We start from the raw sequence: 234,624 nt of genomic DNA, 5'->3' as shown, positions 1-234,624 counted from the left end.
GCAAGCCATTTCACAACAGATGGTAAGTGTCAAGTTTACACCAAACAAATCATACAAAAAAACAGATAAGTAAGTGACTGCACCTCACCACATCTGCTCCGATGACGTTATACTCCTTGTGTTTTATATCATATGGTTCTTGCTATTTTAGTAGGATAATAACATCATTTCACATAAAGAACGTCCGATCCCTGTGGCTTGACTCTCTTTCTGCAGGAATAAAGAGTTGGACAAGATTGACAAGAACATATTGTGGAGACATTTTCATTTAATGATATTCAAATCATCTCTGTAACGTTGTTTCTCATGATTGTTTCCAACTAGACAAGTTTAAAAGCAAGCATCCTGGAAATGGAGAGGGTGAAACGAGCCTTGGCGAAACAGATTACTGATAAGGAAAGCGAGTTTCAGATCACCAAGGTAAAACACGTCGTAATAGATCACAGTTTAACTATTGAAATAAATTTTGTGAGGTTATGCGTTCCAAAATATGCAAATTGTTTTCGACAGAAAATGTCAGCTCAGGTCCTTTTAAAGTTCGCGACGAAAGTTGGAAAAGCTTCAACTAAACCAATTTCTACATACAATGTATAATGTAAAATTATTGTATTATGTAATAGATACATATTTCGCTATGTTAGTCCGTTAGCAGTTGTGTCCGGGTTACTACCCTTCAGTAAGACAATATAGAAACACCCCTGTGATTTCCTTATCTGATGAAATCGTCTTTGTACGGCGTTAGCTGCTGCCGAGCATTAAATGTATACTATAACTTAGTCGCTGACGGAGGTAGTATGCTCCTGTTACAATGAATGTACACAAAACTGATATTTTCTTTTCTTTTTTTTTCATAAACTGTACTACGTGTTAACTGGTCATACTTATATGTACAGTGACGTGATATTGTTGGCTATTATCAATACAGGAAGCTGAGTGTAGTAAACTGCTGGAGATAAATCGAGAAATGGAGAGAATCACCAAAGTGATAAATGACCGGCAGACGAGACTTCGAGCGGAAACCAAGCTAGGGTTTGCTTCATACTTTATACAAACAGAATCAGAATTGGACAAAGCTCGAGAAAAGCTAATACAGGCTACAGGTCTGATAGGGGAGGGAAAAACACTACTGGAGACCAAGGATCAAGGGACACAGTCGGAACATGTTACGGTACCATATTAATATGTGTGGTTGTCATGGCAACATAATTTCAATCCATTAGATGGTAACAACATACTGTTGGCTGTATGTTACTATGGTAACTATGTTAGAATCACTTGAGTACGAATGTACCAACGGTAATACTTACCGGATAACTCGTTTTTATATCGTCAAACCATGGAAACATTAAAAAATCGTATGCGTGACAACATGAACAGTTTGGGATAAGAAGTTAAGTAATTTTGACAAAGTAAAGAGATTATGTTATCACCCAATCATAACAATAAACATGTCTTGTCATATTTATGATAGAATTGAACTATAATGATGACACAGTTTATGAGTTGCTAACTCCACCACTTTTTGTATGACACTTTAACTACTTGTTGCTTTTAATTAGTCACTTAATGATCCTTTTAATCAATTCATGTTTATTTTGTTTTCAGAATATCATAGCACTGAAGAAAAGGTAAGTGTAAATGCGTTTTTAATTACTTTGTTTCTTTACGAGCCGTAACCGGAACAGCGAGGACATGATACTGTATAATTGATAGAAGATCATTAATATTCGCGACGAAATTATACATTGTTTAGTCGGAACTCCAGTCTGCCGAACATAACTTTGTATTTTTTTCTTCTTCTCAAGAATGGATCAAACTAAAGACAAGTTAGGATTCACTTTCTCAGACACCAATAAAGTCAGCCAACTTCCTGCAACCGTGGACGCCGTTCTCCGCCGAATTCAAAGTGTCCTCCAAGAGGCAACAGCAGGGCAGATAGGTATGTGACGGAGGTGTTTAACGAGATATGTAGGTATCATACGGACGGACAGATCGATATGTGGCGGAGATGTTTAACGAGATATGTAGGTACCATACGGACGGACAGATCGGTATGTGATGGAGATGTTTAACGAGATATGTAGGTATCATACGGACGGACAGATCGATATGTGGCGGAGATGTTTAACGAGATATGTAGGTACCATACGGACGGACAGATCGGTATGTGATGGAGATGTTTAACGAGATATGCAGGTATCATACGGACAGACGGATAGGTATGTGACGGAGATGTTTAACGAGATATGCAGGTATCATACGGACGGACGGATAGGTATGTGACGGAGGTGTTTAACGAGATATGCAGGTATCGTACGGACGGGCAGCTAGGTATGTGACGGAGGTGTTTAACGAGATATGCAGGTATCGTACGGACGGGCAGCTAGGTATGTGACGGAGGTGTTAAACAAGATATGTAGGTATCATACGGACGGACAAATAGGTATGTGACGGAGGTGTTCAACGAAATATGTAGGTATCATACGGTCGGACAGATCGGTATGTGATGTATGAGATGTGTCGGTATCATACGGACGGACAGATCGGTATGTGACGGAAGTGTTTAACGACATATGTATATATCATACGGTCGGACAGATCGGTATGTGATGGACGAGATGTGTCGGTATCATACGGTCGGACAGATAAATGTTTGGTAGACGAGATGTGTCGGTATCATACGGTCGGATAGATCGGTATGTGGTGGACGAAATATATCGGTATCATACGGTCGGACAGATCGGTATGTTATGAACGAGATGTGTCGGTATCATACGGACGGACAGCTAGGTATGTAACGGAGGTGTTAAACGAGATATGTAGGTATCATACGGACGGACAAATAGGTATGTGACGGAGGTGTTCCACGAAATATGTAGGTATCATACGGTCGGACAGATCGGTATGTGATGGATGAGATGTGTCGGTATCATACGGTCGGACAGATCGGTATGTGGTGGACGAGATATGTCGGTATCATACGGTCGGACAGATAAATGTTTGGTAGACGAGATGTGTCGGTATCATACGGTCGGATAGATCAGTATGTGGTGGACGAACTATATCGGTATCATACGGTCGGACAGATCGGTATGTTATAGAGATGTTAAACGAAATATGTAGGTATCATACGGTCGGACAGATCGGTATGTGATGGATGAGATGTGTCGGTATCATACGGTCGGACAGATAGGTATGTGACGGAAATGTTTAACGACATATGTATATATCATACGGTCGGACAGATTGGTATGTGATGGACGAGATGTGTCGGTATCATACGGTCGGACAGATAAATGTGTGGTTGACGAGATTTGTCGGTATCATACGGTCGGTCAGATCGGTACGTGATGGACGAGATATGTCGGTATCATACGGTCAGACAGATGGGTATGTGATGGACGAGATGTGTCGGTATCATACGGTCGGACAGATCGGTACGTGATGGACGAGATATGTCGGTATCATACGGTCAGACAGATGGGTATGTGATGGACGAGATGTGTCGGTATCATACGGTCGGACAGATCGGTGCGTGATGGACGAGATATGTCGGTATCATGAGGTCAGACAGATTGGTATGTGATGGACGAGATATGTCGGTATCATACGGTCAGACAGATGGGTACGTGATAGACGAGATATGTCGGTATCATACGGTCAGACAGATTGTTATGTGATGGACGAGATATGTCGGTATCATACGGTCGGACAGATCGGTATGTGATGGACGAGATGTTTCGGTATGATACGGTCAGACAGATCGGTATGTTATGGACGAGACATGTCGGTATCATACGGTCACACAGATTGGTACGTGATGGACGAGATATGTCGGTATCATACGGTCGGACAGATCGGTACGTGATGGACGAGATATGTCGGTATCATACGGTCGGACAGATCGGTACGTGATGGACGAGATATGTCGGTATCATACGGTCGGACAGATCATTACGTGATGGACGAGATATGTCGGTATCATACGGTCAGACAGATTGATATGTGATGGACGAGATATGTCGGTATGATACGGTCAGACAGATCGGTATGTTATGGACGAGATATGTCGGTATCATACGGTCAGACAGATTGATATGTGATGGACGAGATATGTCGGTATCATACGGTCAGACAGATCGGTACGTGATGGACGAGATATGTCGGTATCATACGGTCAGACAGATTGATATGTGATGGACGAGATATGTCGGTATCATACGGTCGGACAGATCATTACGTGATGGACGAGATATGTCGGTATCATACGGTCGGACAGATCATTACGTGATGGACGAGATATGTCGGTATCATACGGTCGGACAGATCGGTACGTGATGGACGAGATATGTCGGTATCATACGGTCGGACAGATCGGTACGTGATGGAAGAGGTTAGTCTATATCATACGGTCAGACAGATTGGTATATGATGGAAGTCCTCAATCTATAAGGGAATATATACCGTTGAACGTTACGTAGCTGTCCATTGGCTAGCGGATCTTAGTCCTATTCAAGTGGTTATGAAAGCCATAATGCATATAGCCTTGATCGACATTGGAAAATAGAAACGTTGTTTAATTCAGTGATTTTATTACATATCAAGATCATGAACTAATTAGAATATTCGTTCTTTCAGACGGGATCATTCGTGATACTATGGGCACAGGTGATTCAGGTATGTATACAGATTCAGTATTTGTATATTTGATCTGTGATCTAATTTATCTAATAAGAATGGATATATTTGGAATAAAATAAAAGATGTTAACGTCTTTCATAAAACAATCAGTTGAGTTGAATTTGTCAGCACCTGACGTCTAGTTGTCTTGTTTTTGTTTTTAATCAGGCGAGGAGCGAGTAGAGATTCCCGTTGTTGGGAGGAAGTGGGATGAGAGTGGGGCCAGCATCGTCCTGAAATGGTCTCATAGTGACGGTCAGGTGTTCGATATCAGTCTACAATGTGATGCAGGCACGGAGCGTACCACACGCGAGATCTTCGGTCTTCGTGACACAGGTGTCGTGGTGACCCGACTGTGGCACGACACAACATACCGTGTATCTATCTGGGTACAGGGCCGGCCGGAAACCAAAGGCATCGTCGACGTGTCCACTCTTCCCGCAATCAAAAGTAAGGGCAGGCGCAGAATTGTTCACGTACGATGGCTTAAATGGTTGTTATAAAACAAATTGCTAATATGATTTCGAATCTTGAAGATACTACATGTAGTTCATTTAGGTTTGTTCAGGTTTATTTTGTGTTTTAAGTCCTCGAAACAACTGTGATTGTTGGCAGACATTTGTATAAGGCCTTAATAAAACATGGAAACTAGAAAAGATTCTTTGCTTTCAGGCTGCTGAAGTAAATGAAAGAAAGTGTCCCAGTTATCTCCTGCACAGAGATATCTTTCTTCGAATCTGTAAGGTTTATGCTTACGTTAGATCTCTCTTTGTTACTCGAAGTCACGTACATACAAATAGATGATCTTGCATCAGTTTCCAGTTTAAAATGTGTCGAAAAAAATTCATAACATTCGTGACGAGTTTCATAAATTTTATATGAGCTGGGACGAAAGTGAAAGTCCGTTTATCACATAACTTAAGCGTGCTCTTGCAAACACTAATATCCACAGTTGTACTGTGTACAGCCAATATATGCCTACAATGACCAATGTGTGTTAGTTACCAATAACATGTATATTGGTGATGAGGCTGGCGTAGTTATATACAAAATACTGACCACAAATACTTTCTCCTGTTTCTTGCTAAGGTCGATTATTGTATTACAATTTTGAGAAAATCTTTCGTATGACATGCTATCCTATATCTATCAAATGATTTCGTAACTAACTGGGAATTTTATCGGTTGCCAACAATGGCGTGTAAGAGTTCAAAAGAAGTTTAAAAAATATGTGAAATGGAAACATCGGTTTTGTTGCCAAATTTTTAACATGCACTGGCATGTAACAAACACTGGCTTGTCCACATATTCAACATGGCGCTATAACAAGCATTACTTTATGCATATGTAGGTAATCCACTGTTTGTTACACACCACTGAATGCAATAAATCTGACAGCCAATCCATAAATGAAAACAACATTTTAGAACACTGACGTAAATTCTAAATTGTCCGGTTTCTTATTGCATATATCCCCATGTATTTTTGGCGACGCCAAAATGCGTGCAGATGACGCCAGATATGAGTATTGGCGTGACAACCGGTACAAAGGTGACCTTCACCTTATTACCGGTTCACTGTAGATGCTTTTTCACATGTGGATATAAATGACACTGCTAACCGCGTGTGTAATAAATCTAGATTTTTGACACCCGATCAGAATCTCGAAATGAAAGTCTTAACATCTGACCAATGCAATGAAACCATGTGACCTCTAAGATGTCTTTTCATTCCAAATTATATTTCCGTTGGTGTTTAGAAGCCATTTTGACAAAGCTTTAGATTTATGATCAATATTTTATATTACTTAATAGAATTCTCAACAAGACAAAAATGAGTCGTTGAGTTACATTGTGTAGTTATACTTTGTGCCTCAGAAACAAGATATTTTGCAAAGAATAATCTTAGATGATTCAACCCATTCGCTTTTTGCCATTGACCTACGGTATCTAGTCACACAGTCGTTTTGTTTTTTTCTTTAGGTGATGTTATGTTCGATGCGAAGAAAGCATCGAAGGAAGTTAATGTAGACGATGACGGAATGCGACTATCAGGAAAGGGAGTCGTAAGTGATTTCAAGCCCCAGGAAAATGCAGCCTCCAAAAACTGTCCCTCAATTGCTGGGACGTACGGACTTCGCGAACTGACGGGCATTTACAACTACTGGGAGCTTAAGGTCAAGTTTCGAGTGGGTCATCTCTTGAGAACAGCCCATGAATGGGCTTTCGACCTTGGAATCTGTTGCGCACACAAACTTACAAGTAACGAAGATACTAGTCGTATATACACTACCTACACGTGCCAAGCTGTGAGATACGGAAAAAAATTTGTAAGGTTAGAGTTCGGAGTGAACGGCAACATGAACTTACTACCAGCGCGGGACCTAGAATGGATTACTGAAGATTTTTTCTTCCATTTCGGATTCTTCTTGAATCTGAAAGCAAGGACATTTTCGGTGTTAGACAGAGCAATGAATTGCATTCTGTATACATTCAATGACGTCAGACTGACAGAATGCTGTCTCCCTATGTTCTCCGTGTCAAAGAAGAAGAACACCATCCAAGAAATGTCCCTGGGTGTTAGGTCACAAGCAACCGTTCCCCATGTCGTCTATGAAACTTTATTATAAAAACATATTTCAAATGTTCTACCTCCAGATGCATACCTGTTTCTGTTTTTCCTTTCATGGAAAAATTATGAAAAGTCACTGAAATATTATTGCCATACCAGAATCAAAGTAAAGATAATTGCGAATCGTGAAAAAGGAAACATGAAGAGGACATGGTTTGTAATACGGATATAGTGTACAATTTGAAATTCTTTAGTTTTGCACGTTACATGATTTGAATTTATATTTTATTTAACTTTTAAACGATCGAGGACATGGTGGTGGTGTAACTAGTTGTACTGAGAAGTTGTTTTGGACAGCCTGTCAACATCAGCTCAAGAATTTCCTGTCTCTCTGTGATGATGTATTGCACGTGTCCACTAGAGGTCTAGGTGTCTTTGTAACCCAGTCCCCCTAACTGGAACGTTTAGCACATTGCCACTTAGGGCTTGTGATTCTTGGTCCTTGAGTCAATGATCATTCAGAACATCAAATAAAACTATATATTTAAGTTCTAGATGGTAACTTCTTAATTGCCGTTTTTATATTAGAAAAAAAGCAACCATTTTTACATGTATCAACAAATCACGTGTATATATATATTTATACTTGACAATATGTAAATAACGAAGTCGTGCTATGAAATGAGGCCATATCACACGGGTGCATGTTTCTTTATGTTTAAAAAAAATCCTTCAATGTTTCCTTTTTTCTTTTGGTAAAAAATTAGTCATATTCCATTTTGACACATGGAAATGATTTTATTTAAATTCTAAATCCTCAGGTTTTCAATACATATATATATACCTTTACATTTTTTATTGTCATACAGTAAAAATGATACGATTTTTCAAATTTCATATAGTTTTACCGATTTTAATGTATATGGTGGAAAAAAAATAAACGAGAAAAATAAAATGGAAATCCATTGAGTTATTGTGGTGATATTGTATGTTTGTGATGCATGGTGTTAGTTAGATACACATTTAAATAGACAACTTCCATATGTAGCGATTTGTTTATTACACTGTCATTCTATATACACTCTCTGAATGAAATCAAGTTAAATTACGATAACCTTTTGGCTAGAGTTTGTACTTCTGAGCAAAACAACGGTAAAGGATATGTAGTTTCTCTAATAAAACGAAATTATCTTTAAAAATAAACTTGATTGTTGAGACTAGATAATTATGTTGTCTTTCGGTGAGTGGAAGTGTAGCCATGCGTGTTCGTTGTGGTTAATAACGTACAAACGTATATGTTCAATGTATTCATTGAGGTATAGGGTACATGTTTATATGTCACATCAATCGCACACGCACCTCTTGTGAATATCTCTTTCTTTCTTTTTTTCTCTCATTGCTATAACCATTGCGAATTTTTTAAGGCATAGGCGGGGGGGGGGGGGGGGGGGGGGGGGGGGGGGGAGGGTGTCTAGGTTGTCTCCCTTGGTACATGTTTCGTCAGAAAAGTATGTCTGCGATGTTTGTTTTCTTCTGTCGCTGTTTATAGACTTTGATGTATGTTTTACTGTAGAAACAAAACATGTGGAACTGTATGTCACATGTAGTTTGCTGGATTCAAGACATCCAGTGTACTGAATTATTCGAAATAAGAAATTCAGGATACATTTCCGGACTCGAATAGTGCTTCCCGTAAGTCGATTTATAATTTAGTAAGTTCAATTGGTCTGTTAGGCGTGAATCACAGACTTAATGCCAAGCGAGGATGGAAAGGTGAGGAAAGATCAAGAAATTGTGAGACGGTTTTTAAACTATTTAACATATAATAGACAAAGATACTATAGAATAACGAGATTTTGACTTCTCTTGTTACCTGGAGTTTGAGGAAGTGCGATTACATAACAAAAGTAGGTCAACATATATATACTTCTGATGACAGTCGACTTCTATAAAATTTTAATTTACGAAGGCGATTTGTTCACCCAGTGCTGACTGTCATACTTAAGTATTTAGTATTAAGTGTCAGAGTTAAGATTTTGATAACACTTACCATTTTTGCCTAAATTTAAATGTTCCAGGGGAAAGTTTTTTCTTTCTTTCTGTAAATCAGTGACAAAATCACTAATTCTATCGTGCAAAAATGGGTAGATCTAAATAACTGGTTTTCTTTTCTAATCAAAACATTAGTACTTTCCACTAAAGCATTACAAAGCGTCTTGCTGATTGAAAAAAAGAGTACGCTATATAGGTTTCACTTTCGTTTCATATAATACCTATATAGGTTTCACTTTCGTTTCATATAACACCTATATAGGTTTCACTTTCGTTTCATATAACACATACATTTGTATTTTTGATGAACCGAAACCGCCTTGTCTGAAAGTATACTTTTCAATAAGATTTCAGCCATAGAGATATTCATGAATCTTTCCTTCTACTCAGATCTTCAGCAGCAACGAACGAAAGGTACCGGTCACAATCTAGTTAACAAAGTAGACAGTAGTTACTGCACCGACGGATCAAACATCTAGCGGCCTCTTATCTTATATGAGTAGGCCTACATCATGCATTTGCTATTTGAACCATACCCATCGGCCCGTATGATAATGTGTAAATTTTCAATCAAAAACGGTATTCAGTGGTTGAATACTTACATATCAAAATTCACTTAATTCAAACCTCTCAATGACAAACAGTTCAATTAAAACATAAGATGACGTATTGTCCTCGTCATTCGTCAGTATGTACGTTCTATCAGTACACATTTATTGTCAGTCAATTTCCGTAGACCGAAAGTAACTTACCAAATAACTACAGTATGTATTATCAAATTTTCGGCAGCATGATGCTAACTGAAACAATACACAACGCTAATGCTATTTTCCCTGTGGTGTATTTGGTATAAGAGACCTATGGTAAAACATGACCAGTGTCTTTAAATGTAAGCGGCATTTTGGAGAATAATGGAAGATAATAGTGTCTCTTGCAAGCCACTTTTGTTTGTCTAGAACCAAAACACGGCTTACAATTTAAGACACAGACCATGTATTATGAATTTCCGTAGATAAACTTGTTAATTACAACAAATTAAATCTCATTCTGTACAGGTACTTATATAAAGTAATTATGTGGAATAATTCACATTCTTAAATACATTTGTTTTCCATCATTGTCGATTAAAGCAAAATTATATGTGGCAGGTGTATTTCGGCAATGACAGCCCCAGTTAGGATACACAAGTTATTTTGTACACTGACGTTCGACTGCAGGGGCACACTACAAAAAGAAATGCGTATAAATAGAGACGAATCTTATGGTATGGTTTAGCTTATGCTATTGTCATAAACCCACCCCTTTCCCCGCGAGTTAAGTTTATGATAATAAAAGATGAAGTGGGTAAGTAGTTTACCAGTGAGATGTAACTGAATAATGAATTGATACATTTGTAAACAATAAATAATTTTTCTGTTCTTGATAAGTAAACGATAACCTTCTGTTTCAGGTAATATTACACTGACATACATTTATCATGGCGGAAGCCGAACCCTGCCACTTGCAGTCACTGATAGAAGGCATATGTGATTCGTCCCCAGACCCGCATTTGCTTGAATGCCCAATTTGCCTGGAGCAGCTGCAACAACCGAAGTCCTTGCCTTGTCTGCATTCCTTTTGTCAGGAATGTCTAGGAAGCTACATCATAAAAGAGTTGTCGGATAAAGGGTCGTCTGCGACTTCTTTCTCCTGTCCTGTGTGCCGAAGAATCATTGAGCCGGTGAACCCATCAGAAGCCAAAGGGAAATGGGCTGAACAGTTCCCCATCAATAATTTGGTTGTTGAGATGATCAAACTGTCACAGAGAACGGTTATTTCTAAAACATGCAGACCATGTGAGAAGAGAGGTAAAGTTGGTGTATTAGCAAAGTTTTGGTGTAAACCAAATAATACGTTCTTCTGTGCTGATTGCAAAGTAAATTACCACGACGTGATTCATGAAGAGTGCAATCCAGAAGACCTCACTAACGTGAATGTACCAGTTGTAAAAAGTCCGAAAGCCATTGTCTATGGATGTGCAAAACACAATGAAAAGATGGAGTATTACTGCGAGGACCATCAGCATCTTATTTGCAGGAAATGTATCGACAACGACCATCGGAAGTGTGAAGTTGTAACGTCAGCAGAGGAGTCATACGATAAACTGAGAAAGAGCTCAAAGGTCGATGATCTAATTGAGTCATTACATAAGTGCACTGAAGCCATGGAAACGCTGATTAAAGACATTGGCGAACAATTTAAAACAATGGCACATGATCAAGAAACTGCGTTGAGAAGTTTAGCAGATTTACGACGTAAAATAGACACACGATTTGACACACTGCAGAAAGAGATGACGGACAAGCTAGTATCATACTTCAAGGAAGAGAAAGAAAATCTGAATATATCGATACAGAAATGTGAACGGCTGAAGTTCACGATGCAGAAAACGCTGGCGTCGTACGGGAATGAAACCTTAAAGGAAGATGTCGTCGGTACTATTTGTCAGTTTCAAAAGGGAAAGGCGCAAGTGAAATCTTGCGAGGGGCTCATGCAGGAACTCGAGAATTTACCAAAAAACACCATACGTATAAGTCACAAATATGACTCACACGTTATCGACATAAACACCAAGCTTCTTATGGGTGAAATAGTTGTTGATAAGCAATCGAGGAATCTTCCTTCTTTTCCCATGAGTGATGTTTCGATGACATTGTTCAAACGACAGCTGAGGCTGAAACGAAAGTTGAATATACAACTTCCTTCAGATAACAACACCTGCAGTGTCTGTGGAATAGTGTCCCTCCCTGATAGTGGTATCGTTGTAGCGGACAAAGCGAACAAAAACGTTAAGCTTTTTCAAGAAAATGGACATTTTCTTTGTGGAATCTCACTGACTGGGAAACCACGTGATGTTTGTCTAGTAGATGATCATACTGTAGCGGTGATGCTTCCTCCAAATACCATTTCTGTTATCAATATTGTGGACTTTAAGTTGAAACTGTTATCGGAAATAAAAGTTTCCGTAGCTCCTGGTACTAACTGCTATGGTATCACTTACTGTCACGATGCATTTGTCATTGGTACATCGAAATCGATTATCTTTGTTACAGAAAATGGATGCAAAACAAAACAGCATTCAATTAATTTTGCTTGTTTGCACCTCGCTACAGATCATAAGAAAAGGCACGTGTTTGCTAGCATCCATTCTTACAACCAAAAAGAAGTTGCCGTGACCAGACTGTCTGATGGTAATCGCACTGATGTTCTGATGAATGGAAATTTATACCAGGCAACAGGAATAGATGTTGACAGGGAAAACAACGTGTATGTATGTGGACAGGCAACTGACAATGTCATACAGATATCTGAGGACGGTACACACGTCAGGCAACTACTGACATCATCAGATGGAATTAAGCGACCAAGGGCAATTTCTGTGTGTTTAGATAGAGTCTTGATTTCCAGCCAATCACCAGACCAACAAAACACAGTACACGTGTTCCAGTTCGTTTGACGAAAAGTAGTTTAGCTATTGTGTCGATGTCAACAGGTAGATTGTTTATAAAGTAATGAAACATTGAAATAAAATCGAAAACTTGAAATGAAAATCAGGAATCAACAAATTGAAATATGAAATAATGATTGATAGAATGGAAAAGGTTGGATATTATCCATTACCTTTGTAACTGTGATACTTGTCAAATAATGTAAACTGATATTTTCACTAAAGATACAGTAAGCATGGCAAATATACATTGGATATTAGATATAGATTTTTTTCAGAGTAAATGTTGGCGTTGGTACTAGAGATCATCCTGATATGCTCAATGTTCCCCAAAATTGCAATGATATTTTAACATGAACGGTGCGGTGATGAGAGGATTGCCAGTATTGCATCCACTTAATATTTGGATAATCCCGTTCAACACTAAGCGGCTAGATGGACAACGACATCAACAGGAGAATGTTTAACGTTAATTGATATTTCGTTTCAGAATTTGTATTGTCATGATCTTACAAATAAAAGAATTAGATGACAAACAGCCTATGAAATGCCTTTTCTTGTTATCAGACATCGCAAATTAATTAAATGAACAGTATTTTAGGTATTAAAAATTTATTCCCTGATATCTCACAATACACAATATTGTATACTGTTATAATATCCCTTAATGATTGATCACTTTCAATAGAGATATTAAGTCAGTTACGTTCCGAAAGAAATAAGTGATTGTCGAAACTATTATGTTTGTAAATGTGAGTAAGTCCAATGTCAGTGTAGTTATTCAATGTCATGTCATATAATTAACTTCGATTGTGTTCTTTTATACCACAGTCTGTATATACACACGCACCTGACTTATTTCTAATTTGAAATAAGATATATGGAAATTACTAAATTTATTTAATCATGGGATTCGAATGCTCCTCTAGATTTCTTCCGATCAATTTTGATCTTCCGCAGTCGCCTTCTTGGTTTCAAAGTTTCAGTCCTTTGCATCAAAGAGCAGTCCAAGGAGATCGATGTGTGCCTTTTGTACAATATCTAAGAACAAAACAAATAGTCTGTCTTTATAAAGGTACTGTGAAAGAAGAACAAAACATAATGCTTTTACTCTCGAACTGTGTGCTTGTGATCCAAAAAGCAACACTGAATTTTATTTTTTAGTTTCGTAAAGAGCTTGGATGCAGTAAAGTAAAAACATGTTTTTGTTCACTGAGTGCTTGTGTCTCTTAAAATATAAAGATAATGATGTTCATATTATTCAGTGTCTGTAATGAGTGCTTGTGTGTCGTTAACTTTAATTTAAAAAAGGACGTAATATTTATTCGGCACTTATCACAAGTGATGTTTAATGGCAAAGGTATGTATGGCGATGTTGAATCAAAACAAACAGACCGTGCACACACGATTATATTAGAACCCTCGTCTATGTCAACACTGACTATCGTCGAGTCAACAATACTGATCTAACCTTAACTGCATTCAGCAGGTAAAACATAACCTTACAGCCAACAGAGACTAAACACAAACTCCTATCTCCATGGTTTGTATGTTATACACATAAATACATATATGGATTCTGACCATGGGATTTGGAATATACAACAACCTGGTGTTGTAATCTTTATTTGAAGATTGAGTTGGACATATATCGTTATAACAAACCTTTCCAAAGTATTCGGCTTGTCATTAATTGACAACCATTGAATGTTTTGTTTATTCCATTCAACATAAGCACAGTTAAACATTTCAATAAAGAAGAAAATATTTTAAAATCATGTTTGCCATGTGAATAATAATATTGACAAAAATACATGTCAATATAATCTTACTTTAAAATCAAAGTCGATGAATTAAGGGCAAAATACGAATGAAAGAAAGATCGTAAAACTGTGTGCCGGAAGGATAAGCGTCTGAAAGTGTCCTCTATTTCATTAACGCTACTCACCATGTAAATCTTTATCAAATAAAGTAAGTAATGTCACGTTCCCAAATCGGGTAAACAACAGTGGAACCATCAAACACCAAACACATCCAAACGGTACGACCGTAAGATTTCCCCAAGATCTTCATCAACCTGCATCTCTCGAAAACCTGTGATTTGAGCGTATTTGGAAAATTCCGACAAGTTGACGAAAATGGTGATATTGGGAACAAGTCCTTGAATAAAAATCTACCACGACATAAACATCATCGATTGAGGGTGCCCAGAAATGGAAAATCCAGAAGAAAGGAATTAAAATAATCACGCTTGTACAGTTTGGTGGAAAGCTGTCCCTGTTGGTTTATTTCAAATAGAAATTTCCTGACAGTAAAATCACAGTGTATATTCTTTCAAAATTTAATCTGAGGTAGCGTAGGGTGTAACGCGTTGGCTTTACAAATCCATTAGTATTGTGAATTTAAAATGGAATATGATTATTATGGTTTACATATAATCCTGATTTGAATTCTTTTAAATAAGAGTTTCGTTTCATAATTGATTAAGTACAAGGTATTTAAATGTTTATTAAACACTTGTTTGTTCTCTTGAATGGACACACGCAAAACTCCAAAATGATGATTGGATATCATGTAAAGGATATGCGGTAGTTCTTGCCACCAAAACACAACACTTTATACGATTAACGAAATCCTGGAATTCTTATATTGTCATAGCATCGTCATTGTCCGACATCACCCCACTGTCGCCTGTACTGATAGGAGGAGCAAGACCTGCTGCAAGGAAATTGTCACTAGCACTAAGCCCTCGCGACATGAGCAATACTAGCCGTCTGTTGACGGCGTGTGGGGGAAGTCCCAAATGGCGGTACATTAAACGTGAGGGTTTCGGCACGTCCTTGTACCATTTAGCCTTTGTCGGTAAGTGATGCGAAAAGAATCGACCACAGAAAGGATTGTTATCCCTCTCCGCTGGGATGCCTTTAATTTCCCGAGGCGTTGTTGTGAATCCTACTGGAGTGTGTACGTGACATTGGACCCTTCGCAGTTTCTTGATACGAGTACTTGTTTCTACGTTGGGATGGAAGTCGTCCATACTTGGAAGTCTATGTTGAACCTTTCTCAGCTCTTTAGTCACTCTCTCTTTTTGTTTCTTGTAAAACACTTCTGCTTGGTGCTGGTATTTGGTCAGAACCTTTTCTTGTACAACGAGACGTTTGTCTAGCATTGCATTAATTACACGAGTCCTTTCAATGGCGTCCGCATCCAGTTTGTTATATATGTCTGGCACGCATGCATTGTTAACGGGTGGGGCTTCCCTTTTGGCATGAACGTCTAGCTCATCTAGAAAGGTGTCTTTTGTCATGTTTAATCCTTTACGATGTTTAAAAACACAAGTACATGTCACTCGTTTGGTAATTTTTTGTAATATGGACCCTCCACAGCTTTTATATCTGCTAATTAGTGTCACTTTTTCTGAATGAAGTATATGGCACAAAGATCTTGTTCCTCAGGTTCCAACATAAAAACAAATGACTGTTGTCAAACACATCCTACCAACGGTATCCACGTTCCATTAACACTGTTATCAACCAGTTGTCCGTGTGCTTTAATAAGTATCACTAATTTGAAAAATTAATTGGATTAGAATATCCGTACCTTCAACTCCGATGTATTAATTACAATCTCGCATGCTGATAAAGGCAATGCGCGTTATTTTTCTCTCGAGTCAACGAACCGATAAATGGATAGCTCGCTTACCTAGTGCGAATATTTGCATGTATCGTTATCATATCCTAGGTGACAATCGTGCTAATTTACTCGAGGCCCATCTCCGCTGGTACTTCTAATGGACTGGCTTGCTTGATAGTTGATACACAACTTGCATGTTGACCTAGTACTTCGTCCTGTCATCTAAATAAAATCTGTGTATTAACATTTGATGCACACACATTCAACAGTCATTTAGGAAAACGTATCCGTATTAGCGAATTTCCAAATTGCAATTATAAACTTTCCTCTCATCAGCTTGATTAATATCGGACTGTAAGACGTATATTTCATGTCCCGTGAGTTGTTGCCACCTCAACATACATCAACTCGCTGTGAATGTGTATGGCTTTGCACGTCCGGCGTGTGACATTAGCTCTTGACCCCAATGTACATTAGGGGTGTGTTGTCTATGGAGTGGCCAGTCTACGCTCATCACAATTAATGGTCGTTCGATGGGACGGTGTATTGAAAGTGAATAGCTAGATCCCACTTAAGATATGATAAATAGGTTTACCTTTAGGATATATTTGAATATTAATCCACGTAATGTGGTCATTTATACAGTGAGAGCCAATAAGTCGGTCATTTTCTCTCACAAATATCCATTCTCTTGTCGATGTCTATGTTTGTTCAGTAAGTACAGTCGGAGTCCTTGTGTTATGGTGCAGCTTTCCAGACGGGCTTGGTGTTGAACCCATATCATTGTGTTTTTTCAACGTGGAGATTTCTCGGGTTTCTTATCTAGATATCCAGCTAGTGTTTGTTTTGAATGATCGATTTAGTCAATTGTATAAATTTGACATGTGAAAAATAAAATTAAGCTATTTAAGGCCTATTTGTTTGCTGTCATGGGATCTTTCAAAAAGTACATCTCCTACGACCAGGTTACGCTGTGATTATAGAAACAAGATTAGCTTTCTACCTAGCAACCCATAAACATTCATATTTCATATTTCATAGTCCTATAACAATCAACCCACGTGTTGGTATAGGGACACGTCTTGTTAAAGTGAGACAAATATTAACTCATTTTCAAGATAACACACCATATTTGACCAGCGTTCATTTGATATACACAAATTAGACCATTTAATTAAATGTCAGAATTCTGTGTCCAGTTCACAGCACGTACATACCGAACACTGCGGTCATGAAATGAAACATTTGATTGGAATAATACAATGCAATTGAAATCGTTTCTTTAAAAGATAAGGTCACAGCGCTGAGTTTGCTGTACATAGTTAGCACTGAAATAAATCTGTCTCGCTTTATTTTATGTTATCTGTGGTTATATAATTATTAACATTCGCACTGATGGCAGGGATTTATGGATCATAACCATATGTTATGTCAATATTTTGGTTCTCTTGTTAATCAGAGAAAGATTACTTTTCCGGAGCACAAGGTCTTACTTCACTTATACCCCTTGACTGTCTGCTATAAAAACGCATTTATAATCTATTTCTATTTAAAATCAATTTAGAGTTGGTTTTCGTCTACCTTTTTAACATCTTACAAGATAAATTTTAATCTTTCGTCTTTATTCGATGGATTAAGAGTTAGTTCTGTCTACAGGTAGATGTATTGATGGTGTCATGCCTTTATTTATTATCAATATTTATTGACCTTAAAAGTAGCTGAATATGTGGTGCACTTTAATAAAGAATACGGTCTGGTTATTTAACATTTGTGCCCATCACTGTGTGATTCAATAACAATAAATGGCAAGAACAACTTCTGACTTTGACAATTGAATATACATCATGTAAAACTGATCATAGTTATTCAGTTTACATATTTAACTATTGAAATGCATTGTAGCATGGAAAGAAGTTAAAGTGGTTCACAGTTTATTATATATTCTCGCTTTGACAAACTCAGCGAGGCGTGCATGTCTACAAATATTAAATTGTTTTTTTTGCGGATGATTGTTTACAGAAGTTTTTTGCCTGGTCCAGGTAACGCAAATATTAGTAGGAGGTAAATACTCAACATTTATCATTTTGTCCTGTCCGAACAACTGTTCAAAGATTAAAAGAATCCCAATTTTGGTGAGCTGTTCAATGATAAAAAATTCCCGATTTTGTTGAAATTTCACAAACCTGTCTATTCATTTCTTTTCGATGTGTATACTAATAAGGATGGGGTCTCTCTTCCTTAGTTTTTGTTATCATTGCAGTTCGATATGACCGCTATTTTAAACCTCTCGTTTTCATCTACACCTTTCACAGTGGTAATCTATACAGTAATCACATACTGTTTAGCGATGAATCTCTGTTATTGTTCCAAAGAATATTCGAGAAGTGAGCCAGATTTATAAATCTCTGTTATTGTTTCAAAGAATATTCGAGAAGTGAGCCAGATTTATAAATCTCTGTTATTGTTTCAAAGAATATTTGAGAAGTGAGCCAGATTTATAAATCTCTGTTATTGTTTCAAAGAATATTCCAGTAGTGAGCCAGTTTTGTAAATCTTTGTTATTGTTTCAAAGAATATTCCAGTAGTGAGCCAGTTTTATAAATCTTTGTTATTGTTTCAAAGAATATTCCAGTAGTGAGCCAGTTTTATAAATCTTTGTTATTGTTTCAAAGAATATTCCAGTAGTGAGCCAGTTTTATAAATCTTTGTTATTGTTTCAAAGAATATTCCAGTAGTGAGCCAGTTTTATAAATCTTTGTAATTGTTTCAAAGAATATTCCAGTAGTGAGCCAGTTTTATAAATCTTTGTTATTGTTTCAAAGAAAATTCCAGTCAATTTTATATACATAATTATTATGTGATTAGAAAATATTTCAATTTCATGTGAACTGTGAAGATAAATGTTTTCAATGCTCGATAGCAGTGCTCCTAACGTATTGGTTGATGTAAGTCATTTTAGAACTTGATATTACTTATTTTGATCAACCAAAGTTTACATGAAGGGTGACGTCATTGTGGCAAAAGACACCTAATTACTTTCTAGAATACCCCATTGTTTTCGCTTTGTACTTTTAAATTGTCTCCATTTGAAATTTTCTTTTGTATCTTACCCCCAGTTTCATAACATACATTGTCTTTCAGATTTTGTTAATGAATCAGTATTGGCTTTTTAAAGGACATAATTTGACATGAAGTTTAAACTTTTGTTCTTAAAGGGTTAGCAAATCAAAGTCAACTGTATCAAGAATGTTATTTTCATTAAGAAACTTTTTAAATATGATATTTTCTTATGTATATATAGCTTACACATTATTTACATGTCAACATATTGTCTAGTGATATAGTGGAAAGTGGTAAAGTGAGACTAAGGTTCGATCCCAAATTGGCAATGAGAATGTACAAATAGTACGGGTAACAAGCCCGTCCACGTTGGTTGCCCAGTATACTTTGGTGTTCTCCTATTATTTTATTTTATCTTATTAAAAGTTGTTATTCACTTGTGTGCCTTTTGTGCAATCTTTGTGTAACCCCAGTCCATTTTAATTGATTGCTTCCAAATAACGTCACGAAATATTGTTATCGGACAGAAAAATAAAAATGCAGGAAGATATGTGAAAATTCATGTTTATATTTCTGAAGGAATGACACAATATCACAAATACAAATGGAATCGAGAAAAATGACATTCAAAACAGTACAGATTGACCTGATTTATAACCTGATCATATCAGTGAAGAAAGCCAATGATACAGTGGTGCGTGATATCTCTCAAATATCTTTACAAAGTTACTGCCGATAAAAATATCGCAATTAAAAATATCTGTAGAAACATGATCAACAAAGCATATAACATACGTGCTCTACACAAGTTTTATCTACATGGTAAATAAACATACACATAGCAACTAGTCTAGTGTATATTAGGCATTTAAGCTATAGACAAACCGGTTTGTTTTGTTTTTATTTGTCTGCTTTGATAAAAATATTGAAATAGGAAAAAAAATTGAAATCTAAGGGAGGTAACTTGTGATTTAATATTTCCGTTGGTGTTGATACTCTTACTAAAACATATTTTAAGAAATAAACCTGCGAAAATAATGTACGTGGACCCATACCATGGATATAAAATGTTCATCGTGTCATTTCTGATTGAATAACGATACTATTAATGCCCGAGTCTATTAATCATACATATTTGAAAATCACCAGAAATAAGATAAAAATCCACGTTAAGATGGTTACTGGACATATATTTTCGTATTTTATTCAGACAAAGCGGATTCATCGATCAGAGATTCACCAAAAACAGACATCATATCAATATAACTTAATAATATAATAACTATTAATAATAATGAAGATTGTGGGAAGTTGTGAACATGACGGACATAACACTGCCAAAAGTGCAATATATAGTTATTGAACATTTTATTAGTTATCAGTAACATAGTTTTCCTCGTGTCCGTACTGTAGCTAATACTGGACAATTAATGCCTGGTGTTTAAATAAAAACGGACATGCATTTTACTTCCTTATAAAATATATCAATCATTACTTGTGTTTAAGGCACTAAGAAGTTATGACATCAATGTTTTACTTTTTCACTTTTTACCTATTAAAACCTTAATGAATAATGATGTAATCCACAACTTATGCTGACACTCAGAGTGTCGCACTTGTCATAATTGTGACGTAACTACTGTTGTCAATTGCTATAGTATTGCACTGCGTTCTGGTGAATATGATATCAAATCAACGTTATTAAGACAAAACTGATATACGTACCTTGCACACTTCAATTTTATGGTAACAAATACAAGCACTAAATTAAAACGTAGATCACATCGAAATAGGAAAATGCCATATATAATATTTTGCTTAATTGAATGATTAGGTAACAAATGTTACGTAATGAAGCATGCATGAGATAGTTGAAGAGAAAAATATGCTGATATTCTCTTTCAAACAATAAAAATTGTTCATACAGAATAGTTTTACACCCAAAGTTCCTCCTTGCGCCAAATTAGGATATTTCATATCCTTTACATTCAGATAAGTTACATGTGTAACCTACCCACTTCTATCCACAGGTAGTAATATACATATATCACATATTTTGTTGCTATAATAAATTATCATTAAACAGGTATTATGCTTCATTTATCCAGGGACAGTATCATCCTTGTAGACGTCATCTGTAGTATATAGCACATAAGTTGTTGTCGTCGAGGAACGCGTCACTTTCCAAACACGAAATTTTATAAACGTCTTCCTTAATACATTGCTTGTCTTCACACTTGATGCCTATAAACCTTCATTCATACATTTATGAAAACAGAAATGCTACGTCATTAACTTTTTTGCAAAAGTGAGTGAAACATTTCAAAATTTATATATAACTATGAAACTATCATATGGATTTAGAACTTATTGGAATAAGTTACAAATAGATACATTATGATATGTTATTGTTTAAATCAGCTGATAAATTTTTCTTCTATCAAATCGGAAGTACAGCCATTTACAAAAGTTACAAGTACTTTAGAAGATATTTAGGGAAAATCCTCCTTTGTATAAAAACATCATTTCTACAGCAAGTCTGAGTAAAAAACAATCAGTTCAAAAAGGAAATTTCCCAACAGCAGATAGGAAACAGAGAACACAACTGGGGTTTGTGTTGACGAAATCCGAGTATTTATGTAAGAAAGTAAACCTTCATGTCATGACCAGAGTACTATGATTGCCATGAGTTGTCATACGGAGTAGAAATATCATTAAAAGTTGGTTCCGGATCCAGAACCTCGGAATACACAGAACCATGGGAGGAGTCCATTGTTTCCGAGGTTCGTGACACCTTGGGGGTGTTGACACTTACTGATGGTTCCACGTAGGCTATATCAAGATCAAGGGTTTTGTCCTTGTCGTTCGAATCGAGACTGTTTACATCACCTCCTGTCGGTGACTGAGTTGAAGGTCTGTTGCCTGGTAGAGGAGGACGTGTACTCGCCAGTGAGTTCGTGTTATACACAGGGTTATTCTATAAAAAGAGAATAATGTCTGATACATTTTGTACGAAATGTCGAGCCTATTTTGTCAATGTTATAGGTGTAGGAACGTGGGAGCTTTTTAATTCCTCATATATAAAGTTGTCGATACATTTATTAAAAATATAAGATTTGTATTGGTCGTTGAACACCTTATACAACACTAAGTACTTTATAGAAAGCTTAAAGACGAAAACATATTTTTGATAACAAAATAAAGGTAAAATTATTTCTGGCATGACAATCGAGGGTAACATTGGAGAAAAAGAAATACTGGGAAAGATTTTAATTCAAAGATCATGACGATATCTATTTGTACAAATGTAGACATCGGAGATTTAATTATGGACTAGAGATAACATTGTTTTGTACTAAATGCAAGGTTCATATCATAATAAGAAATACCACTGTTGAATCTATTTATGATAATGAAATTATAATTTCGATTTCAGAACAGAACACGTATCATCTTAGCATCTACGTAGCATTGTTGCTTAGTGGGCATGTCTGGAATGTGTTCTTTAGCCACTTCTGTTGTAGTGAAAATTCAGCATCGATAGCCTATGTTTCATTCGAGAAACGTTATAAAAATGTGTAAAGATCAATTACTTTTACAAGATAAAAAGAGGTTAAAATAAAAGTGAAAATACCTACACCACAGGAATAGTATCTTATTCCATAACGCATAACAAGAACAGTGTATATATTGAAGTAAAATCTGTGTAATCTTACCATGTTGTCGTCTATCTGTGCATACACGCTGTCTATGCGCTCGATCTTGTTGAAATAACTGGGATTATTGATACTGTCCTGATGATCTCTCAATTTTCTGAAACAAGAGAAATAAGAATAAATATACGTGAAATCAAACAGTTGTCACAGAAAGATCACAACAATATTAACAAATACATCTGATTAGTTACAACAGCAAACATCAACACGGCTCAACTATGCGGGTTTTCTCTCTCGACAGTCAATCCTTCTCCCTATTACCTCCCCCACCCACCACCCACACACACACACACAAACGTGTGTCTTACTTTGAAAGTAGTTCTTTTGAAATATATATTAATTGTTTTGCCTTGCATAACTATGCATACAATGATATAACAATGATGACCCAAAAGTAGCATGCTTAGAAGTACAAAGATACCAAAAGTAGACATACTCACTTCGGTGCTTTCTTTTGACGTTTGTACCAGTAATAGACGACGATGGCAAGAACAACCACCAGTAAAGTACATGCCACTACAACCCCTACGATCAGACCAGTGTTTGTGCCACCATCTGATCCTTCCCCTTGGGGCGGTGTCATCGCCTGTGTTGTTGATGAGACATAAGAACCTCCACATTTCTGTGCCAGCATCCGAATATCAGCTAGCAACAGATGAAGCAGTGAAAAAGAGACGATTCATGAAAAGATTATCTATTTGTATTACTATAACTATGTAGAATTACATAAAAACACTGGGGTATATTGTTATTGATATACTTTGCATATGGTGCCTAGTCTCTACCGATAAGGTTCAGTGCCATGATCTTAAAAGACAGAACCACAAATATCATCTTGTTCGTTTATTTGTTATGACATTTTCACTATAAATACGACGACCTACCTCCTGTCTCATTCAAGCACTGAAGCCATGGTTCATGAGTTCTGCATATTCCTTTGACCTCTACATTGATTGCAGTATTACACCCGTTAGTGATGTGATCGTAGAGAGTCCCCGCTGCACATGTCCGGTTCACAATATTGAAATTTGTATCACACTCAAAATAGGAATTACAGGTGCAGGGGTTGATAAGCTGTGTGCCGGGTGTACAGTCTTTTATTTGAATTTTTACACACGAATCTGTATATGAAAAGCAATAAATTGAAGATGATTATCATTTTAATATGTTAATATGGATTCCATAAATAAATCACACTTGAAATTATATTGCCTAATTAGATACACGAAGATCCTTCCAATAGAATTTTTATTTAAAGGGTTTTTTAAAAATCAGAATGCTAGTTATATTGAGAAGTTTGGTCAAGAGGCCAAGAATAAAAGATCAAACTTGCATTTTTAACATTGAGGCATGAGTAAAACACACACAAAGCAAGGGAAAATGTCAACTAAAGTAAAAGTTATTTTGAACTTTTATTTAATGAAATCGATCAATAAAACTTAATAAGAACTTATAAATACAAGGTCAATACTACATTTTAAAAACAGAAATCTCCTGTTATTGAAAAATGTAATTTATCGATGATTTAACAATATCGTGATCGATTGACAATACGATGCAGCTGATTATTTACTAACCTGGGTTCTAACCTCTTATATACTCAGTATGGCAGTGAATCCCATGAATTGGCCAACAGATTTTTCAAATTTCCAACGCTGAATTGCTTATTTGTTATCATTGATGACTACGCATGAACGGAAATGACTACTGCTACGAATAAACTACACGATGGTAGATCATTGTAAGTTTGGCAAGTGTAAAGCTTTCTGAAGAAAAACATTATTCTAACAATTCGAACGGATTAAATATCTCCGCATTTATCCATGCTTTTTTGATAACAAGAAGCGATAAAATTAATATATTCCGAACACTGTCAAATCATATATTTTCGTTGAGTTTAAATTTCGGGTATTTGCTGAAAAAATATATTTTCATTAGTGCCTGATGTCTTGGGTATGTCGTTATATTCACTTGTTATATGATCATTCTTAATTCTTAACTGTTTACCATTTTGTTGACACTTGAATTCGGTGATTAAGAGTATGAATTCAAGGAACATTAAACCTCCTACAGTTGATTTGGATAATGGTTTCACCAATGAAGAGCACGAGACAAACGTAACAGTTATTACAAGGTTTAGGCCTTTGTGTTTAAATGCCTTCACTAAGACATAACTCTGGATCTAATTTAAGGTATACATGTCATTTGATACGAAGTATTATTTATAAAATTAATAAAGGTATACGATTACGTTACAGATGAATACAAGATCATTCTTCATTATAAAAATATTTAAATTAACAACAACTACAAAAAGGTGTATATAGCTTAACTGATCTGCAATTGCTTTCAAGCAAGAAAAATCATTAAAAAATTAATAAGATCAAAGCTACTTACCTGTAAACTCTAATTGTGTTCCCATTGTTTTACTTCCGGCTTCCCTGTATACAAAGGAATCAAGAATTTAGCATCATACGCGTAATGACTTATTTGAAATAAACTTTGTTTTACATGTTTCCTTGTGATTTCACATGTAATGCGATCATCATGCACGTCAAATATATGACTTGTCTGGCACTAGTCTTATGAAAGCATTTAAGACATCCATCTTTGCTAAAGCTGATATTCCTATAGTAATTGTTCCTTCCGAACACAGCGTTAGCACAACAGGTAAATAACTATATCAGAATGGACGGCGGTTAGCAAGCTAGTGGATCTCTGCCGAGTCCAGCCTTGGTATGGCACAGTATTAGGTTACTTATTTGATAAATTGGAACAAGTATATCACGCCAGAGGTTAAAATAAACATAGAAAATGGACATTACATCTAATTTTATCAGCTAACTGCTATCATCGAAGGACATCGATTCAAACATTCTTAAAGTGCGACGGCCATTGTTTGTTCTAGTATCAAGCACTTCAGTTTTCCAACACATAAACAGATTCATATACGTAAAGCCTCCACCAGGAGATAACGGACTTCAGGAATTATTCATTTGATATTCGGGTACTGCTTTTATTAATGTCGTTTGGTAAATCCCAAACAAACACTCATATGATATTTTATTTGGTTTTATATCCAGCACACGCCGGTATGTGTGTAGCTTGACAACTATACCATCCTCTTCAGGGCTATATGGGGTGAACTCGGTTATAATACTTCAGTATCAGTTACGTTTGTACCTGACAGCACGGAATATTAAAAAAATGGATTAATATTGATATCAATATAAGTGGCACAAAAAAAATTATTTATTATTTGAAAATAAGATTTTTTGGGTTCAAGCACTTACATTTCTAGATTTTGATATTAATTCTATCCAGTTTTGTATTGCCTCAGTGGCCCTTGGTTTTAACACGTTAAGACCATATACATCGCTGACAAGTTCTAGAAGGACAACTCAATTGTATGGTACAGTTTAATTACTTCTTATTACTTTATCTTATCATAAATTTGTACTGGAGAGTGTCATTTGTGTGTCTGTTCTACAATTTCTTAAAAAATTGTAAAAAGTCTGGTTGCTTTCGAAGCAATCCCTTACTTAAGGAAACAAATTCAATGATGTTTTTTCCTTTTCTTTATCGACCGAGTTGTATGTGTATTAATGACCTGGATTATGTGCATAAACACTTTTCATTTCGTTTTCTATTTCACATATTTTTAGTATTTGGCATTTATGTATATTGGCAGTCCACTCATGATATATTTGTTATGAAGCATTTTATGTACATCTGAACAAATGCCGGTAGTAACAATTGCCCTCTCGTCCAAGTAAATGATGTCGAGAATAAAACACAGGTAGGAATTGTAGAGATGAAACAGACGGTTATTATACCAGGTAATAGGCAACACTTGTGAGCTAGGGCTAAAGCAGTGCACAATTGTTTATACATGTGCATTTCTGAAATCAACAAGAATTTTCAGTTTAAGTTCACATTCGTAGTAATTATTTTGAACATGATAAATTCAGAAGGAAGGCCCTAAAACCCTATCCAGAACGTTCTTAAAAAACATTTTTATATTCAAATGCAATACCTAATTCTCGAAAGTTGTTTCTTTTCCCACATACAGCGGATATCGGTGAAGAACTGTTGACGAGCCTTCGACCAATATATATATAAACGTACATTCGAATAATTAAAACCTCTAAGACACTACCGCTTCAGATTATATTTCTTCAAATGATAACGTATTATCGTATTCATTAGGTTTTACTACTAGTCTTAATGTTAGATCATATCATCATATGATAAGTTCAACAGTTTAAGCGGACATGTACGTTAACAGACGAGCAGCAGATATCAACAAAATACAGGTAAGCTGTAACCATAACTGGATCCATCTATTGTTATTTCAAGGGTTTATTGTTCCTGTATCTTCGAAAATATCAATTCATAGCTCGATAGCCATGAGTACAGTTTGTTTCATACTTTCCATGATCATTGTTTAAAAAAAAATAAAAATGCTTCAGCTTTTAACAACATCTCAACGTAATCTAAACGCTTAATACTTGTGGTCAATATTTACTGGATTTATTTTGAAAAATAAATACAGTAAAATGTACAATAAAAAAGTTAAACAGTGACGTAGAAATTATAATGATTATCTACTATTCGAGTGAAATGATGAAGTTAAACTACACAATGTTGTAATATGGGAAGATATGACAGTGATATCCAGTCTACAATGATGTGGTGATTTGAAGGCTACAATAATATTGGGAAGATATGACAGTGATATCCACTCTACAATGATGTGGTGATTTGAAGGCTACAATAATATTGGGAAGATATGAAAGTGAAAGCCACTCTGGAACGATATGGTGACTTGAAGGCTGTAATGACACTGGGGAGTTATGGTGACGTGAAGGTTATTAAGAAACACTAGGGTGACAGGTAGATATAATGGTTATAACCAGGTCTGGGATGTGGCACCGTGATGTAAAGTTTGACGTTTACCTAGTTCATTATGAGGAGATTTACGGTAATGTTTGTGAAAGTTTTCCCTTTAAACGTCTGTATGTGCGGGTGTGTTTGTGCAAACTGTGCTCTGGAAGTGTTGGTGGGACGGTAGGAGGGCCTCGCTATGGCCCGTGACAATAACTGTGTCGACCCCGAAATCACTCTTATCTATCCTACCAAACACAGACACTCCAACTGTCAACGCCAGATTTAGTCATGTCACACTAGTCTTTACCGACGTTACTACTGATAATAGATGTTCATAACTCGATCATAGACTATGCCCAACTCAGTTACAGAAATTCTCAATCCTTACCAATTTCCTTAAAACGAATAAGTGTTTTCTATTACGTTATTTGATTCGCCCATTGCCTAAATCATCCTGCAAATTTATAGGATATATACAACTGTGACGTTTTCTCATGGTCATAATACAGTTATCCATTTAGACAAAACATTCTCTTCTCGTTATTATAAATATGCAAACTGGACATTGCATATTTCAACTGCATGTAAAAATCTCGATACCATATTTAACTCAACTCCAGTTCACACACAACAGGTTATTTTCAAACACGAAATTACTAAATAAAAAGAGTATTTTCTAATTTGGGAATTGTTAAACGCAATTTTCTTGATAATCACATGTGATACTTCATTTCCAGTCTTTTCAAATAAATGTCACATTTATAATCAGCTGTATACATACACACTTGACATTGTTCTAAAATCATCAGTTATATGAAGATAAAGAAATTTACTGATCAACACGGCCATTTTATATTCGATCGCTTTGGATTGTCCTCAGTTACCTCCTAGGCTAAACATTTAGGCAATTTAAACTTTAAAGCAGATCCACCATGCTATAAAATAGCATATATAAATATGTCCTCACAGACATCACAGTGCCTATCATATTTGAAAACTAATCTGGTCGTATGAACAATGAATATTGATCATGTGATTCACTGACCGTTAATTTCCGTTACAATATAGGTTACACCAGTATGACCTATATCCTGTTTAAATGTATAGAATTCTGGGTACGATCAATCCGACGCTTCTTCTTCAATAATTTATTATGATATACCTAGCAATTACAACCAAAATTGATATTAAGTACCATATTACTAAGGCTTCTTGCTGTCTAACATATGTAAGTATGATGGATAATGGAATTCTAACCATCGGTGTAGAATTAAGGAGAGAACAGAGGTTAAGCACAGTTTCAACAACCGAAGAAAGGATTAATGTCAAGTGAATGTGTAAATGGTTCACTAAAATCTATGAAAAAGCAGATTAAAGGTATCGTTAATAGTATGTCAATGGTATAGTCAAACTCAAAATTAAACCAAACAATTAGTTAAGTCTTGGTTACAATATATGACATAACTTGAACTCTCTTTTATGCGGATTTTTAAGTTCCATAAGTTTCATTAAGGGTATATTCTGTTCACATCACTGTTACACTGATGATACGTGTATTTTGCAAGCATAGGGGTTGGATAATTTCTTTAGACTTTTTTCTCTGAAATTGCTTCACATTGTAGTCTAAAGCGCTAAGAGTCATATAACTTTCCCATTTTGATAGTTGATACTTTTTCAAGAAATATGGTATGTCCTTTCCGACTGCAAGACCATTAGAAAGATTGCACAAAGTACACACAAGTGAACTGCACACAAAAGTGAACTGCACATTTTAATACAAATTAGAGTAAGATACTGTAGAGTCAAACATTGCAGTAAACTGCATCATACAACTGTTTCGTCTCTTTTGGGACTTGTCAGTGATGCTAAGGGCCAAAATTTTGAATCCAAGGAGACGGCTGTGGAAAATCTAAAGTAACTGAAGGAAAAGTCAAAATCTAGATGGGAAGGTGCACTAGCCCAATATTTCAATCATTTTCGTGTTTACATATCTAATACGTTTAGAACAACGTCAAGTACGTGTGTATATGCTGAACTGTGCCACCATTCGAATGAATTAAAACATGGCAGGCAGGTAACCTCACACGTTGGGCATTTTCAATATCGTTGCAGAGTGATATTCGATGACTAGTAGCGAATATGGAAAAGTTCTTGGCTTTACATTAACGGAGGAGGGAAAAAGGATAACATATCTTGTTTCATACATATATCCGAGATAAGTGACAATATTCAAAACGACTGTCCCATTCAATGATAACCCTTTAGGTCCGAATATTGTTATGATAACTCTAAGACCATGTACCTAAAACAGCAAATGAAGCAGTGAATGTAAAAGCAATCATCAATATGTTTAAAAAGTTGCAATGATTAGAAGAGATTTGGTGATGAAACCATTAATATACACTATTATTCAAATATCAAGTAAAACGACTTTTATTTGCATTAAATAATAAAAACATCCTTATGAAATTTCCTGTCTAAATTTAGTAGTCTTTGTTGGCGATACAATACTCCGGAAGTAGGTGTTCTTTACTCAATCTTTACACAGCATGGTCATCCTGTACATTATTAATATATCATATGGCCTAAGACCACATCTCATTTCCTGATTTCATTTCCCTGTATTTTTTATCAATTTGTTTATTCGTTGTGACTCATTCTACTGATTTTGTGTTTATATTTCGAAAATACATAAATAGATTCATCGATTTTCTCTTATCATCTTACTTAAAAATCTAATGTTTCACTTTCCATTTTTTTATTCTTATTTTTCAACCAACACAAAAAAAAATATATAAAGATATAACAACGAATCCAATTCAGTAAATTATCTAGTTTATGGAATTGTCAAATTTCATATTAAATTTTCTTTTATTTAAATATACCAATCAAATAAAACAATCTTCATGACATAAGGCCCTAACAACGCCGAACCTGAGAGGTATTTACCCAATATTAACTTTAAAACGCATAATTTGCACTCTTTATTGAAAATGGGATGAAAAGATACTGCGTTGTGTACTGTTATTGTTAGGCATTTGTGACCCTTACTCTCATGCATTGGCTAGTTGTTCACATTCGTAATTTGGATATCTAATAGGCTTATCAATTACAGGGTATTCTTACAAGCAATAATGGTCACGAAAACGCATTTACGCAGTGTAGATACGAATGACATCAAAATAATATCGCATAACGAATACAGAATTATTAATATATACTTCTGTATAGTGATGCAAAATGTGCTTATTGAAATAGTATCAAGTACACTATTCAGCTTTACATTTATATCTGTCTGCCTTCGTGTTCAACTTTCGTGACACAAGTAATATCAATAAGGGTGTGACATAATCTAGACGTGCGATTGCATACTCTAAAGGGTTTTTTAAAAAAAGAAAATACACGAAGCGGATGTTTCAATAACACTTGTATGAAAGTTTTAGAATGAGTCATAATTGGAGATCATCAGCTCAGCAACTTGGAATATATGTATATAGTTACCATGCATGGCGGAGACAATCCCAAACATCCTAACCACATTGAACATACCATGTGTAGTGTAGACCATTTCCACACATACTAGAAAAGGCGCACAAAAACAAAAACGTTCCAACAACATACCAATAGATATACACAAAGTATAGCAAAACCATGGACATGGCGCAGACTATTCCCAATAACAACAACGGAATGGCACACTCACATGCCACAAACACAGAATGACAAAGACATTGACTGAAAACACAATAAATATGGAATATGCCATCAGCACAATACACAGTAACATATAACATGCCCAATTTGGCAGGAAAAAGAAGGATATGAGAAAACAACATACCAATAGAGCTCAGAAACACAGCATACCACGATATACAACATACCCAACGTGGCGCAGTCAAAAGTGGTATACGAAATTTAAAATATTCACACGAAAAATAATCTGGAAAATTCAAAAGTCTGTGTATCAAATACATGGATTTCTGGAAACTCTAGTAAAGCTTTAAAATGTACATCGTATTTTGGTTTTAAAATCTACCATATTTTTTTAAATGTGCTTCTCTTACACAGCACTGTCGTATCAAGACTACTATATACAAACGCTTATATCTGATCAGTAAATATAATAACATATAATATATAATGACATTTTGGAAAATTGAAACATTTTAAATATTTTTGCCTGATTGGTCTAATTCACTCTTTCATCAATCTTGTGGTGCTTCACATCAATGTTGCTGTGGTGGTTTCGTTGGGGTTTTTTTACATGAGAAATTTGTGGTCGATGAAACAGACGATACTTAACCATCTAGAACAGCTTGGAAAGTTGTGGTCGATGAAACAGACGATACTTAACCATCCAGAACAGCTGGTTTTATTTTTGTACTTTTTCGGTGGGTGACTCTAGTCTTACGTACTGGTTAAAGGCGTGTTCATACGTCAGTCGTATACTATATGGCGGAAAACTTTGAAACATGTATTCCCTGAGTTCAAAAGGATAGATACTTTTTCTTTAATTTGACTTTCATATAAAGATATAAATGTCAGCAACATTTATTCTACGTTACTACGCTATCTTCAATATAATGATATTTCATTGGTTAAAGTGATTTCCATGGTTTCGATAATATGCATGTTTTGTTAGCATTTCTTTTATTTGATGAAAATTACTGGTGATGTGCGGTGTACATGAAATCCTGAACATATCCTTCATTCAGTACCTAAAGCTGCATTTTCGTTTTTATTTCATTCTCCTACAATGATTTTCTGTTCGTTCTATATTTATATAAGACCCAACTTTAACATGCAGTCATTGAATAGTAGAGATAAAAAGAACCCTTTTCGATTAAAACTTTGCAAACGTAAGAAAAACACTTGATCTTAAGATGTTTTAATTTACTCTCCTTAATGCTATTTGTTTGTTTCATATCTTAGATTATGTGCCCTAAACGCGAGGAACATATGAAGGACTAGGTGGGTTTCTGCTGGGAATGGAGTTTAATAGTGTTTAGGTCATACCTATCTGCACTAACTTGACTGATAAAACAAGCCAACTAACCTAAATATGTAGATGTATCTATACCAAATTAAGAGAATAAAAAACGCCGACAAAAAACGTAATGGCAAAATATGAACAAAACAAAGATTTACACGTCAATTTCAGCAATAAGCCCTATACATCAAACACTTGACTGATCCCTATTAGAATCGTTAATTTAAGCGGAGTAAGAATGGAAATGCTGCTCTCTTGGATATGTTGAATTCCAGGAACTAAGAGGTTGATAAGTACAGTATGACAATAACTTTTCACAAAGACATAAGAGTTGGTAGTCAGAATGTTCAAACACCAGTTATCAAATTTCTGGAAATATTTAGATCATTTGATAATAATGTCCATCAAACAACCTCGATCTTATGATAAATTTCCTTTCTTTGTGTCCATAAATACAGTGACACTAGACCAAACACCACCAGGATGTAGACAATAATGGTTATATCACAAAAGAGAGACATGTTGACTCTCACTCCAGATCCAGAAGTGGCAGTGTGAGATATTAGGTCGGCAGGTCATGACTTCCTTATCAGCACTATGGGTTAGTTTGTGATATTAATAAAAGTTATTTACAATAGTGAATGTTTACAGAGTCCATTTTATAACTTTATTGCAGAAATTGACGTGAGAATATTGGTTCTTACTGAAGAATGAAACAGCTGTATGATGCAGTTTAATTCATTCTTTCGTTCTACTTTCTCTTACTCTAAATTTGTATTTACAGATGATATTAATTTGTGTGTCTTTGAGATAACAGGTGGTAGGGACCGCCGGTGCCCTTTCAGTCCCTCTGGTTTGTCGTAACCTGCCGTGCACGTCTCAATCCATTGGAATAATGATAGGGTTCAGAATCTACAAATTTACTTGATGATGTTCTGAAATTAGCTGATTTATGAAAATACGAAAAGTCTTTTATTATTGGGCTGCTGCACCTCTCCTTCTAGATTTTCCAGATTTGTTTTCATCACTTCGAATTTTTGCTAGTCGCCTTCTAGATTTCTCAATTTAGGCCTTTAGCAAGACTGGCTAGTCCTTAAAGGACGAAACAGCTGTATGATTCTGTTTAATTCATTGTTTGGCGCTGATGCATCTCACTCTAAATTTGAATGAAAATGTGCAATTCACTCGTGGGTGTGTTTGTGTGTTTTTTGTTTTGTTGTTTTGTTTTATAATCTTCTAACCGATGTGATATTCCATACAGCCTTAAATAGCTGATGCAGGTGATATACGTAATATAGGTGACACATGTACATCATAGTCATGTTTTCTTTACCAAGCAGGACGTCAATGCCAAAATAAAACTGAACAGCTTCACCAGTTGTAAACGATTTTGGAACAGCTCAGCAGGTTAGACATTTTGAGACGTACTTACTTATGCAATGTTACAGGTAAATAAATATATGCATTACATTATGCTGAGCTTCAGTAAAGTAACATTGAATTGTTCAGAGTACACTTAACTGTTTTTAAACATGCGATATATATATATACATATATATTAAACAATGACGTCATGGATAATGTATCAAGCCAATTTAATTACGCATAATGAAGATTCAGAAATCTAATGCTTTATCCGACGTGTTGTTTGAAGTTATTTCCATATTATTCACCAGACATTGAATTCAACATTTATTTTTGTATATACATGTGCGTGATATATTGTCTGCAAAACATTGGCATCCGTCCATTTATTGTTTTCTGGGGTTTTTTTCACAGAGGAAACAAAACCAACAAAACCGGTAATCAGTGTTGAAACATCGCAATATTGAATATCAATGTTATCGTTAATTCCATCAAACATACAAACATGCCAATCACATACAAAATGTTGTCAAACTGTCCCATTTTAAAATGTAATGAGTAGCCTACAAAACAACTATGTACACCCTATGGTTATCACTGGGTGTGCCCGTGCTTCACACATCGGAAGTGGTCATTTTTAATATGTCTAATGATTGTAAAGCTGCTAGTTCTCATGTCTTCAGTGATGTATCGTTGATTATGGTACATGGACTGGTGGAATTAATGTACCAATAAAACCAAAAATAGTCAGATCAATGAATGGGTGTTTTTCAATGTTAGTTTGTTCTAAAGAAATTCAATTTAATTCACTGTCATCCTATGACTAATTTACCATCCGGTTTAATAAGAAAAGACGTGACCAATAAGCTATTATTATATAAATACGTTACGTAGTAAGGTATATTTAAGTATATGTAAATCATTCGGATCCTGTCTATTGCATTGAAAGTACACAGAGTATGACGAACACAACAGGCTACAGAGAATAAATAAGGTCTGATATAAGGTTTCCACGGCTAGAATTTTAAAACGCTATACAATGTCTCCGATGTTGTGTGTTTATTTTAGTTCAGCTTAATATATATCTGCAATAACTAAGTTAATGGATTATATTAAAGTCACCTTTTACTGAAGTTTTGTCCTGTATCTTTGAATAACCCTCCTCAAGAAAATAAAATTCATTACAAACTGGATCTATCTACCACCACATAAACTATAAACGATGAAGATACAGTAAGTAAGACACCTGGTTCATTCGTCTGTGTAGAGTTACCTGCCCAGCTTAACAATACATTATTACCTACCAATAATAAAGAGGATATAAACACGCTCCTATCAATTAATATTAAACGTTATTATAAGATATAAGTATGGCATAGCCTTACCTTTATTCTCCTCATCGTTTATAAAGCCATCCTCCATTTTGTGTATACCTGTGCACTATTGAACAGGTATACATACCTTTGTTTCCTGGCCGATTTCATGCCCCCTTAGTGATAAATAACTTATCTCATCTACTCACCACTGGAACGCTAGTTACATCCCTAGGCTGACCAATTATTCTCCTCCCATCTAGAGATAAATGTCCCGAAAATCTTACCTGGTTAATCCGACATAGGTACAAATCCAGACTGTCGTTAATACTGTAGACACTCTCTTTCTGTAACCCGTGCAGTATAGTTGAATGTAACAACCAGCCGGGTAGAATCTGACTGGACTATGAAAGGTATTTTTAGACCTGATCGGCACGACACTCTAAGGTTTACAAGTAACAAAGAGTGTATACAGCCTGTTCTTATGCATAGTGCCTTAAACGTCTGGCTCATGTTTCTGTTTTTTTTTCAAAATTATGTCACGCATGGAATGTCATGAGAACGCCTTCATCAGCTGCTACTTAAATATACAGATCGTGTATTGCGTTAAAACCTGCGTTCTTATTGGTTGATTTCGTAATACAGTGACGCACACTGTAATATTGCATTGATGTAGAATATATTGGTTATTAATATTTTCATTGATGGGCTTTGCTCTTGATATATTAGTTTCCATTTTTGAATATTTTCTTTTCAATAAAAGATATTACATTGGAAAACACATGGTCGTTCTTTTAACTTCCACATGGCACTGTACTGTCCATAGAGTTACCTATTTTGCCATTTTGCTGTCATTTGGACATTTTTCGGCCAAAGCGAAACGAAAATTCACTGAAATATAATACTACATATTAGAATAAATGACAGATTTTTCATCGGACTGTTTTCTAATCTTCTTTCTGGTATGATATATATCGTTTTGTGCCGTAAATCTGTCCTATTATCCTACATTATACGAGATGGAGTAAACGCAAAATTAGTTTATAACTAACATTTCGATGGTTCCATTTTTGGCGGTTTTGATAAACGCTTAAAGCTAAGATATAACGCATTTTTCACGAAAAACGGAAAAGGATTGTCTAATTCATTTTAAATACAACTGTCGGTAAGATATCGGCATATCTACACACTCACAAAGATATTGTATTTTACATAAGCACTCCCAGGTTTAAGCGTGTTAGTGAATAATGTATTGCTTTACACTTCCTGGTTGGATTTATTTTGGTATGATTCGTGTGTGCGTTGTTCGAAGACTAAACAAAATACGTATTTCACTGAATGTTAACACTTTATCCATTAACTTCCTGCTCGTCAAGTTCGTTTGTATCGAGTGTTCACTCATGCGAGGAAGACGACCTAAAATCTAGGCGGTAGACATGTACTTGATCTTTACTCAGGTGAAATATAACGTCACCTTACCCAAATTAGAATATGTTATGTATATTGACAATTTCCATTGGTCCTTCAGTAGGATCATTACATATTTATACAGAATATCTGTGATTTGGATTTTAAATAAAAAATGTTCGTCTTCCTGTGTGGATAGGTTTCTATATTAATAATGAAAAAAGAAAAACCACTGGTTTGAAATATAGTCATGATTATTGTTTTACATAGCGCAATTGATTTTGCAGCAACTGAAAACCTTGTCATTGTATTGTAATGTACTTTGAACACAACTGAAGGAATGTGCAATACATCAATGATGTCGTTATGAAGCTATGAGTTTGGGTGTTTTGTTCATCAGAATTCTCTTACTGTGTGTTACATCAGCTCATGTTATGTATTGATGAATTATGTTTTAAAGAGTTTGATAGCGAGATAACTATCGTTTATTGTTTATTTCGGAACATTTTCTTCGGGTAAGTAATGTCAAAAAAGAGGAATCTCGCCCAGCTAAGTCCTCAAGATATGTCAAAGATGTGTACCTTCTTAAATTACTTCCAGAGTGTTTACAGGTCATGATCACCATTTTCAGAAGCACGTGCAGTATGTATAAACACTGGTGAATTGTGGGTCGAATTCTGGCGCAATATTCAAATGACCCAGGGTACAAATCTGACATTTTTTCAGACATACAGCAGATCCCGGCTATCAAGTAATGCATGGAAATTTAAACTAAACATATACATATTTTAATTTTAACGTAGTTTCTCTATTCACCAACTGACAAAGCACGTGGTATTATTAGGAACCCATTTAGAGCAAGACCGGCCATTGCGATAGAACATAATTTACTAAAATTTGTGCATACAACAACATATTTTGTTGTCCGATATACCATTTATTAACAACGGTTCGACACAGTCATGGGCAGCCCAGTATTTCGTATTGTGGCCACCGTATTCATGGAGCACTTAAAGAAAGCGACTATAGTCACAGCCCCCTTAGAATGCAAGCCTAGTCTGTGGAAATAATATGTGAATAACATATTGGAAATAATCAAATTAGGGTTATGGAAGGATTTGACTGCATATCAATACTGTAAATGCCACCAACAACGTTCAACTTCACCTATGAGGAAGAAATCGATGGCATTCCTTGAAACTCTTCTAATAAAGAAAGATGACGGTACTATCAAAGTATTGGTGTGTAGTAAAAAGACGTACACGGAACATAACCTGAATTTACGATCTCACCAACCATACACCAGACAATGTGTGAATCTTGCTCAACAGGAATGAAACGATTGCCATCGGAGAATAAGACAAGAAGCAAAATCAAAATCACCTCCATAATACCATGAAAAATGTGGATACATACTCTGATGCGCAATTCATAAAGTAAACGAATTTAGGCAAAGCAAAGAAAAGACAGAGACGAAACACAAAGGAAAAGAACAATATGAAATGACAGGTAGTCATTCCTTATATCAAGGGTATGCCATGGTATTGCAACATGAAACCTCACTAGACTCTCCGAAATGTCCAAGTCCACCCAAAGAGAACTCCGCATAATGCATATACGAAATCGGGTGTAAGAACTGCGATGTATCGTATATCAAAGAAATAGGCTGAAGATTTGTCCCAGATCAATAAATCGGAACAGATCATTCCACACAGCAAAATCATATTGACTGGGAAAATTCCAAAGTAGCTCACAGGGAACATAACCTTTTCAGGGGTTGTTCAAGGAGGTTATCTGGATACGCCGCAGCAGACAAGTACAAAACAGAGACGAGAGGGGCCAAATTGACGCCAAAATACACAATTAAATGCAATGATAATGAATCACTAACTATTGGGAGTAGACCAGATACGTCTTCTGAAGAAATATCTAATTTAATGTTGAAAAACTGGACACTACAACAACCGGAAGTCGTCATAGCAGAGCGATAACTAAGGGGCAACAGTATCGCAATCCTCTTCTAAATCACCAGATGTGTTCATAGACCCATGGAATGATGAAAAATTACAATTTTCCATGTGTACAGGTGCATGTTAAGACAAGAAAGCTTGGCTGATGAACTGTAACCGATGAAAAAATTAGGAAAAAGCGAAGACAAACAGGGAAGGGAATCAACAGGATTTATTTACAGAGTACGGGGACCACCATAAGCCGTGCGGATCATTCAGATAGTTAAACAGAACTGAAATGACTATTACAACAATCAGGGTTTTAAATCATTGGAAATACATAGACATAAAATGAATCAACTCTTCATACATGTATTAGATATAGACTGGGTATAGAGGCAATAAATGTCCATTAATTACTATTACTATTATCATATAATCGTTCTCGACAATCCATTCTCCTGTACTGTCGTAATTACTACGTTGATTATAGTATACTTTTATGGATATGCATTGCAGTCATCTACTGAAATTAACAAAAGGTATTGGTTACTAAACTGTCCTACACTGTATCATTCAGAGCTACTCTACATTGCTTACCCCACCAGAACACGTGGTTATATGTTATTGCTTACCCCACCAGAACACATGGTCTTAAGTTATTGCTTACCCCACCAGAAAACATGGTTATATGTTATTGCTAACCCCACCAGAACACATAGTTATATGTTATTGCTTACCCCACCAGAACACGTGGTTATATGTTATTGCTTACCCCACCAGAACACGTGGTTATATGTTATTGCTAACCCCACCAGAACACATGGTTTTAAGTTATTGCTTACCCCACCAGAACACGTGGTTATATGTTATTGCTTACTTTCCGGAACACATGGTTTTAAGTTATTGCTTACCCCACCAGAACACTGCTTACCCCACCAGAACACGTGGTTATATGTTATTGCTTACCCCACCAGAACACATGGTTATATGTTATTGCTTACCCAACCAGAACACGTGGTTATATGTTATTGCTAACCCCACCAGAACACGTGGTTATATGTTATTGCTTACCCCACCAGAACACGTGGTTATATGTTATTGCTTACCCCACCAGAACACGTGGTTATATGTTATTGCTTACCCCACCAGAACACATGGTTATATGTTATTGCTTACCCCACCAGAACACGTGGTTATATGTTATTGCTTACCCCACCAGAACACGTGGTTATATGTTATTGCTTACCCCACCAGAACACGTGGTTATATGTTATTGCTTACCCCACCAGAACACGTGGTTATATGTTATTGCTAACCCCACCAGAACACATGGTTTTAAGTTATTGTTTACCTTACCAGAACACGTGGTTATATGTTATTGCTTACTTTCCGGAACACATGGTTTTAAGTTATTGCTTACCCCACCAGAACACTGCTTACCCCACCAGAACACGTGGTTATATGTTATTGCTTACCCCACCAGAACACAAGGTTATATGGTTACCCCACCAGAACACGTGGTTATGTTATTGCTTACCCCACCAGAACACGTGGTTATATGTTATTGCTTACCCCACCAGAACACGTGGTTATATGTTATTGCTTACCCCACCAGAACACGTGGTTATATGTTATTGCTTACCCCACCAGAACACGTGGTTATATGTTATTGCTTACCCCACCAGAACACGTGGTTATATGTTATTGCTTACCCCACCAGAACACGTGGTTATATGTTATTGCTTACCCCACCAGAACACGTGGTTATATGTTATTGCTTACCCCACCAGAACACGTGGTTATATGTTATTGCTTACCCCACACAGAACACCAGAACACGTGGTTATATGTTATTGCTTACCCCACCAGAACACGTGGCTATATGTTATTGCTTACCCCACCAGAACACGTGGTTATATGTTATTGCTTACCCCACCAGAACACGTGGTTATATGTTATTGCTTACCCCACCAGAACACGTGGTTATATGTTATTGCTTACCCCAACAGAACACGTGGTTATATGTTATTGCTTACCCCAACAGAACACATGGTTATATGTTATTGCTTACCCCACCAGAACACGTGGTTATATGTTATTGCTTACCCCACCAGAACACGTGGTTATATGTTATTGCTTACCCCACCAGAACACGTGGTTATATGTTATTGCTTACCCCACCAGAACACGTGGTTATATGTTATTGCTTACCCCACCAGAACACGTGGTTATATGTTATTGCTTACCCCACCAGAACACGTGGTTATATGTTATTGCTTACCCCACCAGAACACATGGTTTTAAGTTATTGCTTACCCCACCAGAACACTGCTTACCCCACCAGAACACGTGGTTATATGTTATTGCTTACCCCACCAGAACACGTGGTTATATGTTATTGCTTACCCCACCAGAACACGTGGTTATATGTTATTGCTTACCCCACCAGAACACGTGGTTATATGTTATTGCTTACCCCACCAGAACACGTGGTTATATGTTATTGCTTACCCCACCAGAACACGTGGTTATATGTTATTGCTTACCCCACCAGAACACGTGGTTATATGTTATTGCTTACCCCACCAGAACACGTGGCTATATGTTATTGCTTACCCCACCAGAACACGTGGTTATATGTTATTGCTTACCCCACCAGAACACATGGTTTTAAGTCATTACTTACCCCACCAGAACACGTGGTTATATGTTATTGCTTACCCCACCAGAGCACGTGGTTATATGTTATTGCTTACCCCACCAGAACACCTGGTTATATGTTATTGCTTACCCCACCAGAACACGTGGTTATATGTTATTGCTTACCCCACCAGAGCACGTGGTTATATGTTATTGCTTACCCCACCAGAACACGTGGTTATATGTTATTGCTTACCCCACCAGAACACGTGGTTATATGTTATTGCTTACCTCACCAGAACACGTGGTTATATGTTATTGCTTACCCCACCAGAACACGTGGTTATATGTTATTGCTTACCCCACCAGAACACGTGGTTATATGTTATTGCTTACCCCACCAGAACACGTGGTTATATGTTATTGCTTACCCCACCAGAACACATGGTTATATGTTATTACTTACCCCACCAGAACACGTGGTTATATGTTATTGCTTACCCCACCAGAACACATGGTTATATGTTATTGTTATTGCTTTACCCCACCAGAACACGTGGTTATATGTTATTGCTTACCCCACCAGAACACGTGGTTATATGTTATTACTTACCCCACCAGAACACGTGGTTATATGTTATTGCTTACCCCACCAGAGCACGTGGTTATATGTTATTGCTTACCCCACCAGAACACTGCTTACCCCACCAGAACACGTGGTTATATGTTATTGCTTACCCCACCAGAACACGTGGTTATATGTTATTGCTTACCCCACCAGAGCACGTGGTTATATGTTGTTGCTTACCCCACCAGAACACGTGGTTATATGTTATTGTTTACCCCACCAGAACACATGGTTATATGTTATTGCTTACCCCACCTGAACACGTGGTTATATGTTATTGCTTACCCCACCAGAACACATGGTTATATGTCATTGCTTACCCCACCAGAACGCGTGGTTACATGTTATTGCTTACCTCACCAGAACACGTGGTCTTAAGTCATTGCTTACCCCACCAGAACACGTGGTTATATGTTATTGCTTACCCCACCAGAACACGTGGTTATATGTTATTGCTTACCTCACCAGAACACGTGGTTATATGTTATTGCTTACCCCACCAGAACACATGGTCTTTAGTCATTGCTTACCCCACCAGAACACGTGGTTATATGTTATTGCTTACCCCACCAGAACACGTGGTTATATGTTATTGCTTACCCCACCAGAACACGTGGTTATATGTTATTGCTTACCCCACCAGAACACGTGGTTATATGTTATTGCATAACCCACCAGAACACGTGTTATTGTTATATGTTATTGCTTACCCCACCAGAACACTTGGTTATATGTTATTGCTTACCCCACCAGAACACGTGGTTATATGTTATTGCTTACCCCACCAGAACACGTGGTTATATGTTATTGCTTACCCCACCAGAACACGTGGTTATATGTTATTGCTTACCCCACCAGAACACGTGGTTATATGTTATTGCTTACCCCACCAGAACACGTGGTTATATGTTATTGCTTACCCCACCAGAACACGTGGTTATATGTTATTGCTTACCCCACCAGAACACGTGGTTATATGTTATTGCTTACCCCACCAGAACACGTGGTTATATGTTATTGCTTACCCCACCAGAACACGTGGTTATATGTTATTGCTTACCCCACCAGAACACGTGGTTATATGTTATTGCTTACCCCACCAGAACACGTGGTTATATGTTATTGCTTACCCCACCAGAACACGTGGTTATATGTTATTGCTTACCCGAACAGAACACGTGGTTATATGTTATTGCTTACCCCACCAGAACACGTGGTTATATGTTATTGCTTACCCCACCAGAACACGTGGTTATATGTTATTGCTTACCCCACCAGAACACGTGGTTATATGTTATTGCTTACCCCACCAGAACACGTGGTTATATGTTATTGCTTACCCCACCAGAACACGTGGTTATATGTTATTGCTTACCCCACCAGAACACGTGGTTATATGTTATTGCTTACCCCACCAGAACACGTGGTTATATGTTATTGCTTACCCCACCAGAACACGTGGTTATATGTTATTGCTTACCCCACCAGAACACGTGGTTATATGTTATTGCTTACCCCACCAGAACACGTGGTTATATGTTATTGCTTACCCCACCAGAACACGTGGTTATATGTTATTGCTTACCCCACCAGAACACGTGGTTATATGTTATTGCTTACCCCACCAGAACACGTGGTTATATGTTATTGCTTACCCCAACAGAACACGTGGTTATATGTTATTGCTTACCCCACCAGAACACGTGGTTATATGTTATTGCTTACCCCACCAGAACACGTGGTTATATGTTATTGCTTACCCCACCAGAACACGTGGTTATATGTTATTGCTTACCCCACCAGAACACGTGGTTATATGTTATTGCTTACCCCACCAGAACACGTGGTTATATGTTATTGCTTACCCCACCAGAACACGTGGTTATATGTTATTGCTTACCCCACCAGAACACGTGGTTATATGTTATTGCTTACCCCACCAGAACACGTGGTTATATGTTATTGCTTACCTCACCAGAACACGTGGTTATATGTTATTGCTTACCTCACCAGAACACGTGGTTATATGTTATTGCTTACCCAACCAGAACACGTGGTTATATGTTATTGCTTACCCCACCAGAACACGTGGTTATATGTTATTGCTTACCCCACCAGAACACGTGGTTATATGTTATTGCTTACCCAACCAGAACACGTGGTTATATGTTATTGCTTACCTCACCAGAACACGTGGTTATATGTTATTGCTTACCCCACCAGAACACGTGGTTATATGTTATTGCTTACCTCACCAGAACACGTGGTTATATGTTATTGCTTACCCCACCAGAACACGTGGTTATATGTTATTGCTTACCCCACCAGAACACGTGGTTATATGTTATTGCTTACCCCACCAGAACACGTGGTTATATGTTATTTCTTATTCTACCGAAACCTGTGGTCGTAAGGTTTCACTGACCCTAACGGAAGACGTTGTCTTAGGTTAAGGCATATCCATCCTATTCTCCTTCTACTTTTTCATCGATCTTCCTTTTGTTCATATTTTGCCCTAATTTCATCAAGTTTGTGAGTTTGTGTTTAACTTACTTTCGTTGTATTTTCAACACACAATGATATCTTTTATGCTTCGTGCTTGTGTTAAAACTGCGGAAATCAGAACCATGGAAAATATCTCTACATTGATAACATACCGGAGATAAAATCCCTGCTAGTCAGTTACAGACAAAGTGCCAAGAAAAGAATTTATCAAAATGGTGATATATAATGTACAAAGGCATGGTATAAACGAATGTTTTTTTTTTTGACGAAACATACTATTGAGATTTTTTAAAACTTGATTAAGAATATGAAGAAATCATGCATTAGAGTGATATACTTGTGTTTGTCAAGTTTTTAAGAACAACACTTGTCACACTTCGGATAACCATATCGGTAAGTTGAAATAAACTTGTCGGTAGGTATAATTTCTGTGTGATTTCCTTTTTTATGAATACTGGCACTTAATGTATTCGTTGAACTTAAGCATAAACCAAGGAATTATTAAATACTTATTTTAATTCATATTCTACATCGAAAAAATGTTACTTTGTTACAGTAAATTTCTACTGTTTAAATGATATATAAAAAGATAACGTGTACTTTATCTACTAACAAATCTCCTTTGCGCGTGGAAAAAGAAAAAAGGAATCAGGACTTATCTAGATAATCATTCACAACACAAATTAAATCTTCGTTAAATAGACTTTCGTGTGTTTAGTGCTTTTTTCACAGCCTATCAACACAAAAAGCTTCAACAAGGTCAAGCGATAAAACATGAGTACAAGCTCTCTACAACAGAAGATAGTCTGCTTCAGACTTTATCTAATGACATCTATTAAATTATGTGCCAAATGGGTCGTTATCTACTGTGGATGCTAAATAACGACAGTACTTTATACTTGTTTGTCTTACCTTTGGAAGAATGAAATCTAAACGTGCAAATAATTAATTTAAAATCAAATTAAAGAAATACGAATGTGACATGCTCTTTAGAAATCTGTCATTTTTTATATTTTATTGGCAAATACCATTACTTGTACATTCCTAATGTGAATTTTCCATTTCTATATAGTAACATGTGTGCTGCTCTAACAAATCTTGTATTCATGTCGCACCTGCTATCACGATTTCCGTTATAGATGTCGGTAACTTCCAACACAGGGTTTTGAGAAATGCAAAGTGATAAAAATCATTTGAAAACATGTGGTGCTTTCATTAACCTACGTTACAGCTGTCGACGATAAGATAAAAGCCGCTTACCCTTCTGGAACATATCACTTTCCCATCCTTATACGTTTTTAAGAGTTTACGTGTCCTTAAATTTGAGTCAGAGAAATAGTTTGGGATATACGAGCTTTGTTTGTATCAAGCTATGCACTCTGTACTGTTAGAAATTGCCAATGTTTGTTAGATATTGCCAATGTTTGTTGCCCTATCAGTAAAGCTTGTCACTAAGATAGTGTTGGCATTTTATTGGCCATTATATATATAACCATTTATTTTGAACAGACTGAGGTAAAAGGCCTCACATTTTAATCAAAGTATTGTAAATAAGTTCATATACCCATAAACCCGGATCTTATTACATATCGTAATAAAGGGCTTGTCTCTGGCAAGATGTTTGAAGCTGTAAGGTTGTGTTGACAGATGTCTAGACTGTATTTTGGTCTGTGGTCATGTGGTTTTGATAAGGCAATAATAAATAGCCATACCAGTACTTTGTATATCTCAGAAACATACTGGTAGATATTTCATTAGCATTTTAATTATAATCTCTCCATGGCGTGTAAGACATTTCAATATACTGGCTGGTATATCTGTTATATTAAAATACGATTAATCTACCGTCAGTTCACTGTGAACAATTTTGTCTATTTTTGGGTTCGGTTAGATATCTTCTTATTTATGATATCGACCGGCTTGAAAATGAAATTGTTAAGAATCCGATGAAAGATTTTTTACATCAAATCTCAGAATTCCTAAAGTATGGGCGACGGACCTTGGTTACATTCAATATCACCCAACTGTTTATTATACAACCACACCAAAATCAAGTTTGTTTAATGAGCAATGTAAAAAGAAAACAAGGCAATTGAGGATTAAAACATACGGCCTCCAGCCTACATATATCGACGGTAAAGCTACATACCGGAACTCAAGCATAAGCAATTGAGCAAAGCACTGATAGGCATTCTTATAAACGATAAGACACTTTTAAAATTATAACTTTTTAAAAAATACTATGAAAAAGAAAGTAAACTTTTCACGTTTCTCATAATTCTTAAAAAATAAACAGTGAAACTCTGCTTTTCCGTCAATTCGAGTATTTAATGAGTTGCTAGAAGTGGACCATGCTTTGTAGACATATACATTATCGTGTATACGGGAGTGGAGCTTCCGTAGGAACGACGGACTTTGTACAATCGTATCAGCATTTATCCCATTCCCTCGACGAAGGAAAATCTACATCTCGTGGCGATACCAAGGAATTTTGTCGGGCGACTACTGTTAGTTTGAGTCGGACCATGAATCATCAACATTTCATTGAAGTGACTTCCGGTATATCTGTGTATTTAATTTGACGTATGCATATTATTACACCTCAATTAAAACCGGTATTTTTTATATCAATATCAATCTGGTTAGAAAATTAAGATACATGCGTTACACGTGGCGCAGCTGGTCACTTATTTTTCAAAATACTTTGTAACTTATTTCATTATTATTATATTTGATCTCGTCATGTGCAACTTGATCGATAGACCAATATTGTGCTTAGAAAGGTATTAAGGAAAATTAAAAATCTGACCTTGAGCAAAAAATGAATTAACATAAAAAATATGGTAAAATTCGAGAAAAAAATCCAAAGTTTCGCACTCCATTTATGGTCCGTGTATGATACAATGAAATGCAACACAGGTGCCACGTGGAATAGATACCATTCCTAACATCCTCCCCCTAAAAAAATGAGGAAAATGTAGTTATGGCAGGACGCCTCATTTTAAGCAATGGCAGATGGGACAGATTCCATGTATATCTAGAAACGTCAAAGAACATTACACATATGAAATTATATAAAATAAAAAAAAATTAAGGGAGTGTTTTGTAACTTTTGGAAAGTAACAACCACGAGTTTGTGTGACCTGTTTCTACCACAATAAAAAAAAAGCTGTTCCGAAGTTAAAATGACCAGTTCTGTACCCACATGTACTTTGTTATCAGTTGAGTTGCGGCGAATTGATATGACCTTTAGTGAAATGTCGCTGATATTGATGTGCAAAACTGACATTATCACAAATACATGGAAGTATTGTAACTCATTACAAAATCTCACTAGAAATAAATTGATTTGATATCGTCAAAGCATAAAAAGGATGAAATCCAAGAAAAATCCCATTTTTACAAAAAGATCTTGAACAACTTATTGATATCTTTGGAGCTGAATTATACCCACCTGTTGTGGTAGAAATAGTATTAAGTTAGTCAATACAGCTGATATTTATGGAACTGATATGCGAAGTCAAACGCTTTTGAAATGAAGGGAGGTAACTGTAACATTGAAAGTAATTTGTAGCACAAAATGTTTGAAGTAGAGCGATAACGCGGAAAATTTACCAAAAACGTGGTCACAAAAGCAAACATAGCATATAAACGTGGTCACAATAGTAAACATAACATATAAACGTGGTCACAATAGTAAACATAACATATGAACATGGTCACAATAGTAAAAATAGTATATAAACGTGGTCAAAATAGCAAACATGGCATATAAACGTGGTCACAATAACAAACATAACATATAAACGGGGTCACAATAGTAAACATAGCATATAAACGGGGTCACAATAGCAAACATAACATATAAACGTGGTCACAATAACAAACATTACATATAAACGTGGTCATAATAGCAAACATAACATATCAACATGGTCACAATAGCAAACATAGCCTATGAACGTGGTCACAATAGCAAACATAACATATAAACGTGGTCACAATAGTAAACATGGCATATAAACGTGGTCACAATAGCAAACATAATATATAAACGTGGTCACAATAGCAAACATAACATATAAACGTGGTCACAATAGTAAACATAACATATCAACGTGGTCACAATAGCAAACATGACATATAAACGTGGTCACAATAGTAAACATGGCATATAAACGTGGTCACAATAGCAAACATTACATATAAACGTGGTCACAATAGCAAACATAGCCTATGAACGTGGTCACAATAGCAAACATAACATATAAACGTGGTCACAATAGTAAACATGGCATATAAACGTGGTCACAATAGCAAACATAATATATAAACGTGGTCACAATAGCAAACATAACATATAAACGTGGTCACAATAGTAAACATGGCATATAAACGTGGACACAATAGCAAACATTACATATAAACGTGGTCACAATAGTAAACATGGCATATAAACGTGGACACAATAGCAAACATTACATATAAACGTGGTCACAATAGCAAACATAGCCTATGAACGTGGTCACAATAGCAAACATAACATATAAACGTGGTCACAATAGTAAACATGATATATAAACGTGGTCACAATAGCAAACATGACGTATAAACGTGGTCACAATAGTAAACATTACATATCAACGTGGTCACAATAGCAAACATGACATATAAACGTGGTCACAATAGCTAACAAAGCATATAAACGTGGTCACAATAGCAAACATAACATATAAACGTGGTCACAATAGCAAACATGACGTATAAACGTGGTCACAATAGTAAACATTACATATAAACGTGGTCACAATAGTAAACAAGGCATATAAACGTGGTCACAATAGCTAACATAGCATATAAACGGGGTCACAATAGCAAACATGACATATAAACGTGGTCACAATAGCAAACATGACATATAAACGTGGTCACAATAGCAAACATGGTATATAAACGTGGTAAAAAAAACATGACATATAAACGTGGTCACAATAGCAAACATGGTATATAAACGTGGTAAAAAAACATGACATATAAACGTTGTCACAATATCAAACATAGCATATAATGAGAATGGAAAATATTGGTGTGTATTTAAAAAAAAAGAGTGTTAAATTCATTGTTAACAAAAGGCAACAGCTCTGTGTGGGCATCTCATAAAACTAATAAAAATGGTTGACGGCAAAAGGAGGAATTGGTTGTTAAAAAAGTCTGAAAGTATGGAGGGAAATGAATGTCGGTTTTTCATCCCATGATTGATTAAACCCAAGCTAACCTCCATGCTCCAGAATCACAAAATTATACAGAAAGTACAGATAAGTCCTTTAGTCCGTGGACAGACATGTAGTGTAGATCTTTCGGTAGGTCAGACAGACATAACTCATAATATCAGACAATATTACATTGAAATTTGGAGATCCTACGTTTATATGATTATTTTGATATTAATTAATCGATATTTTATCAGAGGGTCATTCTACAACTAGTTATGATTTATAATACTTAATACATTACATCAGCAACTTAGTAGGGTCACAGGACGCCATTTGGAACATTTTTTACAGAAAATTATTAGTATTTTGCACTTTAAGTTAGTATGACATCAATTAGTTTGTAGTAATGAAACGCTTGTTGTCTTAACCTGATATTCCGCGCATCATCAGAAAGATGTAGACATATCTGTGTTAAGTATCCCCTCTCGGCGACCACGTAGGGAGACATAGCTTTCCGTACGTACGTACGTTCATCTTTTGACATCACTTTAACAACTTCATTTCTCAATCGATTTTGATCAAGCTTCACCAGGTCACTGTTACTATTTATAGAAAATCTTTGTCATCACTCCAGCAACTTTATTTCATTTCTCTAGCAACTTCCTTAATTTCTCGAGCGATTTCGATAAAATTTACATATTGGTCAAGTATCATAATGTTTTGAACAAGTGTGTGTTTCAGCATGGCAATATTTGTCATCGGTCTAGCTACTTCATTTCTCAACAGATTTTTTTTTTATCAAACTTCACATGTTGGTCAAGTATCATAATATCTTACACTAGTTAGTGTTTCCGTTTGCCAGGGTCAACGCCAAGGTCATTGTTGCCATTTTATGAGGAATCAACAGTTCCATGTGTTAGAAAGTTACTATGCTTGATAGCCAGATGCATACATTTGGAGATTTATTCATAATATTGCTCTTATTCCACATTGAAAAGGTCAAAATAATCGTTTTGTTACAAATTTGTTAGGACAATGAAGGAGATTCATATGCAAGTTTCAACTAAACAAATAAACAATGAATTTTCATCTAAAATTTATATATGACATATTTGTAACGAAGAAATGTTGAATTTACTGATCAGAGGCATATATTTTTTTTTCTTTAAAAACGATATATTAATATTTTCTCTGAAACGTCGCTATATTATCTACCGTAAAAAATCGCTCATCTGGAGCGAAAAAGCTGCACATGCGCGACAAGGTTTGTCTTCAATAGCTGCATATGGCACATCAGAATACATTCCGCATATACTATGTTGATAAGAAAATAGCTTACAGGTGCGTTGATAATACCACGGTAGACACAACTATATCAATTATCAGCTGGTGAAGTTGCTGGTACGTAATTTAGCTAGACACTGTTAGATGCAACACATGGAAAGTATCCTTTAACAAACTTCATTGTAAATGTGAGCGAGGGGATTTGTATCGTTTGTGATGCCTTGCGGTTTCCATACATTCGACAAGGGCAGATGGGTTAAGGCGCGGGCAGAAAAAATAGAAAGGTATAAGAAATGAGAATTGTCTAGTTCATATCTATATAAATTATATGTTTGAAATAAAAGATAGATGCTAAGCATAGTATCAAACAGCTCACTTTTAATTTATTTGTAGCTATGCAGTTCAAAGTTAGCATTTTCACATTTTTGTTTTTAATATCAAGTATCATACTCTTACCTTGCTGTGAAAATATTAGAGAATGTCTGTTATTTAGGAAAAAAATAAGAAGGTTATGCGATGGAAATTGGGCGTAATTATTCCTATCTATAAAATCAAAGTTAACGCTAAATAACCTGATAATTAAAGGGCGATAACTCTTATGTCTTGTCATAGAAATGTTTTTACCTCTATCTTAACAAACGACATACCTGATGAAATACAAATTATATCCGATGCTGAAGCAGGCTTCAGGAAAGGTTTCTCTACGACAGAGAATATATTTATACTCTATTATTTAATATCTACAAACTTTGCTATAGGTAAAACATCATACTGTACATTCGTCGATTTCCGAAAAGCTTTCGATACAGTGTGGATGTGTGGATTATGGAGAAAATTGCTTAAAAGTAATATTTCAGCAAAAATATTAAATGTTATATAAATATACATTCAAAGGCAAAATTTGGTGACCAAGAAACGTCTTACATTTTTTGTGTTATGTCGGAGTAAAACAAGGGGAAACTGTTTGAAATATTCTTAAAGCTTTAGAGGATTTCTTTGACCAAAACGAAGTAAAGTGCCTTGATGAAATGTGTGCGAGACTTACATTCATTTTACTTTATGCAAACTATACAGTAATCATGTCAGAGTCCAGCAATGGTCTATAGTCTGCTTTAAATATTTTTGAAGAGTATTGTAAATCATGGAAACTTGAGGTTAACTTTCAAAAAGAAAAGTTGTAATATTTTGTAAAAGGAAACGAAAAAAAAAAAAAAAAACCCTGCCAAGGTTTACTTTTTAACAACACTGTGTTGGAAATAAGTGATCCCTACTCTTTCCTTGGAATAATTATGAACTTTAATGGTAACTTTGCTTAGTAAAAAATCACCGAACAGGCTCAAAAACCACTTTTTGGTCTTTATCTGAAAATCAAAAATACAATGTACATGTATATATCTCCCAGTTGACTCACAGGTAAAGCTCTTTGATACCTTACTTACCCCAATATTCCTGTATTTTGTGGAAGTATCGGGATTTGAAAATCTAAATATCATTGAGAAAATACAACTAAATTTTCTTAAATCGAACTATCAAAGTAAGAAGAAATACGCCAACTTTTATGGTATTTGGTGAACTTGGGAGATTTCCAGTTGAAAATGAAATTAAAATTAGAACTATTATGTTTTGGTATAAGTTAGCTACTGGTGGGAAATATTTATCTTGTAAAATGTATGGATTACTATATAAGGTAGTGGATTATGTGAAACCTATTTTTTATAGAACAGGTATGAGCTTTATATGAATTTTTCAGAAAATATAAGACGTAAGATATACGACAAAGGAAAGCATCCGATTTCTATCTCATATTAATATCATTTGGTCAAAGATGAGTGTATTTTTTTCTGTTTAAGTATAATAAATTTGCCGGAAAATATAAGACGTTAGATTTCCTGATCTTGACTGGGAGTAACTGGGACCGCCTTTGTCGAGGTTGTGTTTATTAGGATATTCGACAAAGGAAAACACCCGATTTCTATCTCATATCCAGATTATATGTAGATCATTCACTGATCAGTATATATAATTACATGTGTCTAGAATAAATAAAAGATTAAAAATTCAGATGGTGAAATAATAAAGAGCCACTCTTTGTATCAATATGTTGAAATGTCATAAGGTTGGTAACGTTACACTTACACGTGTTTGTATCAGTTACACACATGTATGATTAGTATTAATGTGCAAGTCCGCACGAGTTATCTAGCGTTACGGTCCTAGTCAGCAACGGTCCCAGTCAGCGCCGGTCTCCGTCAGCAACGGCCCAAGTCAGCGGTCCCAGTCAGTACCCGGTCCCATTCAGGAGCAGTGCGGCTGTCTGATGCCACTCGTATAATATGTAAAAAAAGTTAAATAACTCGATTTTGCAGTCGGACTTTTCCTTCAAATATATATATCTTTAAAAAAAAATGATGCATGAAGTCGTTGGTTATTTTGCCCACAGACTTATAGTAAGGACACGATTCAACTTTTAAAAAGGCGTTATTAAAATACTACATAGTTACCAGAAACTTAACGGTTAAATCAGTGCTATTTTAAGTCTTGTGACGTTATACTCTTTGACGAGTGGAAGCTGTGACATTTCATGAAGGAAGGTATAATTCGGAACGCCTTTCAGTGACATATGATTTCATACTACATTTTTCTTTCTTTCTTTCTTTCTTTCTTGCGAGCATGCGATTATATCCGGATATTAAGCTTTTTGTCGTTTTTAATACTAGAATACTTCAAAATAAATTGACCAATGAAATTCGAGGTTTCATTTCCGCTGCGGACCTGCATACCGAGAAATCATCATGGACGTCGTCGGGAAGGTAGCTTTGCCTAAAAATATCATTTCCTTGTCCTACGTATCATTACCCGATATTTTTATTTTGAAAAATACTCCCATATTCACATCACGTTTGCTCATGGATCTCTAAAGCCTGCATTACATGTCTTTTAATGTTGTAACTTCAATTGTTTGTGTTTTGACATAGCATGTTTCATGAGTCATTTATATATTTGTTATTGGTCACGAGACATTGAAATGTGCAATATAAAAGACAAAATTGTATGTTCATTTAGTGCCATGTCTTCCATGATACGTTTGTTGTGATATAAGATATCCCTTTCTTGTTCGCTGTCATTAATTTGTAGGCCGGTGCAAAAGTAGGCGTGACCCTGTCAATCAACTGTGTCCGCTTTATTTACTTTCTGTTCAATAAAAGATCCTAGTGCCTATTATTTGCATTGGAAACTCATCGAAATATCATGACTTCACTGACCGCTGTTTTGAAGCAACTGTCTACTCTAGAAATCGAGTTCTGCAATTAGATTACAGTTGAAGAATTTCTAACGTAATGTTAAGCGAACTACATAAGGTCAGAGTGCTTAAATAATTATCCTTGGTGCTTTAGTTACGGACCCCTTAAGGACCGTATCTTGGTAGTTATGTTATATCTATGAATTGCAACCAGACAAGTTCATAAATGAATTGTAATGTGTTCATATTATAAAATTTATAGTGAAAAAATCCTGAATAATTAATGAATGCTCATTGTTTAAAAAAAATTCTTGATACAACCTAAAATTTGCCCACCTGAAATGACTATGTGTATCAGAAATGTGATTGCACTAATGTTTCTCATGCCATTGCTTAATCACAGGGACACTTGGATTAGCAAATGGTGGCCCAAAAGTACACATATATTACTTAAAATCATTAAATTGAATGGTAATGACATTTTGATGCAAAAAAAAAAAAAAAAATAATAATCAAAATGAATCCATGGTATAAAGATGGTGGATATCTATTTTTTTTGTGTGTCTTTTCTAAAGGGTTAGATTACAGTTTTTATTGTTTGATCTTTTTTTTTTCTTCAAATGAGTCATACTTTTTGCCTTTTCATTACACCAACCATTTAAAGTTATTTTTCATCTGTCAGTCTACAACTTGCTGCCATCAAATGTGTTAATTTTAAAAATCATCTTTTTGCCAATATAAGACATGCAAGTTTGCATTTCTAAATATTTATTTTTCCTTTTCCAATATGATGCAGACAAAACATCACATCTGTCCACTAAAGAGTTACAAAATGCCCTGTTGATTAAAAAAGGAATTTAGCTGAAAAAGTTGGTTGATTCCTTACCATCTAGTACATGACAGACGTCAATGCTAGTACACTGTACTAGGTATGCTGGACACTGGTCATTTGCCTGATGAAGGTGACAGTGTAATTATCAAAACATCACATATAAATCTTCAGCATGTTGTATTACAAGAACTTCTATTAACATTACAACACGAAGAAAATATTTCTAAATAAGACAACTAATCAGTTAACCATATTTCTATAAAAAGATAGCTTGTGGTAGATTACTTTGATTGACAGTGTTAAACAGCAGTGTAGAAAGCAGACCCTGTTCATACGACTTTGTTTTTTTCATGATGCCCTTGATTGGATGTGTTAGATTCAACTATATCTAAACTCTATATATGGTCATACAAAAACTTTAAGAAATAAAACTGTTTAGATAAAACCGGATCAATGGGAAATCTTCATCGAATGATTGTGAATCAGTGATATTACATACTTCTCCGAAGTGACATGAACATGGTAAAAAGAACAACTATTCCTGTTATGAAATAACTTTTTGATATATATATAACATGGAATACGATTATACAGGTGTTCAAGATTTTTGTATGATTTCGGCTTACCAGTTTTGGAGGTAAATGCTAGTTTTGTGACAGGTATTTATGCAAGTAGTCTTGACATGTACTCAGTTTCGGACATGTGTATGTATGCCAAGTTATAACATTAACAAGATAGCTATGTGGATATCCAGGACTAATTGATAAAAACAATACAAATTCCAATGAAAGTTCAGAAATAAAAGCATATAAACTAAATGACTGGAGAGATTTTCAGCATTGAGATTCCTGTGCTTTTTGCAGTATAAATGTCTTTGTCACTTACATACTTTGACTGGCCAGAGGCGAGACTGAAATGTGATATAATAAATAAGTGTATGTCTGCATGTGGAATGTAGCTATACAATAATTTACATTATGTAAAAATCCATGTATTTCATGACATTTACTATCAAATACTCTCACAGCAAAAGAAAATCTAGTTAAATGAACAATTAATTGTAGTTATTTTAGATAAAGCTGGTTGTTCATGTAACTGCTTATAGCCGTTGTCCACTTATTATATCCCTTTCAAAATAAACTAAATCAAAAAGAAGAAAAAGCAACACTTTTTTTCTATAATGCATCATTATGTAAACTCCATATATGATTGTAAGTTCCACTTTAAAGCAATTTTGAACGTTTTAGGAACTTAATATATGCATGACCTGTTTAGTAGTGTATTATTGTAGGCAAATGAATATCGCATTCAAGATATGCATATTCACCAGGTTAAGTCGTTTGTGTGCTGAGAGACACAGGATCACATAGACTACATACATTATTGTATCATGTTTGGCTGAAATATAGCCTTACAATGTATGTAAAATCATGGCCAAAACCTTTTAAAGAGCTTCTCTGTAACTACTTACATCCACTTCAAATAAGTGCACATTAAAAATGTATATATACTGGAAATTCAACACTAATCCATAGCAAATATCAATTAAGGAAGTTTTATGAAACATGAAAACTGAGTGGCATTTTATAAGAGGACTTTGTTGTTGTTTTTGGTCATTGTTTTACTTCCTTGTAAGAGAATTTTGCTTACTGCTAGTTTGACTGAAATCGAAGCTGTGTGATTCAACAGAGTTGAAAATTGATTGCAGGTTATGGGATCATTCAATGCTGATGCGCTGAAGGAGCCACGAGGTTTTATCAAGATCCTGCAATGGGTAAGTAAAGTTTTTCTAATTAGATGTATTGAATATATATTTATATGTAAATAATACATGAAAAAGGAGTAATACTGACTGTGCAGACAAATTTCTTTTGTCAAACTTCAAGGTGATCTGCCCCTTTAACAAGACAACACAACATGTAGAATTTTCACAAAAAGATACAGAATATTGAACAGAGGTTCAAAATGTGAAGTATCTGCATTATAGGCACAGAATGTGTCAAATAAAAAAGAAATAGTCGGGTGTTTAACTTGAGTTAATAAATGCACCTGTGGACAGTGAATTAGGAAAGTTAGGAGTTTCCCCAAGCCCCTCAGTAAGGAAGACCCCCCAACCTCCTCCCAATATGAATTTGCAAGGGGGGGTAATTCCTACAGTCTTAGATAATCACCATTCCATTTATAGTTTGCAGACCCAGTATGCTACAAAATGCTATGAAAAAATGTAATTTGTGATATTCTAAAACTTATGTACATCTGTGAATATATATCATTTTATATAGTTTCTAATATACCGTTACTACCTGTTAGCTTAGCTAAACCTTTTCATGCTAAAATAGGGATGGAGAATGGGAGCATGTACCCCAGTAGTATTACATATACCGTGTCCATCTTGTTGTGTGCAATTCCAAAGCTGACAAGTCAACTGTGAACTGTTGTTACAATTCTATCAGTTTTGTATACAATTAACTCTTATGATTTCAGGTTAGTAATGTGGTGATTGTCCACATACTAGATATCTCAAAGCAAAGATTTACCCTTATTTCTCAGTTCTATCTACTAACAGTGACAGATTGGAGTGTGATAGAATCTGGGTTTGATATTACTAGTTCTGGTCTGTAGTTATTTCCCAGTTCTATCTACAAACAGTGACAGATTGGAGTATGATAGAATCTGGGTTTGATATTACTAGTTCTGGTCTGTAGTTATTTCCCAGTTCTATCTACAAACAGTGACAGATTGGAGTATGATAGAATCTGGGTTTGATATTACTAGTTCTGGTCTGTAGTTCTTTCCCAGTTCTATCTACAAACAGTGCTTATTCCTGGTAATTGTTTAAGGTTGCTCTTATGAAGGAGTTCAATTGTTTCTGCTATTTTGAAAGATTGAATAAAATGGTGAAAAAAGATACCATGAAAATAACATATATAGTAACACATTGTCTGTTTCTGTCTTTTTGCTTCAGGGTTTGAATGATTGTAAACCATTGTAAAAAAGCAGTAAGCTGCTTCCTTGCCCCTGTGATTGAAGTTTCTGTATAAATATTCTATATCAGCATTAAAATATGTAATATACATTAAATAAAGAAAAAACTGAAACATTATAATTTTCACATGTATTATACCTATATGAATGAAGTAGAAATAATGATGTAGACACATATATGAATGATATACCGAAATAGAAATAATGATTATGGAGAATAACTGTTGTTATAAACAATTAAGTGAATTCTTGAATGGTAATTATACACAATGCGACATTCTCTCGGCCATTAACATTAGCACGTGAAATGAAATCGGCATGGCATTATATACATTTTTGTGTCAAAGAAAAACTGAAAGCAGAAAAACTGAAAGCAGTGGAGGAGATTTGGTTGAAGATTTTGATAACATTGATAAAATGTCAAATACAGTATGTATGTGAGGAGAATGTGATGATTTAGACTATAGTGACAGATCTCTTTCTGATTACTTTGGTTCTTTTCATTATTTAGTCATAAAATGTTCTGCTCAAATTGAATGTGAATCGACATACATACTGTGTTGGGAGTGACAGACTTGGCTTGCTGGTTGTATAGCTATAAGGTAACCTATTTCAGAAAGAGGGCTGTTACAGGGATGATGCTGTAATTTGCTGGCACATTGTTAGTTAGCTGTAATGAGTGGCTGTTACTTGGTAATTGTAGTATTGATTGAAGAGCAGTTGAATCTATCCAGCTTGATTTGTTCCCTGGTTCTGTTCATTGCTCTGTAATAGAAATAGAAGTTTTGTTCCCTCTAGACCAGCAGATTCCAGAGAACATTATTAGGGCTAGATTTTACAGTTGGGTGATGGGAAATATAATGTAGTATACTGTTGCTAATATAAATGACTTGATTTCCATGAAAAATTGCCTTGAAAAACTAATTTAGGTACGTTTTCATGTAATTGGGCTAATGGAAAGTATTTTTTTTCATAGTTTGAAAATAATATAGATTTTGTCTCCATACAGATTTTGGATTTTAGTTCTAGATATTTCTGAAAGTTGAAACCTTTTTTGAAAGGAGAACTGGGTAATAGAATAAAAATTCTTTATTCAGTACAGTCATTCCTCAAAATTGGATCAGGAATTCGCTTTCCTCTGAGTATAGTTTTATTAAAAAATGGGATTGTAGTGTTTTTACTTTTTGTTTTCTTGTCTAGCTGATAAGCTTAGGTATTTAAAATCAAACCTAATGCTATTAAAAGTAGTTCAGTAATCAATAAAAGTTTTATTTTTGTCAAAGACTAAAAGATAAATAAACCTAATGATTCACTGATGTACATTCTTTCCCAAAATTTTGTTCAAATACATAAAAAATATGTATATGTTAATTGTAATATTTTTCAGACTTGCCAATATTGCTTGTTCTGTTTCATGCTCGGGATATTCTTTCTGCTAGTGTTGTGATGAGTGGTGAATCTTTTACACAATCTTATATCTAGGTAGGTGGTTTAATGCAGACCTTTACAGTTCCCTAATAGATTTAAATGATTTGGCCATTAAAGGTTTCCAAGATTATTGTATTTCAGATCAATACAAATTTGTGTAGTGACTGACGACTAGCTTAAAGATCTTCTAAGTAATGTTCTGGCTAGCTTGAAGTGCATCAGTTTAAATTTTGTTAAGTACATTCTCCCAAACACTTCAGAAAACCTTTACATATACTGTAAATAAGGAAAGGTGATAACGGTGCTATAAAGATGCTGAAAACATTTATTTCCTGCATATCAGCACCTTAGTCATGGTTTATCTATATCAAATGTTGTAGTTTGTCCAAACTGATTTAGTAAGTGGCAGTCATGCTGTAATATGATAAATAGCACAAATTATTACTTTGTATGCAGAGTTTAGGGGTCTCTGATTAGTGTCCTAGTCTGGTCATCATAGTTCCGTCTCACCTTTAGTACACAATTACTTGTTTAATATGTACAGAACACAGATGATAGTTCAATAAGTGTGTCTTGTCACAAAAAGTGGTTAGGGTAGAATTTAGTTGATATGAGGAAATTTTGTCACTGATCTCAGAGCTGGATCGATTGGTTGATGGTGATTTTTAGGTACTTTGATTGTGCATGGTCACGGATAGGAAACCTATTCTAGCTGTTGAAGGTTCTCACTCTGGTGATTACACAAGAGATGTGTTGTCATATCTTCATATAATTCTAGGGCATACATTATCACAATATGTCCCAAAGGGCATTTCAGGATATCCTAAACGGCTGAGCTGATTTTTTTCAACTTTAGTCTGAAGCATCCTAAAGGACGAAAACTTGATTTTATTGAAACAGTAGGTCTGTGGTCCCCTTGGGGTGGAAGGGACAAGGCCCAAACGGAGAAAATTCTTTGGATTCTTTCTTCTGTAGTATTCTTTCCCAATTAGGTCATCCTTGCATCCAATAGGGGAAATATTTTAAAATCATTTATTTTTGTAGACGGTTCATTTTTTGTTGATTTTGTGGGTACATCTATACGACAAATTTATATGCCCACAAACAGTTAAGTAAAAATAAGTAGATTTATTGAGCTTATTTATTTATGAAATCAAATGTCACTGAAATAGTACTTCTTCAATTTTACATTAAAGCTAATTTTTTTTGAAATCTTCTTCTTGCAATAGAAATGATGGAGTTTTGTCCCAATTTGGTCTGAAGCATACTTTGGTGAAGGATACTTTTATATAAATGGTTTGTCTGACCTTCAGAGAACAGATTGGTGGGGTCCAATGTCAAAAAAACTATGAATCTTTAAACTTCTTTTTCAAAACAAAGTCTTGTGTCATTTTGATAGTTGCAGATTCTCAAGTTCAAGCCACCTTTATTGTCTTAAACCAATGGTCAATTTAGATTAAGACAATTGGATATTAGAGATACAGTCTGAATGGTTGGGAATCCTGTTGGAGACTAGTCACAATGATTGGTCTAAAAGACTATAAATTTTGAAGTACAATATACTTATATTATACAGTTAGAAGAAACAAGCACAAATTAACTTGTCAAGTCCACTTGGAGAATTAATCTTCCACCTGAGCTCATCACAATAATATCCAAACGCTAACTAAAACTAATATTTAAAACTGAGACTTTGTAATTAGAGGGTAAGTATACCTACAAACAATCAATCTAATGGGAATTTATTACCTAAATGTTGGCAGGTTTAATTGTGTTAAAAGTCTTCCAATCAGCTGTGTCTGTATTTAAGGATGGGAAGCTTCCACTTTGCCTACTGTACACCTTTAATATATTGTGAGAGAGAGACTATACACTTTTAGATGGTCTGGAATGTAATTATCAGGCATTCAGTCCTGCACACCTAATACATGCTTTAATTTGAGGATGTAAAAGTTTGTTTTATTCAGGCTGTCTCCAACCTTGTGCTGGCTTCTCGTTGGAATAGTTAAAGGGCTTCTTTGTTCCAGTCTCCGGCAAAATCAATCAGAATTTGGAATTGAAATTGTGTGGATGGTTCGACAAGAAAATTAATACTCAGTGTAAACAGACACCATATTTTCAGTCAGCAGCTACATTCATATCATCTTTCTAATGCTTAAGGGGTGTCATGTCATCTTTTCCTGGTATGGTAAACATATCTCAATGAGAGAGTTGAAGGGTTAGACAATTCCTATTTGCAGTATGGTGGACATATCTTTCTATTTAAGGGGTTATGTATCTTACAAATTGTTTTAACCTTGAGGACCCTGAGGGAGATTAGCCTTTGGCTAAATCGAGCTGTACATTCTCGATCAATAAAGTTGTTTATTATTATCATTATTATCATTGGTTTATGATTATTCTTACCTGATAGTTGACATATTCTGTTTAAACGGTTAACATATGGGTGTGGTTTATCTAGCATTCCAGTATGATGTAGGTGATGATTTTCTATATGTCCAGTATATGGTGGGCAAACTTAGTATCCTGCTGTCTAATTTCCAATATTAGTGACATAACTAATACTTGTATGGTCGTGGGTTTTTCCCTTATGTCGAGGATGACAGGTGGGTGGTGATCATAGATTCTGACAGGACTTTTGGTATAACAATGTTTCTTCATCAAAACCTTGCACAACTGTTTTTTTCCAGAACTTACCGTTATAAGTTTCTGATACTTTCTAGGAATGTTCAAAATTGGAATTCAACAGATTTATTAGACCACCATCAGCAGATTTTGTTGACTATCTGTCTCTTCATTGATTGTCAAATGACTGTTAAGGTCCATGGTCCTCTTGTCTTACCCAGATATCTCCTCCATCAGCTTTTAACCCAATTTCTTTGGGACATGGTAGGCATGAAAATCATAATATTTGAGGTTGTGGTCTTGTAAAAACATTTTGATTTAGTTACATTTCAGAAAGTTATTGCCCTTTGTTCTTTTCCGTATTTCATTCTTTTCCAGCGATATCTTTTAGTTTTCAAGCAATCTCTTTAAAATTGAAATATGTAGCACTGTAGCACCTCTTGATAGTGTGACTAGTTTTGCCATTCTTAGGTCATCTGTCCCTCAATGTCAAAAAAGCCCCAGAGTGCTGATATTGGTCCAGTAATATGCTGGGATGAAGGGCTAGCAAGTTTGTTCACCTTGATTTACTGTCAAGGTCACAGGGGTCAAATGTGTTGAAATATGTAAGCAACTTCTTCTCAATAACCAAAAGGCCAAGGGTCTTGATGTTAGGCCTGCAGCATGCTTTTTCAACAAGCAATATGTACAGAGTAATGACATTTGTGTAGTGCATGTGTGAAAAATATGATTTGAGGTTTGCAGAAAATGTCTTGATGAACCAGCAATGTCTTCTTTGTAAGCTGTAAAGTAGTTGAGCAATTTATTTTAAGCCTATTGGCCTCTTTCATATGTAGGTCTTTATAGTCAGATGACCCTTAAACCCCGTGGACCTTGTGTCATATTTGTATTCTTTTAATTAATGGGACAGACATACATTGTTTAACCCCCAAAGTACTCTTGTTTAATGTAGGAAACAAGGAGGATTTTAGTTCAACTTTTGGTCTAAAGACATGTTCATAACCATTGTGTCTCTTGTTGGTTTATCAGTAGATACAACATCAGTTTTATTTACTGGTGAAGTAAGACTGAAGGAAAAATGAGGTATTTTCATGGTGCATGTTGTGGGTTTGATTGATTGATTGGTAGTTTATTTCCTCATCCTTTCTCACTAAACTGTTTTCTGATGGGAATATTGTCATCTTGTCAATTCTTTTACTACATTGAGATGGAATTGGACCAGCTCAACTAATTAGCACACACAGGAAGGAAATAGCCGAAAACAATTAGGAGACAAGCATGTAGAGATATATATGCTCTTGATTAACATACCATATTTATTCTAATAGATGCCCCGTCTCTAATAGATACCCCTCACCCATTTTCTTAGTAATTTTCCACAACTCAGGTCACAAAACTTACCTTTTATAAATACCAAATATCCATTTATGTACATATTAATTTCTGAACAAGAAAACAGTTAAATCCAAAATAGAACAAAATTCAAAAATCAAGAACACATGTCAGTTTATATTCTATTAATGTCCGTGACTGCTGTATGAGCTACCGTCTTCACTTTCACTTTCACCTTCACCATTATCACTTTCTCTTAGTTCTATTGGTGGAAGACCAGGCATGTGCTCATCACCCATCAAATTTTGCAAAACATCATTTGCAGCTTTGACATTCTTTTTGCTAAATCATTGTAATTCCTCATCACCAGAATCTTGCTGGAAAATGTCATCCTCGCTACCGTCCAGTGAATTTGTAATGCATCATCTTTTGAAAGATCTTCTCATAGTGCTCGGACTAATACTGTCCCATGCTGCCTTGACCCTTGACAACAGCACAGCCTTAGATGGGGCTTTACGGTTTCCTGCTTTTGTTTTCTCAATAGGGCCATTGAAACACCACTCATCATACAACTCTCCAATCTTAAGTTTGAAGGGCTTGTTCCAGGAAACATCAGCTGGTTGTAGTTTACATGTGCAACCTTCCAGGAATAACACAGATGTCTATGTTATATTTCTGATGCGCTAGCTTTTTCACATCCTCTGTTAAATGGCCTCAGAATGAGTCCCACACTAGCAATCGCCTGTCAGTATTATTAAAACCCCAAATTTTCTTCAACCAAAATTTGATGCTTTCTTCGTTAGACCACGACTTCTGTCCAGCCCCGCGCATGTAAACTACAATACCACTCGGGATATCACCTTTGGGTAAGGGACAAACTCCTGGCAGGTGTACAAGTGGAGCGATTTTAGTGTCGTCAGCATAGGCTGCTAGTGTCATTGTAATTTTATTGTTTTTCATGCCCTGTACTATAGACTTGGACCTCCTTCTCTACCTTTAATGCTAGTGTTGATTTACCCGGCAAGTCAAACCACACGGGTTTCGTTCATGTTAGCGATTTGCATATCAGGATATTCTCGTAGCTGCCGCATTCCGAATACGAAATAAAAAAAAACTATCAACCCGATCGTCAATCAGTGAAACTGCATGTTGGGCAACGTGGATAGATCGCCTAAATGAAATGCTTTGTCTTTTTTTAACTTTGTAAACCATCCATAGGAGGCTTTGAATGACTCCCATTTGCCTTATGTGTAGGGTCTCAAACCACAAGGCTTTTCCAGTCACCCAGATACCGGCTTCTCGTCTGTCAGTCAACCATTTCATCAGGTTTTTATCAATATCCTCATATCGAACATGCCTTCCACCTCCTTTACAACGTTTACATGTTTTTGTAAGAGTTTTTTATTTATCTTTGTTTTGACACCAGTCCCGCACTCGTTTTCTGTCAATATAAAACACTTTTGCTGCAGCATGTTTCCCCTTCTCTTCTGCGTAACCGATTACCCTTAGCTTGAAGGCAGTATCATAATTCTTTAATTTTCCCGATATACATGGTTTTCAGGTATGTGATGATATGTTAAGAATCAGATTGGCTAATGCTGTATTTTTATTTTGTGGTATAAAATACAAGCAATGAGAAACGGGTCACGTACATTTCTTGACAGAAACTGACATGATCAACCTGTGTCATTTTATACAAGAGTACAGGTTATGTTAGTGCAAATGACAACAATGTTCAAGCTAATCCAGTTATTAACACATACTGTAAAACAATGTTCGAGTTACTGCAATTTCAAACATGTGCTCCAAATAATTTGTTAGTTTGTTAAACAATGTTTCAAATTGGTAGCCATGAAACGTGACAACCTACTCAGTCTTAAATTTTGTGTTCTATTAAACGCCCCTTCCTTGAAAAATTTCACGCCCCCGGGGCGTCTATTAGAATAAATACAGTATTTTATTTAGGTAAACTTCAACCAGCTGTTTCTGACAGAGACATTATTTTCTTGTGTTGTATGCATATAAGATCTCTAAACATTTACAAATTCTGCTCAATAGAGAGGTTGTATAATGGTGATGTATCATCCTTCCAATGTCAGCAGAGAGTTTATGATGATTGTGTTCATTAAACCTAATTTTTAACAGGAAAATTTCCAAAGTGCAAAGCATTGTCAATAAGAAAAGACACTTCCATCAACAAAGCAGATTTTAAATGTGATTATAAACCGATGTAACAAAAAAGGTCGAACTGTGTTATACACAACCTCAAACCAGATTCTTTTTAAGCTAAATTTAACACAGTAAGCCTTTTAGCCTATTATCATTGTCTTTGGAACTAGTTGATACTATTAATCCTAGCTTTCTGATTGGTGGAAATATTCCATGGTTTATCAGTGACATCTGTTGGCAGGGGTATGTTATAAACCAAAATTGACAGATTTTGGTTTTCGAGAAATATGGTTATAATACATTGATATACGAAGCTTCAGTTTCATACCTTTCTTTAGCAAGAATGAGAGCTTGGCATACAGGTGTACGTTTTATAGATATGTCATGGGTAATTGTGATGCATCTTCAGACACTTTTGCCGAAAACACTTAAAGACGTTAGTGACATCAAAAGATATATTGTTAATATGATAATAATTCATCCTGATACAGAGTTTCATGTTGATATTTGTAAAATTGGTTGAGCTGCGAAGAGATAACTTAAGAACAGCATTACTTGTTACATGTATATTTTGTTTTTATAGGGAATAAAATCAATTACAAGTCATTTTAGGACTGGGTATATAACACATAAACATTTCTGCTTATATATTCCTCGTTACAAAATATTATGCACAAAACAGGTGTTAAATTTACGATCTCCATGAGTCCTGTCACATCATGCACATGACAGCTAACACAAACTGATCAGGCCCCAGTTCTGTATTGCAAGGGATTGGTTTGCAGAGCACGGAATGTAGGCAAGCCTGTATACACTTTATCAATTTTGATAAAATAATTATAAAAAAGACTATCCTTTTTATGACAAATAAGTAATTATATAGGCGTAAGACATACAGTAAACACCAATGAGGCTAATTTTTATAATTTTTAAATCGGTAGTCATAAGATCAACTGCGGACTCCACATACTAAAATGTCCATGCTAATTTCCACCAATACACAAACAGACATGTGCTTCTCCATTGTGATATCTAGCGTGACAAAAAAAAACTAAATGAATGCTGTCATTTCTTGAAAGTCAAAAATATCAGTGTTTCAAAAGATAGTCATATATAATCAACATGTTTTTTAAGGTTCCACACAAACCATTGTCTTTACTGATCAATAATTTCCCATCTTGCTAGTTACTATCATGTTTTTAAACTCTTTGTTCTCATTTTGGATTATGTTGAGCTAAAACATTTGCATTGATAGATAGAATAATACAATTTTATCATGTGATTTTAAATTTTTGTGTACCAGATAATTCCAACAATCAATTATGGCAGCCTTGCAAAATCTTTGATCTTTCTATAAAACAGAGAAGAAGAAAAATGAAAAAATCCTATAACCACATAATTTATACATTGCCCAGTTTGGACCTTCAATGTTTCCTAAAAAAATTACACACTTTATGAATGGGTTTTTACAGTAGCAAAATAAACTGTTCTGGGTTCAATATCGAATACCAATGCCAGTGGCAGTGTTTTGATTTTGAATTTCTTTTTTTTTTAATGAATTGCACATTTTGCAGAAATTCCACTGATTTGATGGAAAATATATTCAAAATTTCAAATTTGGCCGTTGATAGTCATCTTCTGTAGAAGAGTTTGGTTGTTTTGCATGTGATGAATTATATCTCACATTTAAAATCACAAATATTTTAATAGAGAGTAATTCTACAGAAACAACATCATGAATATATTGTATTGTGTCATTGCCTATCCTGCTAGGTTTACCATGTCGTTGGTCGTCTTGCTGGCAGTTTCTTCTGTTGTCATGGAAATTTTACTCTAAAAAACCTGATATTAGATAATATTTGAAGGTTTATCAAGGCTTGTGATGTGTAGTGGCTTCATGATTGAGATTGATTTCTTGGAGAGCGATATTGCTGAGTAAATTACCAGGCAATATATACATTATAATGGTGTATGATAGGTGGCTCTGGGAATTACAAAAATACTGTCAAAACACTGTATAAAGGATCTTCCTCATGATTATAACATATTTCATATAAGGCATTCTACGTATCTTCTCATAAATATTTCATTTTATTACCTTAATGTCTGTCAAGATATAACTGGTATAATATCTGTATACTGCATCAGGCTCAAAGTCAGGGAGTGGACTTAATGTAGGACATGTTGTGTTAACATTATATGTTATTTTACAGAACAGCAATATAAATGGACAGGCTAATTTCAAAACAGTTGGACATGTAACAAGATATTACATTAAATGCTTGCTGATATTAAGGCTAGTGTAAGAGATATTTCATCCCATCACTACTCTCTCTTGTTGATCTGATATTAAGACCGGTTTAAGACATATTTCATCCCATCACTGACTCTCTCTTGTTGATATGATATTAAGACTGGTGTAAGACATATTTCATCCCATCACTGACTCTCTCTTGTTGATCTGATATTAAGACTGGTGTAAGACATATTTCATCCCATCACTGACTCTCTCTTGTTGATCTGATATTAAGACTGGTTTAAGACATATTTCATCCCATCACTGACTCTCTCTTGTTGATCAGATATTAAGACTGGTGTAAGACATATTTCATCCCATCACTGACTCTCTCTTGTTGATCAGATATTAAGACAGGTGTAAGACATATTTCATCTTATCTGTGTCTCACTCTTGTTGATCTGATATTAAGACTTATGTAAGACATATTACATCTTATCTGTGTCTCACTCTTGTTGATATGATATTAAGACAGGTGTAAGACATATTTCATCCCATCACTGACTCTCTCTTGTTGATCTGATATTAAGACAGGTGTAAGACATATTTCATCTTATCTCTGTCTCACTCTTGTTGATATGATATTAAGACAGGTGTAAGACATATTTCATCCCATCACTACTCTCTCTTGTTGATCTGATATTAAGACTGGTGTAAGACATATTTCATCTTATCTGTGTCTCACTCTTGTTGATCTGATATTAAGACTGGTGTAAGACATATTTCATCTTATCTGTGTCTCACTCTTGTTGATCTGATATTAAGACTTATGTAAGACATATTACATCTTATCTGTGTCTCACTCTTGTTGATCTGATATTAAGACAGGTGTAAGACATATTTCATCTTATCTCTGTCTCACTCTTGTTGATCAGATATTAAGACAGGTGTAAGACATATTTCATCTTATCTCTGTCTCACTCTTGTTGATCAGATATTAAGACTGGTGTAAGACATATTTCATCCCATCTCTGTCTCACTCTTGTTGATCAGATATTAAGACAGGTGTAAGACATATTTCATCTTATCTCTGTCTCACTCTTGTTGATCAGATATTAAGACAGGTGTAAGACATATTTCATCTTATCTGTGTCTCACTCTTGTTGATCTGATATTAAGACAGGTGTAAGACATATTTTATCTTATCTGTGTCTCACTCTTGTTGATCTGATATTAAGACAGGTGTAAGACATATTTTATCTTATCTGTGTCTCACTCTTGTTGATCTGATATTAAGACAGGTGTAAGACATATTTCATCTTATCTCTGACTCTCTCTTGTTGATCTGATATTAAGACTGGTTTAAGACACATTTCATCCCATCACTGACTCTCTCTTGTTGATCAGATATTAAGACTGGTGTAAGACATATTTCATCCCATCACTGACTCTCTCTTGTTGATCAGATATTAAGACAGGTGTAAGACATATTTCATCCCATCACTGACTCTCTCTTGTTGATCAGATATTAAGACTGGTGTAAGACATATTTCATCTTATCTGTGTCTCACTCTTGTTGATCTGATATTAAGACTGGTGTAAGACATATTTCATCCTATCTCTGTCTCACTCTTGTTGATCTGATATTAAGACAGGTGTAAGACATATTTCATCCTATCTCTGTCTCACTCTTGTTGATCTGATATTAAGACAGGTGTAAGACATATTTCATCTTATCTCTGTCTCACTCTTGTTGATCAGATATTAAGACAGGTGTAAGACATATTTCATCCTATCTCTGTCTCACTCTTGTTGATCTGATATTAAGACTGGTGTAAGACATATTTCATCCTATCTGTCTCACTCTTGTTGATCTGATATTAAGACAGGTGTAAGACATATTTCATCCCATCACTGACTCTCTCTTGTTGATCTGATATTAAGACTGGTGTAAGACATATTTCATCCCATCACTGACTCTCTCTTGTTGATCAGATATTAAGACTGGTGTAAGACCTATTTCATCCCATCACTGACTCTCTCTTGTTGATCTGATATTAAGACTGGTGTAAGACCTATTTCATCCCATCACTGACTCTCTCTTGTTGATCAGATATTAAGACTGGTTTAAGACATATTTCATCCCATCACTGACTCTCTCTTGTTGATATGATATTAAGACTGGTGTAAGACATATTTCATCCCATCACTGACTCTCTCTTGTTGATCAGATATTAAGACTGGTGTAAGACATATTTCATCCCATCACTGACTCTCTCTTGTTGATCATATATTAAGACTGGTGTAAGACATATTTTATCTTATCACTGACTCTCTCTTGTTGATCTGATATTAAGACTGGTGTAAGACATATTCTATCTTATCACTGACTCTCTCTTGTTGATATGATATTAAGACTGGTGTAAGACATATTTTATCTTATCACTGACTTTCTCTTGTTGATATGATAATAAGACCGGTTTAAGACATATTTCATCCCATCACTACTCTCTCTTGTTGATCTGATATTAAGACTGGTGTAAGACATATTTCATCCCATCACTGACTCTCTCTTGTTGATCTGATATTAAGACTGGTGTAAGACATATTTCATCCTATCTGTCTCACTCTTGTTGATCTGATATTAAGACAGGTGTAAGACATATTTCATCCCATCACTGACTCTCTCTTGTTGATCTGATATTAAGACTGGTGTAAGACATATTTCATCCCATCACTGACTCTCTCTTGTTGATCAGATATTAAGACTGGTGTAAGACCTATTTCATCCCATCACTGACTCTCTCTTGTTGATCTGATATTAAGACTGTTGTAAGACCTATTTCATCCCATCACTGACTCTCTCTTGTTGATCAGATATTAAGACTGGTTTAAGACATATTTCATCCCATCACTGACTCTCTCTTGTTGATATGATATTAAGACTGGTGTAAGACATATTTCATCCCATCACTGACTCTCTCTTGTTGATCAGATATTAAGACTGGTGTAAGACATATTTCATCCCATCACTGACTCTCTCTTGTTGATCATATATTAAGACTGGTGTAAGACATATTTTATCTTATCACTGACTCTCTCTTGTTGATCTGATATTAAGACTGGTGTAAGACATATTCTATCTTATCACTGACTCTCTCTTGTTGATATGATATTAAGACTGGTGTAAGACATATTTTATCTTATCACTGACTTTCTCTTGTTGATATGATAATAAGACCGGTTTAAGACATATTTCATCCCATCACTACTCTCTCTTGTTGATCTGATATTAAGACTGGTGTAAGACATATTTCATCCCATCACTGACTCTCTCTTGTTGATCTGATATTAAGACTGGTGTAAGACATATTTCATCCTATCTGTCTCACTCTTGTTGATCTGATATTAAGACAGGTGTAAGACATATTTCATCCCATCACTGACTCTCTCTTGTTGATCTGATATTAAGACTGGTGTAAGACATATTTCATCCCATCACTGACTCTCTCTTGTTGATCAGATATTAAGACTGGTGTAAGACCTATTTCATCCCATCACTGACTCTCTCTTGTTGATCTGATATTAAGACTGTTGTAAGACCTATTTCATCCCATCACTGACTCTCTCTTGTTGATCAGATATTAAGACTGGTTTAAGACATATTTCATCCCATCACTGACTCTCTCTTGTTGATATGATATTAAGACTGGTGTAAGACATATTTCATCCCATCACTGACTCTCTCTTGTTGATCAGATATTAAGACTGGTGTAAGACATATTTCATCCCATCACTGACTCTCTCTTGTTGATCATATATTAAGACTGGTGTAAGACATATTTTATCTTATCACTGACTCTCTCTTGTTGATCTGATATTAAGACTGGTGTAAGACATATTCTATCTTATCACTGACTCTCTCTTGTTGATATGATATTAAGACTGGTGTAAGACATATTTTATCTTATCACTGACTTTCTCTTGTTGATATGATAATAAGACCGGTTTAAGACATATTTCATCCCATCACTACTCTCTCTTGTTGATCTGATATTAAGACTGGTGTAAGACATATTTCATCCCATCACTGACTCTCTCTTGTTGATCTGATATTAAGACTGGTGTAAGACATATTTCATCTTATCACTGACTCTCTCTTGTTGATATGATATCAAGACTGGTGTAAGACATATTTTATCTTATCACTGACTCTCTCTTGTTGATATGATATTAAGACTGGTGTAAGACATATTTTATCTTATCACTGACTTTCTCTTGTTGATATGATAATAAGACCGGTTTAAGACATATTTCATCCCATCACTACTCTCTCTTGTTGATCTGATATTAAGACTGGTGTAAGACATATTTCATCTTATCACTGATGAAAAAGAAACATTGATGGAAAGGAAGGCAAAAAATCAATGCTATAGATTCCCATTTTACTTTTAAGAAAAATGTTTTTTATTATCTTGAAAGTTGTTTATTTTTGTTTTTGTTGAAGAAAGTCGAAATGAAATGTTCTCGATAGTTTAACAGAACCTGCTTCACAGTTAGAAAATTTTAGTGATTTAGTCTAGGAAACTGCATCATGCAGACTCAACATCAAAAGGAATATATAACCCAATGTTTTATACAAGAGTAGGTTTTTCATCAGTGGTAATGACTTTTATCATCACAGTACAGGATATTTGATGATCTCAAGTCGAAGCTTTACTCTCATTTTGCTGGCAAAATTATGATGACATACTGAAGTATCTGTGGTCACCATACTTGATAAACACACATGGTCATTAACCAGAAATAGTGTTTTTATTTCAAATAATCTTGTTAGACTAGCTAGCAGAGACAGCAACTGGCTTGGAAGACAAACAATAACAGGAGGCTTGATTGGAGTTAACAACTAGAGGGGAAACAGTAGCCTGGAGGCGACAACAACAGTACCATGGAGATGACAAACAGAGAGGGAACAGTAACATAGAGACAACAACAACAGTACCATGGAGATGACAAACAGAGGAGAAACAGTAACATGGAGACAACAACAACAGTACCATGGAGATGACAAACAGAGGGAACAGTAACATGGAGACAACAACAACAGTACCATGGAGATGACAAACAGAGGGAACAGTAACATGGAGACAACTACAACAGTACCATGGAGATGACAAACAGAGAGGGAACAGTTACATGCAGACAACAACAACAGTACCATGGAGATGACAAACAGGTGAAACAGTAACATGGAGACAACAACAACAGTACCATGGAGATGACAAACAGAGGGAACAGTAACATGGAGACAACAACAACAGTACCATGGAGATGACAAACAGAGGGAACAGTAACATGGAGACAACAACAGTACCATGGAGATGACAAACAGAGAGGGAACAGTTACATGCAGACAACAACAACAGTACCATGGAGATGACAAACAGAGGGAACAGTAACATGGAGACAACAACAACAGTACCATGGAGATGACAAACACAGAGGGAACAGTAACATGGAGATTACACCCAGAGGAGGAGGAACAATAGTATATAGATGGCAACTAGCAGAGGGGGAACTTTAACCTGCATACGACAACCAAAATGGGAACAGTAACATAGAGAAATCAATCAAAGTGGGAACATGGAGAAGACAACCTAAATGGGAACAGTAACATGGAAAAGACAACCAAAATAGGAACAGTAACATGGAGAAATCAATCAAAGTGGGAACATGGAGAAGACAACCTAAATGGGAACAGTAACATGGAAAAGACAACCAAAATGGGAACAGTAACATGGAGAAATCAATCAAAGTGGGAACATGGAGAAGACAACCTAGATGGGAACAGTAACATGGAAAAGACAACCAAAATAGGAACAGTAACATGGAGAAGACAACCTAAATGGGAACAGTAATATGGAGAAGACAACCTAGATGGGAACAGTAACATGGAAAAGACAACCAAAATGGGAACAGTAATTAGGAGAAGACAACCTAAATGGGAACAGTAACATGGAGAAGACAAAAAGACAATCAAAAAATGGAACAGTAACATGGAAAAGACAACCTAAATGGGAACAGTAATATGGAGAAGACAACCTAAATGGGAACAGTAACATGGAGAAGACAAAAAGACAACCTAAATGGGAACAGTAATATGGAGAAGACAACCTAGATGGGAACAGTAACATGGAGAAGACAAAAACACAACCTAAATGGGAACAGTAATATGAAGAAGACAACCTAAATTGGAACAGTAACATGGAGAAGACAAAAACACAACCAAAATGGGAACAGTAATATGGAGAAGACAACCTAGATGGGAACAGTAACATGGAAAAGACAAAAACACAACCAAAATGGGAACAGTAATATGGAGAAGACAACCTAGATGGGAACAGTAACATGGAAAAGACAACCTAGATGGGAACAGTAACATGGAAAAGACAACCTAAATGGGAACAGTAATTAGGAGAAGACAAAAAGACAACCTAAATGGGAACAGTAACATGGAGAAGACAAAAAGACAACCTAAATGGGAACAGTAACATTGAGAAAACAATCAAAGTGGGAACATGGAGAAGACAACCAAAATGGAAAAAGAAACACAAAGAAAAACAACCAAAGTGTGTCATAAAAAGCTAAGAGACATCAGGAAGCAATAACACAAAATATATAAATCAGCATAATAGGAAAAATGGTGACATCAAGCCATCTGTGTAAGAGTGCCTGTTTAGATGATAGAGTACAACGGTGGTGTCATGGCTGTCACCAGGAGTTATTTGTGGACATGTTACTGTGTGCCTTCATTACCAGCAGCCTGTGGTTTGATTAATCCCTAAATACATCTACATTTGATGTCTTAAGCTGTAACTGTTGCTGAGCTTCACAACATTACAGAGGGTCAATTTGTGGCGGTGTGTAATGCAAATTAATTACTTGTTGCCTTCCTCATAAATATTGGTGCTAGTTTTAGACTTGTTCGTTAAAAGAACACATACTAAGACTGTTTTGGCAATTAAAGTGATATCAATTTTGTCATCGGATAAAGGAGACAGGCAACTCCGTCAAAGAATCTCTAATCTTTACTTAAATAATTAATTGATTAGTTCTGGGTGCTAATTGTACATTATAATGCAAATTTCTGATTACAATTTGTTGTAATTTAGGCTTTTAAGCTAATACTTTAACAGCATGGTGTTGTTGAAGTGTTACAGGTAAATTAACAGCTATTTCTCTGCAAATTTCTAATTTGGAGGCTACATTTTGATTACATTTTAATGAGAAATGGAAAAAAACTACAAAGCCTTTTACAATGTTTACAGCCTTAAAATAGAGTTATGTGCAGTATTAAAAAAAAATTCCTATATTAACATTTACTCATTAACACTCTTCATTCCTCACATTTGCTTTTAAAGAAAAGTATCTTTCTAATTGTTCTTAACAATTTTATTTCATTTATAAACATTCAACATTGAATTTTGTGCTGACAATCAATACTTCAGTGGCAACTGTCCTGAAATTAGCAGAGTCTATACAATTATTTGAAGACCCTGCTTCAATATCTTCCTACCAGTTGTCCAGTGCTGAATGTCAAGTTCCTGATTCTAATGCTGTCTAGACCTTCCTCAGGCCAGTTTCAGCACATTGATAGAGACAAGAGAAGGTTTGGGGATTATCCATGGATGTTTTGACAAGAAAATCCAATTACACAGCATTATGTTAAAACAAAAAATATACTGTCTTGACTTCATGACAAAATCCACCCATTTTTGGTAGACAATGATGCTAACGGTATATTACTATTTTGCTCTATACAATTTTATGATATAACATACACCCAACACTTGGTTACAAACAGTTTTTTTGTGTGAATAGCCCTGTGAACTTGCTGGTCATTTTGAGGTGTGGTTTCCTTTACAATGGGAGAGCACTTAGATGAAAAAGTGGTACAGTGGCAAGGACCCAGTGAACAGCAAAGACACTGCAGTGTTTCACTGATGCCTGTATTGACCAATTCAATGGTATATATATTCTGCAGTGTTTCACTGATGCCTGTATTGACCTAGTTAATGGTATATAGATTCTGCAGTGTTTCACTGATGTATATATTGACCTAGTTAATGCTATATAGATTCTCTAGTGTTTCACTGATGCCTGTAGTGACCTAGTTAATGGTATATAGATTCTGCAGTGTTTCACTGATGCCTGTATTGACCTAGTTAATGGTATATAGATTCTGCAGTGTTTCACTGATGCCTATATTGACCTAGTTAATGGTATATAGATTCTGCAGTGTTTCACTGATGTCGATATTGACCTAGTTAATGGTATATAGATTCTCTAGTGTTTCACTGATGTCTATATTGACCTAGTTAATGGTATATAGATTCTGCAGTGTTTCACTGATGTCTATATTGACCTAGTTAATGCTATATAGATTCTCTAGTGTTTCACTGATGCCTATATTTACCTAGTTTATGGTATATAGATTCTCTAGTGTTTCACTGATGTCTCTATTGACCTAGTTTATGGTATATAGATTCTGCAGTGTTTCACTGATGTCTGTATTGACCTAGTTAATGGTATATAGATTCTGCAGTGTTTCACTAATGCCTGTATTGACCTAGTTAATGGTATATAGATTTTGCAGTGTTTCAATGATGCCTGTATTGATGTAGTTAATGGTATATATATTCTGCAGTGTTTGACTGATGTCTGTATTGACCTAGTTAATGGTATATAGATTCTGCAGTGTTTCACTAATGCCTGTATTGACCTAGTTTATGGTATATAGATTCTGCAGTGTTTCACTGATGTCTGTATTGACCTAGTTAATGGTATATGGATTCTGCAGTGTTTCACTAATGCCTGTGATAAAGGGATTCTTCAGTTTTGGACTGATCCCGGTAAATTGTACATAAAAACAAGGTGTATATTGACCTAGTTAACAGGATACAGATTCTCTAGTGTTCCAATGTTGCCTGTATTGACCTAGCTTACAGGATATAGATTCTCCAGTGTTCCACTATTGCCTGTACGAAGCACAGGTGTGTTGCTGACATTTCTTTATGTATGTTGTATATAGATAAAGTATTACGTCTGTGTCACTGCACTTACTGTTTTAGGAAGAAGCCCTTGAGACTCGCTGTGTTTCTGGATGAAGCTTTTGTTTTTTATATGTCTCTAATGACTTTGTTGGAGTGAGGTATACATTTTGTTTGGTATACTTGTAGACAATACATAATCAGAAGATGCTGTAATGGTGTCCTTTGATACTAACTTTAGTGTAAACAGGAGAGACACACATTGTGATTACCATGGAAGATTTTTTGAGACTCCCAGTTGGCCACCAGATTCCAGAAAGTATTCATGTTGTAAAACTAGATCTGCTATAAAGACACTTATAGAGAGTTGTACTTATGCTTACTTAGGACATAAATTTAAAGCTATTTTAGTTGATGACAAACTCAACCAGTTTGGTCTTTCTCCTACAACAAGTTTATATGTATATTATTGAACCATGTTTTTGTTTTGACATCCCTGTCATTCAAACACCACTTTTTACAGAGACTAGTAGTGAACCACTTGGAAGCATACTGCATTACACATATATTACAATATGGAAGTAAGACTTAAATGTATTGATTAGGACAAAATCTGATGGAATGGGAGTATCATAATACAGGCATTTCGGAGTTATTTTGATTTGGTCATATCCCGTCACATTGAAATGGAAGCTTGAGTCGGATTAAACAGCATGCAGAGCTATAGGAGATAGTAGAGGCCGCTGGCAGGAAGGCTCCAACAGCAATTGTTCCATACCACATTTACACCATTTGATCTTGTTTGTTGTGGAAGACTATCGTGGCTGCTTTCTTTGTCACTTGGAGGTTTTATAAAGACATTTGCTGCCTGTAAAGATCAGAATGATGAGGGTTATAGGGAATGGTAATTAAACAGAAACCTCATGCTCGTTTTGTGCCATAAACCGTAGCAAGATATTGTCACAAATGGATAGACTGTTCAGTTTTTCATTGAAAGTGTTGTGGTTGAAGGAGTGGACAGCTGCTGTGTGATGGGTGGGGCAGTATGATGGAAATACTATCATGATTGTTACCATTATCACTTTTAAGATCATTAAATTGGTAAGTTTTTTTGGCTAAGCCACTTTATTCCTTGTTTTAAGACTCAAGCTGAAAAGAGAAAGAAAGAAAGAGAGAGAGAGAGAGAGTTATGGTAATGATGAAATTCCTAAATCAATGTTTATGTCATTTGACCAAATGCTTGACTTTAAAATGCAGTCAGAATTCAAAAATGAACTCAAGCAAAGTTTGAATGTAGACTTGAGTCCTTGTTGGTGGAAAAGGTTTCATAGACTTGATGTTATGTTGTATGCTTTTGACATTTTGATCAATATATGTTAGTTTTTAAACACAAGTATTTGCAGGAATAAATTGGAAAATAACATAACTGTCCTTTCATATTCCATTTTCATTTTGTATTTAAAAAAAAAAAAAAAAATTGCACTGCTTGCTTTTAACCACTGTCACTTTTCATATCATCACTTGAGAGTATTAGTTACTTTAAAAAACAGACATGAAAAAATTGCTATTACTTTCAACCAATTATGATGGACAATATGGCTGTCATGTAATGCCTTTTGGAATTAGTTATGATATCTGGTTAGGTTTCTTGATGTTTTGATTTATCAAAACTCATCTGTATCCAACATGTCTCTATTATCTGTCAAGATAACCATCTTTTTGGGTTGGAATGTCATGAAAGTCATTGTTTCTGATATTAAGCCTGTATATCGTAGAGAGGTTAATGTGTGTAATTTGTTAACTTTATTTAGATTTAACTGAAAGTAAAAGACAAAAATATTTGAAGTATGTCAATGTATGACCAGAGGGAAAGTTCCAATTAAAGAAAAAAAAAAAAAAACATCTTTGATGGGTTTGGCTCAAAGAATGTTTTTTGTAGTGAAACTGAACTAATTATGGTCAGTTGTTTCACACATTTGATATATTTTGAAAATTTACAAAAGAAAGTTCTGTAAAAATAAATGATTTAGTATATTTAAATTTTTAGTGCATTATATATTTTATATTTTTTGAAAATTTGAATAATGATGAATGGATTAATACTTCCACAATAATTGTTATTGTCACAAACAGAAACTTCAAAGGAAGCAAAATATTCTATAAATGTAACCAAACTTTATCTGTACTATATATCAGCTGACTGAAGAATCATTGAGTTACTACAGTGTAACAGTACATATATAACCAATTATTGAGACATATTGAATGGTCTAACTTATATTGCTAATATGTCTGTTTGCTGTAAGTGGGTATGACAATAGATTACAATACTGCAGTGGAATATTTGTCTACACTTGTCTATGTAAAAGTCATAGATGGGGCTAACTCATCATTAACATGATTATACACACAAAATGGAACAGACTTTTCATATTTTTGATGCCATGGGGTTTTTTTTGGGAGGTGGGGGGATAAAAATTACAATATTATTGAATATGCTTGTGCTTTGTAATAAGCCACATCAATTGCTGTTCTGTAGTATTACAAAAGAATTATGCTCAAAAATTATTCAAAAGAGCTGGTCTTGAAAGTCAGAATTTCGAAAATAAGCCATTGATTTATTGCAGGAAAAAGTATCTTGAAAATAAACCAATCACAGAATTCAATTCAGGTAAAAATTTCACCACATTCAAAATATGATATTTTCAATGTATATGAATTTTATCAAATCTGTACAAGTACTATAAAATACAAATGTCAAAGAAACAAGGAACTCTTTGCAACTCAAAAGACCAGAAAATAAGCCATGTACTTGTGAAGATTTTAGAGTTTTTCATTTTTCTACAATAAGCCTTTGATTCTGAGCCAGAAAGTCATGCTGCAGACTAAACATCATGATATTTGGCTGGTGGGTTGCTGGGATGAAGCCAGACAAAGTTTGTGGAAATAAATTACCTAGATCCATAATCAAGGTCACAGGGGTCAAATTTGATAAAACCTTAAAACAACTACTGACTAACGAAAAGGTGTAGAAGCTAAAAAAGGTGCAGAAGTGTGATATTTAGATCATAGAGCCTTAGGATGAAGCCTGAGAAAAGGGAGGTTACCTTATCAGGCTTAGATAAACTCCTACTGAACAGAATAGTATTCACATCAGGGAAGGTTACCTGATCAAGGCTTAGATCAACTACTATACAGAATAGTGTGCACATCAGGGAAGGTTAGCTGATCAAGGCTTAGATCAATTTCTACTATACAGAATAGTGTTCACATCAGGGAAGGTTACCTGATCAAGGCTTAGATCAACTACTAAACAGAATAGTGTTCACATCAGGGAAGGTTACCTGATCAAGGCTTAAATCAACTACTAAACAGAATAGTATTCACATCAGGGAAGGTTAGCTGATCAAGACTTAGATCAACTCCTACTATACAGAATAGTGTTCACATCAGGGAAGGTTACCTGATCAAGGCTTAGATCAACTACTAAACAGAAAAGTATTCACATCAGGGAAGGTTAGCTGATCAAGACTTAGATCAACTCCTACTATACAGAATAGTATTCACATCAGGGAAGGTTACCTGATCAAGACTTAGATCAACTCCTACTATACAGAATAGTGTTCACATCAGGGAAGGTTACCTGATCAAGGCTTAGATCAACTACTAAACAGAATAGTATTCACATCAGGGAAGGTTAGCTGATCAAGACTTAGATCAACTCCTACTATACAGAATAGTGTTCACATCAGGGAAGGTTACCTGATCAAGGCTTAGATCAACTACTAAACAGAATAGTATTCACATCAGGGAAGGTTACCTTATCAGGCTTAGATAAACTCCTACTGAACAGAATAGTATTCACATCAGGGAAGGTTACCTGATCAAGGCTTAGATCAACTACTATACAGAATAGTGTGCACATCAGGGAAGGTTAGCTGATCAAGGCTTAGATCAATTTCTACTATACAGAATAGTGTTCACATCAGGGAAGGTTACCTGATCAAGGCTTAGATCAACTACTAAACAGAATAGTGTTCACATCAGGGAAGGTTACCTGATCAAGGCTTAAATCAACTACTAAACAGAATAGTATTCACATCAGGGAAGGTTAGCTGATCAAGACTTAGATCAACTCCTACTATACAGAATAGTGTTCACATCAGGGAAGGTTACCTGATCAAGGCTTAGATCAACTACTAAACAGAATAGTATTCACATCAGGGAAGGTTAGCTGATCAAGACTTAGATCAACTCCTACTATACAGAATAGTGTTCACATCAGGGAAGGTTACCTGATCAAGGCTTAGATCAACTACTAAACAGAATAGTATTCACATCAGGGAAGGTTAGCTGATCAAGACTTAGATCAACTTCTACTATACAGAATAGTGTTCACATCAGGGAAGGTTAGCTGATCAAGACTTAGATCAACTCCTACTATACAGAATAGTGTTCACATCAGGGAAGGTTACCTGATCAAGGCTTAGATCAACTACTAAACAGAATAGTATTCACATCAGGGAAGGTTAGCTGATCAAGACTTAGATCAACTTCTACTATACAGAATAGTATTCACATCAGGGAAGGTTACCTGATCAAGACTTAGATCAACTCCTACTATACAGAATAGTGTTCACATCAGGGAAGGTTACCTGATCAAGGCTTAGATCAACTCCTACTAAACAGAATAGTATTCACATCAGGGAAGGTTACCTGATCAAGGCTTAAATCAACTACTAAACAGAATAGTATTCACATCAGGGAAGGTTACCTGATCAAGGCTTAGATCAACTCCTACTATACAGAATATTATTCACATCAGGGAAGGTTACCTGATCAAGACTTAGATCAACTACTACTAAACAGAATAGTATTCACATCAGGGAAGGTTACCTGATCAAGGCTTAAATCAACTACTAAACAGAATAGTATTCACATCAGGGAAGGTTACCTGATCAAGGCTTAGATCAACTACTAAACAGAATAGTGTTCACATCAGGGAAGGTTAGCTGATCAAGGCTTAGATCAACTCCTACTATACAGAATAGTGTTCACATCAGGGAAGGTTACCTGATCAAGGCTTAGATCAACTACTAAACAGAATAGTATTCACATCAGGGAAGGTTACCTGATCAAGGCTTAAATCAACTACTAAACAGAATAGTATTCACATCAGGGAAGGTTACCTGATCAAGGCTTAAATCAACTACTAAACAGAATAGTATTCACATCAGGGAAGGTTACCTGATCAAGGCTTAGATCAACTACTAAACAGAATAGTATTCACATCAGGGAAGGTTACCTGATCAAGGCTCAGATCAACTACTAAACAGAATAGTATTCACATCAGGGAAGGTTACCTGATCAAGGCTTAAATCAACTACTAAACAGAATAGTATTCACATAAGGGAAGGTTAGCTGATCAAGGCTCAGATCAACTCCTACTAAACAGAATAGTGTTCACATCAGGGAAGGTTACCTGATCAAGACTTAGATAAACTCCTACTATACAGAATAGTGTTCACATCAGGGAAGGTTACCTGATCAAGACTTAGATAAACTCCTACTATACAGAATAGTGTTCACATCAGGGAAGGTTACCTGATCAAGGCTTAGATCAACTCCTACTAAACAGAATAGTGTTCACATCAGGGAAGGTTACCTGATCAAGGCTTAGATCAACTCCTACTATACAGAATAGTGTTCACATCAGGGAAGGTTACCTGATCAAGGCTTAAATCAACTCCTACTAAATAGCATTAAGTATTCTGATAAGATTGGGATGTGGAGAAAAAATTATTTTCATTTGTAAAAGTCCTTGTTTAAAAAAAAAATCTCAAGTTTTTAAAGTGAACTCTTAATGGAACAAGTATGATTTACTCTTCCATGTAAACATGTTGTCAGGTGTTCTTTATATACTTCAGGACTTCATCTTTCCTGTACAGGATGATGATACAGTAGACTTTGCAGGGGGTCTCTTGGCCTGGGACAGTAGATAAGCTCAAGGTGTCTCCTGACCATACATGGAAGATACATAAAAGACCATGCTATTTGAGTGGCATCTAATCATGTTCCAATGTAGGATAATTATTAAGCCAGTCTGTTTGAATGCCAACTGGCCATGAATAGAAGATATATGGTTGGAGTTTTTTGGGAGTGCTCTCTGACCCTGTGCAGAAAATATGTATGGTTGGCCATTCTTAGAAAGTGTCCTCTGACTGTTTCGACCAGGGTGTAAAAAATTTTTTCATTGCACTAGTCAAGGGTTAGTAACCTGTTAAAATCCTCTGAAACTTACAAGCTGACAATTTTCTACAGGATTTTATACTGCAAAATAAATCTGGCCCCACTTGTATAAAACATCTCAACTTGAGATTTCCTCAAGTCGAGATTTTCCTCAGCTGATATCTCCTCAAAAACGGCTTATATAAAATTTTCTCAAGGAACAGGAGGAAGGCATCGGCTAGGATGTCCTGAAATTCCTTGAGGAATTTTCATACAAGATACTTTCAAGGAGATATCAGCTGAGGAAAATCTCGACTTGAGGAAATCTCAAGTTGAGATGTTTTATACAAGTGGGGCCTGACACCTAAAAGATAATCATATCTCTCTGCCTAATTGGAAACCTTATTTGTTTCAAATTTATTTGACAAATGTGTTGACATGCTTTGATGTGTCGAGTGGAACAGCCATCTTACGGCAACGTCACTGAAGCATAACTTGACATGTACAGCACTGTAAGAGCCTGACCATAAGATAGATTAAAGTGAACTTGCACTTTGTATATGTACGTGTATATCAGTAACCAACGTGTCAATGACAAATTAGAATTTTTTTTCAGTATGTGTTGGGGCGGTAGTTATCGCTTGTTTCTTCCTTTGGTTTCCGGCAGCCATGCACATAAAATAGTAAACAAAACACAATAGATTTACAGTTAACAGACTTCAGTGTATTTTGTGTTAAGTTTTGTTGCTTAATTCTGTATAAATAATAACTTTCACCTTTGCGTCTGTGTAAACACAGGGATTCGATCGAAAATTACAAAAGGGCTTGTTAACATTGATATGGCTTATTGATCACACTCAATCATGCGGACCGAAGCAAGGAAAGTCATTCAAACCGAAGCAAGGAAATTTTTACCTGAGAAAAGCGATGCCTGAATATTCAACACAAAAAAGGAAATTTTGGTTGAATTTACAAAGGAAAGACCATCAAATATATTTGTTACAAACACATCATTTGACTCAACAGTGTTCAAATCATCAGTGTTTAATTTACTAAGATCAAGAAGAGAAAAAAAAGGTACTGAACAAAACATTCTACTTATCCGATTCAAGCGTGTTCGGCACAAGTGAGTTTTACTGTATGTACATCTGGGCAATAATGATAATTTTCCTGAAAATGATTAATGTTTTCCCCCGATGACACGAACCTATCTTAGTTCTCGTCATTTATTGCAAATGATATGACATTTTCATCACTTTTCTACGATATTTACATCCTAAGATATCAATGTGTGTGAGGACCCACATGATAAGGATGTTCTCTACAATAATTTGTGTTCGAGTGGGTGTAATACATGAGCAGTTTGCATGTGTAAAACCTCTGGAATCTAGTGCAACAGTTTCTATTGTATATATTATAAATACTATATATTAGTTGAGTACACGATCTCACATGTTATAGTTTCGTAACATACTGTAGGGTACATATAAGTCATGCCTTTTACTATTTGAAATGATATCTCTTTTCCACTATTACTGTGATTGTGGTTACTTTAGAATCATACTGGTCATGCTCCTTTTCTAGTTCAGTCCTGATAATTCTCCTGTCTTTTTCTTCCTAGTGTAAGGGGATCCAGCCATCCCCTGCCCTACCCTGTCCTTTCAGATTACAATATACCTACAGTGTTGCTTTTTTATACTCCAGGCAGGTCAATTGCAAGTTTCCTTTCCAGTTTTAGAATAACCTCAAGCATTGATTCCAAGAACACTACACAGTGATTCCTGTGTGTAACTCTGCTCACTCCCTCCCCAAACTTCCATATACTAATGTACTTTTCTATCTCATTATTTTCCCTAGAGTCTATGTATATGCCATTTACTCTTTTTCCACGTTTTCTGAGCCTCCTGGCTGCCTTTAGGTACGTCGAACTATGTTATATAAATACAATCAATTTCAATATTGACAAGTAGTAATGTAAATATTGTCTCACATTATCTGATTTTAAGTAACACCTCTAACTTAGCCTCCACGATTGATAGATTGATTTTAAACAACAGCGATGTGCTAGTTTAAAGTTACTCTGCAACACTGCAATTAGAGGCATCTGTTTTGTGCCAGAGTGCAGGATTGATCTGACCTTATACACTGTTTTAAGATTTAACAGGCTCCACCACACTTGAAATAAGAGTTTGCAGCTCGGAATGTTATAAGATTGGTGATATTGATTCCTAGGGTAATTGGAAAGCAGCCTGTTATTTTGGAGATAACGATTTGATCAGTGATGAGGTGTTTTTAATTGATATGTCGCAGAATAGACCAAAGCACTTCTTAAGTCACAAACAATTCCCTGTACAGATTGTACCTGCTGAATAACTCTGATGTAGTAAATCCTTACAATTCCATTTCATTTTAAAGTTCATCTGAACTGGGTGACATGGACGGCTAATTTTTTGTGGTAAAGAGCAGTATGCAAACCGTGTTAAATTAAGTCTTACACTGTATAAATTTAATTTTAGAAATGATTTTGTGGTTTAGTGAGATATATATACAAAATGTATGATACATATAATTTATTTTGGTTTTAAAGTGAAAGTCTATTAGTGCAATAACAAAAACTTGTGGTCTTGTAAGTATGAAGCTAGACTGAAAATCCAGAATATTAGATAATCTGTACATAGATATCATTCCAAATTCATCCTCAGGGAACAGTTTGGGGTGTGGGTTCAACATAACACATGTTGACAGAGAATTCAGTCTTCAAGTGATTTGTTATACCTTCTAACATTGATATCTAAGAAAATAAATAATAGATATAAGTGATGAGACAGCATCATTTCAATAATTTTAATTCTGTAATAAATTTTCAACTACAACACGGATTTGCACTTTTGCTTAATGGCGGAAACTGTCGAGTAATGACTGGAAAGTACTGAACAGTAGTGAGCTGTGATGTAGGCTGGTAACCATTGTTCTGGGGCAAACATCTATAATTTCAGACTTTATTCTCTTAAGAAAAGTATAAAGAATAATAGTAAAAAAAACAAAGTAGACAAAAATGAATTGCACCATTTGATACAAATTTGACATATAGACGGAATTAATAACGGGTATAGATTTTCTAAGATTATTTGTCTGTTTGCTCTGTAAACAGTAAGGGTCATTTTGAGACAGGGTGATCTCTGAGTAATAGCTGATGCAACCACAACACAGACAGGTCCATTTTGCAATTTTCTGAGAAAAAGAAACCGCCAAGGAGTGCCACACTACACATCTCTAATCTTCATCTGAGGTTGGTTTAGCCAACACTCTACAGACTGGTTATCATGATCACAGCCGCTAGTTCTCTGTTAGATGATACAAAGGCTTAGATAATAACTGTCGATAGTTGACTGACTTTTTTATCAGCAGTTATCCGACATGATTTACTTTGTAACATATTCAGTTGATTTTCAAACTGACAAAACATTGTAATTTTCTTCCTCTGTAAAATAGTCACATCCAACCTCAGAGCACAATTCTAAAATAATCCTTCCTTTGACAAATTAAGAAGTTTATGTGACAAACTTTGGGACATGAAACTAATTATAGTGTTTTGAAATAGTGATGAGTAGAATTTCAATGTTGAACAATATCTGGTGTAACTGTGTTTCTGCTTGTGAGTTAAATAATTGATGTTCAATTTTCCATTAGGTTGAGATAACAGCAGGTATTACATCATCATTGGTTTAATAACCATTGGTTATGTCATCTTCTTAATTTAAACAAATGTGTTTGATTTCATGATTTGCCTTCAAAAACAGGATAAAATCAATTCATCAAGTTCACCTGATTCATTAGTAATAAGAGATAGGATATTTCCTTCAAGATGTCTGTTCCTCTGTGATTGTTTATGGTATTTGGTTTCTGTCCATAAAGTCTTTCAAAATTGTTTGAAGATAGTTTAACGATAACAGAGGAAGTTAATGAAGAATTTTCTAAGATAAATTTCTGTGGTAATTATTGTTTTTCTCAGAACTTGAGTACCTCAGAAGTTCTTGTGATCAGGTTAAATGCTAGTTGCACATGTTTTTCATCAGCTGGGTGAAGCAGAGAAATGGACTGGTCTGTGTGTTCGTAGTTCACGGTCCTCAAGCAACATTTTTTACCCTTATTGCTCTGGATAGCATGTGATGGTCCTCCCATATGTTTTTCATTGAGGTAGCTACCAGCTGCTTCACCTGTTAAAGCCACTAAACATTGTTTGGAGGGGTTCCTTAAACAATTGGTGCCATATTGCAATCCTTGTAATATAATAATAGTCCATTTCAGAAAAAAGGGGAGAAAAAGAAAAGAAAACACCTGATGGTGACTATTATTAAAGTTACTACATTATAAACTAGATTTTAGCAATTTTTTGTCAAAAACATTTTTATATCCGTCGTTAGTTTGGAATTTTATTTTGATCCTTAACGCTAGTGACTCGAGAATGTAGTCAAGCTGAGTAAAAATTGATTGATTCCATCCTTATGACTCTGTATTTTCAAACTGCTGACGTAATATTTCTGCTTCAGTGGAAATTGGCTAATTTTACTCCCAGTATTCCTCTGTCAGACCATCAGAAATTTCCATGTGAGAAATGTACGAGGATATCTGAAGTTCTGTCAGTCATGTTTCCTGTGTACATACTTAAATCTGGAAGTCAACATTTGTAGAACACATTTTTCATCATTCTAAAAGACTGCTTTATTGTGATCATACTTTTCTGAAACATTGTGTAACAGCTTGTATATACTTCAAACCCATTCTTGTTATTGAGTGTTAACTTAAAGTTCAAACTAGGACACAAGATTCATAGTTCTTCTTTACTTGCTAAATGTTAGAATCACTATTATAGCTGAAACCTTCCTAATTTAATCATTGTTGGCAATGCCTCTCATCGACCAGTGTACTTAATGATTCCTTACTGTATACATTAGCCACAAGTTCAAACCTAATGATGAATTTTCCTCATAACCAGTATATCACAGACCATTGTATTAGGGAATAGATATTGTGAGTTGTCTTTACTTCCCTAATACTTTAAGAAAACTGAGATAAATTATACACTGTACTTCAGGAATACTTTAAGAAGACTGAGATAAATTATACACTGTACTTCAGGATGATAAGATAAAGGCAGTGGGTTAAAGCAATATTTGATCGTATTGGTAAATGTTACTCTCGGTTCAATTTGAAATTCCGTGTTGGCTGGAACTTTGTTAGATGTGAAATGGTAGTTCATTCCTTGTGGAAATGAAATTTGTTAAAACTTCATTGCCATGATTTCTAGCTTGAAGTGAAAAAAATAAATGATAAACCACGATTAAGTCTTGGGTAGCGTCTGTTAAAGCTAAAAACTGTTGTGTAACGTTGCTGTTTCTCCACACATAAATAGAAAAATGAATTTTGTTATTTTGTATCTAAGTGCACAATTATACTGCAGGAACAGAGCATGTGATTGCCATTGTTTGGTTTTAACATTGAACAGATACAGGACAAACAATTCTTATGTAATTAACCTAGGTTGAAATCATTAAATATCTTTAAAGGTCTTAAGCTTCTGCTACACTGATGTCATTAACATAGCGGTGCCAGAAAACCCAAATCAGTAGAATATTTTAACATTCTAATTACATAAAGACAGCCTTAATTTTAAAATCTGAATATAATTAATATTTTAAGGTCTCCATGGTTGATTTTAAAGTATGGTCATGGTCAGCTGATCGATCTTGAGTATTACCAGGCATGTAAGTGTTCTGAACGTGTTGATATAGATTACTGGGGAAGAAAGAAGGAAGTGAGGTGTTGATGATTGTATTGTTTGATAATCATAAAAGTGGTTGATGTGGTAGTTTATTCTTCAAAGTTAAACATGAATTTATTACAATAAAGGAATTAATTCTGTAAGAAGATGCATTATCAAGAAATTCAAAATACGGCAGAAAGTTAGGAAATAAAAAAGGTTCTAAAGTTACACTTATTGACCATTCAGGCTAAAAAAGAGAATTTAAAAAACAGTAAGAAATTAGTGACAAGAGAACAAAATCATCATCCAAACTAAAAATCGATGAAGTGAGGGCTAAATATGTTAAGAGAAAGATGTACAGGGATATGGAAGCAATGCTTTCAATTTTGTACTGAATCTTTTGAAGTAGACAGATGTAAGGAAAGAAACTTAATTGCTTTTCTTAAACAAGAATCCTAAGAAAATATGTTTTACACGTTAACAGGTATAAAGGTAATTCTAGATCAGCTATTACATGTGGTAGTTTATCATAGTCGATTGGTATGAAAAGATAACTGAGCTTTTCTGTCGTAGGAGGTCGTAGGATGTTTGTTTGTGCAATGTTCTGTGAATCTATATTCCTAACACTATCTGTCTACTAAATCAATGTCTGTTTGATTTGCGTGGATTAGAAATCCCTCAAGTGGTAAGTGGTGAAGGCTTGTGTCCACTGGTCACTTGCTTTCCCAACACACAGACACACTAACTGAATTGACCAAGTATTCCAGACATATTCTTTATATCAGATAAAAAATGATTGATCTTGCCGACACTGCAATTTTCTTTGGTCATCTACATGATATTATTTCAGGTTTGCGCTAGCCTAGGATGTCACTGAGAAAATTAGAAACTTAATGATTAGGGAACCCTTCTTCTCAGTATTAGATCAGATAACGGTTAATATCTAGGTAAACCTTTTTGATAATCAGTTAATTTGGTTGCATGCCGTATTGGATTAACACTTCAAGTGTGATTATTTTTCAATTGTTTATTTCAATATACAAAAATTTCCAATTAAATTTTGAAATGTAAGAGAACGCATGTCACCTTTACCTGTAATGTTTAAATACGTGGGCATGTTTTTTACTAGTATATAAGTTCTATCTTTGGTTCATAATTGAAAGGGCACAGTATTATAGGTGAATAAGGTCTGTGGCCCAGATTTAATCAAGATGAAAGTGCACAGTAGGGACTACACCCAAGAGTAAAATGGACAGTGACTAACCCAGATCTGGAACTAAATAGCCAAGATAAAGTCCAAAATTGAAACAATGGCCCATATTAAAGTACACAGTTAGAACTATGGCCCAGATGTAAGTACGCAATAACAAACACCTTACCTCCCCCCTTCCCAAGATGTAAGTACATACATGTACATAGAACTATAGCCCAGATGTAAGTATGCAGTTACAAACACCTTATCTCCCCCCTTCCCAAGATGTAAGTACATACATGTACATAGAACTATAGCCCAGATGTAAGTATGCAGTTACAAACACCTTATCTCCCCCCTTCCCAAGATGTAAGTACATAAAAGGAAATAGAACTATAGCCCAGATGTAAGTATGCAGTTACAAACACCTTACCCCCCCCCCCTCTTTCCCAAGATGAATGTTCATAGAACTATAGATGATAGTGACCAGTGGGAATTATAGCCCAGGTGAAAGTGTTGTTCTTATGTAAAGAAGAAATCAGAATAGTATTAGAAAATGGACATGGCTGGGCAGGTGGTTACAGATAGTCTGACTTCTGAAACTCATACCAAATCCAGCTACCCAGGATGACACAGGAGTACAGAGATCTAAGGTTTTACGGTCATGTGTTAATTACATTATAAGCCTCCTGCTGTCTTTGTTTAGGTACATCTTCCTGCCAGTATCACTTCTCCAACAGATTAATCATTCAGAAAAATCTAAATGTACCAGATTATAGTTGGGATAACCTCCATTTTTGTGTCTGTAGAAATCCATTATTTATGCCTTGGTATCGTGATGTGGATCTTATGTTGGGTTTATTGCTGTCTTCAACCGATGGTATTCCTCGGGAACGTCCCAGCTAATCTACTTCTAAAATGTTTGTGAATTTAATGTGAGGCATCAGGTACACTGGTTACATAATGAGGCTATCAATCAAAACTGTGTTGATTAAAACAACACAATTGATTAGGTCTTATTTGTGTAATTCTTCTGATTTATATACCGTGAGTGTAAACTATTTCGTGTACAATAGTGTACATATTTGTTATATATAGTCCATGAGGAATAAGCATTGGTGAGGTTGATATGATGATTTATCAACCTGATAAAATAACTAAATAAATAAAATTTCCAAGACTTTTGTGGAGATAAATATTGGCTTTATTGATTGATATGTGAATTATGAAAACCTGTCTGTCTCCAGGTTTTGGCATAATAGACATACTGCGACTTGAAAAATAGAGATAACTCAATTTTCACATGAAGATATAGGTCCTTATATTGACATAATCTATATAAAATCTCCCCAAAGATTTGAAAAAAGATAAAAAGATACTCTTTTTTTTTAAAAGACTGTTTCTCATATGAAAATGTTACCATTTCAGATAAGAACATATCTGTAAATACTGGTAATGTAGCATATCTTATGGGTTTGGAGTTCACAGGTTCTGTTAAAAATTAGTATACAATGATTTGTATTGGTAAAATTCTTACATATGTTCTTCAGGTTATGGTTTTTACTTTTCAGATCCTGTCCATATTTGCCTTTGCAACAACTACAAGTGTTAACACCCAGCTTAGTTTCTATGCAAAATGTGGCGAAGGACTTGATAGTATGAGACAGGAAGCATCTGTGTCCTATCCATTCAGGTGAGTGATCATTTAGATAAGGATCATCTTCGATACACTAGGGGATATGATCACTTTCAAACTCTGCACCGCTGGAAACAGTCATGGCAAAACTGAAGGCAAGCAAAGTAATTTGATTGGTTCCAGGAGAAAAAAACTGACCAATCGCAGGCTGAAATGCGCCTTTTGAAGATTACAAAGTAGGGACACCCAGCTTTAAAGCCATTATGATATACTGTTATGTGACCTTGAGATTCGTTTGATGTACATCAAAGGATCAGTCAGACTAGCCTTTTGTCTTGTCCACAAGGTGTTTCAAACAGAACCTTCAGTTTTGTCATAAAATGTTCCAGGGGTGCAGAGACTGAAATTGATCATAACTCCTGGAGTATCAAGGATGGATATGAATGTACCCCCTGATGCTTGAAGGGAAGATGGACAGAATTCAGTATAAAGTTAATGCCACAGTGATATATTGGACTTCAGTGTTTATAAGCAGGAAGCTTTGTGTTTATAAGCAGAAAGCTTTAAGGTGTAATTCGACAGTTAATAGTGTCAATAGTTTCAACCTTTCCTTGTTGCTAATTTAAGGTATTTTTCTTGAGTAAAAAGTTGTCTTTTTTGAAGTCAACTAAATTTTTGCATGAATTATCACCACAAATCACAGCTTTCAAATCCGTGAATTTCAACTCTGTGGGCCACATTCCCTGATTTTTAGGACGTTTAACAAATATTTAAGCTTGTTTATTGGAAAATCTTGTTATTTGGGTGAAAATTGTGAAAAATGAAGTGCAGAGACACACTCTTTCTTGTTATGAAAAATTATCCTTGGGCATTTCTTTATCCAAGCATAAAATGTGATAAAAGTTCAATATCTGGTATTAGAAGATGGTCAATTGGGGATTTAAGTGGTTTTTCAAAATTTTCATTTTATGGCTACTTAATGTAGTTTTAAGCATTTTCACATTATTTCTTTCATGTATCATACTACATGTGTTACATTTTGATGAAAGATGAAAATTTATATGCACAAAGGTTGCTGCAAAAATAATAAAGAATATTTGTTATTCAGGAACAAAATATAAAAACAACATATAAAATTGAAATATTGAGTGTTACTTGTATTCTAATGCCTGTTAAAAAGAAATGCAGCAATATATTTGTTTTTCACTTTTAAATTACTTTCTTAAATCTAACATCTCAAAATATCGATGGCAGAACAAATGTTTAATACTGAATTGTTTAACTTCCAAGAGAAGTAAGTATATCCTTAATGTCACCGCACTTTGTATTTCTCAGACAGCTGAGAAATCAGAGTTTTACACTATCCTGGCTGTGGTCCTTGTGACATATACTTTACTTTGGCTCCCTATGTTGTTTATTAGGTTAGCTAGCTACCACCTACTCTGGAGACCCAACTTCAGATGATGACAAGGCAATTGATGTACCAAGTAAAAAATCAAACCTCATTGATTTAAATATTCTCAGACATGTTTCATAAATCTCCTCTGAAATGGAAGCCATTTAGATTGCTGTAATTATGTTTGCTCTGGTTTAAGTACAAGTGAAATCTGTTGTCTCTTAATATTCACAAACAACCAAACCATCGGTACAAACATAGACACAGAAAAAGGGATACATAAGAACTTTACAGGATAAACAAAATTTTTACAATAACAAAGTATTTAACACTGCTGACCTCACACAGTAAACACCAATCTAATTTGATACAAGGATCCTTGGACAAAAGGCTTCACAGAATCAGGGTGGTTTATACTAGTAAAGAAAAGAGAAAATGATTGTTATTGTTCTCAGGTTTAGCTATTCTGATAAGTATGTGATATATTTGACATTGTATAAGTAAAGAATAGGTAAATAGCTATCAAGGCCCCATGGGCTTCTTGTTTTCTATAACTCACTTATAAAAATATTACTTGGTAACAGATGTAATGACATTTTCATTGATAAAAGAATATTTGTTTTGTTACTGTTTTTTATGGGAATTTTTATTCTTTCTTTGGGTTGATATTGCCTTTTTTCATTAATCAAGAAAGATCTGGGTTTCTTGTCCTGTAAAGTAGGTGAGATTTCCTTGCCTTGGCTGCCCCAGCTGACAAATGTAACCTTGTTTCTTGATCATTGCTAATGTTGTATGTGGATTTGAGAAAATGCAATTAAAGAAATATTTCAAGATTTGTCTTTAAAAAAGAGCAGTTGTTTTATGGATTTCAGTTTTCTCAAATTAAGCATTTGGCTCTTGTATCATAGTGTTAATTGTTTTTTGTTGGACTAATTATTTTCTTGTTGGGTTTCGGAGTTTAACCTTTTGAAGCTCCCAAAGCCAAATAACAAAAACATTTCTTTGGAGCTGACATACCATGTTGTTCAATGTCCAATGAGTATCTTGTGTGCATTAGTCACTACCAGACATACAAACAGGACAGGAATATTGCTGTGTGTGATGAAAATTGTAAACACTTGAATTATGGCCTCTATAACCTATGTTTCCTTCTAAGAATATTGTTTTGCCATGGAACATTTGTGTTAGGTATACATTATTGGGAGAACAGGGTTATTTATCTGTGTAGTTATAAGCACAACGTGCTTGGAAAACCAATATTTGTGCAGATCTTGTCACTGTGTACAGAGTACTTGCTGAACATCTGCAGGACTTGAAAAATGATTTTTTTTGCAATAATTTTGTGATAGTAAAACCATGCTGGGAAAACCATAATGTCACAAGACTAAATTGGTAATAGAAAATACTTTGAGAATCAATAGATGTCTTTCAATTTTCTGCCTGTAAAAGTCACCCGAGAACTTTTCATGGTAGTGCTTGTGCCTTTTAAATGTCAACTTCAGTAATTTTTATTCCTTATGTCTTGTCTGCTGTGAATTCCTAAGGGAAATCTTCATTCCCAATCAGAGGTTTTTTGTGGTGATTTAAAGCAGGGAACTAACTAATCAGAAATGTGAGATGAATATATACATGGCCTCTGTCATGTAATCAGGCTGAGGTAGAGTGCCCAGCTTACACACACTGTTAATCATCGGAGACTGTCAAGGCATTCTAGCCAATTTTTCTGGTTAACGAGACTAGTCATTTATTTTGACCAGACTTGGTCTTATGGAGCCATTAATGGGATTAGGTCCAGTAGTGTCTTCTACACATTACAGATAAGGCACTTTCTTATTATCCCACTACACTGTGTGGTAGGTTTGTCCATGTTCTGATTATCCCACTGTTCTGTGGTAGGTTTGTCCATGTTCTGATTATCCCACTGTTTGTGGTAGGTTTGTCCATGTTCTGATTATCCCACTGTTTGTGGTTGGTTTGTCCATGTTCTGATTATCCCACTGTTTGTGGTAGGTTTGTCCATGTTCTGATTATCCCACTACTGTGTGGTAGGTTTGTCCATGTTCTGATTATCCCACTGTTTGTGGTAGGTTTGTCCATGTTCTGATTATCCCACTGTTTGTGGTAGGTTTGTCCATGTTCTGATTATCCCACTGCTCTGTGGTAGGTTTGTCCATGTTCTGATTATCCCACTACTGTGTGGTAGGTTTGTCCATGTTCTGATTATCCCACTACTCTGTGTGGTAGGTTTGTCCATGTTCTGATTATCCCACTGTTCTGTGGTAGGTTTGTCCATGTTCTGATTATCCCACTGTTCTGTTCTGATTATCCCACTGTTCTGTGGTAGGTTTGTCCATGTTCTGATTATCCCACTGTTTGTGGTAGGTTTGTCCATGTTCTGATTATCCCACTGCTCTGTGGTAGGTTTGTGTGGTAGGTTTGTCCATGTTCTGATTATCCCAATGCTCTGTGGTAGTTTTGTGTGGTAGGTTTGTCCATGTTCTGATTATCCCACTGTTTGTGGTAGGTTTGTCCATGTTCTGATTATCCCACTACACTGTGGTAGGTTCATCTATTATACAGGTATCATATCTTCTAAGTATCATGGAGAGGCATTTCTGGAGTTGTATTGGAATCTTAAGACTGTGAAATGGTTGTGTTTAGAACCTTAGATGGTCAGGAATCTGTAATATTGGAAAATTACCTCTGAAGCTGACATAGCATGTTTTATCACATGGTGTATTGAAAATAGAATTAATGATAAAAGAAAATATGAAAATCAATATAGATTACAATTATATCACACATTTACCATGCATGCTGTGTTCGTTTTAATCATAACATGAAGATTACATGTTAGACAGAAATAACAGTGTTTTTCTATTGTAATATAACTAGGACAGCCATATAGTCAGATCCTTTATGAAAATACTTGTATGAACCAAGACCCTCCGTGCATTTAAAATTCATAATAAAAAGAAATATTTCATGTTGGTTGCATGCTATTTGTCAATAACAGTCAGTTGTGTGTACTTCTTGACCTCCATTCCTGAAATCACACAACTGCCTGTGAGGATGAAATATATTCATATATCTATCAGCTGTGAGCTTCCCTGAGATATGAAACTGATTCGGACAGTAAATACAGATTGTCCTTATTAAGTGATGTACATATGTATTTGAAATAATAAGTGATTTCTAAATATAGATTATTCAGAGTAATAACCTATATTTTATTGTTATCTGGTTACAGGATAGAAGATCAGAAATATGAGATACCCTTGTGTAGGAATGCTTCTGAATCTGTGGATGTAAAGTATGCTCCCTATGTGGGGGGGTCAGCCTCTGCAGCAGAGTTTTATGTCTTTGTTGGAGTCATTGTCTTCCTCTACTGCATGGCTGCTCTCATCCTTTACATCTTCTTTGATGATCAGTACCGAAAGAACAACCTCTTCTCCATTGGGGTAAGTTTAAAGATGAACTAAGTCTGCATGGTTTTATTTATGTGTCTAGATGTAATGTAACAGAACAGGAAATATTTCAAATTAAACCAGTAAGATGATTGTTTTCTGTCCAAATGACTTTCAGTGGCGGCTATTATGGTAAGAGGAAGTAAATAGTTGAAATCGGGATTTCTTTCTGATACCATGTTAGACCGTAAAAGTGCACCTGTACCTATTAGCAAACCCCTATATTTTACAACGAAAGAGATTGGGTGCACTAATTAAAACCTTTAAAAAGTTACTTGGCAGACTGATCTGCCAAACTGTATTTCTGTTCCAGAGAAATAGAAAAATTCATTTTATTTCTAAGCCAATGACAATTGAAGAAAGGATGTAGTGATTGGCAGTTGCAACTAGAGATATGATATCAAACTATTAATTACAAAATTCCAAATCAATTCATAAATTGTAAGTTAAAAAGTAACAATTATTATTGTTTTATAGTTTTCTATAGTTTGAAATTGATAACATGTCTTCAGAATTTTTCAATTTTTTGGTTGTAGTTTTCAGTGGTTTGGTATTGATAATCTGTCTTTTTCAATTCTAGGTTGTTTCTTGAAGCCCTAGAGAAGCTTCTGAATCTGTATTACACTTGATTTCTCTCAGTTAATTTTAGTTCAGATGTCAAGCATTTCACTACACTGATGTAGGGCAGGTCATTCTTAATTTGACAAAAAATTGTTTTCTTCAGCAAGTACAAGTCTTAAATGCTAGTCATACCACAATTGAATTTACTGTTACATTTATGTACTGTGCTTACTACGACAGTTAAGTCTATCGGAAACACATCTAAATGTGTATTCTTTTGTCATAATTCTTAATTTCTACAGAACAGAACCTACAACTGTTATGTAACTTTTTTATAGGACTTTGTAATATCCTGTGTGTTGACTGCCCTCTGGCTGATCTCTTCGGCTGCTTGGGCTCAAGGATTGGTCAATCTGAAGTATGACACCGACCTTGCGGAGAGTGACCTGTACCGTAGGATTCAAGATTGCCTGATATATGGCTGTGTTCAGGATGTGTTACCAAACTTTGCCAGCCTTAATGTATCAATTGTATGTATACACATCTTTTATACCAAATAAACACTAAAACACACCTTTTCATTTCCTGTATTTAATACAACATAACCTCTATTGTGATATGTTTGTGGGCCTGCAGACTTAGGTAAGACTTGGTTAAAAACTGTGGTCACAGTGTCACCACTTGTCACTGTGATATTAGCCGTATAATGAACTGCTCATATTATGGCAAATGCTAGAAATATCTGATATTTGCTGATTATTGTTCAGTATTTGAAAAATTTGAATTCATTTTTTTTTTTTTTAATTTAATTTGTTCAAGTCATGTTTTCACGTAAAATCCTCTAAATACATTCTGTTGTGATATACAATAGAATTGATTATAAGACCTCTTTTCTTTGATGACTCTTTAAGACACCCTGTCATCCTTGATATTGTAGGGTTGTGACCAGTTATTTGATGATAAGAGGTTAGAAACACTGTGGTTACCATGTATTCAAAAATATATTTTCATGAAAATTCTTTTCTGTTTTTGTTTGCAATTTATGACTTTTTCAGTTCAGTTATCAATGATTTTTTTCTTGGTGTTTTGCTCAAGTTCCTTCGATTAGGAGTTTAGATTTTGACAACATGTCAGTATTTTCTAGTGGCTTTCTATGAGTTGAATGTCGATCAATGCAAATCTGTTCAAATAAATATGATTCTCTGTGTCTATAATTAGACTTGTCCAAAAAAGTTGTTCCACACGAGTTGGGTGACTATATACACCAGCTGTAACATTCTGGTTGAAATGTGTCTGAATGTTATACTTCTTGCACTGTTTGCAGATATTTGGCTTTCTGAACATGGTGGTGTGGGGAGGAAATCTTTGGTTCCTGTACAAGGAAACTCCTTGGTTTAAGGTTCAATCCAAGCCACCTACCTCTCCCACGCAAGGTCAGGACATTGAACCCCAAAGGATCTAAGAATTCCCCTGATGGGATTGAACTAGAAGACCAGCAAGCTAATACATACTGTTAAGGATGTTGTGACTGTAGCATTGACAATGTTTATGTAATGAAAATCAAGGAACATGTATTCCAGCTCCTCCACAAATGAACAAAATCAATGAAATTCCATCAGAGAATGGTCAAGTCTTGACTTTTCCAATAATGTTCACAAATTATTTCTGAAGAGCTAAAAATGAGTTAGACAAGATTGAACCTTTCCATTTTATATCTAACAGAGAAATCAAATGATGTGATTGAGACTACACCAACAGTGTTTGGCTATTTCCAGAATATGTAAAATTCCATTACATTGTATGTGTGTGTGGCTATATATGTAATGAGATCTGATGTTTTCAACATGGTTATAATATAGCTGTAATATGATTGATGTTAGTAATTAAAAGATAGGATACAATTGTGTGTTTGCAATCAAAATATAGATTCTTTTTCAACAATTTTTTTGCATACTTAATACCAAATATTTACCAGAATTTCTTAGGAATCATATGCAGAGTAGATGTTGTCATCTTTTTCTTCCTTGGTAATTACATACAAGGTATATATTGAAGATGTATGTTTTTAAATTGATGGTCACCACTTTCAACTTTGGTGTTTTTGGGTAAGATAGTGATGCACAACTTATCTCTACATTCAGAATAACCCTTGTTTATAAAGACCTTCAATGTAGGACAAGTAAATAGTTGAATACTGTTTGATTGGCCCAAAATCTGATCTGTGCCATATGAAATATCTGTTTGCTCAGTGATGTAATGTGACCAAGATTTCTTACAATAAGAGTCATTAGGTGTGGATTTATCTCAAGCCAGTAATATTTGTACAGACGTTTTGTTACTTGTTGGAAAACATGGATTTATCTGAACTACATGCTGTAAAATGCTATTCCCTGTGAAATTTTTGTTTTGGCATGAATAAGATTATTTGAGATGATATTTCATGGACTGAAATAGAGGTGTGCATACCCTTACTGCTCTTCATTTATAAGAGTATTTTCTTGTGTGTGTACACTTGGGTTGAGAATTTAACAAGGTCCTTTTCTTTAGTATACCTGGTACATAAAAAACATCAACAATTTTTGAGTTTGTGCTATTCTGGATATTTTCATTGCAAAAAAAAAAAAAAAAAAAATGGAAAAAGTGTTTATTCTATTAGCCAGACAAACAAAGACACTTGCAATAGTTTAAGCCTTGCTATATTCATCTAGAATTCTCTCCATTCCTTAAAGAATTCTACATCTCTGTAAGCATTTTTTTACAATCATATGCAAGTTATATTATCTCATCACACATGAAATAAATAAAGTGACAAGTTTTAGTTTGTTGACAAATGTTTTAAAATTTTGTTGTAAATTACATAAACTTGTATAAAAGTGTATAACTGTGTTAAAATGTGTTTTTGAGGTTTTGGTTAAGATTTTTTTACTGTTTTCTGTTTCCACCACATTGTTGAAATATTTGAAATAATTTATTATTATTATTAGGTACAAGTTTTTGTCAGAATCGTTAACTTGCTTAGTTTGAGTTGTTTGGTTAATAACCTTGTTAGCTTATTAAGATCATGCCTTGTAAATTTTTCATGCTTGTAGATGTTTTGTAGTTATCTCCCTTGATTTTGAAGGGCTATGAAATAATTAAACATTTCTGATGTATCAAACAATAGCTAAATAATCATTCATCTGGAACATAACAGTGACTATGTTGTATTAGTCAGATTACAAGTGTTTTTTTTTTTTAATGAAACAGTGAAATTCTTGTGCAAGAACAAGATTACCCAAGAACTCATGTCCTGTTATATCTTGCAATGATCGGGGTGCTTTTAGTGAACTGATAAAGGCTTGAATTTCCAATCATGCTTTTTATTTTTCATGTTTATTTTTTTAAAAATCAAGTAATCTTTCGAAAGTGCACATTTCAAAATTATTTAAAATTGAAGATTTGTGATACATCTTAAAATTCCATCTAATATGATATTGTACAAAATTCAGTTGATCACTGTGTGTATATATTGTATCAATGTATCAGACATGATTAGAGAATCAAGTGATGGGACTTAATGATATACAGATTATGTGCTACATAAATGATAATGCCTTGAAGACCTTATGATGCTCCGTTGGGATTGGAGTATATACACTGACTTACTGTATAGGAAACCTCTGCAGGAATGATCTATTGAATGATGTGTAGATGATTTGAGTATGCTAGTGTACATAATCTGGTGTTGTGGAAGTGTACATTTTGTCTGTAGCAGGAATTATCTATTTACATGTATTTATATTAACCAATTACAGGTGCCTCACTGTGTAACTAGGTGTCAAGGTATTTTTCAATTTTGTTTAGAATTTCCTACACTGACTAGTTTTTTGTGTTTTTTTTTTTCATTTTCTATTTCCAAAGGCATCTTGGTGTCGACTATGATAATGTATTTTATTTCTGTACATTTTCTATTCTGGATGGCTTCTTGGCGTCAAATGAATATTGTTTATTGTTCCGTTATAACCTGCACTGTTTCTCAGTGTCCACTTGTGATACGCTTGATTTCTCTTTTGTACTTTTTCAATGGCTGACTGTTTTATGGCATCATTTACATTAGAAATGATTTCTGTCTTGTTTCTGTATTCTTTACAAGCCTCTAGGTTTTTCTCATGTGATTGTAATTACAGCAGTTAAGCATCTGGAAATATTGTTATGTCTATCTGTTAGGAGATACTAAAATGGGCTCTGGCAAAGCCGACCATTGTTGTCACGTCAAACTGGGTACCTACAGTTTACACTGAATACAAATCCTCAAAATGATCCTTTTTTCAGTTTGAAAGAAATGAACACCAAAATAAAAGAACTAAGGTTTCTAATTCAATATACATCTGTATTGTCAAAATTTTATGTAAAGGTCTGTAGTTGTAAAAATGTTTATGATAATGGAACCTGGAATCTGTGTTTTACTTTTTGATTATTGACTTCTTTGGTGTATAAATAATTTGTAATTTGATTCAGATGAATGATGATAAAAATCTCGCATAATATCATTATTTACTTACTATTTAAAAATTGATGTCAGCTAGATTTTCTTTCTCAAGCATTTAAAAGACCCAGGTGTAGGAATACTTCTAAATACTTAGATAAAACTAATCTTTTTAAACTATTAGCTCTTGGTGTATGTTTTTCATTGGAAAAAAAAGCATTCCATAGTTTAGAAATTTCTTTGAGTAGAAAGGTTTCACACTTTGATGTTGATTTTGTGTGTTAAATCTGCTGAAAGAGAAATGTATAACGGGAGTGTTGAATACATTGATAACGTAGTTTACTGAGGAGTAATACATTAGTAGTATAGTTTATAGAGTGTTGAATACATTGATAACGTAGTTTACTGAGGAGTAATACATTAGTAGTATAGTTTATAGAGTGATGAATACGGTAATCAACTATTTAAGTGTACATCATTTACCAAGTGCTGAATATATCAAAATCATAATACATTTCAAGGTGAATATGTATGTATTTGTTGATGGATAAATACACAGAAAATGTAGTTTATGAAGTGATGAACACTTGTTAGAGTGAGACTTACAGTTCACATCTCATTTTGCATTTATTCACAAAAAGAAACTAATCAAATCAACAACGAAGTACTTATTTGGTAGAATTGACAACAAGACAATATAAATCTAAATGAACAGATGAAAAATGTTGGAACTTTTACTTGATTTTCTAAGAGATAGTAACAGTTTGAATTTCATAATGATTGCTAGCTAACATGTGAATATGTGTTTTAATTAACAAGTTACGACTATGGCACTTTGGCTATATGATAAAGATATTGATATTTTTTCTTGCTAAGATCTGATGCTGATAACTTTATTCTTTTGTTCATGTGATGTGTGAAAAGTGCTAGTTCTTTCTTCATTGTTTATTCAAGCCATGAGTTTAATTAAAGTTTTCATTTAAATCTAAACCAATGTTTTAATGCCATTGTTATTCAGAAAATGCCTTTAATTTTAAGAACGTATTCGATGCATTCCTGTAAATTTTATCTTGTGCTGCCTAGGTTGATAGAGGTAGTTAGGTTTTACTCATTAGAAGGTCTGAAGTTTATATCCTTACCTATGTTAGGTACCACATCAACTGTATTATGATGCATGGTCAGCTGTAGGGGAATATCACTTTATATTTGTGCTGCAAGTATGTGTAAGGTATGTATTATCAGTGTTAAATGATGCTAAAGTACTCCATCAAATGCTGAGGATAGTTAAAAGTGCAGCAAAAACCAATGTTGTATGGTGTTTCATGTAAATCAGCAGTCTGGCCAAATTTAGCTTGATGTGTTACATTATATTAGTATGTGCTGAGACTTAGCTTAATTTTTGTAATGTTATCAGTCATAAAAATAACTTTATATGAAATGAAACCGATTGGTTAGGTTTCATTTTATCTCAGCAAGGATACAAAATAAATCTCAGCTGATTGGTGTAATCAAACAGGAAACAAAATAAATCTCAGCTGATTGGTCAAATTTAACGGGATACAAAGTTAAACTTGGCTGATTGGTCTAATTTAACAGGATGCAAAATAAATCTCAGCTGATTGGTGTAATCAAACAGGAAACAAAATAAATCTCAGCTGATTGGTCAAAGTTAACTAGATACAAAATAAAGCTCAGCTGATTGGTCAAAGTTAACTAGATACAAAATAAAGCTCAGCTGATTGGTGTAATCAAACAGGAAACAAAATAAATCTCAGCTGATTGGTCAGATTTTGCTTACCCAGTTAGCCTAGGCCAGATAAAGCTTTTGTTACATAGTGATGTGGTGAGATGCATCTTTTCGTATCTTAAGATTTAAGCAGGGTTTGTTGTTATTGGTTGTGTAGGATTAATGTTAAAGTGATAGCAGCATCTACTCACTGGTGGTATATATGCCTTCTGTAATAAAGTTTTGTATTAAGAAAATAAGTGTTTGTTATCCTTCAGCAATTATATTTCAATGGTACTATTTGTCTAGAGGTCTAAATACACTTACTGTCCTTGCTTTGACCTTCATATTTGTTGTCAGTTTCATAAAGGAGGGTCAAGCACATGAAAACATTAAATGTCAAACAGGAGAGATGTATTCTGTCTTCTAACTACATTAAAGAACTAGACACATCCGTAAGTAGATATGAATTTATCATGAAAATAAGATGTAAATACCATCATGAAACAATGTGGTAGTAGCTTTCCAATAGGAAGTAAAGATGGGAATATGTTAGGGTATGTACCAAGATTAAGGAAGAGTCGAATTAATATAGATTTGAATTATGCTTACCATTACATTAACATTACATTAAACCACAGTTATCTTTCGTAATCAAAAAAATTAAAGTTAAGGACGAAAATCAAATCAAATATTGACTGCCCGTTATTGTCATTTTGTCCATAGAAGACCTAGCATGTTGAAAAGTGACTACCGTATTTCCATTTGGTCCCTGGAAAATCAAGCATGTTAGAAGTGCAGTCCACAAGCTGTAAACATTTCAACAAGCAAGCTTCACACGAAAACATAATAATGTATTATGTCAAGTTAAAATTGATTCCTGTATTTCTGAAAAACTGATGCAGATTCTTCAAAAACCCACTGATTACATGTATTCATGATTCTGAAGAATCTGAAAGTTATTTTGATGAAAATCAAAAACATGTGGAGAATGCATTTACAGATTACTCTGTAAAAATCAATCTTAAAATGTACAAACTCGCACGTACATTACATAAACAACATCAAGCATAACATCAAAGAGCAAAATTATAGACCTGTCACTGGTCACAAAAGAGAGGCTCTTCAAAGACATATTCAATTTACTATAACTGAGAGCAGGCATTTGATGAAATGTGCTCTTTAGCATGGTACGACAAATGGAAGATGTGAGATGTGGAAAGATCAGGACGTCAAGGCTTCATTCAGAAGAATTTAATTTTATATTGGTCGGAGGAAGGTCTGAGTATCTCCTTTATACAGGGATGCTACTGAAAGTGTGGTGAGAAAAATATTTATATCCAGTGAATAAAAAATGGACATCCCACTAAATACTGCAATGGTTAGTGAAAACCAAAGCCCCCCAATGATATTGGATTGGTTGACATATTCCCAGCGTTGAGGTACTTTTGATTGTAAATGTTGAGGTATGGCTGTTCATTAGTTCTTCTTTCAAAGTGTTCAATTCTGAAACCTTTCAAGACTTTTTAAAAAGATTATTCGGTGGTAAAATGTCCGAAAATGTCCAGGACTTGTTTTTAAAAAAAGACAAAAGTCGCTGGTAAAATTGCAAAATGTTTCTAAAGTTTAAGAAACTTTTAAGGTATTAGTTAGCAAGGCTTTAAATACACAATATTGACAGTATTGTGTATGACTTTACTTCATATGTAGCATGAGAAACTGAAATCTTTGTAACATAGCAATTTGTTAATTAGTTTTAACTTGAAGATTCGAAAATATTATCTGGGACCAGTTACAAAATCTCACTATGACCCATTAGAAGACATTTGGTTCAAAGCATTATTACTGGTGCCAATAGACTGACTAGTTAAACTTTATACTGAAATTGGCTGGCTTCCCCTAAGATGCTAACAACGTAAAATAATTAAGTTTTATAAACTGGTTCATGGATTATCAACCTTAATTCCTTCACGGCATACAACCTTCTCCTTCAACATGACCACAACACTCGTGTTCCTGATAACTTTCGTCCCATGTATGTCATCTATAGATGCAATTTCTATTACAATCTCAAATTTACACTCACCAGGTTGTTGACTGTGGCCATAGCCAAATTTCGGAATGGACATGTTAAAATCTCCTGGTTGAATACAGCTGTAGAATCCTATATGAACAGTTGAAAACGTTTTTGGGTGAAACATTCCGCCAATTGCATGAACAGAAATGCATGTGAATTTCGGTGGCATGTTGATGGGTTCTTTCCAGGCGGGAAATGAGTTGAAATGTTAAAATGAGTTAAGGCAGAATTCAACCAGAAAAGTTACTGGGTTTGATTAGAAAATTCCACCCTGAAATTCCATTAATAATAGGCAGAATCCACGGCGAAAAATTCTGTCAAGTAATAGGAGGGATCTGCCGAGAGAGATTCTGCTAAACAATAGGCGGAATCCACCTAGAAAGATTCTACCAAATAATAGGCAAAATTAGAACCTGCCGAGAGAGGTTCTGCCAAAAAATGTCGGAATCCGCTGAATCCTTCGAGAGAGATTCTGCTAACGATAGGCGGAATTCCCTGAGAGAGGTAGTGCAGAACAATAGGCAGAATCCCTTGAGAGAGGTACTGACAAACGATAGGCGGGATTCCCTGTTAAATGATAGGCGGAACTTCTTAGAGAGGAACTGCCAAACAATAGGCGGAATGCCCTGAGAGAGGTTTTGTTAAACGATAGGCGGAATTCTCTGAGAGACGTTTAGCTAAACGATAGGCGGAATTGTCTGAGCGAGGTACTGCAAAACGATAGGCGGAATTCTCTGAGAGAGGTTTTGCTACACGATAGGCAGAATTCTCTGAGAGAGGTACTGTCAAACGATAGCCGGAATCCCTTGAGAGAGGTACTGACAAATGATAGGCGGAATCCTTGAGAGAGAGTCTGCCAAACAACAGGCAGAATTTGTTTAGAGATACCAATTTTCCCCCTCTGTTTTTCTTCTTGCAGGTAACTCATCAAAAAAATATATAACCGTTTGATACTAGATGAACACTCAAGAACTGTTTTCACAAATTTGTCTTTCTTGAAACATTGAAAAATCATTAACAAATTAATTGTGAGTGAATTTTAATTGCAGCTTTACCAAAATACTGTATAATCATAATGGCTAAGAAAGCATTTTCTTTTGGTAATTTGTGGTCTCCACTACTGCAACTATGGTTACCATGTTGGAACTAAACACTGAAACATACTTCAATAACAACAAATCACTGACTATCTCTTTTTTTAAAAATACAAACAAATAATTTTCATTGAATTAACAAATGAAATAGCTAGTCTATAGGTCTTGATAAGAATTTTTATTTTTTGTATGATGACGTTTCCAATATGGTTGCCATGGTGGCCATCTTGGAACTCATTTGACATTAAAATTCTTTTAATATGAAAGAATAATCCTGTTCACAACAATGGTCTTTGAAGTTTTGAAACGAAGCAAAAGATTATGATATTTTCACTGAATTACAAGCGAAACTTTACAAAATGGAAGTTTGTTAGGTTTGAGTAAGCATTTTTTCGTGGTCATGTGTGGTTTCCAATTTGGTAACCATAGTGGCCATCTTGGAACTCAATTTAACATCAAATTCTTTTGATATAAAGTATTACTGATGGCTTGTTCTTATCGATGGGATTTTGAGTTTGGAAACAATGCAAAAACTTGTAGATGATTTTAATTGTGTTTCATGTGCAACTTAATCAAAATTTGGATTACAAAACATTCTCTTCATGTATATCTTTTTAATGATATCTTCATTTAACAAGTCACAAAATTTTCATCCGTCTTGAATGAAACTTCAAAATTAAGCAAATAAAATTTGAAAGACCTGTATTCTCATTTAGGAGACTTACCTATACGAGAAGCTCTTTCTAACCGCGCTGTTTATTTCAGCTAGTAATACGCGTCTTATTTTTATTTAATTTTTCATCAAACGTTACATATTTTACATCAAAACAAGTTTATTGCACCATATATTAATAGTACTCCAGTGTAAACCTCATGCACTTAAGTGCAAAAACCGAGGCTTCTAGGCCTTAACGGTCATCTGACTATAAAGACCTACATATGAAAGATGCCAAATAGGCCTAAAATAAATTGCTCAGCTACTCTATAGTTTACATAAAAGACATGCACCACACCAATATCATTACACTGCTCGTATTTTTTGTTGAAAAAGCAAGCTACAGACCTACTTCCATCACCCTGGGCCTTTTGGTTATCAAGAAGAAGTCAATTAAAGATTTCAAAATATTTCACATCCGTGATCTTGAAAGCGGGTCATTGTCATTGCTATTTAAAAACTTGGTTGCCCTACATCCTAGCATGCTACTATCCAATAGCAGGACCCAGGTTTTTTTGCTTATAGAGAAGAAGTCATTTAAACCTTTAAAGCGGATCAAGGTCATTCATTTTATGTAGGGATCGAACGCTCTGAATCTAAGAAATGATCCTCCATTCTCAATGATGTTTCACACGAAATTTCGTTGAAATCCATTCAAGAGGAGTAGCATTTTAAAGCTAAATATTGTCCAACTTCCACTTTGGGGGCCTGCCTCCAAGTCTCTAGCGGTTGAATAACGTTTCTGAAGTTAAGGAATAATTCTCCACTCTCAGTGATGTTTCACACCAAATTTGCATGTAATCCATTCAAACCCTGGAAAAGAGTAGCGTTTTGAAGCAAAATATTGCCCCCTTAAGCAGCCCCACCACGAAGTCCCTTGGGGTCGAATTAAATTTCTGAATTCAAGAAATTGCTTACTCTTACTGATGAATTAAGGTCAAAGCTTGTTGAAATCCAACCACGCAGAAAGGAAGAACCTGGTTTCAAAGCTAATTTTAGCACCCCTCTCTTTGCTGCCCTGCCCCTCTACCCCTAGTGGTCAAATCAAAATACTGAACTTTAGAAATGAATACCCTCACCAAATGATGCATTAGACCAAATTTAGTTGAAATCCACCACGGTATGAAAGAGGAATAGCGTTTAAAAGAAAAGGTTTATGCACGGCGGACGGCAGAGGACGCTCGGCGTACGACGACGGACGAATCACGATGGCTATAAGTCATCTTGACACTTCGGGTCAAATGACCTAAAAATTACACTTAAATGTGAAAAATTACACACAAGTGTGTAAAATAGATACTTAAGTGATTTTATTAAGTGGTTTGGGTAAGCTGAAACGTCCCCAAGATCCCACGGGCTAAGACCCCAGGGACTAGGTATGAACATCGGCCCAGACCAAAGGCACAAGGGAGGAACCCTATATCAATTCTGGACTCATGTCGTATATTTACATTTGATTGGTAGTATGATTGAGACAGTGTTAGAGACATCGTGCTCACTTCTCAACAGTGTCCATTTTCTATGAGTGGTAAATAAAAGTTTCAATTAAGTTACATTTTCCACGGCTAGCCGGGCCCTTTTTCAACGTTACACCGCCCATCGCTGTCCCGAAAGAAATCGTGGTCATATTTTCGCTAGTGACATTAACAGGCTTCCGTAACTGTTTAGTTAGTTCTAGTTTTTAGTTTAAACATATTTCATAGGCAAATAATGACAAAGGGATGAGAAAAAGTGATCGTAAGCTCTGGAGTAACGAGGATGTATATTTGTATGCAATATATTCTCTGTGTGCAAAAAAAATGTTCAGTATTTAAATATTTGTTAGTGGAAAAAAACTTGCTTTTTAGATTATGATGTAACAAAAATCATGAGTCCTTGGTGAAACTTATCTAAAATACATAAAAAAAAATGTCGTCAAAGTTACGATTTGTTCATCGTCAGTAAACCACGATCCTGACGATAACATTCGATCATCGTCAGTAACACAGGATCCTGACGTGATTATTCGATCATCGTCAGTAACCCACGACCCTGACATGATCATTCGATCATCGTCAGTAACCCACGATCCTGACATGATCATTCGATCATCGTCAGTTAACCACGATCCTGGCGTGAACATTCGATTATCGTCAGTGAGTCAAGATCTTGGCGTGAACATTTCGATCATCGTCAGTAACCCACGATCCTGACATGATCATTCGATCATCGTCAGTAACCCACGATCTTGGCGGGAGCATCAGGACACGTGGTATACATACGATGGAATTCGTTTGACATTTCTGTTATTGCATTGTTTGGATTTTATGTGCGTCAGAACTCTTTGCTATTAGCTGTTTCGTGACATTTGTTAAGTAAAAACTTAAAAAATCGTCATAGCTATTTGAAAGCACTTATGTGATTTTTTTTTCAACTAGCGAATTTACAAAGCCTATTTTTCAAATATAGTCTACAATTTAAAATGTAGAGATGTACGTTTTGGTACATACGTACTGTACCAAGAACAACGCAGTAGATCGAGTTGCCTCCCTTCCTTCCAGAGCAATACATCTTCTTACTAATCGATGATGGATCCGGAGAGGTAAAAGTCGGCCATGTTTCTGGAATGGCTTCAAGCATCCCATGATGGTAACATCTGTAGAAATTGTTGTGGTGATTATTCTGGCTGTACGTTTGACATCTTCCGCGCGTGGTGACCGTATACGTCAACCCAGGTCTGACGTCACACTGATCTCAGTTTGTAAGTACATGAACGGCCACAAACACCTGTATCAGGAATGTAAACAAGTTAACAACTCAGATAAAATACACACTCCACTATAACGTACAGTGTTGTTTGACTGGGGTTGTTTACATCCAGATAAGTCTTTACAGCAGCAGAGAACCTTGTTGCTGCTTTATCCAGTGTTTAGTAGTGAATTAGAGCATTTATATTGGTAAAGGGAGACAACCTCTATGCAATTAAAGGAATTCAATGTGTTGAAAACCTGATTAGTACAGTTCTTTCACGTGACGACGTCATCGATATCGCTTTGCACAACTGACTGGGTATAATCACATCGATCACAGTCAATCTTGGTCATTCCTATTGATATGACACCACTGTAGATACGATAAATATTATATGATTAACATACAGTAATTACTATTGTCATGTTAAAGATTGTACTAATTACCAAAAACGGTGATAAACATACTACTTTGTTACAATATATCATTGTAGTATTTTTCCTTATGTGTGGTTCCATATAACATGGTGTTTATCAGTTTTGGAACTGTGTCAGAGTAGAGTCTCTTGGGTTTCGGACAATTGGTGTTTACATAACATTATTTTCTCACATTTCATTCTTTTGAGAAGTAGGACTCCAAAACTGAAGCTCTAAAGCTTCATTTGTCCATACACATTTGTTCATAAATTTATTGATAAACAAGGCTAATAGCAATGGCTTTGGTCCTAAATAGTCTTCATCCCCAATTCCAAATCACAAACACTAATGTTGTCAACCCTAAACATGGCTGCTTTGCATATCCTAATACACAAAAAACAAGATATTCCAAATCACAACCTGTATCGTTTTCTAGCCTGAAGATAGCTGCTTTACATATCTTACATATAATTACAAAAACAAAATATTAACAGCTAAAATTCCAAATCACAATCACTAACGTTGTCAAGCCTGAAGGTGGCTGCAAGGCTTGGAAATATTAGTGATTTGGAATTTTGGTTGCCATATTGATGTTTCGTTTTTATATTTATATGTGTATATATATAACAGAAAGTTAAAATTCACAGTAGTGTCCAGTACATACAAAATATACAGAAAAATAATAAGACTGCTAATTGTGAAATGCCTGAAGACATGAAAGAGCTGGTGGTGCTTTACTAATCAGGAGTGTTTCCAGTATAGTATTTTCATTTTCTATTGATACTAACAAAACAAAGATGGAGGTGTTGGTAGGACTTTAGATTTATCTGTTGTAATTTTATATTCACTGCTGTAAATTTGTCACTTAATAAAAGAAATAAGACCCATCCATCCTTAATTGATAAAATGAATCAATAAGTAAACAAAACAGAAAGGTTCTGAACTGAACACCAAGAGATGTTACTTGACCTTTGAAATGTTTAAATTGTTTCTACAGTAAACTTAGAGAGGAAATGTGGAATTGGTCTTCGGAAGTTAAGTCAATATGAGAGCTACCAAGTCACATGGGACGGAGGGGAGATTGAAGGCAACTGTCAGAAAAAGTTCCTTGCAGAAAACCCGTATAATGTTGCAACTCAATACAAAGTGTGCTTTCGGTTTTTGGCTTATGACATTCAAGATTGTAGAGTGAAAGTGAGATTCTCTGAGACTTCATGGATGTATTTTAATTACGTACACGACACAATGGTAAGAAATCTCTAAGAACTTCCTGCTGGAATGTCTTCTGCTACCTGTACACTCTGTCTTCATTTCTCACATGATTTACACTAGATAAAGAAATCTGTAACATTTAAATGCAGATGTTTTGTTCAGTGACAGGCTAGCAAAAATGTTCAAAAAAAAGTGTAAATGCATATCTTTGTATAGTTCTGATTGACTAAGCTATAATACCCCAGATGTTATAATCACCACCTATGTATAGTTCTGATTGACTAAGCTATAATACCCCAGATGTTATAATCACCACCTATGTATAGTTCTGATTGACTAAGCTATAATACCCCAGATGTTATAATCACCACCTATGTATAGTTCTGATTGACTAAGCTATAATACCCCAGATGTTATAATCACCACCTATGTATAGTTCAGATGTTATAATCACCACCTATGTATAGTTCTGATTGACTAAGCTATAATACCCCAGATGTTATAATCACCACCTATGTATAGTTCTGATACATCTGATTGACTAAGCTATAATACCCCAGATGTTATAATCACCACCTATGTATAGTTCTGATTGACTAAGCTATAATACCCCAGATGTTATAATCACCACCTATGTATAGTTCTGATTGACTAAGCTATAATACCCCAGATGTTATAATCACCACCTATGTATAGTTCTGATTGACTAAGCTATAATACCCCAGATGTTATAATCACCACCTATGTATAACTTACCAAACAGGCATTTTACCCTTAACATTATATTTGACATATTGCTATTGCAGGAATATGGCTGTAAAGACAGCATGCCACTTGACCAATGGTGTGGTGGTTGGATTGGTCAAGCCTGGTTTAGCCTTCATTCATATCAAAACTTGCCTGTACGTGGGAACTTCATAATTGAAGTTACAGCCAAAGCAGGTAAGTTTCTGACAAGTGGCATGAGAATTTTCAGTGAAAGTTAATAGTTATTACATAATTTTTCTGCTATTTTTCAGTAGCTGAGATGGCATGATGTGCCAGTGAGCTTAAGCTTTGGTAAAGGTTTTCATCATCTTGCTGTTCGTTTGTCAACTTTTAACTTTTATAGATAACGTTTCACAACTGGGAACTGATGTTTGCCCAGGAGGTACCTTGGTTGGAGTACAGTGTGTGCTTCTCATATGAATGACCTTGACTGATTTACAAGGTCAAGGGGGTAAGATAAGTCAGAAACCTGTAACCTTTATAATGGTACAGATATTTGTCTTATTAAGGTGTGTAAACTAGCTTTGTTGATCCAGAGCCTAATGAGAAGTTAGCTAAAAGTTTGCTTTAAAACACTACTCTTCTTTAATGCCTGAGTGGATTTTAACATATAATATAACCAAAAATGTAATGTGGTCTGAAACATCACTTAGACATACTTTAGACAGGTTTAGGGGATGGATATCCCCAAGAGGGGGAATTGGGTTGGTTTTTTTTTAGCCCACCATCACCAGATGGAACCATGTCGGATGTTGACTTTGCAAGTTCGTCATCTCTATTTCTTGAGAAGTACTAGATAGATATTTCTTTAATTTCATATGACGTTTCCCCTTTGTCCCTAGATGTGCCCACATTAGATTTTGGGTCTGATCAGAAAAGCAAAATGACCAACAGGCAACTATCATGGATTTTGACTTTGAAAGTTGTCATCACTATTTCTTCAGAATACAGCATAGATCTTGTCTCAAATTTCATGTGTATGTTTCCCTTGATCCCTGTTTGTGCCTGTTTGATTTTGGTACTGATCAGAAAACAGAATGGCTGGCAGGTGAACTTTAGGAATACCTAATGCAGCATTATCAAATTCCAAATGAAGGTTCCCCTTGGTTCCTATTAGTGCTGGTTTGATTTTGTGATTGATCAGAGAAAAGAAAATGCCATCTTGGATTTTTACTTTAAAAATGTATCCATTTTTCTTCAGAAATACTGGATGGATCCCTCTCAAATTTCGTTTCTAGGTTTCTCTCTGTCCTTAGTTATTCTCGTTTGATTTTGGAACTGATTGGAAAAAAAATGGTTTCCAGGCAACCATCTTGGATTTGGCAGTAAAAAATTGTTGGTGCTATTTCTGCAAAGGAATGTTCAAATTTTGTATCATTAGAGCAAAAACAGAGAAGAGAAGAAAAAAGAAGGGATATTGTTAAACTTTCAAAGAACAAATAAAGATCAAACAATGGTGAGCACCAAGATCCGTCTTGGATTTCTTGTTATAAAATCTTCCCCTCAGTCATTGTGCTGGTAATTATTGGATCATAGCAGATATGTAATGCTGAAAAAGTTGGTCAATTATGTAAATGTATAAATGAAATTGCTGTGACTCTCTGGGCCAAAGGAGTGGGTCCCAATGAGGGTAACTGAGACAAGGCAATTATACTTGTAATTCTGGTCGTCCTGCTGAGCATTTGTAAGGACACTAATCCAATTAGTTTGTAACATCATAACCAAGAACAGAAATGTTTTGTAAAAGATGGAAGTGATGGACATTTGATTCCCAGTGGCCAGAGAGGTGGGGAGAGGGGAGCAGTAAGGGCTGAGACAATGGATTTAAATCTTTACTTATTATGGATACATGACCACTATCAGGTATATGAAGACTACTGACCTACCCCTGATCACAACTGTAGTCTTGGAAAACAGAATTTTATAGTGGGAAATTGCTAAAAGCTGTGTAAATGTCATAGGGAGGATAATTCTCCCAGGTGTACATCATTACAGTCAGTTGACCATGTAGGCAAGTTGGCCTTTTGTTTAGTAGTATGGCTTGAAAAAAAGAACAAAAATCATGTTATTTAAGTTCTTTTTCATAATATAAACATTTTGTTGACAGAAACTAACCTAGAGGTGACAGAGTGTATTGGAATTGTTGTGGGTGGTGTGGCAGGCATACTGTTACTATTCTTTACATGGGTCTGTATTGGAGCAAAATGTCAGATCGCTAGAAACAACATGCGTCGTGCACGCCTTAGGGACGTCATGAATATGAGGTCAATGCGCCAAAATCGCATACTACTAGACTCTAGTGCCTCATTCACAGGAGAAGAACATTTTACAGCTTCACATTCACTGCAGCCATCTGCACCACCCGTACCAACAGATATCACTCCTTCGCAATATTCTCCACTTCAACCACAATCTTACAGAGGACAATCTCCATCCTCATTTAGAATTGGTCGTTCGTCACCCATAGATGCAGGTAAGTTTGTCCAATACTTGTATAATGTTTTGTGTACAGAATATGCAGAATGATGATGAATGGAGATTTTTTTTACGGCCATTATAATGATCTCTTTGGGAAATACTTCATTACCTTGTACAAAATGAATTTAGAAGTGTTTGTTGCTTGTTAGTATCCAAGTTTGTCCCATTGTTTACCTTGTTTCTTTTTGGAATTATGGCATTGTGTACTTGGATTGAGAAAGATTTAGATGGAAAGTGTCATTGATGAAGCATAAGATGCTCACCCTCTTAACGTCCTTGTAATTTGCCAGGGGTCTCTGTGTAAGTAATCTCTTTGTCTGTCCGTTAGTGAATGCGCCCATGCATGTGACTGTGATAACCTTTTATACAAGATACCTTGTGAACCCATGGACAGATTAAGTTCTTGTTCACACTATCACATCATCCACCAAGGTCTACACATGCTAAGATTTTGGTGATCATCAGTAAAGATCAAAGGTGAAAGGTCACCTTTGACCAAGTAAACCTGGTACATGTGATATCACATGAACCCATGGATTGAATTTGTTCATATTCACAACATAGCATCACTCTTGCAATTTTTAACCAATAAGATTTTGGTGATCATCATCCAACTGTCAGAACCGGGGTCAACCATCAAAATCTGGGGCCAATGGTCAAAATTCTGATGTCAACTGTCAAGTTCTGAGGCCAGCTGTCGAATTCTGGAGTCAACTGTCAAGTTCTGGGGCCAACTGTCGAATTCTGAAGTCAACGGTCAAGTTCTTGGGCCAACTGTCGAATTCTGAAGTCAACTGTAAAGTTCTGGGGCCAACTGTCGAATTCTGGGGTCAACTCAAATTATCCACAACAGAAAAAAAGAAATAAAAGTTTTTCTTCAAAATCATGCTTTTTCATTGCAGATGAAAGAACTTCAATAAAATGTAGTCTGGAATACATAATTATAAAAATTGTGGCTTCATATTGAAAGACATAGAGAACACACTTGAAAGTTATTTTGTTTAGCATATTGTAATATATGTACATCTTTGTATATTCAGATAACAGCACAGATGACGTATTGCCCAGCACCAACATGACTGGCGATCTACCACCCCCATATCACTCAGTTGTCTCATCAGAACCTGATCAAACAGAAAACCTGCTGCCCACAGAACAAAGAGATATCGCACCTCCTTCCTATGATGATTGCATGCAATATGCCATAACATGAAGTAACGATTAAATCTTTGTGGAGAGATATGCAGTTGTTGACAAAAGGAAGCTTCTCAATACGATGATATCACTTACCTATATCACTAAATAGTTCCATACCGGTAATTGATGTAGGTCTATAGACTTGGATTGTGTCTGTCTGTCCTTCTGTCCACTTTCTTGTCCAGACTTTCACTTACCTATATCACTAAATAGTTCCATACCGGTAATTGATGTAGGTCTATAGACTTGGATTGTGTCTGTCCGTCCTTCTGTCCACTTTCTTGTCCAGACTTTCACTTACCTATATCACTAAATAGTTCCATACCGGTAATTGATGTAGGTCTATAGACTTGTATTGTGTCTGTCCGTCCTTCTGTCCACTTTCTTGTCCAGACTTTCACTTACCTATATCACTAAATAGTTCCATACCGGTAATTGATGTAGGTCTATAGACTTGTATTGTGTCTGTCCGTCCTTCTGTCCACTTTCTTGTCCAGACTTTCACTTACCTATATCACTAAATAGTTCCATACCGGTAATTGATGTAGGTCTATAGACTTGGATTGTGTCTGTCCATCCTTCTGTCCACTTTCTTGTCCAGACTTTCACTTACCTATATCACTAAATAGTTCCATACCGGTAATTGATGTAGGTCTATAGACTTGGATTGTGTCTGTCCGTCCTTCTGTCCACTTTCTTGTCCAGACTTTCACTTACCTATATCACTAAATAGTTCCATACCGGTAATTGATGTAGGTCTATAGACTTGTATTGTGTCTGTCCATCCTTCTGTCCACTTTCTTGTCCAGACTTTCACTTACCTATATCACTAAATAGTTCCATACCGGTAATTGATGTAGGTCTATAGACTTGGATTGTGTCTGTCCATCCTTCTGTCCACTTTCTTGTCCAGACTTTCACTTACCTATATCACTAAATAGTTCCATACCAGTAATTGATGTAGGTCTATAGACTTGGATTGTGTCTGTCAGTCCTTCTGTCCACTTTCTTGTCCAGACTTTCACTTACCTATATCACTAAATAGTTCCATACCGGTAATTGATGTAGGTCTATAGACTTGGATTGTGTCTGTCCGTCCTTCTGTCCACTTTCTTGTCCAGACTTTCACTTACCTATATCACTAAATAGTTCCATACCAGTAATTGATGTAGGTCTATAGACTTGGATTGTGTCTGTCCGTCCTTCTGTCCACTTTCTTGTCCAGACTTTGCTACACTACTTATCACTGGAACTTCTTACATGGATCCAGATTTCTTCATGTTGTTGAGGTGAGGTGCCACTTTGACCTACATTGTGACCTTTGATCTACTTTAAAAAAAAGAGTTGTCTGGGCTCTATCTCCTCATACGTAGGATATGGTAAAGATGACCATGACAATGTCTGGCAACATCAAAAAATGCATGATGTGTCTTAAGCTTGTCAGTTACTTCCTGATGTTTCTGAACACCCCACGCCTTCTTGTTAGCTAACACAGAGGACTGACACATCCATTTCTGCAGATCTTAAACATACATGGGTATCTTGGGGGCTATGTCATTCTCCCCTCGACCAAAATTCAACAGTAAGCTCAAATGACGAGTAGCTTGTTGAATTGTGTCTGTTCTGTGATGTGACATATATAATGTACCTAGGTACATGTTAAAATTAAACTGTCTCTCTGAGGTACTAACAAGTGTGTACCTACATTTTCAAAATCATAATGAAATTGCTTTTTATATTAAGACTCGACTTTTATCAACACACTGCTTATCTAATATATGTGTTGAGTTTAAATTTTACTATTGATATGTGCTGATAAGTACAATCAGTTATTGTGTTTGAAAGACTTGATCAGCAATCATTGTATTGTAATTCTCAGCATAATTCAGGGGACTCGAAGAAATCTGTCAGAGTTTGATTTGACACAGTGTGTTGTTTAGAATCTGTGTGAGGTGTGAAAGTGTTTATTATTTATGAAATAAATGTGCTTAAAGTGAATCAGCATCTTGTGTTACATGTGATGAAATTGTAGATCCTGAATATGATATTGAGGTCTTTGATAAAAATTAATCATTTAAAAGCAATACCACAATTGACTTTACAATCCCATAAAATATGTGGTCACTTCAATCAGGCATACTGATGTGCATATTATTTTTTATGTAAATTTGTATTATTATATTGTAAGATTACAGGGTTTATCTGCTCAGCAACAGCCAGGGTCAATAGTTTATAGGGATTATCTCCTCAGCAACAGCTACGGTCACTAGTTTATAGGGTTTATCTCCTCAGCAACAGCCAGGGTCACTAGTTTATAGGGATTATCTCCTCAGCAACAGCTACGGTCACTAGTTTATAGGCTTTATCTCCTCAGCAACAGCCAGGGTCACTAGTTTATAGGCTTTATCTCCTCAGCAACAGCCAGGGTCACTAGTTTATAGGCTTTATCTCCTCAGCAACAGCCAGGGTCACTAGTTTATAGGCTTTATCTCCTCAGCAACAACCAGGGTCATTAGTTTATAGGCTTTATCTCCTCAGCAACAGCCAGGGTCACTAGTTTATAGGGTTTATCTCCTCAGCAACAGCCAGGGTCACTAGTTTATAGGCTTTATGTCCTCAGCAACAACCAGGGTCACTAGTTTATAGGGTTTATCTCCTCAGCAACAGCCAGGGTCACTAGTTTATAGGCTTTATCTCCTCAGCAACAGCTACGGTCACTAGTTTATAGGGTTTATCTCCTCAGAAACAGCCAGGGTCACTAGTTTATAGGCTTTATCTCCTCAGCAACAGCTACGGTCAATAGTTTATAGGCTTTATCTCCTCAGAAACAGCCAGGGTCACTAGTTTATAGGGATTATCTCCTCAGCAACAGCTAGGGTCACTAGTTTATAGGCTTTATCTCCTCAGCAACAGCCAGGGTCACTAGTTTATAGGGTTTATCTGCTCAGAAACAGCCAGGGTCACTAGTTTATAGCCTTTATCTGCTCAGAAACAGCAAGGGTCAATAGTTTATAGGCTTTATCTCCTCAGCAACAGCAAGGGTCAGTAGTTTATAGGCTTTATCTCCTCAGCAACAGCTACGGTCACTAGTTTATAGGCTTTATCTACTCAGCAACAGCCAGGGTCACTAGTTTATAGGCTTTATCTCCTCTGCAACAGCTAGGGTCACTAGTTTATAGGCTTTATCTCCTCAGCAACAGCCAGGGTCACTAGTTTATAGGCTTTATCTACTCAGCAACAGCCAGGGTCACTAGTTTATAGGCTTTATCTCCTCAGCAACAGCTAGGGTCACTAGTTTATAGGGTTTATCTCCTCAGAAACAGCCAGGGTCACTAGTTTATAGGCTTTATCTACTCAGCAACAGCCAGGGTCACTAGTTTATAGGCTTTATCTCCTCTGCAACAGCTAGGGTCACTAGTTTATAGGGTTTATCTCCTCAGAAACAGCCAGGGTCACTAGTTTATAGGCTTTATCTACTCAGCAACAGCCAGGGTCACTAGTTTATAGGGATTATCTCCTCAGCAACAGCCAGGGTCAATAGTTTATAGGCTTTATCTCCTCAGCAACAGCCATGGTCACTAGTTTATAGGCTTTATCTCCTCAGCAACAGCCAGGGTCACTAGTTTATAGGCTTTATCTACTCAGCAACAGCCAGGGTCACTAGTTTATAGGGATTATCTCCTCAGCAACAGCCAGGGTCAATAGTTTATAGGCTTTATCTCCTCAGCAACAGCCAGGGTCACTAGTTTATAGGCTTTATCTACTCAGAAACAGCCAGGGTCACTAGTTTATAGGCTTTATCTCCTCAGAAACAGCCAGGGTCACTAGTTTATAGGCTTTATCTCCTCAGCAACAGCCAGGGTCACTAGTTTATAGGCTTTATCTGCTCAGCAACAGCCAGGGTCACTAGTTTATAGGCTTTATCTCCTCAGAAACAGCTAGGGTCACTAGTTTATAGGGTTTATCTCCTCAGAAACAGCCAGGGTCACTAGTTTATAGGCTTTATCTACTCAGCAACAGCCAGGGTCACTAGTTTATAGGGATTATCTCCTCAGCAACAGCCAGGGTCAATAGTTTATAGGCTTTATCTCCTCAGCAACAGCCATGGTCACTAGTTTATAGGCTTTATCTCCTCAGCAACAGTCAGGGTCACTAGTTTATAGGCTTTATCTCCTCAGCAACAGCAAGGGTCAATAGTTTATAGGCTTTATCTCCTCAGCAACAGCCAGGGTCACTAGTTTATAGGCTTTATCTGCTCAGAAACAGCCAGGGTCACTAGTTTATAGGGTTTATCTGCTCAGAAACAGCCAGGGTCACTAGTTTATAGCCTTTATCTACTCAGAAACAGCCAGGGTCACTAGTTTATAGGCTTTATCTCCTCAGAAACAGCCAGGGTCACTAGTTTATAGGGTTTATCTGCTCAGAAACAGCCAGGGTCACTAGTTTATAGGGTTTATCTGCTCAGAAACAGCCAGGGTCAATAGTTTATAGGCTTTATCTCCTCAGAAACAGCCAGGGTCACTAGTTTATAGGCTTTATCTCCTCAGAAACAGCCAGGGTCACTAGTTTATAGGCTTTATCTCCTCAGCAACAGCCAGGGTCACTAGTTTATAGGCTTTATCTCCTCAGCAACAGCTACGGTCACTAGTTTATAGGGTTTATCTGCTCAGAAACAGCCAGGGTCACTAGTTTATAGGCTTTATCTCCTCAGCAACAGCTACGGTCACTAGTTTATAGGCTTTATCTCCTCAGAAACAGCCAGGGTCACTAGTTTATAGGGTTTATCTGCTCAGAAACAGCCAGGGTCACTAGCTTACAGAGTTTATCACTGTTTATGCAGCCAGGGTAACTTTCTAGTGAAGTTACCCTATAGTTAGTGTTGTCTTCTTCCATACTACCTGTAATTACATCACAACCACAACAGCACAGAGTAGCCAGTTATATCATTTTCCTGGGAAATACAAACCAACCGCAAGGATCAAACTTAACACCATGTATTTTCAACTCGGGTGCATTGTGCTGTCCCTCCTTCAAGGTTACGACAACACAAAACATACTGATTTAATTAATATCACATTTATTAACAGTTAAACAATGTTTAATTATGTTTTCATGTATACATGCCACAATAATTAAGCCAATGCATAAAGCTGTGTCAACAGATAACAAACAAAATGACCAAAGTAAACTAGACATTCTCGTACAATCGACTACCAAGTTGGTTTAATATTCTGATATTTAGAATCCCCCCGAGAACCAACCAGTACAAAAGCCCGCCAAATAGTAGTACCTTCCCAAAAATACATTTCCCAGAATGTGTTTTATCCACTCACTATTGAACTTTCATTAAATGTTGGAGTAACTTAATAAAATCTTGATGACTTTTGACACTGATTTTCTGAAAATCAGTTTTGACAAATGTATACTTTCCTTTAGCTCACTGGATGATAATTTCAAAACCTATTTTGTAAACTTTTCATCTCTAATTATTAATTATGAACACCTTGCATTTCAAAATTGTTTCAAGATAAAATACATGACTTAGGGCTGTTTTTCCTATGTTTCAAATTTTCACAATGTTATCAAAAACTTGTATTGAACAAAAAAAAAAATCCACTAAAGTCATGAAACTGACTATCATAAATAAATTCCATTTTTCAGAATATGTTTTTTTCTGTCGTTTTATTCAATGTTTGAAGAGTGAAAATTTAGACCTGTCGAAATACACTTGTATAACAGCATTTATAGTATTTATAAAGTTCATAAAAGTTACAGAAAAACATGAATCATTCCCATGAATTATCCAGGAATAAAGCCAAAATGTAACACAGGCATATAGTGACACATAACTAGTAACCTAAATAAGTGCCAACACTCCACAATATGAAATGTAGATAAAATACTGCTGAATTATACAAATACTAAACAACAAAATTCAAACATTATAAGCATGCCAACATTTCTTACCTAGACAAAATACATGTAGATGATCACTTCAGAACATCCTTACAAAATAAGTTGAGACTTCCTTTTGCAACCATTCAAATATTTATAACATGTTTCATACCTTCAATTTTATTTTTTTGATAAGCGCTCTTCAATACCAAAAAATCATCTGAAATTTGAACTCAAGTGACCTTGACCACTGAGTGATGATCACTGACTAATGTTTAGTATGAGACTAAATGACAAAACACCAAATGAAGCTGTATGACAATGAATTTAAAGGGACAACACATCATCATGAATGTGTTTGAAATGCATGACCTTGACCTTGGAGTGACAATGACATCTCCCAGTAATGATAACTGGTGTATGACCTTCACCTTGGAGTGACAATGACACATCTCACAGTGATGACTGGTGTATGACCTTGACCTTGGAGTGACAATGACATATCTCTCAGTGATGATGACTGGTGTATGACCTTGACCTTCGAGTGATTACGACACATTACCTGATGATGGTACATGACAATACCATCACCAAGTCCTGGTGTATACAAAGGAAGAATGATTAAGTCATGAAAGTAAATATAATATTCCTGACTAGCAAAATATAATATCTGACTTCAGCCTCCGAGACAAGGCTATAAAATAATGCTTATGTGATGAGTGTGAAGTTATTGAAAGTTTATTTGATTGTAAAATACTGTGACGTGACATGTTTAAAATGATGTAAAAGTAGTGGATTAAGTACCTGGTAGAGTATACACTGAAAACATCAACAAAATTGGCTTGAACTTCCAAAAAATGTTTTCAGAGTGGAAATCATCTATGTAGCTCCAGTTGTATTAAAGAATTGTATCATGTTATCGTATACAGATGTCACGCTTTGGATGGAAGCATTTATACATTTTCTATATATATAGAGACCCACACAAAAGTAACCCAATAATTCATTAAACAAAGCATTTTAAATACTACCTATGTGCTAATGTAACAGACCATTATTAAAACTTAACAAAGTATTTTGTAATAACAAGAATACTAATATCACAATAACAATAACTAATACCAACATACCAACAAATAAAGGGTAGCAGGCATTTTGGTGGGATAATTATATTGAGTTTCATGGAGAATTGTGGAACCTGTCTTAACAAACTTGTTTTATTATATTTACACACCTGTTTGAACCAGATATTTGTGTTTAAGGCATGCATTTTCATTCAATAAATTTTTGTCAGATTCAAAATCAATTTTTTCTATTACATATAGCATGCAGAATTTGATTGCCTGTACTTTTTTAAATTCCAAAGCATTAAGTAAAATCAACTTCGAACATAAAGTTTTGAAGTCCAGACGCATACAAAGCTACACATATTAAATTATAAGAGATATATAGGTTCTAATACTTAATATACTCTCTAAAACTATAGCCTGGCATAACTGAACGACAAATTTCATTTCTTTGGTAAAGAAAGTGTTCATTTTAGCCTGGTGAAACTCAACATTAACTCACTATAACATATCAATAATAAAGCAGTATTAATTAATTACCATACATATAATTAATTACCACACATACAATTAATTACCACATTTATGATCAATTAATACTGTGACCAACATGGGATTTTAGATGTCATGCAAAAATCACCAACAAATTTCAACATTCATTTCATTTTTATCAATATTACTGAATTTCCATTGTACAATTGTCTAATCTACAGAAATCAATATAAAAACCTTATCCCTGAGGATAGTTTGTGGGTGGGGTTATTTTTAAACATTTTGGCATGTGCAGCATTATCGATTAACTGTACAAGTATCATGTACCAGGCAACACGAGAAACTAGTTTACATCCATCACATGTATTATTTCGTAAGATAATTTTCCTGTAAGAGAGTGTTATATATTTATCACATGACGTTGTTTCTGTGGTATTTAATACTTTATCACATGGACTTGAGACATTAGATTTACCATATAAGGAATTAATAAATTAACATATTACTTTGATATAATCATATCATACATAAATTACATACTTAATTATACAATATCTAAAAACATGAGATTGTTTTGACATAATTATACAATACTTAAAATTACGTAGGCTTGTTTTGACATATATTAACTTTACGCAGGATCATTTTAACATAATTACACAATATCATATAATTACGACACTTGTTTTGATTGACATATGTGCAAAGATAACCAATATCCAGGCGATGTTGATGTTGGTTATCTGAGCTTCAAAGATCCTCATATCTATCATCACAAGGTGCCATAACTGTTTAATTACATTGTGGTATCAAAACCAGAGCACTGAAAGTTAAAGATCTCATTCCATTAACATTGCATCTTACTCCATGATATTTGAAACAGCAACTTAAATACCACATATTTGGTAAAGCATTGTACTGCACCTCCGCGCAACTAGATGGACAAATATGATTGGTTGAAATCAGACAAGGTCACAGAACACTTGTACAAGCCTGTAATGTGAGATTTTTTTTTTTTTATCAGTGGTGCAGAATGCATTTTGTTAATGAAATAACATAATCAGATATAAGCCAATCAGCATCAGATATATAACTGGAAATGTAATCATTCTGATAATGTGGGACTGTTCAAACATAACATGATTTCATGATATTATGGAATTGTTGTGACATTAAGTTATACAATAACAAAAATGATGTGGGATTGTCAAGATGTAACCATAAGATATAAAAAGGTATATTCTACACAAGTTAGGATTTTATAGGATACTTTTGAGGAAGACTACAAATTAATCTACTTATGTCCTTATGGAAATCATACACCTTAATTTACCATTAAACAAACATATGATATTTTATTTGTGGAAATTCTTTAAAGATCTAGCAAGATTGATTTATATATGCACCCTGATGGTATCACTACAGGTTTGTGTTGTTATATGCTAAACAGAATGAAAATTTGTGTTAATAATAAAATCAACAGAAATATGCCTGATGAAGTAAAAGAATTGTAATTCCAGCAGAAATTTGAGTAAACAGCATACACACTTGTGTATGTACCTAATACTCTGAATATAATCTATGATTCAGTGACCTTTCAGTTCTGGATTTCCCAATGAGCTATGTGTTTAGATGGTTTGGCTTACAGTATTCCAACCAATTTTGCATGTCCAAATTGACCAGAAGAGAGATATTTCCATACTAAGAATAGTTCTAAATGTCATGACAATGAACAGACAGAAACTTTGCAACTTGGACGGACTATCCCTTTAACACAATGTGGGATTGTTTTGATGTAATCATACAATATTAACATTATGTGGGATAGTTTTGACATTAACAGAAGTTATTTAACATCAAGTGGAACAGTTTTGACATTAACAGAATTAAATTTTCATGTGGGATAGTTTTGACATTAACAGAAATTATTTTTGTGTGGGATAGTTTTGACATAAACAGAAGTTATCTTTGTGTGGGATAGTTTTGACATAAACAGAAGTTATTTTTGTGTGGGATAGTTTTGACATAAACAGAAGTTATTTTTTGTGGGACATTAACAGAAGTTATTTTTTGTGGGATTGTTTTGACATTAACAGAAGTTATTTTTGTGTGGGATAGTTTTGACATTAACAGAAGTTATTTTTGTGTGGGATAGTTTTGACATTAACAGAAGTTATTTTTGTGTGGGATAGTTTTGACATTAACAGAAGTTATTTTTTGTGGGATTGTTTTGACATAACCATATGATATCTACATTATGAGGGATTGTTTTGACATAACCATATGATATCTACATTATGTGGGATTGTTTTGACATCAACAAATTTTATGACAAACAACATTACATACAGTTTTAAAAAACTGACATTCAAACAATTAAATCAACTAAATTGACTGGTTAGCAAGCACAGCATTCTACCACTCATATATACTGTCTATGTAGGGAACATTTTAATACTGTTCTTACGAATGACTGGTACCTTTCAAACCATTTTCTCTTACTTTACATTACTAACAAATGTTATAACCAGGTTTAACTAGACAGGGTGACAGTTATAACAAGATTTGACTAGACAATGTAGCAGCTACTGCCAGGTTTAATTTAACAAGGTGGCACCCACAGTCAGATTTAACTAGACAAGGTGGTAGCCACAATCAGATTTAACTTGACAAGGTGGTTGCCACAGTCAGATTTAACTAGACAAGGTGGTAGCCACAATCAGATTTAACTTGACAAGGTGGTAGCCACAGTCAAATTTAACTAGACAAGGTGGCATCCACAGTCAGATTTAACTCGACAAGGTGGTAGCCACAGTCAGATTTAACTAGACAAGGTGGTAGCCACAGTCAGATTTAACTAGACAAGGTGGTAGCCACAGTCAGATTTAACTAGACAAGGTGGCATCCACAGTCAGATTTAACTCGACAAGGTGGTTGCCACAGTCAGATTTAACTAGACATGGTGGTAGCCACAGTCAGATTTAACTAGACAAGGTGGTAGCCACAGTCAGATTTAACTAGACAAGGTGGTTGCCACAGTCAGATTTAACTCGAAAAGGTGGTAGCCACAGTCAGATTTAACTAGACAAGGTGGTTGCCACAGTCAGATTTAACTAGACAAGGTGGTAGCCACAGTCAGATTTAACTAGACAAGGTGGTTGCCACAGTCAGATTTAACTAGACAAGGTGGTAGCCACAGTCAGATTTAACTAGACAAGGTGGTTGCCACAGTCAGATTTAACTAGACAAGGTGGTTGCCACAGTCAGATTTAACTAGACAAGGTGGTTGCCACAGTCAGATTTAACTAGACAAGGTGGCAGCCAGAGCCAGGTTTAACTATACAACGTTGGCAGTTATAGCCAGGTTTAACTTGACAACATGAAAGTTATAGCCAGGTTTAACAAGACAAGGTACTTAGTTATAACAAGATTGAACAAGACAAGGTGGCAGCTATAATAAGGTTTGACTAGACAATGTGGCAGCTACAGCCAGGTTTAACTTAACAAGGTGGCAGCTAAAACAAGGTTTAACTATACAAGGTGGCAACCACAGTCAGGTTTAACTAGACATGGTGGCAGCTAAAACAAGGTTAAACTACAAAGGGTGGCAGTACACATATAACCATGTTTCATTCAACAAAGTGACAGTATAGTCAGGTTTAAGTAGACAAGATGGCCATATAACTGTGTTTAATTTGACAACGTGGTAGAATAACAAGGTTTAACAGGACAAGGTGGCAGTATAACAAGTTTTAACAGGACAAAGTGACAGTATAACAAGTTTTAACAGGACAAGGTGGCATTATAACAAGGTCTTACTGTACAAACACATTAAGTTGCAGAATAACGATGTATCTATTAAGAACACAGTATCTTTTGTATTAATAATGACTCTTATACCTGCTTATAGGATAAATAACAAAAGTATAATGACACATAAAATTGCACATGAACCGGTCTAAAAGAGACACATGTAACATATCATTGTTAGGACAGTTTTCTTTACATTGTATAGTAAAGTTTGGTTCCAGGAGGGACCTGACCTGTAAATAATTTATTTCAATATATCCAGAAATATTACCAATAAAAATAATTCAATTTCAAAAATTGACACAATAATCTCATGAAGATATCAAATGAATCATTTTTAGACACCTCGCTTGATAAAGGAAAAGTTTTCAGAAAAATCCATCCGGGAAATTATTCCAATATGTATGTTCATGTGGAACTGAAAAAATGAGATCCATCTAAGATCTAGGGGCAATACTAATTCACGAAGGGAAACAATGAAACACAGGTGGAGTGCAGAATGAGTAAGGCATTATTCAGACATGGAAGTCTGACTTATCACAAATATAAATCTCTATGGGATACTTCGATGGACTGCGTAAAGGAATCACAACACAAGATGTAGTAACAGATTTGTTAAAACATTTTAACCATTGCAAAGAATTGACCGTAGTTCTGCAATATCTGGATAACCTTGTAGTTTGGACTCCACTGTAGTAAAAATCTTAACCATCTGACCATTGAAAGCTTGATCTGAAATAAAAAAAAAATATTTAATTCAAAACGAGACATACAATTCATTATTAAACATATGTAACCTGTTTTGCTTAAACTATGACATGTGTAGAAGTTTACAACCAAATCCATTTTGATATTACCTGTAACCGTAGTGAAGGTATTTGTGTCCTTGACGACCATGACAAGTGTAGCTAAGGCCAAGGATGTGGCCACAGGTGACTGGTCCTCTGTTAAATCATGACACACCTCAAGCATACTCTTCTTATACAGATCAAACAACAGAGACCTGTAAATGACAGACATATAAGGTGTGAATATCATGTAAATGTATTTAATTAATTCTCGTCTGTATTTAGTCGCTGATCTGCTTATCTATCCAAGTTTAATAAGTGTCACAAAATCCTTAAAACCTTATCAACAAGCTTCTGGTAGCTCGCTTGTATCCGATATTTAACAGTAATTCATTGTACCCGACAGTCACACACTGACAGTAACTTACATGTATCTTACATACACTCATTTGTATCTGACAGTAACTCACTGAATCTAACATTCACAATCTGACAGTACCGCACATGTTTGTAACATTTACTCATGTTTATTTGACAGTAACTAGCTTTTTATCTGTCAGTCACTCAGACAGGAGCAATATATCCCTAGTATCTGACAGTAACTCGCTTAATTGTATCTGACAGTGACTTACTTAACTGTATCAGACAGTGACTCACTTACTTGTCTGATAGTAACTCGCTTTCAATAAATTGTATCTGACAGTAACTCACTTAATTGTATCTGACAGTGACTCACTTAACTGTATCAGACAGTGACTCACTTAATTGTATCAGACAGTGACTCACTTACTTGTCTGATAGTAACTCGCTTTCAATAAATTGTATCTGACAGTAACTCACTTAATTGTATCTGACAGTGACTCACTTAATTGTATCTGACAGTGACTCACTTAACTGTATCAGACAGTGACTCACTTAATTGTATCTGACAGTGACTCACTTAACTGTATCAGACAGTGACTCACTTAATTGTATCAGACAGTGACTCACTTACTTGTCTGATAGTAACTCGCTTTCAATAAATTGTATCTGACAGTAACTCACTTAATTGTATCTGACAGTGACTCACTTAATTGTATCTGACAGTGACTCACTTAACTGTATCAGACAGTGACTCACTTAATTGTATCTGACAGTGACTCACTTAATTGTATCAGACAGTGACTCACTTACTTGTCTGATAGTAACTCGCTTTCAATAAATTGTATCTGACAGTGACTCACTTAACTGTATCAGACAGTGACTCACTTAATTGTATCAGACAGTGACTCACTTACTTGTCTGATAGTAACTCGCTTTCAATAAATTGTATCTGACAGTAACTCACTTAATTGTATCTGACAGTGACTCACTTAATTGTATCTGACAGTGACTCACTTAACTGTATCAGACAGTGACTCACTTAATTGTATCTGACAGTGACTCACTTAACTGTATCAGACAGTGACTCACTTAATTGTATCAGACAGTGACTCACTTACTTGTCTGATAGTAACTCGCTTTCAATAAATTGTATCTGACAGTAACTCACTTAATTGTATCTGACAGTGACTCACTTAATTGTATCTGACAGTGACTCACTTAATTGTATCTGACAGTGACTCACTTAACCGTATCAGACAGTGACTCACTTAATTGTATCTGACAGTGACTCACTTAACTGTATCAGACAGTGACTCACTTAATTGTATCAGACAGTGACTGACTTATTTGTCTGATAGTAACTCGCTTTCAATAAATTGTATCTGACAGTAACTCACTTAATTGTATCTGAGTGTTTCATTTAATTGTATCTGACAATAACTTGTACAATGTATCTCACAGTAACTTCAATGATGTATCTGACGGTAATATCAATAATGTATTTGACTATTACACCCTTCAATCTTGTCTGACACTAGCACACACAATTCTATCTGACAGAAACTTACTTGTATCGGACAGCGTCTATGAGGCTAATTAGAAATGTAGGATCCACATCCATCAGGGTGTTGCTTTTCTCATATTGTTTTGTGACAAAGTTGACAATGCCTGGTTGGGCACCACTTTTTTCTGTAAGGAATCTCAGAGGGTGGTCCAGGACATCCAAGGCAAAGGAATCATTCTCTCCCAACACCAGGCCACTCAGGTAGTTCACAATCTACACGAAAACATATGACATCCAATGACAACAGGAATATCCATGTCATATCTACACACCTCTTACTGACATTATGTGATGACTGAAATCTATTTTTCCAGTTACTTATGTAGCTTCTCAAATTATGATGGCCTCAAATTCTGATGGCCTCAAATTCATGGGTTTGCTTCATATTCAGTTTGCTTGTAACATATGATTCTACACTAAATAAATTCTGCCTGAAACTTGTTTTTTAACCTGAATAACACTACATAGTTGCTTTGTGTACAATAATGAATCACTTTAGATCCTGTGACTTTAAAACTACAGGTATGTATATACTACGATAAAAACCAATTCTAAAATTGTGAATATGTCAAGTGCTTTATCCAAGGATTGCATACATAATTTGAGTACCAGGTGGATACAAGAAGCCTCACTGGGGTAATCCAGGTATTTCACTTTTAAAAGCCAGTCAAACATTTTCTAATGGCGGCTCGCCTGTCAGTCAAAAATGTCAACAATGCATGCCATTACATTTGGACAACATGCCATGTTAGACTCTTTCTTTTTAGATTAGTGTGAAGTAATTTTACAATGACTGGCTTCAAAGTCTGGTTCTACATCAAAACCCCTTAAGAGATATAAAGTAAATCTCATATACAGTATAGCCTGCTTAAACCAGATGTCACAAAGTTATAAAAGTGTTGAACAGTGTATAGAGGTATTAACCTTATAAAATTAATATTACAGCATTTGAAAAATACATTTCAACAATTTATTTTTTTTAAATGCCCTTTTTGTCTGAAAAAAACCCCATCAGATTTTTACACTAGAAAAACTGCCAAAATATATTCATGTACATTACATTGTCTTATATAATATTAGCCAACCACCAGAGGCTCTGACAACAATAACAACTACATCACCTAACAGAACCTCATAATCAAAAGCAACTTGACCTCTAAAAATTTAAATTAAATTAAGAACACAGTCCTTTTCCCAAAACAGACAGGATCCCAATTTAAGAACTTTCACTTATTTAGTTTAAGTGAGAAAACATCAAAGTCAATTATCATTGTGAGAATATAAACAGGGTCAGGTTTGGCAAGTTATACTGTATAATTTTTTTCATTTTGACTCGAGAGTTGAAAACCTAGGTGTCTTTAGTTTGTTGGCTGGATTTTTCGCCTAACGTACAGTCAGGATCATGCTTTCCGTGAACAACATTCAGAGCAACTACATAGTAAAGTGTAAAGGTCAAGGACACAGCCATGTTGACAGAGACCATTCTGTTTCTCAGTGTCCTGAGAAACATCAACTGCCACAGGTAAAGAGCATGGAACCACACACCTTAGATCTCAACCTGAGGTTGTGTTGGCTTCACTGACTCGGCTATCGGGGATCTGTGTGGTCTGTACTATATACATACTTACATTCAAGTACATAACTTTGATGAGGAATGGGACATCCGCCACACTGTAGGACTGCACATTAACATGATGGGAGGGAGAAGGACAAGCTGCTTCCAATGGTATTTCTGGGACATCCCCATCACCACTGTTAAGAGCTTCGGCATGTTTGGGACATTCGGGACTGTCAGGGTCTCCCTTGGTGTCCTCATCTGGCAGTACATCTGTAGTATTGTCTGCCATTGTCACAAGACCACAACTGTCATGCTTCCCTGTTAAATCTTCAACATTTTGATGTCCATCATTACCAATTTCTGGTTTATCACAAGTCTCAAAAACGTCATCATCATCTGTTATATCATTTTCTCCATTACTTAAGATGATATCAGTGTCTTTACCATTATCTGTAGAGAAATAGTCTGGACTCAATAACTCTGTCTTCTGTATAACAAGGATAGGTTCATCCCCATAACACACATCCACTCGACTACTTTTATTTCGTAGTTTTCGTCTAACAGCTTCTCCTCCAATAGCACATTCATCGTCAGAATCTTCGTTCTCATCTGTAGATGATTCGGTAGCTGCAGAATCCTCAGAATCTTCATCAGGAAAATGAACTTTCTTCTCAGGACCTGTTATATCAATGCCTTCACCAATGTGTTTGAGAATGCCCTTTGTGTTGTTATCATTTGTTTTGACCTTGAGGAAGGTTGTAGGTGTGGTGAGATCCTGTACACTAACAGGTGAAGCTATGTCCTCTGTCCCATCTCCATCCGATTCCGCCTCAGGGGACACATCACGGTGCTGAATCCAAACCTTTTTCTTCAGCCTATTAAATGAGATTCCATGCTAAATTTAACTTGATCAATTTTGCTTCATAACATTATAAAGCAACTATATTGGACACAAAATTTTAACAAAGGCCCCTTAATTTGGTACACAGCTCATTGTCTTAGAATGATTAATGTACAATTTTTTGCGTACACAACATTTTATGATACATGCTTAACCATAGGAAAATTTATGCTCAGCAATATAAATTTTAAACAAAGAGCAATAACTCTGTAACTAATTAAGGGGTCGCAGGCCCTACCATTGGTACCGAGCATATTGTCTTTGTATGATCAATGTATACACCAAGTTTCATTATCCTACTATAAATGAAAGCAATTCAAAGTTGTGCTCAAGATACAAAATTTTAACAAAGGGCAATAACTCTGTAATTAAGGGATTTTGGGTCCTGAATTTGGTACACTGCACATCTTCAAAGTGTGATCAATATTTATACCAAGTTTCATTATGTTCTAAACAACATATTTTTAACAAATGGCAATAACTCTGTAATAAGGGGTTGTAGGTCCTGAATTTGGTACACCGCACATCATCTTAGTGTGATTAATGTTTACACCAGAATTCATTATCCTAGTTTAAATACAAGCAAATTTATGCTCCAGACATGAAATTTTAACAAAGGGCAATAAGTCTGTAATTGAGAAGTCAAAGGCCCTGAATTTGGTACACTGCACATCCAAGTACTTTCTTAGAAGAAACACTGAATGAAGTTTAAGTGCAATTGGCAGACCAGAACTAGAGATATGGAGCAAAAAAAAAAAAAAATAAACACACACACACAAAATTGACAGTCAGAGACAAACAATCTAACATTGTTATAGGAATAAGATGCAGTATTTCTATAACACTAAAGATGACCATTTTTCATAAATTTTCAATTTAAGATATCTCAAAATGATTATTTTTTTTTAATAACATCTTCAGCAAATAGCAGCATTAGACAACTTACGTGATCTGGGTCATTTTTGAGTAATTGAAGAGAAATCTGCGTCCGTCTGTTTTAATTGTAAGGTTTTCTGGGAAATTTTGAAGTGACCTTTGTATGACCTTCATGGCATGATCAAACAGGTGACACAGGAGATTTTCATATTTATCAACAGCCTCATTTATATCCGGTGTAGAATCTAAGAAAACAATAATGCTCATTGATATGGTAAAAAATGATTAATTATGAAGAAAACTATTTAATGAAATCATCTGTTTAAACAAGAAGTTCAAGAGAAACTAATGCCTGTAAATGATAGTTTCATGAAACCATGGCTGAGTGACTGTAAGATATCTTAATTGTTGGCTTTAAGCTACAGTAGTTCCAAGGCCCAAATGAAAAATCTATCACTTGTCAGTTGATGACGTTTAAGAAATATTCTTAGACAAAAGGTCTTAACATGTATATTATTTGCTGAAATATATACAATAAATATATATACAATTAAAAAAAAAGATAAAAAAACTTTGTGTATCGTATATATATATAATCAAACACTAGACATGGCAGATAAATTCACAATTTTTTTGCCATGTCAAGTGTTTGATTTTCTATATGTATATATGTATTTTTTTCTTTCAAATTGAAAAAAACAAAAGGCCAATAGGGTCTGTAGTGCTCACCTGGTGTGGTTTAGTCACAATTGTTTTAACCATACTGAGAAAGGATTTTTTTATATTTACCCTTAATTCCCCTACTGGACCCTTCCATCTGCACTGCTGAGGAAATATGACCTATGGACTTGGTTTCTAAAAAAAGGAATCCACTTAACACTGGGATGATCTAGGTAAAAATTTTAGATGAATTAAGTCATTCCATTAGAAGAAGAAGGATTCTTAATCTTTGCCTCTATTTTACCCATTGGACCCGACCCTCCACTCCTGGAAGTTCAAATCAACTGTTTATACTAAAATGAGTCCCCTTCATCTGAAAATGCTCTGAAATAAAATAGGTCAAAATCCTTTCATCCCAATGAAAGAAAAAGGATTTTGAAGTTTTATTCTATTTCCTCTATTTGACTCTGCTCCTCAGCCCTAGTGGGGTTCAGATCCACCATTTATACCAAATTCAGCCCCATCCCTTGGGGATGCTTTAGACCTTTGCACTGGGTGAGCTAAAAATCAAACTTCAGTCAGCTATGATGATCATACACCTGAATATCTGTATGTTAGGGAAGCACTCAGTTAGCTACCTAAGTCCAGAAGATTGTCAAGCATCTCCTGGATTGTGGATGTGAGATTGGCCAGAGTACGACAGCCTGACTGTGTGATATCTGGGTCAGTCTGGTGGAAATCCATGGCTCGCAGGATCATCTCAAGTCCCGTCTCTCTCAGGGGTAGCTGAAATGCAAAATACTACGTAAGCAATTATCATTTATATTAAATTGTCCCAGTCAATAACTATGACATCAGTTTGTGATGGTTTTGCGTTCCCTTGGAATGTAATGTGAAAGAAAAGACACCAAAACAACCCACTTGATTACCCTAGTCAGTTCTTTATGCAAACTGTTTTTTCATTTTCATTTCTGAAACTGACAAATATTTTAGTCCTTCAGTCTCCAGAAGGTATCTGATTTTTTTTATATTGTAAAATTCAGTATTCATTTTCAATTTCATTCATTTCTTTAAATACAGTGCATTCCATTTTTTTGGGAGGGGGTGGAGGGGGGGGGGGGGGTATGTGTGGGAAACATCAGGAATGACCAAATTATCTTTGCATAGATTTATCGCTGAATCGTGAACAACACAATTTTAACTACTACTGGAAGCACCTTCTGTCATACATTGATATGTTAAACTTGTTATATGCTTTACATGGGTTGAGGTTTGCGACATGAATTACCTTGTGGCGTATGTTAGGCCTATAAGTGGCGACATGGGCTAGAATGTCTAAGCCATACTCCTGCACTTGTCTGTCCTTCAGATACACTGCCATGGTGCCTAAAATGGCTGCAGAAGCCTGACATTGGATCATAGTGGTCAAATTGCTAGGAAAATGGCTGAATGTCCTTAGCAACTTCACACACAGCACCACATGGCTCAAAGGGTCCTGACAACAGATAATGGATACTTAGAACTCTTAAATATTTAGACATAATTTTAGTTTCAAGGAACTATTTAGCTAAAATAGATTCTCACTGAGCACTAACCAAAATCTGCCTCAATAGTTCCACTAGAAGCTTGACAGCAGGTCTGTGCATGGGCCGGTCTCTCTCCGATTCTGGCATCTCTTCTAGTTTTTCTGATGTCTCCGTTAAATATGCCACCAACAATCCTTTCTGGTAATTTGCTATCTCCTACAAGTAACAAATGTTTACAAATCCTGATTAAACCTATGTGGCCGAAGGGATCACAGTCGACAAAAAGGAAATGAACACGACATCATTGTCGGATACAAATCTAACATCTACTTCAGATTCATTTAAACTCTATCCACTGACACTATATATACACTTTACCTGTAAAAACTTGAAGATGGCATCTGTGGTTTCCATGCTTAGCCTCACATCTGTATACTGTTGTATCTGCTTGGTAAGGAAACTTGCTGCCATAATGCCCAACTGGAATAAAAGATTTTCCTTTTTTGTGAGAAGGTCCCAGGTAAGTAGCAATTTGCCTCCAGGATATTTCAGCCATATAAAAAGATATCTATTGTAAAACCATTAATTTTTGTGTCTACTTAATGATAAACAGATAAACGTTAACATGAATTATAGTACTTTATCAGCAAAATTGATCCGCAAAATCAAGTGCCAATGTGTATTTTCAGAAGAACTCCGTATTTGAACGTCATGAAAATATATGATTTTACAGAAATATAAACGAAACTGTTGAATGCTTGCCGGAAACAACTTTATTTGACACAACATTTTAACAAAATATGATGCACTGCACATCTTCTACATAATGACAAATGTTACATCAAGTTTCATTATCCTTGTTTGGATGAAAGCAAAGTTATACATAAAATTCTAATAAAGGGCAATAACTCTGTAATTAAAGGGTGGCAGGCCCTTGGTTTGGAACACTGCTCAGGAAGCATAAAAAAGAAATTACTTCACAATGATTTTAACAAATTACACTTAGGATCCTCCTAAAACCTAGTAGATGAATTATAATATACCCATATGCTTATTGACTATTAGTTCTTGATGAATTTTATCTTCTTGGAGAGAATTCTTTCTGACTTTAAAAAAATCCATTTTGAAACTGATTTCCTATTTAACAGTTATCTCCATATGAATACCTCTATTGGACTATTGAGATTGGCAAGGATTTCTGAGTTGACATCAGGTCGTTGGATTTGTTCCCAGCTGCCCTGTAGATAATGGTCCTTTTCTTTCACTTCCTCCACCTGGTGTATTTTAGCATCCATTTAATATACCATATAAATAAATACAATTAATTTTTTTTCCAGGTCAGCCAATAATCTTATATTATTATAATATGACATAAAATTATATGTTTTTAATATCGATACGATATTTATTACCACACTGCCATTAAAATAATATTTATGATATAAAATACAATTTTTCAGATTATGCAATTTTATAAACTATTAATATAAAAAAAAAAAAAAACAAAGTGAGCAGAGGCTTTCACAGATATACCAACTCACTCCATGATCTTTTTATTTTTTAACGAAGTCTTTTGAGGGCCGGGGTTCGTGAAATATCTTATACTCAGGTTATTTATCTTAAAATCTAGTGTGACTCTGACTCTTTACCCCAGATGATGTCATCCTAATCAGGTGAAGATCTTATGGTGTGAATATGAACTACAGCTACTGAGATGGTTATCAGATATCTTGTATGCAAGCATTTATTTTGAAAGTGGTTAAGTTTAATCTTTGACCTTTTCAATGACCACCAACACCTAATTAGGTGTATACCTTTATGGTGTGCAGGTGTGAATATGAACTAAATTTGTCCAATAATGAGATATCTTATACTTAATTTTTTATTTAAAAAGTGGTGATCTTTGACCTTGATTTCGACTACCAAAATCTATGTAATCCTTTATGGATTAAATATAAACTAAACCTGTACAATAATATGCAGAGACAAAGTGATTTGTATACTTCCCATAACTTAACAGGAGGTAAAACAATTAATAAAATATCATATTTAAAAAGTTATAGAGTATGTATGTAAATTGCTATCAAACCAATATAAAAAGGTACACAACTGCCATTTAGCTTTACTTACAGGTTCTGTAATTGACAGCCCTTGTACAGCACGCTTTGGTTTTGGAGGTGGTTTTGATACCATGACCGTACCAGGAGTTTTAGGTAACTTTCGTCTTTGCTTTTTAAATTCTCCTGCAGAAATCTCCACTGTTTTGTCTGCCATTTCTGCCATCATACCTAGACATGATACAGTAACAAGAATATAATTTTACATCTGAAAGCTATTTACCTGTATTTAATAACACATACTAACAAATCCAAGGAAACACAATTAGCGGACTTCCTAAAAGACAAAAATTTGTTTGTAGCGATGCTGTTAACATGACAGTATATCAATAATCTATTATTTAGTAGGAAGAACACTACCAGTGTAGCACACAATCTAACAAAAAATGGTATGTAGGATGAGATATTAATATTTCCTGTTCAATAGGAAGAAACAAATGAAACCTACAATAAAAAATAAGGAAAGATTCACATAACAATCAAATAACAATAGATACAAGAAAGATACAATGTATTAGGAAATCTTTAGTATGGTGGGGTGGAACAACATCTGCCAATCTCATGCCAAAGTGAAATACATTATCATAAAAACTACAAAATATGAAATGAACTCACCACTGATAACATTGACTTCTGACTGCAGGGCCTCACCCTGGATTAAACAGGGAAGATCCTTGTTGCCCGGTGCCATGGTGAGTCCCCCTGTGTTACTGATACTCAGTCTCACAAGAGGAACACAAACCTCACCTGTTCCTTCACCACACACATCCTCACTGCAGATGTTTCCCTCTGTATTCAGGCCTAAAAGGACAAAGTTCCTTTGGTTAGAAATCTAGTGTCTGTGTTATGAACCATATTTGAGTTAATAAGTACACTGTATGAACATAAAACATCCATCATAATACAGTGTATGAACAGAAGTTTGAAATTTAATATTCAAGGTACCAAACGAGGTGTTGACTCCAGGATTTGATATCAAATGAGGCACCAAGATGATAATATATGAAATATTTCATTTAGTCAGGAATCAATTGCTATTTGTCTTGCAAATGACCTCTTCATACCGATTCCTTAGAAACATTATGTTTTCACTGAGATTCAACGGCTACTTTAATTCAATTTGAAAAATATGAAAAACTATATAAATAATGGGGAAAAAAACTTTAAACTTGAGGGCAAACTTGAACTGACTTGAACAATCACAACTTTCAGGACATAGTTAATGTGAAATTTGAATGCACTTATCTTGAAAATATGAATCAATCAATGCCACGATTTTAGAAATATTTTCACTCCTCACCTTACTGCTACATAAAGAGCTCTGTATTTGGCTGTATATGTAAATAATCTATTTATAGGTCACCCTAGTTGATATCATACTATTGACTACTAATAACAACATGTTATTGAGACACACTTCCTTCTTCCTTGTCACCATGATCAACATAATATTTGTCTCATCATAACACTTTGTCATACTGCTTCATCAATACTGTTAAAATATCCACTTCAGTTGGAGATGTTACAATTAACTCATCAACACAAGAAAATGATAATTTAGCTTTCTCTTATCCAGGACAAGTATTCCCATGCTTTGTTGGGGAGAGATTTTTATTACTATACCACAGGCAAAGACAAGAGAGGCATTGAATCACCAGAATTCCCTATCAGATCAATGACAGGATGTCACAGCAAAAGTTGCATGACATCGCGTCAACAATACCAAGCATTTTTATTTCTGGTAAATGTAAAGAAAGGCAACAGGAAAATAATCATTCAACTCCTTCAGATTTCAACCAATCAGAAAAATTGTCCACTTGACCATCACTCAAGCCTCAGATTTGTCAACTACAATGAATCTTTCCCCTCAGGTTGAGATCACCTTTTCCCTTGCCGCTGATTGGTTTATCCATGCTTTTACCCATGTGAGGTTTCTTTTTCTCACCCTAGGGTCAAGACAGGAGGCATTTGCATTTCATATCTATGACATGTATGCATAATTAAAACAAAAACCCACATACCTTAGAAGACCAAGAGGGTAAGGTAAAAATAATAATTCATCCCCTTTTTGGTGGGATACTGGTATCTCAACTCTCAGGAAAAGATTATTAAGAGGCAGACATTCAGAAAGCCTAATATTTGCCAAGGAACAACTTTTCCTAATCTAATCTGCCTTTCCCACCTCCATAGGTTTGAAATATTCTTTTAACTTCTTTTCAGATCAGGAGAAAGATTCTTTTTATCTCAACAAGTCCTAAGGAATCAAAATATCAGAATAACTGCTATTGATCTCATGAGTATAATGTTGATTGAACTTAATAGCCTTGCTTGTGAAGGGTGGATTTCACTGTACTGTATAAGTGGTAATATTTGTGAAGTTTTCAATTTTTCTATATCCACTGTCGATAAAGATATCATGAAATTTAGGATCCAACAAACAATCTGACAGTGATTAAAATTCTCAGAAAACAACTGATATACAAATGTACTGTGTAGAGTGATACCATTTGACTGACATGTGCAAAATTTATTATCCATGCACTGGTCCAGACCGAAATACCTGTAAAAATATTCAGCCCGCAAAATTTAACAACTATACAGTATGTGGTTTGATATCAACTGCTACATCCCAATCTTTAGTTTCTGGTAGTCTTGATTTACATTCATGGTTTTAAGCTCTCAGTATCAAAGTATTCAAAATAAAAAAGAAGGAAAATTAACAAATGATGTTTCAAATTCTCTACTTATCAATGTTTATTCAACATATAAGTTATGATTACAGAAATATGGTGAAAAACTATTTGTTTTCTTTAGATCAATAGTGGGGATGATAATTTCCGTTGTGTTTTCCTTTTCTGAACTTACAATACATATATAAGTACAATGTCATTGGATTAGGCTTGAAACATTCAAAATGTATTATGCTATGGGGATACATTTACTTCGCAAAATGGAATGCAGAATTTTTTTCACCTTCATTTTGCCACACTCTTTTCTTGTAATTTTGTGAAATGGGATTGTTGACCATTGTACATTTAATAACTTGATCCACTTCAACTCCTTGCACTCTCATCTCTATATCAATATTCATCACATAACTAAGGAACTTTATCTCATATGATCATGGGGTGCTCTAATTAACTTACTGGAAGAATTTTTTTCACACAACAACATCAGAATTTTGTTATATTGGCATATTGTCTAAGATTCTCAGTGACAAAATGTAATTTTCTTTTTAAGCTTTCATACAAAAATAAAAACATACTAAAAGTGTTAAACAATTCAATTAACATAACAAAGTTACACACTAATGCTGCAATGTGCATGTTGCCAAAAGCTTGTCTAAAAAGTACAAACAATTCAAACCAATCAAGGTAAGAGCACATCTGATTTCTGGTTTATGGCTCTAGAACCTTTACCATTTTCGGTAAATGAGAAATGCATTGCCTCTTACACAGAAGGTAACAACAACATGGTTCTGATTTAGCATAAAAAATGCAATATTTTCATTGCCTTATCTCCTAATTGCAATGCATTATTTTGGATGTACACACAGTATTTGAATTTAAGTATATTTGAATGCTTAGAAAACTTTGTTTAAAATGACTAGATGGAAGTCATGAAAAAGACACCAAAATGATATAACAGTACATGCATATCAAAATATAAACGTGAATCTTACCAAATTTCATTCTATTTAAAGCAATGCCTATTCTAGTCTGCATTATCATGACATTCTGTGAACATTTTTATACCAGTCTGATGTTCTATCAATTCTTTCTATATCAGTCAGGCTCATATATAAAAAAAAAAGTCGATAGAATGTTAGAATTATAAATTTAGACTACGACTATTCTAATATTCAGTACTGTTAGTGCTAGTATCTTGTAAGTTTAAAATGTGAATACTGTGCTGCTTGAAAAATTCATTTAAAGTATACTGCTCTAGAGATAAGTTTGATGATATTCAAATATACGATTCATTTTTATTAACATTTTTTACAGGCCGATCACACAATTATAATATTAAAGGGATTCATATAAATTACTGTCGACCTTTAAAGCAACATATAAAAGAAATCTAAATGACATATTAAAACAACGTTTCTGATAACCTAATGCTATGGAAAACAAATGTTTGATTTGTTAGCACTTCCTCATTTGGGATCTACAATCTAAACACTTATCAATCGACATTGGGATGGTTGATAAACATAAATTACTGAAATGGCTAATCGATGACGGACAAACTCACCAATCAGAAAGTCCTTGTTCAATCCTGAAATAGTGAAGAATCTGTCTTCCTTAACATCTCTAATGGTAAATTTTATAGAATCAATTTCTTTCTCCATGGATCCCAGCCTGTGTTTTTTAATCCGTCCTGGTCACATGCAGACGATGTAAACCGGAAGTTTATTTCAGTTCCTCGTCGCCTTTTTTGTTTTCTTTTTACAAAAGATCTACTTTCAGTTTCTATGTGTTATCTGCTTTGGAAAAAAGAGAGACGGTAATATCATCGAATCATGAACGCGGACATTAATATAATAACTTCCATTTTCGAAATAGCGCGAGCCACAGACAGGTACATAGCCGATATTTGCATTTGTAGTTACGTTAATACTTCAGATAAAACTGTCTAACGTGTTGTCCTGTTGTTGTTTGTTTCGTTTCTTCAATTTAAGCAGACATGTTTTTTAATCAAAGAATAAAGAATGGATCAGCTATACCTCGCCCATGATTTATCTAGAATCAAAAACCTAACTTTTTCAGTAAAATGTATAAAAGTGTATGCATAGTAATTATATTACATATGTATGACAAGAGGTCCATAGGTCCTGTATTTTCAGCTGGTTATTTAAGCTTTCACGTCACATCAAAATATTTCGTTCATTTATCTTTTAACACGCGTCCAGACCTAACATTTATAAAAATTGGAACCGTCTCACCCAGGGATTATTTGGTCAAAAGTTGAAACAAATAGTATTCTTTTTAACCTTCATCTCAACAGAAGAAAACCATCCCTCTATTTGCCTCAATGAGTCCAAACCTCTACCCCAAAAACTGTTTTAAGCTATTTCCCCGTCCATCTGTTCCCATTCAATCTGACCTATCGTTCATAAAAATGAGTTATATCCAAACAAAGTACAAAGGTTATAGATAATTTGTTATCTTTTCCCCCACAGGCCGCGAATGCTACGACCAACTACTTAAAAAATGGCTCGCTTCCCTAAGGATTCTTCTGATAAAATTTAGTCAAAATCCCCTGTCGTTTATAACTAGAAGCAAATGTTAGGTAAAAAGATGATGAATAACGTTCGAAGACGAAATTTAACTTATTGAATCAATTTCTTATCAGTATGACTTTTTCTATTAAAAGCAAAATTTCGGCGATTACAAGTGACAACATTGAAAAACGTGGCCTATATTTCATTACTAAACTGACGCTCAATGAAGCTGTATACTATGACAGGAAAGTTGTCTATGAATATGTTTCAGAGTTGTAGTATTTACTGTTGATTTATTTACTTTAGTAATCAATACAAATCCCTCATTTCTATAATCTTACTGCTTAGGTAAACTGTAAACAAATTGTCAAACTCTGGCTTCAATCATTACCATTGTTGTATCTCAGTGACAGGTTATCCTGAAATAATGACTGTAATAAAATGTAAATATTTTGGTGTGTGTAAGGTGTACACAAGACATGATAGCAGACATTGGTAATTCATAACATGATACAAGATTTGCTTGATTTTATTGTTCAACTTTTACTTCAAATTATTTCCCACTTAAGCCATCCCTCATTTCATAAATTTATATTACAAATTTCTGTTACGGATTGCATATAAAGCCGTATCAGATTTGAAGTGCATCCTGAGTATTTTGCTACATTTAGCTATGAACTATTTCATATCGTATAGCAAAAGGTTAAGAAAACTGGGCTCGCTTCTAATTCCCTTCCGTGTGACTGGCGGCGACCGCCTCGCTATGGGTAGCCCACATCTGTGACGTCACAAGTTTAACGCTGTCAAACTTGACCTATAGAAATATACCGGGAAGTTTTCATCGTGTGTTCCATATGCGAGCTTTTTAGCTACTAATGTGATATATTCTGTTGACACTTACTTCGGTGGGTTACATTCTGAGTGCTACATGCATATAGAAATGGTTTTTTTTTTTTTTACAATTTCAATTATGAACTTATCTCCTTTTGAGTAGACAAACGATGAACTGTATGCAAGTGTCTGAACACATAATTGGATGCTAAACTTAAATATTATACTTTCATATTTACCTTATACATTATTATATTCAATTGGTCTCTGTTAAATTTCCCGAACCCTTAATTTATACACGGAGTTATCTCTATCGAACTCCACAGCGACATGTATACATATTCATTGGGGATGTAGGTCTGTTGCTATCTATGAATGAAAAAAATCACAAACTTGGCCTTAATCCAAGGACCTTGAAACTTGACGTCATTCAAGTTAAAATGGTCCTCTACACCCGCGTAAAGCTTTATTAAATCCCTCTCGAAATGAAACCGCTAGATGATACCGACAAACAAGTCTTACTTCGAAATGAATAAACAGGGATACTTTTCAATAGAATAGCATAGAGTAACTCTGTGTGCCATGATAAAAACTTCGAGTGGAGATTTCTAGACCAGAACGATAACCCTTTAAAATAATCATCACAAAAATATTAAATATCGCTCATCTGGTTTTGTTTGGCAGCCATCAACCCTTTGTTCTCAGGGTGTTAGTTAAAATATTTATATGTCTCCCGCTCAGTGATGATCCAGACCAATTTTGGACAGAAACCTTACATTCCAACAGGAGAAGGATTTCATAGAATTTGCTATATTTCACCTATTGGGCAACCCACCCCCACCCCACCCTTACCTTCCCCACCTCTCCATGGCTCCATGAACCCGAGACCCGCTGGTTATACAACACTGAGTCCCTTCACCAAAAACTGCGTCAGCTGAAATTTCGACAATTTCTCCCAAGGATGCTTGTGACCAACGTCAAGTAAAATCACAATGGCGAGGGGTGATGAAGGGAGGCGAGGGAGCGAGATCACGACCTCGCCTCGGGCTCTGTGCGAGAGATCGAGATGGTCCTAACCTGCCGTCATATCGTTTTCCTCGACAAAAGTGTGGTATGAAATTAACAAGAACTACTGATGGCAAAACTGAAAGCTTAATAAGTGGATTTGTCGTGGTATCTATCTAAATTATGTGTTGATATTCCTTCTAGATTCCAATTACATCCAAATATTTACATGAGTTTATATCCAGGAATTTGTCGGATTTATAGAATTGGCACGAGAGTCTAATATTATCACACTCTTACGCAAGTTTTATAGATGTATGTTTTAAAAAAATCATATTTACATTTGTCCTTGTTAAAATAATGATTATTTTAATAAATACTCCCATGTCAGTTTTTTCCTTCCAGACAACCAATAACGCCTCTCTTCAACTTATATTTGTCCCTTCCAATCCTTTTGGTTATTATTCCCAGTACTTTTCATGGCTGATGTTATTTCACTCAGTACACGTTTCGGTTTATTTTGCATGTACACGTCTTCACAATACAATTTTCAAATCTTCTTTTCTGCTTTCTCGCAGCCATAACTGTTATTGTGTTACTATGTTTTTTACGTTCATACTGGGTATCAGCAGTTCGATATCATCATCTTTTCATCGTCACATGCATATAAACTTATAACATACTCCTGTTCTTTTCTCTGTAGTTCCTAATATGGTAATTGCAATGTATTTGAAAACATTATTAAGTGATTATAACCCTAGTTCCCTTTATCTACGTACTCTGAAGAAATTTCCGTTTCTAGAGTCATACACTCTTTCATGAACGTTGATATTCAGAGCCTCTTGCCAAAAAATGACCGGACTTATCCCATGATTATGATATAAACTGAATTTGTGATGTTGAAGTCTCAAGATATGATCTTGATGTTTGTTTGCTCGGATATTTTATTTTTTTATTTGACCCTTTTACCTAGACAGAGGACTACCTTTGTAAAGAGATCACCTCTTTAAAGAGACCACCTGTGTGAACAGACCACTTATTAGTCCACTTCATGTTAAGTTTTAGCACTACACTGTCATAGTACTGATTCATAGTCAAAAAAAAGCTTGTAATTAAAGTAACACTAAAATACATCATATTTCCATACCTACAAGACAATTGTACACTTCACAGAATTTTGTTTCTTTGTAATGTTAACTGGACTTTGGATATGCTGTGGATTTTTTGGTTAGTCCTGAACCAAATTTAATAAAATTTTACATAAAATTAGGAATTATATGCTCCCCACCCACAGAGCTCTAAGTAGGGGACTAAAATTTATCAAATTGATTCAAATTTCAGGGATGGAAGGAATAAAGATGATTTACTAAAGTGTGATTTTTTTGCCCTTAGGGTTTCACATTTCCCCTTGGGTAGGAATTTACTACAATTTATATAGGAATATTATCTTTATCTTCTTCTACCTTTCTCTGTATTTCTGTTCATGCTATAGCATCTCTGTATTATCTATAAATTCCAGCTATGTCACTGACATTTTACATTTACAAACATGAAAATTGGTCTCATCATTGAATATCATGACATTATTGCCAATCATGGTGTTCAGGGTCTCCAATCCACAATATTACAATGGGAGAATGGAAATCATTTTCAAAATTGTCCTCTTTGTAATAAAATCAACATGACACTGCAATTGAACTATTAACTGAGGTAGATGATTAATGACCCTGGTGTCTTATTTTATAACACACAGGTTTGACAAGTCACTATCAAAATATTACATAACTGATTTAGATACATTTATCTTACAAATATCTTTTACTTTAGAGATTTTCCAAATTGAAAATTCACAAAGGATTTTTTTGAAATAGGATATACAAATCTAGAAGAAATCAAATTAAACCTGTGCATTTTTCCCCTCTGACCTTCAGCAAACTCATACATGAAACTACTACCCATTGTGCTTCTTAAGCTAACAGTTAATGTATAAACATTTTCCTATATTTTCTATTGATGCACTTAAATTGTTGCCAAAATTTGGAATATTACGCATTTAAAGTTTGCACAAAATTTTAAAATTTGTTTATGTCTCTGTTTCATTAATTATTTTTTAATAAACAATGTCACTTCAACTGGGTTGTGAAAAGAAAACTGTAATGGCTAGTTATGAGTTATCTCCCCTCTGTCAATATTGATGTCGTCAGAAACTGCAAAAGGATATCAGCTTGAAGCTATGTATTTTTTGCAGCGATAAAAAACGCAACATTATACACAAATTCTAAATTTTTAGGTAGCTTCATGTTTTCTTGACATTTTTCCAAACATGTAAAATTCTTAGATATTCCCCTGTTGACATCAAATCAAAAGAATGATTTCATTTCTATATTATTATTATTAAGTTATTATTATTATTCCTTTCATGTCCTCCAAAATTACATAAAAAGAATAAATACAATTAAAACACACTCAGCATTAAAGAAGAGTTGTATAAATGTACAAAGCAAATAATAACAGTGTAATTAAGAAGTTTTAAATATTTGATACAGAAATCTTAAATTTACAAGTCTGAGAAAATATTCCAAATCTTCTTTCAACATTTCACAGCTTAAAGTACTCGCCAAGAAAGTATTTGCTAAGTCAAAGTGTGACAAATTATTCAACCACGTCATGAAATTTATACCCAGCTTATTAAATAAGTGACACCTTAATTCATCTCAAATATCAATAATTTCATAGCAGTGACAAATGATATATGTAATAGAATCATCGCACAACATACCACAGTAGTGACACAATTCCTCACGGTTCAAAATGCAAGAGCTTACACGTATTTTTAAAACACACTGTATATAAATATTGAGAATACTTTACTGCTAATTTCCGTGAGTGATGTGTTTTTAAGCTTAAGATGGATAAACTCTGAAAAAATTGTTGTCATAGAGAATGATATTACGTATGAATAAGGTAGAACCTGGATAAAGGGTCAATTATGCATATCAAGTGAGTTACAACTACACATTTACAAAGGAGAGAATTCTTATACAATAAAAATGGTGGATGAAAAAGCCTAGTGCTTGCTGCTAAAGCAGTATCAATTTGAAAATTGAGGGAAAGCTTTTTAATATCTACGATGTCAAATCCTAAAATCAACCATCAAAATTCTTTAAGAAACATTTGTTATGGTATTAGATACACTTGTCTTGTCGAAAATGTATACATAATAAATACATGCTGAAACTCAGGGTTTTCTGAAAACTTAGTTATTTTGCCAATGCTAGTTAAACAAATATCAAACATCATGATTTAATGTTGATTATCAGGAGTGAATTAGTTCATGTATTTGGTTTTTAATAATAAATTCAAACTTTATTGATAGTGTGTTTTGAATAAAGTAAACTTCTTTGGTAGTCTGTTCTGAATAGAGTAAAATTTTAGGAGCAACGTATTACGTCTATAGTGGGTGAGAAATTCTATGAGAGGTTACAGCGGATGCGAGGCATTATAAGGATCTTATCATAACGGGCTTGAAGTATTAATATCGAAAGTCAAATTTTATGTTTGGTCGATAATACTAAGGAGAAGTGGAGATTATTGAAATAAATCTATTACATAGCCAAAGGGACATTTTACGGGAGGTCTTGTATAAGAGGAAGTGTAATCTTTGTAAGGTGTAGAAAATATTGAGAAGAAACTGTCAGGATGGGGCAAATAGTGCAAGTAGTTAATGAGTGTATGGTATTAGGTCTCAACTTTACTAATCACTTATGGTATTAATAAAGTTTGCTAACGTGTATTTAGTTATATGAAAATAAGAACATAGTGTACTATAGACCACGTCAGTGTGTAAAACTCACAATTTCACGAAGTCCATGTATGTATTATTGTGAGCCATGGCACTTTTGAAATTAATTAAGATCTGGCACGGGAAAGTGATTCTGTAAGTCCTCTTCGCAATAATGTTTTCTCTTATTTCTGGGAGAGGGGTTCCGTACGATAAGTAATATACCAGTGAATCATCTGACGTGGTTTACGCATTTCATTCATTGATATTTTTTCTTCAAATTGGCCCTGATACATCTACTCGTAATCATAACTGAGAACATTGTTGTAAAATAGAAAATCGGAAGATGCAGAGTCTAAACTAATTAAACTTCAAGTTAATGTAACCTCTTACCTACCTGCTCTTATTCCTTTGATCTCATACCTTGACACGGGTATAAAGGTGTATATTGGACCTCTGGCAGTGACAGCAGGTGACACAAGTGTGTTTGGTGTTGTTTACCTGTACAGGAGTAGACTGAGATGACCAATATGCCAAATAATAATTTGTGTATATTGCATGTATAAGGAGAATACTTTCAGCTATGATTATGAAACATTATCTAAATCCATGCAGAGACATATATCATAAAGAACTTTTCGATATCTTTCAAATCTTTGTACTTGATTGTTAATTTATCCGTTTCTGTATCTGTTAGAATTGCTTTGATGTGTAACAAATCAATCACTATTTTTCTCAGATTTCAGATTTTATTGGTACTCTCAGACATACAAAGTATGTTACAAGAGGTCAGATTGGCATGGCGGTAAACAATTACATATATAATATTATTTTAGCTACGCATATTCGATAGATTATCAAGCTTTTCAAGAAATTTACTGAGATTTGATAAAACTTAAACATTACATACAGAAAAAAGTCCATACATTTTTGTAATACTAGGATAAGTAGTATAGTAACGTGGGCTAAATTGATCTCTAATTCTACGAACTGATTCATGATCGCATCTAAAAAGATAGTGGTATTCATCGCCAATTTCATTTGCGCAAAGATTACAAATTCTGTTCTCCCTTGGTATTCCCATCCATCTTCCTGTTTCTACAGGTAAATGCATATTTGAAGTTCTAAATTTAACGATAATTTGTCTTTCTCTAGGTTTAAGTCTCAAAAGATATTTTTCTTATTCAAAATTACTCTTCATTATACAATAGGTATTTCCTCGAGAGGAATTAATTACATCACTGAACAATTTTTGTATGAACTGGTCTTGTAATCTTTGCTTAACGACAAGTTTCAAATAATTTCTATTAAATGTACATTTTTTTCTGGTAGTCCCAGATAAGTTTAAACCAGTTTCTATAAATATATTTTGAACATTTTGCAACCATTTGAAATCCATATTGCCACTAATTTGTAGATTGTACATTAAGTTATACATGATACTTGACAAGTTATTACAGGTAATTAATTTATACCAAAACATAATTACTCTGCTTTTAACTTCGATAAGTAAAGGGAATCTCCCCATTTCAAATTTGGTGTACTTCTTCTAATACCTAAAATACCGCGGTTTGCAGAATTGTAAATGAAGTTTTTCAATGACACTTAAATTTTCAAAACCCCAAACTTCTACTGAATATAAAAGTATTAGCAGCACAAGTGAGTCAAAAATCTTCAACCGAAGGTCTACTGGAAGCTGGATATTTCTTATTTTCTTATAAACAGCAAACATTGCTTTTTTAGACTGTTCAATTAATTTAGATTTAGCTTTAAAGTAACTTCCGTTGTAATTAATTAAAACACCCAAATAAGGAAATTCCTCAAGAATTTCTATTTCTTCACTACACAATGTAAAATGGAAGGCTGTACGATCTTTTCTCTTTGCAAATATAACAATTTTGGTTTTGTTAGTATGAACATTAAGCTTCCAGGTATTACAATATACTTCAAAAGTATTAAGAGCAGATTGAAGTCCTTCCGCTGTTTCAGACATAATAATGGTGTCGTCTGCATACAGGAGAATAAACAATTTTAAGTACATTTCTATATTTTCACTCAAAGTTTCTATTGTTCGAAGACAATTAACATTATTTTCTGCAAGAATATCTTCCAGATCATTAAGATAAATTGAAAATAAAAACGGTGATTAAATTTCTCCTTGTTTTACCCCGATATTACAATTGAACATTTCCGACAATTCATTTCCATTTTTGACACAAGATTTAGTATTTGCATACAAATTAGATATTACTTTGAACATCTTCCCGGTTATATTACTCTTTTGAACTTTTCTCCATAGACCAAGTCTCCAAACTGAATCAAAAGCTTTTCTGAAATCTATAAATGAACAGAATAATTTCTTTCCTAGAGAAAAATAAATAGAAGTCAATGCATGTAGAATAAAAATTGTTGTCAGTGGTGGAATGATTTTTCCTGAAGCCAGCCTGGGAGCAGGTAATTAGATTAGTTTCACCAGCCAACTTGTTTAGTCTGTTATTAAATATTGATGTAAAAACTTTTCCTAGACATGAAACAAGACATAGCTCTGTAATTAACTAAGTCAGATGGATATCCTTTACGTTTATAAATGGGTTTAATAACCCCTACCTTCCAAGAGTCGGGAATACAACCAGTATTAAATATAATATTAAACAACTTACAGTACAAAGGTTTAAACAGTTCAACAGTAGATTTTAAATATTCATTCAAAATTCCGTCAAAACCTGAAGCTTTATTACACTTCAAACTTACAATGGATTCTCTAATTTCACATTTAGTAACATTTCCATTCAACCTATAACCACATCGTCAAACATCTCGTCAGAGTTACCTCCCTTATTCCACTCTTTAAAGTAGTTATATAATTCATTAATATTTTTGTCTAACTTCTGTTCCTTACAGGGGCCACCAATTTCATTCAAAATATGCCAAAAGGTTTTCGGCTCTAGGTTCGAAACTTTTCTTAGTTCCGTTTCCATTTTCTCTTGGTGAATTCTATATGACTTGTTTAAAGTTTTCCTATACTCTGTACCTGTATTTTTAAGAGTAATTTTATTTGCGAGAGTTTTATCGACGTTATACTGACGTTTTGCTTTATGAAAGTCTGTTCTTTAACTATGGCACTCACGTGTAAACCAAGGCTTATTAGCGTTTCTTCGTTTGTATGCTTTACTATACGTTTTCTTTTCTCATGCATATGTTTTCAGGGTGACACTCGAGCTCTCCTCTAGTCAATGATTTGTTATCTAGTTTTGTACCGAGGCAATAACGTCATCTACTGTTAATGGTTTAGTGGATGTGTTTCTTTATACCGGAAATGGTTTTCTCTCTCCTTTTCTTGACCTAGGGTAACGCCTCTTTTGTGTTATTAATCTCTATTATTTACTCGTCTACATGTCAGTATGGACAATGGTCAGCTCCGTTCTATATATTCGTTTTGGAGACCTATCTGGCAGTTGGATTACAAACCAGTAAAAGGACAACACTACGGATTACTGAGTGTGATTAGAAGTCTGTCATTTCATTGAAATTAACATAGTTAAACTTCCATCTATATCCTTTTTATGTACAATATATACGGACTTCATTGTCATCACTCTCTAAAGTGTCACTATATGGTGATCTAAAAACGTAAAAAAAAATGCTGTGAAGGATAATAACCATAACCACAAAGGAACTTTGAACTTCTTGTTTTGTGTCTAATCACACAATACACCAGACAAATCACAGCAAAACAGATTCATATGAAACATACATAATGTATATAACATTTATGTTGTATAATCTCTAGGCCGTGATATAATTTAGCATTTCATACATAAGTACTGTTAATAAACTCTCTAAATTGCCGAGCTAACATATGGAATGCACAATGACGTCAATTTGTCATTATGATATATTAATAACATCATATCAATAATTAAAAAAGACACAAACGTTGAAGTTATCTTTAGAATATTTTTAACTGATACACTGCTGTATTTTGGGATCGCTTGTTGCGTTCAGTCTCGGTACAGTTTTGTTCGGAAATCGTCATTTTACTTTTGATTTTAATAATGATACATATTGTAGATATATATTTCTTTCCGTGATATTAAATGTTTCCCCTATATAAAGGTTATAAATATTGAGAGAAGACCTAGATATATAATAACTCGTGTCTCATCTCTTGTTCTAGGTTGACAATAAATCTATTTATATCGATCACTGTCTAAAACCTCGGACAAATTTCTTATGGCGGTAGTAGGAGACAGGTGAAAATCACACACTTTACACGTCAATATCTCGGTATTGGGCCGGCCGAAGTTGATGCGGGTTTCAACCTTTCTGGTTTACGATTATTAACAATAATACTATTTTCATTTCTATTTTCCCTCAGGATGCACTTTAAACATAGAATTATGATTTAATGTTTTAAAAACTTAAAAGCTTTAAGAAATATGTTTTACCTGAACAGATTTCTTTTCCAATGCTGTCCTGTGATGATCCAATAATCAGTAAATGTAATAATTTCAATCTTGATACTCCACAATATCGACGAATGTCATAATCACTGAGCTGCATGTCAGGGAAATCCTTCTCTAACAACACACAGACATACTCTGTACAGCATACGCTGAGAGGTTCGCATTAGATCATTTCAATACGTGTTGCACTAGATAGCCTTAGTGACTATACTAGTAATAATAACAAGTTTTATAAACATCAAATGTATGCATATACACTGCCACAAGTGCATCATACTTATAATTACACCGACGGACCATATGTACCGTAATTTTGCTTTGCTTTCCCTAAAGGCATAGCTGACACTAATTGGATCACAGAAACTTTAATAGATGTGATGAGTACAAAGTGTTATCTAGTGTGTAACTGTCTATCTGTAGACCTGTTATGAGTGTACATGTATATGGTACATTGTGTTATCTAGTGTGTAACTGTCTGTCTGTAGACCTGTTAAGAGTGTACATGTATATGGTGGGTACATTGTGTTATCTAGTGTGTAACTATCTGTGGACCTGTTATGAGTGTACATGTAAATGGTACATGGTGTTATCTACTGTGTAATTGTCTATCTGTTGACCTGTTATGAGTGTACATGTATATGGTACATTGTGTTATCTAGTGTGTAACTGTCTGTCTGTAGACCTGTTAAGAGTGTACATGTATATCGTGGGTACATTGTGTTATCTAGTGTGTAACTATCTGTTGACCTGTTATGAGTGTACATGTATATGGTACATTGTGTTATCTAGTGTGTAACTATCTGTTGACCTGTTATGAGTGTACATGTATATGGTACAAAGTGCTATCTAGTGTGTAACTGTCTATCTGTTGGCCTGTTATGAGTGTACATGTATATGGTACATTGTGTTATCTAGTGTGTAACTGTCTATCTGTAGACCTGTTATGAGTGTACATGTATATGGTACAACGTGCTATCTAGTGTGTAACTGTCTATCTGTTGACCTGTTATGAGTGTACATGTATATGGTACATTGTGTTATCTAGTGTGTAACTGTCTATCTGTAGACCTGTTATGAGTGTACATGTATATGGTACAACGTGCTATCTAGTGTGTAACTGTCTATCTGTTGACCTGTTATGAGTGTACATGTATATGGTACATTGTGTTATCTAGTGTGTAACTGTCTATCTGTAGACCTGTTATGAGTGTACATGTATATGGTGGGTACATTGTGTTATCTAGTGTGTAACTATCTGTTGACCTGTTATGAGTGTACATGTATATGGTACAAAGTGTATCTAGTGTGTAACTGTCTATCTGTTGACCTGTTATATATATATATATGAGTGTACATGTATATGGTACATGGTGTTATCTACTGTGTAATTGTCTATCTGTTGACCTGTTATGAGTGTACATGTATATGGTGGGTACATGATGTTATCTAGTGTGTAATTGTCTATCTGTTGACCTGTTATGAGTGTACATGTATATGGTGGGTACATTGTGTTATCTAGTGTGTAACTATCTGTTGACCTGTTACGAGTGTACATGTATATGGTGGTATAATTTACCAGAGACTGTCTATAATTTTTTTTTCTTATTTTGTTTTTTTAGGCTAAACGTACTCAGTACGTACAGCCTATTGCGACAGCCTTTCAGACAAAATTTACCGATCCTGGCCCTCTCATTGGCTGATGCGTAAATAATGCCGCGATGTTTTAAATCGCTATTTTAAAAGCATCCACAATAAGTTTATTTTTTTAATAACAATACGATTACTATATATTTCAAAAAAGATGCACAGTGTGGTTGAACTATTGATAAATTTTGAACAATATATTTTACGGAATTTCCTCACGGACATCCCCGACCTGTGCTGTTGAAGAAGATCGAGCTGACGTGATTCTTATCGCCTGCTGTTTTTGTAGATAAAACGTTTGTGCTTCGTAGGCAAGGTACAATTGGTGCTCATGATTTATGAATAATATATTTTTAATACTGTACTGATCATGATGTTGACTTTGTTATAACATATATTTTTCGTCTTTTAGTTTTATTTGATGAAGGTTGATTGTGCTGATTTCTCAGGGTTTGTTAATGTGTATCAAAGTTCCTTGAAATGAAAATATTCCTTCAAACAAAACGCGTATAAAAAACAAAATATCCATGTCTATAATTATTAATTAACTAAAACGAAATATTTCCATAACATGCGTGCAGAGCCGTATATATCACGTGATATATACGTCTCTGATGCGTGTCATGGTGACATTATCTAATGCATTAGAGATCAGAAATAGTAGTAGCTATAGTGAAAATATTGTAAATTTTATGTATATATGGAAGTCTAGTTTAATCTCATAGAACTACGTCTTTATAGATATAATTACTGGAATAAAAACCTAACCATGATACTTCAAGGAAGATGGGCATATAAATACATTTAATGTAATTATTTACACTTTTATCTATCTGAAATGCTGTGTACACCTTATCTACTTTCCTCAACTACAAATTTAATTATAATAAGTAAGGACTATTACTTTGCAATACATTTAAAATAGAGAAGTAGGTATAAAGTCCTTTCGATTTGTTTAGATCCTCATATTGATAGGATAGTAATTGCAACATCTTGGGGATTTCAAAGGTTTTATTTAGTCAACTTCATCATAGAGCTTTTTATCATTTGGCTTGTTGGCGATGAATATATGGTTGTGTTTATTTTGTTTTGTTTTGTTTGTTTTTTTGTTTTTTTTTTTTGTTTTTTTTTTTTTTTGTTTTTTTTTTTTGTTTTTTTACCTATTTTGATTTGTTCACATTATTGTCGTCTAATTTGAAATAAGAATTAAAGAAGATATAAAATCGCTTAAAAGTAAGAAAAATAGCCTCTGGTTCTCTTATTTTAGTAGTTTTTGCATTCCAAAGTGTAGGAGTATGGTGAAAGTAATATAGCTTAGCGGTTATTTGTGAACATTTTCAATACGTTTAGCCTTTCAGTACTTTCAGTACTTTGATTTTAAATGCATTCGCCAGGAGCAAATACGTGTCGTCATTGCCCGGTAGTGTACCGGAGGAGTTATTTCCCTTGTATCATACCTGTTTGTATCAAAGCGAGGCTGTCAAAACATGGAGGACGTTCGAACCAGTAACAGTCGATAGCGTTATTAGTTACCAACAATGAAGAAGTTTTTCAAAAAGATAACAAAAAACCCTGGCAAAGATCCTGCTCCTCCAGGGTCTCCACGTTTAGGTGCTGGTGCCCAACCGATACCAGAGGTTGGATATGATATTCGTGATAAGGATTTACCAAAATTACACAAGGCAGCATGGACGGGGGACATAGCGAAAGTGAAGCAATATGTGAAAAAAGATTGCAGTGCTCTTGATAAAGAAAACAGGTATGAGTTATTTACTATTTAGAATTTAGAAATGCACGTAGCAATGAAGTTATCCGATTAGATTCTGTGGAATTACAACAATGCAAAATTAGTCTGACACAGAATGATAACTCCCCAGTATTCAATCAAACATGACCTGACAGGTATGCTCATATGGGTGCCCATATGTTTTAGTTTACAAATTTTACTCGCGCATGCGGGATATTTTTATCATAAATAAGTTGTTTACAGTATTTGTGATTTGATAAATATTGCATTAGAAATGACATTATTTTTGAAATGTAAACCCAGTGCCATCCCTCACATGTCGGTCATCCATGACTGAGTAAAGATTGATCAACATTTTTTGCTTACCAGGTACTTTGCTGGTTACAATACCGTTAATGTTTTACCGTCAAGTGTGAAAAGAATACAACAATAAATTATGGCAATGACAAATAATTGATTATGATACTGGAATGTAAGACTGTAATTGTAGTAGGGCATAGCAGTACATTTATGTAGGATTGAATTCTGATAAACATGCAGCATTGCACATGTATAATTAACAATTTACAAATTAATACTTATTCAAGTATATATAATTACTTCAAAAGTTTCTGATATTGTTTGGACTATAGTTACTGTAGCTAATCACATGTATCAACCTTATGATGAAATACCTCAGTGATGATTTTGTTCTGGTACTCATCCATCCTCATCAACCATTATGTTACATATAACTGTTTCCCCCAAAGATCAAACACATTACCAATAAATCTAAACATTTTTTTTCCACATCAGTGCTTGGTAAATTAAAACTTGGGAATGCATATATCTTCCAATATTTCTATGCCATTCCTCTAGGAAGTGAGTAATTTACTGTATTATAATAGCATCATTTATTGATTTAACTTGATTATTGTTCAGTTATTGTGAATCATAAATATCAGCACTCATGCATGTATATGATGATATAAATGTAAATGTGAGTTTTTCAGGCCAAAAACTGACAAAAGTACTGTGTACCAAACTGTAAAAATAACATAAATGCATATCAGTCTTTTTAATAAAAATTTGGCCACACAACAGGTCCTGTTTTTTAAATGATTAATATTTGTCTTCCACTATGAAATTCATTTTCAAACCTCGACATCAATCACACAGACTTTGATTAAGTCATTTTAGCAATACATTTGTTTAATCCTATATGGATCTCAACAAACAAGACTTGTTGGATGTGTATTACTGTAAAAAAAAGAAGAGCAATACTGACAATGTGCACACAATTCTGTCAAATTCCATGCTAATACATGCTCGTATAAAGCAATGTTATATATTGGCTAATAACTATATAGGATCTGTTTAGTGCCTACAGAAGAGGGATCCAAAGATCTGAACCATGGTTTGTCCTGATGCATATACACATGTTCAGAGAAATCAGTCATGATATTTCAAGATAAATGTTCTAATGGAATTATAATGGACTCTACAAGAGTTTCTTGTCAGCTGTCTAATATCAGGAATTCATGTAAATACAATGAGAAAGGAAGGTTATCAAATTCATTCCAAACCATGCAAATGTTCAAGTAGTTGGAGTATTTGTGAATTGGTGTTTAGCAGTATCAACACTCGACAGGTGATTTAAATACCCTATTGAGGAGTTCTGCAGTATGATAGACTTGGTATAGTGGTTTCATTAACTTGCTTGTAATACACCATTACTCTGACATACGACTGGGAGTGTATAGCACCCGATAAATCTCAAAATGGTATTCAAAGCATTTACTGAAATGTTTCATATTGGTGTTAGATTAAATACTTGACCGAGTTGTATTATCTATGTATGTGGAACCAGGTGTAATGGAATTTGAAGCCCTGTAGCCTGTTAAGTTTGTGTGTGTGTATGTACACACCTAGCTGATCAAATTAAATGCACAAAGACTATTGATAATCAAATAGGTGTTGGTATGCAGCCATAATTTGTCTCTCTGTCCATTATACTAGATAGCATTGTATTTGCTTATTTTTGTTTGTATTTTGGGGTTTGTGTTCTAAAATTAAATTCAAAAGAAAAACAAAACTGTAACTTGAGTGTAAAGGTTGTGTAGAATTAGCATAATAATTAAGACTAGAATCGTGGTTAGAAAGAAACATGCATAAACCATAGATATTTTCCTATAGATCTTTGTTTCTTAAGAAAAAACTATTATGCCAGCCATTTTTATTGAATTCAAAGTCTTTAGTTTAGTTCCTGTTTGAAATCAATATAATACTACTGTAATTTTAGCCCACTATCAGCCTGCTGGTGGACTAAACCAATCAGCTTATGTTCTTAATCCGTTGTCTGTCCACAAATGATTCTTGAGAAGTAGCAGATGAATCTTTATCAAATTTCATACATTTACATTTTCTTTGGTCCCTCTGATTGTGCTCTTGATCCAACAATGGTGAGCGCCAAGATTCCTCTGGGATGTAGGCTACTTGTACAATTTCTGAAGTTTAAGTGGATAATCATAAAACTTACATGATACATGTACATCCTTTTTTTTTTGTATTTTGAGAGCAATTTGAATTGGAATGACTGTATGGTTGTTTGAAAGATCAAGAAAACCATGTCCTGTATTCCAGTGATGTTCAGTATACACAGAGATTGTTTTATCAAGCTTAAGGTTTCATTTAACCAAAACAGAACATTTCAGCAAAAAACGATTTCCTGTTATATGCGTTTTGTTACAAAGGCAAACACAGCTTAAACATGATTATTTCCAGTATCGTTACTGATAGAAAGTGTAAGTTTGTATTATAAAAAGTGTCAAATTTAAGTTTTATTTGTTTGTATTTCCAGGACTGCTCTCCATTTGGCATGTGCACAGGGTCACTCAAGTGTGGTACAGGAGCTACTGGAATGGCATGCCAAGACCAATGTTGGTGACAATGACAGTAAAACTCCACTCATCAAGGTATTGTTGCTTTCCTGGTCTGCCCCTGTTGATGACGACATTACAGTCCTCTTAGATACTTAAGCTTGTTTAAATCATTTATAACCAATACCTCCATTTGTCTTTGTTTTAGTTGTCTTATCTTCATCTTACCCACTTACAAACTAAATGGAAGCATGCTGTTAGATATTTTGTGACAGGTACTGTTGTAACAGCCTGTTTCCTCTTCCTTTTTGGTTTCTAACTTGGACTTGTTGCTAATTCTGTGGCTGTATCATGATTGATTTGTTACAGGTTATACGTCCACTTTAGGCAAATGACAATTCAAGTTATTTAATGAGTTTGATAAATTCCATATCACATCAGCATTTTTATAATAAAAATTAATATTTCTGAAAAAAACACGCAAAAACTGTCAAATTGGTTACCTTTTAATTTATCTCAAAGTGGACAGCTCAGATTTTACTGTCGGGACATTCATGTAGCATCATTTGAGATGTAAGTTATTTTTGACATCACAATAGTATTATTACACGCACCTTAAGAAGTGTATGACATTGCATTATGACATGATACAACAGGCCAGTTATTTGGTAAACATGACAATATACTTATCAATATATATTTTTTTTAAATCAATACTAGCATCTTTTGTTATCAATAGATAATACCTGTACATCATGTTTAGAAGAAACTCTTTTTCATGCTTGCTAATTGTTAAGATAAAGAATTGTATCTTGACTGAAACAGCCTAAGATCTATCAAACTCACAAGTAACATCTACCTACTAATTATTTCTCATAGTTACCTTGGTACCACAATGTTCTCCCACTGCATGTGTGATATACAGATCAATAGGTCTTCCCACCCAAGCCATCTGTTGGCCACACACAAAATTGCTTTCGTATCATTTTCTTAATTAATATTGATCTTTGTCAAGGCAAAAAGACCTACAGTCCTATGCTCTCACTGCTAGCGGGGACTCTTACCAAGATATTACTTTCCGAGTTCCAGAGATATTTCCAGTTGGTGTGGTATTGTACATATGTAGAATAATAAAATGTCTCAACTCATGAAATTATAAAATTTCATTAATCTCAAGGAAACAAGCCAAGTGATTAAAATCTGAAAATTACCTGCATAAGACAACATGGTAATTTGCAATGCTTTAAATCCAGCAACAAAGTATTTATGACCAAGTTAAAAAACATAACATTTTGATTAAGTATGTTGTTAGGGCTTTTCTTAAATTGAAATCTTATCAGATAACACTTATGGTTTTTATTAATTTCTATATATAACAAGTTTTCATAATAACAGTTCTCAGTCACTCTGCTGTCTGGTATCTAGGACAAATGCTAAGTTGCCTATAGTCGTGCATGCTCTCACAAAAGCTTCTTATTGATCATTTTAATGCAAATCAAGATAACAAATATTGTTTTGTACTATAATCATTTAAAAAAAAATTGTGAAGCAATTACTTTGAAGTAAGTATATAAAAGTTTGTGGAACGTACAAAAAATATTGTAAAAGGAAATATATGATGTGAAAATTGTATTGGCAAAAAGTGGTATGCATGAGATTATATTTTTGCATTCAAAATTTTATCGAAATGCAATGCTGATTCAAAGCCATTACTACCTTCACTATCAAATACTACTCATTTATATTTTTTTGTGAGAAATCTTCATTAATTTGGATGCTTTGACTGTAATATCTCTGTCACATCACTATTCAGTACCAAAATGCCTGCATGAGAAAAGACTGAAAATCCTACTACATATAGGTCCAAATCTTGCATTTTTCATGCAATTTAAGGTAGGCTTTTTATGGTTCAAACTATATAAGATTCCTCTGCTGTCCATTGTCCTGTTACATATGAACTGGCCAGGTATCACGAGGAGTCCTACCATATCTTCCTTTGTCAAAATAGTCCATGGTATTTAATAGAAATCAAACCTATCACGCCCATGCTACTTTATTGGGAAATTGTTGGCAGACTAATATTCCTAATAATCTATTGAGTAACAAGCATTTAATGTTGATGCTGGTTTAGAAAACATGAGAGTTGTAAGATTAAGTTCTCAGAACTGGAAATAAATGCACAAAAATCTAGCTTAAAATTATAAATCAGAATAAGATATCACAGTTGATAATTGATATTTAATCTCAAAATCATGGTACTAATGCCTTTGATGTATATTTACATCATCATCACCCATTGTCATATTAATTTCAATTACAAATACCTGATGGATGTATTCCATCGCAAATGTTGCAAGTAAATCAGATTAAAGTAGAAGCTATATGGTACATGTTTGTTGAGGAAGTATTGACATACATACACACTGAAACTTAAATTTATGATTTTGATATATTCAAATCCATTTATATGTGTTCTTTGTAAGGTGTCCCTGGGAAGGGAGGTGTACCTGGGAAGTAAGGTGTACCTGGGAAGGAAGGTGTACCTGGGAAGTAAGGTGTCCCTGGGAAGTAAGGTGTCCCTGGGAAGGGAGGCATGGGCTACTCAATCTTCTGACTGTGTAATTATTTGATGTTGACTTGTGTATCTTATCATAGTGTAGTACACAGATGTTTTAGACTGTAGGTTGTGTTAACTCCTTGTTATTAAAACATGAGGTATTGAAAATAAAAAAAAAACACTTCAGATATATAGAAAGTCCAAAGAATTCTGACATTCTGTCAACTTTTATATTGTCTGGAAAAAAAAATGACACTGTATTTAAAAGTGAATAGAACATATTGAGCCAGTCTGCAGAAAAAAACAAGCATAGACTAATTGAATTATGGTACATTTCTTGATAGCAGTATCAAATCACAATGTCATTTAAGACTAAACGTAACATTACAGTTTCAGCCTATGGTCAGGGCCTCTGGAAGTAAACATAACATTACAGTTTCAGCCTATGGTCAGGGCCTCTGGAAGTAAACGTAACATTACAGTTTCAGCCTATGGTCAGGGCCTCTGGAAGTAAACGTAACATTACAGTTTCAGCCTATGGTCACCGCCTCTGGAAGTAAACGTAACATTACAGTTTCAGCCTATGGTCAGGGCCTCTGGAAGTAAACGTAACATTACAGTTTCAGCCTATGGTCACGGCCTCTGGAAGTAAACGTAACATTACAGTTTCAGCCTATGGTCAGGGCCTCTGGAAGTAAACGTAACATTACAGTTTCAGCCTATGGTCAGGGCCTCTGGAAGTAAACGTAACATTACAGTTTCAGCCTATGGTCACAGCCTCTGGAAGTAAACGTAACATTACAGTTTCAGCCTATGGTCAGGGCCTCTGGAAGTAAACGTAACATTACAGTTTCAGGTCACAGCCTCTGGAAGTAAACGTAACATTACAGTTTCAGCCTATGGTCACAGCCTCTGGAAGTAAACGTAACATTACAGTTTCAGCCTATGGTCAGGGCCTCTGGAAGTAAACGTAACATTACAGTTTCAGCCTATGGTCAGGGCCTCTGGAAGTAAACGTAACATTACAGTTTCAGCCTATGGTCAGGGCCTCTGGAAGTAAACGTAACATTACAGTTTCAGCCTATGGTCAGGGCCTCTGGAAGTAAACGTAACATTACAGTTTCAGCCTATGGTCAGGGCCTCTGGAAGTAAACGTAACATTACAGTTTCAGCCTATGGTCAGGGCCTCTGGAAGTAAACGTAACATTACAGTTTCAGCCTATGGTCACAGCCTCTGGAAGTAAACGTAACATTACAGTTTCAGCCTATGTTCAGGGCCTCTGGAAGTAAACGTAACATTACAGTTTCAGCCTATGGTCACGGCCTCTGGAAGTAAACGTAACATTACAGTTTCAGCCTATGGTCAGGGCCTCTGGAAGTAAACGTAACATTACAGTTTCAGCCTATGTTCAGGGCCTCTGGAAGTAAACGTAACATTACAGTTTCAGCCTATGTTCAGGGCCTCTGGAAGTAAACATAACATTACAGTTTCAGCCTATGGTCACGGCCTCTGGAAGTAAACGTAACATTACAGTTTCAGCCTATGGTCAGGGCCTCTGGAAGTAAACGTAACATTACAGTTTCAGCCTATGGTCAGGGCCTCTGGAAGTAAACGTAACATTACAGTTTCAGCCTATGGTCACAGCCTCTGGAAGTAAACGTAACATTACAGTTTCAGCCTATGTTCAGGGCCTCTGGAAGTAAACGTAACATTACAGTTTCAGCCTATGGTCACGGCCTCTGGAAGTAAACGTAACATTACAGTTTCAGCCTATGGTCAGGGCCTCTGGAAGTAAACGTAACATTACAGTTTCAGCCTATGTTCAGGGCCTCTGGAAGTAAACGTAACATTACAGTTTCAGCCTATGGTCAGGGCCTCTGGAAGTAAACGTAACATTACAGTTTCAGCCTATGGTCACGGCCTCTGGAAGTAAACGTAACATTACAGTTTCAGCCTATGGTCAGGGCCTCTGGAAGTAAACGTAACATTACAGTTTCAGCCTATGGTCACGGCCTCTGGAAGTAAACGTAACATTACAGTTTCAGCCTATGGTCAGGGCCTCTGGAAGTAAACGTAACATTACAGTTTCAGCCTATGGTCAGGGCCTCTGGAAGTAAACGTAACATTACAGTTTCAGCCTATGGTCACGGCCTCTGGAAGTAAACCTCTGGAAGTAAACGTAACATTACAGTTTCAGCCTATGGTCAGGGCCTCTGGAAGTAAACGTAACATTACAGTTTCAGCCTATGGTCAGGGCCTCTGGAAGTAAACGTAACATTACAGTTTCAGCCTATGGTCAGGGCCTCTGGAAGTAAACGTAACATTACAGTTTCAGCCTATGGTCACAGCCTCTGGAAGTAAACGTAACATTACAGTTTCAGCCTATGTTCAGGGCCTCTGGAAGTAAACGTAACATTACAGTTTCAGCCTATGGTCACAGCCTCTGGAAGTAAACGTAACATTACAGTTTCAGCCTATGTTCAGGGCCACTGGAAGTAAACGTAACATTACAGTTTCAGCCTATGTTCAGGGCCTCTGGAAGTAAACGTAACATTACAGTTTCAGCCTATGGTCAGGGCCTCTGGAAGTAAACGTAACATTACAGTTTCAGCCTATGGTCACAGCCTCTGGAAGTAAACGTAACATTACAGTTTCAGCCTATGGTCAGGGCCTCTGGAAGTAAACGTAACATTACAGTTTCAGCCTATGGTCACAGCCTCTGGAAGTAAACGTAACATTACAGTTTCAGCCTATGGTCACAGCCTCTGGAAGTAAACGTAACATTACAGTTTCAGCCTATGGTCAGGGCCTCTGGAAGTAAACGTAACATTACAGTTTCAGCCTATGGTCACAGCCTCTGGAAGTAAATGTAACATTACAGTTTCAGCCTATGGTCAGGGCCTCTGGAAGTAAACGTAACATTACAGTTTCAGCCTATGGTCACAGCCTCTGGAAGTAAATGTAACATTACAGTTTCAGCCTATGGTCACAGCCTCTGGAAGTAAATGTAACATTACAGTTTCAGCCTATGGTCACAGCCTCTGGAAGTAAATGTAACATTACAGTTTCAGCCTATGGTCAGGGCCTCTGGAAGTAAACGTAACATTACAGTTTCAGCCTATGGTCAGGGCCTCTGGAAGTAAACGTAACATTACAGTTTCAGCCTATGGTCAGGGCCTCTGGAAGTAAACGTAACATTACAGTTTCAGCCTATGGTCAGGGCCTCTGGAAGTAAACGTAACATTACAGTTTCAGCCTATGGTCACAGCCTCTGGAAGTAAACGTAACATTACAGTTTCAGCCTATGGTCAGGGCCTCTGGAAGTAAACGTAACATTACAGTTTCAGCCTATGGTCACAGCCTCTGGAAGGAACTGTTACTACTAATCTTACTTTTCTCTTTGTTGAATTTTTTGAAACAGATTATTAGTGACCCTTGGTGGCAGTTGTATGCTGTAAACAATGCCAATATCTTTCAAAAGGTGTCATACATGTATACTGTTGCTATGAGACAATGTAGTATTATACTAGAACCTTACAAAATTGACAGACTAGGTATTCATGAAATTATTCAGATTGAAAATCGTGTCAACCTTAAACTAGCATTGCCCTTGTTTGCAGAGAATTCTCTTGGGTGTGCCAATATGGCAGAATGCACAGAATTATGGGATCATTGACATCTATTTTTAGCGATCTTTGTAAATGTCAGCAATAAGTGATAATCAGCGACAGTAAGTGTGATAAAGACTCTTCAGAAAATGTATTTGAAAATAATGAATACAGTTAGCGACATCATAGATATGATCACAATACACCTTATTGCTAAATTTCATGTTGATATTTGTTAGATTGAATGAGTAATGGAGGGTTGAATTTTCTTACAGTTTCTTAAAATACTAAATAAAGTTATATGAAAAGATAGAAATATGATTATAATGCATTCATATACAAAGTTTCAGTTTCATACATGAAAAATGATCAAGTTATAACGATTTTACTCTAGTGAGAATTTTATACAAATACCATGGGAAATCATAATGCATCTTCAGACACTATTGCCTAAATACTGAAGACATCAAAAAACATATTTTTATATGATTATAATACATCAGTGTACCAAGTTTCATGCTGATGATTTTAAGATTAGTTGATAAATTTTCCTCAATGGCTGACGCTACACTGCAGAAGGACTTAGGGTACCAGTTATAGTATTTGACCAGAAGAAATGTTAGATTGAAGAATAATCAAGTTTGCTCAGATGAATGACCTTGACCCACTTTCAAGGTAACATGGGTCAGATTATTGAATGTTTTTCCCAATTTGTAAATACAGTGTGCAGTGCATCATGTCTGTCAGTCTGGCCTCTACATTTTCCATTTTAATTACTTCTTCTCTGTAACCAGCAGGTATGTGAAAAGAAATGACCTTGAACCATATTCAGTTTACCTTTAATTCAGGTCATAACTGCTGCTCTTTAGAGCCGAGTGTTAGAAGCTTTATTAAGAAAATCTTACCAGAATCAAATGAACATGAAAAACTACAGGTCAATGCCATCAAGTCAAAAGCGGAGGTCAAATTTTGAATATTTTAGTAAATATTTTGCTATGACATATTGAAGCAAAGTTGGCCAGAATGAAATGAGAAGTAGTTTGACAACAGGCTAAGGCCACAATTTTAATACTTTAGTAGAAAATGTTTTGTTATGATATTATGAAGAAAATCGACTAAATTCTAATGAGAAGTCATCTGACTACAGGTCACATTTGTAAAGTCAATATCATATTAGATTTCTATGAAAATTTCAAATTAAGTTTCTTGTCTAAAACTACCATAATAACACAACACATATGTGACTTTCATGATGTTTTTGAAAAGTAGTGACTTAGACCAATAGTCTTCATCACAGAGTTTGATTAACTTCATTAAGATACTCAAATAACTGCTGAAGATTTGTAATTAAAAAGGTTTGAAATATTGATATTTCACTTATTATTTGTACAATGACAAAGTAGGCATTTAGTTTACAAAGACTGAGAAAAGGGCTTTAACCAGTATTTAAGGTAACAAGTGAAATTTGCTATAACACTCTAATGACATCATTTCATTTTTTAACCTTAATTGTCATTATTTATGTATTCTTATGTGATAAAAGTCTTACTTGTTGTGGTGAAATATCTGCTGTACTTTTTTTATATTTTCTCCCTTCTGTTCAGAGTCCCTGTTTGTTTGTTTGCTTTCTTTCCTTACAAAGTATGGTTATTTTTTGTCCCCCTGTAAGACCGACAAAGTCCCTGATAATTGTTTTTTTCATGTGCACTGACAAAGTCTCTGATTATTGTTTGTCCCCAAGTGTGCTGACAAAATCTCTGATTATTGTTTGTCCCCAAGTGTGCTGACAAAATCTCTGATTATTGTTTGTCCCCAAGTGTGCTGACAAATTTACTGGTTAGTCTTTGTTGTCATGTGCACTGACAAAGTATCTGATTATTGTTTGACTCAAATATAATTCTAGTTTACTTTTGTTTTTTCTGGTAAATTCTCATTAAACCCCACACTTTTTTCAGAAAATTCTGTAAGTAATTAGTAAACTGCACGGAGCACACTTACATGATCTGTCAAATATTTTCCCTGAGAAAATTCTCCGTTGATGATTTACCTCCAGATGAATTGCCCCACAAATTGTTTGTCAGTTTCCTGACAGAGCCAGTTAACATTTATATTTACTTAACTTAAAGAACTAACAAGAATTATTTGTGTTTGCTGGTAATAAAGGTCAATATTATGTTTGTTTATAGGCAGTGGAATGTAACCGAGAGGAATGTGTGATGCTGCTGCTGGAGCATCGTGGAGACGTAGATGCAACAGACCGCGATGGTGACACTAGCCTCCACATCGCTGTCCGTTATGGCTACACCAATATTGTCAAAGTCCTCCTCCGCAATGGTGCCACTATCGACAAAAAGAACAAGGTTAAAGGCTTTACATCAGAATTTAAGTTTCAACAGAGAGTTGCAATATATATTAGCCTACTTAACAGTGTTTCAAATAGGATACCAATTAAAGTGCTAGACATATTAAGTTACCAAACAGAATATCTCATTTGTAACATAAATATGATTTCACAGAAGTCTTCAAATGTGTTTATGTTTTGTCCATAGGAGGGCTGTACACCTCTACATCTTGCATGTAAGGGCAAGAAACCAGAGATTATAAGAATACTGTTGTTTGACAACAAAGCCTCTGTGGATGTGTCTGATGTCAATGGCAGGTAAGTATTATAACACCACAGGTCCCTCCCTTAGTACTCCATTCTGTATTATAACACCACAGGTCCCTCCCTTAGTACTCCATTCTGTATTATAACACCACAGGTCCCTCCCTTAGTACTCCATTCTGTATCATAACACCACAGGTCCCTCCCTTAGTACTCCATTCTGTATTATAACACCACAGGTCCCTCCCTTAGTACTCCATTCTGTATTATAACACCACAGGTCCCTCCCTTAGTACTCCATTCTGTATTATAACACCACAGGTCCCTCCCTTAGTACTCCATTCTGTATTATAACACCACAGGTCCCTCCCTTAGTACTCCATTCTGTATTATAACACCACAGGTCCCTCCCTTAGTACTCCATTCTGTATTATAACACCACAGGTCCCTCCCTTAGTACTCCATTCTGTATTATAACACCACAGGTCCCTCCCTTAGTACTCCATTCTGTATTATAACACCACAGGTCCCTCCCTTAGTACTCCATTCTGTAACACCACAGGTCCCTCCCTTAGTACTCCATTCTGTATTATAACACCACAGGTTCTTCCCTTAGTACTCCATTCTGTATTATAACACCACAGGTCCCTCCCTTAGTACTCCATTCTGTATTATAACACCACAGGTCTCTCCCTTCCATTCTGTACTCCATTCTGTATTATTCTGTAACACCACAGGTCCCTCCCTTAGTACTCCATTCTGTATTATAACACCACAGGTCCCTCCCTTAGTACTCCATTCTGTATTATAACACCACAGGTCCCTCCCTTAGTACTCCATTCTGTATTATAACACCACAGGTCCCTCCCTTAGTACTCCATTCTGTATTATAACACCACAGGTCCCTCCCTTAGTACTCCATTCTGCAACACCACAGGTCCCTCCCTTAGTACTCCATTCTGTATTATAACACCACAGGTCCCTCCCTTAGTACTCCATTCTGTATTATAACACCACAGGTCCCTCCCTTAGTACTCCATTCTGTAACACCATCATAGACCTTGGATCAAAATGCTGTTGACCTCCAGAACACAATAAATCTCTCCCTATGATATTCTTCTTCTGTAAACATGCTGTTCTGGTTGCCCTAATGTCCCTCATAATTCAGAAGCTGACATGGAAAATAAGTCTTTACACAGAAAATTTGATAAAATCCACAATATAAGGTAATAAAAGATAAATGCCGTCAGACTTACTTCAAAATGATTTATTTCAAAGTATTCTGTTGGTCACGGCCAAATTTCACACTTAACATTTAAATTCACTAAAATTGAATATTCTGATGATGCTGACTTCGATTAAATGAAGTTGGACTATATATGATTTCTTTACAAGGATTCTGATCATTACAGAAAACCCTAAAGATGTTCATGGTGATTTTACTGACAGTCTGTCATTGTCATCATCCCAACAAAGTAAAATTGATATATTTCAAGACCTTTACATTTGTGACACCTTTTGTTATTTACCTGTGATGACAATGTTTAACAGGACTCCCCTAATGCTGGCCAGCTATGATGGATCAGTGACCGCTGTCCAGCTCCTTCTCCAGTGTCATGCTGACACAATGATCAAGGACACCAAAGGTTTGTCTTTTATTGCTGTACCCACTGTAGCAGTAATATCAACCTATTTTACAATACAATTGTAGTTATTGTGCTATATTTATCTGCAAATAAGCACCCTTTATTATTTTTGCAGAATCATCAATATTAAATAAGCCTAAAGCACAAATGAACCTCAAACTTTAATACTAAGCTTTTACACTAGGAGAGAAAGCTTATTTGAGCTTTTTACACTAGGAGAGAAAGCTTATTTGAGCTTTTTACACTAGGAGGGAAAGCTTATTTGAGCTTTTTACACTAGGAGAGAAAGCTTATTTGAGCTTTTTACACTAGGAGAGAAAGCTTATTTGAGGAAAAATACAATATCTGATTGTAGTGCCGTGTTAAGTATCATTTGTCAATGTTATTTGCATACAGTTGTTGATATTGAGATTTTAAAACTTTGTGATCAGTCAACCATCTGATTTCTAATTCACCCCAGGAAAAGGAGTTGAGAAATACTATTAGATTGTATTGTAGTTAAGTATCTATGGAATTACCAGACTGTTCTAATTCATAACTCTTTGTCAGATCAGTTGATTAATTACACTGAATTGATTCTGATTGTAAAATCTTTCAAAACAAATACAAAATACCTGCATATGTGATTTGTAACCTGGCAGGCTTTACAGCAGAAGACATAGCAATGATGACAGCCCAACATGGATGTTCTCAGTTGATCCGTGACCACAACATGAAGCTACGTCGGTCTGTAAGTGGAGCAAGCAGTACAAATACTACCCCACGTTCATCTATGGGCATACCCACAAGTGCCACAGCCACACCACGGGACAACACCATCACTCCGGAGTTTGGATTACCCATACAACAACAATCAGATGGTAGGTATGGTAACATTGGTTAAAATGGCTTTTCTGCAACATTTTATTTTCGAAGAATTTTGAAGAAAAAAAAATCAAAATGAATAAATCTGCTTTAAGAGGTAAACATGCAGTATAGCAGGATCAATATGCTTTGTGTAATGGTCAGGAATCGGTAGAGTGTCTATTAGTGCTGGTAGTTCATTAACTATTAATACAAAGTTAGTGTCTGATCATCCCAGCACACATAATCTGGGGCTGTGTTACATCTCCGTACACATACTACAGACAAGAACTAGGTGGTGTGGTCACTCAGATTTACACTGGCAAGGGGTCACTCAGATGTGAACTTGGTGGTGTGGTCACTCAGATTTACACTGGTAACAGGTCACTCAGATGTGAACTAGGTGGTTTGGTCTCTGATCTATACTAGTAAGGAGTCACTGAAATGTGATTTAGGTTCTGTTGGAATTGTCACAAAAAATAAATACTGGTATTGCCAGTTATGAATGAACGCGTAGGATGTCACTCTGATGTGTACAGGTAGGAAGTCACTCAAATGTGTACAAGTAGGAAGTCACTCAGATGTGTACAAATAGAAAGTCACTCAGATGTGTACTGGTAGGAAGTCACTCAGATGTGTACAGGTAGAAAGTCACTCAGTTGAAGTCACTCAGATGTGTACAGGTAGAAAGTCACTCAGATGTGTACAGGTAGAAAGTCACTTAGATGTGTACAGGTAGAAAGTCACTCAGATGTGTACAGGTAGAAAGTCACTTAGATGTGTACAGGTAGAAAGTCACTTAGATGTGTACAGGTAGAAAGTCACTCAGATGTGTACAGGTAAAAAGTCACTCAGATGTGTACAGGTAGGAAGTCACTCAGATGTGTACAAGTAGAAAGTCACTCTGATGTGAACAGGTAGGAAGTCACTCAGATGTGTACAGGTAGGAAGTCACTCAGATGTGTACAGGTAGAAAGTCACTCTGATGTGAACAGGTAGGAAGTCACTCAGATGTGTACAGGTAGGAAGTCTGTCAACAGTTAGTGTTTTACTGTAATGTGAAAAGGTAAATCTTTCATGGTCAAATGTGAACAGGTAGGAAGTCATATGTGAACTGGGGAATATGATCACCAAGAATTAACCTGTAATGTTGCTTTGATAATATTTGGTGTTAGCTTTAGTTAGTGGTCACCTGGTTGTGAGCAAAGTAAAATTAATGTTTTAACTGGGATAGGAACTGGTGGTTACCTTGTGATATTAAATAGTAAAGATAGTGACATTATATACTTTTATTTACCACTAACTGGTCAGAGCCATTGCATCAATGCAGGCACATTGTGTAAGATTGGAGGTATAATCTTCTACTCATGTTGTACTCTTTGGTTGCAGATGAATCAGGAGATGAGGATGTAAGCAAACTATCGACTGGCGGAGATTTCGACCACTCCTGGGGGGACGACACAGACATGAGTCTGTCTATGGGCGATAAGAAGGGCAAGGTAAGTGTCAGAGATCTATAGATCCTTAAAAGGTGTTACTACCCACTGAAAGTGATTTACTCAAGGGGGTTGACAGATATGGGTCTGTCTGTAGGATATAAGGACAAGGTAAGTGTCAGAGATCTATAGATCCTTAAAAGGTGTTACTACCCACTGAAAGGGATTTACTCAAGGGGGTTGACAGATATGGGTCTGTCTGTAGGACATAAGGACAAGGTAAGTGTCAGAGATCTATAGATCCTTAAAAGGTGTTACTACCCACTGAAAGGGATTTACTCAAGGGGGTTGACAGATATGGGTCTGTCTGTAGGATATAAGGACAAGGTAAGTGTCAGAGATCTATAGATCCTTAAAAGGTGTTACTACCCACTGAAAGGGATTTACTCAAGGGGGTTGACAGATATGGGTCTGTCTGTAGGATATAAGGACAAGGTAAGTCAACTCAAGATCAACTCAACATGGTAATAAGTTCAGTTTACAGGTCTTTGTGTATCCATTTACCTTGGTAATACAGGTCTTTGTGTATCCATTTACCTTGGTAAAATTGTTTTAGAAGTGATTATATAGGGAAACTTCAGGAAGACTTTTGATTAATAATACTATCAAAATTAAAAGAAGGTTACTATACCCCTGAGTTCTATGGATTATTATAGTGATGTATAGCAGTTTATTGCTGGTTAATAAAGCAGTTTACTTAGATGTACTTTATTTTTAAAACCGATAATGACTTTACACACCAACTTGAGGATACTGATATTGTATGCTGGTGAATAATTTGAATATCATTTGAACAAGTTTTGTCAAAGTAAAATTAGCAGGCCTCCATAACTTTTCTCTGACTACTTTAGAGTATAAAATTCAACATTACTTTGTTTTTACCATTAAAATCTTCATACCATGTTTGTATGAAGAAAAGGAAATAATAGTTGAATTCAAAGTTGAATAAGACACATTGGTTTATGTTTAAGCAGAGATTGACAGATCAGCGAAGATTAGTAAGTTATGATGCTGATGTATTTGTCACAGAATTTTCTTGGCTAAAGCTTTCTACATCATTTGCCAGACTATTCATTTTGCTAATCTCCATTCATACACTGGCACATTTCCTCTAGAAGAATCTCTTCTTATTTTCATCACATTACCACCAATAGTGTGGTGTCACATTGTTGATGTTTTTCAAATTATTACTGGGTGTAAAGTCACATGACTACAATATTGTGTCACATGATCACTGGCCTGATTGATGGTATGCCAGATGGGCACATGATCACTGATAGTGTAGTTGTTTGACATAATCCCAAATGACATTATATCACATGATCATTGGTAATGTTGTGTCACATGATCATAGATGGTGTGTCACGTGATCACTCACAGGTGGTGTGTCACATGATCACTTTATTATCATTTCAGAGGAATATCAACATTAGACAATGCTATGAGAGAAACTTTGTGCTTCTCTGGCTAGACATTTAAACTATCTAGTGCTTAAAGGTGATAAGAATATCTACATTATCAAGAGGTTAAAAGAAATATACCATTGTTTTTATTTTCATTTGACTGTTCAGTAATTTTTCACTGTTGATCGTGTCTATTTCGATTCTATGTCAGAATGTGTGACTTATTCTACTTCCATAGACAATGAAATGTCCAGTAAGTGTTAATACTGTTTACTAACAATTGATTGTATGACACTAAAAAAACAGCTAGTAATTACTAGTTGTCCACATTTTTGTTTTACCTGTATTATCCACATACAAAATATAATACACACACTACACCTTCATTCCTTGTCAGTCAAACTTTGGAGATGTTGCACAACAGTAGTAAGCATTATGTGTAACACATGTGTCACATCAATTTATGTGTTAACATTGGTATCATCAGTTAAACAGTATGTAGTGCTGTACATTATAATAAGATCACATAGTGAAATACTGGTGATTTGTTAGTCAGTGTTGGGTTTACTATATATGGGAAAATGAAACAGCACTTGTTATTAAGTCTATTGAATACCAATGGATATGGGTGGGCTTATTACCAGGTATGCACTGAGGTACATCAATTTAGATAGGATCCATCGAATAAATGTATTAATAGTATGAAGCCATATGTAGAGTATAAATACTGGTATCAGATGATGTGAGTTCATTCTATCTATTGTCTTTATAGGGCAGGACTGATTTTGTAAGATAAATGTTTGATTGTGATTTAAATGATTGTGAAACATTAACCCCTTAGCTTGTCTAGTATAAATTCCTTATCAATTGGGCACACTCACTCATAAGCACATTTACTCGCTCAGTTTGGCTTTTAAATTCCTGGGGAATTTTTTCCCCAATTTGAAAATCTCCCTATAGCTTGTTTTATACATGTTATTCATAAATTTTACTGTATTGGATGTGCATAAATGGGGGTCAAGTCTCTTGACAAGGTCCTTTCATGATTCAAGTCACTGCTCTGTAACTTTTCAGAGTTCAGAATCTTCTCATTGGTTACCCTGGAGTCAAGTTTGTCCTTGTATTATGCTAGCTGCTCTGTGAGTCAGTGTCATAATCAAGTCACTTCTCTAGAACCTTCTTAGTCTCTTAAAGTCAAGTACTTCTCTATACTCTTACAGAGTCTAGCCCTATCATTCCTGGCTTCTCTGGCATCAGTGAGTCTAGTTGCCTCTCTGTTCATCAGAGACATGTGATTTTTCCTGTTCCGGAGTCAAGTACAGTTCACTTTTTACTTTGCTTCTCTGATGTCGCAGAGTCAAGCTTGTCATAATTAAATGTTCAATAGTTTGCTTATGAGTGAGTAGCCCCTGTTATGCCAAAGAGATTGTTTTTTTGTTGCTACAGAAGACTTCTCGTTCATTATCAGTAAACAGCTTAACTTGTAGTCAAGTCTTGGGTTGTTTTTTGTATAAATACACATTTTTTGTGAGATCAGACTGATTCTGTAAAATAGATATTGGAGTGTGTGTGAACATTAACCCCTATCTTACCTAGTAAATTTCTTTAGGGGTGTAAGATTGTGCTGTTCCTATAAAATAAATAATGGAGTGTTTGTGTTAATTAACAGTCCCTAGCTTGTCTACTGTAAACTTATTACTATACAGTGATTAAGTGATGCAATAATTAACCACTAGCTTGTTTGTTGAATATACTCTGTAGGACAGGGATGATTCTGACCTAGATGCGGAGTCTGACCTAGAACAGGTGACACATAACTGTGTGCTGTGTTTATAGCTTTGTAATAGTGCCACATACCTTTAGCGTGGCCATGCTGTTGTGTAGACATTTCACTGTTCTAGGTAAAATTAAAGAAAGACATCTTATCTTTATTATAATTGATTGAAAAAAAAATTAGTTGCAACAACAAAATGATTTGTCAGACCACTATTATATTGGATATGATAAAACCTTTCACAGAATCATTTTGTTTCATGTTTGTTGCACATCAATTACTGTATCTAAATTCTATATCAGCCTTTGCAGATTCATATTTCTCTCTCTCTTTCTCTCTCTTTGTGTCTGTCTGTCTGTCTCTCTATCTCTCTCTCTGTCTCTCTCTGTCTCTTTGTCTGTCTGTGTCTCTTTCTTTCTCTCTCTCTCTCTCTGTCTCTTTGTCTGTCTGTGTCTCTCTCTCTCTCTCTCTCTCTCTCTCTCTCTCTCTCTCTCTCTCTCTCTCTCTCTCTCTCTCTCTCTCTCTCTCCCTCACTCTCTCTCTCTCTCTCTCTCTCTCTATCTCTCTCTGTGTCTCTCTCTGTCTCTTTGTCTGTCTGTGTCTCTTTCTTTCTCTCTCTCTCTCTCTGTCTCTCTCTGTCTCTTTGTCTGTCTGTGTCTCTTTCTTTCTCTCTCTCTCTCTCTCTCTCTCTCTCTCTCTCTCTCTCTCTCTCTCTCTCTCTCTCTCTCTCTCTCTCTCTCTCTCTCTCTCTCTCTCTCTCTCTCTCTCTCTCTCTCTCTCTCTCTCTCTCTCTCTCTCTCTCTCTCTCTCTCTCTCTCTCTCTCTCTCTCTCTCTCTCTCTCTCTCTCTCTCAGTTTATCAATATTTATTGTTGTGATACATATTGATTCCTGAATATTGGAAATAAATTCTATGTTCTTCCACTGAAATATCATTTTTTGTTGTTTTATTTTTTATTTTTTCATTTTAATTTGAATTGACTTTAAATGCACATAATCCATATTTATGAGGAGAATGTAGATTTAGATTATCCTCTAAGTAGTGAAGGTTAGTTCAATTATTGATTCTTTTAAAAGATCAACAATGAATCATAGCCAAGTGTTTAGAAGCTGGGTGAGTAAGTTCTTTACGTATCTGTCAGTGTTGATATGGTGTCAAACTTGTTGTCAACTTTAGGTCTACCACTCTGCATTAGTGCTGCTATGTGACAACATGTATTATTATTGATATATGTAGATGTTTACAAATATGAAGTAATGTTGTTTAAGTGGGTACTTGACAAAGGTTAATGAGAAACTTTTTCACACATTTTTTACTGAAGGTGCTTGCTGGGAATTACTTTTCAGGACTGAATGTCAAATTTCAATGTTCGCTGATCCTTTTGGCACATAAGTTTTGCTCTAATTTTTTATTGTTTGCTTATGATTTCTTCTAATTGCTAAATGTTGAAAACTCCAATGTCACTTACTTCATTTTCTTAGTTCCCTCATTTGCCATTGAACTTAGCCTTGATGAGCTAGAAGTTCTTGCTTGAAATTATTCTTCTCTTCTCAAGGTCAAAGGTCAATTTTTTTTCCTTATCATTAGCCAGTTTTCTTACTCTTGAGAGCTTGCGTAAGATCATTTTAGGTCTGCAGATAGAAACATAGAAAACTTCAGCACAACAGAAGTATATTTTGTGGGTACTACAATTTTTATACCATGCTTCCTTGACAGAAGTTCTCACAACAGATGTAAGCAGCACTGGAATTAAATATGGCTGACACTTGTTACCATGAATGCTCTCTGGTCTTTAACATTTAAAGAGGATGTTGAGTTTTCATGAGACTTCAAAAAAATGTATTCTTGTATAACGGTAATCATATGTTGATTTATTGTAAACTACGGTGGTCGTAAGTATGATCTTAAAATCATTTGACCATCTTTGCCTACCATAAATTTAATGTACCTTTGTCTTTTTATAATGAGTTTGTAATAACCTAGTAATATCTGTAGCATTTCAGAAAATACATGCACTTCTGTAGTTGTTGCCTACATTGAATTAAAGCCTGTCTGTAAGTCCCATTTCTTCATATATCTGCCCCAATCACACTTAAATCTGCCACTAATTTCAACCAAAATGAGAAATCTATGATGAGGTTGAGATCAGGTTATTGAAAAACATGTGGCTGAACTTTTAAACAGGTAATTTCATGTTATATTGCATATATGTGGATGAAATGAAAATATGGATATGCGTATTTGGATTATAAATCAGTCCAATTTTGATATAGGATTTTGTTTTGAAGTTTATCTTTGAATTACAGCAATGCCAAGTTCTCTTCAGATGTTATACATGTACAAAGTTGTTTGTCTGCAGTTTAGTTTCTGTACTGATTTAGATATGGTCAAAGTGAAAGGATTTTTTAATTTCAATAAATGTTGTGGTTTCAGGACCTACCCAAGATAAATCTTGCTCAGGCTCTGACGAAGTCTTTACCACGGGACAACATCGGTGATGATGGCGGAGGGGATGGTAGGTTCTGACAAATGTCTTGAGTTTTCTAAACTCTGTTTCCACTTGTCTTATATGCATTAGGACTATCTCTATCTCCGTCTGATGCTTGATTCAGTACAATGTGTGAATTTTGTCTTGTTTTCTTTGTATTTCACTATCAACTTCTTCTTTTGTTGAAGTAAAGCCATAAAGAAACTAAAAATAGAAAATATTACAACATGTTAATGGATCATTATGTCCCATATCTTTGAATGTTAAGACAATCCTGCAATTCATAATAAACATTCTAATGAAAGCATGGATGATGGGGGTTATTTTTTATTGGGGGGGGGGGGGGGGGGGGGAATAGGATTTCTGCCATCTTAATGAATTATTTAATCTTGTAACTCAGACATAACGTTATTTGGTTGATACGTTTAAATTTAGTAAAAGATATTTAACTGACAATAACTCTGTGCATGAAATCAAAATTTACTAATGGCATGCAAATTTCTGTGATAATTATTGACGGAATCACTAACCAGGATTAAGGGTTCCATGCTTGTAACTAGGAAGAGGTTGTAGAATGAATAATGAAGGGAAAAGCATATATATTGTGGACTTTTAAGCACTAAAATTTGAAATCCTTCATAAAGGATTTCTGTTTGAATATCTGTGTGAGATGTATGGTAACACAGTTTTGTATGTGTCTTGTTTCACCACTCTCAGCTCTGCGTTCCTGCCTAAAACAGACAAGCTCGTACACAGGTATTCCCGCCCTGGAGTGGTGTTCTGGGTGTTTCCTCTTTGTCTATAGTATTGATGTGTTTGTGTTGGACCTATTAAATACACAGGAACTGACAGTTTCTAGACATTCTATGTCTTGGACAGCGATACCTCTTTAACACGTTACTGGTTTATGAATCTTCTGTAACAACTGTATGATATGTGCTGTGAATCTTGATTCATATGCACTTGAAATATGTTGAGAAGAGTTAAGGAACAAATTAAATAACCCAAAGTTTATTGAAACAAATTGAACTTCGATAAAATGACAAATTTTGAAAACTTTAAAATACAGATTATTTGCATTAAATTTAATATTTCATAAAATCTCAATTATACCAGATATGAAAGTGTAGTAAACAGCATGTTCCTTGTATTTAAGGTCTATTTCATCCCTGAACTAGATCATATCATATCTTCATCCAAATTTAATATATTTTTTTCCCGAACAGAACATTTTAAATGTGTCTATTTATAACTGTTGTTGTTGTTGGCATTTCCAAAGTATTTACGTGTCAGTGAATTTTATATTAACCTGTAAGTCAGTTTGAAATTTAACCCCTCTAGCAGGTAAATTTGCTTCCACTAAGAAGTTTGTGGTGGACCATAATATCCTGTAGAGTGACAGTAATCTAAGGTTCAGTGGTATTGGTTTGGTTGAACCAATAATAATAAAACAAGGCTTGTGGTGGCATATTTCCAATAACATAACTGAAGCCATAGTTTGTATGTGTAACATGAAGGACTGAATTTCAAAACATTTGCGTTGGGTGAGTAAGTATATAGTACCAGTATAAGGGTGGAAGTCACTAGACTAAGTCAGTAGTTAGTTTTATTTTTATATTTCCCCAATCCACATGTAGATCTATGATATACTTTTTCGTTTGATATATAGATTATATATGTGTGTGTATAAAATAATTTTCAAATATTACATTTTTCACCAAAATGTCGTGCTTTAACATTGTATTGATTGTACATAAGCCCTTATCTACACACGGTAGTAGGTATACTATTGATGGTGTGTATATTGAAATTCAGTAGCCAGTGACAAAATTTGGAGGGTTACTTTTATTGTTTTGTTTGATGATCATATTATACTGTAATGTTTGTGGTGTTACTGTATATATAACATACTATAGATATTACTGGGATGTTTCCCAGTATATATATATATATCTATTATTTCAGATTGGAGTGCCCAGTGCTCATCATACTTATCCTTTTGTTATACAATGCTCCTAGTAATTGTTTATTTATTTGTGGGTAGATTTCGGATTGTGTAACAATATTTACTTTTGGAAAATCTATGATTACACAGATCATAAATAATCTGTTTTTCCAAAAAAAAAAAAAAAAAACCCCAAAAAAACAAACACTAAAGAAAATCTCATTGAAGTAAATTAAGACTCAGCTTATGCTTTTGTACAAAAATCTCGATTCTGTTACATTATCAAATCAAATTTAAGAAATTAAATCTAAAACATTTCAACCATATTAGATGATTGATGGATTTGTTAGTATGAGAAAGAATTGATATTGAAAACAGTGATTGTGACTTGGACCTTGTAATGTCTGTTTATAGAGGGTGGTGCCCGTGGCATGCCATCACCTCGCACTCCTGTGTCCAAACAGGATTCCAATAAGTCACTCCACTCACAGACATCTGTTGAAGACAATTGGTCAGATGATGAAATGTCACAAAATCTGAGTCGCAAGTCCAACACGCCCCGCGTCACCTGGAAGGAGGGAAACCAGCTGTCGGAGATGCATGTTATTGTGAGTGCACATCAGCATCTAAAATATCTGAAAGTAGTTATTGTATTCTGCCTAAATGTATATATTATATATCTATTATCATATCAGTTATCATTATAAAGGAGTACATTTACGTGATAACATAGAGAAGATAGGCTTTTAACAGACTTAGGAGAACATAGTCTTGGGATCAGTCTCTGACCATACTTGATTTCTGTTCAATAGACAGGAGATGAAGCAGAAACAACAGATGATGATGATTGCAAAGTTACAGCAAAGAAACGTCAGAAATTGGACCAAGGAGGTCAAGAATATTCACAGGTAAGACAGATCAAACTGGAGACAAAGATAGACCATGTCAAATGTCATACCTGTCATTAATGATCAAAAAGAAATTACTAGCAAAATCTCTAAGTGTCCAGAGGAGTTTCATTTGACCTTTTTTTTCCAGATATAATTGTTTTCACTTCTTGATGCAATGAATTCATCGAATACCAGCAAAAGACATGTCGTTATACCAACTGAATTAGGAAAGGTTTTTTCATTAGTTCATCAGGTTACACTCCATACTACAGGTCCTGGGATAAATTACAGGCAAAATGTTGTAAAGCTAGTGATTGGCCTTCCTTAAATATTGTTTTTCCTTAGCCTTGCCCTTACAAGCACTATGCTTACCCAAGAAATCTGTCATAATGGTTTCTTTCTTGATTCTGATGTGTCATGCTTACCAAGCTTATAGTCAGCTCCTTACACTCATGTAGAGCACTTTGTCTCTCGAGACAAGACACATTTTGCTCTACGGTTCCTGTTTACGCAAATGCCCAAATGAGGAACTATTAAGTGGGTTTGCCACTTTACCCCCAGAATCGACAAATCGTTTAAAAATAAAGACCTATATTCCTACAACATGTTTCATTTAAATTCTGTTGGTTATAAAAGCCAGAAATGGTGGTTGATAATGACGTGTAGCCAGAGATGGAAAAATCGAGCAATGTAAAACCTTTATAACCAGTATCTGACAATGAATGATATATATAGTGTGATGAAATATATTTCCAGGGTATGGAGCAAGGTTACACCCCCACAGTAGCTGTGTCGGACAAGCCCAGCATTCCAATCACCCCAGAGCAACACAAAGGTAGGTTCTTATATTGGTCAATAAGTAAGCATCTTGATTTGCATAATGCATCTTGTCTATATTTAACCGGTTATTATGTACATCCATGGTCTGTTGGTTGCAGTAAACAAGTAAACCTGTTTTGATCACATCCGCAATGACACAGTACACCCAAATTCTGTTTGCCATTATGTAATCCCTAGGTGCCAACACTTGGGCTGTTGTCCTCTTGTAAACTTTCAGAGTTAGTTATATGGATAAACAAACTGCTAATTTCAAACGGCCAATTTTTAAAGCATGTTAGTTATTTTCTGACGTTCATATTCACATTCACTTCCACTTTTGAAAATTGTTACTAAATAAGCTTTCTTATCAAACATAGAAAAAACAAGTATGCATATACATTTTTCTAACTAACTCAAAGCTTAGGATTAGGGCTGTACCAGTGTTCTTTTCCCTTCAGTAATCTTGTAATGTTGATGAACAACACTTGTCTAAATTTAGTGTTAATCTGTTTACTAGTACCATAGAGAGACTATACAGAGAGTTATAAAGCATGTGTACCTGTAGCATGTTACCATTAATTGACAATACATTACTCGAGTACACTTAATGTGATCTTATATATAATTTGTTTAATCAACAACACTGTATTAATTATAAGATCGGATAGAAATATCTCATTATGCATGTCAACAAATATGTAACCATGGTGACTAATTATGGCATTGTTATGTTTGTCTATTGAAGAATCAGGGGATTTGAGAGCATCAAAAGCTGGTAAATGTTTGGTTTTGTTGTTGTTTACTTTTCTGTTTGCTTCTCTGCTGTTGATGTTTCTCTACATGCTGGATCTGTGTGATGTAGAGAATCTTACACATGTGGTCATCTAATACACTGTTGACTAATAAGGAAAAAATATTGTTTTTGTTGACATGACTTTTTGTAAACTAAAATGTTTGTAGAACACATGAAGCCATTCAATGGAATGTAATTGTTATTCTATTTCAAAGACATTTTCCAAGTGTAAGTTTTTGAAGTTATACTTTGGTCTGAAAGTTAAACAATTATTTCATTAGATGTCCACAAGTGTTAGATTCTGTTGTTTATACAAAACATTGTATTTTGTAGTAGTTTTAGTTTGAAGCATACAAAAGGCTAGAGTAAAACAAGCATCAATTCTGATCCTGCTAGTAGCTGTCAGAAAATCTGTTATTTTATGCATTATCAAAATTCTATATACCATGCTATAGCATTGAATATCAGATTTTTATATACTGAAGCGTGAAAGTCTATGATGCAATATATATGTAGTTATAAAGGTAAGCTTGGCATGGTGCACTTGATTTCTGTCTCTTACTTCTGAACCTTAACTTTGATAAACTGAAACAGATCGTGTTTTTCATCTATTAATATTCAGATTTGTTGATTACACATACCCTAACCAGAATGCAACAAGTCCTAAAACTGAAATCACTTAGAATTCTTACAATCATATCACAGTTCATGCTAGATTTCACTGTATTTTGTTTGCCATTGTAATTTGTAATTCTAATATTTTCTTTAACAGTCCTCTGAAATGTTGCTTCCTAATTGGATAAGGTTTCAAATGTTTGATTTTCTAAATTAATAATCCATCCACAAATACTTCAATATGACCGCTCTGTTTTCTAGTTATATATATGTGTGATTTAAAGGAAAGTAGGGTATTGTATACCCATCTATTTCATTATTGTTTTTACATGTTACATGTTAAGTGGTAAACAAATTGTGTACACCTGTTGAATATGAATAGATTACTTGCTGATTTGCTCCTTTTGAGGTGTGACTGCACAAATTGCCTTATTAGATATAATACATACACATTCAACAAAGCAGTTGTAGCAGCTATAGATACTTTATGATTTTCTTGAAATCCATTTTCATATTTTGCACTGGCCAGGAGAGAACATCTGACCCTAGTATAATATCACTTCTGGTGGTACATTTCCTATCATCTCTTGAGTTTTGACTTTTGGTGGAATATCCTGCTTTTTATGAAATACCATGTTAATAAATTAGCAGTTATTATAGGTACACCATTCTTAAATTTTTTTTTTTTTTTTTAAATATTGATAGGAATATCTTATCGTTCAGTTTACAAGTAGGTTTTTGTTTCGTACCTGCATGAACCTAAAAAATATTTCTTTCAAAGCTTATAATTAATTTCTTAATTATGTTTCAAAAACAAAAATGACACATAGATGTATAAATCTGATAATTTAATGAAGGATTATTTTATAACAAAGCATAAAGCTCAACAGCTTCCGTGACATGACATGAGGTCATTGACTGCTAATTTGTACCATATTCAGTCAGTCAAACTTCTTTCTTAGTAGGCCAGTCACATTTGAAATGGAAATGTGTATAAATAGTAAATAGTATATTTTTTCCCCATGATAAATCAGTTATTTGTTGTTTCCTGTTTGTGTACATTTGTTTACATAGTAAGATATTTGGATATTATGATACTGTAGTCTACTTTTTGTTTACATCATTGAATGACAGTGATCCACACATCAAGGTGGTATGTTGCCTTTGACTGCTCCAATCATTGTCAAGTGGGCAGAGTTATTTTTTTCAACGAGTTATTAAAAGAAAAAAATGATGAATCAAAAAGCTGCATTTTGAATACAAACAACAAAAAATTAATTATGTTTATGTAAAAACTCTTATTTGGTGCATGAAGTTCTCTACTAGCTGTTTAGCCTGTAATAATATGTTTCCTACTGTACATCACTGTATTTGTTTTCAGTCCCAGAGGTCAAAGTTAGTAAGGATCCTATAGCGTTCTTGTCTGTTTTATTGATCTAGTAATTCCTACCCTCTTACGATTATCATCACATTGGGATGATTTTGTAGTCTTTATTCTATTTTGAATGTTGAATCATATTCCTGTAAAAAATTTGGATATATTTCATCATTTCACAGTAACTATTTCTTTTCTTACAATTTCTTTTTTATGAGATCATCTTTAAATATAACATGTATAGTCTTCAGTATTGAGTACTATATACATAGCTAAATACAGATTTCTTTTCAGAAGAATGCCTTTATTGGAAAGTAACTTTCTTCAAGAAATCTCAACATTTCTTTCAAAGATAGCTGTCAAACACATATTTATAAAGGACTTGTATTGTAATAAGAACAGGGGAATTTGTCTAGTCTCCCTTAGATCAAATGAGGAAAGCAGGATTATTACAGGGAAATGATAAACATTTTATGGAATTATAACTGTAATGATGTATGAGGTTGCTATCAGTGATGGGCTGAATGGAGAATGAATAAGGAAGAAAACATTGTTTTTATATCAATTTTATATTGAGTCCTTGAAGTAGTATTTATAGATTTGATTTTGATTAGCTTACATCTACATAGTGAGGTTTCAATTCATCTAATCTAACTTACATATTTCCTGTATTGACTTCTTTATACAACGTTCTGATACTTACATTTTGAAGGTTCACTGATCTGGTGACACTGTGCTACAAATCACCTGCTATTTTCTATAAAATAAAACACTTTAGACATGCTAACTGACATAACACTGTACTGTTATTATACTAACTGTTAGTCAGTTTTAGACCTTTTAGTAAGTCCACCATTGTATGATGGAATTATTAGACCTAGTCTTATAAAACTTATGTGTGGCTTTTCTCTTCCCTTTAGACTGAGAATTGGAAGAAGTGATAACTAATGTAGATGTTTTACTGGATTGTATCTTGAATCTGTTCTTTATAACATAGATGTTGTGTCCAATGTATTGAGGTGTAATGAGGTACTGTGAAACCATTCATAATAGTTTATATGTAAATGTTCACCTCTACATTCCACGCTGAACATGAGAGTTCCTCGCTATCTGTAGCCATAAACTTTTATTGAAGTCAAGCCTGATAGAGGACTTTCAATTCTTTGTAGCCCTGATGCAGGACCTTGGCTTGAGTGATGTGTCAGATACTGACAGTGACGGGGATGTTGAATTCCCCAGTGAGGTGTCCGACCATTTGTTGGACAACAAAGTTCCACTCCAACCACAGGTGATGTCCACACTGGTCAAACAGTCTGTTGTAGACAGGAATGATGAGGGGGAACTTGATTCCATGGCGAACTCAGAACACCTCACTCCACGTCCGGGCATACTAAAGAACTGGAAACAGGTTTGGCTTGTAATATGGAATGTTGCATCCACGATACTCCAGTGGTTACAATCACTTTTGCTCTCTGTACCTCTGGAATATGTCATAGCAGAAATGAAGGTATAAAAGAAGTAATTTGATTTGTTCCAGGAAGAAAAAATTGACCAATCACAGGCTGATATGCTTCTGTTGAAGATTACAAAGGAGCAACACTCAACTTCAAAGCCATAACAGTATGTTGTTATGCAAGCTCGAGACTTGTTTGATGGACATCAAACGTTCACACTAGTATTGTCGTCCTGTCCACAAAGTGTCAAACATGGAACCTTCAACTTTGCCATGACATGTTCCAGGGGTGAATAGAGTGAAAGTGATCTAACACCTGGAGTGTCGAGGATGGGAATGTTGTAGAACTTGGTAGTTTTGATACCTTAATATTGATACCACTTGCCTTGTATATGCCTCTTGTACTTACCAGCTTCTCTTTGGGCATTAATAATTTTGAAGATAAATCTGAATTGATAACCACTGTTTACCTTTAATATTTTATATGTATGGAAATATTTTGTACTCAAGAACCCTGGTGTTGCTGTGATAATTAAATCGCGTACCATTATTTCTAACCATGTGATTCATGTATTTGCCATTTCATTCCAGGGGGAAAAGGGATGGTGAAAATGAGGCAAAAATTTGGGCTGAAATGGATTTTACTTATATATTTATCTATAATTAATGTGAATTTGTGACATTTATGAGTTGAAAATGACAATTTTTCTCTGTATACAGCACAGTAAGGAACAGGCAGAACAGAACAAGGCACAGCTTTCACATCGGTCTGATGATGTAAGTACACTAGAATTTGATGTTGATCACCTTCCAATGTCTTCATTTTAAAGGGAAAAAAATTGTTTTCAGAGATCCAGTATACTTTCTTTTATGATTAAAAATTTGTTGTGGGCTTTTTTAAATCTAGAACATGATTGAAAGTAATGCTAGTATAGTTGTGTTGTTTTGGGTGTTGTGTTTTGCTTGCTGTGCATATATATTGCACACTAAGTTTTATAATGTTTTATTAGATTTTCTTTTCTGTACTTTGAAAAATTGCATATAGAAATTATACAGTAATGTACTTTATCAGTGTTGTGCTTATATTGGATCTTTTTCTTATTGCTGGCTCTTTACTGCTAGTTTTTCATTACATTGTACTTCAGAAATACGTTCATGTTCAGTGTTAGAACCTCTTAACAAAAAATGGATCTTGAGAATTTGCACTTATATGTTAAAACCCCCATGGTCTGATACGAGATGGGTATCTGTCAGATCTGGAAGGGATTTATTTTATATCAATATTCTGAAAATATCTGCAGGTTTCAGAGTGGGACAGCGATTTGGAAAACGAATTGGACCCTGAAAAATCAATATCTGGAAATGAGGTAAAAATGTGACAATTCACATTGTTCAACATTGAAAAGTGGCTGTTTTATAATTGTAATGTTCAGGGTTGGCTTTCTTAACCTGTGGTATATATTTTGTAAGTAATGATAAGTTTTGGATATTATTTTGTATCTTGAGATACTGAGATATTGAGATATGACCTATATGACCTTGGATCAGACCATACATAACTTATGACCTGACATCAGACAGAACATAACCTATGACCTTCGATCAGATATACATAGTCTATGGCCTTGTATCAGACAGCACATAATCTAGGACTTTGAATTAAATCATAACAATGTGCATAACCTGTGATATTGGATAAGACCTTTGGTTAAATAGTAAATGAGGCAAAACTGACCAGAACCTGACTTTGTGATGTGTTGATTTGTAGAATATTGATTGATTGTTGACCGTAGTTCGTAAAAAAATGATAATAGAATTAGATAATGCATGCTTCAGTAGAAGTAGCCACATTGTTGTAGAAAGAAAGATAATTAATGCTTTATAACATTAAACCTAACAGAATTATAGCTTACAGCGACTGTAGATTCAGTAAAAAGTTTACTGTTTGACATGTGTTGGTGATTGGTGTACATAGGAGTTAGACACTCAAGGAGACCAACATCACATTGAGGAACAGGTACAGGAAGAGGCAAAGGAACAAACAGATGTTACAAAGGATCAAAACAAATCAGAAAGTCACAGACATAGCCAGATGGAGGAAGGAGATATTAGTGATGAAGGAGACATTATCGAGGTGAGGAGAGATAACACCCTGATGGAGGCTGACGACTCTCCCAGACAGATAGAATATATAGAGAGCTCAGATGAGGGTGGGGAAGATTGTAGCTATAGGGAAGGACATCAAAGTTCTGTACCTGCTGGGGGATCTGATGAGGAAATGGAGGAAAGAAGTGAACCTATTGATGATACAGAGGTAGTGCAGACAGAGAAAATACAGGAAAGGTCTTTAGTTGATCTAGTGCAGAGTTCTAATGATGATCTTGACGATGAGATGACAGACCAAGAGGTAGCTCGCGTTTTAGCTGTTGAAGAACGCTCTGGCTCGTCGCGCATGTGCTCCTCCCGTGCAGAGAGTCAGGTGGAACAGATGTTACGTAGTGCATCTGCAGATACACTGGAGATGCTACGATCTGACGAGGAAGAGGTGCCTTGTTTGTAGATCTGTCTTCACCCACTGTCCCACCTTGTCACTGTGTGCTGTGTCCCAGACACATAACATTTTTTTTTTCAGCACCTTTTATCTATGGCTTCTAAAATGTCTCTCCACTGACTGTTTGAATGTGTTGGCTTATAGAAATAAAGTCTTAAATATCAAATTATAGTTTTCACAATGCAGTACACACACAGATTATAGACACAGTATAAATCTCTTTTGATTGAATTCACAAAATCTTCTTTATTTGTAGATCTGAACAAAACACTCATTAGAGAGTTTCACAAGTTCTTTATTAATGTGTTTCTACAGCAACATTTCATTTATGTACACAAGGTTAACTTTGATAAATATTCTTTTTCATTGTCGCCAAATTTGGGTTCTGTTTTTCTTACTGAACCACACATTTGAGATTTCCTCACATTTTTAGCTATAGATCTGACACTAATAATTTTGGCTTTTGCTTTTAACATGTTTTTTAATAGCTTTGAATTAACTGGGGTGTTAACTTTCTTGCATTAGAAATGATCTGTTCTTGTGTTTATGATATCAGAAAAAATTGAGTATATTGCGTGCGACAGATGATGTTGGTATCTTATTGAAGAAGATCTTTAACATGATTGTGAAAGATAACAAAGAAAAAAAATAATGGGGATGACTGGGTGAGGGGGCATAGAACACTTTTTAATCTGAAGTTGTGTTTGGAAAAGTTCTATAATCTGAAGTTGTGTTTGGAAAAGTTCTATTATAATTCATATGATATGCAATACGCATGGGAGTTATATTCAAAATCATATTGAATGTAGATTCAAATAAGTTTGTGCTTAAGGTGTGAATGTATTATGAATTTTGTATGAAATATTCAGCTTTGTGTTTCTAGTATAATTTTCCGTGTTTAGCTTGGCGTGTTGTAATTGTATAGCATTAAAGAGATAAAAAAAAAAAAACAAAAAAACAGTAATATTGTTTAATCTTGTCCAGTTGTTTAAAGACTTTGCTGAGAGCTGTTTGATACTGTGTGGAATAAACATTGTTATCTGATATCAATAAATTGTCAATGATAGCTGCATGTTAATTTGAAGAGTCCTGGCTTGATCATGATTTAATCGAAACTGAGCTTACAAGTTTTATGATGCTGTTTACACTGTGTATCATTGACATGTATAGGAGTGTTTGTTTGTACCATGAGTTGTATGTTATTTCAGAACAGTAACTGGGACTCATCAGCTGATGTAAGCACCCCCAGAAACCCGGTTATAACTCAGGTATGTTACACAAGTACAGGATTTATCTCTTTTTTTGTTGTTTTTTTTTAAATATTGTAAATTTGTGACATACTGGTTTCAGAAATTTTTCATTTGCCCTGTAAAATATGGAGAAAAATATAGTAGGTACTAAACTATACCAAGTGTATGTAGTATCACCTGATATTAGCAATTAACTTCACTCCCTGTGTTGATAATAGTCTATTAAAAGTACTCAAAAAGTATGTTAGTCATATAAAGATATCTGTGTTTGTAATTACTCCTCTTGGTAGATAATAGATGAAAACTGACCCTTTTTTTTTTGCACAGACTGTGGCCAACTACCTTCCGCGGGGAGATGATGAGGAGGAGGAAGATGACAAAGATGATGTGGATGAGTTGGACTTTGTACAGGAAGTTCCTTTGGAGACTGTCAATGCAGCTATACAGGAGGCTGCAGCACTGGACGCTGTGTCTGTAGGGACAGTAGACAGTAACCAGTCTGCTGGCACGTCGGGGTCTAAACCAGAAACTGTTCGAGAGAACTTACAGAAGACAGGAGCTGTTAAGGATCAAGATGATGACTCAGAGTGGGATTCAGAGGTAATATATCAAGTGCTCACATAAAACCTAACAAACTTAAGAAACTAGGTGTTGATTGAATAGTCAGTCAAGGTTAATTTTGTTCACTAGCGTTAAGCGAGTTAAAATTATGTAATCTCATGTTGTACGCTATTAATAATTCTTTCCTTATAAAGATACAAGATTATTTCCTAGCTTGCTGTGCTGTACTCCTAACTGACAGTATTGATAGTGATTAATAGACTCTTTTGATAAATATTTTCCTTCAACTTCTGGTGCTCACTGTGTGCTAAGTTTAATTTGTTGTTATGCTCCCAAAAACATTTTTGTGGGAGCATACAGTCGCTGCTTTTTCCATCCATCTGTCCTGCTATCTTTCCATCCATCTTCATGTGTAAGGATCATAAGTTTGCTGAAAGTATGCAAGGAGCATAAAACTTGGTGTATACCTTGGACATACTAAGGCAATGGGCAGTGTAGCAAATTCAGGGCCCTTAATCCTTCAATTGCAGTGTATATTCCCTTCGCTAAAATTTTGTGTGTTCAGAGCATAAATTTGCTTGTGTTTAAAGTGGGATATTGAAACGTGGTGGTTATATTTATCATACTAAGACAATGCAGTGTACAAAATTCAGTACCCTTGATGACTAAGTTGCAGAGTTTTTGCCATTTATTAAAATGTTTTGTCTGGAACATGACTTTGCTCATATTGGCAGTAGGTTATTGAAACATGGTGTAAACAGAGTTATTGCCCTTTGTGAAAATTTTGTGTCCAGAACATGTCTTTGCTACTATTGAAACTAGGAAACTGAAACTTAGTGGATACATTGGTCATACTACGAGGATGTGAGATGTACCAAATTCAATGCCTGAAACCCCTTTGTCACAGAATTATTGCCCTTTGTTAAAATTTTGGGTCCAATAATGTTTTCTTTGAACATTCATCAGTTTCACTGATACTCTTGTTTGCTTCCAGCCAAGCTGTGAACTAGTGTAATGTTGTATGTCGATGTTTAGCATTCCTGGTTTTGTTCATAGGATGATGTCATGTCAGAAGAGAGGAACTCAAACACACCAGTGCAAAAACGGAACCACCCCCTCCCCAACGATCCCACCTCTCCCCGGTCAGTACAGGAGGATTCTGATGAAGAGGAAACAGAAGAAATCAGTGAATGGGAGATTGAAAGACAAAGGGAAAAGGTTGGAACCAGCTGTCTATTGTTAAAACATGAATACCTGATTCTAAATGTTTTGTTATCAACTGGATAATGTATATAACTGGTGATCACTCTCAGTATATATTATTCAACACTTTCTCAAACTTGATGTCAAAATATTGTCATTCAATTAAAGTGAATTGATCGTTTATCTTTGGAATCAATGCTTTGTGCAGCATCTTCTAATAGAAATTTCTCTTAATTTCATGAAATGAATGAAAACATTCTGTGATCATTTACAGGCAGAGCGCCAGAGGTTGGAGGAGGAGGCAGAGCAACTGAAGGAAGAAGAAAGAAGAAGACAACTGGAGTGGGAGGAAGATGAGAGAAGACGAGAGGAACATCAGAGGAAGCTGGCAGAGCAGGAGGAGGAAGACTTTGACATGAAATTAGAGGAAGAAGAGATGGAAGAAGAGCTGAGACAAGAGGAGGAGAGGAGACAGGAGGAAGAGAGGAGACGACAAGAAGAGGAGGAGAAAGCAGCAAAAGAGGCACTGCAGAGAGAGAGAGTTGTTCCGATGAGGGAGGTAGAACATAAACAAATAGATCTACACCAGCTCAAACAGCTCCGACTCAATCAGGAGGCTGAGAGGAGACAGCAATACTTTCAAAACTTGGATGATGTAAGTATTTTAAGGGGTTTACTGGGTTATGTTTTTTTTTATTTTTGAAGATTGAATCCTTAAAACAGGAGATTAGGACAGATTCAAAGATATTAAAATTGCAAAAGCTAATCCACTTCAGTCATACCAAAATTATCAACACCAGTTAGGCGTAGGCTATCATAGGCGTTGCAAGGAATAATTGTTTAAATATTGTAATTGCAAACTAAAACTAGGAAGTTCAAGGATTGGTTAATGATTAAATAGAATCTGACTTGTCAAATTAATTTTGGTTTGGATCTTGTAAAATTCTATATCTAGTCAGTGAATACTGGGGACATATTGCCCTTGTAATGTGAGCAGAAAGTTTACTACTTCAGAATGAAGATGTTTAAGTCAAGCAGACAGTAACTATGACATTATGACATAATGATAGATATTTGTTGATGTTCCAACAGACTGTAAGCATGGACACCAATGTTTTCAAACTTCTTACATTCACAGGTCAGCTCTGATGAGGATTTTGATGATGATCCCAATGCTAGCCCTGTCCTACCACCTGCCCCTGCCCCCACCATGACCTCCCCTAAACGGGTAAGTATCTTCTGTCTGCCATGCTTTTTATATTGTGTATACTGTGAATGATTGTGTTATGATTTTAACAGTGTGGTCCTGATCTTATCACATTTCTTATGACAAGAAAAAAAATCAGAATAAAAAGAAGTAAAGCTGGTATTTAAAATATCATTTTCCAGAATTCCTTTTTTATTTATGAATAATCATTTCAGCCTCCTTTCTAAATAATTAATACATATGTTGTGTTAGCACAGACTGTGTCCCTCCCATATTAACATTTACAGACAAAGCTTAGCTAGAATATATATTAAGTAAATCCTACCTGGTAGTAACCTGGAGTCAGGGCTGTAGTTGGAATATTAGAATTTAGTTATATTAAGTGATACAATCAACTATTTGTGGACATAATTATTTGGTAGAATAAGTAAACAGTCTAACAAGGCAAGTTATTAATTGCGTCATTAGATTTTTAGTGGGTGGTTCAGTTGTAAATAATTTGCTTTCTACCTTACATGGTAAATACCTCAAGTGCTTTGATTAGGGAAAATGAAATGATTCGTATAAGTTGATAAAAATTGTTTTTGGAATAATTGTAGTAAAACAGATAGTTTATAGGGAAAGACTATTAGAAAGGCAATCAAATTGTGAAACTGGTATTTGGCAAATTCATAATTTCAAATGTCTTCTGCTTTTTAATGGTTATGGTGTTAAGTTCAATTTGTAAAAAACAAAGCAAAGTATTTTTTAAGAATTTTATATTTTTCATCAATAACATGCTTTATATTGTTTTAGAACACATCATTTATCATGAATGGTTTTTGTTTTGTGATTTGTAATTGCCTTGGATTTAGTATGTTCATTCCATGCCGAGTACCCAGGATTTAGTACTGAACTTGTATTGTTGTGTTCCACATTTATAGTCACTGTTTCTTTGTGACTCTTTCTCTCACAGGAATTGAAGACATGCAACTTTTTGAGTGTTAAGAATTTTTTCAAGGATGAGAAAAAGGTATGCAGTGTTAAAGCGACATTTCTAAAATTTTCTTTAAGTAACATGAATGAATGTATATTCCTGATATACATAAAATCTTTTTCTAGCTAAAAATAGTTTGAAAAAAAATGCTGAAATTTATCAATTATGAGAATGACGCTACAAGTTGTCTGTCGATGTTTTTCAAAATTTCTTATGAACAAAGTATTGACCTTTTTATTGAGTGTGAATTAGTATGTATCAGAACAGGTCCTTGTTACAAATTAAGACAATGGTTTAATGTTTCCACTTTTGTCGGGGACCTTGTGTGTTCAAAATCAGGATTGCTTTCACAATATTTAATAAAGATAGAAGTGGAAACATATCCCATGTAGAAATGTTGCTTTGATGAATCAGCCTATACCAGTATATCTATATATATACATATATAATCTGTTATAGTCAGTGTATTGGACAGCACAGGGACTCTGGTTATATCACCAGTGTAATGATTTATTAGTAACGTTACATTTGGATGTGTCCTTAAGTTCTGAAACATTGATTAGAGTCACTAACATGTAAACTAAGTACACAATTTGTTTCGTCTGTTCAAGTATTCATTTTAAAGGCGAATATGTAAAGCTGTTTGATCAACAGTTAAAACAGAAATATATGTAAATCCAAAGACGGATAGACAGATGAAGTCCTGCACACTTGCCTGAAATGTAGAGGAAATGTGTTCACTAAATTTCTATCAGTGGTAGACGTGCTTATATCTGTACATCATATACGTCTATACCTAGTAGATATATCCTTCATGTAGTTAAGATAGTCTTGCTTTATAGCTTTACAACCACACACTAACATTTATCCTGATGATATATAACCTTGGTAAAAAAACTCAGGAAGACATTATCCTATACAGAAAATATCAAGTGGTTTTATCAAAAGGAATTCAGTAAGATATGGCCAGAAAGACTCTCAAAGACGCTTATTCTTATATCTATGTTAAAAAACTTCCAAATGATATTTTATCTTCTGTAAGAAATATAATCTAATTTGTATCATTACTGTCTTTAGTAAATAAAATAAATTCTTGTCACCTGTCTGATGAAGTTGACTATTTAACCACTGAAATGTCACATTCAAATCTTCTACTGGTTGTGTTATAAGAACATTATACCAACCTGAAGACAATGTTTCGAAAAGTTGGTCAGTGTTATTTTGTAGTTTTGCTTTTGGTGGAAGTATATGTTGAAATGCTGGCAGTGTGTGTTTTTCAGTGCTGTAGTTAAGTGTTTATTTAGTACTGTATACAGTGATTTCCTTAACTGTACTGACTACATAGTACATTTATTTCTGTTACTGACTACATAGTACATTTATTTCTGTGTTTATTACATTTATTTCTGTACTGTATAGTACATTTATTTCTGTGATTAGTACATTTATTTCTGTTACTGACTACATAGTACATTTATTTCTGTTACTGACTACATAGTACATTTATTTCTGTAACTTCATGGTTAATTTGGATTATTAAATGCTGATTAATATTACATTTAATTCATAAACATTAACATAAACGGTGACATATACAGGATTTCACATGTTTTTGTATAGATATTTTTAATTTGATTGATACAAATTAAAATGTAAATTTCTTCTTTTAAGTCATTTATTATGAATACTGTGACACAATTAAATTTTCTTATATAATGTAATAATATGTGCTTTAGTTTAAGGGTCTCTCTAAAACTTTTGAAATACCATGCTTTGAACTTACAGAGTCCTTAGCCACAAAATACATGTATAAAATTGTTACTGTTTCTAACTCCATGGCTATTCTTGTTTTTTAGGAAACTCAACCAAGTTCCTCCACTACTCCTGTTATTACCCCTACTAGAATGTTCCAAGTATCCTCTCAACGAAATGCTCCTGAGAAGGAAGAAGTGAAAAATATCCAGAAGGTAGAAGAGATCAAAAAGGAGGTGAAAGAAGAGATGATAGTACACTCAGTGAAATCTCCTAGTCTCCACTTCTCCCCAGTACCCACCCCCACCAAGGAGATGGTGCGTCAAAAGGGGTAAGTCACACAGTTTACTCATTCTCTCTGCATACTGATTTGACCTTGACAATATATCCTCACTTACGTTGTAACAGTTTAACACCAACCCTCACTGTTATTGTGACCTTGACACCAGCTGTTGTGTGTTAATTTTGAGCTTGTATTAAAAGCTATATATGTCTTACTCAACTCTGACCTAATTACAACCAAGACATTAACAAACAAAATTCTGTTACAAATTCTGGTTACAGCAGAAAAGATTTCAAATTCTGGTAATACTGCTGCTTCTGTACTGCCCATATGGAAGGGAGATAACCTTTATAGAAGTAAATACGATACCAGCCCATCACACCACATTGTTGTGTTTTCACTATATATTGTATACCAAACATGCAGTGATTGTAAAAAATCATTTTTGCTGCAAACAGAACAAGCTGAGTCATACTGGTGATTTGGTAACCAGATTCTGTTCAGGAGTTTAATGTAAAAATATGATTATTGATCAATGAAGTTATGATTTTATCATAGATTCTGTAAATTCTTTAAGAGTGAAAGAGTCACGTTTTGTTTAGATACAGTCTAGTATAGCTGGACTCACTGTCTGTTGCTGCAATGTAAACTTCACTCTTGTTGTTCAGACTCTTATGTCCTATATCAGGTTTTGTGGTGACAAGTTTTGTACACTGACAGAAAAAAATAATGTATATGGAGAAAGATGGTTGAGGACAAAATCGTTTTCCAACAAAACAATAGACACCAAGTTGTGATGGGAAATAAGTTAAAGTCCCTAATCAATTATCGGTTAAAATTGGATAGGCTTTTCAATGTAGTTAGTCGGTTACATAATCAAATGTTGGTGTATTCAATACTCGTAGGAACTGAATACCTTCTCTGTGGCAGAAATATTTTCTTTTTTTGTAAATTTAACATAAAATACCTCACTTACCTAGAATCATCATATTGGCAGTTGGCATCTGATTTTTTAGTAAAACAAGAAAATGTTAATGTACCGATGATGAAGAATTTCAATCGATCACCAAGTTTAAGAATTAGATAACTGATTGTGTGTAATCATTTTTCCATCACTGTCACTTCCTGTCTGTTGAAGATTTCTGTCACACTTCCTAATTTTATTATGGACATTGTCCAGGGCTGTTTTGAAGTGAAGTTCTATCAAAATGATCATACTTTCCTTGAGTCAAGGTGATTGAGATGTCCTCTTGATTTACAGTGTACTTGATGGTGTTTGTTTTGATTTTATTGACCATAAAATGTCTCACCTTTGTTTTAGTAATACTGTTGAAACCATTTCAGGTTTATTGGTTGTTATAAATTAAGAAATCTGACCTTTGTAAGTGATGTGTTAAGCAAACTCTCTCTATGTAAGCAATGTTTGAAATTGTCCCAAGGAATTTTATAAACCTTTCCATTATTATACAATGTTAAACATCACCTTAGTCCATTTTCTTGTCTTTGACAAGTGGATGTCTTTTCCCTGTCATTGTCTTCATTGTTGAACAAGATGACATAAAATGATATTGATATCATGGTCTTGGTAAGACCAAGTCATCATCTTATTTTTTTATTCATCCAGTAGGACTTAGATGTAAATTAACTGGCTCTATGTGATATATGTTGGAGAGCATTTTGATGACTGATGTTTTGAAATAGGCATAAAAACATTCAGTAATTAGTGAGGAACAAGTGTAAAGCTGATAGAGGGACTAGATAGTGTGAAAGGTAAGGAGTCTAGTTACAGGTGTGGCTGTACAGAAATATACCCCGACAGATGGGTTGGGGTACCTGCGGGGATAACACCATCTATTATGTATGGAGTTGGAGCTATAGCCTGTCTTACACACAGCCAGTTTAGTTAGTGGTGGGAGAGGTTTGGATTGTCCTCAATGTCAGAGGGCCAAAACCTAAAAATGAAAGTACATTTCAGGACCGTAACAGAAAATGCTTAAAATTCACAGGTATGTTGTATCATAATGTGTATTAAGTGATGATCTTGGTCACCTTTGGAATATTGCACAGGTAAGAAAATATTGTCTCATCAATAGAAGATCATTCATCTGTGGAATATAAGAGCTGCTTGCGGGGAGTTGGTTTTAGGCTGTCTGATTGATGACTTATAACTTATGACATTGCTACCTGAGACTAGGCCAGACTAAAATTAACAGATTGGAGTTAGCTCTATTGATTGTATGAATGTATAAATAATTGATCAGAAGGAATTCATTGCATTTTTTGTGTTTGGTGAGTTGGAACCATCACTGCTAACTCTTGCTACAATGGAATGGAGGTTTTATCTCCAATACTGTTGGTGATACTGTCTCACAACTAGCAGTAATGGTAGGTAGTTTGAACTCCTACTGTACCACACTTCTCACGATCTCAAGGCATTCATGGCCTGTTTATTTACACTAGTCATTGATAGGCAACTATTATGTGATAGACATGCACAAAGTTATGACGGGCTATAATAAGTACCCTGATTATATATAGGTCGGCATTGTTAACGCACACTAGTCTAACTCTGATTGATTGTAAGGGTAATTATACCTCATGCATATCATTAAGCTTGTAGCTAATTAAGTGGCCAGTGTTTAAAGATCAATGCATCCTTGTCAATGTGTCTTTGACTTAGTAAGAATGTATTCTGTATCAGACTCTGTAACCATCTGTATTAAGGTAAGTATAAATTATACCAATGATATAAATACTTAAGATATATTATCCCTTTGAAGTATTGATGTGTTAGCTTTTACATATAGAGGGTACATCTTTCTTACAGATAATTGCATACCTCAGTACACATACTTGAAAAGTAATATGATAATGGAAATAATTACTTCCGTGTCAGTTATTGTTATAATTATAGCTAATTTTGGTGGCACATTAGCCAGTAAGACATATATTATTGACATCAATCACACCACACAGCTGACAGAGGTGTGCACCTATACCTGGGAGACTGTGTATCAAGGGAAATAACACAGGTGCCCTCAGTTTTCTCATCATAAATATATGCATGACTAGTGATTGGCTGGATCTGTGGGTCGAAATTCTGGATGGAATGGAATAAAAAATCAACTGCATATGGTCACAAATGAATGAAGGTTTCTTAATGGTTAGGTCACTAAGATATAAATGAGTATAATATAATTTTATAAGAATTCATTGTGTAGAGAACTCAGTGTGACATTTGGAAACAGATAATATGTAACACATGCGTGCATATTAAGAACAGGACATATCAGTCAGAAACTAAGGTTTTAGTAAATATCATGTAGTCTTTCATCTCAAATGTCCTTAGTCATCAAAAACAAGTCCAAGTTTTTGTTAGTCCGGTGTTACAGAGGAGAACCACACTGTACTGAACTGAGCTGTAAAGGACAGTAGATATCTGTGTTCTGTAAATTCTTTACCTGTGATGATGGAAATGACCTGTATACAGTAGATGTTATATTGTACAATATTGCCTGTGTAATTTTTCTCTCTGGCAGATGATGTTGGTTGGATGTGGCTTGGCTATTAGCCAGTATGAAAGAATGGTGTTTTTTTTGTTTTACTTATTAAATATTTATGTTCATTTGTGATGCAGCAGTAGATGCTACTTATTACACACTTGAACCAACACAAGTCACAGACATTTAATCTTCTCCAGTATTAGTTGTGTTCGATGTTTGAGCTTGGGGGAGGGGGGAACTTTGCTGAATAATTGATACATTAAAATGAAAGATAGTCCATATCCATCAGATGACCAGTCAAAGTTAGTGGGATTTATCTGTATACTGTATTGATGACCTGTTATTTTGATTGTGAGTGATATGAAGGTAAGCTTCTGTAAATTAAGATAAAATAATGGTGACAAAAACATAGCATATATTTCATTTTTTGTTGTATAAAGTAATAGTTCAACAGCTCCAGGTATTGTATTACACTGGTGACAGATTTTATGTCTGTACTATGGCTGTCAAAAGTGTCTGTATGTACTGTATCATAGCAATGTCCAGTTACAGGGCTACCATATATACAGATGTACAGTCACACAGTTTACCTTACATACAGATGTAAAGTCACACGGTTACCTAACATACAGATGTAAAGTCACATGGTTACCTTACATACAGATGTACAGTCACACGGTTACCTTATATACAGATGTACAGTCACACGGTTACCTTACATACAGATGTAAAGTCACACGGTTACCTTACATACAGATGTACAGTCACACAGTTACCTTACATACAGATGTACAGTCACACGGTTACCTTACATACAGATGTACAGTCACACAGTTACCTTACATACAGATGTACAGTCACATGGTTACCTTACATACAAATGTACAGTCACACGGTTACCTTACATACAGATGTAAAGTCACACGGTTACCTTACATACAAATGTACAGTCACACGGTTACCTTACATACAGATGTAAAGTCACACAGTTACCTTACATACCAATTTACAGTCACATTGTTACTTTACGTACAAATGTACAGTCACTCAGATACCTAATTTTTTTGATAGAAAAGTGGTCAAAAGAACCTCAGTCTGTATACTGTTAATGCATTAGTAACTACTGTTTATGTGACTGTCAAAAGCAGTTCTATTCATTGTATATGACACTGTTGTTATAGTTTATCATACATTGTCGAGAACAGCACCACAAAATGCAGGTGACTTTATACTGCACTGGAAATCTATTTTTTGCTAGTGGTGCTAAAGCTGTCGCTCCTATGGTGACCTTTGATTTTATTTGTAATGTATTGACACAGTTCCAGGTCAGCCTGCTCAACCAAAACAGGTTGTGAAGTAACATCAGCAATATTATACTCTGTTAAGTAGATATCAGTTCTATCTCTGGTTATTTCTGGTGATTACAAGATACACATCTCATGATTTTAGTGTCATCATTGTGTCAGATTTGATATAGTGGTAGATTAAATATTTAAATTTGTCATTCATTGAATATGTGTTTATAGAGGATCAATGGTGCAGATTCATGTCAATAGTATATATATAGTGGGCATTTCAGGGTATCAGGTGAAGGGTAGGCACTGGGTCAGCTGTCACAGAACTCAGGAATACAAGAATAAAACAGTCAGTAGGTGTGGACCCAACAGGTTAATCAGGACCTGGCCAAGATTAGGTGTGGGACCTAGAGGTTGTTGTTCAGGACTTGGCCAGGTTAGGCATGGAACCAAGGGATGAATCAGGACTAGGCCAAGAGTAGGTGTGGGACCCAGGGGTTGTTGTTCAGGACTTGGCCAGGTTGGGTGTGGGACTTGGAGGTGAATCACGACTGGGCCAAGATTGTTGGTTAGGCCCCAATTTCACAAGTTGTCCTTAACTTAAGGAAATTTTAACTACCATAGCAAAGCTGTATGTAAGTTAAGGAAAAACTTATAATTTAAGGAAATTTCCTGAACTTATGCAATGCATTCCTATGGGAAATTTTAAGTTAAGGAAATGCCTGAAGTTATGGAAGTTATGAAATTGGAGCCAGGACTTAGCCAGGTTAGTTGTAGAATCCAGGGGTCGATCATTGGCATGGGACTCCTGTAGAAGGTTTGATCACGACCTGGACAAGATCAGGCACTGATCAGGATTGACTAGGATTAGAAGTGGGACTCAAAAGGGTTTGATCAGGACCCGGAGTAAGTTAGGTGTTCAAGAACTGAAGAAAAGTACACCAGTGTTGTTCCTGGTATACCATACACACAAACTTTATAGTCTTCTTCCTTTAACATATATCATTGACCTACTTCACTGTGTTGAAGACTGTGTCAATATTCAGAAATTCTTGCTGAAGTTTGACCACTGCTTCATTAATGTTGTACATGGCATTTTGTTTTCTGAACCTCTTGATCCATTCAACATTGAAATTTCTTCCTGTCTTTTGAATACTTTTGATCTATTGTGAATTGTACAGTACTTAGTTTAGGAAAAACTTTCTTCAGAGCTGCTTTTATGTTGGAAATATTTTTAATCATTTAGAAAACTTTCATAGCTTTTGGATTGTGGTTTATAAAGTCACTGTTGTGAATTATGAATATGTTTTATTCATTTATTCTTTATATATTAAAAAAAAGTTTGAAAGTTAGAGTTGTTTCTTTGTCAAATTGATTCAGGAAAAAAAATGGTAAAACATCAATAAAAGTTTCGGCAACATTCATTTACTGATCCAATTTCATTTCTCAAATCAATGCAAATACACGGGGTAAGTTATAGACATGTATTGATCATGTGTGGAGATCTAAAGAAGCCTCGTCTTTCCTGTACTTCACTTATAACAGTACAATATTTATCATAAGGCGTGTAGTTAGGATACTAAGCCAGTCCATTCCCAAAATGTCCAGCTGAAGAACTTCATTTGAAGGACTGAATAAAGTGTCAAGTGCTATCAGTTGGGAATATTCTATATCTACAACAAAACATGCTACCACTTGTGACAAGTATAGAGGTGACAATGGAAGTTCAACAACATTACAATGAGGGATTAACTCTGATCTTATTTGGTTCATTGGTGATACACACAGCCCGTAGGTAAACACAGGCGGGTGTCACCAGTGAAAAAGTACTATCAGTTCTCAGTGTGGTCACTGATTACAGTGCTTAATTGACTTAGGTGTACAGTGTGGTCAGCTTTGGGATACAGCGGTCAGTTTCTGTGATATAGATGAACATTTAGCATGAAGTTAGGGGTAGGTACTGTCATGTGTTTTTGTAATGCCTATAACTTATTATATACTAGTTGTCTATACTATAACACATGACTCCTTGTCATCTATATGTCACAGGGCTGCTAGTATATTGTGTATATGATATGATAGCCCCGTTTAGAAATATTTGGTAAACAGAAATAAATTTTGGTATATGTTGATTTGTGTCTTGATACCTCCTATGAGAAGAATTCTTCAATTATTTAATGTTATAAAACACAAGATACCTAGGGATTTAAATGTTTATATTGTTATATACCATGTGGTTAAACAATATCATTGCCTTACCAAATATTGAGGCATCAGTAAGCTTTAGGAATGTCTATTCTGAAGGCTTCTTCAACTCTGGAGAGGATTAGGACATGATGCCCTGAAATGCAGGTGCAGATTTCAAGCCTCCTCAACACTCAAAGTAAACCCTGAGATATGTAATTTTTTTCAAGTTACACATGTATTGAATGTAGCCCTGAACTTTGTGTATGTGTAGATCCTATTGTTAACAAAATCTGATCACCAGGTAAAGACAAGCAGGTCGGCAAAGAATGCTGACATACACATACAATCATCCGTGGGTTCATTCTGATTGAGTATTAAAGCTAAGCGTGATACTTTGGGTCAGTTCTGGAACAGGTTTTTATCACAGCTGATGAGTGGTATATTGAATATCTTTGCAGTGTATCAATATGTTGTATTATTGCATAGACTTCTAGTAAATGAAAATATCTGAAATAGAAATAATTTATTTTTAGTGGTGACAATTTTGTAATTGTTAAGTTTTGTTTATATTCACATTTCTTTTGTATTTACTTATTGCTGATGTTAATTGAGTTTACTGCTACAATGTTCAGTGTTTTGCTGCAGCACCAAGTGTCTTACAAATTTTGTATCGTAACATGTTAGAGACTGCAATATTAGTCACCAGATAATCTTTTAACCTTGATTTTCATTTCAAAATCCACACAGAGGCTTAAGATATTAGGTTTTCAGATCTTAAAATCTATCAACTTTAAATGTTTCCTACATAATTAATCTCGATCATTGTATTATACTGTTAGTTTTAATCTAAGGATTATAATATTAGTTTGATTTTAATAACCAATTTAAAACTGAAAAATGAATTGCAATGGATTTTGATGAACATAGAATTATGCTGAATAAGTATAAGGCACATGTATGAGGTATGGCAATCTATAAGGACACCCCTTACAGCAAACTTTACTTGTCCTAGAAATGTCAGATTGTAACCATTCATATTATCAATAATTCAAATAAAAGTTTATAATTGATAAATGTTATTTATAATGCTTGTGCAAGTTACGATTGAACAAATTTTGTATGTATATTTACAACAATTACACTGTATTACAACATGCCTCATGCTATATATACCTGACTACCATTGTAAAGGACCCATGTGAGACCCCTCGCACTTTGCTTATTTTACTTAATTTCAAAGTAATTTTCAGTTTCGTACACACTCTAAATATAGATCAAATAAAATAGTGTTTAACAGGTGTGTAATATGTACAATATACAATGTTTATGAAAACGTGACATTTCATTAAAGTGAATCTTCCGTTGCTACTGTCTTTTAAATCTGTTATTAGCGATACTTATTGAGGTGAGATTCAGATTTAATGCCAGTTTCATATTAAACTTTCCATGTTGGAAACTTGTGTATATGACATTGATAATAGAATTAAATTTTAAAAACCCAGGGAGGAATATTGAATATTTATTGGAAAAAGGTATTAAAAATTAATATACCCTACATAAAAAAGTTTAGTTTTGTATTTTAAGCTTTAAGTTTTAGTTGAGTAAGACATTAAACAAGTGTTATCATGCATTAACTAATGTTTTAACTTTCCAGCTATCCTTCTTTATCATTGGTTTGTGTCACTTGTAAATGTGTTTTTGTTTTCCTGCAGACCTGAGGCGACTAAACCCCCTGAGATCCCTGCACACCCACCTCCACCCCAATTCACTTCAGTGTCCCCTCCTACAAGGAGTGAGGCACTTCCCCAGCACAAATCCCCTACCTCCCGACCTTCACCTACCAATCCAACCCGCCTCAAAATGTCGCTCCAAAGTGATGGCAACAGTATAGACGATGATGACAGTGATCTTGAACCTGACAGGTAAGTCTGGTTTATGTCTTATCTACTTATTTGTAACTGCTTGAAGCTGTTTTGTAAGTATTGTCTGATGATTTTAATGTTCTTCCAGCATGTAAAAAATGTGTTTATTCTTCTATTTATATTGTGCTTGGGAAAGTGTTTGGTTGCTTCCTGTCTTATTTTCGTTTTTTGTTACTAAACTCAAGAATCAGCATTTGAGAGCAATAAATAATTTAGTTTGTTATTATTTTACATTGTCTTTCAGTTATTTCTTATTTTCACATGGACTTGTCTTTGTTAGATTGTGACATCATCATCAATTGTCCATTTTGATGACGTCACAATTGTCATGACGTCATCAAAATTGTAGGTCATTATCAATGACATCACCAATTTTGTATCTCAAAACTGGTGATGTCATCAACATTTGTTTAAACCTAAACTTGTGGTTCTTTTTCCCAAACATTTCTATGGATACATGTGTATACTTTTTTGTCACAAAAGAAAAATGGTGGTTACACAGCAGTTGTGTAAGGTTGGTGGGTGTTGAAGCAGCTAGCCAATGGCAGCTGGTAAGTGTTGAGTGTAGTCGCCAGGTAAAACCTGAAATGAAAGGAAAAGTTTTAATTATTTCAGTCTCGGGTTTGTTTTTGGTTCTGACTTTGAACCTGTGTAAATACTCTTTTACATGACTTCTGCACAGGGTTGTTGAAAGGTTGACTTTAGATTGAATTGATAATATTAATATATAGTTTATGATTGATTGTCATTTTTTTCCTGGAGTGTATTTTTTGTATTAGTGAGGAAAACATGATTCTTGAGAATTAATTACGACAATTTAAGCAAAACTGGTCAACAGATCTACTGTCAGTCAAAGAATCTGCTGAAACTTGAAACTCAGTTTGTAGGTTAGATAAAAGCTCAAACAAAATAAGCCAAACAATGTTTCAAATGGGAATGAGATTTACAAATAAGTTTACTAATTTGGTGAAGTGTTTCGTTCATATTGTTTATTTATGGATTTCGTTTCTGAGAGATTGAAGTTCAAGATTCTGAAGGATTCAAACAAAGGAATCCCATCTGTTGTTAAAGCTGAATTTAGAAGGCAAACAGTATCAAGCTGAAACCCATTGGACTTAGTTATTTGGTGAACATTCCATTGGAAGTGAAAATAATATTTGTAATTATACGACTGTGTCATATAACACATGTCAGCTGTGAAATATTGATGAGTTCCTAATGATATACAGAAGTACAAAGACAGTTTACATATTTATATATTGAAAGTTAAGGAGATAAAGGGAAATTTTAACAGAGTTGATATATTACCATAATGAGTTGTGCTAACGAACATTTTTTGCCAGTTAACAATAGTTTGTTGATTGAAGAAATTAGAAAGCCATGTCTGAAGAGTATTTTGTATATATCATATGGGACAAAAAGGCTTTGTAGATGTAGACAATAATTACCTAACCTTGGTGTTTTGGATGTTATTTGTTTGTTGACAATGTATTCCTTTGTTCAGCTGTGTGAAATATTTCATCACATTTTGATGACATTAGCACAGTACATGCTGGCTGTAATTAAATACTCTAACCTGTTATTCTGTAAAACCAATAATGTATCAACAAGGTGCCTAGTGTTAATGACTTAAAAAATCATATCACCATGCAAATAGTCTGTTAATTATTTAAACTTTTATGGATTTTGGTGATAAAGAAAAGTTTTCTAGAATTTAACTGGTGATATTTCAGGTTGGGATTTCTCTAGCATAACAATTTATTATTGATCAGCTTGTTGATGTTTATGGTTGATCGCTTAACTGTACATAAAAAAACATCTGAACTGTAGTGCGACTGTGAACGATATCAGTATTGTGATCAGTGGTGTCACCTGCACAGTTGGTGTGGAGAGATGAACTTGTGCTGGAATGTATCCTTAGTGGGATGTGATATCCTGATGGTTTTACCTGTCTGATCTTGTCCTGTCCAGTCAGTGTAACATTACACTACAAATTATTGGCCTTGTGATAAGAAACTGTTAAACATATTAGGAAAATGTTGTTTGTGAGGAGGCTTTTGTTTCATACATGGTTGGTAACTATCAGAACTAAGGATAAACATGCTGGACTTCAGTGATGGAAATCAAGACGTGATAGTTTGGTTTGGTGAGAATTAAAGAGGATTATGTCTACAGAGGTGCAGTGAGATCATGTTCCATGGAACATATTACAGGAGACCAATGGTGTATATGTACCATCCTCCACCAATATTGCGTTCCCGGCAGCGCTGGCTCCTCCCAACCCCACTTGTGGTGAGGGAGAGATTAGTGTCGAGGGCTCACAGTCCCCCTCCTCCTACTCAAGTAGTGGAAGTCACACCAATGGTGGTTGAGGACGAGTAAGTCACCAGTGTGTTCTAGTAGTTGTGAATCCCTTGTCTGGTGCTTTGTGTGGTTATTGGATGTTTTGGACTTTGGCATCTTGTAAATGCCATCTGTTATCATGCCATTTATTGTAGGAAGTCGGTTGTAGGTAGGCCTATTCATTTTAAGGGACAAACATTTTGTGTTTGTGGTCATTTTCTTAACAGACTGTTGTGATAATTGTATTCCACCAAGAAAACCTTTTGTAACTTATTGAAACTCTACAGGAGGAAATACATGATTCCAGGACTTTGTGTGGAGATGAATCTCACCAATTTGTCCACATTATTGTCTACACTAATTATTATAGCCAGTCTCCTTATACTTGTGATATATCTCTGAGACCCCCTATAGAATTAAATTTTACTCCAAAGATGTTATCACTAGGGCCCTTTGGTATATAACACACTAAATTTATATCATGTTAGAATTTAGTGATCAACAATAACAGTTAAAGGGTCAAAGGTCATAATTTACCATTTTGTAGACAATATTATTTCATCCTTAAAGTTAGTATACAGTATTTACACTTTTTTAATCCTGTAACTGGCAGTGTAGTTGTCAGAATACGCCTGTCACATATATTTTTGCTGTAATGCAAAACAGCTGTATTTTAGCACACATGAATTTAACAGAGTAGATTTCTTAGCTTACTTAAAAACTACCTTTAACAATATAAAGAAAGTGTTGAAAAAAAATAATTTTATATGCTATAATGAACAAGCTTATTTATAAAAATTCAAAAAGTTGTTTCCATATCCTTTGAAATTTGGAACTATATTTCTGTGTGGAACAAAGATTGAACAAAAAACGGTTGAAGTTTTGATGGTCTGATTTGCAGTCAGTGTTGCAGGATAAACAGAATACATGGTCAGTGTTTTAAGATATAAACTGGCTTTTTTTGCTCTGGACAAAATGACAAAAGTCGCTTACCAGAGGCCTGCCACTTTTGTGTTTCTTCACCCTCGCCAAAATACAGCTGATATTTTAAGACACTGTATTTCATCTTATTACTAATGAATGTTCCTTTATCTGGAAAAGTTATTCGTAGATGGACATAGCACTAAATTCAACCTCAGAACTTTCACAAACAGATGGTAAAGTTAGAATAAAGTACTGATCAGTGTTAATTAGATTTTCCTAAAGATTGACATCTGCTGTTGACAGGTCGGACATGGGGACGTATCTGAAGAATCTGCCCACATCCTACAGCTACGCCCCCTACAAAGGTCTCGACCTCCCTGACGACGACATGCTGTCTTTCACCTCCACAGAGAATGGTGAAAACTCGACATACACCAACACCAACATCCCTTACAGCAAGGATGTTCTTGCCAATATGAATCTCAGTGGTAAGTTATTCTACAATTTAATCTTTGTTACTATGAATGATTAGAATTGGTTGATTTACCTATTTTTTAAATCAAAGCCATATAAACAATCAGAAAATTTTACTGCATTTTTGTACTTAAATACCAAAAGTTATACTGTAGTCTTTGAAGGATTAATTAGTGTTTTATGTTAATGTATTGAAATGTAATGTGCCTTTTACAAAAATTTGCAGGATTTATGTCTTTCATCCTGAGTGTTTGCAAATTGCAAAAAAGATCACTAAAAAAATTAATCTGATATTTGGTCTGTCAGGTAAAGCTGTAAATGAAAGCTAAAGAGATACAAAAAGATTATTGATGAACAGACTTTGGTCTTTGTGTTTGAGCAGTTGTGACTAAATTTCAAACTGGTAAGACTATGTAATCTATTACCATTAGACAGTGTACTGGTAAGGCTACGTAATCTATTACCATTAGACAGTGTACTGGTAAGGCTACGTAATCTATTACCATTAGACAGTGTACTGGTAAGGCTACGTAATCTATTACCATTAGACAGTGTACTGGTAAGTTTGACAGTGTATAGAAATCTATTACCATTAGACAGTGTATGGTAAGGCTGTAATCTATTACCATTAGACAGTGTACTGGTAAGGCTACGTAATCTATTACCATTAGACAGTGTACTGGTAAGGTAACGTAATCTATTGCTATAGTGTTTGATGATAGAAATGATACATAACTTGACTGTATCAGTATAGATTGTAAGAGCTATTGCCATAGAGATGGACATTCAATCTTAACCTAGAAATAGGCGCTCAGTATACTTGGTCACCATTTCTGATTCTTCTTGTCAACTCTGAACTTAAGTCATTCTACATAGTAAACTGAAACAAACTGCTCTAAAATTTAAACATATGTTACAAATTGTAATAGCATGATATTTAGAATTGCTTGCAGACAGTCTTGGACACTTTTTACCTGTAATATTTAGGCTTCTCTTTGTAATGTTATTTTTATTGTCTGATGTAGATCCTAACACCGTGATAAAGCTTCAGGACCACCTCCGAGATCAGAGGAAGATGTTAGATCAGGAAAGGAACCAGCGACTCACAATGGAGAGCAAGCATAAATCACTGTCCAAGGAACGCAATGAAATGCAGAAGTAAATATCTATATTTATTTTAGTTTTGTTGTTACTGTGGGATACTTTCAGTTTGATATGGTAGATTATACTTGATAAATATGTGGTCAAATAACATCTTTGTTCAAAACTGTGCTGTGTTGTCTTTACAGGAAGATAGACACACTGAACCAGCAACGTACATCACTGGAGCAAGCTAAACTTGACCTGGAGCAGAGGATCAGGACCCTGGAGTACAGCCTCAATGAAGAGGTAGAGATGAGGAAGAATGCTGACATCCTCCTCAACAAGACCAAGGAGCAATTGGCCAGAAAGGAAGAACAGTATACAAGGTAGGCATGAATACCTTGTCAATTGGCTTTCTCTGTGAAACATAATCCCAAACAGTAGGAACTTAAAAAAATCTAATCAAATAAGCGCAGTGGTTTTACACGTGATAGGAGTCTCAAGATTTCTCTAAAGGACAAATGCTGAAACTAATGTTTGTTGCAGTGAGATGGAAGGGCGACAGAAAGCAGAACTCCAGATCAGGAACATGCAGATGGAGATCAGAACTGCCACCAGTGCCCTGAAACAGGTAAGATCTTAGTCATAGGTCATAGGTCACTCTGGGGTTATTACAAGTTTAGGTCATTTGGGAGTTTTGTCATAGGTCATACAATCATGAACCAAATTCCACATGTGATGCCATCTGTTGCATACCACACAAACATTAGAGAATTGTCATAGGTCATATATATCCCAAGGTCATAGAGAATTGTCATAGGTCATATATATCAAGGTCATAGAGAATTGTCATAGGTCATATATCCCAAGGTCATAAAGAATTGTCATTGGTCATATATCTCAAGGTCATAGAGAATTGTCATAGGTCATATATCCCAAGGTCATAGAGAATTGTCATAGGTCATATATCCCAACTTCATAGAAAATTGTCATAGGTCATATATCCCAAGGTCATAAAGAATTGTCATAGGTCATATTTCTCAAGGTCATAGAGAATTGTCATAGGTCATATATCCCAAGGTCATAGAGAATTGTCATAGGTCATATATCCCAACTTCATAGAGAATTGTTATACTAATTACACATCACAAAGGTTATAGGTCATATCTTAACACAGGTCAGAGCGAATCATCCTACTGAGTTGGCTTTATATGTTAAACATTTGTCTGTAGATATCAAATACTTTTGATGTTACAGCTTGAGGATGAGAAAGAGACACTGACACGTCAGTACCAACATGAGAAGAATGCTCGTCAGCTTCAGGAACATCTTAATGAGGAACAACAGAAACTGCAGCAGCAACTACACACCGAACAGGTCAAGGCCGCCACTCAAAAGGTGAGTTTATGATAGGATCACGGCTATCAGTAGGAAGTGATAGTCAGGTCAAGGCACAAATATCAGGTGTTAGTCAGTTCAAGGTCACTAATCACAGGTGATAGTCAGTTCAAGGTCACTAATGACAGGTGACTGTAAGTTCAGTAATAATAGGTAACATCATTGCCTCTTTCTCTCAAACATCATCATCTGTATGATAATTAGAGTTATTTACCAAATCTGAGACATAAAGTTTGTCCTGGAATTCAGAAAAAATCTGCTGCATCTAAGACAGTTCTGCTATCATCACAGTACAATGGCACCACTAGGGTTATCATTACTTAGAAAACATAACAGTTTTCTTAACTCAGGTCAGACACTTCTAATTACCTCCCCTTCAGTAACACATTGTTGTATTTGCTTGCAGTCTGATGCAGAGAATCGGCTGGAAGTTGCTGATGAAGACAGGAAGTACACCCATGATCATTTAGAAAAAGCTCGTGCAGAACTTAGTGCTATGAAGGTATGTTTTCGATACAATTCCACAAATATACCTTAGCTTTATCAAGTGTAGGTATGATTCAATCACAAATTTTTCAGATGTCAAAATGAATTAAAGAAAAGAGCAAATTTTTCAGATTTAATTCAGATGTTATTAAGAAAAACTTTAAAAGCTTGTGTTATAACACATTACATTATCATCTGTCATTTGTCTTTAAAATTTTCCTGAAATTATTATGATACACCAAGTGGTCCTTTTCCTCTTCATCACAGATTATTATAAATTATCAAAACCTTTGATAAATAAGAAAACCTTTAAGTGACAGAAACTTCCCTTTCTTTTTAGTGATATCCTCTTTATCACATAACTAGCATGTTCTGCTAATGACACAAATGTCAAATGGCACACGTTATGTGATAATTGTGTTATGATGCCGTAAATGTAAGTGTGTCTGTAGTGAAAAAATATCCCATCCATGTGGAATTCTGTCTGATGAATAAACATGACAGACCAAGAGTATTATGTCAATGTTGTGATTTCAAGACTTACCTCAAAGCTTCTGCCAACAAGACTTTGTATCCTTCTTTTATTGAATTCCTTACAACAAGGCCAGGCATTTGAGATATTCTCTGTACGAGACATGTACTTTATAAAGACATGATCTCATGATTCCTGACCTTTGAAATGTTGGTCTCATGACATATTCTTGTTATCAGTTGGAGATTGACAGACAGAGGTCAAGGTTCAAGGATGAGAATGCACTGCTTTCATCAGAAAATGAGGAGCTGCAACGAAAGATTGAGGACTTGAAGACTGAAATTAAGTTGAATGAGGATGCCCTGGCTCATGCCACAGTCCAGTATAACCTCCAGATTAGCAACAGTCGCAGTGAGGTCAATGTCCTTAATGGTGTGGTGGAGCGTGAACGTCTGGCCAGGGAGAAGGGCGAGGCACAGGTTTGTACATCTGGCAGTTAATGTATTTTTTTCTGTACGGAGCTGTCAGTTACCTTACCCTGACAATCAGTATGACTTTGAAGAGTTTTCTGTTCCTAGACCTAGTACTGTCTGAAGTACCAGAAGAAATGTTGCTGACTAATGCTGAAATGAAATCTTTCACTTTTCCTGATGATGATAAACATATTCCTCCTCAGTGAGATAAGGAGTTTAAAAGTTTAGTACATGTGCATGCTTTAATGTAAAATATTCTCATTTGTTTGATGATGGAAGGGAAATTCAATCCATTAAGTACAGTTTCTAATGTTGTATTTCAGTTGGAATCAGCCAAAAACAGACTGCATACTGCTGCTATGGAACTGGAGAAGAGTGAGCAAGCCAGGAATGAACTGGAAAGGTATTTTACTTTTAGCAAATGTTGATTACGTTTCTATAAATAATCAACACACCAAGAGTAAAACATGAAATATATCAGAAAATCAGATAAGACAGAGCCATACTTAGACAAAATCTTTTAACATCATCTCAAATGACATTTATTTTTATAAATATATAAACGACCGAATACTTAACTTTGTAAACACATTGATCATACAAAGACAATATGCAGTGGAGGGTTCTTGACCCCTAAATCAGAGTTATAGCCTTTTGTTTAAAGATTCTTGTTTTGAGTATAACTTTGTTGCATTTAAGCTAGGATAATGAAATTTGATATATACATTGATCATACAATGTGCAGTATATCAATGATAGGGTCTCCAACCCCTTAATTACAGAGTTAAAGCCCTTTGTTAAAATTTTGTGTCTGGAGCATAACTTTGCCTGCATTGAAACTAGGATATTGAAACATGATGTATTAATCAGTCATAGAAAATCAAGGTGCAGTGTAGTAAAATCGGACCCATGACCCCCTTAAAACAGAGTTATTGCCCTTGTTAAAATTTTGTGTCATGAGCATAGCTGTGCTTTCATTTGAATGGAATTTGGTGTATATATTATGTGCAGTATAGGAAATTCAGGAGCGAACTTGCAAAATTTTTTAACTTTCCATGAAAGAAAAAGAAAGAGAAAAATCCTATAGCTACATACTGTGGGTACAACCCACTTAGGACTTTTAATTTTTCAAATTGTGCGTCCTATGCACAGTTGTTTTCTTGGCAGCAAAATAAACAATTTATAATCTGTTCTTAAGTTTTGTCATTCAGTACCAATGTTAGTGACAATGTCTTGATTTGAAACTTAACATTGTTTCTGTCAATTGTACTTTTTGCACAAATTTCACAGATTTGATGGAAAATGTATTCAGAATTTCAAATTTGGTCGTTGACAGTCATCTTCAATATAAGAGTTTGATTGTATTGCATGTGAAGGATTATATCTGACTTTGAATTTACAAATGTATATAATCAACATTTTTAGCCCATCAGTAGATTTGATAATAGTACATTTAAAAAGAAATATTTACAATCCATTCTCAAATTTGTTTCAGTTAAACAGAGTGAGTTTCTTTGACAGTGTATTGAAAAATAATGAAAACATTTTTTTTTATAAATACTGGAGCAATCCGCTTAGTTTTGGCTGGATTAGTAAAGAAAGATATTAGTACTTGTTTGCCTTTACTATGAAATTGTAAAATTGTACTTGCCGGGACAAGAAAAATAATTATATAATGGTAAAATTATTTGTACTGAATGAAATGATCAGAGTTGGCCCTAAAGCAGATTTGGGTAAATTGGAAAGTTTGTAAACAGTTTCCAATGGAAAACTCACCTCTGTGTGTGGTTTCAGGCGATACCAGGATGACAAAGAAAACTGGGAGGTCACCAAGGACCAGAAACAGCGGGAACTCCAGGATCTACAGGAACAAAATCAAACTGTGGTTAGGAGGAGTCATGCCATCGAGGCCAAGCTCACCTCAGTGGAAAATGAGGTAAGGTAGTCCCTGGTGATGGTTTTATATTGTAACATAAATGCAGCTAGTAAGTGAATTGTGTATCAAGGTTGTTGAAAACAGTAAGATAACAGCTTGAAATGTGCCAGAGGTTTGACATTGAATGCACAGTAGATATCAGCCAATCAGATTGTATATCTTTTATGTGACAGGTATCAGCCAATCAGATCAAATATTTTTTATAGGACAAGTATCAGCCAATCAGATTGAATATTGTTTATATGACAGGTATCAGCCAATCAGATTGAATATCTTTTATATGACAGGTATCAGCCAATCAGATTGTATATATCTTTTATATGACAGGTATCAGCCAATCAGATTGAATATTGTTTATATGACAGGTATCAGCCAATCAGATTGTATATCTTAATATGACAGGTATCAGCCAATCAGATTGAATATCTTTTATATGACAGGTATCAGCCAATCAGATTGTATATATCTTTTATATGACAGGTATCAGCCAATCAGATTGTATATCTTTTATATGACAGGTATCAGCCAATCAGATTGTATATCTTTTATATGACAGGTATCAGCCAATCAGATTGTATATATCTTTTATATGACAGGTATCAGCCAATCAGATTGAATATTGTTTATATATTGTTTATATGACAGGTATAAGCCAATCAGATTGTATATCTTAATATGACAGGTATCAGCCAATCAGATTGTATATATCTTTTATATGACAGGTATCAGCCAATCAGATTGAATATTGTTTATATGACAGGTATCAGCCAATCAGATTGTATATCTTAATATGACAGGTATCAGCCAATCAGATTGTATATATCTTTTATATGACAGGTATCAGCCAATCAGATTGAATATTGTTTATATGACAGGTATCAGCCAATCAGATTGTATATCTTAATATGACAGGTATCAGCCAATCAGATTGTATATATCTTTTATATGACAGGTATCAGCCAATTAGATTGAATATTTTTTATATGACATATCAGCCAATCAGATTGAATATTTTTTTTATGACAGGTATCAGCCAATCAGATTGTATATCTTCATATAACAGGTATCAGATTGCATATCTTTATTTTTTATAAGATGTAATATCATAGAGTTTATTTTTGTTTCACAGTTCCATATAGTTAGTGCTAATCTAATGGAGAAGTCTAACCTGTATAACCAGACTGCCAAAGATCTACAATACTACAAAAGTGCTCAGGAAAGCTACGACCAAAATTACCAGGTGGAAAAGGTCAGTTCTCATTGTTCTAAGGTATTGTTAGATAAAAGGAATGTTAATACCGTTAGGTGATATTTATCACCTGGAGGTAAATCATCAGGCATCAACCTTTATATAATCTCTAGCATTACTACTAGTATTTCTTAACTAGTCTGTAGTTGTTGTGTAGACTGGTATAACTTCAGGATGTGAGTTATATTTAAAAATTCAATACTTGTCATGCACACTTTGATTATATAGTTTATTTAACAAAATGCAAGGTAATTTTTCAACAAGAGAAATAGTTTTAGTCTTATTTTGTATGAATTACATATTAAAGACTAGAGAAAACAAAATATGGATAGAGATATTCAAATAAATTGAATTTCAGCAATAGACATGCATTCTTGTATACATAACAATCTTTTATGAAGTTACAAGCCAAATCCGGGAAAATTTTAAATTGATGTTGATCTTCTTTACTTTGAAAACTTACCATGATCATTAATTGAAGTCTTGATATAGAGCTTTGAATGTTTTATATTTTCATCTTCTACAGGAACATAATGTGAAACTTTCGGCCAAGATTGAAAATCTTCAAGAAAAGTGAGTTCACATGTAAACTTATATTCCTTATCTCAAGCATTTTGTCATGGTTTGCGATGTGAATTAACTTTTGACAGTATCTCTGAATTAATAGTGTTAAATGTCCCTACCAGAAAGTCAACTGCTGAGTTTTTAAAACTTTATTTTATGGTGAGGACATAAAACAGAAAAATAGGTTTGGACAGATATTGATACATCTTAAATTGGATTTGTTGTCGTTTACGTAATGTTGGCTGTACTGAAAGTAAAAATATATTTGTTTTGTGTACAGGAATACAACCCTACAGCATGATAATTTGAGTCTGAAACAACAGCTAGAGACATCCCAGCAGGCCTTGGCTGACCGAGCTGCAGACACAGGGCAGGAGAGATTCACCACAATTCTAGCTTCACTTAAAGCTGAACAAGACAAGGTAGAACACTGCAGTAAATCTCACTACATGTACAGCCTTCTTCCCTTCCAATCATATTACACTGCAGTAAATCTCACTAAATGTACAGCCTTCTTCCCTTCCAATCATATTACACTGCAGTAATTTATGATTGATGCAGATTTCCACTGGAGGGAGAAACACATTGTCAAATGACCTAGCAAATCTATGTTTTTTTTAGAAAGGTTTTCTTCCAAAAGTTCAAATGATGTTCTAGTACCAGTTAATGTAGATTTTACCAACATTTGGTAAAACTGAATAATCTGTCCAATGGCTAAGAATGTTTTCATCTTCTAACAAAACAAATGAACATATTTCTAAATTTTCATTTCTGATATACCGTTTTTTCTGGGTTATAAGTTGCACTCGTATATAGGCTGCAGAGCCAATTCTATGGATTTTTTTTATTTGATCCATATATCATACACACTGGAATATAATCTGCATCCCTTCATCCGCATACAAGCCACATCAATATATTAACTACATGCCTGTCCCATCAGGGAAAAAGTTGCAGCTTATAATACAGAAAATATGGTAATTAATTTATGAAAAATGGATTACAGGTATTTATTACAATACTTTTAATGGAAAGAATATTTTTTCTATTAGGGTGATAAAAAAATAACTTCCACATTCAAAGGTGTGTATATCTTCCTTGTTGCAGTCACGTTTGGCTTTGGAGGAGAGGAATTCATCCCTCACAGAAACGACATCACGTCTCAGGGAAGAGGTGCGTAATTCAGACGCCCGGCGCTCACAACTAGAGCAAGAGCTCAACCGGATGAATCGTGACTACAATGATCTCATCAGGAAACTTTCTGTGGCTGAGGCATCCCTAGAAATGGCTCAAAAGGTTTGTTCAAATTAAATCAAGACCTCTCATTTTATTTCATACTGTGTACTTTGTTACATGTGGATGTAAAGGAGCTCCATTGGATTCACCATTCTGATGGCCAGACAAAAAGATGTGGAACGGTGTTTCTATCAGTCAAGACAGTGGCATTGACTGTAATACCAGCAAATATACACTATTGAAAATGTTCTGAAAATGAAATTTAATAGAAAACTGATGTATTAAAAGGCAGTTATGTAATTTCAACAAAGTATTTTTCCATGTTTTATAATGTCATGTCTAACAGAGACTCCTTTATCATTGTAATTTTTTTAATGTCCTAAATGTCAGAGAAGGGGACAGTTGTGCTGACCACAAAAGGTCACTGGAACTATAATTACATTAGGGCTCTGTTAGATTCTCTTATAATGATGTACAAATTGAAAGGAGATATCTCATCCTTGATACCCCATTGGTTACCATCACTTTCACTCTCTACAACCCTGGAACATTTCCTGGCAAAATTGAAGTGAAGCAATTTGATTGGTCTTGAGTGGGTTTCAGGAGAAAATAAATGGACCTATCACAGTCTGATATGCTCCTTTGAAGATTACAAAGGAGTGTTACTCAACTTCACAGCCACTACAACATATACTCATGTGACCTTTAGATTTGTTAGATGTACAAGGATCAAATTAGTCTTATCCACAAGGTGTCACACACAGAACTACCAATTTGGCCATGGAATGTTCCAGGGGTGCAGAGAGCGATAGGGAGCCTAATCCCTGGAGTATTGAGGACAGAGAGATCTGAACTTATTATGTACCCACAAAGTATTACCAAAGACCAGGCCTATTTACATTTAACTGATGAAAGTGGATATTTGATGAATACTGGTTTCTAAACAACTTACACTGTAGTTAGAATGTTAAGTGTGGAGATTTTTATTTGTTTATACCTTTAAAGTTGAAGAGATACAGAAAACTTTGCATATGAAAAAACTGTATACTGTTTACTTTCTTGTCCCAGTAACTCTTTATGAGTAACGAATTGTGAAGTAATGATGTCAGCTGAGGTTAATTGTGGTTATGTATTGGAAAGAACTTGTCTCACTATATTTTCATTCTGTGTAGTCGAAGGAGTCCCTGGAGCAGGAGAGGGGACAACTGAAGCTAGAGGTAGACAGATTACACCAGAAGTACGAGATGGCCCATGAGAAATCTATCGAGTCCCAGGCTCGAATCACAGAGATGGTAGATAGACTTGAAAGATCAGAACAGAACAACCTGTACAGCAGTCAGCAAATCTTAAACAACTCAGCCAACATGGAGGCTTTCTCAAGGACAAAGGTATCTAGGGTCTTATTTCTCAAGGTTAAATATACTGTAAAGGTTTAGGTTGTTTAGCTCTGAGGTCTTACTTTGTGTAAAACCAAATCATAAATCTTATCATATGATATAATGATATCAGTTATGATTAGAAGACTATGTTCTGCTTTAATTTACCCTAACCACTCAGATTGTTTGGTTTTAGGAAGAGCTTGAGGACAGCTTGCAGAAGATACAAGTTGATAATGTCAAACTACAGGCGGAATTGTCACATGAGAAACAGCGTGCAGAGATGTTATATAAAGACTTACAAGACTCTCAGAGGGTATGTAGGAACAGTATGGAAGACAGGGAACAACTTTCCCGTAACATTTCTCACCAACTCTCCCATCAATAGATGTGTATTCTGTTTGTATTCCAGGTATCTGTAAACTGATACTGCATCCATTTGAATGCTAAGAGACACTACAGAACTATTGTTACGTTGAATGGAGTGACCAATAGTTTAGTATATTTGTGTTTAAGTACAGATTTTACCAGATCTATCTGCCTTTTCAGGTGCGTAGCAGTCTAGAGGAACTGTGTTCAAATCTCAAGTCTTCCAAGGCCCAACTGGAGGACAAGCTCGGGGTAGGTTTTCATTGACCAATCACATTGGTAATTAATGTGTAATAGGAGAAGGTGTTTATTTGTTTTAAGGAAATATTTCCAGATGTTTTTTAAAAAACATGATTTATCGCATTACTACTTGTTTGGAATGTTGGAATTGTTTGTTTGGTCTCTTGAATGTGTTTGAGGATGTACAAAAGGACAGCATGGTATTATGGAGGTTAGAATTCATGTATATCACAGAAGGATGATATTGGTGCACTTGTATAATGTACATGATATAACAGTGTAACGCCATAACAACATATTGTATATTACTTAGTGGAGAGGTAACCCTGAGCATGTGCATCACTTAAGTCAATGGCTTGTTGTATATTGTATTACTTCTGAAGAAGAAGCTTTGAGCATGTGATTAATACTGCAGACAACATAAGGATATATCTGTCAAAGTTATTCACCTCCGCACTGAAGGCTGGAGATTTAGCTGTAAATTCATTGTTGTAACATTGATGAGGAAGAATCCATACACTTAAGTCACCAGTTTACTACATGTTTTATACTTTAAGATAACTGACTTTGAGCATGTGTATCAGCATGAAGTAAGTCACTAACTTTATAATACTAAGGGTTGGAGACCTCTGGTCACTCACTGTTTATTATGTCACTAAGGCACACAAAGCCTTCTTTATAATGTGAACATGTATCACTAATATTATATATATTGTATGTTGTATCACTGAGAAATATGCCTGACAGCTTTGAGTCTGTCTACCAGTATGTGAATGTAGCATGACACCAATTCTTGTTTCAGCGTGAGCAGGGTATTGATGTAAGTGATGGGTGCACTGTGGCCTGTTTACACTGCATGGCTTATGTATTGTCTGTAGCTTAGTCTGGTAGAATGGAGTATCCCGCTAGCTGCTTTAACTAATCTGCAGTCTTCATTCTTGTAGCTTCTACTGATTCTGACTTTGACAACTTTACATTCTTAAACTGTTAAATGGAACATATGACTTTCAGTTTTGAAGTTGAAGATTGTGGGATTTTGAATCAAACCTTTGAAATCGCTTTAATTAATTTGAAGAAAAAGTTTTGGAAAGGAGATTAAACAACAAAGTCCTCTTGTTCAGACTGAAGTCATTATGTTACCATTTGTACATGATTCTACAAAACTCTTGGTTTAGATTTCTGAGGGATCCTTAGTAGTTTTCCTACTATAGTCATTTTGTTTTTCTGTTACAACAATTTTTGTCAGAAAGTTTTACTGACTTAAAGCATGACAGCACTAACTAATTAGTAAAACCTGACAGACTGACATCACAGCTGGTATAAAAACATTTCTACCCTTTAATTAGGGTTTTTTAAAGACTATGGTACATTCTGCAGTAACTTTCTGACTGAGAAAGTAGCATTTTCACAATCAGCTGTTACCCCTTAAAAGACAGGAACCCATCCTCTGTCATCACAATTAGATTTTCTTTACATATCTAGCCCTTACCATGAGAAGCTATCCTCATCTCATCTTCTACCCTCACACTGAGAAACTGTTCTCATCTATTTCCTTCTGTGAGTGAAACTTATCAGCTACTGTCATAATAAGATGTACCACCCCCACAATGAGAAACTGTTCTCATCTCCATACCCTACAATGATGAACTGTTCCCATATTATGCCTTTAAAATGAGGAACACCTCAGCTGCTCTCATCACAATTTGAAAATGTTTTCAACTTTGTCATCTTAGAAAATTCTCATGTACTGACTACTAAATTAGAAATTCTTCTTTTCTACACCCCATACAATGAGAAACTTTCCAGTTGCCCTCACCATGATAAACTCCTCATAATACTGCCCTCACAATGAGAAATTATTCTCATCTACACATCACACAACGAGATACTTGTTATCACTTGCATTCACTTTGATAGACTCCTCATAATCCTGCCCTCAAAATGATAATCTACTGCCATCACAGTGAGACATTCTTTGTAGCTATATTGCTGTTTACTTTGTGCTCTGTCAGCTCTATACAATGTTGTTCCTCTTACAACTATTTTGTCTTTATTTTGTGGATGGAGGAAGTTTTAAATAACCTGATCGATGTTGTGTGAGTGTGACAACATGGTTAGATTTGTTTACTATCAACAAATATATAAGCTTCCTAATCATATATAAGCATGTTGTCATACTTCCATAGAGACAGCTGTCTGCTAATAATGCTGGTTTCTAACAGATCTGTCTTCTTTACTTTATCTGCTAACTCACTGTAACTCTGTAGATGGAGTCTGTTACTCGCAACATGATGACACAGGAAGCTGAAAACAACAAGGAATTGTGGGAGTCAGAGGTTGTGTCTCGCTCTAAACTTGGTCTGCGGGTGAGTGTGTAATAAAACTGACTCTAATGTTTCTAATGTTTTCTAGAGAGTGGCTAGGTGATGTATCTTTCTATCAATGCCTTCCTCACACTGTATAACACTGTAGTACCTAGCTTACATGTGTGGTAACACACAGCTGTATCCTGACTCTGTGGACTGTAGTGTAGAGCTTCATTGTACTTGTTTCTATAAGGTGTTTACCATTTATGATAAATTGATCAGTTATCTGTTGGTTTAATTCAATGATGAATTCCTGTATAGTGTTATAATTATCTTTTATTAATACAAAACTCATTTTTTATTTGATAATGATAATGTTTTATGAAATAACTTAATATTGTTTAAAACTCATGTTTACTAGATATGTATTTGGCAACTTTGATTTAAAATCTAGACATTCTCTCAGAATATCACTAATCTGAACTCTGATATATTCAATAGAATCAGATCCCTGGGCTGTTAACTTACCAGGAAAGGATCAAGTATGTACATAGGACAGAATGTTCAGACTTGAGGAAAAAATTCCTAAAATATTGTAATAATTTCCTTAGATAAAGTTTACAATGTGATAGAGTCATGAAACTGAGGTAGGTATTAAACACAATACTTTTAGATGATAATTTCATCACATGAAAACATATTCAGTTTTCATATTTCAAGAATAAATGATTGTGTATTGTGTGTATTACATAGATTGTACAGTATGAGAGACAGAGACAGGATGCTGTTGGCCAACTAGAGGAGGTTTGTATATAGTATATTATGTATTCTGTTTGGGATATTCTGTAAGTTTAGATGTAACATATTATCATTTATTCATATTCCTACTGATCACTACCCTTGTGTGTATAATTATAGCAATGAGAACTTTACACCAAAGTAGGATGTACCATATATGTGATAGGTAAACATAAGTTGTAGGATGTACCATATATGTGATAGGTAAACATAAGTTGTAGGATGTACCATGTATGTGATAGGTAAACATAAGTTGTAGGATGTACCATATATGTGATAGGTAAACATAAGTTGTAGGATGTACCATGTATGTGATAGGTAAACATAAGTTGTAGGATGTACCATGTATGTGATAGGTAAACATAAGTTGTAGGATGTACCATGTATGTGATAGGTAAACATAAGTTGTAGGATGTACCATATATGTGATAGGTAAACATAAGTTGTAGGATGTACCATGTATGTGATAGGTAAACATAAGTTGTAGGGATCGTTCTATTGTTCTTCTCCTGGGAGCTGTAGAGTTTGTGTGTCAATGTATCAACACAGGTATCTAATGATTGCTTTGGTTTATGTAAAAAGACTTTTGACGTTGAGCCCCTTTGGTCTGTAAACAATACAAGTGATGACCAGTTCTATGGTTGTCTGTAAGTTTTCACTGATATTTACAGGAGAAGAGAAAGTGCAGAAAAGCAATGGAACTAAAGAAATCATCAGAGGCCAAGTATGAAGCCGAGCATGAAAAGTAAGTACTGTTCATTTACAATCTGGTACCCAATACTGGGGTGTGGCATGTAAACCCATTAAATTTATACATACAACTGTTGGGGGAAAATGACTGATATCAAGACTGAGTTTTCCATATTAGATATCACAAATGACTGATATCAAGACTGAGTTTTCCATATTAGATATCACAAATGACTGGTATCTTCCATAATCCAAGTTTTCAACTCACCTTGTCCAAAGGGCTGGTGAGCTTATGTCATGGCATGGCATTCATTGTCCTTGCATATGCCAACAGCATCCATCAACATTTTTACTAAAAATTGCTACTAGTCATGATTGACCGAACAGAAATTTGGCCAAAACCATTGTTGAGGAAAGGGGAACCAAGTTTGTAAAAATATATATATTTTCTCTGTCTCCAGGGGCCTGAGGACGGGGCCCAAAATGGTCAATTTTGCAAGTTCTTTAAAATCCTACACCTCCTATAGGAACAAGTGGATATTGCCCAAATTTGGTCTGAAGCATTCATGGGTGGAAAAGAATCAGTCTTTTATAAAAGTTTGGTCTTGGCTTCCAAGGGCAGAAGGGATGGGGCCCAAAAGGGGAAATACTTCATAATCTTACTCCTCCTGTAAGAATGCTTTGATTTTGCAAAAATTTTGTCTGAAGCTTTTTTGAGTGAAAGGAAAACAATTTTATTTAAATGGTGGGTTTTGGCATCCTTTGGAAAGAGGGGCGTAGCCCAATAGGGAAAATAGAGCAAATTCTTTACTTCTCTAGTAAGAGTTATTTGATTTTGCCCAAAGTTGGATCTGAAGTATTTTTGGGTGAACAGGAATCTACACTATATAGATGATGGAATCCAGCCCCCTGGGGTTGGAAGGGCGGGACCCAATTGGGGAAATGTAAGTTCTTTAAAATCCTTCTTTCATAACTGGGATAGTGTCCAAATTTCCTCTAAAGCAATTTTATGAATTCACTAGTGAATCTGCCTTCTGTGTGACCACAAGGCCAGGATGCAATAAGGAAGTTATTTCAGAAATTAGTTGTTATATTTGAAATTCTTTGTTCAATGACTGAAAAGCTGAATTAGCCTGGTGAGTGACACAGGCCCCTTGGGCCTCTTGTTTATAGATGATAATATACTGCACTAAAGATTTCTATGATTCCTGATTTCAATGCAAATATTATATTTGTATAACTATTCCTTCCAGGAATGTCCAACTACAGACAGAGATTGCTAGTCTTAAATCATATCTGAAATCGGCCAAAAAGAGGTTAAAGGTGGGTATTATCATGAGATAGTGGAGATTTATTGTTTAAAGACTACCCTACATTGGTGGAGAGGTTTATAGAGTAATGGAAACATGCACATTATCTATTGTGTATGGTGGTGTTATTTGTTCCTGAATTGGGTAGTGCACTATTTTTACATCAGTTATATTCTTTACTTTAAGCCAGCTGGCTATTAACAAAATTTTTTGTAGGCCAGATTTTATATATTTCTAATAAATCTCTGTAACTGTCGCGGTATGGTGTATTATGTGATACAAGCCTGGCATGGAAATTTGGCTTGGAAAATTTAATGATTTTATAAAGGATATCAGGGAATGTTTGTTGTTATCATAGACATTTGCCATCTTTTTTCTTTACCAATGTTGCTCCTCATTTCCTGCTGGAGAAACAAAATGACAGTGTTACACTATACTTTATAATCCTGATGATCGGTTTATAATTGTTGGTATACATTATACTAATGAATACACATCATAAATTCTGTTTTTCTAGAGAACTGATATATGTATTGGACAGGAATGTCAACCAAATCAATATTGTGCTCTTGTACGTGGAATTTTTAGGAGTTGAAAAAGCTTTTCACTGTGTTACTATTCTTCTCGCGTATCATCCTGTTGGGTTAATTAGAAAATATACATATATTAGAGATTATACCCTCAGCCAGCATTTGTCTACTTCAGATTACCATTAAAGCTACTGTATATATCAGTATGTTTTCTGGATGCTCTGATAGACTTGTATTGAAAATGCTTATTTGCTCAAACTCTGTAAACTTAATGACTTTTTGACTTTGAAACATTGCAGGATCCCTTAGACGATGTATGTATTGTGTATAAAGCTGTTTTAGTGTGATAACTAGTATTCACTGCTAACCTTATAGACAGATGAACTTAGTAAACTAGACAGATGTGCTTATAACTATTAGACTCTCACAATGAATATTATCATTATCAATAGACATGAAATGAGTACTTAAAAATGCTTGATTGATATCTTTTTCAACAAAGTGAGATTAAAACATTAAGATACAGATGCACTTACGGCTAGCTTAGTAAGCTTTTAGAGTGCAAAACTCAAAAATCAGAAATTGCAGAGTTGTCTTTCTTTTCTTACGGACTGTCAATATCTAGGATGCTAATAAAATCTGCTGTGTGGATTTGATGAATTAATATGTTATAACATATTGAAAGGTTTTGAAGAGATAACAACTTTTTTTAAGAACAAAATTTTTAAGAAGGAAAGTCTTGAGGAATCGGAACTAACAAGTTTTTTAAGAAGGAGCTGTTTAGGCCTTACTGAGTTGCTATAGTAAGAGGTTGTTTGATGGGGGTGGGGGAGGGTTATTGATCATTAGTATACATAATTGTTCACTGATTTATGTTTGACTGTCATGCAAGTATTTTCACATTTCATATAATTATTTATTTATTTATTGTAATATTTTTTCTTTATTTCTTTTTTTCTTTTTGTATTTTCAATATAATGTTTAACTTTTTACTGTATCAACACTAAAAATATTTGCTTTATTTAACATTTTAAAACCAAATGGACTTGTTTGAATTGAGATGAAATGTTGATGTGAAGATTATTTCTAAAATCAATGATTTAGTTCTTTTTCTCTTTACTAACATATCTCTTTAATTCTATCCCTAACTTCTCATGGATGACTTTAGACTGTAGACAACTCGGATAATCGCATTAATACACTACACTCAGACTTCGACCAGGAGAGGTTAGCGATGGAGGGAACACTGTCTACAGTCAGAAGACAGGTAACTAAGACACGCCCACCTTCCAGTGTGGACCACGCCCCCTTTCCTATGTGGACCTGGCCCTTACCGTACTCTTTGTCATTGTGAATAGATTCTCATCCTATATATTTGACTGCAGTGTTCAACCATAGTTGATTGGTTTCAATCATTCAAGTTTTTTTTCTCTTAAGTGTATTTGATGTATTGATAATTGCAGCCAGAACTTAACAGAAACTTTCAAAAATTGTAATGCCAAAAATGGGATTTTCCAAATAAAATGTCAATGACAATATTGACCAAACCAATCACTTACATCGCTCAAATTCTTACCTGAACACTTTTACGGTAGCAAAATTTTTAAAGACACAAGATTGAAAAATGCAGTTCGATGCTTGATCTTGATCAGCTGAATACTATTATATCACAAGCATAGTCCTTTCATTTTCATCCTATTGACTACTATATTTTCATGACTTTTATAATTTCCTCTGAGTACATTAATAGCTATTTGACCTTTGAACCCAGCATTTTGGCCTTTGGATTTTTGTTGTTTGAAATACCTTTGACAATTTTGGTTTTGGTACCTAAGCCTATCATCCTGTTTAATGATATTTGACCTCCATGGTTAACCTCTGACCTTTGCCCTGCCAGCTAAGTGAGCTCCAACAACAGGTTGAGGAGGAGGTGGACAGTAAGTCCAAGCTCCAGGCCAAGAATCTACAGCTGCAGAGTGAGCTTGGCTCTCTGAAACGATTACAGAAGAGTGTAGAAAAACTTGAGAAAAGCAAGACGAAGATGGAGCAGGAGCATGCAGCATACAAGGTCAGCCATGCTGGTCACCACTTCACCTTTTCTGTTGTGATGTACCTATTGTTGTTGTACTGCTGGACCCCCAGACAGCATGCTTTTGGTGAATTCCCTGGTGAAAATCAGCATGCATTGAATTATGACTTGTTCCAGTTACCTGTTGTGATGTTTGCCAGGACAGCATGCCTTGTTTATGACCTGTATTCCAGTTACCTGTTGTGATGTTTGCCAGGACAGCATGCCTTGTTTATGACCTGTGTTCCAGTTACTTGTTGTGATGTTTGCCAGGACAGCATGCCTTGTTTATGACCTGTATTCCAGTTACCTGTTGTGATGTTTGCCAGGACAGCATGCCTTGTTTATGACCTGTATTCCAGTTACCTGGTGTGATGTTTGCCAGGACAGCATGCCTTGTTTATGACCTGTATTCCAGTTACCTGTTGTGATGTTTGCCAGGACAGCATGCCTTGTTTATGACCTGTATTCCAGTTACCTGTTGTGATGTTTGCCAGGACAGCATGCCTTGTTTATGACCTGTGTTCCAGTTACCTGTTGTGATGTTTGCCAGGACAGCATGCCTTGTTTATGACCTGTGTTCCAGTTACCTGTTGTGATGTTTGCCAGGACAGCATGCCTTGTTTATGACCTGTATTCCAGTTACCTGGTGTGATGTTTGCCAGGACAGCATGCCTTGTTTATGACCTGTGTTCCAGTTACCTGTTGTGATGTTTGCCAGGACAGCATGCCTTGTTTATGACCTGTGTTCCCAGTACCTGTTGTGATGTCTGGTTGGACAGCATGCTTGGAAAATTTCAAGGGGACCACGTAGTCACCGCTTTGTCTGTCTGTCTGTCTGTCTGTCTTGTCTGTCTGTCTGTCCCTCAGTTACAGAGTTATTGCCTTTTGTGTAAAAACTTCTTGTCCAGAGCATAACTTTGCTTTCATTTAAGCAAGGATAAATGAAGGTGGTGTATACATTGACCATACATTGACAATGGTTTGTTACAAGAAGAAGTAATGTTGTATCTACTCGTGTATGGAATGCTTCAGGACAGTGTACTTTGTGTGCTAAGAGGTCAGCACCTAGAGACATTAAAGTATAATGCCTGATTCTACTAAATATAAAGACACTTTACTGCTGCTTTGAATAGCACAACCACTCAGCAATTTCTTCAGCAAGCTTTGAATAGAAAGGAAAATATATGTAGCAACAAAAATCATGATTCCTTAGTAATACTTCCATGTTGTATGTGAATCAGCTGACCAACAAGTTTCCAGTAACATTAGAACTACTTCTAGGTGTCCATGTTGTTGGTGCATTTATTCACAAAAGAACCCACTTTTGTTGATCACTATTTGTTTAGATAATTAGTCACCAGTCCATGTTGTGTAGATATATATAGATCTCATATTGAATGTCAATAACTGTTCTGTTTAATAGTATAATGATGTAAATAGTTCAATAATACCTTGTATGTTCTTACAGTGCATGCTTACAGATATGATAAATCTAACATTTTACTAACAAATCTTTGAATTCCTAGACATTTGTAACAATGATCTATACATGATCATTGGTAATAGAACTGTTATCAGGTTTAATAAGTAATATTTATTTGTTAATGTACAAAATTATCAAACAATTTTTATCAAAACAAAAACAAAATGATGAAATAGCAAATATCAGATATGTCGTTAAAATATTTCATACTATACATTATGTTCCATGATATATACTGAAATAGATGTTTCCAGATTGTCATTATTGGGTAACTTTTATACATTTCTTACAAATCGCTCTTCATTCAAAATTTTAATCACAAAATCACAACCTAAATCTGGCACCCTGATGACTCCTGGTGCTGTAAACTTTTACAAAACTGTCCCGGTGATGACTACTGGTGCTGTAAACTTTTACAAAACTGTCCCGGTGATGACTCCTGGTGCTGTAAACTTTTACAAAACTGTCCCGGTGATGACTACTGGTGCTGTAAACTTTTACAAAACTGTCCCGGTGATGACTCCTGGTGCTGTAAACTTTTACAAAACTGTCCCGGTGATGACTACTGGTGCTGTAAACTTTTACAAAACTGGCCCGGTGATGACTACTGGTTCTGTAAACTTTAACAAAACTGTCCCGGTGATGACTACTGGTGCTGTAAACTTTTACAAAACTGTCCCGGTGATAACTACTGGTGCTGTAAACTTTTACAAAACTGGCCCGGTGATGACTACTGGTGCTGTATACTTTTACAAAACTGTCCCGGTGATGACTACTTGTTCTGTAAACTTTTACAAAACTGTCCCGGTGATGACTACTGGTGCTGTAAACTTTTACAAAACTGTCCCGGTGATGACTACTGGTACTGTGTTTGAATGTTACAGGTGTATTACATTTTAGAGATAGTGCAGTATGAGGAAAAATTGGTCCATGATTGCATGTTTTATTGCCTGAAAAATATCACATCGTCAAATAGATCTGTTACTGCTATTTAAATAAAAAAGAAAAATGACAGATATTGTGTATTACAGTAGCAATAGTGATTTCAAAAAAGATCACAGTTGATACTGTAAATTTTAGGAAAAGAATAAGAAAAGATAAGAAAAAATTACTGGGTTTTGGTCTCACCAGTTGTCCTTAAAAGGTGTTTCTTTTCAACAATGTTGCCTTCTGGCTCAGTAAAATATTGCTTGTTATCATAACCATTCACCAAATACAAAACTTGAAAAAAGAAAGTCAAAAACAGTGGAAGCGTTTGTAGTAATGCGAATTACCATACATCGTTTCAGAGTCGAGTGGAGAATGGGTATGTGGAGAGGGAGGAGCTTGAACAAGTCAGAAAGGAAATAGAGGCACGCTACCGACTTGAGCTCAATCGCAAGCTTGACGAGGTGAACAGTTACCTGGAGGAGCAGGCCCGCTCTCGTGAAAAACTGGACAACTCTCGGGATGAAACTGACTCCAAACTGAAACAAATCAACAGAAAGTTACAGGTTTGCAGCTGATGTTCTGTTATGGGGGATGTGATAACTATAAAAACTCCTCATGTCAGCCTAGAATTTGTGTTATCAGTCCATTGACAGGTTAATGGTTTTATATCAAAAGTCCAACCACCTACTTTGAGTCTAATATTCTGTTTAGACTGCCTGGGCTTATTAGATACTATACTGGTGTTGTAAGTGTTTATTGATGATGTCAATCTGTCTGTGGCAATGTTTTGAATTCTTGTCCTACACAGGAGGAGACAACTGCATTAAGAATTAAATACGAACAGATTCTTGCCCAGAAGGAGAGTAAAGAAATGGAAGCGAAACGTTATCGTGACCTTTACGAGAGTGAGATGCAGTGGAGGATGCGCCTGAGTGAGCAGCTGATGAAATCAACAGACCGTGCCTTCAATTACAAAACAAAGTTAGTGTAAGTGCCACCATGTACTTATGTGACTCACAGCTTGTAGTCTCAATATCTGCATGGTGGTTCACCCTATTTATCATTTAATACTGACTAATGTGGTTTTTTCTGTAGCATGCACATGGCTGTCCTACTACCTACTGATATATTATGCTTTGGTTTGACACAAGACAATGGTGTTGTTTTTTTTGTTATTTTTTTTTCAAGTTTATGTAACACAATGCTTTATTTGTTGTCCTACTGTAAATTTTATGATCAATTGCACATATTTATAAGGGTATCATTTGTTATGAACTTCACAGAAAAAAATATGTTCATCAACTTTAAGTCACAAATCAGGTATGGTCTGTCATGTGTATATGTATAGCCTCTTTGTAAATGTTTAGCATGCCTATTCCTGAACAATACTCAAGTCTGCTTGCCTTATCTGTCTACAGTTTTACAAACCCCTGACAATGTGATACTGCCAATTCTACCTACAAGTTTTTGATGGGAGTAATTGCAAGGGATCAGTACAAAAGGTTAAGTGGTGTGCATGTGGTTGAATTTCTAGGTCATTTGACCCAGCTGCTCCTGAACACTTGTGTTGATTTCAACCAAATTTGGTGTGAACCATCATTGAGGGAGAGCAATCGTTTTTGACCTGACTGAGGTTGATTGGACTCCTGGATAAAGGAGGGACAGCACACCAAAGGGAAAATGATTTGCAACAGAATGCTACTTATAAAACGCTGAATAAATTTCAACCAAACTTTGATCAAAACATTCGGGAGGGGTATTATTTCCTATATATGTGAGGTTGCAGGGCCTAGTATATGCTGGCCCTGAAGGAAAAAATTAACCAATTTTGGTACTAATGTTAAAGGTGTAGTGGTCATAATAATGGGACATCTGGTGTTAAGTCTGGTATTTCAAAAGTTTATTTGTTGGATTTGGCACAGTGCTGTGATGCGTATAGTCATTTTATGCTTGCTTTAATTGCTTCAACAAAATGTACCAGTCAAAATTTCTATCTAACTGGATTGGATGTTTAACAAACTTTCTTTTTCTTATATAACTTCAGTGATGTTAACACAAGGGATGTAGTTTTCATTACTTCTGCTCTCCTTGATAACATACAAAGTAAAGTTTTGTGGGATTCTACTACTTCTATTTTCTAGGATGGAATGAAATTAGGAACATTTGTTTACCTTGAAAACCATGGTCCTTTGTATGTTTTCTGGGGAAATGTACATTTATTTTACAATCAAACTTGTCAAAGAAAACGAAGACTTTCCCTGAGATTAGAAATCTGATTCAGATACCAGTAATTTGTTGGCCATACACACACCTCGTTGCCACTTACATATACAGCATAATCATTATATGTATGATGTGTTTTTTATCATGCTGAATTACAGTGCAGAAAGACAGAAATCTCGCCTGTATAACAGTACTGGAGGCAACATGTCATTTTCGGGAGTATTGAATGGTCAGCTCCTGGATTCAACACGATTCTCTGGAACTGGAGATGATATACTGGGCAACAAATTAAAGGCCGAACTTGACCGCAGCATTGCCAAACACCTAGAAGCAGGTAAAGCATTGACTAGAATTTGTCTGATATTCAAAGACCACGAAGTAATGCTGTGTCTATGTCTGCTCATCTGTGTTACATGTGAAAGTTCATGTAATTATGCCTTAGAAAAAATTGTATAAAATGTTCTGAGAGATTGCTTTAATCTTATAGTAAATATGATATATAGATTACATGGAGAATGAAACCCCATAGAAAAAATATGACTTTAATGTTTCTTGTTGTCTTCAGTATAATGGTTAAGGTTGCTACTGTTGATAAATACCTGTATTGATGTGATGGAGTTGGTATTCCATGATACAGATTAAATATACACTACCTCAGAATAGTGGCCCTGATACACTTGTTTTCTCTGTTTATGTTCATAAGCATAACGTCCTTACTTTCAGGTCCCCATGACAACATCAAGCCATTAATATCTAATGTGGAGGATCATGCTGTCAGCTCCTCATTTGCCAAATCGAACTCTGACTATCTAGAGCTGCTGAAGAGGAAGTACTGTGTGTAGGATTTCACAGCTTGTTATATTCTCTATAAACCTTTCCCAGCATTACAGTGCCATTATCAGAGGTACTTTGTCATACATGATAGTACAAACATCGCTATCCAGATCCTCCTTATGGCAAAGAGGCCATATTGTGAATCGTCGATTACCAATGCCAGTGGAGGAGAGTACATCAAAAAAGTCTTGTGATATTTACATAATACATTTCCATCTACAGAGCATGTCATCAAAAACTGTCCTGGGCTGTCAGGTGCCATCATAGGATACTCAGCTCAGTTGTGAGCACCAATTATAAGTAGTAAAGACATTAGTGCAGCGGTAGACAAAGATAACCCTAATGTGTAAATAGTATAACATTACACAGATTTGTAGCCAATTTACTGTTATCCATTAATATTATACATTATAACAGTTCCACAGAAAACCTCTTCATTTGATGATTTCGTAAAGGTCTCTTCCTTTGTTATCAGCCTGGGGATCTTATTTTCGAGTCACAACTTACCTTTCACATTTTGATTATTTCTTTGTTTTTCGTGAAGTGTTAAAGGTTTTCTTCTCAAATTTAGGGGTTTTCTGATAGCCATACGATACCGACTAGAGTGACGAGGCTAGCAGGTACCTTTGTATAAGATGTGTGGTTATTAACAGCATTTCACTTAATAATCAGGAGTCTTCTGATACTGCTACTATGCAAGAGTATATGCAATTCTTGTGATGGTACTCGTTTTGTTCGCAATATTAACAGACCTGAAATGGAAGATGTTATTTCTCTGTTAAGTTTATGATAAGATTTAGTGCCAGATTTCAGTTATGTACATGAAGTTGTTGTGTCGATTATCCGTCCATCCACTGGTTTTATCTACTAGTTTTATTTTAATGGTGGTCAGTCATGTAGGTGATAGTTTTATGGTATACTTACATATCACATTTTATCGTTGGAAAGCCTCTATGTTTGTGTATCTGGAGTAATCTACAGAGATTTTGGTTGTTGGATTGATGTAAAGATTAATCAGTTCCGTCCCCAGTCAACAAACCCAGATAAGAAATTTTATTTTATTGTATACAATGGTTGTAAATTCACCTTTGTGAATTGCACAAGACTAATTCTTCTGAAAGTACGAATTCTTGTGTATTTTGCCGTCCAAACAAGTGATAATTTGGGAAATGAGATTGAAATTTGATTGTGAAGATGTAAAACTGAAAGGTCTGTTTATATGGATGATTGAATTGTTCTATGCCGTCCGCATTGAGACAGTGTTATACACAGTAATGCTGTAGAGGATCCTGTATCATTCAGCTCACTTTGATCACTAAACTGATAATTACTTCAATCTTATAATAAACTTATCTTTATCAATATGAATGTAATGAAAATGTAGATAGAAGTCGCTGACTGTGCTACTTTCTCAAGGTTGTTATATATTATATATCCCATGTGCAATATGTACTCAATACAGGTATACAAGGTTGAGAGTGAGTGGAGCTGTCATCACAGGATTACCTGTCATTTCCCCAGTCACTGATATTAAACTGAGGCCAATTGTGGATGGTTATGTTGTACATTTTTATAGGTGTTAGAGTTAAGATTTTATCCCAATACAGATGCTGAAATTTTGATTGATACCATATTTTAATTTCACATGTTTTAAAGTGAATTGAACTCAATTACCTCTGGAAATTAAATTTCACTGAAGTTTGTGTTCTGAATATATAAAGATTTAGCCTACCTCTGATTTCCTCTTCTACCAGCAAGGCTGTAAAGGTCTTTGAATATCTTAACAAATAGGCCACCTTGATCGATCTTGTTTGTTTAGTCATGTGTTCATGAGAACTTGTCATTGAATCAATGTCTGCCTCTATTAATTTCATGTAATATATCAGTAAAAAGCTTCAGCATCTGGTCATATTGTCCACCTGTAACAATAACTACATATGTATATAAAAGGTAAATAGTATGTACTCCACCTGGCTTGTTCCTCCAATGTGACACAAGGCTGATTTTTTGTAGTCAGACCAAGGTGATGCCTTCATTTCCACACCAAATTACCAAAATATAGCAGTTTGTTTTTAAAATTGTAGATTACATTCTTTTAATAGTAAAACATTAATGTAGTGAGACCTATTTGTTTATCAGATTTGTTTTATCACTTTTCATATCTTTTATTGTTCATTTTGTTTTTATTATTTTTAGACCTTTATTTTAAAACTGTTTTCAAGATTATTAAGTGGTGCAAAAGCCAT

The 234,624-nt window shown here is 35.1% G+C and overlaps 7 protein-coding genes across 7 annotated transcripts; 4 read left to right on the top strand and 3 right to left on the bottom strand.

Annotated features, from left to right (window-relative positions):
- Nucleotides 1-10,780: 10,780 nt before the first annotated feature.
- LOC132552608 (uncharacterized) lies at nt 10,781-12,799 on the top strand. The gene has a single exon (XM_060216794.1). It carries the CDS (start codon nt 10,781-10,783, stop codon nt 12,797-12,799), a length of 2,019 nt encoding a protein of 672 aa, XP_060072777.1.
- A 2,635-nt stretch (nt 12,800-15,434) lies between these two features.
- Nucleotides 15,435-16,097, bottom strand: LOC132552578 (uncharacterized). Its single transcript, XM_060216762.1, has one exon. The coding sequence runs from the start codon at nt 16,095-16,097 to the stop codon at nt 15,435-15,437; it is 663 nt and encodes a 220-aa protein (XP_060072745.1).
- Nucleotides 16,098-22,157: 6,060 nt separating this feature from the next.
- Nucleotides 22,158-35,928, bottom strand: LOC132552607 (uncharacterized). The gene is made up of 6 exons (XM_060216793.1): nt 35,906-35,928; nt 25,597-25,640; nt 24,084-24,320; nt 23,640-23,844; nt 23,200-23,296; nt 22,158-22,460 (listed from the first exon to the last, which is right to left on the bottom strand). The coding sequence occupies exons 1-6, from the start codon at nt 35,926-35,928 to the stop codon at nt 22,158-22,160; spliced, it is 909 nt and encodes a 302-aa protein (XP_060072776.1).
- Nucleotides 35,929-54,177: 18,249 nt separating this feature from the next.
- LOC132552597 (synaptophysin-like) lies at nt 54,178-103,979 on the top strand. Its single transcript, XM_060216783.1, has 6 exons — nt 54,178-54,196; nt 57,168-57,233; nt 92,040-92,161; nt 96,751-96,961; nt 97,867-98,058; nt 98,853-103,979. The coding sequence occupies exons 1-6, from the start codon at nt 54,179-54,181 to the stop codon at nt 98,988-98,990; spliced, it is 747 nt and encodes a 248-aa protein (XP_060072766.1). The 5' UTR covers nt 54,178; the 3' UTR covers nt 98,991-103,979.
- Nucleotides 103,980-110,137: 6,158 nt separating this feature from the next.
- On the top strand, nt 110,138-118,404 carry LOC132552595 (uncharacterized). The gene is made up of 5 exons (XM_060216782.1): nt 110,138-110,345; nt 111,749-111,999; nt 112,770-112,905; nt 114,839-115,204; nt 116,250-118,404. The coding sequence occupies exons 1-5, from the start codon at nt 110,228-110,230 to the stop codon at nt 116,420-116,422; spliced, it is 1,044 nt and encodes a 347-aa protein (XP_060072765.1). The 5' UTR covers nt 110,138-110,227; the 3' UTR covers nt 116,423-118,404.
- Nucleotides 118,405-128,024: 9,620 nt separating this feature from the next.
- On the bottom strand, nt 128,025-142,374 carry LOC132552605 (uncharacterized). The gene is made up of 13 exons (XM_060216792.1): nt 142,278-142,374; nt 138,639-138,824; nt 138,028-138,194; nt 137,073-137,174; nt 136,285-136,386; nt 135,976-136,122; nt 135,669-135,875; nt 135,019-135,166; nt 133,791-133,965; nt 132,014-132,818; nt 130,390-130,598; nt 128,528-128,673; nt 128,025-128,402 (listed from the first exon to the last, which is right to left on the bottom strand). Exons 1-13 carry the CDS (start codon nt 142,372-142,374, stop codon nt 128,296-128,298), a joined length of 2,598 nt encoding a protein of 865 aa, XP_060072775.1. The 3' UTR covers nt 128,025-128,295.
- Nucleotides 142,375-156,512: 14,138 nt separating this feature from the next.
- On the top strand, nt 156,513-233,696 carry LOC132552592 (ankyrin repeat domain-containing protein 26-like). The gene is made up of 49 exons (XM_060216779.1): nt 156,513-156,733; nt 159,561-159,675; nt 167,932-168,105; nt 168,295-168,404; nt 169,902-169,996; nt 170,638-170,856; nt 172,229-172,338; nt 177,946-178,027; nt 180,360-180,553; nt 180,758-180,853; nt 181,592-181,670; nt 182,400-182,429; nt 184,444-184,461; nt 185,607-185,845; nt 186,611-186,667; nt 187,192-187,257; nt 189,650-189,709; nt 190,019-190,291; nt 191,309-191,470; nt 191,730-192,110; nt 192,594-192,683; nt 195,495-195,721; nt 204,371-204,580; nt 208,151-208,335; nt 209,347-209,479; nt 209,611-209,790; nt 209,951-210,035; nt 210,662-210,802; nt 211,209-211,304; nt 212,000-212,239; nt 212,557-212,636; nt 214,028-214,169; nt 215,299-215,418; nt 215,945-215,991; nt 216,263-216,404; nt 217,090-217,278; nt 218,391-218,606; nt 218,791-218,910; nt 219,144-219,215; nt 221,471-221,569; nt 222,263-222,313; nt 222,979-223,052; nt 224,251-224,320; nt 226,006-226,104; nt 226,735-226,905; nt 229,681-229,884; nt 230,130-230,308; nt 231,703-231,878; nt 232,268-233,696. Exons 1-49 carry the CDS (start codon nt 156,513-156,515, stop codon nt 232,384-232,386), a joined length of 6,738 nt encoding a protein of 2,245 aa, XP_060072762.1. The 3' UTR covers nt 232,387-233,696.
- The last annotated feature ends 928 nt before the right edge of the window (nt 233,697-234,624 follow it).

Source organism: Ylistrum balloti, unplaced genomic scaffold, assembly GCF_031769215.1.
Source record: "Ylistrum balloti isolate Yb309-2 unplaced genomic scaffold, AGI_CSIRO_Ybal_v1 Utg370260, whole genome shotgun sequence".
Taxonomy (NCBI): domain Eukaryota; kingdom Metazoa; phylum Mollusca; class Bivalvia; order Pectinida; family Pectinidae; genus Ylistrum; species Ylistrum balloti.
The sequence above is the reverse complement of the archived record's forward strand: the minus strand, read 5'-3'. Positions and strand labels throughout refer to the sequence as shown.

Coding starts and splice junctions, on each gene's coding strand:
- LOC132552608 (XM_060216794.1), top strand. CDS start 10,781: ATGGCGGAAGCCGAACCCTGCCACTTGCAGTCACTGATAGAAGGCATA.
- LOC132552578 (XM_060216762.1), bottom strand. CDS start 16,097: ATGACAAAAGACACCTTTCTAGATGAGCTAGACGTTCATGCCAAAAGG.
- LOC132552607 (XM_060216793.1), bottom strand. CDS start 35,928: ATGAAATCGGCCAGGAAACAAAG. Junction 23,297..23,639: donor CGTCAAAAGAAAGCACCGAA/GTGAGTATGTCT, acceptor CTCTTGTTTCAG/AAAATTGAGAGATCATCAGG. Junction 22,461..23,199: donor CACAGATAGACGACAACATG/GTAAGATTACAC, acceptor CTCTTTTTATAG/AATAACCCTGTGTATAACAC.
- LOC132552597 (XM_060216783.1), top strand. Junction 96,962..97,866: donor ACAACCTCTTCTCCATTGGG/GTAAGTTTAAAG, acceptor ACTTTTTTATAG/GACTTTGTAATATCCTGTGT. Junction 98,059..98,852: donor CCAGCCTTAATGTATCAATT/GTATGTATACAC, acceptor CACTGTTTGCAG/ATATTTGGCTTTCTGAACAT.
- LOC132552595 (XM_060216782.1), top strand. CDS start 110,228: ATGATGGTAACATCTGTAGAAATTGTTGTGGTGATTATTCTGGCTGTA. Junction 112,906..114,838: donor TGAAGTTACAGCCAAAGCAG/GTAAGTTTCTGA, acceptor TTTTGTTGACAG/AAACTAACCTAGAGGTGACA. Junction 115,205..116,249: donor TTCGTCACCCATAGATGCAG/GTAAGTTTGTCC, acceptor TTGTATATTCAG/ATAACAGCACAGATGACGTA.
- LOC132552605 (XM_060216792.1), bottom strand. CDS start 142,374: ATGGAGAAAGAAATTGATTCTATAAAATTTACCATTAGAGATGTTAAG. Junction 138,195..138,638: donor AGAAGTCAATGTTATCAGTG/GTGAGTTCATTT, acceptor TATCATGTCTAG/GTATGATGGCAGAAATGGCA. Junction 128,674..130,389: donor ATAGACGCTGTCCGATACAA/GTAAGTTTCTGT, acceptor TGTCATTTACAG/GTCTCTGTTGTTTGATCTGT.
- LOC132552592 (XM_060216779.1), top strand. CDS start 156,513: ATGAAGAAGTTTTTCAAAAAGATAACAAAAAACCCTGGCAAAGATCCT. Junction 168,106..168,294: donor CTATCGACAAAAAGAACAAG/GTTAAAGGCTTT, acceptor TTTTGTCCATAG/GAGGGCTGTACACCTCTACA. Junction 223,053..224,250: donor TATGAAGCCGAGCATGAAAA/GTAAGTACTGTT, acceptor TATTCCTTCCAG/GAATGTCCAACTACAGACAG.